Here is a 288,358-nt window from a genome sequence, read left to right on the forward strand (position 1 = left end):
GAAAAAACCTGTAGTCATCGAGAAAGATAGATTTAATTTTTTGCAATAGAGATAGAGAGAAAATATTTTTGAGCAGGAAATAGGGAAATCTAGGCATTTGGACATTATTCAAAACAATGTTGAGAAATATGGAACTTAGTTAATACATAAGATACGCGCCCACGACAAATTAAAGACCCTTCGTTTATTCATATTTTATTTGAAACAAACAACCAATAATTGCCTTTGTACTTTCAACCGGTTAAGTGATGATTTTTACGTAACGGTGTTATGTTTTTTTTTTTTCTAGTCAAATTTACAAAGCTGAATATATTTACATAAATAGTTTCAAACAATGTATCAAGTTTGAACAAAAACAAATCCAACATTTTCCCTAACTTTAGATAAACGATTGACGTCATATTTACAAGAATTTGATAATATAAAACTGTCACTAGGAGTTAGTAGGTTTTACTGTTTTGTTGGCGAAATTACCCAAAACCTTGACATTCACGCGGGTATTATGATCATGTGTTTATTTTCAAACATTATGTAACTTGGTTTATAAAACCAATGACGATGTCAACTAATATACAAATGAGTTATGGATGTAATGTAAATGTAACCTTAGATAATTAACATTATTTGTTCGAAAAACCTCTTTAGTAACAGGAAAATATCACTTTTTCTTTTTTAGATTTTTGAAGTAAAAAAGGTCCATGAAATACTATAAAGTAATTTAAAAAATAGCTACTTATTCTTTTTCTTCACGTGTCATGTCGGGTCCCCCCGACGTTGACAATCACTCGGAAGAAAGCTTTCCTATCCTGAGCAGTGCGAAACAGCTCCTCCACAGTTCTAATCCTGGTCCATGCTCGGATGTTTCAAAGCCAGGAAAGCTGTTTTCTTCCGACCCCTCTACGTCCCTCGATCTTCCCCTTCATGGCAAGCTGAAGTATGGCATATTTATCACCTCTCAACACATGGCCAAAATATGAAATCTTACGGAGCTTAACAGTGGTGAATAGTTCTCTATTAGTATTGGCTCTACGTAATACTTCATTGTTGGTTATCATATTGGTCCAAGATATTCTTAACATTCTACGGTGGATCCACATTTCAAATGCTTCAAGGCGGTTTATAATATTAACTTTTAGAGTCCACGCCTATACACCGTACAGTTAGACAGACCATACATAACATTTGACCATTCGTTGTCTCAGCTTAAGGTTTATACTATCGTCACAAAGAAGATTTTTCATTTTGTTAAATCCTGTTCGGGCTGCTTCTATTCTGCATTTTATCTCAATGTCGGGGTCTAGATTTTCTATGATGATACTGCCTAAGTACCTAAACTGTTTCACTCTCTCAATATTGATACATTTGTGTTGGAGATTTACATTTAGATGACTCTCTCGGCTAAAAACCATAAGTTTAGTTTTGTTTCCATTAATATTTAAACCAAAACGTTCACTGACTGAGTTAATCTAGCTAGATACTTATTAGTAGAAAAAAAAATATTTTTAAATTAGTAATCTAGAATTCCCGCAAAAACGGCCATTGCTTTGGCCACGCCACTAATACGTCATGATTTATGTTAAGTTTTAGCTTTGTTCCAAACTATTCAAATGTTTATAGCATCGTCACGAATCTTGACGTCGCAACTATCAATGCCAAACATGTCGCGTTTTTCTAGTGACATATTTTCTTAATTTTCTTTTTTAAAGTTATATATGAAAACATTTCTCCACAACATCCATATTGATTTTGAAAATACAACTAACTATTTTCAATCTATTTCATAAATTTGTATCGATATTCATAGGGCGTGATATTTCCCTATTGCTACAGATTACCAATAAATAAATCAGAAAATGCTATGTTAATGTTATCAGAATAGACAAAATGAATTACGCAAATTGGCAACAAAAACAACAATAAATATTTTTCATCCTCAAAACCACAAGCGGTATTACTGCATTTTAAACAATATAAAAATATAATGACCTGGAAAATACAGGTTCAACTTTTTAAAACAGATATCTTCTTAATAATATTAACAGTTTAACTCAAATTAAATTCGTAGCATGCCCGTGGTTACAGATATTTTATGCACATGATGATCAACGAATTTAAGAATGTTGGAATTTAGGAACGTTTTTTTTTAACCAGTCAACAGGCTTATGAGAGCCCTAGTTGATTGGCATTAATGACGTAATATAATACGATCATCATCATCATCATTCCATGTCCGCTCCCTAGTTGGGGCATATGGTATCCACAAAGATCCTTCATGCATTTTTATTGGCTGCCAACTCCTCTGCGTCCTCCCAAGTCAGGTTCTCGTCCCGAAGTTCGGACATAAACTGCCGGCAGTGGACGTCCAGGACGTCAAGAAACTAATCAGTCCACACACGGAAGGTTCCGGGTTCGATTCCCGGAGAGAACACAAAAAAATAAATGTGATTTTTCTCAAGCCTGGGTGTTCTGTGATGTAATTCACCACTGTAATTGGGCCTCCTGGCCTGTAGTGGTGCAAAAAAAAATGTGTGTAAAATGTGTAATGCCTTGTAAAGTAGGCAAGCGTGGTTAAGGCTCTCAGGAAGCATCCGCAGTATATGGCCTATACAACCGTATCGCCTCCGCTTGACGACAGTTATCACCGGAGCTTGCTGCGTCCGTTCTCTTACTACTTCTTTTCTCACAAAGTCAAACCACCGCACACCCAAGATTCTTCTGAGACATCTATTCACAAAACTCAGAATTTTGCTATTTTGGACCCTAGCGAGGTGCCACGATTCGCATCCGTAGATGAGAATAGGTGTTATGCAGGCGTTATACAGGACTGTGGCATTTGGTTTTCACTGAGTAACTATCCGATCTCCAGACAGCCCTCGCACTGTTGAATGGTTGCACCCGCTACTACCAGTTATTTTTAAAAGCTGCTATTTTCGGTAACATACACTCCCAGTTGAAACTCTCGACCCTTTCGATGATTTGGTTTGACAGTCACCTAACCTAACAACCTACACAATCTTAGAATCCATTTAAGTTTACAATGGGTATAGCCATGGCATGATCTAGGCAGACATGGAAAGTATGTTGTATCAAGTCAGGAGTGATAACACCGCTTGCTTCTTGAATGCATGCCTTTGCTGTAGAAACACATCGACAGTACTGTTTATTGAGATTTTGTTTACTGTTCTGAGGATCCTCGGCAGAGGGGAAAAGAATTCGACGTTAGTTCTAAAATTTCCCACTGCAAAGACAGCATTGGTGCGCAAGTGACGGTGAGGTAAATTAAGCTTAATTTGAGGATGTCATGGGCATCTATATGGTTAGATATTATTTTGTGCAAGAATATTAAACCAGCTAAAACTCTTCTGAAGTCTTAACTGAAAATGTGAAAGTATTCTAGACAGTAAAAATAGTTATATTATAAGAGTATTTAATCAATTTCTATTTAGAGTATTTACTAATGATTTTAAAAATTTACGTTGAACCGTTTGAATCCGCATTATATTAATATTATAATTAAGAGACCGATGATGTTGTTGGAAAAGCAAAGAAAAATTTCAAACTCATTTTAATTATAAATTAACTTACGTAGGTACAAATTTTTACGAATAACAAGTATGTGTTAGTTTATTTTCTTCAAACTACGTATTTATAATAATTTGTTCAATTATATATGAATTTGGGTTTTTGCCCTAAAAAAATCAACTCATAAATATCCCCTCAGCTGTCAATGAAATGGTATTCATTGTATCTAGATTTGATTGGCAGCCATACCAGGGTTAGCAAACTAGAGTTAAATCACTTTGAATATTCTTTTATGTTAAAGTTTCTAATCAACAAATATAAATATATATAGGTATCAATATTTTTATTTTATAAGATTTATGAAGCAATTACTTTGTGGTCAAACATTTTAACTAATGTTAGTAAATATAAGTATATTACCACTTACCGACTTTTATAGTCTACCGGTTTCGAGACGCACAAAAGCCTTAAAAAATGATATTCCCTTAAAAAATAATTTATATATTTGTATAATAGAATTTATTTTATAAAGAGTGTCTACTGTATGAACCTTAAATATTTTAAATAGACTTTCCGTATTGAATGTTGAGGGTTTCTTTAGAATTACTTTAATAATTAATCTGTATACTATTTTAAGGTGATTTAATATATTACCGTATTAACCACCCCACCCTACAACACCATATTGTAACAATTTTTGATTTTAAAAATATTCCTTAATCTAATAAATATGTATCTACATTTTCTAATTCGTTTAACTAGTTCACAAATATGGTCTTGCCATTTTAAGTTTTGGTCTATGTTCACACCGAGATATTTAATTTTATCTGTTGTATCAAGTAGTGAACATGTAAGTATTTTATTAACATAAACGGCAAATCCCCCTTTTACAAAAAAATATAATCCTAACATTTTTTAAACGTAAATTTCCTTTTACCCAAGATTTATAAAAAAAAATATACCTAAAAATTATACAAGATTTAAAAAAAAAATTAACCTTAAAATTGTACAACATATTCAGTAGAAAGTTTAAACAATTCAAGAATAAATGTAAAAAACAAATTAAATAATTAAATATTTTAAAGTAATAAAACAAGAAAATCATAAGTACTGTTTCATACAGCTGGGCAAAGTGAACAAAAACTTGTATGTACATTTCATAAAATGTATAAATAAATAATTATAATTACCATTCACCATCTTTGAAAAAGTTCAAAGGGTTTGTTCTAAAGGAACAATCCCTGCACTAAATCTATCAGATACGTGGGAATAACTATTGCCGAGTTCATGAAGTCTGTTTAATAAGGCATTACAAGTATACACTGTCTGTGAATTGTTGCTACAAAACGGTGGCACCTGTCTAGTCATTCTTCCAAGCACCCTGAAGTTGATGAGGCAATCCCATGTTGAATTTACAATTTTAGATAAATTTAAAAGGTCTATAAGTTTTCTAAGAAGTTTTCTTCTATATTTGATGCATTAACTTTTATGCATTTGACTCTAATGCAAATTAGTTATCTGCGCATACAACATGAGGCAATGAACAATATTTATAGGTTTATTTGATGTACTAAACTAGCTTTGAATAGAAACCAGTTTTATACATTTCGTATTAAATTTGAGATAAAGCATGGTTAGTTATCTCTGCACGGTCGTATTTATATTATGAATAGACACTAATGATGATAGCATCATGCTTATTATTATAAAATGATCAGTACTCATAAATTAATAATATGTTGTACTAAAGCTTGCAAATGTTCGATAACACAAATCCAACGTACCGACTTCAATAGAAAACAAGTGTATTTTATCTAGAATTTTAATCAATATTGAACATAATATGTACACAGCATACATATACCATTCGTTTGTAAAAAAAAAACCGGACACGGAGCTATAAGAAGTTACCTATATGGGTTTAAATTAAGGAATGATGACTATTGTCCATGCGATGATATTTCTTCACAGAGTATCGAACATCTGTTATTTCAGTGCCCGTTTTTCAGTTTACAACGCCATAATCTTGAAGCAGAATGCAGGAAAGATGGAATATCCTTAACAGATATCCACACTGTATTCAAAAGTAGTTATTACGCGCCATTGTTCTTGAACTTTGCAACAATGGTGATTGGACTCATAAAGGTAATAAACCAAAATCAGTGATCGAACATCCCATTTCCAAGACAAACAAAAACTTTTTTTTTCCGAATACCTTAGCCTTGTACATGACACGTAAGGCTAATAGATACAGGGGTCCAAAAATATATTTATAAAAAAAAACATTCGTTAGTCTGCCGTTGGTATTGGCCATTTAAATAAATGTTAAATAATTATTGAGTGATCTCCGAAATAAAAAACTGTTCATTTTTTTTTCACCTTTTTCCAACACAAAGCACGTGTGTATTTATTTAATAGTTTATGACTAAAATAGTCGAAACATAACAATATTTAAACAAATAAACTATTTCAAATTAGTTTTATCACATATTTTATCAAATGCGGAAATTAACAGATAATGTGAACACTAAAATGTGGTTATTTAATGAAATCGAAATTCTAAATAGCCACACGACTGCCCTCAACAAAAAAACCGGAGCACTTGTTCATCTCTGATTTAACCTCAACTAAAAAAAAAAATCAGTAATGTCGTTTGGACTGGAATTCCTAACTTCCGACCCTAATATTTATAATCAACAGAAAATTTCGAAACGGTCTCTGAAGAACTAACACCTCAAACATAATGTACAAGTTTAGTATAAAGGTGTTTAGTGTCTAGATATACACAGTAGCACACCAGCAAAATTTGCTAGTGGATTAGCCCGCAATCAAATTAACATTATTATTATTTGCATCAACGCATCATTTGCATCAAAGTAAGAATAGTTATGTATTTATAATATACCTGCAGAAATAAAACAATGGTTGGTTTTAATTTACGTGAATTTTAAAACGTATTTACCATAAAATTATGAATAGTCCAGAAGGAGCATGGAAACATATTTGAATACATCGAACTGTGTCTAAAAATACCCCCACTTTGTCCTACTTTCGCCGCGCGCATTCGTAAAGTCGCCGCGTAATGTTGCACGATGGGATATAATCATAACACAAATGTAAGGATAAAAAAAGCAATTCCTCTAAAATTTTATTATGCACGCGAAAACACCTATTGACACAACAGAGTAGATAAGTAAAGGGTCATTTAATAAGAGTAATTTAATTAAAAAACTTTGATCTCAAAATATATAACAAATTTTATTTTGCATAAAACGGATATTTTTATATCGTGTTAAATAATATTTGATGCTTTAAAGATAATTTCGGTCAAATCTCCACCACGGCGTTGTTTAATCCGAGGTCCGATTTTCATTAGTTCTCTCATTAGATGTGCAAAGTAGGGTAAAAAAAATACTACTCTGGCAACACTAACGAAAAGTCAATTTTGTTTTCTTCGACAATCTGACAGATGGAAAAATAATTCATTATTTAAGTAATGCATTTGCTACTTACATATACATTTGCTTATTACACGTGAAATGTGATCCCATTCTGTTTCTTTAAGATCCCTGCAGTATTTATACACTTTAAAACGACACAACACGCCATAGTTTAATGAAATTCGGGAGTTGCGTACTGAGCGACGTCTACAAAGAAACTAATAGGTCAAAACGTAAACCTACTCATGTATGAGTAGTTTAGTCGCCTTCTGTTTGATGCGCGTATGCGGTTTCTGGACTCTTCTTAATTCGATTGTATTTACTTACGAAACTGGAAATGTTTAGTTAATATTTGATACAAAAGTTTCAGTTCTTTCAAAACATTTAAAAAAATGTATTTCAATATGTCAGTTTCGGTTTTATTGGTAGGTAATTACTTCAAAAAATACTTAATTAGAAACTTTATTAGGAAATGTAATTCTAAATTCAACACTAGATACTATACGCCTTATAAATTATTTTTAGAAATTTTTAATTATTTTAACCAAATCCAGTATCCCGAAAAGTTCAGGAACTTATTTATTATAATTATCGTAATTCCCCAGGCGTTACTATTTATAAAAATAATTAATTTAGGCATATCAGAATTTTGATGATCCATTATACTTTAACACTTTGTACCCCGGAGCCGTGTAAACACGTAATTATAAAACCACGCGTTATGTCCCGGTCCCGTGTTTTCACGTGTTTTACCAGCTGTCTAAAAAAGTGCATTTTATTGACATCTAGTGACTTTTTTTAGTACTTTTTCGCTGAAACCACGGGACTGAGATACAACGCATTGTTATTATAATCACGTGTTTACACGGCTCCGGGATACAAAGAACAAAAAAGGAGTGAGGCCCTGTATATGTGCGAACATTGCAATGCGCAATGTGGCTCTCCATAAAGGCTAATGTTGGCAAAACTATCATACAAAAATAACTTATTTAATTATTTCAAATAAATATGAGAAGTTTTAATTGATTTAACTTAGTATTTTCATAATATGACACTTTTAAGAAACCCTCCACAATGCATGAAATTTCACAAAATGGGTCACGCACAGGGTAAATTCTATGTTTATTCGGCCGGTGCTCAAAGTGTTAATAATACGAAATTCCAATATTTGTGAATACACAATGATAGCAATCAATTTTACGCTTTAAATTTTTAAAACACGACATTTTTTAAACATCCAGTTCAATAAATTTTCACTCCCCAATGGAGCATATGGTTTCCAAAAATATCCGCTAGACTTCCCTATCGGAATATAACCGGATCAGGGGTTATATTCCAAACGCTCTCAAAGCCGTTGACAAAGCTTTTAAACCGCGTATTTACATACAAAATACGCGAGATATAAGCGTTTTCTACGGCCGCGAGAGCGGTTCAGAATAGCACAGCAGGTTTGAGAGATACCGGTATTCACAACGTGTTATGAAGATTTTGTTATCAAAATTGATTCAGGGAGACCAAGCTCCTGAGGTTGGAAATCTGCGAGCGACTGATGTATCTAGCCACTCAGGTATGGACAGCGTTGCCAACTTCTATCATGCAAAAATCGGTAGATACACAAAAATAAATCGGTAGATTCAAATTGGGGTGGGGGACAGCCCCCTACAGAGGGGGAAGGGGCTTGTATTAAAATTTCCTTCCCTTGTTTAGTTATAAAATTTATTTTCTTTAATTTTTTTTTTTTTGAATTATCAAAAAAATATATAAGTATTTCACCAGTATATGTGTCAACGTGGGCTTGCTTTACAAATATGGATTTTATGGTCAACAAACACGTGAACTTCTCTAAACATTATTCAAAATATCTAACGAGTAGAACTAGTTTTTAGAACGCATTTTTTTGTATAAATACAAAAAAAACATTTGTTATTGCCTCAGTAAGATTTTTTAGTTGCCTTGTATTTAAAACCACGTGTAAATCCACCAGATGATTTTGTTATTTGACCCGAGTGAGGGCGTTCAAAACCGGTTTAAATTCCATATTTAAATACGTAAAATTCTACAAATAAAAAACAAAACAAAAACACACCGTGACCTTCGCCAGAAACGCGGGTCATGTCAATCCGCAACAAAGGTTTAGGATTCATGCTTGTAAAAAATGTAGAAGCATTGGTAGTTTTAAGTAGGTGCACATGGGATTATTAATAAAAAACCGGACAAAAATTTCGACTACCCTGGCAATACTAACAAAATGTCCGCCTCGTTTTATTTAACAATCTGTCAGACGGTAAAATAATCGAATTCTGAAATAGTATTATTTGTGAATTCGTTACTTACACACATATAATTAAGAATAGTCTAGAAACCGCATACGCACATCAAACAAAAGGCGACTCAACAACTCATACATGAGTAGGTTTACGTTTTGCCCCATTAGTTTCTTTGTAGACGTCGCTCAGTACGCAACTCCTGATTCGAATATAACCATGCAGTGTTGTGTTCTTTTAAAGTGCATAAATACTGCTAGGATCTTAAAGAAACAAGATGCAATCACATTTCATGTGTAATTATCAAATGAATGTGTTTTTCACAAATGCATTACTTAAAAATTTAATTATTTTTCCATCTGTCAGATTGTCGAAGAAACAAAATGGAAATTTCATTAGTGTTGCCAGAGTAGTAAAAAAAATTACTCTACTTTGCTCATATAATATTTGGAAATAATGAAAATTGAACTTCGGATTAAACAACACCGTGGCGGACATTTGGCCGACATTATCTTTAAAACATAAAATATTATTTAACATGATATAAAAATATCTGTTTTATGTAAAATAAAATTTGTTTTATATTTTAAGTTCAAAGTTCATTCATTCAATTACTCTTATTAAATGACCCTTTACTTATCTACTCTGTTGTGTCAATCAATATTTCCACGTGCACAATAAAATTTTAGAAAAATTAACGAATTGTTTTTTTTGCCTTACATTTGTGTTATGGTTATATTCTTCGCGATCTGGCAATATTACTCAGTGACTTCAAGTATGCACGCGGCGAAAGTATGTCTAAGTGGGGGAATTATTGGACACAGTCCGATGTATTCAAATATGATTCTACGCTCCTTCTGTACTATTCTTAATTCTATGCTTACACGTTAAATGTGATCCTAACCTATTCTCCTTTGATCCCAGCAGAGTTTTGACACTTAAAAACGACACGACACGGCGTAGTTGAATTTTAATTTGCAGTTGCGTACTAAAGACGTCCACTAAGTAACTAATGACCAGAACGTAAAACTACTCATTTGTGAGTAGTTTTGCCGGCTTCAGTTTGATTTATAATTCTATGCAGTAAATAAAGGTGCTTTATTTGTTTTTTGTTTAACCACATCTTGGCTGTGTCAAATGATGAAAAATGTCGTAACACATTTATATAAGAATATGTAATTTGCAAATCATTTGAGTGAGGAAATTTTTGACGTAAAATTGAAATTCAGTATTTTTTATTATACTTTTATGATGAGGATGTGGGTGTTAGCAAATAAAAACTTTCATTTTATGAGTAATATAATCCGAGAAATCCTTGCAAAACTAGTAGTCACTAGTCATGTTGGTGCCAATTTCTCCAGAAACACGTTTATGAGTAAAGTGGTTGACTCATTTACTATTTTTTGGTTCCTTTTAAATGAAACCACTTATCTTTATGTTCCGGAAGTTGTAAATTAGATGTATTTATGTTTTTCTATGATTTTATTTAAATGATATTGATCACAGTACTATTCACCGCTGACATTTCGTCGGCAGTTGATGTCTGAACGGGACTCGGAACTTGTGCGGGGGATTTTCAGGAGAGCCTGTCGAATGAGAAACCTGGAAGCTGTTCAGGCCACCAAATGCTCCACAAATGGGACATGAATAAAGAAAAGAGATCTATCCATCTGGCGTTTAAATAAAAAAATGATTAGTCTATATTTTTACATCATTTTCTGTTACCCTTGAAATAGATATGCTCGTACGCACTCTAATAAAGAATGTTGATTAAATGAAAATAAGTACTAACTAGTTTTTTTTTTTTTAATTTTGTACTAATTTATTTATCAACGGTTTTAGTTTACATACATGTTATTTGAACAAAAAATCATTTATAAATACAGAAATTAATACTAAAGCCAACTACAGTAAATTATAACTAAGGTTTGGCTATGTTACCCTTCTCTCTCTTCTTGACGTTAACAAGAGATCTGCAAAACGCAGGAAGTATTTTGATCTTATATTGCGAATAACAACTTTGTGAAGTGTTAAAATATAATTTTAAATTTTCTATTTTAAATTTTAAAAAAGAAAACACAGCGTAAAGGTCTCCTTAAAAGCTGTAAGTAAAAATAAAATTATATTTTGAACATGTCCAAATGTTTGCAGACAAGGCTCGATTTCATTCAAAGGAGTTATCAAAACCTACATACGCCCTTCTCCCTACCTGTTGCAATGAAATATTTTCCCTGCCTGTTGCCTGTTTTAATGACTCAGGACCAGATTAAGCAGGTTTCAAATTCTACATAAAATATATTTTATTATAAATTAATGCCATCCAATAATACATAATATTTATGTTTGGTTATGTTCTCTGTACTGTTTGAAGGAAAACTAAAATGTGCATTTATTTAATTTGTTTTCACCAGGAGCCCAAGTAGAGCGGTGAATTACAGCGCAGAACACCCAGGCTTCAAAAACATCTGAATATTTTTTTTAAGATCTCACCAGGAGTCGAACCCAGAACCCTCCGTGCACGAGGCAAACGTCTTAGCCATTACACCACCGGAACGCCAGTTTTGATAAATGTATCAACATTATGATTTTTTCGAAGATAAGAGTTTCAAGTAAATGGACGTATAAAGTTGATATTTATATGTTTCTAAAAGTATTATGCAATATAATAAAATATACAATTGACACCTACGCAATAAATTTAGAAACAACTGAAAAGGTTCTTTTCACAAAGTAAGTGCCGCTTTAATTAAGAGAAAAGTGTGGTCGCAATAGGTAAACAAAAAATAACAGGTTATCAAATTACGTATCGTCACCCTAACTTGTAAAACTCGTAAATCCACAAATGGTCAAAAAATACATTTTAATATTTTTGCTGGGAATTCAAATAATCTACATGTGTGTAAATCTTTTACTCGTATATCTGAAGTGTTTCATTATTTATTTATTTTATTAGAAAAAAACTTCGCTACATTTAACTACTGACGTAAAAACTATTTTAAAAAACTAAAGTTTGGGAGTTACGCGTTTTACAAGTTATGCCAATGATATCGTATATCGTACCGTACCTACATTGGTGTCAGGAGTCATAAGTGGATTCTATACATATTTTAAGTACTATTTCGTTCAATATTATCGACCATTGAATATAATAGTTGAAGCTTTTTAGGTGCGCACTCTGTCAATAATGTAGCGTCTATTTGGAATATTTTTCACTACAATGCCGCCTTTAAATGATGAAATACAAGTTTCTAGTGCTCTTGACATACGTATTATTTCTTATCTTTAATATTATACGAACGTTATTATCTATTTTAAGAAATATAAGGTTGCAAGGCAGCTGAAGTGTTTATTTATGTTTATCTTCTACGTTATGGAGTGAACAACACAATTAATAACTATAATTACTTGTAGCGTAATTAAAAATAACTATCGACGTGCTTAAAAACATGCTAAGCATTTGAGCGATCACAATGAACAATAATGAACATGCTCAAGTTATCGCAGTCATAAGTCAACGTGTGTGTAATCTCTAAGTAAACGCTCGTGTCGGTTAGTTTTTTTGTTTTCCTCGTAAATAAATACAGTTCACTGGCGAAAAATCGGCGTTTACTACAAAAAATAATACAATATATTGCATTTGTAAAATAGTAAGTGTTAAGTAAATAACAGCATTTATCGATACTATTCCTGGCCGATTACCTTTCTTTCCCATCCTTCCCTTGACCCATCCTTATGGTACCTACCTAACATTAAGATAGAAGAAATTCAAAATTAGAAGATTCGGATTTAGAACAAAAACAATACAACATTTTTGTCTTCACATGAAATCGCATAAAAAGTGGTTGGATTCGTCGCGCGTCGTTGAAAACATTGTTACATTTTATAGTGCATTTTGTCATCCAGTGCCCGAAATCGAAGAACATTCACATCATATTAAAGGTAGGTATCCATTCCACGTTCCTATCTTTTCTTCAAATATTTCCCTATCACAAAACTGAATGAAATTCGTTTTTCATTTACAGTCCGCCTTTTCGTTATCAGTAAGGAGTATCTAATACAAAAAGGGATAACTTAATTACAATTACTAAGGCGACTGCTTTTCTTGACATTTGGCTTGCCAACCGCCGGCTAAATTCAATTAATAGCATGATAAATAATAAATAAAATCAATAAAAATAGCAGTTTTTGATTATTTTACATATTTACACCGGTGAAATTTAAATATTTGATTGCACAGCTGGATTATACGTCGCGAAACATAAATATTTTGACATTTAATATTAGGTGTTCACGGATATTGCATTGTGATGGCGGCCTCCGTGGTGTAGTGGTCAAGACGCTTGACTCACAAACGGAAGGATCCGGGTTCGATTCCCGGTGAGAACACTGAAATTAAAGATGATTTTTCTCAAGCCTGGGTGTTCTGTGATGTAATTCACCACTGTAATTGGGCCGCCTGGCATGTTGTGGGGCAAAAATACATTAAAATACGATAAACAACCATGGTGAGAAATTGTTATCACGTCGCTTATTAGCACGTCGATAGTTGTTTGTGATTGAGCCACTGAATCAGATTTTGTTTTTACCTCACCGTGATATAAATTAAGTAGTGATAATTGCATACCATGCCAGAGGTCTCGGGTTTGATTCCTGACATGGTTGAAATGAAGTATTTAAAAAAAAATATGTTTTTACACTAGAATATTCCATAGTGCCTGGACCGGCACCTGAAACAAGACTGATCATCCTTCATGTAACAAAAATGATCAAGATACGTTGTGATTTGAATACTAATGCAGTGCCCTATGCACCATTAGGTGAGGAAAGGTAATGATGTTGATGATGAAATAGTACTGTTTTTAATAAATAAACTTGAACAATATATTTGTCTGCTTTATCATAAGTCAAACTACAAAAAAAAACGAAAATAGGTCAAACTTTTGTAAAACATAGGGTATTTATATTTTAAAGTAATTATACTAACTTCTTATCATCAATACCCTTTCCGCGCCCAGAGGTGCATAGGGGACTGCATTGGTAAACAAATCTAAGCGTATTCCGATCATTTGTTATGTGAAGGTAAGTTGATCAGTCTTACGCTTCAGGTACCATTCCAGGAACAACGAAATATGGTGGTTTGAACAACCTTTAGAATGAACATTTCACGTCCACCCTGCTAAGAATCGAATCCAGGACCTCAGGAATGGTAAGCGATCGCCCTAATCACTTCACAACTAGGCGAACTTATCCCATCTAGATTTCCTTATTTAGGATATTTACCTGAGAGCAGCCATCGAGTCGAAAACACTCATCTATGGTTTAAAGAAATAACGATTTTAGATGCTTGTCAGCAGGTGGGAAGGAGAGGAGTTATTAAAATACACCAACCTGGACCAATTGAGCAAAAATCTGTCTTGGATTTTTTTCTTGCATCCCACGGGAATCGAACCCGCGACACCAGTTTCACACTTGGCCATCTAACCAACTACACTACGGCGCCTGTTCATCATCAGTGGTGCTACACTCTGCTACAGCCCGCTGTGTGCCCTGGCCTCTAGAATCTGTCTCCATTCCTCCCGACACCCTGCAGCTCTTCTCCAGTTCGTCAGGCCGATTGCTTTAATGTCACTTTTTACATTATCGAGCCATCTTCATTTTGGTCTGCCTTTGCTTCGTCTGCTTTCCGCAATGGTATAAAAATCGTTTTGGGGTACGATTATTATTCATTTTGCGCACATGGCCCTTCCATTTTAATCTTCTAACTTTTATGAATTGTGCAATGTTGGGTTCGCCATATAGTGCCTTTTAATTTATGATTTAACCGTCTTCTCCAAACTCCGTTTTGACTGACAGCACCAAATATATGTGTCTGTATCACGGCGCCTGTTGCTGGCTCTATTTCACATACATAACTGTGTTATCCGCCTGGACGCAGTTTAAAAAAACTAATCTCTCACTGAAGTATTACTACTTTTTTATCTTTTACACGTTTACATATGCGCTTTAAGACGTTGTGATTTAGGTTGCTGCTGGTTGCTATACAAAAAATTCCAGTTGGTCAAAGTCGAAGATCCACCATAAAAAGTGGATTGGAGGAATTTAATTTAAGTTCTGGCCTCTTAGCAAGTCATGCCTTGAGTTCGTAAGTTATGTGTTGTATTTGTATGTTATGTGTAGTCCATACAACTATATCACTCTCATTATCATCATCAGAGGCGCTACAGCCTGTTGGGAGTCCTGGCCTCCTTCAGAATCTGTTTCCATTCCTCCCTGCACTTTGCGGCTCTTCTCCAGTTCGTCCGGCCAATTGCTCTCATGTCATTTTCCACATCATTCAGTCTTTTTAATTTTGGTATGCCTCTGCTTCGTCTGATTTTTGGAGTGGTATAAAAAATTTATTGCCATACTAAAATACCGAAAATCCCTGAAGAGTAGTTGAGTGGAGATCTCTCGAAGACAAAAAAAGTAAAGGGAGATCCCCTTTGGAAGAATTGCTGTCGACTGGATGCAGAAACTGCAAGACAGAGACTTATGGATAAGTATATGGGAGGCTCATGCTTATGGACAGAAATGGCTATGTGATGATGATTAATAATATTATTAGGGGTACGATCATCATTCATTCTGTGGACATGGCTCAACTATAGTAATCTTATTTTTTATGAACGATCTCACTCTAATGCCATCAAAATCGCATTTTGCTCTCATTTCTGCTACATACGAAGTACGAACGAACACTTGAACACTGACTTGAGAAGTAATTAAACATTATGTTTATAATTTGACATATCCCGCGGTTCTTGAATAATAAACAAGTTTGTTAACAACAGCTACAACGAAATTCCCCAAAAAAAGTTTCCATTATTTTTACCGAAATGACTAATAAATTTGTTAATTCGAACGTGTTTTATTGTGACGTACGTGAAATAATTATGTACTATGTATAATAATAATAAATTCATTTGAGAGTTTAAAAAAACGCGAGATAAGGAAAACTTTGAACAAAAATAAGGAAATCGTTACCTTTTCAACGTGCCCCGAAGTAATATTTCAAAATACTTTATAAAAGCCTCTCTGAATAGTTATAAAAAATGCAAAAAACATTTACTCGTTAATTCCTGATTAAAACAAGAATTACTTAGTAACAAATATAAGTAACAAATAAATATGTTTTTATGTTATGTGCGATATTATGAATAAATGATTTGTTTCTATATTTTTTTTTTTCAAGAAATATTTGCGTTTTTATAATTTTCGCAAATATTTCATTTTGAGGGCCATTTTCAACGAGTTGTAAATAACTCACTATTAGAAAATGGGAATCAAGTTGGGGTAGAGTGGGATTCGAACCGCGGACCTTTGATCCGCGAGTCCGAGACACTAGCCACGGGACCACAACCCGATTCATAATGATAATCACCATCGTTGTACCTTATCCGTACCTGATGATGCATCGGTAATTGCATTTGATACACCACATGCAACGTGTCTTGATAAAATGTTACATAAGAGTAACGTGATCAGTCTAACGCTTCAGGTGCCACAGTCTAGGGACTATTTAAAATGGTAATAGATATTGAATTTATTACAGAACTCTATTAGTCCTAACAAGGGTAAGTCGTGTGCGAACCATATCCATAATATAATATAAGATGTATTCTCCAAAATAGCAACGAAATGAAGTCAGCATTCAATCCTTTGGAAAATTCTCGGTGCGCACGGAATTCATTACAAGATTGTTATAAAGGCGCTTTAGTAAACATCAATAATTATTGTCTGTGAGAATCAGCAATTCTTTGGCTGATCGGTTAGGGGTTTCGACTGGAAGAAGGCAAGGCTGCGTTCTCGCACCGTTCTTGGATGGATGTTATCTTATGTAAATTAATACCACTTGATCGAAAGGTGCTTAAGTTATCTTTCCCTGCGTGACTTGGATTACACAGACGATGCGGTTCCTATAGAAAATTCAATTGGTAATCTTTAAAAAAATGTTTATGGACTGCAGGAAAAATCCACTTGTCTGTGTCTAAATATTATTACCAAAAGACCCAGATTATGAGCAACAAAGACCGTCTAGACCCTGATCACCATCTCTATAATAATGTGCAGAAGACGGAGAAAGTTGATAGCTTTAAATACTTGGGAGGATGGTGGCATGCACAAAGAGCTCGAAACTCGCATAGCAATTTGAGAACAAATCATTCTTTTTTTTTTAAATAAATATTTGCGTTCTTATGATTTACCCAAATATTAAAATATTTATTTTTTAGTTGTAAATAACTCACTATTAGAAAATGGAAATAAAGTTGGAGTAGAGTGGGATTCGAACCACGGACCGTTGGTCCGTGAGTTTCTAGGCACTAGCCACAGGACCACAACCAGATTTTTTTTTCAACACAATGCGTGCTGTCTGCAACTCTAGTATATTCTCGGTCAAAATAAAATACCAGTTATTCAACTCTTGTATAGTGTCATTACTTCTATATGGATTTGAATCCTGGTACCTTATCCAAACTCAGAACACGAAACTGAGTTTTGAGGGTAAGTGCTTTAGGAGAATAATAGACACGAGGTGGTTTGATTTCATAACCATCATTGAAATCCGAGAACGGACGGAACAGCCCCCTATAACGAGCGTTTTGAGGGTGCGGAGGTGGACCTGGTTTAGCACGTACTGCGGTTGCCTCGGGAGAGCCTTAATCTAAGTTGGCTCTCCGTCACGCTTGCGGGCTGCCGTCTTCCTGGAAGGCCGTCATCGATGACGTTCTTTCGCCTTTATGGCGTAACTAAGGGGCGCGGGATTGGCGCGGGAGGAGGTGAGAGTGCTGGTTGGCAAAAGGGTCTCCTGGAGGCGTATGGTGATGTGTATATGCTCCATTTAGAAGCGGACGTGGAAAAAGTAGAAGCTTCGTACAAAACTCAACAAGTAAATAAATAACCATAAATGGTATTTGTATAATGGTACTTACGAATGCAGGAACAAAAATTATGGTATGTAGGTATACAAAAGTATCTCGGTTCACCAAAAAAGGTGGATGTCCTTTCAATAATTATTTATTTATGCTTGTTATACAAAACACAAGTAAAGTTCTTTTCATATGGATAAGAAATCTAAAGTCTGAACTAGTAGTCATTTTTTTTTATGTTTTCTTGTACCTATTATATGGTATACTTTTTTTAACAGTGTTTTGAATTCGTACTGTTTTTTAAAACGAGGACTGGACCTTATTTATTTTATTTTGCATTTAATACTTTACTACAATACATTATATAATTTAATTGACAATGTATTCCTCACTAGAAAAACCCGTGTCGAAGAAGACATTTTACAATATAAGTTGAGTCTGATATATATATTTTTACACAATGAATCAGTTTATTTTTACATAGATTTACAAAAAAATAATGGATTTAAAATATAAATATATTGTTACAAATTGCAAGTAAGTGTAGTAAGCTAAATATATGCGGCTGAGATTCCTCTGGTTTCATCTCTTTAACATAACAAACAGATGGAAGAATTGAAGAAATATGAACGTTCAAACATAAGTAGAATGGGGAATCATACGCGGTGTGTAAAGTAGCAACTTAAACCAGCCACTAACAGGTCATAAGATCTGCAAATGTCTAGACTTCCATATTCCCTTCTCTAAAATGTTCTCCACCTCTGTTTATAATTAAGTATATTTTTTTTGTTTTTAAATTAACATGTAACGCCTGCACAGTAAACAATACGCTATGAATACGTATTAACCTTTTGCTCCCTGGCAGTACAAATTAGTCCAGTTATAACTCATACTCGAATATCACTTATATGCGAATACATTTGATGTAACTGTCATGTCGATACATATTTGAACATTGAGTAGTTTAGGCCATTTTTTAGTAATTAGTTCTAAAAAAATACTCCTGGGGACAGCGTTTCCAGATCGACCGATTTTTCGATAGATCTACCGATTTTGGGAGCAATCTACCGAATTCGATTGAAATTCTACCGATTTTTATACATTTCCTTGTTTATTCCACAGAACAAAATTTCAATGCAAAGAAAACGAATTCATATTATAATAATTTATTGCTTGTTTGGTCACTTCGATTGCCATCAGTTGCGAATTTAAAAAACTGCTTATCTATCGTACATAAGTATACAATGAATGATATATTAACTATGAAATTGGCTAGTATTGTTGAATATAATATGGTAAAATAAATCATGGCATAGAATTTCATGACATTATTGAAAAATGTATATATGTCTATTTTATGAAGTGAAATGTAGAGGGATCACTTTTCATATTGAAAATAATATAAATGGTTTTATATTCAGTTAAATATCTATTTAAATTTAGTTGATCATTGTTTTAATAATTTGTTCAGTACTTCAGCAATTAGCAGTTTTTATTAAGTTTTAAGTTGCACTGAAATAACTTTAAAACGTTAATTATTTCTTTGTTTGACAATAAAAATACTTTATATTTTGATAAAATTGTGTCATTCATTCAATAAAATAATATTTTGAATTTTAATCCATGTATTATATTATTATTTTTTATAAGAACCAACTCAAATATTTCTTTTCTTAAATGAATATTTGAGTATTGAAATGAAATATTGTAATTTACATTTTTTGTAAGAAAAGGAAGACATTATAAATCACTATATTTTGGTGATTCACTTATTGCAGTCTTTTTGGTTTTCAATTGTTCATTTACCAAGCGTTTTCAACTATTTAAAGCAACGGCCTTAGGCAAAACGGCGCTTTAATTTCGAACAACTGTCAAATTTATTTTTGTCCTCCTCCTCCCCTCCTACCCCCTCTCCCGAATCTACCGAAATCTACCGATTTATTTTTCTGAATCTACCTTTTTTCGCTTGATCGGATCTGGCAACGCTACCTGGGGATCAGTTTTGCGTAGCGCTCTCACCCGTTTGGTTGTGTAAAATTACTACTCTCTTACAAACCTCAATTTTATAATTATGAAAGCAAGTAAGTTCATTTTTTTCGAATGTTTTTGTGGTATGATTATACTGTGAGTTAATTTTGCATATCGAAATTCCATGACCGTACAAATTTGTACCACTGTTATTTTTTTTAAATACAATTTTAAAGACAAATAATTAATTATTCAGGAGAGCAAAAATAAGATTAATAACCTTATTTTTGTGATACTGGGATCTTACATTTAATAAAGTATGTTTTTTTAATGTAAAATATTATTTTATATTCTGTCAAATAAATACCTGGATCTGCACCACCAAAGTGACTGAATCTTCCGTGTAGTTCAATCAAACGAATGTATCTTTAGCTCGTTCGGCTCGTTTAGTTCATCGTATCTCCGCATCTTTCGCATCTTCGTATCATTTGTATCTTCGTATCTTCTTGTCATTTGTGTCACTAGTTCGTTCAGTTCTCGAGCGGTGTGTACGAGCTGTGACCCGTGAGGGAGAACACGGATGAAACAAATAATTAAATAAGCTTTGGCTTGTCATGTACATTATAATATTGCACACCTATAGAAAACAGATCAACTATTTTATTTGCAAAAAGATCGTTAATACTACACGGTATTTTTTCATGGAACAAATTGATAAGGATAATTTACTTTGCACGGGAAAATTTTAAATTCAATGTTGTATTTATTTATTTAAATAAGAAATGTTTTAAACGGCGTAAGCGGGTTCTGATTTATTTCTAAAGTAGGTTTTTATATTTACAAACGGTGAATGTATACAATATTTAAAATATGCAAATGCTAATGGATTTTTTTAAAAATGAAACAATAATGGAACTCTAACACAAAATAAAAAAATGAGATAATCAGTTATTCTACAATTCATTATGAATAAAATTACTGTTTTGAATTTCGATATTAAGCAGCAAAAGACATAATATCCAATAAACTCCAGCAAACAAACTAATCCCCTGTTCATATTTTATTTTGATTACATCTCAATGGAAATAATAATTTATAAAATAGCATTTTTTAATTTATTAGTGTCCAAATGCCATTTCGTCACATAAAAATTGAATAACACATCAAATCGACGTGCCGACATAGACACGGCGCGCGATAAGAAATTTATAAAAACAAAGGATCCGGCATAGGCATGTAGGTACCTACTACAGATACAGAGCGAATAATATACGTAGATACCTCATCTACCATGGAGATAAGGGTGCAGTCATAGCCACTGAATGAACTAAATGAACTAGAGATACAAATGACACTTAGGATATATTTAGTTCCCCCCTAATGTCGTTCACGAACTAGATGAACGAGATGTGAGAAACGTATCTCTAGTTCAATGTTTATGACCTTTTCAGTATGACTGGGTCGTTCGCGAACTCCACGCCACTAGCTTCGATTGATACATATTTTAAATACACTACTAACGCCACACAATATAAGACCGATTTTTTTGTTAATTTTCTGATACACTTAAAACAAGTTTTATAGACAGCAGACATATTCACACAATGTCAAGATCTTCGTAACACTTGCTGCCGGTGTCACTTCACGCGTACTTCACATGTACCACCTACATATATTTTCTTATTTAAAAGAGGTAATTCCGAAAATGGTTCTTGTATTCGGGTGATTCACGCTAACGCAAATATTTATTTTCGTTTATAAATATACCGTATCTCCCTTAGTTCAAGATTTACCAATTCCTCCATTCTTGAAAGCGTTTTTATACATTTATTTTGTTTGTGTAAGAAATTCTTTTTGGCTTATGTATTTAGTAATAAAGATGTTAAACTTGCTTTGTTGTTCTGAATACATGTAAAAAAAAAATAATGTCAATATTATTTAAGTCCCGAATTCTCTAGCCTCAATTAAAAACCTTGAATCCTCACCTTTTAATTCAAAGTTTTACACGATATTTTGCAAAATAAAATTCTTTCTTTTTGAGTTGCATCAACGAAATTTAAAAGTTACATTGACATAGATCCCTAGTCACGTGGGTATAAAAAGCAATGAAAAAGTCGATTTACTTGCAAAACAAGCTTGTATCAGTGGAAAGGTTAAGTATGATCGTGTAACGGCAAATGATTTGTATCAAACTATCAAAAAGACCAGTCGAGATGCATCGTGTATGCAGTGGAATGAATCAAAATTGGTAAAGATCATTTTACGCTTCTATACAGTCAAATATTTTTTTAAAACCGCGGTATGTAGGAACAACTCTCTCAAGGAGTAAATTAGTAACAATATGTCACGGCTGTTTTCCATCACATTTATTTAAAATTTCGCGTAGGAAATCTCCAATCTTTAATTGTGGTGAGAATATTGATTTTTACAATTTGCTTTTTAATTGTCCTTTAATGGAAAGCAAATACGAATTGATTAAGGAAATCCCAATTCATTAACATTACCAATTAACATTCAAATGTTACTTTCATGTATGAGAAAGCGGGATATAATTTCTGCAATATGTAAATAATATATTTATCTGATAACAGTTTGTAAATGTATTTGTACCTTAATGATTTTATATAATTTCTTTGTCTGTAATACCTTTTAAAATAGTATATTTTAATTCATTGCTACAGGGTATTTTAATTCATTGCTACAACTAATGCTTTACAAAATTATGACAGGAATGGTTGACTGTACAGAGCTGCTTGGTTTAATAACAATACATGTGCCAGCCGGGATTTGTAGACGGTACCACCTGTTTCATGTTCCAATAAGTAAAACATCGTATGTTAAAAATGCTTTTTTTCGTAAGACTTTTTCAGTGTACAATACAAAATTTACAAATATAGATTACACAAACATCACTCTGTCAGATTTAAAATTTACACTAAAAATGCATTATGTAACTTAGTAGACATTAAAATAATAAATATTTTCATCTCCCTTCCCCTCCTTATCCTCTCTTCAAGCATTCTTGTCCTAATCCCGCCCAATTTACAGTAACTTAATGTTCTTAAAATAAATATTTAAAAAATATTTGATTATTGAGTACATGAAAATAACATTTTTACATGTATAAATTATATGTATTTATTTGATATGTAATATATTTTCTTTACTAACTTTGTATACTATGTGGAAATCTGTTATTAGTTCTGAGTTTATACACTATATTTGTTTGCTTACTATAAATATGTATGTAGAACTGTTGATTTCCCAAATAAAATAAAATAAAAATAGTGTTATAAAATGTATTGTAAAATATAATACATCAAAAATTATTAAATGTTATTGAATATTTGTATATAACCACTTACCGACTTTTCTATGTCTACCGGTTTCGAGACGTACCCGTCTCTTCGTCGGGACACCAATTAAACCAACATGCAAACCAACATGCAAAACCCACTATACACCTTCACCATAGTTGTTGCACAAAAATATAAAACCAACACGACATGCATTTTAATAAGCACATGCATTGATTAGGATAAACATGCACTGATTAAATAATGAAAATATTATCTTGTTTGAGAATTAATGAAAAAAGTAGAGGGGATGGAGGGAGGGCATAAGCTTAATAGGTTTTATAGGGTGACCTCCATCCCCTCTACTTTTTTCATTAATTCTCAAACAAGATAATATTTTCATAATTTAATCAGTGCATGTTTGTCCTAATCAGTGCATGTGCTTTACATGGTCAATATAGTGCAGGCAATTGGTAAAATAAACCAAAGTAGGGAAGAAAATGCCGAACACTCCTCTAGTGGAACGGAAGGCCTGTTGACTACTGCCAACAGGCCGGCTTCTCCTGAAGAGTTTTAAGTAGTTTCCTCTCCACATGAGCAAATGCTGAGAAGTTCCTGATTGGTCCACATAAGTATATCCCTCCTGATCCTAACAGTTTAGATAAATTTAATTGAAGAAAAATCCACCTTTTTATATATAAACCTCGTATATTTTAAGCAAGGTAAATAATAAAGCAACTCCCATATAAAAATAAAAAATAAAATTATATATATATTTTTTTTTTAATTAAAAAAAGTGCATGTGCTTATTAAAATGCATGTCGTGTTGGTTTTATATTTTTGTGCAACAGCTATGGTGAAGGTGTAAAGTGGGTTTTGCATGTTGGTTCAATTGGTGTCCTGATGAAGAGATGGGTACGTCTCGAAACCGGTAGACATAGACAAGTCGGTAAGTGGTTATATACAAATATTTAATAACATTTAGTAAAATGTTTGACCACAAAGTTAATGCTTTAAATATTAATAATAAAATAATTATTGTTGTATCTAAATATTTTAAGCATTTATTATGTTAATAAAATGAATTGAATTGAGAACGTAATTCAAATGTAATTTAAATTCATGATGAAATGAAAACTTAACAAGAGTTTTGATGAATAGGTGCATAGTTTTTTTATCACTTTCTCGCAGGTGCTTCCCCGATATTGTGCTAAATAGACAAGTGCACGTCAGACTGATTATGCTTAACTTAAATCGACAAAATCAAGGTTTCGTTATCTCGTTTTCCGCACGCCAAAACTGAACCATTTTTTTTTTACTGTGTGTCAAAATAAAATTTTCTGTATCCATACATTTTTTAATTTTCTAAATTATTTATCACATTTGTATGTCGTACGTCCGAAGACGGCAGATAAAACTAGGCACTTTTTGGGTCTTTGGATGGCCCTGGCTCCCATAAGAAACAATTTATAATTAAATCGAAACATTAAGGATACGCCAATGATAGATATCTATAGTGTGGGAAAAAAGCCCGGCTCTAGTGCCATAATCCAGGTAGAAAATATGGGAATACTTTTGTATGAAGAAAAGTCAGACCGCGTTTCTTCTTAATACTGGAAATGAACTGAACTGAACTAATTTTGCATTAGAATTAAAATTCTATTAAAATCCAAAACAAAATAGTTTTTAGTTTGTTAGGGAGATTATTACAAATATTTTATACCTTTGAAAATAAAAATATTTTGACTACTATATACATGCATATTTTATAATATTACACGTTTTTGGCAGTAACATAATAACGTCAACGGGGTTACTTATCCTAGTTAATATTTTAAAGCAACTTTATATTACTTTAATAATTTTACGAAAACATAAAAAAACGGAATCGTAAGAAATAAATTTATAAAATGGAAAACGTTGAAAAGAAATAAAACCGGAATTTTACTTATCTTAATAAAACCTACACGCGCAAGCAGAAGCCCTACAAAAGGCACAGGGGTCAATGACAAGACGGCTATTACAGGTAAGAAGTATTAAATTATTCAATAAATGTACATTTTAATTCATAAAAACCTCCAAATATGCATGCACAGCTGCCATGCTTAGTACATTTTTAAAATTGATATTAGTTTGAAGCTATTGGTTTAGTCAAATAACACAGTCAAATTCAACCTTGTTCTATCTAAATGTATTTTTTACACATATTATTCAAGTGTTCGTTATTGATTATTTTTATGAACTACAAACAAAAATTTTGTTTTGGATTTTAATAGATCGAAATACCATATATATTTCTTACTAAATTTGTCCAATTTGATTCCAATGCCTACGTATACATTGTTTAGACCTTTTAAGAGTAGATTTCTAGACATATTATATAATTTTTGTATTTGGCCTACAAGAATATTCTGATTTTATCTTATCGCGTATGCATATGGATATTTTTTGTATTATAATTTATTATATAATGCTATTTATTTGTACTTGTATTAAGTTATAATACTGAAAGATGTACTCTAGTCTAATTTTTATTTTCAGAATGTTGTGTAATGAATAAGAAAGCCCTTAAATATTTATTTCTTATAAAGGAAATACTTATTTCACGTTTTGAATTATGTTGTTTGTTTGGGCGGCTTAAATTTTTAACAGGCGCATCTTGGCGCTGCGCCGGCCGTTTGATTCATAAAAAACCAATTATTGTTCTCCTTTATAAAAGGGGAACACATTGAAATCTTAGTTAGATTAAAGAGCCAGTCAAACAGTTGGTTAAATCAGTGGAGGGTGTTAATCGCCCGTTTAGGCGGAGAGGACAAAACACCGTATTACTGTCTTCCATACGGACCTCGCTTCCTCTACTTTCATACGTCTTATCTTCGCAGTCGACATCTATGCACTGTTTGCTACTATTGTACTTCGAAATTTTAACCAAGAGTGTTTTCTACTATTGCCAAGTTCCAGAACCACAAAGACGATACATACGTACTAACTGATAAAAAACAGGAACAAAAAGATAATATAATTGCTTGTGATCATAAAATGATGTTATTTTCTTTATAAAGTGACTTTGTCAGGTAAAGCTAACCTAATCTCTAGCGCTTTTTCAGGCGTTTCGTTAAAAATATCCTGACAACTCCCTAGACTTGGTAGTTATCTGGTGCGTGTGATTTTTATACAATAATTGAACTTTTATTTACTACAGATGCAATACTTAAAAAAGGAAAACTTGGCGAAACATTATGAGCTAATTGGTTTTAAATTGATGACACTTATTAGAGACATGAAATGACACTTATTAGAGACATAATGTCAACAATAACAGACTTGGAGGCTATCTATTCTTTAGATATAAATATTTAGCGTTGACAAAGAAATAAGGAGAGTAACTAAATATTTTTATACAAATGAACGCATGCATACCTACATATGGCAGTAAGCTTAACTTTTGTTTTGAATTTGTAATAAAAATTTAATCAGAAATGGAGAACCATTTTCAAGTGATAAATTGAATCAATTAATCAAAACAAGCGAGAATTGGCACAATCATGTAGATCTGCGGAAGATAATTTTATTGCTTGCAAAACGATAGGATTAATAATTATTTAGATAGGTACGTGACCTGTAGAACGTTTTACCATATAAAAAAAACATTTACGGGTTTTTTTATTTATTTATTTTCTTTTACTCAGAAAACATGCAGTACAATAACATAGTTTTATAGTATACAAAGCAAGACAAAGCAATAGTATACAGTCTAATGGACCAGAGAAGTTTTCATATTATATTATCATTATATCTAAGGCTATCAATTAACTATTTTTATTTAAGTACACAGAAATAAGTGAAAAAAACAAAAACGAAAGTAGTTAAAAAATTTAAATCAATGTAAAAAAGTTATTTTATAAGTTTGTAGTGAGTATTTACATAAATGGAAATAATATTAAAAATGAATAAAAAAACATAGTAAAAGCAATTAAAAGGTAAGAATTAAAACAAATAAGAATAAAAAAACATTCTCAAACGCAAAAACATTTTCAATGAGGAAAAATATATATATATGTTTATATATATATATATATATATATATAAATATATATATATATATAAATAAATATATATATATATATATACATATATATATTTTATTATTCATATTTTAAGGTAGTCAAAAAAGAAACTACCGACGAGAAGAAACTCTAAAAAAAAAGAGAATAAATTTCTTAGAAATCTTGTATAAAGTCGCCTGGGCATAGTGTTAGAATGAGAATGGTAACACCATCCTTATACAGTGGTAGAATAAATTATCGGTCTCGTGGTGTAATGGTCAGCGCGAATGCCTACCATGCAAGAGGTCTCGGGTTCGATTCCCGACATGTTTGATAAATGTAAAAGTTTTTTCACACTAGAATATTCCATAGTCCCTGAACTAGTACCTGAAACGTAAGACTAATCATCGTACCTTCATGTAACAAAAACGATCAAGATACGCTGCGATTGGTGTACCAATGCAGCGACCTATGCACCATTAGGTGCGGAAAGGGATTTTTTTTTTTTCATTTTTTGTTCATAATGTTATTTGTACTTTGGCGGGCTTATTGCCAAATGGCAATTTCTTCCAACCAACCAATAAAATTATAGTTTTATTTTTATAATTCAAGTTACATAACATATTCAATAGAAAATAAAGATTAAAAATCTAAAGATATATAAAAATAGAAATAAACGTATTTGTTTAAAGTTACCTTAAATCAAAACTATTACTCAATGGGAAAAAGGAAAAAAGAGGAAAGGAGGAGAGATTAAGGAAGAGAATGAATGGGAATGATGATGATGAGAATAAGGATGGTATTTCCATCTTTATTCTACTACTATGCCTAGGCCTAACTTTATACCAGGTTTTTAAGCAAGCCCTTAGAATACCAGTACTGGAATACTTACAAAATTTACTAATAAAATACATATTCTTCTTGGAACCATCACTTGGAACTCCTCTCGATCCTGGTCCATTCTAATGGGCATTGCTGCATCTGGTATTCCAAACCACTGCTGAAGATTTCTGAGCCATAATATTACTTCCATCTACCTTTTATCTTCCCTTTACTAGCATGGCATATTTTTCTCCACGGAATATTTGACCAAAGTATGCGGCCTTTTGACAGTAAGTGGTTAATAGTTCTCGGTCCTTTTCATTATATTCAGTACGCTGTCGTTGAACAATCGATCGGCCCATGAGATAGGTACGCAGCATTTTCCTGTTCAACCACATTTCAAATGCCTAAATTTTATCAATCTATACTATAATCTACCTATAATAGTTTACAATTAGAATACCAATAACAATTAACAATTGGAATCCTACCTATAAAATTGACAAAATACAAATACAAAAATACAAAAAATACATTTAGAATACCTATGAAAAACAGAGTATAAAAATAAGAATACCTATTTTTTTCCCTCTTTATTAGAGCCTTCTACCAAAACATGATAACATCGGCCAAAAACAAGTTACAACTATTTACAATAAAGATAAGAACAATACAAACAGAAAGAAATAACAATATACATAGATACAAACAATATACGAAAAAATAATAAGTACAAGGATAACATCAAATAATAATTGTAATAATAAACATATAACTAAACTAACAAAATTTCAACATAAATTGAAATAGGCACTTACAGCAAAAACCCACCAAAACCTGATAGCGCCTATTTAACAGAAAAGAAAAACTTACACTAAAATATTAGAAGGAAGATAGAACTTAAAAATTACAACAAATTAATCAAAATAGTAACAAACGTAATCTTATATTAGTGATAAATTTTAACTATTAAATTAAAAAAATAAACGCTAGGGAATAATATTGAAGTTAAAATATTTTACGTAAACCTAGAAATGTAAGATAAATTTATAGTAAAAAATAAATAATTGATTTAAAAATAATTATTTCAACGAAACAAATATTACAATTGATAATAGGGACAAGTTTGAACATATTTACTGTACATACTTTTTTACTTCATTGGCGAAAAAGAAAACATTTCTCTGAATAGGTAGCTGCCCAAACAATACCTACTTTTATCCATATTGGTTTTACATATTACATTTTTTTCTACGTTTTCTTTATAATAAATAGGGAAATGACGCGAATAATGGTAACAAAAAATATCTATTATGTATAATTTACTAATTTAAAGCTCAGAACGTTTACAATATAAAGTTATTTCATATTATGACACTGCGATAAAGTTCCATACCGAATAATTTATGATCGACAAAAATTGTTTATGCAAAAAAAGGAAGCATATATTTATATCCTGGTCTGTTTGATAAACTCAAATCACAATCTTCTGTTTGGTTTCTAGTTGGATTCTACCACGATTCTAATAATATTAGGTCAATTTTAGTTAGTTCAGCTTGGTTGAAGGAATAGGAAGTGGCGCCAAAATAGAAGCATCCTAAAATAGTTTACGTATGTAAATTAACACTCGTATCTTTATTTTCGAGTGTGTACACGTATACCCACGTGATTTATTGTGTTTTTCAATTCAGACTATCAAGAAAGCGCGATTAAAATCGAATCCTCGCCATACATATCCAACGGCAAGTCTTAAACTCAGTCAGTTTGACAGATAACCTCGTTCGGGTCGTTCCGCGTTGCGCGCGCAGCGTGTTTTAATTCGGAATTCGCACAATATTCAGTTCAGTGCGTTCATAGTGTTTGTTGTGACATTTCATGTGATTAGTTTTTGTAAACAAAAGGAAAGGTTCAAAGCAATGACGGCTGACGGACCGCGCAAAAAGAAATCGGAGAATTCGCGATATTCACGTAAGATTTCACAAGTGAATACTTTTTATGTAACTTAATTAGTTTAATATTCCGTCGCGCGAAACTTGGCATTGAATTTGTTATATTTATGTCTTGCAATAACCAGCGCGGCTTAAAGTAGTTATTGTTATATTTGCGACGCATTTTTAGTTCGGCAATACTTGTCTTAGTCCTATTAATTAAGATTGCGAGTCATTGGATTGTATATCGTATTTGTATTTTCAGAAGATACAATGATACACGAGAAGGGAAAGTCACAATCTGCTTGGATAGCCTCGCTGTACAGCGTGTTGATAGTTATAGCTTCTGCAGTAATTGGATTTACTGCAGCGAGAAATTCACTCACTTGGTAAGTTGAATCGACAATATATTAATTGGTACAGAAATTTTAAATACCCTCAGGAACCTATAGATACTATTATTTATTGTTTCGTCATTTACTTTGTGGCATATAATTTTAAATATATTTATAATAAACCACACACTTTTTATTTTAACGCCACACAGTTAATTATTAATACGAACAGAAGTTTTGGGTATTTAGAATAACCCATCATCGGGTGTAAATATAAACTAAATTTAAATGATTAGGTATACATAATTCATAGTGCTTACTTAGATACTAATAGGGTTGGGTGGAGGGGATAGGGCATAGGGTGTTTTTTAATTTTTATTGGGAATATTGAAAGCAGGGGTGAAGAATTTTGTAATACAATCTCCACTCAACCCTATCAGTACCTAAGTAGGTATCAGTGGCGAATGGTGATTTTATTTACAGGTAAGCTATAAAAAAATATCATATATTTGTACCTACATAGAAGTACAAATACATAATATTATAATGTAAGTAATATATACTATAAATTGATATTTTTCTGTGGTTCTGTGTGATACGTGATACAAAAACTCTCATCCATGAAATCAACTCAAACGACGAAACTTCGTGATAAACTATATTATATAGATATAATATCCATTACTTTAATACATAACTCATTAAAAATGAATAAAAAATAGCACTATGAATTCAGTCGATATTAGGTATTCAATTGAAATGTTAACTGGCCGCATTGTTCTAGTAATTAAATATGTATAATTTAGTTTTTTTTAAATTAGTTTAACTTAGTTTAATAGTCTATTTACAAATAAAAAAAATCACTCAACTTCCTCATTCTAAATACCCGAAACATGTTATTTTTTTTATATTAATGTTATGTATTAAACTCGCGTGTAGAGCAAAAATACAAAGTAGTTTATTTATTAAAATAACCCTTATATATATTGTAATGCCGTCTGTTAGTTCATTTAGCGCATCTCTACAAGTGGCTTCCGAGTACAAATTAAAAAATGAATGAATGAAAAAATATAGATAAACTAACATAATTAGGTAGGGACCTACTTCACGTTGTTTACTCGTTAGTGAGTACTTAATCGAGTGGCTGGGTAAATGTTTTTTCTTAATCTTGACTGTTTGAAATGCTTATTTGTGAGACGACAAACCTAACATCTATTTAATAAGTCCAATTACCTAATATATGTCAGCGTCCAACAAAAAAAAACATGTTTAATGGATGCATTTTTAAAATGGTCCCTTAGGGTAGGTAGTGCATTAGACCACCGCGGTATTTTCTAAAAGAAAATTACTTAGATTTATTAAATAGATATACACGGCGTTTCAGGGCTGGACCGTAAAACTTCAGAGGAACATTCCTCATGGTTTTTCAAAATCCTAATATTTTTTTTCCAAAAACTCATTTTTAGTAATATATTTTTTGTAATTTAAAAATTAAGTAAATCTTTAATTTCTGGGACAAGCATCCCTTCTACAAACCCTACCCCTCCCCTACAAAAAAAGAGATAAAAACGTGTTTGACTAACGCCAACGAAGCTATACGCACCACACGCGGACAAGAGAAGTGGCTGTGGAGCGGAGTGGTAGGGGTTTGTGGAAGAGATGCTATTCCTAGAAATTAAGGATTTACTCTATTTGAGATTTAGGTATTAGTGGTATATATTTTTTTTTTTAATCTGGAAGTAGGGCACACATAATGCATATTCTTATGTGTGCTCTAATAATTATGTTAAAATATTATTTATTTTTTATGTTATATTTATTTACAATAAAAATATATTCACTGTTTTCAAACGGGGAAGCTTTCTTTAGTTAGGAAGTTTAGTTCTTTAAAAAAATTAACTGAATAAATAAATATACATAAAATACGAGTATTTGCATTTTTTTGCACCACAACAGGCCAGGAGGCCTAATTACAGTGGTGAATTACATCACAGAGCACCCAGGCTTGAGAAAAATCACATTTTAATTTTTGTGTTCTCACCGGGAATCGAACCCTGAACCTTCCGTGCGTGAGTCAAGCGTCTTGACCACTACACCGCGGAGGCCGCCCGTATATTTATTTACCTATAAATAGTTGTCCGTATCTGGGTAGAATAAATGATAAACAATAGTCCGTGTCTGGGTGGAATAAAGGATGATTATATCTATGTCACCGCTAAATAGTTCAATCAGACACTCAACTAAACGGCTAGAATACAGCTGTTCATTAAATGCCGAAATTCACCCGAATAGCTAGGCCGTTCGTTGAATAATTAAATATAAATTATGCATAACATGTAATTACGAACATACATACTTCAAAATACAAAATCATAGAATCAGTAAAAATAATACAAAAACATAATTGCAATAATAACTAAATGCAAAGAAAATTAACTGTTTATGTAACAAAATAACAGTTTAATAAAATAAATAAAACAACTTTATTTTATTATAATGAATAACCACAAAGTAAGTGCTTCAAATATAAACTTTAAATAACTGTGTATTTATATTAAATAATAAAACAAAACATCACAATATATAAAGAGGAAATAAAGGTCAGGAAGGAAAGCAATAAGGTGTTTCGGTGTTTTTTTAAATTATTTTATTTTTAATAGACTATTAAACGAAGCTAATTTATATTTTTTATATACCCTATTATCAGCGCTATGATTTTTTTAAGTTTTGTATTTCTGAAATTACGCCGTATGCGACGTGAGAGGTTCTCTTCCGCTTATTCTCGGTCAGTTCTGCTGATTGGTCCGTTGAGGATAAGTAAACCGAAAATCTTTCACAGCTTTATTATCATTAGTTGATTTATGTGAACTAGTGACGTCGTTCAAAGTAGTTCGTTTTTATTTAAATATTTGTTTCGTACATTTTCAATAAACTTTACAGTACAATTTAATGCACTAATTTTTACCGCTCTCAAGAAAACATTTCTTGTATCCAATTTCCCGTAGGGCTAAAGTTCCTCATTATATTACGAGTACGTAGAAAAGTTTGTAGTCCAATAGTGGAATTTAACCTACTCGGGATATTATCTAATCAGGCCAATATCCCAACGGAGACGAATGAAATAATTATTTGATATATATCTCAACCTGGTTAAAAAAATATGGGGAAATAAGGAAATCAATGTAAGATCAATATTTTATCCAAAAAACTCAAAAATATTCAATGCCAAGCGGCTCCAGTTGGTAATGGCGGAGACGCTTGCCTCTCACACGGGGTTCGACTCCCAGAAGTGTTATTTTTCTCAACCCTAAGTGTTCTGTGCTGCAGTTAACCACTGCAATTAGATCTGTCTGTTGTGTCAAAATACACAAAAGTGTATTATGAAAATTTAATATAATTTACCATACACTACATGTTTAGTATTTTGTATAGTGTATGCATATAATGTAGGCTATTCAAATTAACGTTAACGGCGTAAAAACTGCTTTGTTCATGTCTAATTATGTTACCAGATCATAAATAGCTTGGATTTATTATGCGAAAACGTTTTTTTTTAGTTCATTGCAACTTTAAGGAAAATAGACGCCTATGAGTGGAGAATCATAAAATTATCACCGGTCATGAGTCCATTATGTTAAATTTTTTTACACGTCTTTAAATTTCTAAAGAGAATTTCGTATTGCTGGTTGATACTTTGAACAGATAATACATACAAATTGTGTACTCACGTCAATAATAATTATTACCAGAATTAATTTACAATTGTATATGTAATAGTTTAACAAACTTTTTAAATATATCTTAGGACAAGAATAATACAAAATTCATGTATAAAACACCTACTATGTTCAATTTTTTTTTTCTTTTTTTAAAACCTATTTTTTAGGCCAAATTTTCTTTAAGATTCATACGTAACTTTGGGATAGATAATAAAAAGTTCGTGACCATTCATTTAACCGTGATTCAATAGATAATTTTATAGTGTTTTGGATTACAATGAGAGTAAAAATAAAGAATTTATTTTTTGACCGCGATTTGTAGACTCGTAAAACGTAAACATAAAAAACATTTCTTGGAACGGAGTATGCACCCTTGTTAGCCAGGAAAAGTTTTTAACAAAAAAATGTAACTTTGATAAATGGTATAAAAAAATAAAACTACAATGAAAAGACAAGTTCAATATATTTTTTAAATGAAATAATTTCAGAAATGTTTTCAATCAACTTATCTTTTAACACTTGGACATTCTCAAAATATTTTTAATTCAACTAACTGGTATAAAAAATAATTATAAAAAATTAAAGGTGTTTTCAAGCGCTGCCTTATAGGTTAAATTCAGATGTATCTTAATTTCACCCACATCAATACAGGTATCAGATTTTTTTCATAAAAAACAACAGATGGAAGAGTTAAGGAAATGTGGATGTTTAAACATAAGCAGAATGGTGAATTTTACAGTGTTTAATGTGGCCACTTGAACCAGCCGATGACAGGTCACAAGCACTTTAAATGCCTATACCTCTATATTCCCTTCTCAAAAATGTTTGCCCGCTCTGTTGCAATAAATTTAAATAAAATTACACCTTTTAGGAATAAATGTATTACGTATGTGATATGCATTTAAAATTAAAAGGAATCGCAGTCTCTTTTTTCTTCATACAAGCGTATTCACGTATTTTCTTACAGAATTATGGCAGTAGTGAAATGATTTTTTTATAACTATATATTTTATTTTATTAACCTAAACGGCAAATCTTCCTTTTACAAACATTTATAATTTTAACATATTTGGCTTAAATATATATTTTTTTAAATCAAACGTCTATTTTGTCTATTTTGTCGATTTTAGTTAGGTAAAATTAGTTTAAGATTAATTTGACAGAAAAACAATGTTCAAATTCATCAAAATTGTCTAGCACCGCATATCTTCTTAATACATTTGATAATGAAGTTACCGATAAATATATATTTTTTCAATTAATGGACACAAAGTTCACAAACATGTCAATCAAAAATACATATTCAATTTATTGATAATAAAAACGCACAATAACCAATCTGCATAACGTATTAATTGGAATCTGCATAAACGAGTTACATTAATGATCTCTAAAATTATAGAAAAAATACTTAAAAAAATAATTACAGAATACATAGACATCAATTATACTATCGGGAAATAAGTACGGATTACAAAAAGGAATAGGTACAGACACGGCAATCTCTGCTATAACATATCTTACTTCTTAATATGTAGACTCCGGTAAGAAATGACTTTCAATTTTTTTAGATTTAGCAAAAGCTTTCGACACGATATCACATAAAATTATGTTGAAACGTCTATCAAATATAGGTTTGCAAGGTAATTTACTAAATTGGATTAAAAGTTATTTATGTGGTAGAACACAACAAGTAAAAATAGATAATATTACTAGCTAAGAAAAAAACATTAATTTTGGTGTACCACGGGGTAGTATTTTGGGACCGATTTTGTTTATTTTGTATATTAATGATTTATGTCTGAGACACATAAAAAATTGTGACATAATTGCATTTGCAGGTGAGACTGCACTAATTTTTACTTGTGACAAATGGGATGAAACTTATTCTGCTGCTCAAAACGGTGTCAATATAATAAAAATGTGCCTGGATAACAATGCTCTTAACTTTAAATATTGACAAAACAAAATATATAACATTTAGTAAAACTACAGTGGGACAGCCTTAACAAAACCTTCAATTAAAAATATGCTTTGAAATACTTGAATCAGTACACCATATAAAATATTTTGGAATAATTGATAAATATTTTAAATGGACCAAACACATAGAATATATAACACAAAAAATTAGAAAACTTTCCCATATCTTCAAGTCGATACGTAACATCTTATCCATAATTAAACTCAAACAATTATATTATATTTTATGTAACTCAATTATAACTTATGGCATAATAGGATGGGGAGGCACTAATAAATGAATATTTAAACCTCTCGAATCTGCTCAAAAATCATTAAAATATTTTTTTAAAAGCCCTTTAGGTACCCCAGCGTCAAGTTATTTGAGGAATTTGAGATCTTAGATATAAGACAATTATATATTTTTAGAATAATAATATTTGTGAAAGTAAATTATTCTATCAAATCCCAAAAGGAACACTCCCACACTACCAGAAGTCAAACTAAAGGATGGGTCATGGGGTCTATCACAAACTCTGAATTCGGGCTAAGAAATTTCAGGTTTCTGGGTCCCAAAATATTCAATATGTTACCCAAAGATTGCAAAACCATGAGCCGGATTCAATTGAATAAATTTGTAAAAATTTGGTTACTGGGTTTTGGTCAAGAAAAATCGGAAAATTTACTTAAAATACATTCCTAAATAATAAATTAGTATTGTATAACTGTATAGTAAATTAACAGGTAGGTAGTAATGTTATTGATCATTTTTTGTCAACAGTCAGTGCTTTTTACTGTACAACTGTTTTGCTTGTCAAAGTCGACGTGACGATATTTGCTATCTCCGCTGGTCAATCCCTGTCCTTTGAGGACGACTTTTTAGCTCGGATTTGCATGGAGTATATCTATATATAATACATCTCAATGCAAAAACCCTCGTATTTCAACCGACTACTACTGACAAAATGCCGGATTTTAATATTGGCGGATATAACGAAATATGGACAATCATTCAGAATTGATTATGGAATTCTATGCATTTACGGGAATTATTTTCAAATTTCGAAATACATAATGAGACCTACCTTCTCTAATGCTACCGACAACAAGTTTTTTTTCATTCAAACAATCATTTTATGAATATCAATCTCATCTTTTGCGTTTATGAACCAATAAAATATGTTTTAAATGATACTTTGCAACACATATAAAATATATTTGCGATAATAACACCATAAACAGTATAAATAAACGATAGCATTTGACCTTTAATCTATCTGTTCTCAAGATAAACTATATAAAACAATACACTGTGACATCTTTTTCAAATGTTTTTTCAATATTTTATCTTAGGGCGTAACGTAATATTTCATTCGTAGGTCGTGATGATATTATGATTTATTTTTAAAGATAATTTAATTAGACCAAGGGCAAAAGCTTCAAAGATCAGATTTGTTAACTAAAATCGGTATCTGAATTTTTTTGTAAATTAAATAACTTCTCAAATAAACTGAAGAAAAAAAACTTAATAAATTCCTTATATCTATAATAAACCTGAATCCTATAATGTTTGTCGAATATATTTATTTGTCTTTGCTTTTTCTTTTTGTTGTTTCGTTTCTAGTTTTAGTCTACTTTACATGATTGTTTTCGTTATAATTTACATATGTTTAAAATGGACATAGTCCGTAAATCAAATGAAAATATTAAAAAATAATATTGTATAGTTAATTTGTGATCAATCAAATACACGTGGTCAGCTCTGTAAAATATTACTAATAATTAACTGAAATATTTTTATTCGACCCTGCACCCTGCATAAGCCTTAAGTCGCGTCGTGCATCGGCGTTGATTAATAATATGTAAATGGGAATATCTGCGTCGCGACGCCGACGCTGAAAAAATAATTTAAATGTCGTTTAAAAATGACTCAATCAAGCTGGAATCAGTTTTGTCTCTAAAACACGAATTTCAGTTTATGTGCCGAAAAACATCGTTTATTGGCAAATACGTACAGTACATGTAATTCACTTGCAATACAAAAACATATTATTAAAATGAGATATGATTTCTGTGTATTTTTTTATATTGGAATAACGTAAAAATAAGGAAGTATATTGTAGAGGCTTGTCAGCAGGTTGGAAAGAGAGGATAAGAAGGGAAGTTAAAAAAAACACCTTTAATTATTAATATTGAAAAATTACAATAAATATCAAATATAACGAAAAGTTATTAAATAAAACTCAATATAAAAATACAAATGTAATATTACTAGAAAAAATGTATAAAAATATAAAAAAGTCAGTATCCTATAGATCATAACAATACGAAAAAAGTGCATTTTACAATAGTACAAAGTTAACTAAAAATGTAAAGGTACCGGGAAATATTCCTTGCAACTTCACTTGGTACAAAAATAATTATTCTGAAGCCACTAATATATATTTTTTTATCAACATTATGATACTTTATACACTTAAAAACATTTATTTACTCCCGTACCTGCCGAAATTAAAAAATGGCGAGTTTATTTTTTAATTACTGGTATCTCTAAGTACCTATCTATTTTTTCTACTTATGTTAGTAGTCGGCATGACACCGAAAAGTTCATTTTGTAGTTTGACAGCTGAATTCTGGCAGGTTTGTTTGTTTTGGGACGAGTCCTAGTCATCCTTTCAAAATATATTTAAAGACAAGTTTTAAATATAATTCATTAAAATTAAACGAATTTGATTGTATAAACATACTTTCTTTCTCCTTATCTTTTCTCTCCCCGATGGAGGTTGGAAATCATCGCAGCATTTCTCGCTTTGTTCAGCTGCTCTGAACGAGGACTGAGTGCTGCAATGGAACTAGTCACGCGAGTCTTTAACCAAGAGATGCGCCTTCTACCTGCACTGCGTCTTATTTCAATCCTTCCCTGTAGAATGACTTGTAAAATTTTATATTTTTCGCCACTTATCACGTTCCCAAAGTAATCAAGTTTTCTTTTCTTTGTGGTCTTCAGTACCTCCTTATTTTTTTTCATCCGTCAGAGAACGTCATCGTTTCGGACTCTGTCCACCCGAGAGATTTTTAATATCCTCCTGTGGCACCACATTTCAAAGGCTTCGATCTTCTTTAAAGTGGCTTGAGTGAGTGTCCACGTTTCGACGCCGCCGCCGTAAAAAAACTACTGAGAAGACGTAACATCGCACAACGCGCATCAGGAAATCTAAATTAAAGTATATACTGCAAAGGAGGTCACGCATCCTGAAAAAGCTGTCTCGCGCCATCTCTATTATAACTTTAATCTCTTGTGAATGATCTCATTTATCGTATTCCCATTTATTATGAGTAGCAAACGGGTAAAATTGTTATAAAGTTACACAAAAAATACTTTTATCTTAAACCCGACGTTCCTGTGTGTATTATTTGCAAGTTTTGTGAATGAATATGTTAGATACATATTTGCGGGAATATGGGGTATTAAGGTGTGAAATGGCCTAATGTTCATAAGATTATTAAAAAATTGTTTTTATTTCAAATTATAGAATGCTGAATTATTTTTTTTTACTTATTTTTTTTTTTCATCTGTTTATTTTTCCATGCTATTTACATAGAAATATAATTACAAAAATACGCTTTAGAAAAATTTATCTTAAAATTAAGCTATAACATGAATTGGAAAAAATGCCCACAAAGACTACAGCGTCTGAGCGTGGGCCATTCCTTTTTTAATTATGAAAAAGTTTATAGCACATATATATGATACGACATTAAACTATTAATAATATGATAGATAGTCCATAGTGTAATCATTCTCCCTGTTTGACTGTTAAAAGATTATAAGCTTGATATCACAGTTTATAGCACATATATATGATACGACATTATACTATTAATAATATGATAGATGGTCCATAGTGTAATCATTCTCCCGGTTTGACTGTTAAAAGATTATAAGCTTGATATCACATGCAGATCAATAAAATTTTTGAATAGTGAGATCGGAAAGGATTTTTTTTATTACAATGACGTACTAGTTGAAATATGAGGTAGATACATAAATACCAATTTGTATCGATTCACGTCTCATTTGACGAACGGTTGTGATGAACTTTAAATCACTTTAACCTTCATATACATAGGTGTTCTGGTGTATGAATGTTCATTTTAATACTACACGGAAATAGGTATTATATTTATACGTATAAACATACACTGATGACCCCTAAATAAAGCACATTAGTTCATCTTCGGGCACACTGCCTACATACTGAATGTCGTTTAGACGTAGGCACTTAAAACGAAGTTATAGTTTATGTATTTATTTTTAATTTATGAGCGTGGGAATTACGAAATTTACAAAACTCAAAATTCCCTTAGTAGATTATTAATTTACAATAGTAGGTACTATGCAATTTTATTTGTAAGCTGGTACTATATTTTTTCTAAGATCCAATATTTAAAATAAAGAGACCAAACAACAAGAGCATGGTATTAATGAGGAAGTTCAGTGTTTTATTTTTTATTTATTTTTTTTTTTTTATTTTCTTTTATTCAGGAAACAAACAGTACAGTTCCAAAGTTTTATATTTTACACGGTTAGACTTAACTCTAATGGACCAGTGAAGTTTCCATATTATATAATAATTATATGTAAGGTTATTAATGAAAGTACAAAAAAGAGAAGGAAAAAAAACATAAATGGAAGTTGTTTAAAAATTAAAATTAAAGTAAAAAAGTCATTCAAAAGTTTGTAGTTAGTATTTACAAATGGAAATAATATTAAAAATGAAGAATTTTTTTTTTGTTAAAGTAATTAAAAGGTAAGAATTAAAATAAAGAATGAAAAACATGCTCAGATGTAAAAAAAAAAAACAGTTTCCAAAAGAAAAAACATAAAATATTCACATACATATTTTATGGGATTCAAAGAAACGATGTGAAGAATCTTTAAATGAAATATAAGACAATAAATTTAAGTCAATTTGAAAAACATCTTCAACATTAATGACTCATTACATCGGCCTCCGTGGTGTAGTGGTCAAGAAGCTTGACTCACAGACGGAAGGTTCCGGGTTCGATTCCCGGTGAGAACACAAAAATTAAATGTGATTTTTCTCAAGCATGGGTGTTCTGTGATGTAATTCACCACTGTAATTGGGCCTCCTGGCCTGTTGTGGTGCAAAAATAAAAAAAATTATAGTAAGAACAGCAATATATTGATTTTATATATGTATATATATACAATATAAGTAATTAAAAGTATAAAAACATGTCAATGCAGCAGAGAAAAAAGAAAGAATAGAATAACAGGTATAGCAAGTAATCTTTAAAATTGTGTTTTTTTTTAATAGACTATTAAACTAAGAAAAACAACATTTTATCAACGCCACGATTTTTTAAGTTTTGTATTTTTGAAATTACTTCGCGTGTGGCGTCTAAAGTTCTTTTCCCCTTTTTCTCGATGAGTTCTGCTGATTCGTCAGTTGACTTACCGTAAACCGGAAATATATCAAAACCCACCAGTTGATTCGAAAGAACTAGTGAAGTCGTGGAAAATAGGTCATTTTCATTATTTTTTTCATACATTTTCAAGAAATTTCGCAGTACAATTTAATGCTTTAATTTTGGCCACGCGTAAGATTACAATTTTATATCCTATTTCCCGTAGGACTGAACTCCCTCATTCAATCAAATTGTACTTTGTACCAGTTTATTATATTATTATTTTCATTTTGTACCAGTTTATCATATTGTATTTTATACCAGTTTATCAAATTATTGTTTGTATTTTGTACCAGTTTATCACATTGTATTTTGTGTCAGTTTATCATATTATTATTTTGTACCAGTTTATCATATTGTACTTTGTACCAGTTTATTATATTATTATTTGTATTTTGTACTAGTTAATCATATTGTATTTTTTACCAGTTTATCATATTATTATTTGTATTTTGTACCAGTTTATCACATTGTATTTTGTACCAGTTTATTATATTAATATTTGTATTTTGTACCAGTTTATCATATTGTATTTTGTACCAGTTTATCTAATTATTATTTGAAATCAGAGGCCAGTCTGGTGTTGTCGTTTTGCACGAATAATGCAAAGGGTCATTTTTTTGTATAATTCTTCCAGTTTTTATTATATTCATTTACCGAATAAGGGGCGTACGGCTATCTTTGTAATTTAATCCCGTTAAGCTAGAGATATAGTAATGCAACACAACTAGTATTCAACAGTTGGCGACAATATTTCTGGGCCGATCAACTATAGTCCTTAAAATATAGCTTGATTAGAATTACAGTTATCAGCAAAAGTGAGGACATAACTTTGTAGTAACGTCTAAGGAGTGATTTATATTGACACACGAAAAATCATTCGTATCTGGCATGTTAATTTATTTTTGTAATACAATGCTTGACATATAAATCAACATAATTATATAAAATCAGCTTTAAAACTAAAAAAAAACTAAATGAAACCTAATTATAAACGACATTCTTACAAGGTTACGTCATTTTGCAAAAATGTTAGATATGAGACAAATTGATCAATGTAAATCGATCGAATAAAAAATAATTCATTTGTTGTTGTTCATGAAAAAAAGTATTTAATGTCTACAATATTTTGAGTTTGTTCAAATTTTTGTAGACGGGGACTGGATTCAGCTGAAGGAATATAGGTGTTCAAATATGGGCAGAATGGTGAATGTTACACAGTGTGTAAAGTGGCCACTTAAACCAGCCAATGACAGGTCATTAGCCCTGTAGATGCCTAGACTTCTATATTACCTTCTCTTAAATGTTCTTCATCTCTGTTGTAATATGTTAATATTTCATGTCTTATTTTTTAGTAAATAATTGTCTTAAACACACTATAATAGGCTTGTTTTCGCGTTTTTATATCAATTTTCGGAAACAGAGTCTAATGTTTGCATGAAAAAACTGATAAAATGGATTTGATCGGTACATGATCAGTGATCAATAATTTCTCATCACTAGTAACATTTAGTTTGGCAGCTGTCATTTTAATCGAGCTATATTTTAAAGACTATAAGGTTCGAAACCCGAAGGCCCGAATTTTCTGACATGACTGTTTTTTGCTAATATAATACATATAACTTCGTCAACGCCAGGAAGGCCTTGTTAAAACTTAATTAAATTTGATATAACAGTTGTTGAGAGCACATTTAAGTGGTAAATGAACAACGTTTTTCTTCCGAATAGATAAAAACTATATATCGAGGCTATACTGACAGAATGCATTAAGTCAACAGTCTTTATATATTAAAAATATTTTTAACTATAGGTACAAGATGTTGATTTCAAATTTTATGCTATGCCTAGAATAAAAATCACTCTTTCAAAGCTGTAAAAAAATTAAATTGTGGGAGAAATAATGCGTTGAAAGAATAAATGCATTCTATCAGTAAAGCCTCGATATGTATGTCATCATCATTTCCTTTTCGCACATAATGGTGCATGAGGCACTGCTCAATCGCAGCGTATCTTATCAGATCATTTTTGTTACATGAAGGTAAGATAATCAGTCTTACGCTTCAGGTACCAGTCCAGGGACTATTAAATATTCTGGTGTAAAAAAACACCCTTTTAAATTAATATTTCATATCAACTATGTCGGGAATCGAACACGAGATCCCATTACATTACGAGCCCGACGATATGTAACATATGTAGTTTATTTTATTTACCTTAAAGATGGCCCCTGCAATCTAGGGCAGAAAATTTAATTTCACATGGGTTTATTAAGAAAATCATTCTTTAACATCAAAAACATATCCTTAAAAATCTAAGCACATTATTATGTTACAAATACATTGTTTATGGTACTTTGGTGTTTGTAAATAATTGACTTTATTCTTAGTAAATTATGTTGTGAACGAACCACCGCACGCGCACCACCGGAAAGTATGAATGTAAAATAAAATTATTAAGTATTCAAATTTAAGATAATATTTATTTTAGGCACCTTCAAAAATTTTGGGGAGCTTCTGGAGACTTCTGGCAATCGCAATGGGATTCGTTTTTAGACAATATCTGTAAGTACATATATATTTTTTAAATTAACATCAAATTTATTATGTCTACATGCCATGTACGTTAGGGTGGGCCGATATTTTTTTTCCGAATTTTGAAATGAAAGGGGTCTAAAAAGTTGTCTTTCGGATTACTCGGAATGCAAAAAATGTTTGATACCACTTTTGGCCTTCAACCAGGGGGCTTGAAGTTTTCGAAAAAGTCAATTTTTTGCGCTAAACCGGCTGTTATTTCGTATTTAAGTAATAAAATCAGATCAATTAATTTTTACAATGTGCATTAAACTTTATTAAATAAACGTCTAAGGGCGTGAGTTGCACTTTGTTTTGTAGTAAATGGGTAGCATTGTTTTAACAAGCCATTGTTTTCGTCAATATTAGCCAGGCGCTTAACGGAATCAGTTCCGCGGAGTGTAAACTGTTTGCATTTCGGTAGTTTTAAAACGTGTTCGAATTTGTAATGTGAATAAGTTATATCTTTACTAACAAAAAAAATATTTTATCAATATAGATAATCAACAAAATATTCAGACAGTTGTAAACTTCAAACCTCGGTTGAGGACCGAAAGTCGTATGGAATATTTTTCAAATAATTTTTCGTTTAATGTGATCCAAAATGCAACTTTTTAGACCCCTTTCACTTTGATGTCTAAAAAAATAAAAAGCTTCATACATCATCGGCCCACTATAATGTACGTGGACATATTAATATACCTACAATATTACTATCCAGAGTGTGATTCTGAACGCTCTTTAGGAGTAGAGAAAGCATTGTTGACACATAATTAGTACGCAAATTACGTGCTATCAACGCTAAAACCTTAAAATTATAAGTATTTTTTTATATATAATATAAAAATAACAGTTTCAGAAGAAATAAGTTTGATGATTTAAAAACTGCTATTTTTGCAATATTTTTTCATCTTTAATTTACGGGAAGCTATATGAAAAACAATGCCTTTTCTAATAAAAGTGTTTATTAATAACTCCATTCACACCATTATTTTTTTTTGTTTCCTTAATATATTTATTTATTGTCTTTATATCCGATTATATTTGCACACTTGCAGGCTGATTGGCAAATGGCAATTTCTTTCAATCACCCAAAGAAAATTAAATAAAGAAAATAGTGGTTAATTAGAAGATTTAATTTAATGTTTTTTGGTATGAAATTTTTATTCATATTTTTGCATCTGATACTAAATTTTAATTCTTCCTTTAGTAGGTATATTTATTTAAATAAGATGGTAAAATAGTATCTAATCCAATCTCAACCATAAAATAAAATATATATTTGAAGCACTAAATTCGTGGTTATTCATTTTAATAAATTAAAGATAAAACAACTTTGTTTTTAACTACTTTTTAAAATATTTTTTCTACTGACTGATTTTAATGCTACACAAGCTTCTTCGGTAGAAAAAAAATAAGTAGTTAAAACCAAAGTTGTTTTATATACATTTTTTAAAGAAAAAGAGGAATACTTGAGTTCTTACTAATTACTCAAATATTTAAATTTTCAGACCATTTCCTAAAGTCGTAAATAACTTGTGCTGGAAAAATGGAAATCGAGTTGTGGAAGTGGGTTTTGAACCTCGGACCTTTGGCCCATGAGTCCACAATACTACCACGGGACCACAACTCGGTTTATTTATTTTATTAATTTCAACCAACTTTAGCGAGCTCAATAAATAAAAATTTAGGGTGTTCAAATATGATCAAATTACTTATTTATGTCCTTCAAACCAGGGACATAAATAAGTAATTTGATTTTTTTTCAATATTTATAATTGAAATACACATGTATAAAAAAGGCAAAAGAAAAACCCGCTAAAACGTATATGAATTAATTATGTTCACACTCACAATATTTTTTTTTTGTTTAAAGCCGAGAACACCATTATTTTGTGGGTGGTTTTTCCTAATATTATAACCATTGGACTTTACTGGGGTCTTGGAATACTATATGCTTATATGGATGTGGAAAATAGGCCAGTTTTCATGAGGAAGTATAAAATTCAACCAGGAATGAATGAACCACTTGAACGAGCCAAGTTTTACAAGGTATTGCTATTCAATTTCTTATATTTTCAAGGTCGTTCTGATGCACATTGAGTCTCTTCGGGTTCTTGTGCCGTGTGTCGTTCGCACTATGCCGACGTTTCGGATCGCATTGCAACCCTGATGGTGGATGCTGACTTGATTCGATTGATGTAGTTAATAACATTTAAAGAAGTGATGCTACATGCATGATTATCGCATTTATCTTCTGGTGACTTGTAAGAAGGACGTCGGAGCTGTGAAATTTAATAAATATGTTTTTAATATTTAATAATATTTAGATAACACACAGTTGTACAATAAAACAATCAAAGACAAATTAAGTAATTTTATTAATTAAATCTCAAGTCTCCAAAACGTAAAAATAACATTGACTCCATATTTAAGTTTAATTTGCTAAATGGCTTTATTGATGTACCATCGATACTGGAACAAGTGGCATTCAATGTTCCGATCCGCCGGTTGCGAAATAATAATGTGCTGTTCCTCGATCAACACAGCACAAACTATGGCTTGCATGCACCAATGTCCCGATTGTATCGTATTGTAAACTTGAGACAAGATCTGGACTTTTTTGGTGTAAGTCTTTGTAGATTTAAAAATTCACTAAGATAGACCGGATCTTGTCTTGAGGAAGTAATTTATTTCTTTGTCCTAGCTTTAATTTAATTTAATTGTATTTTATTTTATTAGTGCTCGTATTTATCATAAGAAATTGTATTAACCATTGTTAGAATGGACTGCATAAGTCCGTCAGATAAATAAATAAATACAGTATGGTTGATTATGATAAGACTTATTAATCTTGTGCAAAATCCTCCGCTGCGTCAGAGGTAGTTTGTTATAAAAATTGTGGAATTTATTCGGTATCCTCTGCTTTAATACCAGCAAACCGTTGAATTTTGCTGACTGGTGTTTTAGAACAAGCTTTTTCAGTCTAGTGGTATACCGAAGGACTCCAATGTTTTTAGCATTAATAGAATCCGAATATATGAACAAAATTACATTCATAACCAAATTTAGCAAAAACATGACCTCTACAGGCACGTCTAATTAATGAATTATGTGCGTAATTATTTTAATAATCTAATTTGATGTTTAATTTGTTGCAACAAAGATGCAAAACATTTTGAGAAGGGAATACGGAAGTCTAGGCATTTACAGGGCTTATGACCTGTCATTGGCTGGTTTAAGTGGCCACTTTACACCCTGTGTATCATTCACCATTCTGCCTATGTTTGAACATCCACATTTTCTCAACTCTTCCATCTGTTGGCTTTTGTGAAGTAAAAGAGCCGAAACCTTTATCATGTGGGTGAGATTCATCCGGCTGAACCAATTCACCCACTGTAAATGCCTAGACTTACATATCCCCTTCTCAAAATGTTTTCCCTCTCTGTTGCAACAAATTTAGTTCTAAATAATTCCCAGGGAGGAAATCAAGCCTGTCTGAAAACATTTGGACATACTCAAAACATTATTTCATTTGATGTTAATTAATTTATATAAATACTATACCATGGACCTTGATTTTCGTAACTGAATTTTAAATAAGTACACACAATTTTCGCTACCATTTGTGTTTAAAATATAGTCATGAAGAATAATGACAATATCTGACAAAGGCTCTCCATATAATTTGCCAAACTCACAGTGAAAGGAGTAGAGTTGAATTCAATTAAAATCGCTATTTATGAAATTTGAATATTTAAAATTTTAAAGAGTAACTCGTTTATTGACAAAAAACATTGCTTTTTATATGAGCAAAACCGATAGGAATACCCACAGTTTTTCAGGTATGTGGGGGAGTACTTTCGCTGATGATACATACTGTAATGCTATCCGAATCTTTGTCAAAGAATCTGAACAACACATGGCTCTATTACCCAGAAAAACTAAACGTGCAAAATATTGTTGATTTTTTATTCCAACAGGGGGTGAAACAATTCGATAATCAATAAAGGTTTCAGCGTTCAGTTTGAAAATTTGGCGTTTGTCCAAACTGCAGTATATTGGTATGGTGAGCTAGCTAGGTCATGGTCCTTGGGACTTAGTAAAGGAGTCAGTGTAGCCTTCAGGCTAAAAAATTTGGAGACCCCTAACTTAAAGCTATCCATGACAAGTGGTGTAATATTTTATATGCCAAGGGTTCTTCGAACCATTAATAAATCAAATATGTCCTGTAAATACCTGGACTTCCATACTCCCTTTTTAAAAAGATTCTCTGTTCTCTGTTGAAATATCTGTCAATCTTGATAAAATCTTGTTTGTTTCCAGAACAGTAAAATGTATAATTTGTTTGTTTCAGGCTGTCAAGGTTGTACTTTTCAATCAGTTCGTGGTTGGAATAGGAACCAGTGTGATTGCATATTATTTAATGTCATTTGATGGTGTCCCCCCTACCCGACCTCTGCCTTCATTTCCACGGGTTTTATTCAACCTCATAATTTTGATATTATGTCAAGAAATAGGCTTTTATTACTCACACAGGTAAGAATGTATTGTGTATTATTAAAATATTTTAAAAAATAGAATATCGTTTCTGAGCCTGAACGTGGAAAAATCCGCATGTTCCTGAGGGGAATACCAGGAATACCAGCTTATATGCTATGAATACTACTTTTTGAAAAGTCATTATAATTGTCCTGAGTTGCTATTCTGAATGCTCTCGCAGCCATAGAGAACACTTTTATAGTGCGTGTTAAGTACATAAATACGTGCTATAAAAGCGTGAGAGCTACGGCCGTGTGAGGATTTAGAATAGCAGCCATGGTAGTGTTTATAAAACTGTTTCATAATATTTTGAGTTTTCTATGAAATCTGTACATTTTATCATAAAATACTACTAGGATAATACTACTAATAATACTCTACTAGGCGAGAGGGTGCTATATGATATCGCTCTGCTCTCGCTGTGACGTGTCAAACAGCAATGATCCCAAGTCTCGATACACGTTAGCGGGGCTGTACAGCGGGGAGTTGGGAGGGAGAATGTGTGTAAAATGTAAAGCACCAAATCTGGATTTTCCGGATCAAAAAGCACACGTGCAAACTGACCAACATGTCACAGATTGTAAAAGTAGAGCGATGATGTTTGCTAATGCTCAGGGGGAAAGCAAAGACAAGTGTGAATTATTTTTTAAAGAATTCAGCAGAAAAATATTTTAATAATTTTGATACATTCTTAATATTATGGGGAAGGATTGTGCGAAAAAGTATGCTGCTTTTTGACCTAAGATACCTTAGGCCCGGAAGGAATATTGTGTATGTAATGTGTACTTTTATTTACAATATATTACCTCAGAGAGATAATTTAAAAAATTAATATCCATTAGCAAACTTTCAAACACTACCAAGAAAAAAAATCAACTACTTTTGATTAAAAACATTCTAAGTAGATACAGTGCACATGATTGTTTAATAACCCTGTGTTAGTGAAAGAATACTTTCAAATAAAATATTCTAGTGTGCCTACTACACAAATGAAATTTGTATGTTTACTTGGTTTACCAACGGAGGATGAGCCGCCACACATGTCTATCCTGACATACATTCCAAACTTCTTCCACATTCATACATCTTGTCATACATGTCCTGTGTCAGCTTTTGACATGACCAGACTTGAGAATTTGGTTTATCTGATCATGCCACCTCTTTCCTGGTCATTCTTGTCCCACATTACCATTTATTCTCGCCATATATTTTATATCATTCTTTCACCATCAATTCATTCTTCACGACTAAACCATCTCGGCGACCTCTTAATGTATCTGATTTTTCTTTTTTTAGGCTTCTTCACAACAAATTCTTTTACAAGCATATTCATAAGAAGCATCACGAATGGACAGCTCCGATCGCCGTAGTTGCGGAATATTGTCACCCAATAGAACATGTCTGCTCTAACATACTTCCTCTGCTCGCCGGTATCTACCTAACTCAGTGCCATGTGACCACCGCATGGCTGTGGTTCTCCATGGTTATAGTCGGGACATTGAATGACCATTCCGGCTACCACTTGCCCTTCCTACAAAGCCCTGAATTTCACGACTTTCACCACTTGAAGTAAGAATCTTATTGTATTTTTTAAAAATATATTCATCATCATACCCCCCGTCTTCACCTGATGGAGCATAGAGCACTACATTGGTAAAGCAAGTGCAGCATATATCAATCATCTATTACATGAAGGTAAGACGATCAGCCTTACACCTAGGGTGCCAGTCCGGGAACATGAAATATTACAGTGTCAAATCACCGGGTCAAAATCGGATTTATCTCCACTCGAAATCCTTCTTGAGAATTTTTACCTGAGCATACCCATCAAATCAAAAGCACTCGTCCAAGATTCTGGTTCTTTTTATTAATTTTAGTCTCCAATTAATTATTTTGTTTACTTTGTCCGTCTCGTGATTAGCGTGTTTGCCTACCATGCAAGAAGTCATAGGTTTGAATCCCGAGATGGTTGACAAGAAATATTTATTTAGAAATGTGTTTATACACTAGAATATATCGTAGTCCCTGGACTGGCCATGTAACAAAAATTATCAAGATACCCTGCGGTTGGTATGCCAATACAGTGCCCTTTCCACCATTATATGTGGAAAGGGAATGATTTTTTTACTTTGATAAAGAACATCGGCATACTAATTACATACTCTCCTTGAGGTATAGATATTTTTCTTTTACTTTTAAAAGTATCTTAAAATTAAAGTCAAATGGAATAAAAAAAATATTAAAAATAAATATTTGCGTTCTTAAAATTTACCCGAATATTAAAATTTGGAGACCATTTTCTTTTATTTGTAAATAACCGTGAGAGAAATTGGGAAACAAGTTGTGGTAAAACAGGATTCGAACCTCAGACTAATTAGTCCGGAGTCTGTAACACTACCTACAGGACCACAACCTGTCTCTAATTACCGATATGTGAGCAATATATTCACGACACGTGGAGGCCAAAGATGTGTGATAGGTTGTTTAAATGTAGAAGCAATTGAAATGTTTTCAGATGTAAAAGTTTTTTTTTTATGCTAGAACTAGAAGTTTGTAACTGTACTTAGATCTTTATAAAAAAAAAACCCTACCAGCTTAATTTTAATAATACACCACTCACAATTTTGATCAATTACTTCTTCTTCGTCCTTGCTATACCGAAAATGGGTATTCTCCCATTATTGATAGTATATGCATTATCATCGAATAAAGCCCTGGTATAAATAATAAACTAACTCGGTAACTACGGGTATGTTTTCAAGTCACTAATTTTTAGAATATTTTACTCTACAGGTATGTCTATGTGTATCAAAAGGTCGATATTTTTATTGATTAAAATCAATAAAAAATATAAAACATTAGTCACATCACAAATAAAATAAAAAACACAAGATTAGATAAAAACTGATTATAAAATTTATTTTTATCAATTTATCATTGTAATTATTCCTTTTTGATTTCTAAATTAGGCAATAAATAATATAACAATGAACAATGAATTACTAGATAACAAACTCAAAATATGCAGCTAGGCAAATTAATTAATATATTTTATTATTTAAATATACATACTCTAAAAATACTATAAAAATATAAGGTTTTAAGGGGTAATGATAAAATTAAAATCCAATGATATTTCAATTATATTGATAGTTTTTTACAGAAGGAAAAACTCATAAAATGTATTGTGTAGCTTACCTTAGAGAATTATAGGTAATTTCTTGAAAAATAAAATCAAGTATAGAATTTGTATTGTGTATAAAAAATATGACACACAAGTCAGAAGATTACAATCATATGACTCTGCCCAATCCTGCCATGATCAATTATTTTCACAATTCAAAAGATAAAGATTCTTTATACAAGAAATAAATAAGTACCCATAATATACCTAGGTTTAATGCAGTACTAATTAATTCAATCGGGTTGTGGTGCTGCGGCTATCAAAGGTTTGGACCCCACTCTACCACAACTTGATTTCCATTTTCTAAATGTTTTTTTTTAAGTTGGCATGTTTTTAAAATTATAATTTTATAAACATCCTTACAGCCTGAATATATGTATAAAACATAATATACACACAGTAAGTTATTTATGAATAAGTTTAAAATTAATTTGACTGACAAGTGATAAGGTATTTTATGAAAACGCTAAAATTAATTTGATATATTTTTTAAATAAATTATTTTATTTAATATACGTTCATTTCAATAATCTAACATAAAAATATGTACAAAGTCTTAAAATACACATTTAAAAAACATATGTAGTTCACTTTTTTGTGAATAAGAAACGGTACGGTTCATTTGTTTTTTTGTTGGTTTTATGCATATATTTATTTTCAGGTTCAACCAATGCTACGGGACTCTCGGTTTTCTGGATAGACTGCACAACACAGATGACTTATTCCGTAACTCCAAAGCATCTAAAAGAAATATTAGATTGCTCGGACTGACCTCAGCCCGAGAAATTTTTCCAGAGGGAGAAAAGTCATAGAAACATATTATTTAAACACCATACAAAATAAAACATAGGGGTACCTTAGGAGACTGGATATTTAACACAGTAGATAGAAACAATATTTGCATGTTTATATTGCAAAAAAAGTTAACATAAGAAATATTGAATTTTTGATACATTTAAACAATTTTCAACCGTTTTTATCTATCATCTGACCCACCGACAAACCAAAAGTTGGATATTTTCGAAACACATAAATCGAACAGAAATCTGTGCACAAACCCACAGTTAAATGATAAAGTCACTGGTTATTATAGTGTTTAATCTTACTTTATTATTTGTATGTCATGTACAATGTGGGTACATGTGTCATTAATAAACTTTAAAACTTGGAGCTTTTCAATAGGTATAAAAATGGTTAAAAAAATATACATGTCTTTATTATAAAATGGGTTAATTTTTCTACGAAATATTTAATATATGTTATGAAAAAAATAACTGCTAAAAACAAATATATTTGTGTATTATAATGCATAATATTTGTTATTGTTATTTCCAGAATGAAGTCGCACTGTTAAATATATAAACATTCGAGGTGACAAGATTGAAATAATCAATTAACGCTCTTTTTTTATCTTTTCATTGAAAACCAATAACAGATATAAAAATCAACATTTTTCCTAGTAAAATCTTATTTTCATGTCGCGAGTGTTTGAATAATAATTACATATTGTATGTCAGGATAGACGTATGTGGCCATCCTCTCTGCTTACCCCTACGGTAAATGGTGTGATGGTAGTAGCTAATATAAAATAACAGTCGATGCAAATGCAGCTAGACGTCTCCTAAATTATATTGTCTTATAAACTCCGATAAAAGGCACTCATTATAAAGATGCAGTAAATTAAGATGGGTACATTGAACAAAATTTTTGGCATAAATTTCATCAATATGTTTTATTTTAGTGTGGAAAATTTAAGATGACTTTTTATCAATATTAAAAACTGAGAAAATTGAGTTGAAGTTTTATTAATTTAAATCAGAATTTGTAAAAGACAAGATCAAAAAAAATGTGTATTTTTATGTATAGCAGTCTTTTGTTGTTTTTTTTTGGGTTAGTTAAAATATATTTTATCATGAACAAAAGTAATTGGTGATAGTCATTTGAGTGATAATGTGATACTAGTATTAGGTTTATCGTGTGAAACATGATCAAATTTTTATATTGGTATATTTACTACAGCATTGCAAATAAAGAAGTTAACTGCTCAACGTGCATGCAAATAGTCCAAACCAAAAAGGGATGTTGTAATAATATATTTAATTCTACTTTTATATTGTACTTTTTATATTATGTAATAAATGTTTTTTGAAATACTCGGTAGTATTATTTTTAAATCATTATTATTTGTATTTTTTGTAGTTACGGTTTATTTACAGAACTGATTGGTCCAAACAATTTTCTAAAGCTAACTTTATTTTCAACCACTTATTATTTATTTACCGTCCGGTTTCAGAGCTACCATGTGCTCTAATGTGGAGTTTTATCAAGAAATATCTACAAAATCTTTATTATTAAATTGACATTCTGTAATAAAAGAGACTGGACTTAGGTGTAAATTAATAATATTTAGAGGGCTTTCAAACAAAAAACGTCAAAGAGAAACTAATTTTTAATAATAGGATCAATAAAAAATATTGATAAGAGTGATAAAGGTTTAAAATTTAGGATTAAAAAAACAAACTAAATTAATGATATAAGGAAACATGTTTTTTCATATTACAAAAAATATTTATTTTGGTTTATAAGAATAACATCCATAAATTTAATTCATTGTCTGCTTTATATTCCGAACTCACTAAATATTATAAAATATTTATATACTAATATAACAAAATGTCTTAACTTATTTATCCTATCATCAGAGTATTGCAATTTTTCAAGTAATTGGTCAGTTACAACTAACAAATTTCATTATAGTTTACTAGAATGAATACGGACATAAGTTTAAAAATGCTGTAAAATAACCATTTTCTTGCTTTGTCATTATTCATTTAGGATACATGATATGCAGTTACTGCATAAGTAAAACATTTCAGAAAATATCTGATCACAGACTTTTTCGATTAAACATAATAGCACCCATTAATAATATATTTAAATATTGTTCGTGATAATGGCTGAGAAAAAATACTCCTATATACTGCTAAATACTCTCATTTTTAAATGCCATTGTATTAAACTAGGGCTTCCAAAAAATAACCTCTGGTCGGTACAGAAACAAGCAAATATTAAGAGAGAAAAAACCCTCAATAACCCGTAGACAACAATAAATTGAAACTGGTTTGGAAGCCAATAAAAACAATATTTTTAATATATTAGTATTTTGGAAGACAGCAGAGTTGACTGTTCATTTCATGAACTCACAGCAATTTCTAAATATAAAATATCAAATGGAAATATAAGAATAATTATCTGTGATACATATTCTGAAATAACATGAAAACCATGTGGAATTAAAAGGGGCCATGTATCTTGTTCTTGTTATTTTAAACAACAATAATAATATGAACTACATACATATTTCACTATATCAGGGCCCAATGGGAAATTAACATTTATCTTCAATTTTATACATAAAGTAAAATTGAGTTTTCTGTATAAAAAATAGAATAGTTTACAATTTTTTTTTTCTAAACATGTTCAATTACTGGTTACCAACGAAGATATTTTGAATTTTCATACAAATATAGACACTTTTGTACATAAATATCGATATTAGTATAAACTGTATAAACCGTCTCAGTGTATACCAATGAAGATAGCCGTTCATAACCGTGGCCCAGGACAAATTTAAAATCAACATAAAAGCACTTTAGACCGTACTAACCAGACGAGACATAACATGACTTGACCTCATGGGTTTATATAACCCTAACGGATTTTCAAAACTTAATGTAAATAAATCAATTTTAAAAAACTGATACTTCATCATTATTTAATAAAACATTGTTACCTCCCTGTAATTCAATAGCCATGACTGATTTTTCATATAACACTTTTTGAACTTATACCTTCTCACCACAATATTGTAATAAAAAAATAAACATAAGCAACAATAAAAATGCACATCTGGAAGAGAGGATGTGATATTATACAGGTATACAAAAATAAAAATGTGTTAATATAAAAATAATAGTAGTATCGTCATAATGAAACAAGCATTTTTGACAAATTATTTCAATAAGATATGTTGATGCCTTAATTACGAGTTTCGCAACATAGTACAAGCGAGAATTTTAAAATACGTATTATACATCATATTTATAAACATTATATACAGGGTGTTCTTTAAACCCTGTCACAACCGAAACCACGATGATCAGTATAGACAAGAAGACATATTTAAAAAAATATTTAGAACAAAGAAAATTTTTCAAAATAAAATATTTAAAAAAACAAATGGTTGCTTACTTCTGCAGGGGAGAAGTGAGGGGAGCTCGGATGTCGGTGTATCAGACTTTCCCTTCCCCCCTCGTTTCTCCCCTGCAGAAGTAAGCAACCATTTGCATTTTTTGATATTTTTTTTTTAAATTTCATTCGTTCCAAAAAAATATTTTTATATGTATTCTTGATCATACTGATCATCATGGTTTCGGATGTGACAGGGTTTAATGAACATCCTGTATATTGTATTTATAAATAGGCGTAAGACTGATCACCTTAACTTCATGTAACAGATGATCAATATGCTCTGCATTTAGTATACCAATGCAGTGCCCTATGCACATCGGACAGGGGGATGACGATGATGATGATAAATATTTGATTTATCATATAACATGACAATTCATAAGTATTTTTTCAACATTAAAAATGCAGATTGCATAAAATGTTTGTGACTTTCACTTTATCGTTAAACATAAATTGAAACATCAATCAGAAAAAACTTTACAAACTATAGAAATATGGATATGTATTTAAAAATTGCACTGTCAACCGATTTATTATAACATTATTTGTTCCAAATTTGTAATATTCATATTATACAGGGTGGATAGGAGCCGACTGACTAGTTTTGAGGGGTCACTGCTCGGGCTGGGATTAAGGTAGGCGGCGGGTATGAGTGGTCTCATTGTATTTTCATTATTGTCCCATTTTTAGTCATTACCAAAATTGGATTGAGGTGCATTGAAGTTTCACCGTGCACGCATTTTACGGAAAAAAACATATTATTCGTCATTCCACGCGCCTCCATCCCTACTGCTAACACGATTCAATTTTGGAATCAATAATTGGAAGAAACTGGTAGTACAGAAGATGGACATTGAACACAGAGCAATTAAAACCACCAAAAATGTTTAGTTGGTTAGAGCAGCATTTGAGCAGTCACCAAAACGCTCAGCTTGAAAACATGCGGTCCCTTTGTGGACGTCACACCGCTCTGAGGAGAATTCTTCGTCAAGATTTGTCATTTCAATGCTACAAATAAAGCTTGTTCAACAATTGAGTGCTAAAATTGCTGTCAGAAAATGCTTTGGCAAATCCCTCCGAGAAAAAATATTTTCTGTAGCGACAAGGCCTATTTTAATCTCTCTGGAGCTGTCAGTTAACAAAATGTTCAATATTTTGCTGGAAATAACCCACGGGAACTCCACAAAAGATCACTTGATTAAATCGCGCCCATACCCATAAAAGTGTGCGAAAAATCATGCGAAAACTTTAGATATCGGCTTCATCGATGTATCGCTGCTGATGGTCACCATCTTGCTGATATAATTTTGAAAACATGATGTGAAAAATGGGATTACCTACAAATTTGAATGAAATAAACAGCTTTTCTCTGAATTGTACCGTTCTTTATTTAAAGCTCCTCAAAACTCTTCAGTCGGCTCAGCCTCATCCTGTATGAATGTCCGATTACCCATGTATTTATACAAACTATTTTTCACTATGCAAAGCATTTCTGATGTATTATATTCAAACAAGAAAATAAATTGATATAATACTTACTTACCTTCGACAGAAATCCATCACCCCGTAACTCAAATTTAGAGGAGAGAGAATAGATCTTTTTAAAATGCGTATTCAGTAAAATTACGGATTTTTGTTTTTAACATTTAAATTTAAATTTAAAAGCATACTTTACAATTATACATATTGTTTTTATTTTTGTTTTTTAGTAAAATCGCTAGTCGATCGCACGCATTGCTAGTGCAATGTTTGAATATATTTATTGCCGAATGGCATATCTTGGTGAATTTAGGCGGTGATGTTACATACAAGGTGATGGATTGCGGTGGACGCTATATTCCTACCATTTTTTATCAACCAAATCAGAATTTTGTTAAATTAATATTTTCTTATATACCGGGCAGCAATATGCACAATAAAAATAAGGCACAAATATATTACTATGTGTACTTAAATATAGGATGTAAAAATTCATTTCACAAAAAGTCTTTTTTATATATAATATCCCCATAAATCCAATTCTGGCTACTTATTGTTGTGCATTTTTTTTTATAATCTAAACTTAAGAGTAAGAAAAATGAATTTTATTTACAAATAGCAAAATATGTGGAAGACAAAATTAGGCGCGCAACACTTCATATAAAATCATATTGTGTGTAGGGTACAATAAGTGAAAAGTAAAGTACACTTACATGTGTTACTTAGATAATAAAGACTTAAATGGTAGATAGATAGTAAAAACTTAAAACTAAATTAAAAAAAGATAAACCAATCATAAAAACATTTTTGTTATAAATACAAAAAAGTAATCAAGTTGAGACAAAGTTAAGAATCTTGGCCTTAATCTGGAGTGTACGATTCCTACAGGGCCATTATATGACTGACAATTCAAATTAATAGATTTGAATATAATAAAATGTATTGAAATTGTAAAATTGTTATTCAATATAAAATCTACTAATCTGAAATACCAAGAATAACAGTATTTTAATTATTGCATTATAAAGATGAATATCTTAGATTTTGGTTAAAAACAGAATGTTGAAAAATGCATTCTGAGGTAAATGGCTCAAAATTATGACCAAATTTGTGTAAATCAAATTAGGTAATCATATTTTTAGCATTTTCAAACATACCCTTTTCTTTACCAATATCAGAGATAAATTGGTTAAAAATCAGTCTGCTTACTTAGAGACGTCAACAAACTTAACAATTAATAAGAAGTTGGTATGAATAAGTTGTTACACCAAGCTGGCTCTTTAGTCGTTATACATGCCATCGATGAGAAAATCCATTCTCCTGTAGTGACGGTTCTGCCAAGCTTCCCTTCCACGACGAAACAATCGATATCCTACCAAGGCGAGAGTTGGCAGTGCGAAGATAGGAATCACTATTGGAATGATGTACCCGGGATGGCCTTTACTCTCCTCTTTGTCTTGAAATGATTGCGGATTTTCTTTTGCGATTTTGTCAGTAGTGGTAGAACTGCTATGAACTTCTTTCGAAGTAGACATGGCTGGAAATGCTTCGGCCATGCCAATTGTAATTAGAGGCTTTTTGGGAGCCGGTTTCACTGTAGTGGTGGTGGTAGTAGAAGTTGTAGTTTTAGTAGATGGAGTAGTTGAAGTTGAGGAGCTACTACTACTCCTTGGAGTTTCAGGAGTAAAAACTACACTAGAATTAACGAGAGCAGGTTTAACAGATACATTAGTTGTGTTATTAAAAATTGTGCTATTCTGGTAACCCGGTTTAGGAATATCGACAGATTTCTCTACTTCTTCATGCGAAACTCCTTTCCTCCCGTGGACGGAAGAGTTTGCCGCTTTTCCACTTTCAATCGGCTGTAAAGATGCCATTGAAGGGCTCAATGGGTGATTTAACAAGAGCCCGGGAGCAACGCTGGTTGAATTATTAATCTCGGTAAATTTTACTGGGCTACTTTGACCTTCTACATACAAACCGGGAACACCTTCTCTTCCCTGATGGAATGAAACACCGATGTTTTCATTTTTGGTGCCATTCATTTTTACAATTGCACTATCGTTTAACATCAAATCTGCCACAAATGCGTGCTTTACATCACCCGAGATTTTCGTAATCATTTTCGTAGTTCCGTTTATAAACGTAACATTCGCCGTTTTCAAGCAAGCAATATTTGTGCAAAACAAAATTACAATAACTTCCAAACGCAACATTTTTAGATGTGGTTATTTCAATAAATGAAACCATTAAACATAATCACTAATATATTATCAATTATCACTTTTATACAACACGTGACACGTAGGATGAAATATATTGTTGACAAGTCAAATGAATGCGACAAATACAAACACAAAACACGGAATAGAAATGAAAAATGAAAACATCAGTGACTGACATCTAGTGGAAAATTATAAAACCGTTTGACATCATGAGTTCATAAGGTGCGTTCAAAATACATTCCCGATCATACAACTTTTAATTTTAATTGTACATTTTTCTAAGCAAAAAGAACTAACATGTTGTAGAATATGTGTAAACATTACTTTTGGTCCTTTTGTTAGTATTCTTCGAAGTTTAAATCCTAAGAATTAGGTTGCAACTAAGTCTCACATTATAATATGCTATCGATTAAAAATCAACATTATGAATATTTTATTAATTACCATCTTAAAAAATTAATTCGTAGTTTTTTTTTTAAGGAATAACCCGCTAAGCCTCTATTTTGAGGCTTGTAGCAGGTGGGATAGAGGGGATATGGAAGGAGGTAATGAAAAATACACCACAACGCCCAGACCAATTGAGAAAAAAATCTTTCTTGGGTTTTTTTATTGAAACTGATGGGAATCGAACCCGCGACGCCAGTTTCACAGTTGGCCGTCTTACCAACTGCACCACGGCGCCTGTCAAAGTAAAGTATACTATATGAAAGCAGAATGATCAAGCTTACGCTTCAGGGACTAATCCATATATTTTGAAATATTCAGTGTAAAATCATCTTTTACTAAATATGTCATGTCGATCTTGCTGGGGATTGCACACAGGACCTGACTACCAGACCACGAGACGAACTATGACAGATAGTGCAATAATCGATACATTTTGTTTTGTATAGAAACGACCAATAAAATTGTTTTATGATGTCTATATTATGTTATGTACTATCCAGAGAAAATGTAGAACTGTACTATCATAGAATTAAGAATAGTCTGTTATATGGATGTAGTGCACGTTAATTGCTTTTATAAGTATTTTCCAGTGCTTGATGGATCGGGAAATTCGTTATTAATGTTACCAACTCAACATAATATGGCGATCTTCAATTTACACAGTAGAAGTCGATTACTTAAGTAAATGGGAATATTTGAGTCGTGCAACCAAATATTATAAGTGAAATCTAGATGTTTTATCACTTTGTGGACGTAAAATTTATTTCATAATGATTGTGGAGGCACATACGTCAAGAATCCTGTACCTTTAATATAGTCATTAGTATATAAAGTTTGTTTTATTTTTTAAGTTTAAAGTTAATTAATTAAATTACCCTTTTCTTATCTATTATGTTGTGTCAATCAATGTGTCCACGGGTACAATAAAATTTTAGAGAAATTAAAAACTTACTTTTTTTTTAAATATTATCATATTACTTTTGTGTTATGATTATATTTTTCGTGATCTGGCAACATTACGCGGTGACTTCATGCATGCGTGCGGTGAAAGTGGGGCAACTGTGGGGGGTTTTTTGGACACTGTCCAATGTATTCATATATGATTCTACGCTCCTTCTGGACTATTCTTAATTCTATGATCGAAGGGTTCTTCGACTTGTTGCGTAGTTAGAGGATCTTTGATCAAGTATTTCTAGTCTACATTCGGGGAGATTATGTGAGATTATAATTTTGTCACAGTGCATAAATATATTGGAAGATATGTGTGAATGTTATATTTCCTGTATCTTGACGGAAGAAACTCGAATAAAATTTCTCTCCGGTTTTTTCGGATTGTTTCTAATATTTAGTTTTTTAATCTTTTACAATTTCAACAAATTACAACAGTGATGAAGATCATTTTACAGAAGGGAATATGGAAGTTTAGGCATTTATAGATTTGATGGATGAAAACGAATATCACATAACTTGTTGCCTGCTAATAGGTTGAATGCACAATTGAAACAGTTTTTATTGAAATAGTTTGATGCACTTCATATAAAAGGTAGGCTGAGTCTAGTAGACGGCAATAATGACGATGAGTTTCTTTAATACATTCCTCAACTTGTTATTGAACTTCACTTTTATTACTTTAAATAAAAATAAAAAATCTGACTCGCATTTATTACTCATGACCAAAATTCGTCCAAGTTCTCTTTTACATCTCTGTTATCTTTTGAATCAGTGTCCAGTCATTCGGATTCTTGCTGAAACTCTCTTAGTAATCATTCAACAACAGTTTTTTCAAATCCATCGACACTGTTACTGACAACTTTAAGAAAACGTGACTCGAAAACCCTCAAACTTTTATAAAATCTAAATTATGTTGATTTAAAAATGGGAACGTCACAATATATTAAATATTACAAAAAAATCCAATTTCTTTAGCCACATAACAAAAAGCCTTCTCATATAATATAAACCCAAATATGCTACTAAAAATATACAAATCCCATATTAGACCAAAGACCAACTCTCGAATACGGGTTTTAGATATGATCGATAGATTTGTTTCAGAAAAGTTAAAGTGTGCTAACAGCTAACTTTCGTCAAAATCGATTTAAGCTGTTGGCTTAAAATTACTATAGTTAATTGAATATACGAAATAATAACGTTGTTTCCTATGTGCGGTCACTGTGACCGCTCGCAAAGTTTAGCGGTAAAATACCCATAGCGATAATCACTAGCAGAAACTGCGTAGCAGAACTGATTTATCATTCTCTTTGATTTATTTTATTTAGTTCTATGATTAACATAGTCTAATATATATTTACAACACAATATTTACATCTATACTTATTCTAACATTATTTATCACTATTTTACACTTAATATCCTAATTTATAATATTCACTGTTTCATATGTACATGTTCATTCATTATATTCACTATTTACACTATATATTCCCTAATATTTTTCACATATATACTTTTTACATTTAATTTTAAATATAGTTACATTTATTTCATTTTTTATGCTTTCTGGCATTTCCTCAAATAATTATATTCCCTTGTACATAAGGCAGTTCTGGGACATTGCTTTTGATTTATTTTCCAGTCTTATATTTTTAGATCCTCTTGTTGCATAGTTATGAAAGAACTCATTATTTTTTAGTTTATTTTTAAAATACCTCGGAACTATTCCTTTAATAATTTTGTTTATTATAAGAAGTTATTGGACGCAGCTAGGTCAAAGCTTTTTACGCTTCCAAGGAATTTGGGTTTTGTTTTTAATGGGGTCACCGTGACCACACGTGGGTGTTTAAGTATTAATTTGTTTTCCTTATTATACCATTTATCAATAGATTTACTTGCTGTCCCAATTAAATGCCGTACTTCATACATAATAAAATTATCGCTGTCCTTGCAATAAATAACTATGCTCGTTTTTATTATTTTTATTATCTTTCTATATTCAGTGTTTCCACGTATATGGCTTTAGGAAAGTACCTACTTGACAATACCCATGACATTCAAATGACATTTTGATTTTACGTTTTTTATTTGCATCCTGCGTTAGTACTAAACTTCTGTCTTCTGTCAATTTGTTTTGAAAGAGAACAAGATAAAGATACAAGGACTGGAAGCAGCTGAGCTGAAAAAAGAAACCAAGAAATGTATTTATAGACAGGCGACAGAACGTTGCTGCGTGTATAAAAATGGTGTTTTCGTTATTAATTATGTTAAAGTATTTTCATTAATTCTCGAGAAATAGTAATTTGATTTGTGAAACTGTGACACTATAAAACCAAAAATGAGAAGTCGCAGCAATTCTGGGGTAAGGCTGGATTATTACCAGAGGGTGGTTCATAAATTGATTATGAACCATCAGCAACCAGTAACTGGACTGTTTCCTGCAAGTCCCGAAAATGAACACGCGTGGATACGAGATAATGTTTATTGTATATTGGCTGTTTGGGGTCTATCAATGGCCTACAAAAAAATAGCTGATCAAGATGAAGATCGTGCGAAAACATACGAACTCGAACAGAGTTGTGTTAAATTAATGCGAGGTTAGAACAATGTCTATTTATTTACACATACTACTGATCAATCTGTGTTTCACTTGTAGGTACATACTTCTACTAACAGTATATTTGTTTTTAGGATTATTAATGGCAATGATGCAACAAAAAAATAAAGTGGAAAGTTTCAAGACAACTCAAAATCCATTGGATGCATTGCACGCTAAATATTCTTCAGTCAATGGCAGGACGGTCGTCGGTGATAGAGAGTGGGGACACTTGCAGATAGATGCCGTATCCCTATATTTACTTGTCCTGGCGCAGATGACAGCGTCGGGACTTCAAATCATATTTTCTCTGGATGAAGTATCATTTGTTCAGAATCTAGTTTTTTATATTGAATCTGCCTACTGTGTTCCCGATTATGGAGTATGGGAACGGGGTGACAAAACTAACCACGGACTACCTGAACTGAACGCCAGCTCAATAGGAATGGCTAAAGCTGCTTTGGAAGCCATGAACGAACTTGACCTGTTCGGCGCTAGAGGAGGCCCTTCTAGCGTTATCCATGTATTGGCCGACGAAGCCCAGAAATGCCAAGCTGTCCTACAATCTATGTTACCTAGAGAATCTAATAGTAAAGAATTAGATTCTGGTTTATTAGCGATAATAAGCTTTCCCGCATTCGCTGTAGACGACCCTCAGCTGATTGCTAAAACCAGAGATGCTATAATTACAAAGTTACGTGGAAAATACGGCTGTAAAAGGTTCTTAAGGGATGGTCACAAGACGCCGCGAGAGGACCCAAATAGATTATATTATGAGCCGTGGGAATTGAGAATGTTTGAAAACATCGAATGTGATTGGCCTTTGTTCTTTTGTTACTTGATATTAGATTTCTGTTTTCAAGGAGATAAAGAATCTATCCGTGAATACTCTGAAAAATTAGATGAAGTAATGATCAAGTCGGAAGATGGTATGCGACTCGTACCCGAGCTGTATGCAGTGCCTTTAAGTAAAATCGAAGGTGAATATAAAGATCCAGGAAGTCAAGAAAGAATACCTCTTGGTAGATGTCCATTTCTTTGGGGTCAATCTCTTTTTATTCTCGGAAAGTTACTACAAGAGGTAAAAACATCATTTTGCTCCACTTATTATTATTATATTTTTTTAAACCTTTTATACATAATGTTAATTGTACATTGGCAGGCTTATTGCCAAATTGCAATTTCTTCCAACCAACCAATAAAATTATTATTATTTTATTTTTAGTTCATGTATTTTAATATATATATTCTTTGTTTGGTATTAATATTTAATAATTAATACTATGTATTATGTATACCTAGTACCATTTTCATAATATTCCTCAAAAATCTTGTGCAATATTAAATTTATGTAAAATTAATTCAATATCAAATATTGGCAGATTGTTAAATTTCCAAATTTGTTTTTTTTATAATCACTCATAAGAAGGAATAGGGTGTGGGCTACTAGATTATTTTTCTACAAAAAGACACAATTAAATAAAATAAAAGAAAAATACCCAAAGCATGTGCTGTATCAATTGCCACATGGAAACAAAACTAAAATATATCATGATTATTAATAATTAATGTTTTTTCTTGTCTCCTTTTGAATTGCAAATTTTTTCTAGGGTTTCTTGGCTGCTGGAGAGTTGGATCCCTTAAACAGGCGCTTATGTTCAGAGAAGAAGCCTGATGTTGTGGTTCAAGTTGTCATCCTAGCAGAAGATGACACCATTAGAGACAAATTACTGGAACATGATTTAGTAGTACAAACTGTAGCCGAAGTGGCCCCTATTGAAGTTCAACCTGCTAGAGTTTTAAGTCACCTTTATACATACTTAGGTATTAGCTATTGAATACTTTGATTTCTTTTATAACTTTTATATAAATAATATACCTATACATTTTCAATGTTATTTTATATTTGTCATCTACAGGGCGAAATAAAAAATTGGGACTATCCGGAAGAAAGTCTCGAGATGTGGGCATATTAAGTACGAGCAAATTGTACTCTCTTAATGACCGAATATTCGCCTTTACTCCACAGGTATGTTTTATTCCATTATCTTTCGTTTGAATCTTGTTTATAGAAATATTTCATAATTTTTAATTTGTATAAAATTATAAGATTCAGTATAATTCCTTAGAATATGTCCATGTACTTGTAATTTTCTCAAACTGAATGGTGTGGGTAGATAGGAAGAAATTGCCTTACGACAATATACCCGCCTTTATATGTATATGTATATAAAGTGTTAAATAAATAAAATAATTTAGATTTTATTTAAGGTAAAAATGTGACAAATCACCAGCAAAATTACAATATGCTGAACGATGTGTCTCAAGAAATGTTATGCTTCTCTATTATACCATGCTTTATTTCGGTAGAGATAACGTTTTATTTTTCCATTAATAGTTTTCGGACATGACCCGTTTCTACATCGCATCTGACTACGAATTGATGATAGATATTTTAAAGGCAGAAATAAATTTTCTTAAATCATCATGGCAAAATGTATTGGGCAGACCTCTAGTGGTTTTGACCCTGAAACAATTACAACTAGGTACTTTTACTTTTCTTCAAGTGTGGCTGTTGGGGCTTTAATGGTGTTTGAAATTATCCGATGTACTTCCCTGCTCTTTCTGAGTAATCTGGTTGTTGTAATTATCTGTTTATATCCGTGGACATCCAGTTTTGTTTTAGTAGTTGTAGCATTGTGGAAGAGGTGTTTAATGCTTTATGGGAAAAGTGTGTGAATAGTGTTTTATCTCTGCTCAAGCATTAGCATGTTAGTCCAACACGCGAATGTTTACTTAATTTACACTAATAAACATTTTACACTAATACATGTTTTTTTTAACACCACACGACATTCTGTTACACAAAATTATTTCTTGAAATTCCCATTGAGTTATCATTAGTTAGATATCATATAATCTAGTTGATTTGTAACACGTATGTAGTTATGCGATGTGTGTTGTTGATCCCCAAAATGACTTGCACAGAATTTCGATTACGAAGAGTACTACACTTCGCGTGATCCTGCACTTCTCGCGAGCAATTTTACAGCTAATCTTGCATTCCTGGGAATGAGTTGGAAACAAATGTTGGGCCGCCCTACAATTACTCTGCTGGCTACGCACTATCTCCTAGGTAAAGATTTAACATTTAATATCATACTTAAATTATTATTCTACCCATTCAAATAATAGGAAATAAATGTTATTTCTTTTGATTCATAATAACACCGATAGTTAAAACTACAAGTATCTCTGTTAGCACTCAACAAATAGACATTTTGTAAATATGTATGTATCATGTAGTTAAATACTAATCAAATGTCAGTTTATCCCCAGTGTAAATGGAATATTCCAATGTAGTCGATTTAATTTATGTACATTATCGCTATTCATTTAATTTAATTTAATTAACTGTAATAGGCTTTTGTGGAGTGTCAAATATAACTGTTTTACCATGTTAATGACTGTTTGAATTGTTTTAATTATTCTAAATATTCTCAAAAACTTTTTTACTGGTAACTTTTTAAAACTTGCTTACTTAAATTGAATGTTATTTTTCAAATTTTCAAATTACTGCCTCTTTTGAATTTTTTTAATCCAATAATACCAAATATAAATTACAAATATTTTTGGTTTTATTTGAATAAATTTCAAGCCTTAACCTTCATTTTGGTTACACTTTTTTGGAACATGTATGTATGTATTTCTCTTCACCCATTTTTCTATTGCGATAAAATACATGTCCATTTTTTTATGCAAGTAGTTTTTTATTTATTTTGCACAGTAGGCACCGCCAATACATTTCATTGTCACCAATCATTGTAGTTATTATTGAAGTTTAATTTTTCATTATATTCTATAGATTCAAGTTTTTCATTCAAAATTGTATCTTGATAAAAAAAAAATTACATTTTACTTCATGTCGGTGTCTTCTAAGATGTATTAAAAATAAAAATAACTTGCTTAAGTATATTACTTTATAATATTAAAAAGTAGTTCCTAAAACAAAAAATCTCCCTGTAAAATGTGTTTTTTTTATTACTGTAAAAATGTTTTTTTTAAAAAACAGTATCAATAATTGGTTTATTTATTAAATATATTGATTGGAAACGTTAATAAATAAGGAAGAAAAAAAAAGTTTTTATCTGTAACTGTGATTTTAGATCAAGGAAGAATTCCTATGGCAATGATAACTACAATGAAAAAATTGAAATCTGGGTACATTAATGGAACTCGTGTTACTTTGGGTAACTTAGGCGATTTCCTCAGTACATCTGCCATCACAAATTTAAGTTTTCTCGGAAGTCAAGAAGATGGCTACCCCGATAGTGAGTATTTTGCGGACACTTTTGAACAATAAAACTTTAAGTAACTTGATGTGATTGTTGCATCATAATACTTTTACATATTTCAGAGTTGAATGCTCAGGTCCAGCAATATTTGGAAGAGCATCTGTTGAAAGCTTTCAGTCATAAATGGAGTCTCCTTACTCAACCTCGAGGCAGAAGGAATGTCAGAGCGCTGCGAAGAAAGATGTCAGTTAAGGGCGCAATCAAGAAAACGAGATCTATTAATGTTGATTGTAAGTTATGTACATAAAAAACAGTTTCTCTAAGGTTTCTTTCTGAATTTACAGCTTATAAAATCAACAAATATGTTTATATTGTGTAAAGCTTTTATGTTTGAAAAATTGTGTAATAAGAAATTTTGACAACACATTATTTATTCCTACTATTTTTCTCACTTAATTTATGCAAATAAGCACCATACTGTCTTAAATATATGTCATGCATCATAAGGTCTCATGTTACAACTCTGAATTGGTGGAAATATAAACTTTTATGTGATTACAAATTATGGATCTTGATACTACTCGTATTATACCGGACAGTTGATTTTTAAATAGTATTTCTAAGTATATAAATACTCAGTTGTATTATTTCATATGAATAATCGCTAAGTCAGTGATTCAAATATTATTTTTTTTGCTCCAATGTAATCAGTTCCAGTTGTCAAAATAATTTTTCTCTCTTGAGTTGTTATAATACTCCGTTATTTCAAATATTCTATAAGGGACTTGAATAAGTTCTCGCTGTTTACAGACAGATGGTGTTATCTTAGCCTTTTTACCTCAGACAATACTACAGCCAACTTCATCATGAAACTCAATCATTAGGCTTGAAATGACAATATATCTTATTCTGCTGAAGTGCAGACAACATATTTTTTGATAGCGTTAAACATGTCTAATTTCTTGCCAAAAAAGAGTAATTGCGAGGGATTTTACTGCATTACTTAAAAAAAAAAAAACAAAAGCTGAAGTTCATAAAATTCTTGTGGAGGCTTACTGTGACAGTGCTCTGTAGGAAACAACATGCCGAGATTAGTTTCGACACTTGGAAAATAATGGTTTTGATGCTAAGGTAAAAAACACTTTGGCACACTGAAAAGTTTGAAGACAAAGAATTGGAAGCATTACTCGATAAAGATCCATGTCAGACACAAAACGAACTTGCAGAATCATTAGGAGTTGATCACACAATGTTTAAAAGCATTAGAAATGATTGAAAAGCACGGAAATTAGGTTCCATACAAATTGAAACAGAGGGACAACAAAGGGCGTTTTTTCATGTGTGAACAGTTGCTCCAATGGCAGAAAACGAAAGGTTTTTTGTATCATATCATGACTGGTGATGAAAAGTGGATACACTACGATAACCCGGCCATGCATCGGCATCAACGGCAAAGCCGAATATCGATGGTCCCAAAATCATGCTCTGTATTTAGTGAGATCAGCTGCGTGTAGTATATTATGAGCTCCTTTAACCCAACAAAACCATCACGGGAGATCGCTATCGACTACTTGCGTTTGAGCTAAACATTGATGTAAAAATAGCCGCAATACGAGAGAGACTTACCAAGTGATTTTGCAGCATGACAACGCTCGGCCTCATGTTGCAAGACCAGTTAAAACATACTTGGAAACGATCAAATGGGAAGTCCTACCCTACCCGCCGTATTCACCAGAGACTGCTCCTTATGATTACCAGTTGTTACAATCGATGACTCGTGGCCAGGATGAGCAGCACTTCCAATCTTATGAAGATGCCAAAAAATGGCTCGATTTGTGAAAAACTTCAAAAGATGAGTTGCTCTTTCGAGATGGTATTCGTATGCTGCCAGAAAGATGGGAGAATGTAGTCGCTAGCAATGGACAATACTTGTTATGATATGCTCTTTACTATTTTTGGAAAAATGAATCATTCATTTTCAAGTCCTCAATAATATTAATTAAATTGCTTTTTAGCTGATACATTGGGCATGGAAGGAGAGTGTGTAGGAGCATCACGAGAGCGAAAATCTTCATTTTTGGATGTGGACACCGTGGGGCGCCAGGGGCGTAGTCCCTCCCCTTCCCCTGAAGATTGGAGAAAGAAGCCAATCGATAGGTATATCTATTTTTATTTTAAAGTCTACTCTTATGATTTATTGGGGTAATTTCTGAAAATACATATAAAATGAGTATCATAAAAATACACTGGAACCTCTTTACATGGGGATACGTTCTGCACAGTACCATGTAAAAAAAAAGGAAACTAATAAAAAGAAGGATGCTAAATATGTTTCCTTGTATAAAAATCAATTCGCGGTTTCAATTTTTTTTTATTGTTAATCATTTATTGTACGTTTATTTTTTCCTTAAATATGACATGAAATCAAAATACTCTACAGTACTATAAAGATTATTCACTATCATATATTATACTCAAAGGAAAAGAGCGATGTAGGGCATTCCAAAAACGAATATGTTGTATAATCAATTATTACGCAGTTTAAAAAAATAATCAATTCATTTTTGGACTCTGTTATTTTGATAACGTGTAAAACATGGTTCCGGTGTATATTTATGATACCGAAAATCGTGTTTTCAAAAATTATTTTTACCACATATATAAAAGTACCATAATCTGACTGAAATCTGAATTATATTATCGCCCTTCAGGCAAAAGTCACACAAAAAACATTTTAAGAAATCGAAATTTGAAAGTTTGGAGAGCTAGGAAAGATCTGATTTTTGTGTTTTGGATATTTTATGCATACAATATAATTTATTGGTGTATATTTAATAAATTCTTCTTTCTGATGCATTAAAAAATATCTGGAAGGTTTTTCATGTGTCACGGTGGCTAAAATTTGGTTGACTTTAGCTTGTTTGTAATCTGGACAGTGCAAGCTTTAAGAGTTAGTGAAAGGACGGAAATATTATAATTAGAATAATGTGGTTGAAAATTTATTTTTATTTAAAGAAATATTTTTTGACACACTTTTTTTTTTAGGTTACAATAATATAAAGTCACATAGTAAAAAACAAATAATTCAGATTTACGCCACTTACATATACAATATATATACATACATATAAGGGCGGACAAATTGCCTTAGGGCAAATTTTTCTTACCTACCAACAAAAGTAGAACCCTGTAGCTGTCAAAATACACTAAATGTTGAAAAAAATGGCTCCCCGAAAACCGGAAATCTATCACAACACATAATACTAAAATTGATTGGTTGATTCACAAGAACCTATTATGTAGTTCATTTTTATAAAAAACCATTTTAATTTATTATTTTATACATTTTTGAGGAACTTCACTGTACAATCAAATGCTCTAGTTTTTACCACATGTAGCAAAATATTTTTGTATCCAATTTCTCATATCACTGAACTTCCTCATTGTAGCAACAGTTCTGTCAAGGAAAAAGGTTTAAAATTGGGTTGATTTTTTTATTGTGAATATATTTAATGAATATCAATTTGTAAACATGTTGTTATACTTATTTACGAGAAAACCTCAAAATTATTTCAACAAATGTAAGTACTAATAAGTTTAAATATTTGTAATCGAAATGTGTACATAATTCATAATTATTTTTAGGGGAACATCTACAACAAATTTGGGTCAGCAAACATCACCACGGCAGGAAGCACCGACTATTCATGTAGAGAAGGCAAAGTCAGAATCTCCAGTTAAAGATGACACAGCTGTCAAAGGTAATTGATGTTTGAAATAAGGTTTATGTTATCACAGTGGAGGTCAGTATTTTGCAACCTCCCGATGTTACTCTGTGCAGATCTATTGAATTAAATATGTCTCTCCAAGCCTCAGTCTTTATATTGGGTACTAAGTGAGGGGCAAATGCTTTTACATCTAAAGCTATGTTTAGAATAACTTACATACATATTAATACGAAAAGTTTAACTAAAAAATCTGACAAGTTTTTCATTAAAATAGGGTGGATTTGTTTTCTGAAAATTAAAGTAAATAATAGAAATCTAATTTATTTAGGTAATCCGTGTGATCTTGAAATCAATTTGACAAAACTGAAAAAATCATTAAGGATCATGCTGCAAATCTCCAAGCTTTGTTATAAAATTGATGTACTGCTATAAAAATCTAATTTTGTTACATGTGAGAAAGAGATAACGGATATATTATGTCTTAACAAGTAAATTAGATTATCAGAATACTTGGTATGTACCGTTAGGTGGTTTGAAAGTGAATGTAAAATAAATAATATTACAAATAGACATTTTAATCCTTAATATTAGCGTATCAGTATAAATCCTTTGGTGGATTTTGAAAAACAAATATTATAAAAAATAAAATAGGAAAATAAAATAAACTTAAATGATAAAATGTTTTTATGTAAACAGACGAGGACAGTTAAACTATAGGTTAATCAGTGTTTTAACTTTAAAAGTAATGTTTGAGTTAAGATAAAAACATTACTAGCGAATATTGATACCAGTAAATATATAAAGAACTAGCGGACCTGACGGACGTTGTCCTGCCCAAACGTTGGTCTGCTTGCTGTTAGCTTAGAATAAGACTTTTATTTAATAAGTAGGTGCTTGATTATGGTTGAATTCCAAAACCTAAAATAAATATTTTTTCAAATATGTCATTCTTTTTGCAAACATCAAACTCCAGTCTTCTCAAAGGGGTAAGGGGTACCAACAAAGGCGTATGTGGGAATACGATTTTAAAAAATGTATTGAATTGAATATTATTTTAGTATTATCTAAAATCCAATAAAAAGAAATAAATGGGTAGAAATTATAAGGAATTTAAGGAAAGAATCTGATTGAGATCCCCAGAAAACAAATATTGTTTTTAAACATTCAAAAACAAACTTTTTTATACACAAAAAAACAACATCTTTCCATTTTTTTGTAAATGCATTCTACTCGAAGGCAACCCTGGTAGATAGATGAATAAAACATTTATGCTCCTTACTTCTTTTTTACATATCAGATTGAAGATTTTAATATCTACGAACACACACAGCGCAAAGATCTATATTCCTCTGAAAACGGCACATAAATCGGTTAAGCGGTTTAGGAGGAGTTCAGTGACATTACACGTACAGAGAAATTACATATGTAAGGATTATAAAAAGTATACTTACATTCATAAAATTAGGAATAGTCCAGAAACCGCATACGCACATCAAACAGAAGGCGACTCAACTACTCATAAATGAGTAGGTTTACGTTTTGACCCATTAGTTTCTTTGTAGACGTCGCTCAGTACGCAACTCCTGATTTGAATTCAACTATGCCGCGTTGTGTCCCTTTAAAGTGTAGAAATACTGCTAGGATCTTAAAGAAACAGGATGCAATCACATTTCATGTGTAATTAGAAAATGAATGTGTATATAACAAATGTATTACTTAAAAATTGAATTATTTTTTCATCTTGTCAGATTGTCAAAGAAACAAAACGGAAATTTCGTTAGTGTTGCTAGGGTAGTAAATTTTTTTACCCTACTTTGCTCATCTAAAGAGAGAACTAATGAAAATTGGATCTAGGATTAAACAACTCTGTTCTAGACATTTGACCGCCATTATATTCAAAACATCAAATATTTAACAAGATATAAAAATATCCGTTTTATGTTTTATGTTTAAAATAAAATTTGTTTTATGTTTTAAGTTCATTAATTCAATTATTCTTATTAAATGACCCTTTATATTTCCGCGTGCACAATAAAATTTTAGAGAAATGAACAGATTGCTTTTTTTTACCTTACATTTGTGTTATGACTTTTTTTTCCCATCAAGCAACATTATGCTACGACCTCACAAATGCGCGCGGCGAAAGTAGGGCATAGTGGGGGAATTATTGGACACAGTCCGATGTATTCAAATATGATTCTACGCTCCTGGACTATTCTTAATTCTATGCTTACATTGTTACATAAATATTAAAGTGATTTAAAAATCGATGAAGGGAATGATTTTGAAAAAGCAATTATTTATGTTTTGTTTAGTGAGCTATCGTACTCGGTGAGGAATACTTTAAAATTAATTCGTTTTTATTATATGTAGATGTACTGTTTTATTTTGTTAATGCATTTTTTGTGAATAAAATGTTTATGTTAAATCAGAAAATATTTAAACTGTAACTACTAGCCGCTAGCGCCATTTGTTGTGGATTATTTATCAAATATAAAATAGACCTTCTTTAGGATGTGCCATAATGCTGCTATGGACATCAGAATTTTTGCCGCTTACCAATCTAAAAACTCGCCACTCACATTGGATTTGAATACTTTTTGTATACTTTAGATTGTACTGTTACTAAATAAATAGATGTACATAAAAATATTAATATTTATTGAATATTGTTAAACAAATGAGAAAATTTAGTGATGGTGAATGTCCCTGCGCGCCTGACGAACACTCGCCACCGCTGCAACTCTGACAGCGCCGGTGGGAGCGGCAGTTCCCAGTACGCCGAGCAAGAGGTGGCCGAGCTGCTGGCGATGCTCCGTGAAGGAGACAGCTTAGAGGAACAGGGAGACATTCTGCAGTATCTGGTGGACACCCACGGGCTGGACTTCAACACCGGTACACAGTCCGTAATTAACACTAACCGGATGCATGTTGACTGTGTGGAAGACGGCCCCCAATGTAAGTCAACTTCCTATATCCTGTGCCGTCCCTTGGTCTAGGAGACCCACTGTAAGATAAATTAGAGGATGCCACTCTGTAATGTAACTCGGGTCATTGGAAGCTAATACATTTTGATGCAAAACAGAATGTTTTGAAATCCATGATTTGATTTTGCCATACTAGTAACCCGCGATTCGTATTTGTGTGTAAAGCTATGGTTTCCTAAGAAAGCGGTGCTTTTATCTAGCGGCCATGATATGCTGTAATGCGGTGGGCGTAACAAGACGGTCATCTTAACTGTGTCGAGAGATGACAGTGGTGTTGTGATCACCTAATTTTTCAACTAATTTTATTAACAGGCGCCGTGGCGTAGTTGGTTAGATGGCCAACTGTGAAACTGGCGTCGCGGGTTCGATTCCCGCCAGTTGCAAGAAAAAAATCCAAGAAAGATTTTTTCTCAAATGGTCTGGGTGTTGTGGCGTATTTTTCGTTACCTCCTTCCATATCCCCTCTATCCCACCTGCTGACAAGCCTCAAAATAGAGGCTTAGCGGGTTATTCTTAGCGGATTGGAATATAAACAATCTAGACAAATTTAGCAATATGAGCAGGTATATTTAAAAAATAAGGAGTCATTGGAAGTCTAAAACTATCTAACTGTAAAGAGGAGAGTGAGATGTTTAAAACTCATGCCCCACAGTGTGTGTTTCAAGGTTTATTGCAAATTTCAATATTTTCTACAAAATCAATAAAAAAATTGACGTTTTTGATAGTCCAAATCACATTTACACAATTTGTTTTTTTACTGGTACATTAGAAAATCAATCCTTAACTGTTCGTACCGCTGTGATGGTTGTCCAGCAAATGATGGCACAGCTGTTTGATATTCAGTTAATGTAATTAACGCTCTCTGGGAATCCTGCTGATTTGTGCAGTCAACATTTTAATGACGTCATCTACCGCTACACGACGGCCACTAGATGACAGCACCGCTGTCTTAGGAAATCATAGCTTAACACCTTCCAGAAAAAAAATATCAACGAGTCAATTACTTATTTTTCTGCCATAGACACACTATTCTTAACATATTATTTTTATTAGGGAATCCAACAGTTCTCTACAATATTGTTTTTTTTTTTCAAAAATACGACATGCAAACAAAATTTGTAACAGGTTTCCACATAATAAATCTCTATATAAGTTTGTGCTGGGCTGTTCACAGCTGTTAGATTCAGGCTTATGGCCCTGTTGTGCAAAAAAAGATCTATGAATTATATTCACAAACAATTTTGTTCTTATTCTTGTCAAACTTTTTAAGTATGTGTCTCAAACTTTATTACTCATCAATGTTATTTAATAATTCATGTTTTTCTTAAAATTATTATTAAATAAAATCCTTAGATAACATAATTCTAAAACTCTAATTTTATTTGAATATTTTTTTGCATTTCTTAAAATTTCAGTTACAGGCCTTAATTTATTGTACTTTTTAAAATGATTTTTTAATGTTACTATTACAGTTTGGCACCTCGTTTTTATATTTAATGCATATTCAGTGTTAATCTATCATAAAATATTGTATACTTATTAATATGCCAGTGCATTAATTAGATCATTAATTCAATTTGTAAATTTATTGATGTTTCAGTTTTTATTAATAGAATTTAATCATGATTTATTTTATTACTAGAGTTCTATAAGTAATTCACCAATTCAATAAATGTGGTTTTTATAATCATTATGAACTATCAAATAAAGTATTTTTAAAAAAAACATAAAATCACTGGTTAATTTGGTACGTTCATGTTCATATACACTATTTTTTTAATGATATTTTCATAATGAATATGTTTCGTGTTTAATATTTTTTAACTTGCTTCTGGTCCATTGGTCATTGCACTGGTTTGGGAAGCAAGAGGTTCCAGGTTTAATGATTCATAAAATAAAACATTTTGTCATAAAACATCATAAAAGCTTACCTACCACATTCACTTCCATTCAAATCAATGGTTATAATGAATACAATTCAATCCATTGTGTTTAACCACTAATTGTTATTTAAAAAAAAAAAAACAAATTTGGTGTTGACCAAATCAATAATGTAGAAACGCTAATTTATTTAGATGAGTTTCTATAACAAAAAGGTAGTCTTTTTTCGTCTTAATAATTTCATTACAATTATTTTCACCGTGACACATTTAGTTATTTTTTATCGATGATCATTCTGCAATTTTGGTAGCCTCATCTTTCATAATATAATTGTATAATACAGCAATTTTCCCATTTAAAATAACTTCTCTGATCAAAAACAGTTTTTTTCAATAATTTTCACAAAAATTCACTCCAGCTGAAGGTCACCATTATATTAGGTTGTTTAAAAAATAGTTTCGTATTTTGTCGCAAGATGGGGTTGAACTTCATTTACTCTGGGTGACATTTCAAAGAATATTTTTTAAGAAAATAAAACTTCATTTTGATAAATTGTGTAAAAGTTATTCCATTTTGAAAATGAATGTGTATATTTTGAAGTTTTACTGTTTGAAAGGCAAAAATGCATCGCAGGCCCGTGAAAAAAATTGTGTAGTTTATGGTGACGATGCTCTAACAATACTTGTAGCACAGCAATGGTTCAAGCGGTTTCGGTCGGGAAATTTAACGTCAAAAATGCACCTCGCTCTGGGTGGCCCATCATGGAAAAAGTCGACATTGAAAATCCACATGCAACCACTCGTGAGATTGCTCATGAGTTAAGCATTGGTCATGTTACTGTTTCATACCATTTGCATTCCGCTGGATTGGTCAAGAAGCTCGATAAGCGGGTGCGGTATAAACTGAGTGCAAAAAAAATAATGGACCGAATTTCCGCATGCAATGAGCTGCTAAAAAAGTTCAAAAACAAGCAACTTTTGAGACGAGTGGTCACTGGAGATGAAAAATGGATCACGTACGACAATTTGCAGCAGAAATGGTCGTGGAAGAAGCGATCAGAAGCCCAGGAACATTCTTAAAGCCAAGATTGACGAATAAGGTGATGCTATACGTGTGATAGGACCACAAGGGTACCATCCACTATGAGCTGCTCCAGCCTGGCAAAACTATTGATTTGGATCACTACTGTTGACAACTAACGATACTAAGCGAAGCAATTACGAAAAAGCGACCAGAATTGACGAAATCCCGTGGCGCTTTCTTCCAGCAGGACAACGTGAGACCACACACATCTTTGGTCACCTGACAAAAACTGGAGAAGCTTGGCTGGGAAGTTTTGACCCACCCACCGTATAGCCCTGACCTTGCGCCTTCAGATTATCATTTGTTCCGGTCTCTTCAAAACTGTCTACAGGGAAAGAAATTGAATTCAAGAATTGAGTGTGAAAATCACTTGTCCCAGTTTTTTGCCCGCAAACCACAGAAGTTCTATGAAGATGAAATCATGGCTCTACCAGAAAGATTGCAAAAAACCATTGATAATAATGGACAGTATTCAAATTGATTCTGTTTATTTATTTGACAATTGTAGTCTGCATTACTTTACAGGCTGTTTATAACCCATCACATAATGCAGACTGAATTGAACAAATAAAAAAATACATTTCAAATAACTTGAAAAATACGAATTTAATTTTTGAACAACTTATTATTAAACAAATTACAACAGGGATGGAGAACACCTTAAATAATGGAATATGTAAGTCTAGGCATTTACAGGGCTTATGACCTGTCATTGGCTGGTTTACACACTGTGTAACATTCACCATTTTAATGCCTATGTTTGAACATCCATATTTCTTAAATTCCTCCATCTGTTGATTTTAGTGAAGTTAAAGAGCTGAAACCTTTATTGTTGCGAAGAGATTCATCTGACTGAATTGTTTCACATGCTAGGCAACGCCTGAAAACAATTTTCCAATTTTTAAACTTCTTCTTGGACCAGTTGGTTTTATTACTTCCATATTCCCTTATTTAAGGTGTTCTCCATCCCTGTTGTAATTTGTTAACCTTAATGACTCCCGGGGGGATAAAATCCAGTTTTTTGTCTAGAAACATTTGGACAAACTCAAATATTGTAACTTTTATTTAACGTGTTTTCAAACAATGCCTGTTTTAATACAAAGTTTTTTTTTTCATTGAGATACAAAAATAACAAGCATCCTGCTGCTTATGAAATAAGCTTTTGTTTAAATTTTATGTTCTAAGTTGAAATGCCAACATTCTCGGTTGTCTTTCGGTGCTTCCAAAGTACCAAATATCAGCCATGATTTTTTTTTCAACTAGATCACAACGAAAAATCTTCAACCTGTTAGCGTATGCATGAATTGATTTGAAAACAGAAATCGATACATTTCATTTCAAAACAGTAATCAATACATTTCATTTCAATACATAAGAAACAAAATGAAAAACTGTTTTGTCGCAGCAAAATTCAATTTTTTTAAAAATGACAGCACCGACTGTGTGCCTTAATTTTGGGAAATATTTTAACATATTGGCAATTAGAAACATTTTCATAAACAATTTGGCATGAATTTCAAGTCTCAGATTTGATACCAACAGATTGACTATTTTTATTATTTCACAATAGTTTTTATTATTACCAATCTTTGTGTCAATCATGTCACAAATGATCGAGATTCGCTGTAATTTGTGTATCAATATGGTGCCCATGCATAATAAAATGTGAATAAGGATTAAAAGAAAAATAATCATATCTAATTTGAGGAAGTTAATTACTTTTGTTGTTTTTATTTCAAATATGTTTTTTCATTATTAGTGGCATAATATAATATATCTCGACAAAGCTTTTTAGCACCCAGTCCCAAAATGGTGCTTGCTTCCTTCCAGAAAATGACCTCTTGACTTAGAAATATGTTTTCTATTAATTCATTTGTGTTATTAACGTTCAAAGGACTAGGAACTTTTGGTGATTTTCGTACTAAAAAGTGTTGCATAATTTTTTTATTGGGTTAAATACATAAATCAATTTTCTTTCTTGGGAGGTTAACTTTAATAAAAATTTCATTGAAAAAAATATTGCCTTATAGTTAATAGTTCAATAATTCTGTGTTTTTTTAGTAGCCAAATCTTTTGCTTAAATTTTTCATTTCTGTGTTTCTTTTACATTTATAAATACTTACACCATAAAATCAATTAAAATTATTTTATAAATGTTTATGCTCGTTGTAATTTAAAATGAGTTATTTTTTGGCTTGCTTTATAAATACATATGTTTCAGTCAAACTTCATCAAATAAAAAATAACATGCTGAGAAGCCTAACATTTCAAAGTTTTTTTTGTAACTGACGATTAACAACATGTTTTTATGACTTTTATGATCAATTTATTTTTTAAATATATAATTTTGCCAATTTCTTTTTTGTATTATTAATTTTATTTTTGTTAGCAAAATATTTTTAGCTTTTGTCAATTGATTTATATTTTTATTAATGAGTGTCAATTTGATTTGGCCGCTCTTTGCATTCTTTTTTGTTTATATACATAAATATTCAGAGGTCTTTTGTGATAAATATTTTAAATGTATAAGAAGTAAACACAGCATAATGTAATAATAATTTGAATTACAATAAGTTACAGAGAAAAAAAGGATAGAAAATAATTATGTAATAAACGCACCATTTGTAAATGCGTTTATCAATTAATCGAAACACATTTTACCTGTGTAAACATTCCGGACAAACACGACAGCTAATATATGTCAGTCCATCTAATAATTTGTCTGTGAAAAATTGAATTAAGGATTCGAATGTACCTATATAAACATCCACCTTGTATATTATTTTAGGTATGTTAGAGATGGGAAGAGTTGTTACTGTAAAGGATCTGCTGAAGGGTTTATACGAGAAGGCGTGCCAACAGAAGCTATGGGGGTTAGTGCGACACACTGCCGGCATGTTAGGGAAGAGGGTAGAGGATCTGGCCAAGGCCGTAACTGACCTCCTGGTCCGGCAGAAACAGATCACCGTTGGAATGCCTCCCTCCAATGAGTACACCATCACTGCTCCCTTACCAGAAAATGAACTGAGGCAACTTATCCATTTGGTGAGATTTTCATTGATCAAATGTGAAAAATTGCATTTTTTTGTTTATAAATTTGTGTGAACCACTTTTGTTTCAAGTTGTTTTATTTTTTATTTATTTAGGAAAAACAACAGTTGTTATATAAGAATAGAGAATAGAAAAGATAGTACATACATCCAACTAAAGTTTTTCACAAATATAATGAGAGAGCATGTTACACAGAAAAGTGAAAAAGAGTATACGTCGACTAGTTTTGAGGCTACTAACTCATCGATACTGTAATAACTTACAGTAGTCCTGATGATAAAGGTAGTAACCTCGAAACCGACAGATGCATAAAATGTACTACCTACCATAAAGTCAAGAATATTTTTGAATGTTAACCATAAGTATAATACGATTGAGTTTAATGAGATTAATACGAATTCCCCAGAGCTACATAATTCACTTTGCAACGGAATGTACAACATTAACATTTATATATTATTTATAACAAAATGCAGCATGAAAAACAAACATAATAGTACCAGTTAGGCAGACTGGATATAATCCAGTGAAATCTATTACCTAAAACATGTAGTAGATAAAGTCATTATATTTTTTATGAATAAATCGTGATCATTATTAATAAACAAACTATTAAAGGTTGCTAGCAGGTAAATCAGCGACAGCATTTGCAATTTTTACTAAAAAACTATTGTCTTATTTTCTGTATAAATTACAAAAGAAATTGGGTAGTGTAGTAACAATAAGATGTAGTGTAAGTTCGCCGTAAGATACTAACATTTTATAAATTAAAACATTTACAATTTGTTTTATTCTAGGCTTATGGTGACGATGAGAGTACGGCCATGTTGACCCAAGAATTACTTGTTTATCTTGCCATGTTCATAAGAACTGAACCACAACTCTTTTTGGAAATGTTGAGGCTTCGAGTTGGATTGATTATACAGGTTTGTTTCTCATTTATCTTGTGTAAAATTCGGTATATTTTCAATAATTTCTCCCATCAACTGCTTAGGATATCTCGTAACTAGTAAAGTATCTTTTTATGTATGCTGCAAATGGAAATTTATTTTTCCAAAAATATTTATTATATTGGACTGCTCAAAATCTCTCGACATGTTGAAGAGCCATTGCCACGCAATAACATAACTGTCGTAAGATGACGAGTTTACAATAAATGTATACTACTTTTGTAATTTTTATTTCTCAAAATATTATTTTTTTATTTATATATTTCAAAAAAATTATAAAACATATTTTTTTCATCATATTTATGACATGTGTTCCAATATGCTGATTCATATTCTTATTGAAGGTTATGGCTACGGAACTGTCAAGAACCTTATCGTGTGATGGGGAAGAAGCTTCTGAACATCTTCTAAATCTTTCTCCATTCGAAATGAAAAATCTTTTGCACCACATTCTTAGTGGAAAAGAGTTCGCTATCAACAGTGGTGAGTGTTCATATTTTAAGTTTGCTGAAGATAAGCTTCGTTTATTGATTATTGTATGTGTCTTAAGGTGAGAAAAATGGTTACAGCTCAGTTTTATTACACTCTTGTACTGCAGAGGTACATAGATCTATCATAAAAAGATATATTTTAATATATCTGACTTGTAACCTGTTGTTGTCAAATTTTAACTTTTTTTTTATTCCAACATTATTTTTTAGTTTTAATTTAGTTTCTCTCAAACTATTTAATATTAATTGTGGCAAGATTATTTTAACATTAAATGTAGCAATCTTCATCTTTACGCACTAGAAATCTTTAATTATATATATTATAATGCATACAATGTCTTCACCGCTATTTATATTCAGCTAATAAATTATTTATAAAATAATTTGTATGTCCAAATAATGTTCATTTTCTCTATATATTGCTTGCTGGAAGCACAAATGTTACATATTCTAATAATTGATTTTTACAGTAATTAAATGATTCGATGTGAGCTTGCAGTATCTTCTTTCGTTTCTACATACTGCATTTATTAAATATTCCTCTGAAAAATATTGTTAAAATTATTTCACCTGTAAACTTGTCTCTTTTGATAATCTTTCCTAGTGACATAGACAAATAGATAAGAAGGGGAATTCGATTTATTCAGATTTAATAATATATTTCAGTTAATAAAAGATTCGCCATTAATGTATATATTTTTTTAGAAATGTAATCTAGTATTCATTTGTTTATTCCTGCCTCAATACAGGTTTATCAAGAGTGAGGCAGGTAAATAAAAAATGATTATCAAATTAAATTACAATAATATTTTATGTGTAGCTTTTAAACTTCCAGCACACAATATTATTTTAGATTTGTTTTTATTTACTCCCCCCTGCCCTGAGCTATCTTTTAAATGCTTTTTAATCTATTGCAGCCAAATCATTCACACAAATAGTAAATGATAAGACCAAGAAAGGACAAGGCAAGTTCAAAGAATATAACCGTGTGTTCTGTAAATAATTTTTCATTTGCACGAATCTAAACGCCTACCCATTTGTACATATTTCTCTTTCTATTTGGCACAACTCTTTAGTAGAAATAGTTTGTATGATCTGAAGGGGCATGTTTTTTGTGGAAATATTTAAAATTTATAGGTGATAGAAAAAAAAACATTTTTATTTATACTTTAAAAAAATATATTTTATGAATTTTTTCCTTGGTTGATCAATGCAAAAACCTCTTGTTGGTATATCATATCAATAAATAATCTAATTAAAAAGATTATTTTTCTTGAATTCAAACTAGAAGTAATAATCTACTTTAATTTTATAATCTATCTGCATAGAAGTACTATCACAGAATCCACTCCTACCCTACTTTTTAGCATAACTTTTCAACATACATATTTGTTTACAACACATGTAATTATTTTCATTTGGTGGTTAATGTATGTTTGCAATAAAACTAGATATATGTAAAACTATAAATAATATGTTAATACATATTTTTTTTCAGATCTAATATTATAACAGTATATTATTTTATAACTATTTAAAATTATTCATTTTTTTCTGTTGTAGTTTCTTCTAAACAATTGCTTTCATAGGTGATGTAGTCTATTTAATCAAATTTAAAAAAATAAGAAATTAGCCAATCTCTTGTTTATCTTTTGTATTAGACATTTATTTTTTACCCTTCTTCAACATCCATTATTCTTAACATCATCCATATTATTATAAATTTCTGAAATAAACTTTCTACATTTTGCTCAATTCTCAATTTGATGGAACATTTTTATTACAATAAATTGACACATGAACTGTTTGCTATCAACAGTGTTCATATAATATTATATAGAACAAACAAAAAATAATATTTAATAATTGAGTATTTGAATCTTACTTTTATGACAATATTCAGACATTTAAAAAAAGTTATAATTTATAAAATTCTTAAAAGTACATTGAAGATATTTTACTCTGCTGAACACATTTCAAACTAAAAAAAACATCGCACATGTCTAGCATTGCAAAGTTAAAAAGATACACAAAGATATTTACATTTTCTTCACTCCTCACAAAAAACATTAGGATATTAAAAATAATCCCATCTCAATTTACGGTACGTTTATTATTTTATAGATTATACCTCTATTTTTTCTACAAACACTTCAACTTATTTCTTTTTGAACTGTTTTGCACGACATCTATGTAAATATTTCATATAGTTTATACCTTGGGATACAAACTATTGCCAAATAGTCTCACCAAAAATTGTGTTGTTTTTCAGTTGGTCGCGGAAACATGTCTGTCATAAGTCAAAAATCTGGCAGAGTTAGTAAGAAATCCCAAATTGGACTGATGTTGGGAGATGATGGAGCAATGGTTGGAAATATAGAAGAAGGTAACTAAAAAAACTTATGTTTTCTAATTGAATCGTATTATTTCATACAACTTTTAACAATTAAATGTATGGAAAAGAGGTTAAGCGCCATTTTGTTTATGAACACCGTTTTGGTAGTGAAAAAATAAAATTCTTGAATATTCAGCCAAGAAAATAAATGAAAATTCCTCTCTTCTATATTCTACATTAAATCCAGAAACTATCTTTCTTTCACCTTAATGATATTCAATGGAAGGGATAAGGTGCACAAACGAAATATGTGTTATATAATATATAAGTTTAATTATATGTTTTAAATTAACTTCTCTGCTCTAATTTTATTCCTATTTTCTAGCGCTGTTGAAAATAAACCTAAAATGTAAATACCCATCAGGAATGCAAATATATAAATATATTTTTAATATCCATAAAAGTATAGAAATCTACAAAACAAGCTTTTTATGCATGTATGTTTAATTTTATCTAGTTTATTTTTAAATTATCAATGCCTAGTGTAAATGTTACACAGTGTGTAAAGGTAGAGATGGGCGTTTCGGTTATTTAAAAAGAGTAGCAAGCGTAGTAAAAGGTACCGTTGCACAAATTAAAATGAGGGCTATGTGCTAAAAAAGTGCGATCCTAAGGAAAGGGGAAGGGAGTGGTCAGGGGTTTCGCTCACTTTTTCGTTTTCACATTTTTCCTCTGTTGTTATTTTTAGAAACAGTTTCACAAAGCAGTTTAATTTGTGAATGAAATTTATCCTTAGCAGTTTCTCTCTACAGTTAAAGTTTTTGCAAGACTGTTTTGAAAGAATAACCGTTCAAAAAAAAAAAAACTACCGGTCAATGACAGGTCATAAGCCCTCTAAAATGATATCCACCTCTGTTGTAACACATTAATATACCTAGTTTACTTTTTTCCAGCAAATGGAATTGTGGAGCCAGACAGACAGGGACAGTGGCTAAGGCGAAGGAGGCTTGATGGAGCACTAAACAGAGTACCTAGAGATTTCTATCCTCGAGTTTGGAGTGTTCTAGAAAAGGTAGATTCTTTATGAATTACATGCAATGAATTGAATTACAATATGTTGGGACTTACTTAAAAACCTTGTATAAAGGTATGCCTAGGCGTAACTATATACCAGATCTATAAATAAGGCCCGTTATTTTATTATGAAATGGAACAGTTCCTTAACAAGTGTTCCATAACAAATTGTTATGAAGTGATCAAAAACAAAAAACATAATAATTAGACTGTATATAAATGTAAATAAAATTAATATGCAAATTAATGCTATTTTTTCTTTAGTGCCAAGGTTTGGCTATCGAGGGTAAAGTCCTGCCCCAAAACCTCACACAGGAGATGACCTCGGGCGAGCTGAAGTTCGCTCTAGCTGTGGAGACCGTCCTGAACTCGATCCCTCAGCCCGAGTACCGCCAGCTGGTGGTGGAAGCTCTGATGGTCCTGACCCTAGTAGCAGAGTACAATATCGCTCCTAACCTCGGGGGCATTATAGCTGTAGAACATCTTGTCCACAAGGCTAATCAGATATTCTTAGATGACCAAGTGGGTATTTTCTTTATGATAGGTGCCTTATTACTTATTTTCATAACTTTAAATATTTCTATTGTTATCTTTTAAACATCTCAATTTAATGATATTAAAACTTTATTGTTTCCAAATGTTTGTCAACTGCGTATCATGATTTGTGCAAGTCAATATGACGTTTTTGTTCAAATGAAAACTAAGACTAACACTAAAGGAAGACACTTAAACAAATAGGTCATTTACACTGCACCCGCTTTGAATTTAGGTTAAGACGATAATTTATCCTTTATTAGTTGTTTACCTGTTCTTATTCTTCATTCGCGTGGCACACGCGGTGGTGCGCGGGCCGTATGTATGAAAAATTCATGTACAATATGATGAAGAATTAAATAAAAAGAGAATGCAAATCTCAAAGAGTAAACACAGGACTAAGATTGCTAAGAAAATCTTGGCATGATCGAAAAAAATCAAGATGTTAACTCTGGCATTGTCAAAAGTTTATGTAGTCAAAGATCACAATATGTATTATCTGATATATGAAAGAAAATGTTTTAATGTAATTAATTAATAACTTATATTTAAATTTATTTCAACAGAGATGGAAAACAATTTTGAGAAGGGAATATGGAAGTCTAGGCATTTACAGGGCTTATGATCTGTCATTGGCTGGTTTAAGTGGCCACTTTACACACTGTAACATTCACCATTCTGCCCATGTTTGAACATCCACATTTCCTCAACTCTTCCATCTGTTGACTTTTGTGAAATAAAAGAGCTGAAACCTTTATAACGTGGGTGAGATTCATCCGGCTGAACCAACTCACCTACTAGGCAACGCCTGAAAACCTTCACAAAAGTCAGCAGATGGAAGAGTTTAGGAAATGTGGGTGTTCAAACATGGGCAGAATGGTGAATGTTACACAGTGTGTAAAGTGGTCACTTAAACCAGCCAATGACAGATCGTAAGCCCTGTAAATGCCTAGACTTACATATTCTCCTCTCAAAAATGTTTTCCCTCTCTGTTGAAATAAATTTAGACATGAATAACTCCCTAGGAAGGAAATCCAGCCAGTCGGCAAGCATTTGGACATACTCAAACATTGTTGAATTAACTACCTTGTAAAAGAAGAAGTATAAAAATTGAAAAATTGGTATCAGGCGTTGCCTAGTAGGTGATTTGGTTCAGCCGGAATAATCTCACCCATGTGATAAAGGTTTCAGCTCTTTTATTTCACAAAAGTCAACAGATGGAAGAGTTGAGGAAATGTGGATGTTCAAACATGGGCAGAATGGTGAATATTACACAGTGTGTAAAGTGGCCACTTAAACCAGCCAACGAGAGGTCATAAGCCCTGTACTTGCTTAGACTTCCATATTCCCTTCTCAAAAATGTTTTCCCTCTCTGCCGAAATAAATTTAAATATGAATAACTCCCTAGGGAGGAAATTCAGCCAGTCTGCAAGCATTTGGACATACTCAAACATTGTTGAATAACTTATATCACGGAGGAAAATGTAAATTGGCTGTTTTTACAATTTATGTTTATGTTACTCTTAATTTCTATGTGCATTGTGTGTATAAACTGTTTTTTTTACAAATAAATAAAAAGAATCCTGGATTGTACACAACGGTGTCTACACCTACGGGGAAATGGCATGATACTCGTAGTATGTATTAGTAGCTATAAACCATTGATTTGTTTTCAGATAAAATGTAATGGAGACGCCACATTGTGTTGTGCCAAACCAACCAATCAGAGAGAAGCGTCGGCGACTGGAGGTCTCCTGTGTGGTGGAGCGGCGTACGTGTGCCAGCACTTCTACGACAGTGCACCGAGTGGAAGCTTCGGAACAATGACATACATTACGAGGGCTGTTGCATCGTTACTGGATATTCTCCCAAAAGCTGGTGAACTAGACTGTTCCATCAGTTAATTGCACAAATTAATCTAAAATAATTCTTTCGCTCTGTAAGAATGGCTCTGCCAGTGAAAATTATGTAGCATTTTTTCCTAAATAAATAAATGAAATAATAAAATAAATTAAACCGTTTTGTAGATGTTTCGCAAGTTTTGCAGATGGCTAGCTCTGTGTCATCTCTGTATCAAATAACTCTTTGTATCCATTCACAATTCTTATTATTTATAATCGTGGTTGAGTCTTCTTATAATTCTGATAATGTATATTAGTAGACATTGTATGTCTATTAACTATACAGCAAGCCAGTCTATAAATGTTATCACATAAAATTATTTTATGTGACCACGGTTTGGCTTTTGACGTATCAGTTGACTTTTGTAATGAATCTTTTTAAAATGTCTTTTGTTATTATTACAATAATAAAACATATTTAATTACCTTATCAACTAAATGCATATGAAGATTCAATACTTAAATGACAACCAAAAGTTAAAATTAGTCATAAATAAAATTTCAGTTGGACACACATTGATACCATCAAATTAATATATTACAACTTATCCAAATAATGTAAATATTTTTTTGTTTGCTATGTGTGATGTCGGATGTGAAATTGATCTATAAGTACATAATATATGTAGCATAATCTGCTGCATATAGCATCAATACATTCTAATGATTATGTTTTAGAAATTCAACAAAGGAAATGTACTAAAAAATGCAAACTAAGTACATAACTCCGTGTGTAGTATTTATGGAATATTTTTACATGTATATGTATATGTTTTTTGCGCCACAAAAACCAAAATGCTTAATTACACAGGCAAGTTCCATCACAGAATACCTAGGCTTGAAAAATATTATATTTTATTATCACTAGGAATCGAACCCGGAACCCTAATGCATGAAGTGAGACAAGTGTTATATATTGCCATTTCACTATGGTGACTAATTAATTTTTTTGTGGAGTAATGACAAATAAATAAATTTCAGTTTGCATCTCATTGTCAACTAATAGCCATGCTTGTTTCAACATAAATAATCACAGGCGGGGGCTGTTATATACTTACATATTTTAAAAACAGTTTGCTGCATACATAACTTTTTGTCATAGCTTAAAGAAATATTAGACTAGATGACATTATTTTACTATAAATCCATCAAACTTTATTCACAATGTTAATAGAATGCAGTCACGTATAATTAAATAGACACGTTACAAGTGCGAAGAAAATGGCATTTCAAATTGTGGATAATAAACCTCCCGTACCTTCATTCTCTAACAGTCGTTCATCGTGATAAAACATGATGCTACGCAGAAATATGCCTTCGTGTGTGATGAAATAAAGCTTTGACTGCACAGCAACAATGAAAAATAGAATAGATATATATAATATTTCATACGTAAATACAATCCATGTTTGAGAATCTGTAGATAATTGGTTAAATTTTTAAGTACATTTTTCAAAATTTGGACAGCTTAGCTATGGTAATGAGTTAAACAGAAATAAATATGAACTAAGGAAATATATATATTTCTTTTTTGTCAAATTGTTGAGGGCAACACAATATTTGCTAAATATCTTAAATATAGCTGGTATAATAATGAATCTATTAGTATGTATATTCAAATTAATTGAGAATTCTCAAGGAGAATTAATAAGCTGTTATAAGAATGGCCATTTTAAATTACATAAATAATATAATCATATGCGTCATATCAAAAACAAAAATCTCAATTTCATCAACATATTATTATTGTGCTGTTGATGTAATATCTCCACAATATTAAGATTTGATTTACACATTAAATACATAGTTTGTACTGTTTATACGGTCAATAACTCTTCTTTTTTAAAAATAAGTTTTTATGTAAAAAAAGTATCTTAATTACACCAATTAGTTTAGTATTTTTAGTTTGTCTATCAAAAATATAACTATCCATTTTTATTATAGAAATAGAAGACGAGTGATACTTTAGGCCACAAATTTGGAATATCCAGTGACCGATTTCATCGCTTTCGCGACATCTTCGAGACTGGTATCTTTATTAATACAGTAAAACCCCTGTTTTACGTTTTTCAAGGGAGCAACAAAAAAGTGTAAAACTGAGGAAAACTCTTAAGTGAAGAAATTAAAAATGTATGGAATTTTTTTTTACATAAAAATATAATTATTGTACAAGACTTATACTTATATACTGCAGAAAAATTGTAAGAACTGTCATAATTGGTGATTATTCAGATTTACAAATGATTTAACTAAAAATATTTTGAATTTTTTAAGAAATACTTCAATATGTTATTTTTTATTGAAATAAAAAAAAAATAATAATAATTTTACGTTGGTACTCAACCTTAAAAACACAAAAATAAAAATTTGAATTTGCATAAAATGCATACAACAATTTTTTCCCTAAATATTGGGAAATTTTATTTATATGGTATCACTTTTTTTAGTATGGCACCACAAAATTTCAACTGTCATTTACATCGCGGCAAAACTGTTTCACACTTTTATGATAACTGTTTAAACTATCTTCTTTTCACATTTTGTTTATAACTTCAAATAATATTTTTATCGCTAATTTTTTTTACTTTCTGCATCGTAAGTTATTTATGTAAAGACTTCATTCTTCCTAAACATGCATCAACTTCATGTCACTATTTAGTAAAATGTCAAAATTAGACACTTAAACAAAATGGTCAATTACACTGCACCTACTTTGAATTTAGTTTGAGACAATAATTTACATACTTTTTTATTTACCTCGATTTTATTCTCCATTCACGCGGCGGCGCGCGGCTTGTTGTCTTTTGACAGATCGAATGAGAACGAACGTAAAACCGGGGTTATGAAAATGAAAAAAAACATTAATGGGGGGGAATATTTGAATGAGAATGTATGGAAAAAATGGGACCTAAATATTTCGGCGTAAAAAGCGGGAAAACGTAAAAACGAGGTTTTACTGTATATACGTATTCCTTAATATATATTTTTATTAAGGATTTTCCAAATTTGTGGATTAAAGTATGACTCGTCTTTTATTTCATAATAAATTACAATGAACTTCCATCAAGAATTTTCACTTACAAACTTAAATAATTATCCATCCCAATTGCCACCTTAACTATTAAAAGTAATCCTCGATTATTGTATTAATTTGAAAAGATATGTTTATTATGTTCGCTTTTTTCCTATAATATGAAGTTGCCATGTATGAAATTGCACAATACTGTGTGCCATTAAAATATTATAATATGTACATACATATGTATGTTTTTGAAGAATCTTTTCACCAATGGGAAGTGTATTTTTTTATAGGTTATGAATTTATATAATATATATGTGTATTACTACCATTATTGTTAAGTAGGTATTTCTACATTCTTTGTTGATTGTTTTTCTTTTAATAATTTTATTTGACTTCACATCAATTGTTTTAGTTGTGTGATTTGTTATGTAATTAATATTAATACACATTTACTTTGTACTGGCGTACCAAATATTCTCACTTATGAAAATATATTATTTAAATTTCATTTGTGTATTTATTTATGTATTGTCGGTGATACTGCGTAACATGTTTATTTTTTACAAAAAAGTTTTACTGCAATAAATTCACTATAGAGATTAAGAGACGTTAGTTTTAAATTTTTACTTTAAATAATGATAGTTTTTCTAATACTCCAGTGGTATTTTTGGAAAGTTCCTCTACCAAAACCAAAAAACTCAATAAATTATGCGGTATTGCAGTATCACCGACGATATGTCCCTTTTATCTACTTCACTACCTTGATTTAAATATTTAGGTTTTTTTAATTTATAAAAATATTTCAATTTTGAGGCCATGTTCATCTAGTTGTAAATAACTGTGTAGACTGTTACTAGAAAATAGGAATCAAGTTGTGACAGAACAGGGTATGAACATACCGCTATACTTTTGACATACATATTTAAAAATAAATATTTAGTTAAATAACGCTTAATGCCACAAAGTTTTTTTTTGTTTTCTCAACCCATTTTCTAATGTGAAAATATATGACTTTTAATTATTTTTTTTACCTACTGTTAAATATACATACACATTTTTAATGGTACAATTTTATTTAAAATAGTACAATACAGTTCATATATTTGAACAATGTTTCACTATGTAGGTACTAAACATTAGGTTTCTTGTTTCTTGCTGAATATGTTTATTTTAGACATCCAAGAGCTGTTTCTGAAAATAAAAATTACAGTTGTAAAATTATTTTTTTCATTTTAGATGCTGTGGGCATAGGTTCTGTGTGATACCACAATTTTTTTTATTAAAAGTGAAATTGATTTAGGTAAGGCGGGTATTAATGTAAAACTATTAGAGCTCTGTAGATGTAGGATATTTATTCTTTTATTTACCTTTCCTGGTTTTTTATCAAGAACAGATTGAACGAAAACCTTAACTGAAATTTGTAAAAGTCCAATTTTGTGTGATATAAATCCGTTCATTTTATGAACTTTTATTTTTGCTTTTGATGTAAATATCAAAATGTATACCCGTGTGCTTGGCTCATACAACGCAGCTTATTTTGAGAAAAGTGGTATACATAAAACTCAATTTTGTCTACAGTGGTGAAAAGTTTTACTTAAAATTAAATTCACTATTGCATAGAATCACTTTTGTAATGTGCCCTTAAAATTACAAAAATGGCGCTATATAAGTTATAATCAGTCACTTAGCTAGCCTTTTTACCGTCAATATAATACTTATGATAATTATATGATTAATTATATTACGGTGATTTGAAGTAGTTACATTACGATCAGTAGCAAGTGCAGATTGAAAAGCTCGCAAAAGTGCGCCTTTCGTCATTTGGTAACACCATTCATTAGTAAGGAAGGTTTTTTTGTAAGGTAATTTCGAATAATGAATAGCTAAAGAGTGAGAAAGACTTATTTCTGACTCCTTAGCCCTGCATCAATGTATAATTTTATGCACTTTTCAATATGTATATGTGTTTATAAACTTACGAAGAAACTTGATCTTGAGCTTCAGCAATTCCAGCGGCTTTAAGCTTTTCTATAAGATCGGATCTATACTTAAGCTTCAGAGGCACTGGAACATTTTCTGACTGTTTCTGTTGAGAGAGTTTCTTGATTGCTTCTGTCCATGTTAAACCATACCAATCAATCTCTTCAGATGTGTACTAAAGACAAAAATAATCTTAAAATATATTATGCATATCTAAAAAAATCACATTAATTGAACTACAGGTCTAGAGTAGTATAATGTAAGATACTGGCATAAAAATGTTCAAATATATCATCAGGTTTCTGGCACAAGGCGGTAATTACAAATTTTCTATAAATGAGATTCATAACTGGCATTAGATAAGCTTTTTGTTTTACAATATTCTGCTGGCGGTTTTATTTATTTACTTAATTAAGAAGTCATCATCATCATCATTCCCTTTCCGCACCCAATGGTGCATAGGGCACTTCATTGGTACACCAATCGCAGCATATCTTGATCATTTTTGTTTCATGAAGATAAGATGATCAGTCTTGCGGTTCAGGTGCCAGTCCAGGGACTATAAAATATTCTAGTTGCAAAAACACCTTTTTAAATAAATAATTCATGTCAATTATGTCGGGAATCACACCCGAGACCTCTTGCATGGTAGGCAAACGCGCTGACCACCACTCTTTTAAATTGCATTCTTTTTTAAATCTCCTCATTTTAAAATTCAAATTTATCATTTTATGAAGTCATCAAAGTCAATTTGTATGACGCACACTATTCACATTTGTTTAAAATTATTTTTAGTTCAAATTTTATTTTTAATAAGTTTGAATAATTCATCAGTAAAAACAAAAACTTCTAATTGCGAAACTTTCAGTACTTATATTAATTAGAACATTTGCTTATTAAAAAATAATATTTCATACATACTTATAATATTTTAGATTTTTTTTTTATTTAAAACATTTAAAAAAAAAATTGCATTCACGAGAAAAAAACATGGAATGTTAAGATCACAAGACCACTGCAGTGTGATAGTTCGTTAACTAATTCAAGCAATCCTTGGCCAGGCGCAGGAAGATTTAAAACTGCCAATGATTTAGTCCAGATTAGGGCTTTTCTTCGAAGCTTTGTTTTGGACAGATATCACAAGATGTCGGTAGTGTAAGAATTGGAGATTTTATACTAGTTTGGCCATCTTATAGTACATTTTCACTTAGTTATCGCAGGAGAAACCCGTGACAGGGCAGTACATGGCGACTCACGGGTGAGTAGTCCAAGTCCAGCAAACCAAGATCTTACCAAGGGTATAAGATCCAGCAAAATAAACACAATGTAAATTTCCACGCAAAATCAAAGTTCAATACATAAACAAACTTAATGAGGAACTTCAGCCCTACGAGAAATTGGATACAAAAAATGTTTTCTTATGCGGGGTAAAAATTAGAGCATTGAATTGTAGAACAAAGTTTCTTGAAAATGTACAGAAAAAATAATAAAAAATATTTTGATAAAAACGCACTACTTTAAATGACGTCACTGGTTCATGTGAATCAACCTATGATCTGAGAGCTATGGAAGATTTCTGGTCTGCTTGTCGCTTCTGGACCAATAGGAAGAACTAAATGAGAATAAGCGGAAATGAACCTCTGACGTTACACGCGGAGTTATTTCAGAAATACAAAACTTTGAAAAATCGTAGCGCCGATAATACGATATATAAAAATTAAAAAATATTTTTTTTTGGCTTATTTTAACAGTCTATTAACAAATAATTTTTTTTTTAAAAACCACTGAACTTCCTCATTATGACTTTTGAACTAATTTCTTAGAGGTCAACGTGATTTTCGACATTTTAATGGAGAACGAACATAACTTACCGATGAGAGGTATTGTTCATACTCATCTAAGATTTCGCTTTGTTTGTCAGGCCTATGATTATAAGCTGGACAGTTTTGTTCCAAAGCTTTGAGCATCTTTTGTTTAAGCTTGAGAGCTAGTTGAGATTGAAGATTACAGGCTTGTGTCTTCAGTATGTAATGGTCGAAACCATAATTTTCCATTATAAGATTGAGAGTTCGCTGTGTAACAACAATAGAGAAATACAAATCGAGTATATCTGAACGAATCACTGATCGCTTAAGAGCTGGAACCCAGAAATGTGGAACCCTTCGCCTCTTTAGCTTTCTCTTTTGAAAACCTGTGAATAAAAACAATATGAGCGATAAGTGAAAGTGATTGATTTTTATCCATAAAAGACAATCCATTCTATAAAGGTTTGTTTGTGCCATAAAATGAATCATTATGAACATAAGGGTTCCTCAGAGTGTTATGTGAGATTTTTTTTAATTTCATGAAACCGGCTCTCTGGAGCAAAAAAAGGGAAGTGATCGTCAGCGCATGACAACATCTAGAGAAGATCCTCTGGTTTCCAAGCTTATCAACCAAAATCGTTTCCTCAGGGATGGAGAGGAGTGATAATAATTTTATAAAATTGAGATATATTTATTATTTACAAAAAATAAAATAATAATAGCATTCTTATAATTTAGTCAAATATTTCAACTTGGGTGGCCATTTTCAACGAGTTGTAAATGACTCACTATTAGAAAATGTTTATCAAGTTGAGGTAGAGTGGTGTTTGAACCTCGGACCTCTGATCCGTGAGTTCGCAATACTAGCCACGGGACCACAACCCGATTTTCAATAAGAAGTATGAATTTATTACTTTTGGTATGTTTTTCTTTTTCAAAATATTTGCATCAATAGCTTCAAAACAAGATTTCTTAATTTCTCTACATCTCAGTACCAGAGTATATCTCCAACTCCAGCTATGTTTTGGTTTGTTGAATCAATTATATTGTTTTTAAAAATAACACTTATGACCCAAATCAAATTATTTCAGTCAATACTTACTACAATACCAACACTAATGAATACTTCCAGAATGATCCAAATAGCATTTTTAATTTCCGAGATCAATTTGAAAAAGATGTCTTTAGAAATATTATCTAAATATAAAAATAAATAACCTTGTATTATAGCTTCACCGCCCCAAATTCCCTGTTGCGCTTCTTTGGGATATTTAAGAGGAATAGGAACATTTTGAATTGGTACAATTTCTCCAGTAACTGGATTTTTTTTCCACCGTCCCTCTTCAGGAATATAGTGGACTGGATCGGGCCTCGTCCTCCATTCTTTCCAAAACTTTTTATAAGCTTCTGGTAATTGCGAAGCAATGCCTTTGTCAAATAGGGTTTTCCTGGCGAATTGCCGTATTTTAGGTCCCTAAAAAATGATTAATTGATACACTAAATGTCAATTTACAACTCCATTTTAAGTAATATAATATTATTGTAAGCTTTAAATTACCAGAGCTCCAATGGAGGGGGGCATGTTTAATATTAGTTACTAGTTCCTAGAGGAAAAAACTGGTGTAATATATTATGACGTTATTTTATTGAAAATTAATCAATCTGAATTCATAAGTCCTTAACCTTCAAACGAAAAATATCAACCATAGACAATGCACAGATATGTCAGTATGTCGGATCTGTCAAGATCTGTCAGATATTAGATACACTAACAGCATTGCCAACCTTCATCAAGCGAAATTCGGTAGATACAGAATAAAACAATCGGTAGATTTGGGTACAAAATTGGTAGAAGGAATTAAGGGTAGGGTGATGAGAGGAGAAAAAAGGGGGGAGAACAGAAAAATCGGAAAATAAAAAGAAATGTCTCCACAGCGCAATATGCTTGTACCGTTTGTCAGAAGTTAGCACATACCAAACAAGTGGATATTACTGTAAATGAAATGGCGCGACTGGTGTCCGTCTGCGTTAAGCCCACACCGGTGCAGTGGCGTTTTTGATACCAAATTTCTAGTGAAGTTCAGATTCAGAGATAATATAAAGTGTGAGTTTACAATACTCCATAATAAGAGCCCCTGGGGTTAAAGTACTGGTTAATTATATCGATATATTATCAATAGCATTTTCGTTCTGTAAATGAAACATAATTCAATCAATTCAATTCAATAATAGTATAATGTTTGTGATATTTAATAATTAATCAGTTTAAACTATTGTGAGCATTATGCAGGGGATGAGACATTAATATCATACTTACTTTTAAAGAGCTCTTGACAAGACGGTTTTGTCGAGTGACAGTGCAACAAAAACTCATCACTGAATATTATCACTTCGACAATATTAAAAGTTTTCAAATCGCCGGAAAAACGTCCAATGACAAATGCGTAATTAAAAATGACATGAAACCCACGGACAAAAACGGTGAAATATATCATTTTTCTATGACTTTGATAGTATTCCCAATCTGGATGTTGTTTGGAATTAACCACTTTTTCGGATATTTGTCATGCACTTATTTAATTCGGCGGCCTCCGTGGTGTAGTGGTTAAGACATTTGGCTCACACATGGAAGGTTCTAGGTTCGATTCCTGGTGAGAACACAAAAATTAAATGTGATTTTTCTAAGGCTGGGCGTAACGTGCTGTAATTCACCACTGTAATTGGGCCTCACGGCCTGTTGTGGCGCCAAAAAAAAAATCGGTCTTGTAGAAAAGTCCTGGGATTAAATATAACAGTTTAAATAATAAAAAAATTAAAAAAAGAATTCTCTCCATATTTTTATGTATATGGTATTGTGTTGATCATTACTACATGACTTTCGGATTCTGAAATACCATTCTTGACATAACAAGATTCCAGCCAGTTTTGTCAAAACTTGTCCCTTCAAATTTGTCATAACAATATTCCAGCAACTTTTGATAAAAACTTGTCGCGTCAAATTTTCCTTTTCAACCTTCCATCAGTCTTAAATCAAGTTTGTACCAAGTTTCACCGCTATCTGGGAGTGATATAACAAGTAACAAGTGTGAATAGACCCCAATGTCCCCAATGTGGTTCCCAAGTTGGACCAAGTGTAACAACTGACATTTTTGAAATCGATTTTATCTTTATGTAGGTTCGCAAGGCTGTCTATGATCTGTGACGTACGTTCCTGGTACGTGCCATGTGCATCTGACGTAAAATCTTTGCATCTGACATTTGACAATTATAAATTATATTATTTGACGTGTATTATCAGGTGTACCTGAAATATCTTTATTAACCTCAATAGATATAATATCTGATCGCCACAAAACATAGTATGGCCATATATATTCCATACCAATATTATATTCTGACTTCTAACCCTAGATTTATACAAATGCCACAACATTAGTAGTAAATTTATTTTAGTCATCATATATTAAAATTTAATAATGTCAAATGTGAAAGATAGTTTGACGTCCAAAGATCGAAAGATTTTTAAAAAGCAGAAAAAATTGCAATACATGATATTGTCTGAAACTGGGATATGTGCTTCTGATCACCCAGAAAAGGTAAGTTTATTTTTTTTCATCAAGGGTAACTTAGCCCAATAATATTTCTTGATTTCATTACATTGAAATAAACTTAATGTTCACAGAATATCGCTGTTTGTAATGCAGGATTAGCCACAGAACTACTGGAGGAAGACCTCATAAGTGCCTGCCAACTGTTTGGTGATATAGATAGAGTAATTATGTTACCAGGAAAATCCTATTGCTTTATCATGTTTTCCGATATAAAATCCGCAATACAAGTTTACTCGGGTATTCACGGAAGAACAAAATTAGCACAAGGTGGACACCCTCTATATTTAAATTACGTTCCAACAGGTATGTATAAATATACCACTCGCTAAACTAGTAGAAATGATTTTGTCAATATAAATAATTTCAAAATGATTAATTTAGTTAAAATAAGTTAATATACATACATTAAAATAGGTGTATATATCAAACAACAGTGTAAATATTACAAATTCGGCCAATAAGTACCATATTGTGTTGTAAATACAATATTAGACAACGATTATTATCATAGAACTAATTATTATTTTGTCTTATGCCAAAATGTTAATTTTTTATAATCGCAATTTTATGGCTGTGTTGATTTTACTTATTAAAGATGTTTAATAAACTACTAATTTATATACATACCGCTGTTTTAGTAAATATCACCTCAGGGGCGTTTATAATAAATTTTGTGCTATATAATATAATATATTAAGACTTACCTACTTGGTAACATTAAAAATTAACTTATTAGTGAAAATTGAGAGTACGATAAAGGGAAACAGTGTGATTTAAGTTTAGATCTAAAATTACTGAGACTGTTGATACACAGGTGTGAAGGCAATTGGTTCCAGGTAAAGGGACGTGCTACTGCAAAAGCACGATCTCCAAACCTGGCGTTTGTAGGAGACAAGTTTTTATCTGCATGAAACAAGTGCTCTAGTATATAAATGCATCTGTAGCATTTTTTTTAATTTATAAAACACGATATTCCTCCATTTAGTTCCAGAATTTGATAATCTGGAAGATTCCGTTCCACCTGAAGGATTAACCTTGCTTGAAGATTTTGTATCTGAAGAAGAAGAAGTAATGCTGCTCTCGTCTGTAGAGTGGGATGACCCATGTAGCACCAACCACATGAAACATCGCCGAGTTAAACATTACGGTTATGAGTTCATGTATACTACCAACAACATTGATTTAAATAACCCACTTCAAGAAAAATTACCTCAGAAGTGTGAAATCTTATGGGAACGTCTAAGAAAATTTGACAGTAACATAACACATCCCCCGGATCAACTAACTGTCAATCAATATTGTCCAGGCCAAGGTTAATTAATTTATTATAAATATATCAATGCTGAAAATATAATATGATTGGATTAATTTATTTTTATTTTGTGATAAATAATATTTAACATTACTCTTACACTAAGGATAATTATAAAGTTTTTTTTTTACTTGCGTTTTACTAACTTTCTTTAGTTACTAACTTGCAACATTTTTAACAGGTATTCCATCACATGTAGATACGCATAGTGCATTCCTTAGTCCGATACTCTCGTTATCTCTCGGATCAACAGTTGTTATGGAGTTTCGACTTGGTCAGAGACGGTTCAGTTTACCACTTCCTCGAAGGTCTTTACTTATAATGGATGTATCTGCAAGGTAACAATATTATTCTCTTCTCTTTTTCTTTTTCACATCCGTTCCTAAGTGGAGCATATCTTTATTTCATTTTCATTATAATTTATTACAATGATATAAAGTACCTTGGTATTATCCTAGATAGTAATATGAAATAGAAATCACAAATAAATGCTATCGTGAAAAGAGTTGGAAAGCTTTTTGACATATTTGTTAGACTAAGAAACATTCTCTCTCTTAATTCCTTAAAAAAAAAATAAAAAAACAATATTAAAACTGTTTACTACACAATCATACAGTCTATTCTGCAGTATGAGGTTATATGCTGGGGAGGAACTTACAATTCAAATTTATTCCGCTTTTGACTGCCCAAAAAACAATTGCTAAAATTATATTAAAAAGGTTTGAAGGGTAAGCCCTTCAAAATTAGTTTTTTATGAACTAGATGTGCCCTCAATTGATGACATCTTTAAAAAAATCATCTATTTTACAAACTTTCAAAGAAAAAAACCCACTAATTTACAAAATTCTCGGAACCTTAGATTTCCAAATAATTCAACTTGGCATAGATGCAATACAACTACGGCTTTAAAAATTACTATACATATGTTGGGAAAAAATATAAATAATCTTCCAGAAATCTTAAAATTAATATCAAAACATTTAAATCGAAATTGAAAAAACACACGAGACTCACTCTATCGTGAACTCGATACAGTAGAAAATTACGTTTCTTTTAGAATATAATATCTAATTTGTAGGAACTTGTTTAGATAATAAGAATGAATGTAAAACGAACTCCCTCTCTATATACGAGTGTTTACTCTATTAGAGAGGTAGAAAAGTTATTCTCTATATCTACAAACCCTAAATAATTTTATTCTTCTTTTGTAAACCAATTTTGATCAATAAATATAAATAAAAAAATATATAGATGTTCAGTTATGGGCCGAACAGTCAATTAAACTAACCAATGACGGATATTAAGCGGACTTCATTCTCAAAATCTTCTTGTTTAAAATATCTGTTGATTCCTTAGAGTAATAATACGTCAACCTGCTATGGTGCATTATTACTCTGATTAACAAAAATATTTTTTCACGAATGTGTTCTTTGATTAACATTTATCATCATTGAGTATCATACTGCATGAATATTTCAAAATGAATAGCAGAATGAAAAAACAATCATAATTAACTTTTTATCTAAAATTATGTATGGATTTTTATATGTTCTTTTGCAGGTACGAATGGTCTCATGGAATCACCCCTAGAACTTATGATCTGTTTAATGGAAAAACTCATCAACGCTCTGAACGAACTTCCTTCACATTCCGCTGGGTTCGTAAAGATGCTAAATGCAAGTGTCAATATGAGAAGCATTGTGATACGTACGCAGAGAAAACAATTACCAAGACCTCAGACATGGGAGATAGTTTAGCAGCACTCATAGAGCAACAACATGTTCATAAGGTACCTAGTCTTTATTTCTGGTTTGTATTTCATTACTTGCTTTGTTACGAAGAATCTTTTAGAGATATTAACTAACCACAATAAATAATCTACAGTAATTATATGATATAGATTTATTTTTTGACAGAATATTTTATGATATTATTACTTAAAGTATTATATTACATAATATAGACATAGAGGTTTTAAAATTATAATAACCCATCTTTTGATAATTAGATTACATGACTAGGTTAATATTTACTATATTTTTTTTTGTCTAAGTACGGAACAGAAACTCAGTTGGACCAGAATATAAATTTCCAAAAAAGTTTTCCAAATATTTTTCACCAAAATCATAGATTGAATTGTTTTATTTATAAAAAAATTATTTCTAATTTACTCTCGATTGTTTTAATTGATCAATTTGTATTGTGTTTATTTGCTAGGTGTATGACAAAATAGCATCTCATTTTAACGAAACGAGATCTAAAATTTGGACTAGCGTTAAGAACTTTGTAAATTCACTTACTTCAGGATCATTTCTTGTTGATATTGGCTGTGGAAATGGAAAGAATTTAAGGATACGCCAGGATCTCATGCAGGTTAATCATATACATTTTTATAATATACCATAAAACTACAATTATCCGGATTAATGAGTGCCAGATTTTATTGCCTTTGAAATAATACAGCAAATTGGAATCACGTCAAAAACTTACTTAAACATGTCCAGCAAAGTTAATGCACAATTAAGTTGAAATTAAAAACTTCTCTTTTATTTTTTATTTCCTGATAACGGTCTGGATATTTGGCAATCCGGAAGATTTCAGTTTGGATAAACAGAATTCTTCTGTATTACAATAGTGATTAAAAACAATTTATTCTTTTTTATTTAAAGTAATGTAAACCTAACCTGGGGTTTCCTGCGCTGGGGGATACATTTTACATAATTTTAAAACATGCCCTAAATACATAAATGGATCAGTTTCATACAGAGATAACCAGAATTGACTAGTTTTGAGAAATAACTGATAAAATTTTTGACACATTTATGTTGATTTGTGTGGAGGCGTATAAAAAAAAAAAATTTAAAAATTAGTTGATTTGTAACAAATAATTATTTATATCACCCTAAGTGAAGTATATATTTATGAGAATTAGACACACAATAGTTACTAGTTTTAGAATTAAAGTTGTTATGGAAATTGTCTCAACGTTTTATTTGGTTATGGAGCTAAAAGACTGTTGAGTTTATTTATTTCCATATGAAAACATCTGTATAATAAGAGAAAACCAATCATTTTTAAGAGTACCTTTGTAGAATTGAAAAGGAGTGTTTTTTGATAAAATAAATAGTTTAACTCAAAACTTTTTTTTTATAGTTATTTCTCTGTGAAACTGAGCCAAATAAAAACACAATTTCGACCTATTTGGCCTGATCCACCCCTCAATCCGTGCGCAACCCATCTCTATTGTCAACTTCTTGATAGTAATTTTATAATGTCAGTACTTACTAATAAATTGTCCGTATGGAGAATGGAAGTAGATGTACACTTAAATCGAGAAGTAGACCAATCCTCTTTGACCGAAATAACAACATAAATATAGCATATCCAGTATATCCACGCACAGGCCATTTCTATGTGAGTTTTTGTTGTAAGTTTAAAAAATTTCTTTAAGTGTATTTATTTTTCGTTTATAAAAAAAATGTGCTTTGTAATGTACCAAAAATTAATAAATAAAATTTAAAAAAAAAACAACTATTAAAAATGTAAATTAAATTAGATATTCAGCTAAATTGTGTTTTTTATTATTTTTAAGGAATACAAACAGGCTAAGCTTTTCTGAGAATATTTTTTGGTGTTATATTTTGTGCTTATTTTGTATTGCTTCCAATATTTTTATATTTACAATAATACTGTATCACTGATTTTAAAAATTAATAAATAACAACAGAGATGCAGAAAATTTTAGAGAAGGAAGCATGGAAGTCTAGGCATTTATTAGGCTTATGACCTGTCATTGGCTGGCTTAAGTGGCCACTATACACACAGTGTTTTTATGTACCTTTCCAAAAATAAATCATTATTGTAGTACTTACATACTAAACTAGTAGATTATGTAAACAATATAGTCCAACTTTAACTGAGTTGTACAGTTTGTGCAGTGTATGTAGGATCCTATTCCCTATTCATTTTTTTTAAATCGGCGATTAGTGAAATCATTTTTAAATTAAACATTTCATGCCTGAATTAATTAATTAATTAACTGAAATATGTATTTTAGCTTGGTATTGAGTATAATGGCTCTCTAGCGCAAGTGGCCATGTATGGAGGGGAAAAACGAGAATTGTTGGAGAAGGAAGTTAGAAGGACAGAAATTGCACAGGGGGACTGTTTGTGTCTCCCACTACGCTCACAGTTTGCTGATGCTGTTATTAGCATTGCTGTATTCCACCATCTCGCCACACAGGTTGGTACTATGATATCTACCTAATGAAGTCATTTAAATATATCCCTAAGGTTTGTTCTCACATACTGTTATCTAATTATCAACAGGAAAGGCGAACCCAGGCAATAGCTGAAGTAATACGAATTCTACGACCCCAAGGGCGAGCTCTTATCACAGTTTGGGCGCGAGATCAAGCAAGAGGTCAAAAAACGAGTTACTTAAAACAGAGTCGGAAAAATAGATCTGACAATATAATACTAGATATTAATAATATTGCAACGGAGGACTTAAAAGACTTAAAAGGTGCGTCTATCAATTTAAATCTACCAGTTCACAACAATAGAACTCAATTCCAACACCAGGATCTATTTGTTCCTTGGAAGTTGAAAAGTTTGAGAGATAACTCACTGGATACTACTGATAATAACAAAGACAATACATTTATGAGATATTATCACGTTTTCGATGAAGGAGAACTAGAAAATCTCTGTTCGCAAGTCCCCCAAAGCAGAGTTGTCGAAAGTTTTTATGAACAAGGAAATTGGTGTGTTATTTTAGAAAAGGTTTAATAAAGAAATAAATTACTGTACGAAACTTTTATTAAAAAATAACAAGATTTCTTCCAAGTTATAGTTCTCAAGGAGGATTTTCAATTCTGATATTTTATTTTTGGCATTTATTCCCTTTAGTCTACTTCGGTCGTTAAATAGGTTGATAATTATATCTGGAAGAAAATAATTTATTTATAATTAATTTTCAAGTAATATGCACCCATACATACTGGAATGTAAATAATATGAATTTTACTGACCACAAAGCTGCTGTAAAGAAAGAAATTTTTTGGTTCCAATTGATGATGGAGGATTGCGAAGTAGTTCCATATAATCTTTACAAATACGCTCTTCTAAAAATTCATCTGTGCTATTGACTTCTAGCTCACTGGAATAAATAAAAGATTATACAAATTAAGTAAAATAATAAATTTATAATCTTATAAGTGTTACTAACCGTAAAGCTTCCAACAGTTTGTTATCTCTCATCCTTTGAAAAGATTCAAACATTTTGGGGTGAAGTTTCAACAGTGTGCTTATAAGTGTATCGTCCACGACATCTAAAATATAATATGATTTATTTGAATCAATAATAAATAATATATATTCATTTACCAGAATGAAAAAGAGTTTTAAAAAAAAGTTTAAACACATTTTATAAAAGATAATAAAGGTATGCTTACTACATGAAATTTCCAGTTTAATTTTTTTCTTAGTAGCCTCTAGTGAAAGAAAATCTTTAATTATGGCAATGGTAGAGATATTTTCTGACTTGAACTCAGCTTCACCCTTTCTGAAAGTGAAAAAGAAGTTTATTCAATACATGATATAAAAATTATACTTGCATTGTAATATTTTTTTCACAATAAAGTTACTGAATTTTTGGCAGGGCTTACCAGCCAAGAATGTTACACCTTAGGTGTTTTTTTTTTGTAATAAAATGGGTTGGTAGAATTATAAACGATAGAACTCCATAAGATATTTGTATTTACCTATAAGTGCAGCGTAGTGGAGTGTCCGTGATTATTGAGTGATAAGATAGAGTATCCATGTTCTGAGGTGGTCGAGTTGGAACATCAGGCAGCAATCTAACCAGCCAAGAATGTAGCTCTGCCTTACTAAATGCTCCCTGTACACTCAAACTATTGTACTCTCTGTAATCACATATAAATAACATTTATCAAAGTAATTAGTTTCTCAACCATTTTTCCACTGCAATAAACGAGACTGTTAATTAAAAATCCCAGTCATTTTATAATTTGCTTCTTATTTTTATTTTACTTTTATTGCTAAAATTGCAGTAAACTTTAGCACTGATCTCACTATGATAATGAACTTAAATTAGATCAACTCACTTGTCCAGTGTTACCTCTTGAGTAGGGACGTGCCAGGAGAGGGGGGTTATATTATGGATCAGCAGCTGTGTGCACTTAGGCTGCAGAAGGGGGGTGAGGTAGAGGCGCAAGATTCCCCCTGCTTGGAGTCCTTCAACCTCTGCCCCCAGCCGCATCTCCAGGCGCTGAGTGTTGGCCTGACAGCGGTATGTAGCCAACAAACTTTGGCTGTTCTGAAAATAAAGAAAAATAGTTATTAATAATTAATGGATATCTGAACAGAGACAGTGAATTTATTTTTACTAAAGGATATGAAAATCTAAAAATTTATAAGGCCATTAACTTGTACTTGACTGATTTCAGAGATCACTTTACAAATTACAAAATTTACATTCACCAGTCTACCCTTCACTGGAAATCCTATTTATTTCAATTCTATCCATCTATATTGATTATATTCACGGACAAACTCAAACTATTGTCAGTGTCTCACTTGTGGGTCACATGCTCTTGTGAGAAGGGCAGTGTTGAGTGCCGCATCATACAGGCGGAGAGGGGCAGAGCTTTGCAGGAGTAGTGTGTCCAAGGGGGCCCCCAAAGACAGGCAAAGACGACGTGCTCCATCTCCTTCTACCGGACCCCACTTAAATAATAATTTTGTACACATAATGAAAACACTGAATAAAATAATTTTCAGCTATTGTAAAAGTACATAATCATTCCATAACTAAACCAATTTCCTAAAACGTAATCGTTTTGCATATTATGCTTAAAATAATTATTTATATAATAATTATATTAGGCTAAAGATACTGAAAAAATAAATAAATGTAAATATAGTGAAAAAAACTACCTACATTAAAATATTTGCGATTTAGAACAAGAATACTTGACGGATTAAATATTTGTATTTATTAAATTATCATCATTGCATGTTAAATTATACATTTCTTTTTATACAGCCCCAAGTATTACAAAACACGTACATAATTAGTATTTACAAAATTAAGATTTTATAATTCTCAGTTTCTAGTGCTGTGATGATGATCGTTTCCAGATGAAAGCTTTAAAAAAAATAAAAAATTTTCATTACCTCTTCTCCAACTTGTAGTGTTGGTATAGCAGATAGTCCTTGAGACAATGGCTGAGTTGATGTTCTGTAATTGTTTCTTTCTTTTTCTACTCGCATTTCTAGCTCTTGAACTTCATTTCTGAAAATGTAAATTATTATTTTTATAGAAATAACATGCTCTCTATTCATTTTGTAGAATGTTATTAAATGAACTTTGAACATCATGTAAATTCTTCATTTCTTTCAATACTGTATAATATGAATACAACTTTTTTACACATTTTATGACACATTTATGTTTAGAAATTTAACATTAATAATTTCTTTAATGTATATACATATTTCTGATATTGTGTTTGTGTATTAAAAAATGAATACAGTAAAACCACTAAATTACATTTTTTAAGGAAACGACAAAAAATATATAAATGGAGGGTACTGAAAAATAATCATTTAACAAATTATATTTTATTCAAAAATTTATGGAGAAATGTTTGTTGGACCATTGTTTTATTGAAAATAGATTTAAAAAAAGCAATATAGTTGAATATAACTACATATCTCTATATGAACTTCCAACAAATCATAATATTATTCATCTGTATCTCTTTTCCTTGAATCTTTACTATGTTTTATTATTTAACCTTTTTACCTTCTTAAGACATAGTTAAATTTTAAGGTGGTTTGAAGTCACCGTGTGACACAATACCTACTGATTTGTACATTATGATTAGGTATAATAAACAGACCTCAGTGTCTTCAGTTTAGCTACTGCATTATCCGGGTGAGTAGGGGGTCCTAGGCCAAGTACTCTACCAGCTCGGGTAACTCCTATTATACCCAGAGGGTTTCCCCACACAGATGTCAAACTCTCACCGCAAAACTAAAATAAGTAATAACATATAAAGCACTTTAATCCAATATTAAATGAAGATATAAATATGTAACCTCCTTACTCTGAAATGAAAATTGACAATATAGGAAGCGCTGTTAGTTACCTAATAAAAAAAAAATTTCAAGACTTAACTCTTTAGCTTCACCAAAGGAATGAATTGAAGGAATGAAGGATTTTCAAATATGTGTAGGCAGAATGGTGAATATTACGTGTAAAGTGAGGCTTGACGAGGAATGCATAGACTGCGCGTTATTCGGATGCCCCATTCGGGATGCATATCCTTTGTATTGGAAACTAAACCTACCACTAAATTCATCCCATATCCTGTCAATATTATCCCTAGAAGTGGTTTTGCACTTATCTAAATTTATGGTTCTAAATTATGTAAATTTTTACTATAAAATAATATTATTCTCAATATCAACCAGGCAATGACAGGTCACAATCCCTCAAAGAGATTTGATGTATATATTTCCTATTCAAATATACTAAAACTCATGAACTTCACCTTCTTAACAAAAATGATCATTTATTATAATGTCTTACGTATGTGAATAAGATCAGTGCTGATTGTTGCGGATCCTCTGGAACGATGCGATAAATATTTAAGGAACCATCAGAACGAGCCAGTAACAGTAATGAGGCCCCCGCTCCGGAGTTGCCCCCTTCCCACCAGCCGAGGGCGCAAACTCCGTCTCCACTTTCCACACCTTCAAACTGTTGTACTATTATACCACCGTGCTCTCTACAGTAAAAATGAAAATAAACATGCTCATTAATGTAAGAATGTATTTAAATTCTCGTTTCAAAACTGAATGAGAAGAAAATATGGAAGTCCGGCTTGTTTAAGTGGCCTCTTTAAACACTGTAACATTCACTATTTTACCTATGTTTGAACATCCATATTTCTTTAATTCATCCATCAGTGTTTAAAGTGGCCACCCTAACCAGCCAACGACAGGTCATAAGTCCTGTAAATGCCTAGATTTCCATATACCCTTCTCTAAATTGTTCTTCATCTCTGTTGTAATATGTTAATCTTAATAACTTTCAAGGAAATGAAATTCAGTATGGACAAACTAAAGAAATATTATTGACTGAAAAATTACTTTCAATTTGTCATAAATAAGTGTACATTGTGGAAACTCAAACAGGATGTTACTTTACTTTCCATTTTCATTTATTACATTGTGAGACTCATAATTAGTTTTTATAAGATAACCTACCAAAATAGCATGCTAAATGTTTTTAAATTTATTTTGCTAATGTTGAATTTCAAAGTTGACCTGTCTAGCTGTAAAAGGTGCAATGTGCCGTCATCCGCACCGCACAGCAAATGTGGAGAGCTCTGTGACACGAGGCAGAGCACCCGGGGGCCCTGTGGCAAGCGTGCACCTCCCAATGCACGGCCTCGCTCCACTCCTCGAACTGCCCCTCCACTACATGCAACAACACCCACTATTCGGCTGGTCTAAAAAATGTACAAGAGCAAATAATTCTTCAGAATGATCTATTTGGTACTATTTATTAAAGAATGTATATGAGAATCATCAAAATTAAACCTCTTTGAAATAGAAATTTTAAAAATATGCATCCAGTTGAGCGACAGATTTTAAAGCATTACATATCGCACATTCGATAAAATAGCGTCATAACTAAAAAAAACAGAATTTCCAGAAGAGCCTAAAAATTATGTTTTATCTTTAAACCACGTTTTTTAATTGTTTTTTTTTTTTGGTTTTCTTACACTTTTTAAAGCAATGCCGATATGTCATATGTATTTAAATTTGTCTAAAAAAATGCTATTCATTTTTTTAAAGAAAATTTTGATTGTCATATAGAAAATAGTTAAAAAATGACACTTTAAGAATGGCTGCAAAGTTTAAGTGTAATGTGAAGTAACAGAGATGGCTCTTAAAGATATTGATTTATATATTGTTTTAAAGTGCTGAGAAATATTCTCAGCTTACAATATTTACGCAATGTGTACTTTGCCTTATGTCAGACTCATTAAATTCGATATTGCAGGATGGGGTGAGCATCAATTATGAAAAATCCACTCATAAAACTTCAAAAAGCCATTATTTTTTAAAAGTCTCACTCTCACGAGCCTTAACCGTTATAAGTACTTCATTCATTTAAAACTAATTTACCTGAAAGTTATGCTTAGAGAAATCAGAAAACAAAAAGTCCTTGTACATTAAGCGCAATTAGTAATAAAATCAAAATAATGCTTTTAAAAAATGTCAGGAATAATTGATAGCTATCTTAGAACAGGTTTTACTTAGTAAAATAGTTAGCAACCATACTTACAATTTATATTATGTACCCTTTTTACTTTATTATTTGTTATCCCTATTATAAGTATAAAGCTGTACTCAACTAAATTAAACGTTGATTTTTATTGCACTAAATCTGAAAAAGCTTTAAGTTTTAAGCATACAGGATTTTTTTAAATAATTTATTCTGTCCCTATACTTAACAGATTTTTTGAGTTATGACTATTTTATCAGAGGTGCAATATATGTAGCTTCACTAAAACAAAACTTCACATGTTAAATTCATTGATTGAAACAAATCACCAAAGATGGTGAAAAGTACATTAATTGAAGTTTGACAAATTCATGAAAAAAATATTTGAGATTTGCAAAGATTTTCGAAAGAAAACTTTAACTGTTACATACATTTGAATAAGGAAGTTTAGCCCTATGGGAAATTGGATATAAAAATTGTATTCTTACGCGGGGTAAAAATTAAAGCAATAAATTGTACCGCAAAGTTTCTTGAAAATGTATGAAATAAATTAAAATAATAATTTGATTAAGAACAAACTACTTTGCATGCCGTCACTAGTTCTTGCGAATTGGCCAATGATAAGAGGGTTGTGATAGATTTCCGGCTTACAGTAAGTCAATTGACAAATCAGCAGAACTCATTGAGAAGAAGTGGAAGAGAACTTGAGACGTCACACGCAAAGTAATATTTAAAATACAAATTGAAAAAAAAATCATAGCGTTGATGATACAGTAGGTGCATATTTTTTTTTTAAAGCCACTGATCCTCCTCATTGTGTAAATATTTTAATAGAGCAAACTTAAATCTGAATAATGATAAAAATAATATCTTAGTTGAATTAAAAAAGTTTTATAATAGTCTTTTATAAGTATATGTTTTTATGAGATATACCTCTCTAATGGAGCAAGATGCTCGTGTTTAGAGAGAGATATGGAGTACCTTTTTTCAGTTCAACAAAATCAACATTTCAATAAAAAATATTACATTTGGAATATGTATTCCAGCTAGATCGACTATAGTATCCCCGCATAAATAGCTTCCCACTTCTTTGCAGTCGCGGTAATGTGTCACACAGTGAGCACCTGCTACTAATAAGTCCGCCTCTTTCACCCACCTAAAATAAAAGTTTGTTAAATGAGTACAGTTTTAGAAAAATATGGTGAACATAAAAAAAAACATTATTAAACATTTGATAACAGAAAATAAATTGTCAATATCAAACTAGTATTTATATTAACTTACATAGCTATTATTGGCTCTGACAAATTAGTTTCAAGGGCTAAAAATAGTTTCCCTTTCTTTGTGTATCCTCGAACCTCTGTACCACAAGATACAAATATCTTATCTGCTAAACTTCCTAAAATGATTTGTAGAAGATCAAGAATAGTTTTAAAATCTGTATCATTTTTTAAAAATACTATCGATATTCTAAAAAAAACCTTGTAAAGACCCTCCCAGGTGAACTGAAGTTATAGGTTCTCCTGGTAAAGTTTTAAATGTAACTTGAATATCATCATTTTTAATAGAAAATACTTGAAGTACTCCATCTTGATCACCCACAGCCACCTCAAAAAAGAAATGACAATATTGATCTTTGTAAATTTTTTAATTAGTTTTATGATTAGAATTGATTGGTTATTGAAAAGTTTACGGAATTATATTTTAGGACATTTTTCATTAAAAAAAATTGCCTTTCTTCTAGTGGTTGTATGTTAAAAAGTATTTTTACATCACTCATTCAGTTTATTGAATCCATAGGTGGTATTTATTATTAACTATTATATTATATAATTTCAATAACAAATGTTATTTATCCCACCCCACTAGTAAAAGAATACAATATTCTATGAAAGATATAAATAAATTCTTACTAACTTTCAATGAAGGTTTTGGTCCCAAAGTAGGCAAAATTTTCAAAGAGTTTGATAATGTTAATCCAACAACAGTATAGTCTGAATGAGATAATTCCAAATCCATATTTAAATATTTTTTAAAGTGTGTTCTTTGTCACAGTGGTAAAGTAAAAGTATTTATTTGTTTTTCGTTGTCATGGTAATTAAAATACTTCAATACAAGAGGTCAAACTGAAGTGAAAACATTTTCAGTACCTAACTTTATTTAATTATCTTTATTTTTTTGGAAAACTATATGGATTTTTAAAATGTCGATCTTATTGATAATATTTTTATTATATTTTTTATAACGGTACAATATCGATCGGTCGCACAACGCTAAACTATAGACAATTACCATAGACAATGTTAAAAACTCTGTCAAATTGTTTTTTATCTGTTGTGTTCTTTTCATTGCGTTCGCTGTCAAAGGTACTCGTGGTTTTTAATTTATCTGTTTTAATCCGTGTTAAAAAGTGAATAAATATTCAGATCAGTTGTAAAAAAATGTATCTTAAGGTTTAATGTTTAGCGGATTGTAATTATTTTTCGTCCAAATGACACCAAGTTCTCAGACTTAATATAACTTGCGACGCTCCGAATGTCACCGGCAGTGAAGGTTATTTTGCATTAAACGTGTGTTTGTTTTACATTTTAGACACAATGGCTAAACCTAAAGGCGAAAAAAAGGGCAAATCCGCCATAAATGAAGTAGTCACCAGGGAATACACCGTCAATCTCCACAAGAGGTTGCACGGAGTCGGTTTAAAGAAAAGGGCACCCAGGGCTATCAAAGAGATCAGGAAGTTCGCTGAAAAGCAAATGGGAACTCCAGATGTTCGTGTCGACACCAGATTAAACAAGTTCTTGTGGTCCAAAGGAATCAGGTATGCATTTAAAACACATTTTCAAAAATAAATAATGGCAACTCCTAGTGTTATCCATTGTACAATATTTATTTTACAGTTTGCCCCAGAATATTATAATTACTTTTATTATATTGTTGTTATCAATCACTCAATGAAATAATACAACTTCTAAACCTTGTTTTTAAGTTTATGTACTTAAATATGAAATTTAAGAAAGGTTAACTATTTTTAATTATTTATCAGTATAACTTTTTCTTGTTAATAGTTGCTTACAAAAATGATGAAGGACTAATTGAAATTGAACAAGTTATATACTTAGGACTAACAGTAGACAGATAATTGACATGGACAATTCATATCAATATTTTAAGCAGTAAAGTGGCGACAATATTGTGTTTTTTTCAAAATCAAAAAGTTTGTTTCAAAAACAGAAAGTTTGTTTCGAAAACAGAAAAAAAATCTATGCCTATGTTGTATGCAACCACTATGGGGAACAGAAAATCAAAATGACCTAAATAGACTACAAAGACAGCAAATTAAAGTATTAAAGTTAGTATGTGACCTCCCTTATCTAACAGCAACTCTTTAAAAAAACTAAACAATTAAATATAACTGAACTCTTGCAACTAGAATCCTTCAAATTTATTCATAAATCAGCCACTGCTGTAATTGTAGACGAACTAAAACCTGAAAAAAATTGTAGTAGACATGGTCACAATATTAGAATATCGGAACAACATCATGCAACATTTTAAAATGAAACAAGTACAGTTAAGACTAATAAACCAGGGACCAGACAAAACTAAACAAAAGACTCGAGACAACCTTTACAAAAGATGTTAAAAAAATTATCATTAACAATAGAATGTGAATTTAAAAAAGAAAAATTACTTTGTTAATAGCTAAATTCCATAGAAAGATAACTCAAGAATTTGACGTTTTGAGTTATACTTTTCATTTTATCAATAAAACACTCCTTTTCAATTCTACAAAGTTATAACTCTTAAAAATTATTGGGCTTCTCTTGTTAGACATATGTTTTCATATGGATATAAATAAACATAACAGTCTCTCAGCTCCACAACTAATTACAACGTTGTGATAATTTGCATAACAACTTAGATCCTAAAACTAGTAACCATTGTGTACATAATTCACATAAATATATACATATATACTTTACATAGTGATATAAATAATTATTTGTTACAAATCAATATAGATGTGTCAAAACTTTGGTCGACCATTTCTCGCAACTAGTAATTTCTAATTATATCTGTGTGGAACTGAGCCATTAATGTATTCTATTTGTTTATTTTTTAATCGGCCATCAAATGTAATAGTTACAATACCACAACTCATCGGGTTAATTGTCAGAGGTTTTATAGTATTCAGTTTCTATTTTTAAGTGTTAGGATACTTGTATATTGGTGCTGCATTGATTTTGAATAAAAAAAAAATTCCTAACTCTACACACCTGAATTTGACTTGATTTGACATTCAATTCATGATCAATTATTTTGACACCTGCGCCGTGATTATGAATGACGCTGTCTTCATCGGTACATTTCGAAACTAACATCAATATTTAAATACGAAAATGTGTATATTTGTATGAAAATTAAAAGTATCTTCTTTGGTATCCTGTAATTGAAAATGTTCAGAAAAAAAAAATTCAACACTATATTTTTTATCCTGATAATTTAATTTTACTTTGTAGATAAAATTGAAGATGAATTTTAATTTCCCATTAAAAAACGGGGCCCTCATGTGTGGATTATGAACTTAAATCTTTTATGCTGAAAAAAAATATCCACCATATTTACAATATGTTTCTTATACCTTATACCTCGAGTTCTATTTTAGACATTGGTATTAAAAATATATGAAACATAAAATATTATTTATCATTTTATTTAAATCATTAGTGATAATTTACATCAGAGTATTTTTATTGTCAAAATTGTTATTGTATTTGTCCCCCAGAATGTAATCTAGCTTAACTGTCTTATGGTGTACATTCACTATTAGATAAAAGATAAACTGTATATAATGCAGCCCATTTCAACAACATATTGGTTATTACTATAAATAACTTTGTTTCGTGCAACTTGGTCCTATGCATCATTATTTCTGTGGCTTAGATCTACAAGGTCCAATGTCAGATTTCAAGTTTTTCTTGTCGATGTCAATTAAAAAACTTGTAAATGAAACTATTTTATACATACCTGCAGTCATGTGTTATAATTGTTATCAAAGACGTAAAACTGTTCATTATTACGCCACCAAATGGCTAAATAATTACTCTTCTGTAATATTACGATTTACGGCATTGGCCCTTGTAAATCCAAGCCACAGTTTTACTTAAAAATTTCATCTTCTATGTGACTTTACTTCCAAAAATTTTTCATGTTTAAAATACTTTAAGAAATGAACAATTATAGTAACAATATCATAGATTTTTTTTCAGTCCCATGGTAGTGGTATGGACTTCAGATCAGAGGTCCTGAGTTCCCTTTCTGCTCGACAAGTTTTTTTTTCTAGCATAGTTAATTACAAAATTGAGATACTTACTTGTATAATGCAACAATAAACTATCATGCCATTTCGCCATAGGGGTAGGCATAGATGATAAAATGTCACATTACTGTCTTTGCATACAGACCTCGCTTCCTCAACATTCATACATCTCATGCATGTGTGCCGATTATTCTGACTTTTGACATCTCCATCTTCAAGTATTTGTTGGATTTAGTTATGCAATGTCTTTTACGGTCTTCCTCGTTTTCTATATCCATCAACATTTCCATTCTGTCTCTATTCATTTGTTGAATATGTCCAAACCAATGCAGCACCCTTTCTTAATTTTATTGATAATGCTTGTCACAGCTTTGCATACTGCACAGATCTCGAGATTTGTTTTACTGCACATTCGCATTTTGACAACATTCAGCCTCCAATCCCATACATTAGCTTCGGTACCAGGATATTTACGTCTTATTTTTGGCACTGTCACAACTCGTTGCCTAGGTAGATTGTTGGGGCCAGATACAATACGATACAGTTCATTATCGGTGCAGGGACTTAATGCATTTATTTCTTAATTCCAGAAATGTCCCATTCCGCGTGCGTGTTCGCTTGTCTCGACGCCGCAATGACGACGAGGACTCCGCCAACAAGCTTTTCACCCTTGTAACATACGTGGCCGTGCCCACGCTTAAGGGTCTCCAGACAGAAAATGTCGACGCCAGCCAGGAGTGAACGTAACTAGTTTTTAATAAAATAACTTTCAAAAAACTGATCTTTTATTCACTAATTCCATTGATTGCAACCTGATATCCAGTCTCCCTAATCCTTAATATTCACAATGCCGTGAGTAATATTCTAAACCAGTATTGGTAATTTCTATGAAATTTGGTGGTAACTGATTCCAGTTTCCTACATCTTGCGGCTCTTTAGAAATCTTGTGTGCATTTTGCGAATATTTTATTTACTTTTTTACAAAAAAAAAAATTATTTATATAGTCAAAACTCAGCATGAATTTTTTAAATACTGTGTCAGGTTTCATCCATATTTATTTTCTACTTTTATTAGTGAAGTTACAGAATTAAGTAATAAGGTTTGTTAAATAAATATTGTATACAACAAATTTCCATGCATTTTAACTATCAGTGTCTGGTCATGAATCAATAAAGTTTATCCTGACGTAGGTATTAGGTGTTAACATAAATTGTGTTTGTTTTTTTCCAAATTTAAAAAATGATCACCAAAAGCAAAACAAGGATCATTTGAAAGAAAATTTTCTGCTCTACAAGATATTGTGTTCGCTTTTACATTGTTTTGTTTGATTACGAGCTTTCAAAATAGAATGTCAAATAGATGAAAGTGAGCATTTTCGACACCCTTCTGTTCGCATTCAATTGAGGAAATAAAGCTGTCAAACTGTGCGGTAGAGATGCTACGAATTATTTGTGCTATTAATGAGAATACATTATTGTCAAATTTGTTTTATTTTTTTTGTCTTGTTCTCTTCATTTTGAAAAAAACAGACATAACATTTGTTAACACCCAATATATACTACAAAACAGGAAACATATTTTTTTTTGTGTGAAAAAAAGGGATAAAAAAACACTATCTTGAAAAAAATAAACTAAAATATTAAGTACTTCATTTAATTATGACGAATATGTTTTACATAATAAGGGGTTACATTTAATGGTTGCTTACACAAATAAAAAACTATTTGAAAATTGACTTCAAAATAAATATCTGATTTTGACTAAAGAGAGCCACTAAGTGCGTATTTCCGACTCGGATATTATCAAATGAGGTAATATTATTTAATGAAACGTAACTCTGTTGGAGTTGAAAGTTTACATCTCTCGTATAGGTGAATATTGAGACTTGTGATGGTGGTGTGAGAACAGTAAGGGCCAACTCGTTGTTTGGGAGCATTATGAACTGGACCTTGGTAGTTCCCACTGCTTGATCAATCACTTGGTGACTTTTAAAATATTGAGATTCCATATCAAACCTATAAATAATTAAATGCATACTATTTTTATTACAAAATCAACTATCACAAAAGCAATTATCCTAGCTTAATAGTACATTTACATTTTTGTAAATATTGGTAGAATTACCATCTGCCTGTTTTTTTTCAGATAAAAAGATTTATAGCCTATTATGGATATATCACAATTTTCGTCAAAATCATCTTGGGGGTGCTGTACAAGTAACTCAACACATCTTGCAGCTAAATGACGCGTGGATTGTTGGGATTCTAATTCATTGTTTCCAATTATGATTTCCATCATTAAATTATTTTAATAACAGATAGGAGCTAGATTACAGCACGCCTTGCAGCTTAAGAGCGCATAGACAGTAGCCCCCATTTACATTATTTAAAAATGTGCTTTTTATTGTTTCTAATTTTTTTTTAAATCATTTATAAATGAGAGTTGTATTTAAAACACGTCCTGCGCTACAGAGCGAACGAATAGTCAGAATTATAAATAAACCCTAAATATGAAGTTTAATAGTTGACGACATTTACACATGGAAGCTAAATTAACCAACGTCTTGCAGCTACAAAGAGCGTGGACGAATGTAATTCTAGAAACCTAAAAATTTTAAGTCAATAAATAAACCCATTTTATACACATTCACACTAGGGGTTACTATCAGTGTGAGCGGTGAGTTTTTGGATAGGTTAGTTGAATTTTTTTTTTAATAAAAATATGTCCATAGAAGCAGAGTATACACAAACTAAAGAATGAATATTTTTAATTTGATAATTATGCATATATTACTGCTTTTAGTTACAATTGGAACATTTCTAAACCCCATCACAAACCTTTTATTAAAAAAATATCAATTAGGAATAATTTTAAATAATAAAAAAGTGCAGTTCAAATTAATGTTAAAAAAATCATTAAAAAAATATATTCTGGTAGTGGACTTGATCACCCGACCCCTCATACTGTCATAAGCACTCTACAGAAGCTCTATTACAATTTTCCGATGAGTGGTCAAACACCAACGATTATAATGTTTGATTATTTTATGTTTGGCTGTGAATTAATTTTAAAATCAAAATACAGAAAAACTCTAATGTGTAAATTTAGCCCTATGCGAAATTAGATCTAAAAAATGTTTTCTTAAATGCTGTAAAAATTAGAGCATTTTTGTACCGCAAAGTTTCTTAAAAATGTAAAATAATAAAAAACATTCTTATTACAATGAACTACTTTGAACAACGTCACTAGTTCATATGAAACAAACAATGATAAGGGAGTTGTGGCAGCGAAAATTGATTGCGCTTCGTCTAATTCTGGAATAAGGAACTGCATAAGTCTGTTGTTTCCTATGAGGCCGTCGCGCAATCACAAATTGAGATTTTACAAGCTCTGTGGAAGCAGTTCTAACAAATCAATCCATGTTTATTTTTCATATATTGTGACTGTTTTATAACAAATTTAGCACTTCAATCAGTTGACACAATGGTATTTTAATATTAAACTATAAAATATAACTCTTTTAGGCTAAAATTATGGCATAAAATTTCTTTTTACTTTATTTCAAAGCACCCAACTCTAACTAATGTGTCGGTAGAAGCTACATATTTCACCTATGTACCTAATACCAAGTGACTGCTTCCTTAACCGAAAACCTCACAGCACACCTCTGATGCATACATATTTAAAAATGACTGGATTTTTCCTGAGGGTAGCTAGCGCTGAGTCAAAGCACTAACCAAGTGCTGGCAAAGGTATTTATTTACTGATTTTTTATTAAGCTAGTTCGTAACATCTTAAGAACTAAAATAAACTTTTAATAACATTTTAATATTATTTTAATACAGTTCTCGAAGATAAGCATCACATTTTGAAAAAGGCATTGGTTTACATGCATATGTAGCTAAAAACTTACAAGTAAATGTGAACCACTTGCAACTCTGCTAAAGCCAGGTAAACCTTGTGTTCCCAGTTGCTGGCAGAGGCATGAATGGAGGGGGGTAAATTCTGTAGTAAAGAAACATTTTCGTGCTCAACACTAAATATTTTGGTACCATCAGATGTCCCCAGTATTATAAGTGTGATGCCTGATATATTCACAACCTCAATCTGAAATCATTCTAATAATTGATTTTTAAGCCACTTATGGGAAATGATATACAAATAATTTTAATTGATAATGTGTATTTTTGTAAACTGATAAATAAAATAAAATCTCACATCTTCACAATTATACGTATCAATTATCTGTAGCAGTCTGAAGTAAACCCTGTTGTCATGTTTTTCTTGGTGGAAGAGATTTGTTGGACCGAATGCATAACAAACCATTAGATATATCTTATTAAAAACTTCAAAAGATACTGCGTCTTTAGTTAAATTACTCTTCAGATGTCCCAACCTTTCCACCCCACTGTTAGGCGTAAATGTGAATAAATTACTTTTGTATGATTTATTTGGCATATTTACTGCTTCACTTTCAACCATAAGGCCAAAATTATTTCCCAAATGCAATGGAAACATACCGACTATTTCATCATTTAATATATAGTTGGAAACCCCTGCAAATTATTACAAAGTACACATTATTTCATAACTATACATCAGTTTAAATTATTACAAAATACGCATTATTTTATAACTACATGTAGAACCTGCAATGCTCTAAAGTCTAAAGCATCAGTAACCACATGGCGTAGCTTAACCGTTTTAGTGCTAAGCAGCGCTATCATGCTGCATGTATTAGTATAGTATATGGCGGTTGGCGTGTGTTTTGAAAACTTGATTAATTATTGTTTATCCTGTGAAAATAAATACAGGCTAAATTTAATCAATATATTTCACAATGTCGGATGTTAGTTCTATTGCGAACGATGTATCAAATTACAACGACGGGACGGGTATTCCGATAAATGAAGAACAATGATGACGGGAGTGACATTATTGTACGTCGCAATAAGAGATTGCAAATTGAAACTGAATCTTCACAGATTTGTGTCTGCTTCTAAAGGCACAGATAACCGTAGCAACGAAATTTTTGATATTATTCCTCCAACAAAAGTTATTATAAAAAAATCTGATGATTTTTTTGAAATTACTGGACCTAGACGCCTTCCTCCTTCTGATGCAAAACCAAAAGCCTATTTTAATTTAATATAATTTTTTTTTTATCTAATAACACAAAAAACACAGCAGCAAATTACCAACATACTTGCAAAATAAGCATAGCACTAAAACGGTTAAAAACGCATATATCAGTATTAAAACTACATAATCTTTTGACAAATCTTCAGGAAATTGAAAGGGAACCTGTTAGCCCCTTAATTAAGTAATCCAATCTCCTGCCCTTCTTTACCTGTAATTATATTTTTCTTGATACCACTTTTAACAACATGCTTCAAAATAATAATTTTAAAAATCCACTTCTTTGAAACATTCGAAATTTGATTGAATGTTGTAATCCTTACCTGGGTCGGACACAAATTTCTGTAAGTTGGAATTCCAAACATTAAACTGCAACTTAGTAATTGGTCCCTGACTTTTTACAGCCAAAATAATGTATGTATATATTTCTTTAGGGAACAATGAATACATTGTAAAACTTTGTATTTCACCCTTAATGACCTGAATAGCAATAATATCCTTTAATTGCAAAGGTTTTTCTGAAATTTAAAATACAAATAAAGCATACAATTTGATTAAGTAAATATTGTATAAAAACTGAATAAAAAGTACATTTAAACTTACTTTGTAGGTTCCTTAAAATTTTTCTAGAATATTCTGCTAACAAGTCAAATTTTTTATCATAATTTTGAAAGAAACCTTTGGAACTCAAATCTTGTGTGATGGTAGTTAAGCTAACATTATTTATGAATCCATTGACATAAACATTATATCCTGATATTTGAAATGTAAAAACTTTGGGACTTTTAAAAACTATTTTCGTATCATCTTTCAATTGCTGAAAAGTGAATTTCATAACACGTATTTAAGTCTTTTCAAAAATCAAATTCAAAATGCAATAGTTGTTTTTTCTTACCACTGAATCAAAAGCGTTATTTATATGGATATTATTAAGATCTTTCAAAACACTAATCGAGTTCCAAACCGCAGGTTTTTCCTTTGTGTTAAATATTATGTTTCCTGATATGATTTGAGAATTATTTTTAAGTAATATGTTATTTGAAGATATGTGTTTTTCATTTATATAACCTGAAATGCTGAATATAAAGTGTTTTTATTAAAGAAATATAAAATAAATAAAATTGGAAATAAAAATAAAATACACATTATTTGCACACCTGATATCTCTGATATAACATTGTTTAAAATGCTTTATTCCCATGATTTTATTTAGTAAATTTTCTTTTCGAACAATATTTTCAGACCAAGCTTTTAAATTTATGCCTTGTAAAGAGTTGGTTTTTGTTTCTAGGCTTTTTATTTCAATTTCATCAAAGATTTGAGTATTTACATAATTGGGTCCTGTTATGTGGAATACTTCAGAACTGAGATTTAAACCATTTATTTTTCCAAATAGTCGAAGGTCATCTGGGAAAGAAAAATCACATAATTTGTTTTAATTAAAAAAACATTTTTACACACCAATTATAGATTTAATTTTTTTTTATATTATCTATTGAAACAGGGAGGGAAAACATTTTTTAGAAGTGAATTATAGAAGTCTAGGTATTTACAGAGGGCTTATGACCTATCATTGGCTGGTTTGAATAGTCACTTTACACTCTGTGTAACCTTCACCACTTTGCCTAATAGGTAAAATAATTTAGCCAGATGAATCTCATTCAAATCAATAAATAAGGTTTCAGCTCTTTTACTTCACAAAAGTCTACACAGAGTTGAGGAAATGTGAATGTCCAAATATAGGCTGAATGGTGAATATTACACAGTGTGTAATATACAAGTTATAAACCTTGTAAATGCCTATACTTATGGATGTAATAGGAATATGGATTCCCTTTTTAAAAATGTTTACCCACTGTTACATTACATTTCAATACCTCTATAATAATTTTGCTGTACACTTATTAAGTGGGTTCTTCATTAATTTACTAAAGATAGTAAGTATTCTAACCAACCAAATTTATTATTTTGATGGCTCTTATTTCTACATTGTGGCACAGAAATTTGAGAAAGTTTCCAAAATAGTTTTAAAGTTTCTCCCATCAAATTATTATTTTTTAATTTGTGAATTTAATCTGTACTGAAGGTACATGTATAATAATATGTATTACCATTTACTGAAAAGCCTTTGAAATTAATCTCCGAAGTAATATCTTGATTGCCTATTGTATGCAATGTGTTGTGATAAAATTCTTGGAGATTCATTTCATTGATGTCTTTTACAATATTTGTTTCTCCAAGAACATTCACCGAGTTTGCGGAAAAACCTGACGCTTTCATCTCAGAAGTGATATCCTGATCTTTACTTAAACTTAGATAATTTTCCGAAAGCCATTGTAAGTTATAACCATCAAAAGAAACCTGAAATATATTTATAATTTACAAAAAATATTAATGTTAATATTACACAGAATACTACCAATTTTACCATATATACTTATAGCCAATACTTGAATTAAATATTGTCCATAAACAATATAAGTAATATAATTGGTCTTTTTATGTTAAAAAATTGTTGTTTTTAATACTTATTTTGTATGACTGTATGTTTTCTGAATAAAATAAATAAAATAAAATAAGGAAATATAAAATATTATGTACATATAAATCAGAAAAACAATTTTCTCAGTGGACATGACACCTGTAGCATTAAAACATTCAGGGGTGAGTGGTCCCACCCTTCCGTGGCTCGGAGAATGTTATTAGTGTTTTAAGTGTTGCGATAGACTTCAAATTCTGTCGAAATACGGCAATGAAGTAGTTTTTTCACCCAACTACGAACATTCTACAGGCATTCGGTACACTGATGTTACATATTATGTTGTGTTGTACTTGTTACCTTAGCTTCAACTGAATCTAGAAATTCGATACTCCTGATATAATTATTGCCATATAGTTTGGTGAAAGAATCAGTGAACCATGTCTTTCTCATAAGACTTTCTATATTTATATTATGTAACTGATTTATTTGAGGCTCTTTCTGAAGATACAGGGAACCTGCAAATAAAATAACTCGTACTTGTTTTTTACACAAAATAAAAGTATGGATGTTTTCTGTAGATATTTCTTGATAAAACTCCATGCATAGTAAAAAAAATTTTATATTGATCAAACTTCTCGGTTTAGTTTTACTATTTTATTTATTGACTCATGACTCATGAGTGCTTTCTCAAGTAACTTGTAAAAATGGTCTTTAAGTTGAAATATTGTAAATGATTCAGCAGTCTTGTAGATGCCTATTTAGCCAATAGTGCTTGTTAGTCAATAAATAAAATAGTAAAATTATCAAATCTTTAAAGGTTGTGCTACAAAAATCCTTAACACGCGGTGATATAACATTGTGTTACCTCAAACAAAATATTATAATATTCTGAAGTTCAACATTTGGAAAAAAACAAATACATACTGTTAAATAATTCAATATCATAAATACACCGGTCATATAATTAGCATGCACTCCCTCTTACTACCAATAACCGACTGATTGAACAAATTTCTTATTTGGTTTTATCTCTTTCACATAAACATCGCAAAACAGCGTCTCTGTCTTCCTTGTTATAAGTTCTATTATCATGCCCTTTCTTATACAGTAAAACAAATTTATTGTGGTATTAGCATCACTTTCATTGGTATAATTATTCTTCGCACAGTAAGGATAAATATTTTTGTATTAAAATCCAGCATATTTATACAAATTTGACTTTCCAAATCCGATTTTAAAATGTCCATTTAATAAAAGAAAAATACAATTTCATAATTCCAATAAATAAGAGATATATCAAGTCTTGTAGCGTATGTAGACTCGTGTTACACCATAGCCACACAATAATTATTAATAAATAATATTACACTGTTATTAATATTTACAGCAATAATATTGTGGTTAGACAGTATTATTACATGACTATAGGATTGCCAACCAAACATTTATTTATTTTGTATTTATCTAAATAAAACACATATTTTATCATTGACATCATCAGACTGGTGAATGGTTGTTTTATTTATACACAGCAATTTAATAAACCTATTAATATTAGTTTACATAAATAAATCAAAATAAATAATTGATTATAATTAAAATTCAATTCCACAATTTTCAGCAGGTAATCTCAATTGGTTTTGTATTATTCATTTAACTTAATTTAATCTGTATTTCAGTCAATGCAGTTCATTCTTTACACTTATTTCAATAGTTCATTGATCAATACATACAACATCCATAAATTGATTTTGTAACACCAATATCATTTTAAATTTTAGTCATAATATAGTTAGTTTTATTGGTGATTTTTTTATTATGCGCAAGTCTATAACATACCTTTGATAAATAGATTACTTGAAAAACGTCCAAAATCTGGTCTTGTGACTAAGCAAAGTTGCTCCAAGCTTAATCCATTTACATAATTTGTTCTTACGTTTCCTAATAACTGAGCTAATTTTATTGTTTTGTGACCATATATATATTGGTTCTTTAAATAATTTTTCATGACAAAATCTTGTGGGAAAATCAAATTATTAATAGGACCATGTATATTTACATTACTATCAATGACAATTCTGTTTTTGTAAATTACTTCTTTGAAATATGCATCTTGTGTTGTTGAAACGATGCTTTCTAATAAATTTGTCAATGAAATATTATTAATTTTATTTGATTCAACAAACAAATCATTACAATTCATTGAATTAAATATTTGATTTCCCCGTAGAATTTGATCTCCTGCAGTTTGTAACCAGCTATTTCCAAAATCTGCTTTAGATATACCAGATATTGATTCTTCAAATATTATATTCTGAATATCTACTGGGTAAATCAAACTTAAATTTCTAAAAAAAAATTCTTGGTTACGTAGTAGTTTAGAATAAATGTTTTCAATTTCAATTTCGGTAACCTCTTCAACGCCAAGATAAACTATATTTAATAGTCCTTTTATTAATACATTACTATAAATGTTTATTTGTGGACTATTTTTCATTACTGTATCCATAAACATTTCTTCAATTACATATCCTGAAATAGTCCCCAGTACTGTTATTCTATTTGCGAGAAGTTTTTTCATTACTCTAGTTCCTGAGTGAATATTTGTCTCTCCTGGAATTTTTTGGTCACCAGAAAACGTTAGAAAACCTTCTATTGAATTTCCAGCAAATGTTATGTTTTGGCAGCTTAGTCTAAAATAGTAAAAAAAAAACAGTAAGTAATAATTTCAATGACATACATTTTACAATGGTGTGGGCTCCAGATATCTTAATTTCATTATGATGGTAGGAACTTACTATATTATGTACTTTAATTAATTAAGTCATTGCACTGATTTATAAATATTTTGATTATTACTTATTTATTTGAGCAACCATTCCTATTTTTTTAAATTTAAAATAAAAAGGACTAGTTGGTATGGGAGCATGGCGTTGAGTGGGTTAATTTCATGAACACATAGAGACAATCAGTGGTAATGCATTGAAGATGTTTGGATTTGTTCTGCCAGGGTTTTCAAAAATATCCGCGTACTGAGAACTCTTTACAACTCCTTGGTGCGAAGTAGACTCGAGAGTGGCTCGATGATTTGGGGGCCACATGAACTGAAGTACTCTCTTATGATAGAAAAAATCCAAAAGAAGTTTCTAAGATATATCTACATGAGAGAGTGCGGGTATTATCCTTGGCTCTACCCGACCGAGTTTCTCCAGGGTATGCTTGGCTACAACAGTTTAGAGACTAGAAGGAATGTGTATTTGACTACACATTTTTATCGATTGTTGCGCGGTATGATCGATAATTCTGAGATTATGATGAGCATTGGTTTGTATGTTCCTGATAATTACCTAAGACAGCGTCAGCATAGATTGTTTCATATTCCGATATTCAGGACCAATCTGCCTATGGTTATGCCTGTTGGAAGGGCTACCGCTATGCTGAACAACATCGCTCTGGATATTGATCTGTTCCATGTATCCGAAGGGGTTTTCCGGAGCAGGATTCTCCTACTACTTTGACATGAGTCTCTTTCGTGAATTTTTTTTCTTTTTTATAATATATACGTATTGAATATATGTTTGTTATGTATATGTTATATTTAAAATAAATTGATTGAATTGAATTGATTTTTTTTTAAACCTCCATAGCTTTAAAGTTTATTGTTAAGATCTGAGCTGGTGTTCTGAACGGAATTGCGCTCTAAGAGATTGCTCTGTTAGCGTGTATTTAGTACGTAAATACGCATTAAAAATGTGTTTTTTGTGCGCGCTTTTACAATACTCAGAATACCAACCCTAGTAGGTAATAAAAAAATGTAAAATGATTGGTTACCGATTTGTTCCTAAAGTATTTAAAAAAAGTTTTCCTTTGATAATCTGATCTCCATAGGTTTTCATTATACTTTTATCGAAATGGACTGGATCAATGTTGTTAATATTTTCAATGACAGAACACCCGCCTTTTATAAACAAATCCTCTAAGAATTTTTTATGTCCCGTAATTTTAATAACATCATTTTCTTCTTCTGAGACCCATGAAGTAGGCTTAATGCCATTTATTAAATCACAGCTTATATTGTTTACCTTTAATAAAAAAAATAATTAGTTTCCACAAAGTATTATGTCAATAATAAAATGAAAACGCCACTGATCACAACACTGAAACCACACTGATCTGGATTTTTAAAGAAATCGTATATAACAAATTGTTTGAAAATATGTATTTATTTTTAGTTATTTATGTGAAAACATTTTCAGCATTTATATCAAATTAAAAAATAACAGAAACCAATATGGAAATACATAATTACGAATAATCTTTCACTTACTTCTAATGGTTGAGAAAACAATATTGGCATTGGAATATTTTTTTCTGTCAGTTTCAATCCCCTTTCTTGCATTTCTTTTAGAGTGATTTTGCTACGTTTACTGATTATATCATTACAAGTTAAAAACTTTTCCACTGACACATTTCCCCGAAAGTTGAAATTTCCCAACAAAATTAAGGGCTCTTCTATCATCGAAACAGGATTTTTACGATCTAAACTTGGACTATTTATCTTTGCTTGAAGGTTGATTGGTCCCATAAGTTCTACATAGTCAAATATTTTATCAGCCGTCACTCGCTGTATTCTTGAGGAATTTAATAACAGAACAAGTAACTCTCCATCAGCATTGACATTGATGTCATTAAGACGTTCTTTTATAATAATACTGTTCAAATTTATATTCTCAAATCTCACATCTTGAGAAATGCTAAATGTGCCCTCGTCTATTGTTATTAAATCCATAAAGAGATTATGTGAATTAGGAAGTGCAGAAACATCTATTGTTTGTAAGTCTGATACATTAATCGCAGCATTTAATATTTGATTTCCTAACTGCTTCAAGCTATCAAAGACCAGTTCATGGAAGCTCAGATCATTTATCATACCTTCAATAAATGCATTTTCTGCTGTTGCACGCGATATAATGTATGGTGAAAGTATTGTTTTATTTTCATATGCTATTATTTCTTTCAAATCTTTTAATGTCAAGTCATTAATATGATTTGTTTCAAGCAATAAAGTATTTATTTTAGGTATTTCAAAAGTTCCTATTAATTTTTGATCACCAATCTTAAGAAGGATTCCATCCTCAGATAATTTAATCTGCAAAAAAAATGGATATATTTCGCCATAATTTTATTTGATTTATTGTGCATATTTCGCTATTAAATTCTTCGTAATGACCTATTTGGAATAAATTTTATGTTTATATAATATTATCATCTTATTCCATTCTGTAAGTCACCATTGTAATTGAGTTTCTTGATATGTGGTGTAAAAATAGAAAATAAATAAATTATAGTCATGAATTTTTTACTTACACTATCTATAAAACCATTTGAAGAAAGACCCCCAGAAATAAAAAGATTTCTCTTCACAAACAAACCATTTTCTTTAGCTAATTGTTGAATGATTAACTTCATATTCTCAAGTGGTTTATCATTATAAGTTTCAATATTTAGACTCTCCTCGACAACCAAATCCAGAAACTCTATCTGGTCATAGAAATCATTCATATTTTCTGTATAAAGAACATCACTTTGAAATCGGGTTGTATTTTTTCCATTCAAAATATTAATTTCTACATTATCAAGTTGACAAGGTTGGTAGTTGCATTCAAAATCCACTTGATCAATATGTAATGTATTCATGTATAATGTTTCATTTCCAAGCAATATATTTGGAATAATTTCTGCAAGTGAATTTATTGATTTCATTTGAAGATGGAATAATGTAAATAAATTATTCATATTCTGAATAACATTATTATCTAAATGCAAGTCATCTGCGAGGATCTAAAATATTTTTTTATCAATGTTGAAAATGTTTCATTCTGGATTACAAAGAATCTTGCACAACAAAAATAAAAAGAAATTATTCTGATGAAATATTTCAGACAAGCAACCTCTGTTTTATTTTTTTAAATAATTTATAAATGGTTACCGTCATTGTAGCTTATACAAATTAGTCCACAGACGTTGATGCAGGTTTAGTAGATTTATTAAAATAGTAAAAACAAATTTAGAAAGACATTGAGATTAAATATATTACAATATTCGAGATAAAAAATATGCATCATCTAATTGAGTTCTAAATTCAACATATTTTTTTTAGTAAACTTAGCCAAATCTACACACATAATCCCACACTATAATATTATTTTACTTACTTACCGCTTTTGTAAATATATTTTTTATAGAAGTATACCTCAGTTCCAGTATTTTATCCATTAGCAAACCTAAATCATTAGAAGCTGAATTTTGTTTTAGAGATCCCAAAAAATTACTTGAAATTTCCTCAAAGCCATGTTTTTCTTCATTAGAACACAAAATCAAATGTTTGATTTCATCCGACCAAGAAATTAATTTGGATTTGAATTCATTTATATCATTTCTATTCTCAAAAACAGGTGTTTTCATTTTGATGTAGGTATACTTTTCATCTGTAATAACTGAATAAACAAAAAAAAATTAGCAACAAACGCTACAAATTAAATAAAATAGTCTATTCCAATGCAAATCCAAATTTTAAAAAAAACTTAATATTACCTAAAATTACCTTGTCAAACAATAAACCTTTCTTTAATATTTTCTCTGTGCGTTCTAAAATACTGTTACTTTTAATTGGGGTTTTAATGAATTTCCATCCATCATACTGATATGCATTTATTTCATTTAATACTGAACTGCTTAGAAGTGTAAACTTTTTTGACTCGCCCTGAAAAAAAACTCATTGTATTTTCATTTATATAGGCATTTACAATAAATTGTGTACTAATATAGATGAATATAAAATGAAAACTATACAAACAGGTATTGGAAACCACCGAGTTGGGCCAAGTGTAGGAAAATCTTGAAATGGTACAAAATAATCTTGTTCCAGTTTGTAAGCCAAATCTTTATTAAGCGAATTTGAAATCACCAGAAAACTTTCCTGGTGCGTCCCCTCGTGACAAGCAAAAAAGTTTATATTTGTTGCACCCATAGATGCTAGTTTTTGATACGAAACGAATTTGTTTTCATGGGATTTGAACATAAAAATTTCTGAAAATATATTTGTTGAGCCTAAAAAATAATACATTCCAAATCAAATGAAATCTGTTTAACTTTCCTCCATAAATCAACTTTATAAAATTAAGTAGGAGTATATGACTTACCATAGTTGTTTTTATTATTTGCAACAGCTAAATACAGTGTTGAATCAATTTTAAATGAAATTAATCTTTTTGGGTTGGATGTAGGAATATATTGATGCAAATCAAAATGATTCCCTTTCCATTGGTATATGGGACTATAAGTTTCTACATTAATACCATTTTCAGCAACTGCGTGATCATAGGCAAGTGCCAAATAAATTTTATTGTTACCTTTCCTATGAAAAGAGAGATATATTCAATAATACTTTATTTAAACCAATAAAAATACAAACAGTGACATGTGATGTCCACATCAAAATCTACATTTTTTGTACGAAGCAGTAGGTACGATATATAGTTTTGACTTGATTTTTTCATTTTTTTTTTATTTCACGTTTTACAAAACACTTTTTTTAAAATATGAATACCTAACTGGGCACAACCCGTGTTGAAGCATTCATTTACATGATTTAATATATACATACTTATAGTGTCTAAAAAATATACATAAAATAATACATATTCATACTTAAATCCACACAGATATAGATATAGACCTATACATAAATAATAGTAAGAAAAAAAAAGAAAACAAAATTATATTATTAGTATATCTCACATACTTAACTACTGTGCAGACATTAGGTCAAGTAACAAGCTACTGTCAGTTCCCGGTGGCCCAACATCCGCATAAATGCCAAATATATATGACATAAGTATATTCATCGAGACACTGTGTGGATACAAATACAAAAATAATTTTATAAAAACAAGTCTGCTGCTCTGGTGGGGTGACCATCTCAAGACAGTTCTCGGGACCCAAATCATTGCTCAGTCGAAATCAGCTAAGGATAATCAATGCAGAACACATTATTAAAACGGGTTTTACTGAAAATGATTCTAGTTATATGTTTTGTAATGAGGATAATGTAGGTATCTAATGCTGTCAGCGGGATTCTAATAAAGGGTTATAATTTAGTTGTAGTTTTAGTTGTAATTTAGTGTTTACTTACCATAGCAAAACATCACTAATAAATGCTGTTTCTATATCTTGTATATAATGTAATCTTAAATTGTCATCGAGTAAAAATACGGTGATTCCTTCTTGTTCATTTCCTTCAAATTTAAAACTCCTGTGTGCTAATACAATGAGAGTGCTATCAGAATATGAAAGTGAGAACAATTTTGAAGGACTTAAAATATTCTCCGAAAATACTGTACTCCAAGTATTTTGCTGAAACAATATTTAAAAAAATTAACAAATTGAAAAGCAGTCTCAAATTTCGTACAAAGTCGTTCAACTTACATTTTTATTCTGAATATACAATGTGATTGTACCATAATTAGTGTTTATTTTATCCTGTAGTAATGCTGCAAACCATTGCTTTTTATTTTCAGTCACGGAATGAGAAAATATAGTTAAATCTTTTGCACCAGGTAGACTGCTAGTTTCTGTGAAACCGCTTAAATAATGGGTATCTATAAAATGAGTTTAAAAACATTTTATTTTGTGACGTAATTATGTACAATATACAAATTTAGCTTAATATTTATACAAAGATAGGTGCATTGTAGTATGTTAGTTTGGAAAACCGAAGCAGCAAACACAGCTATGTTTGAGAAAGTTTGAAATCATACATCAAAATTATGAAAGATAAGTATTTAAAATTTCCTCTGTGTATGCTACCCATTAATTTGAAATGCCACACTGGAGAAGATCGCTAAGCATATATGAGGGGGTTAAATGCAAAACCGCCATCCATGATCACTGTTTTTGGGAAGATCAACAAAACAAGTAGTCAAATTACTATTTCTTATATAATTACATCCAACTTAAAATGAATAGTCTTTTCGCTATCTGATATGCAACACATAAGTTGCACATTGAACTTGAAAGAAATAGTCTTTTTGCTGCTGGTTTGTTGGTCTTCCCAAAAATAGTGATCACGAACAGTGGCGGTTTTGCATTTAACTCCCTCATATGATCATGTGCATATAGATAGGTATTAGGTACTATGGATGTATTAGTTAAAAATATTAATTGGGTTGTGGTCCTGCGACTAATGTCGTGAACTCACGGATCAGAAGTCTGAGATTCACACTCTACTCCACCCCAACATAATTCCCGCTTTCTAGTTATTTACAACTTATTTATTGCCCCTAAATAAAATATTTAATCAGATTATTTTTTACACAATTTTAAATATATATATATCGTCAATAACTGTAAGGTAACATTTTAGTTTATTTAAGGAGATAACTCAACCGCGCAGCGTCAAATATCGCATTTCTTCAAAGGGCGCTTTGACCCTATACCCCTTCTATAACTTTTGATGATCTATTTTTGTACATATCTTTTTATTGATATTGACACAATTTCACAAATTCACAAGCATGTTTTCCATAGGTTTCTTTTTAGTGAAGTCAATGTAAATTCTACAGGATAAACTTTTAATGAACTGTAAGAAAAGTGTTATCAATCGGGATCAAATAAATGTTCGGATCCTGATGTTGAATTATTGCTTAAAAGTTACTCCTTTGCTTATTCAAGTATAGCTACTGTAATTTATTTTATTTATAAAAAAAAATATTTTTGAAAGTGTTATTAGGATTTTCTCAAAAAAAATTGTTATGCTTTACTTTTTAATTTCTAAGAATGACCTAGGTAATCATTGAATGGGCTATTATCACGGTTTTTTTTTATTAGCTAATAAATTAATTTGAAAAATCACAAAACAATCGGTACTACTCTTATTAAAATCCGAGTCTAGTCATTTGAATATAAATAAAAACAGACAATTCATGACGTCACCAAGTTTGACGTCATCGTATGCGAAGATAGTTTTTACGTAAAAATTTATGATTCGAGTAGAGTAAGTGGAATGGGGTGACTTTGTTCAGTTTCGAACTTCAAACCTTCGTAAAAGAAAAATTAAAATTCTTATTTTTTAAATGAGAAAATATTATGTTGTGTGAGCGAGAAAATAATAAAAACTTTGTGATCAAAGTCAACCCTTCGGAGTGGGGTCGCTTTGATACATCATGATTTTATGCGTTTGTTTTGAACATTTAATTTTATTTTTTACTTTATTTAGATAAAAAATATAAGTATACAACGTATACAACATTACTACTAAATACAATTTTATATTAATTTAATACATATATTTACATTAACGTTTCGCTTTACGTAAAAAAAAAACGATTCTTGAGTATAAAATGGGGAGTGACGTTTTACAGTAATTTGTTTATTTTATTTTTAATCGGTAAATATTTTTAGTATTACATATAAATTATAAAAAAATGGTGTTTTAAGTCAGTGCTACACAAAAAAGAATTATAAATTTAACTTTTCACTTCTTTTTTAATTATATTGTCCATCCTCCGAAAGTAAATTACTTGCAAAAAAAAAACACTCAGGTATCAGCAAATTATGATTAGGCGTGTATTTAATAAGCGTTTAAGTCGAATCTCATGAAATAATTAAAAATAATATACTTTAATTCCACATAAAACAAAAAATATTTTTCTAATTATTGTAAACCAAAAAATGGAATTTTTATATATACTCAAAAATAATAATTGAAATATAAATCAAGAAAAATATTATGGTGATTAAAAAAATGTATTTAAGAAATATTTTAAATAATTGATAAAGATAATAAGATACCTTGCTTTTGATGGAATAAAATTATCAGTTAATGTTCGTATTATTGTGTATAGGAATTTGTTCATTGACTGACATTATTATCGAAACAAAATGAGAGGTTATTGTGTTCTTTTTATTTGGTGAAAACTTATCTTTCACAGCTTTGAAAACATTTATTTTACCGAATGACTTACTTCAATCCATTACTTTATTCCAGGAAAGCAATTATTGTATCTGTTTATCTGTTTCTTACAAAGACGTGAAACATACCTAGGAAATTAATATTGGGCATATTCAACAATGTTCGACAAAATTTCACAAGAAGTGCAATTGAGGTGTATGAGGTTTTTTTTACAAGCATTTCGTAACAATTATCTGATTTACTAGATGAATAACTTCACCGTTATCATTCGAGAACGAAGCTTCACATTTATTTGCTCACCTTTAAAAGAAAATCTTTAAGACTCATTCATTTGAGTCATAATATTTTTTATTTATATTCTGAAATCCCGTACGTTAAGGGGAAATCCCCAGTCCTCACATTTTGGTAAATAAAATTTTCCTTCTGTTCTGGAAAACTGGCTTTAATGATTTGAAGGATGTTTAACTTTATATTATTCATTGTATTGTGTTTCAAATAATATTTTGTAATGGTTGGAAGCAGCCCGAATTTTTGTAACAGCTTTTCTTAGTATTTGAGCAAAATATTTTTTTGTAGGCCCTGTTTCAAAACTTTTATTAATAAGTTCGAATCATGTCGCTCTCAAAAAAAAGATGTATATAAAATGATCAATTTCAGCTCATTTTAGAAAACTTCTTATTATTCGTTAAATAAAAATTAAAATATTAAAACAATCATAATAATGGACACTCAGTGATATAAGTACCAGTAATGTCAAGACAATGCAAATTACGAAATTACTTGTATCATTAAAAAAGTCTATTACTAAATTTTAAAAAATTAAATAATATCTTGACGATTCCACTTCAAACTTCTTGAAATCTTACTTTAAATAAAGTTATATAACAATTTCATTTAAATCGTATTCCGTATTACCATTAAAAAAACAGTTAAAATTGACCGAAATTTATTAATGATCAGTAGTTATAGAGATAAATATAAACAATATATCCGCTGATCAAAGTCGCCTTACGATTTAAATGTCGCCCCATTTTACGGTCGCCATTTATTTCAAGGTTGGCTAGAGGAGGGGAAAAAATCATAGAGAGCAATACGCGTCGTTTCAATTTCTATTCGGATTACCAACATTTAAAACAAATGCACGATTCGTGGTGAACTGTTGGTTGGGTTTGGATGATCGAATTTATTACCAACCGAATAGAAACGCTTTTCAGAGATGTTGAAAATAGTAAACGAAATTTATGAATGAAATTATTGATTATTAGAGCTTTTATAAACACTAAAGGAGTCTTTGAGAAATCCTTTATATGTACAATGTGTTAAATCCGATATTCCTCCCGGGTGATAATACCCTATTGGGAATAAAATTGTAAATTCAGTCATATTTAAATGTGATTTCAAGCAATTGGCAAATTTACCTTCATTTTTGTCCATGTTTGCCCGCAACCATTATTTGTTGAACTGTAGCTCATATAGCGTTCTTGTCTCTGAACTACTTTATTGAATTATTAATTCAAGGCAAAATTATCATTTTAATGACTAACTAATAAAAGATTCGTCTAAAAACAAGTGGGCAAATTTACCCGCCGAACTCTATTTGTTTTCATACAAGCAACTTATAGGCCTATGGGTTGTCAAAATCTGGTTGATAACTTAAAAAAAAAACAACAAATCATCTTTATTTATGGAAATGTTTGATTTAAGTACACATACCAATAATCCTAGTCTTAATTACCTAATTGACAATTTTTGATAAAAGGTAGGTACTAAGTACACATATTTTTCGAAATGGCAAATATACCTATGTTGTGAGAAATAATAACTGTTTCAGGAATATAGTTAATGAACAACTAAAAAGGTTAAAACCAGAAGATATCCATTTTAAAAATGAATAGAAAGTATTTCGGAATCTAAGTCCATGGCAACGAAAGTGAAAAGGGTGGTTTGAGGGTGGATAATAACTGCTAAATGGAAATGATTGAATATAGAACCAAATTGGATACCATGCAAAAAATGAGAAATGCTTCAGAAACTATTGAAAAGCAATATAAGGAATATAAAAACACATTATCAAATGAATTAAGAAAGGCAAAGAAGGCTTAAATTAATTGTCCACAATAATGATCATACGTTTGAAAACCTAAAATACCCAATGTGTGCAAAACATTAATAATAGTTTTAATTTAATTTAAACTAATTATTAAAATAAGAAAGTGACCACCCTCACATTTAACACATTTTCAACACATTTTTTCGTTTGGGCAAAATTGACAACCCAGAGGCTCAACTTAGGCGGGTTAATTTGCCCACCGTCATAATGTTTTATTGCTACTGACCGCACATAATATAATCAGGAAATGATATGAAAACCTTTGTCTATATCATGCAACAAGAAAAATTACCTTTGTCTTTGCCATCGAGCAGTATATTAAAAAACACAGAGTCGTAATTGGCCTGCAACAAATTACATGCGGACTTGGACAGGTTCTGACAAGCCACTGAGTAAAGTTAGTGACTAAAAGCTTCTGAGTGGAGTTAGTGACATAAATATACTTTCCTCCTTAATGTACCAAAGTTACCGGAATCAAATGGAAATATATATTTTTAAAGGTTGAGCATAGAATAGACTCTTTGGGCAAAATATCCATCAAGGCCGAAATTGGACGGTTTCGCGGTAACAAGTTTATTCAAATCAAATGGAAATATATTTTTTTAAAGGTTGAGGCACTCACTGAGGCACTCACTGGGCAAAATATCGATTAAGGGGGACAGTTTCGCGGTACTTACAATGTTATTTTTGACACTATTCATACCTACCAATTCATTTTTTAGGCATATATAGGGGGCATATAGGTAGGTAGTCATATTATTATTGCAAAGTGTGGTCACTAGAATATTGCATTGAACTGTAAAAATTGAATTTAAAAAAATCTTTGCTGATTTTCTAAATTTATTTACGTCGTTATTTATAGCTGTACCGCCAAATATGTCTATTTTGCCCAACCAAGGTAAATTTGCCCACTTAAATCATGGATTAAAGTAAGAAAAATTACTGATAACATTAGAATTACATTTGGTCAGTTCATTTCGATAGTAGGTACCACGGCAAATCCCTTAGAGTATATACTCCAAGAGTTTACCGCCAGTTTTAGTTGATCACTCGAAATTTTTGTGTAAGTAGGTATCTCTAGAAATAGTGTCAAAACCTCAGAGGAGCGCATTATTACTCTGAGGTAGAGATGCAAGGCGGTAAAATTACTCCGGTATTTTACGGTAATTTTCGGTAAAAAACGAACATGACGTAGGTACTCATTTTTATGTTTCTAAGATATAACAAATACGGGTAGCTTTGTTTTAGGATACGTTACATGACCGTGAAAGCCAGGTTTAGATCCATCGGGTGGTTGTCGAGATTTATTATAAGTATGGGGCGTTCAAGGTCATTCGGTATGTATTTTTTTCAGTTTTTACGTTTTAATTACGTCCCTATAGATTTTATAGAAAAAAAAATTACGGAAATCTGAGAAAATGAAATTTTCTTAAAAATCGTAATAATTTATTTTTTCTTCGGACCAATACTTTCCAAGATACAAATGCTCGCAGACTGGCTGGATTTCCTTCCTAGGAAGTTATTCATATTTCAAACAGGGGCAGAATGGTGAATGTTACAAAGTATGTAAAGTGGCCACTTAAACCAGCCAATGACAGGTCATAAGCTCTGTAAATACCTAGACTTTCATATTCCCTTCTCAAAAATGTTTTCCCTCTCTGTCGAAATAAATTTAAATAATAAAGATTTTTTTTTGTCAACATGCAGTCGTGAATATGATAAAAATCAAACCCAATCAATTTCGATAAACTTCATACAGGGTAGCAGTTGCCGCTACCTTACAACCTGTAAACTCTGTTTCAAGAAATAATATACCTTTATAATATTAGATCACAACAAGCCGAGAAGAGAAATAATAAGAACCAGAAAGATTTTAATTTAAAAAAACTAATGATCGAAACATTAAAGGATTTTTTTAACGGATGCAAATATATCTTTGCTTTATAATAAAAAGTAAAAATATTATTGCCGAATAAAGAATGAAGAGCACATAAATCTAGTGCAGGAATTTGGGTCAGTTTATCTTGGCAATTTTTCTCCTTTTGAAGGCACTTCCTACTAGAATATTCGAAAAATTGTATTTTATTTATTTTTATTTTTAGGAATATCCCGCTAAGCTTCAATTTTAGAGGCTTGTCAGCAGATGGGAAAGAGGGGATATGGAAGGAGGTAATGAAAAATTCACCACAAAACCCAGACCAATTGAGAAAAAAATCTTTCATGGATTTTTTTTTCTTGCAACTGGCGGGAATCGAGCCCGTGACGCCAGTTTCACAGTTGACCGTTTAACCAACTGTGCCACAACGCCATTAAAAGATAAAAATCACAAGGTTACCTACAGAATTAATTTAGACATTGACATCCTGATTTTTTTTTAATATCAATGATAAACCATAACGATTTTAAACAAATTACTTTTTGCAAAAGAATCATACAATCTCGTTCTTTTAATTTCTTCGGGATTAATAAAAACATTTTCCACTCCTAAATTAAGCTTTAAAAGCGATAATTATTATGGTTTGATTGACCGGCATGATACAAACTTTGTTTTGACAGAACTATCGCTTTTGCAAACGTCAGTAGTCAGTAGTGTTTAGTGCAACAAGTTTACCAAGACCATGCAAAGGCATTGGGCATTGGACTTTTCAAAGATTCCTTGTTACAAAAATCAATGGAAAGATGCGATATCTCGAGGAAAAAATGCGAAAAGTTTTTATTTGCGTCACACAAAATTCGAAAAAAGTGATGCCGACGTTTAATTCTAAGAAAAAAGATTCAATAAGGTACCTTGTATTATGTTTATTTTGTAATTTTTGAAACTTTTTCATACCCATTTAATTTGTAGTGTATCATAATTTTTATTTTGCTTCTGGAAATAATGTTATGATAGAGTGTTATGGCGTTCTATCCTCTCTGCCTACCCCTACGGGGAAACGGCGTGATGGTTTGTTGTTGTTGTTGTTGGAAATAATGTTATAGTTTCAAATATAAAAACGTCTGTAAATAAATATTGTTATCTGCGTGTCCCTAAATGAGTTTTTTACAAAAACTTCTTGGGAATATTATGTAAAAATTATGTATAATATGTTTTCTATTTTTTTTTTTTTTTTTAATTAAAAAAATATATTTTTTTGCAGTAAAGAGCTAAGAACCTCGGTGAATATTTTTTACATTTTATGCAATAGCAACATTGATCGGAATGTCATAAGTGACAAAGGCAAAACAGTTTTTTTTAAATCAAAAATCAAAATATTGTGGTCGGTAGTCGGTGCTCAGTTTTGTATTAAATTCTTAATTAATTAAATCGTCTGGTCAACATTAATTCAAAATGGCTCTCGAAACTGGTGAGGAAATTCTGGATTTCAGAGATTTGGAAGATCAATTATCGCGAATCTGTGACCGGAGTGAAATAGAAGAATGTCTCAAACAACAGCTGTTAGAAGTGGAAATGTTACAATCAATGTTTTCGAACCCAGGGGAGTTCGCAATGGATGATCCGGGCCAATTACTTGACGCTAACGATTATACAATCGGAAAAACATCTAAACTTCCATCTAGATTAGACTTTTTGATTAACCTTTCTTTCGACCAGATGAAAGTAGAAGTTTGCATCAATTTGCCTTTAGATTACCCGGTGAGGGAACCTGACATATTTGTACGCAACAACATTTACACCCGCGAACAGCAGCACCTTCTTAATGAAGATATAAATATTTATATAGAGTCCATAGAGCGCGGAGAAAGTTGTCTTTGTTCAATTATAAATTGGATTCAAGAGAATGTAGACAAATATAAGAATCAAAAAGAAATTTCTTCACCCAAATCATTGTCTAAGAAAGAAAATAAATCCTTTTCCAGGCTTTGGGTATACTCCCATCATATATACAGTAAGAATAAACGTAAGGATATTTTGTCTCTAGCAGAGGATCTGAGCATGACGGGGTTTATGCTTCCCGGTAAACCGGGGATCATCTGCGTCGAGGGGGACAGTGAGGATTGCGAGGAGTGGTGGGGGGGAGTAAAGGCCATGAACTGGAAGAAGATTGTCATCCGCAAGACCGAGACTGTGTCGCCGCTTCAGGGCCGCCACAACAAGTTTCCCGACTTCCGAGAGATCTCCTTCAAGAATAACAACCGAGGCGCAGATCACCACATGGACATGGGGGAACTTTACAAATACCTGGAGGAGCATAATTGTTCTTATGTTTTTATGGACTATTTTGGGGTTAGTGGTCGGACTAATTGAAAATAATGGATATCTCTGGTGGTTGTTTACGTGACCTTTCTTCCATATTCTTATCGTATTTTTCTTCCATTCTAACTATTGTTAGATGTGATACACAAATGAGATTGTTTTAGCCGCTTTTTTTACAAAAGCTGGTAAGTACATTGAAATAGTATACTATTAATAATTTGTATACTTGTGATTTGTAAATGTATATATAATTGACTTATACTTGCAAAAATTAAGACACAGCAACTTTTGCTCTCAGCACCTAAATTTTTGTGAAAATCTTTGAAAGAGTCAATTGTATTTTAAAAACTGTTTTGTTTTAAGCAAATCTGTTTTTACTTTTAAATGTATCTAGCAATTGAATTAATAAAACAATACTTCTTCAAATTATAAAACAAGCATTTCTGGTATTGTAACTTATAGTACATTTTTGTAATTACACATAACTTCATAAGATATGTACATGTTTATTTAAAAAATGCTTTTAAAATGTTACACATATGAACACATGTAGTTTCTTAGTTTTTATTAATGGTTAGGTATAATTATTATCTTTTGGTTGAGTATTTTAAATTTATACAGATATCCAAACAGTTTTATTTGTAATCTCCTTTAATGTTTACTTATTAATTTAGAGCAATATAACCTTAGTATGTTTTTCTACTCCAGGAAAAAATAACTATCTTAAGATCACCTATTATTTCTTGTTATCTCAATGTATAATAATATCTGTACCTTAGAGGATAAAACAGGGGAGTCTACTTTTTTCCGCTTTGAAGTTTAAAATGCAGAAATTATCGCAATAAGCTATTTTATATGTGAATAAAATACTGAAGTCCACTTTCGTCATAAAGATATTTTTTTATGTTGAAATAAAAATCTTAAGTCCACTTCATTTTAATGCAAAAAAAACATCAGTAGTCCCAGATATGCTATTTTCATATGTACTATTATTTCAAAATTATTATTTTACATTGAAAGTTCTTTATATTTTGAAATTATTTCATTTGGTCCTAAAGTTACGATGTTTTAGAAATTGCACAATCACAAAATCTTATTTCCTGAACATTTCTTTCAATGTGACTTAAGGTACAGATTATATACCTGTATAATAATGTTTCTTATGAACTTATAACTAAAGGAATTCAATTACAATTTTGTTAATTAACAAATGTGCCTTTTTAGTAGCATTAAAAGTAAGAAAAAAGACTTAATTTCTTTGTATCCACTGTAGTGGAATGATTGTCACATTATTCCAGTCTGAATTCATTCCATTTTGCTGGGGAGATATACCTATATATATTTTGACGTGTGTGCTAGATTCACAATAAATATAATTTATATTCTATTTTCAAAAACATTGATTCAACTTTTTATTTAGGTTCTACATAAATCGAAAAAATATCAATTTTATACATACTTAACCATAGAATTAAGAATAGTCCAAAAACCGCATACGCACACCAAACAGAAGAAATACTGCTAGGATCCTTAAGAAACAGTATGCAATCACATTTCATCTGTAATTTGCAAATGACAGATGCAATCATATTTCATCTGCAATTTGCAAATGAATGTAAATATAACAAATGCATTACTTAAGTAATTTTTAACGTACTTTTAACGTAATTTTAAGTACATTTTTAAAAATGGAATTATTTTTCCATCCGTCAGATTGTCGAAGAAACAAAACGGAAATTTCGTTAGTGTTGCCAGGGTAGTAATTTTTTTACCCTACTTTGCTCATCTAATGAAAGAACTAATGAAAATTGGATCTCGGATTAAACAACGCCGTGGGGGAAATTTGAACGACATTATCTTTAAAACATCAAATATTATTTAACATGATATAAAAACATCCATTTTATGTAAAATAAAATTTGTTTTATATTTTAAGTTCAAAATTCATTAATTCAATTATTCTTATTAAATGACACTTTACTCTGTTGTGTCAATCAATGTTTCCGGGTGCACAATAAAATTTTAGAGAAATTAACAGATTGCTTTTTTTACCTTATATTTGTGTTATGATTAATTTTTTCTTACCCATCGTGCAACATTACATGACGACATCACGAATGCGCGCGGCGAAAGTAGGGCATAATGGGGGGATTATTGGACAATGTCCGATGTATTCAAATATGATTCTACGTTTCTTTTGGACTATTCTTAATTCTATGTATTTAACATTTGATTAGACATTTAATCTTAATTTTAATAACTAGAAAATATTATTAATCTATAACTGTAAGGACTACTGGTTATTCAGAATTTGTAGATTTAAGTATCACTAGTGTTTTATTTCTATAAGACTACTTGGTATATTTCTGTAACAATGAATAAATAAATAAACGTTTTTCCAATTAAAAAAAAACAATTAAGTAATACACTTTTGATGTTACCTTTTTGTGATTAAAGTTTTAAGATATTTGTTTAAAATATATACCTGTATAACTTAACGATTTATAATTGAAATATTAGCTTTATTGTTATAATATAACTGAATGAATATGATAACTTAGTTTTAATTTGAGTACTTTTATTGTAATTCATTAAGGTTTTGCTCATAGCTCATTTTTCTCTTGTGCATATGCTAAATTACGTAGACAGTGAAAATCAATATTTATCTACGTGTTATATATTTAAGGCTTTATTTTTTTAAAATGATAACTAGTGCTCATCAATGTGGTGATTTATTTTGTATTGAATGATAAATACAATAAATTACATTTTATAATAAGTGGACTGTATGATAGGTATTTAAAAAATATATAAATTGCCTATCAAACTTATTAAAACACGGGTTATCTATTTCTATCTCACCTGTTCATTATGTACAAGGTTGTTTTGGAGTTTTGACAATCATTTTATACCTAATTAATTATTTCCTCGATGCATATTAAAAGATTTTACACTGCAAAAAAGCCATCCATTTGTAGCAATGAATTAGATAAGGTACTTTGTACATTTTTAAGATATGTAGTTTCTAAAACACTGTTTTTTACATGAATATATTTTTATTTTTATAAAAATCTGAAATACTCATTCCCTAGTCAAAAAAAAGAATTTATTTATATTATGTCTGTTCATTTAAGTAATTATTTTCTGATTTCTATTATCCAAAGCCAATTATGTTTTTGGCTAACCAATGTGTTACCTTTATTTTTAAAACTAATTATGGATGGATGAAAAGTGGTTTTTTCTGTTTTAATGTAATATGTATTAAACATAGAAAACACTTATTTTATTTTCTGTAAATTTACAATTCTTATTTGTACTATAGGCCTAACTTTCCTGATGACATTTTTTCATTGGGTATTGTAACAATTTTTAGCAGTTTATTTCTAGCAATCTACTTCCTGAAAAATGTATTTTATAACAATGTTATAAATAACAAGCAGTCCATATTAATTTTGTATTTAAAACTTCTTTGTTGCTTAATCAGTCTTGTGAAAGTATTTTACCTTCAATATAAAATAATATATCAAGGTGAGCAGGTTACCTGTATTAGTTGGTTTCAGCAAATCCATGTTTAGTTCCGTTGTGAAGTACTCCTGCTCTCTTTTATGTCGATCATATTTTGAGTTAATAATATTCTTTGAAGAATCAATTTTTTCATCAACCTCAGCTTTATGACCTTCATAATCTATTAAAAAAATATTTAATCCAATTAATATTAATGATGCCATATTTTTAGTAATTGGATATTCAATATTCATTAAGTGTATAGGATACCACTGAGTGTGTTTAGTAAATAAAACAATGTGTTCTACATTTTCTTAAATATTGGCAAACTTGCAGTCCTTTTTTTTTAAACAAAAATGATATTATTATTTTTATGCAAGCAATATAGTTATCAAATATGCAAGTTTGTCAATTAAAAGGCAATATTATTATGTTAAGTTCGACTGTAGGTTAGATTTCATATTTTTATAATGTATTTTTTCTGATTTACTTAAATATATCTTATCTTTCTTCCATATGTACTTACAATTTGATGGGAATTTATAACCATGATTAATAAAATAGTTTGATATTGTCCATTCTGTATTTTTATTTATATTTCCAGATATGTTTTTTGATACACCTAATAAAACTATCAATAAACAATATATCTTAACACAATACATCTTTATTTTCATTAAGGAAGTAATGATGTATTTTTAAAAGATAAAATAAATATTTACTAGTTAAACAAACAGACTTTTATTGGCACAACAATATCCATGATAAAATCCAGTTATTAAATATCAATGTAACATTACTATATTTTGACATTTCCTAATTAAAAGAAGCGAGTCAAACAAATGAATAAAAACGAATAATTAATAAACATCACTAATAACCTTGTTTTTATTTATTGGTGCATAATGTGATTAATATCTATTACATTATTCTTTCAGTCAGAGGCCATTCTGATGTTGTCGCATTACACAAATGAAGCAAAAGATCAATTTTTGGTATGATTTCTTCCAGTATCTCATCTGCTTATTCGGGGCCCATTGCCATCTTCATAATTTAACACCGTTAAGCTAGAGTCTAGCTAAAGTCTGCTTGTATACGGAACCACTAATTAAAAATTCCCAATATAATTAAAATTACTTGCTGTATGTGTTGACCCTTTTCACTACTGCCCATACACATGTCAATTTCAACCTGATCTCTCAGCAAGATAAGATGTTGATTTTTAGACTTGCTAATTTCAGAGACAAAATTTAGATGAGTATTTATGATTTCTCTTAAAATGTAACATATAATCTCAAATCTAGCTGCTAACTCAAATATAGCGCCATATAAATGAACTTGTTTTTTTTTTTTTTTTCATTTCACAGTTGTGTGATTACACAGTTGTGTTTCAACAAAATATGTTTAAAAAAACATCATCAAAAGGTACATTGTTTATATTATCTCCTTCATTTTTTAAGAAATTTTACATAACAGATATTGTATTAACAATAGAACAAGGCCAGGAGGGCCAATTACTCGAGGCCTGAAGGGCCAAATTTCCTAGCATGTTACAGTCGGCGATAGCTATTAGTCTTCTAGTTATAATAATTTGATTGATTGTATCGGTATACGCATATTACAAAACCTCCCTGTTTTAGCTGCATGCCCAGAATACAATTTTATAAACCAATAGCTCTGTTATGCACTATGGGATTAGACAAATAGTTTGATTGATTGAGTAAAATAGCTTACAAGTATGGGTAGGTAAACCCAAGGCAATTTATGTTTAATGTACTTTTATTAGATAAAAATACAATTGCTTAAGATTCGGTACATATTATAATATAATATCACTGGGTGAATACGTAAGTTGTTTCAGTAAAAATTACAGTTATAAAAGTAAATTAATTTTCTTTGTCTCCTTATGGGGACCTGATGGAGGTTTAGGACACTATTACATTAAAGTAAGATGATCGGTCTAATCTCAGGGACCATGATATAAATTTTAGCAAAAAAACAACTTTTAAATCGTTATTTTCTGTGGATCTTACTGGGGATCGAACCCCAGACCTTGTGCATGGTCGCTAATTGTTATTCACAAAGTGAAATAGCTTACGAAAAATGTAGTAATCAATTGAAAATATTTACAAGGTGGATAATAAATGGTAGGGAAATTTTATCTTATAGTGCTGTACTGTTGGAATTCAACAGTGCTAAAGCTACCCAAGTGGTCAAGTGCGAGACCTCTTCCTTCACACGGAGAATGGATTTTTATTTGTCTCATGTGGGTATCCCTCCCATTCTGGTGATTGCTGACCACGGCTATTTGAATCATAAATGTTCTCAGAGGCCTGTCATTTATATGGTCCTTGATAGGTACGAGAACCCAACCTAAAAAAAGTTTATAATACATTATGTGAAAATAAAAACAGATTTTCAGAAAGGGAGTGAAGAATTCACTTCCCTTTTTTCCTCAATCTAATGAAGCGCATAATATCTACTTCTGGATTATTATTAAATAAATTGTTTTAGGTTCCACTACTGATTTATTTGTTTGTTTCTTGCATAGATTCTATGATGACGCTGTGAACAATATAAATTTAAAAAAACAAAATAATATTAAATTTGATGGTTTTGCCAATGTCATCTTGAATTATTTTATAAGCAAAGTGGTCTGCAGTATGCAACCAGGCTCAACCGTCAGGTTTGCAAGCAATATAAACATAGGTAAGTCTAACAATTCCGAGAAATGTGAAGAATATTCTGTATGTACTATATTAGTTTCATATCACCCGTCGATGAGAGGAGTGCTCTCCCCAAACTAAAGTAGTGTTCTTTTAAAAGAATAAAATCGTGACACTGATGACAAAGTTTTATATTTTATAATAATTTAAGTTGTAGAAGCACTTAAATATCGAAAGAGAAATAAACTATGCGTCAATCTCAAAGCAAAACCATTTATATTTTTGTATCAGAAATGTATTTTAAATGAAATGTATGTAAACATTTGGCATGTAATTTACATGAATTAACCACAAAAGACTGATAATATTTTTATGTTAACAAGGTAGGCAGTAAAATGATAACCAAATATTTTTAATGTTGCAATGACAAGGCACTTACGAGCAAAGAATGAATTAAAGTTTCAATGTTCGATGAATGCAATGACAAGGCACTCATGAGCAAAGAATGAATTAAAGTTTCAATGTTCGATGAATACAGTACATTAGAAGACAACCTTGTCTCTATGATACATATTTATTACCTGTAGGTTCGCTTAATTCTATAACTTCAACTTCTTGTAGATCATTGAAGTGTGTGCCTGCCCGGATTGATATTCTGCTGGGAGTATAGCTCTCATCTAGTTTGTAATCTGTGTAGATGTAGATGTGACTTATTAATGTCTTTTTTTGAAATTGGATATTGACCAGATGGGGAAGCTGCCCATCAGACTGCCAGTATGTGTCCATACAGTCATCCCGCAGCTGATCTATTCCGAATCCTTAAAAATCCGTAAAGATAATCTATTAAAGCGTGTATCACAACATAGTACTCCATTGTGACCTGTGTGTTTGTGAAGATATACTCACGAAGCGGTCAAGCTTTGTGCAGGTGTATCTTGTTATTAATACCAACATATTTGATACTTATTTTATTATTTTTAGTCACTTTCAGCATTTTTATGCAAACAGCAATACTGCCTTTTTGTACATCAAAAATTCAAATAAGATAATTTATTTATTGTTTCAGCATTTACATGTAGAGTAACACATTTATTAAAAGTAAAACTAGTTTTAGTAACATAATAACTTCCCCTAAACACATGTCAATTCAAAGCTAAAATAAATCAAAAGTAATCAAAACTGATGAGGATGAGTGGAGCTAAAATTTAAATAAATATGGATGAAAGAAATGTATTTAAGTATAAGTAAGGTGAAAATCATTATCATAATTCCCTTTCCGCGCCTAATAGTGCATAGGGCACTGGATTGATACACCAATCGCAGCATATCTTGATCATTTTTGTAATATGAAGGTAAGATGATCAGTATAACGCTTCAGGTACCAGTCCAGGAACTATGAAATATTATACTGTAAAAACACCCTTTTAAATCAATATTTCACGCCAACCATGTCGGGAATCGAACCCAAGGCCTTTTGCATGATAGGCAAATGTGCTGACCACTACACCACGAGGCCAATGTGCAAATACTATCTTAAATATTTATTTACACATTTGTTGTGTTCTTTTATTTTAACTAGCCCAAGAATGTCAATAAAAAAAACAAATGGTCTAAAAATCTTAAAATACTAACCGGGTTTGCAGGATGACAAACTCCAGATAGCATGATTTCCAACTTCTCGTACAACTCCCGACCTCTCACTGACAAGTGGATCTTTATCTGCACTCATTATTTTTCTATTTTGAATAATTGTGAACAAAACTGTTAGTTATTTCGTATTGGTACCTGCAACTTAATTCCCCAATTTAAGAACATTAATTTAAACATATATATTGAAAAGAGTTTGTCACAAATAAGTTGTTTTCACTTCTTGAGTAATTTTTATCGTGATTTTTCTCTACACAAATAAATAATTGCATCTTAATTGTAATCAATAAAAACAGTGTAATTTAATATACAAATTGACTGAATTAATCTATTGACCCCAAATAGATGCATGAATTAGTAGTGATGTTTCTATCAATTTAATAAAAATAATTGATTTGTGTTTGTAGTTTTTGTGGCTTAGGTTGAACCAATAGGTGAGGTAAACTCACGATGACTATTTTTTTAGTAATTGAAAACCGCATTCAGATGCCAAATACCGTCCTCATTCAAAATTCTCTATAATATAGCACACATGTCACAAATTACCGGCGCAGGCATTGACAGCAAATCTTGCACTATATATAAATAATATTAAATATAATCAGCGAGCAGATTGACAGATCCACAAATTATACTCGACAGATCCATCATTGTTGTTGTCAGTTGTCAGATGCAGCATTGCCAACTGTTGCCAACCATGAAGAATCGGTATGTTCAGAAAAATAAATCGATTCGTTATTAGCTGGAACAGTTTCACAAAAAAATATTGAACTGTTACTCTAACAAGTGTTTTTTGCTGTTTTTTTTAAGAAACATTTTCGCATAAAACAAACAGTTCAAGCTCCATGGTGAGTGACGGCGAGTGATAATAACCTATATTTTAAGATTTTTAAAAATAGATAGCATTGCAATCGAATTCGGTAGATCAGTAGATTGCTTCCAAAACCGGTAGACCTATAGAAAAATTGGTGGAGTTGGCAATGTAAGTCAGATGTATGTCCAGCGTTGGCAACCTCTATCGAGCTAAAATCGGTAGACACGAAAAAATAAATCGTTTGATTTCAATGGATTCGTTGTTCTGGGCAAAATTTTGCTAAACAATCAAGTGGAACTTTTTTTTTTAATGCAACTTTCAGCTTAAATCTGTAAATCAAACAAAATGGCGCCCCTCATGGACTAATGGCTAAGACGCTTGCCTGACACACGGGGGGTTCTTTCGATTTCCGGTGAGATCACAATAATTTAACGTATTTTTTTCTCCAGCCTGGTATCAATGTGTTATAATTTACTACTATAGTAGGGTATTCTGACTTATTTCTGTGCAAAATACTAAAAAAAAAATCGTTTTACATATCAATTTTCGAAAAAAAAGTTTTAAAAAACTAAAAATTAGGATGGAACTAACCACAAAAATTTAAAAGATTAATGTATTACGTGTTAATATGTGGTTACGAATGGTATTATTTTAAAAAAAAACATAAATAGGTTATGTTGCCGACACGCACGCTCACCCGCACCAGAAGTGTAGTGGAAAAATAATTTCGTTTGGTAAAATAGAAACTATGATTGAAGTGAAAAGACGAAAAATATATTCTTTGGAAAAAAAGTTTAAAGATCGGTAGAATTTCGAAAAAATTCTGTAGATCAGAAGATTTTGCCTAAAATCGGTAGATCTACTCAAAAATTGGTAGGATTGACAACGCCGTTTGGCACAGACGTCAAAAGCCAAAGAAAAATATTTTTTTAATGAGCATAGAGCAAACGTAATTATATCATAGACAAAATACAACTCTCAATACCTACTGGTGGGAGTGTTGCTTTTACGGAGATTCGGTATAGAGAGAGTGTTGTTTTCATCCCAAAGTTTATTTTACTTCACATTCAATAAGGCTGATGAAAACAAGGGATGTTCTAAAAATTACTAAAACCAGCTTTAATTTAGAGCCACTTTAAAACACATTTTTATTTCAACTGATTTTATGAACACGATAACCTTAAAATCGAACAAACCGCGCAGACGCAAGTAATGATTGAAATTTTCTCTAGACAATTCAATGCTGGTGCAGTTTGAATAATAACATCAATACGGCAAGGCATCAATTATTTTTTGTGACCAGGATATTGAAATCTTTCTCGCGATATGAGTCAAGTACGCCAAAACTACGATATAAGTTGCGAAGAAGCTATAAATAAACAAATAAACATGGAGTTATACGCAAGCTATGTTTATTTATCAATGGTATATTATTGATTGAGTTCTTCTACGGATATTTTTTTGTTCAACTGCATTTTGATTACAATAATAAAAATACGTGGTCTGACCAATCTGACGATGTTGGTCACGACAAAACCCGGTCACTGGTAAAAACTGTAAATAAAAGTGGAATAAAATTGTACGCGTATTTTTATTATTATAATCAATGGTATATTATATATTATAGATTTACAAACTATGATACAATAAATTGATTCATTCCTCCACGTAAGATCAAATGTTTACTCTTGTATTTATTTACTTACAAAGAACCTTGGAGCATAACAAATTTTGTACATCTAGCTAAGATAATGAACTTTTATTGTTTAGGTTATAGGTCAATATAATATTATGATAATTATACCTAATTACAGGCCTATTATATGGATAGGACAGACGTTGCATTACCTGGACTTTATAAATATTTCAAGAAGGCCTCTGATGAAGAAAGGGAACATGCAATGAAATTAATGAAATACCAAAATAAAAGAGGCGGACGTATAATACTCACAGATATAGTTGCACCCGATAAAAAAGAGTGGGAGAATGTTATTGAAACTATGGTGGCAGCACTAGATTTGGAAAAACGTGTTAATGAGGTAAACAATGTACCCAGTATTATAAAATGACAATCCAATTTAAATTGCAAGGTTAACCATAATGTTTATTTACACTACCTGTTATTTTTTTAACTAGGCAAGCCAGTATCGTTAAACTTCACACATCAAATTGTGAGTTATTTAAAAAGTGAGTTATTTACAACTCGTTGAAAATGGGCCCTCAAAATAAATAAAATAAAAATAAAATAAACTGTCAAATACAATAACAATGTTCGAATATTTTTAAATAACATTGAAATGTTTAGTTTTGATATGAACTTACATTGCTTGCATGTTTTTAATTTTGTTAAAACACTGAAAAGCGCTATCAAGGTGATTCTTTAATATGTGGTCCACGGACCGGCCGACCAGCACCTATCCGCTAGAATTTATTGCCGGTCTATAACAATTTTCACTCGACTCTACTGGCCAGTTGCGCCAAAAAAAGTGAAGTTGAGTAATGTTTAAAGTTAAATAATTGTTGCGTTTAAGTGGACAAAATAGATTGCAGGAAAAAATAAAGAAATGGTATCTCATTTTGAGGAAATTGCAATAATTACTAAACTGTTTTTGCTAACGTAGCTTTTTGTGGTGCAATTTGCCTGGCATCGCTACACGATTCTAAGAATTTCTATTATTGTGACTCTTCACAACAATAAAAATTCTTAGTCCCAGCATCTATCTAATAAAATATTATGTAAATATAACTTTTAGTGATGAGCCTCGTTTTTTCTTCGATGGACTTGTGACAAAATTTAGTATGATTTTAGTAAACTTTGTCCAGCACCTATCTGCTTATCCCTTGATACTTGGAAATGAAAATAATACATTTTGCTAAATTTCTCTACATCGCAAGTCCGGGTAGTTTTAGTCGATAACAACTAACTCTACCTACTTATATCCATATTTGGCTGCCGCCAATTTGCGTAACATTTTTCCCATTTTCACTGGTTTATAGAAATATTCATACTCAAACCTTTTTTTTTCTCACAAAAATTATTTATTCATTTTGAAATATCTTAATAAATTTCTTAAAGGGTAAAGTCCCGTACCTACTAATCTGTTATCTCTAAAAAAAATACACACCTATACCAGTACACACCAATATTTTGTGTATAATTCTAATTCAGCTTTTGATGCGTTATTATGATTTCAAATTTATAAACTAGAAATGTTTTTTTCCAGAGTTTACTCGAAATTCATATGAATGCATCTAATAAAGGAGATGCTCATCTCTGCGATTACCTTGAATCAGAATTTCTTCAAGAGCAGGTGGAATCCATTAAAGAAATTTCTGATCATGTCACTAATCTTCAAAGAGTTGGAGAAGGATTGGGAGTTTATATGTTCGATAAAAATATCAATGAAGAGTGAATATAAGTTATAAGTCAAAATAAATTATTTGGCCAATTTCATTGCAATGATAACACTATATAAAATTTACAAACACGTTTATGTACAATATTTATACCAAACATTTTAATTAAATTAAACGTAGTTTACGAGGTTTTGTATCAATAAAAGATTATTACGAAATATCATGCGTACACGTAGAAAATATTAGAAGTTATACAATATAATAGAATGTGTCCTATTTCATTTTATTTGAAAATATAAATATCGTTGTTTCGAAAAAAATGCTCGGAACATAAAAATGAGCAATGCTATTTAAAAGAAAAACACCAACACCATGTGTTATTTACTTGTTACAATAATATAGACTTCGCAGATAAGAGAAATAATCGTCAGTGGAAATAACCACACATTTTAAAAGCTTCATGTTTATTTTAACTACACATATTTTTGATTTTACTCCACGCAAAGAAAAAGGGAATAAAAATATCATAAAATTGATTTAGAGTATTTTTTTTCCAGTTCCAAATCGTAGATAAAGAAATTCGATTCGTTACTTTCAAAATACTTCAATTCTGTTATTATACTGGTCAAGAGATATATGGATCGGACTTGTTCCTTTAAAAAATCGTCAGTTATGTAGTCCACACAATGGTAATCTTTAAAATTTTCAGCAAGTTTTATGATGCTTTCCAAATGCTAAAAAAAGTTTTTTAAATATTAAGTTTCCTGAAGTTCCATTGATGGTATAAAATCAAAAGAGATTTGTAATAATGACTCATTAGAATTTAAATCATGTAACCATAGAATTAAGAATAGTCCAGAAACCGCATACGCACATCAAACAGAAGGCGACTCAACTACTCATAAATGAGTAGGTTTACGTTTTGACCCATAAGTTTCTTTGTAGACGTCGCTCAGTACGCAACTCCTGATTTGAATTCAACTATGCCGTGTTGTGTTCTTTAAAGTTCAGAAATACTGCTAGGATCTTAAAGAAACAGTATGCAATCACATTTCATCTGTAATTTGCAAATGACAGATGCAATCATATTTCATCTGCAATTTGCAAATGAATGTGAATATAACAAATGCATTACTTAAAAATAGAATTACTTTTCCATCCGTCAGATTGTCGAAGCAACAAAACGGAAATGTCGTTAGTGTTGCCAGGGTAGTAAATTTTTTACCCTACTTTGCTCATCTAATGAAAGAATTAATGAAAATTAGATCTCAGATTAAACAACGCCTCACATTTGAACAACATTATCTTTAGCTGTGAAAAACTCCAGGAGTAGCAGTGAAAGCGGAGGCATGACAGTTGTTAAAGATAAGGATGGAAAAATGGTGACTAGTGAGAGTGGAATAAAAGAGAGATGGAAGGAATACTTTGAGGAAGTTTATGAATCGCCCACTGGTAACTCGGGCGGTGCCGATGTATCGACATTATCCGAGGTGTGTCTGAACGCAAATGATGAGGTAAGTCAGATTAGTATGAAAGAAATTATCAGCGTTGTCAAATGTATGCGGAATGGTAAAGCGCAAGGGTATGACTGTATTGCAGCAGAGTTTATTAAGTCGGGTGGCAAATTAATTCTCACATGGCTACATAAACTTTTTAACTTGTGTCTCAAGGAGGAAAGGACTCCACCTGATTGGAGGAGGGCAGTTGTTATGCCGTTATACAAGGGAAAGGGTTCTAAGGTGGAGTGTGGGAATTACAGAGCTATCAGTCTTCTGAGCGCTGTCGGCAAAATGTATGGAAGAATACTGATAGAAAGAGTAAGAAACGTGACCAAGGAGAAAGTATGGGATGTACAGAGTGGATTTATGAATGGTAGAGGATGTATGGATCAAATGTTTGCATTACGCAATATGACAGAAAAGTTTTTGGCGAAAAACCAGAAGCTTTTTTGTGCTTTTGTTGATTTGCAAAAAGCATTTGATCGAGTTGATAGGAAAAAATTATGGATGGTTCTATCGGAGTATGGAGTGAGTGACAACCTTGTCCGCGCTATTGCTTCCTTGTACAAAGATAGTGTAGCGTGTGTAAGGGTAAATGGGTCATTAACTTCCTGGTTTGACATCCCTAAAGGAGTCAAACAGGGATGTGTAATGTCACCGTGGTTATTCAACATATACATGGATAAATGTATGAAAGAATTGAAAAGTATGGATGTGGGAGCGAAAATGAGTAATTTAACTCGCAGTTGCCTTCTGTACGCCGATGACGCAGTCCTCCTAGCTGACAGCGAAGAGGAACTGCAATCCTTGGTTACAAAGGTTTACGAAGTGTGCAAGGAGAGTGATTTGCTAATGAATGTGCAAAAGTCGAACGTCATGGTCTTTGAAAGAAATGTAACTATGACTGAATGTAAGATTATAGTAAATGGAGATAGTTTGAAACAGGTCGAAGAATTTGTATATCTGGGTAGTATGTTTACTAGAGATGGAAATATGGACAAGGATATTGAAAGGAGGGTTAGTGCCGGTAACAGAGTTAATGGTGCCTTAAAGTCTGTCGTAGCAAATAAGTGTCTATCGCAAGAGGCTAAATTAGCAGTTCATAATGGAGTGCCGGTACCAACCCTAATGTATGGAAGCGAAGCATGGAGTTGGAAAAAAAGGGACGAAAGTAGACTGAATGCTGTTGAAATGCGATCCCTCAGGCGAATGTGCGGAAAAACAATGTATGATAGGTGCCCTAATGTCGAAATTAGAGCAGAATGCAAGGCTGAGTTAAGCATTATCGACAAAATTAAGAAAGGTCTTTTGCGATGGTTCGGTCATGTGGAGCGAATGAATGATGAAAGAACGGCTAAAAAGATTTATGATGCGAATGTGTCTGGTTGTAGAAGTCGAGGAAGGCCGAGAAAGACATGGCATGATCAAGTACAACAAATTCTTGAAAGTGGTCATGTGAAAAGTCGGAATAATCGACGTGCGTGCATGAGATGTATGAATGTGAAGGAAGCAAAGGAAGTGTGCCAGGACAGAGTGGTGTGGCGTTCTATCCTCTCTGCCTACCCCTCTGGGGAAATGGCGTGATGGTTAGTTAGTTAGTTAGTTAGTTATCTTTAAAACATCAAATATTATTTAACATGGTATAAAATATCCGTTTTATGTAGAATAAAATTTGTTTTATATTTTAAGTTCAAAGTTCATCAATTCAATTACTCTTATTAAACGACCCTTTACTTATCTACTCTGTTGTGTCAATCAATGTTTCCGCGTGCACAATAAAATTTTAGAGAAATTAACAGATTACATTTTTTTTACCTTACATTTGTGTTATGATTTTTTTTCCCCATCAAGCAACATTTCCCGGCGACAAAGTAAGGCGGTGGGGGAGTTATTGAACACAGTCCGATTTATTCAAATATGATTCTACGCTCCTTCTGGACTGTTTTTAATTCTATGCATGTAACTTATCAATAAACTATGATTGTGTGTAATAAAATAACAATTTAAGAACTATAAGTATGAAGGTGTTTTTCTTACATCTGTAATATTGATTTCCATTTGTAAAGCTTTTTGAAAAATAGGTATGATAGAAGTTTCTTTAAGGCATGGAGATTTTAAATCATGCAGAAGAACGGTTCCTCCTCTAAGAAGTTGATATTTTATCAAACTGTTAGCATGCTGGACTTCTTCTTTATACATTTCGGCGAAAAAATGGTAACACCCTCTACGATATACATTTACATTTCCAAAAAAGCTTGCAATGGACAAATATGTTTGACTTGCGTTCTGTTCCCGATTTATTTGGAGGTTAATTTCCCTTTCCAGTTCAGGGTTATATTTTCCTGGACTTGTTTTTTTAGAATAACAATTGTTTGATCTAACAGCATTATAAAAATTCACCTTTTTGTAAAGAATGGGAAATTGAGAAAAAAATTGATTAAAAAATATGTTATGAAACGTTTTACAATAATTGGAAATTGAATAAAAACATAAAACTTTCATTACGAATAATAAAAAAACATGATAATTCATTTGTTTCTTCAAATTTTTACTTTAATTAAGAAAAGAAATTAGACTTTTGTTAAATAGGTACCTTCATAAGTAAATGGTTAAACTAGTTACTATGTAGGTACTTCGTAGTCTTGGATTATCAATCTATTACTTTATAAATCAACGACCGTTTTTTTGGTAATTTGTATTTTTTAATAGAGCAGAAAAATTACATTATAATTAAATATAAATCGTACAACGGCAAATCGGTCTAACAAAAGTACGGCTACTCCTGAAAAAGTTTTCTGCAGGTTTCTCTTCATTAGGCAAATGCAGAGACGTTTCAGCCGAAATTACCTTCCTTTCGCAACACTACTTTGACATAGATTATAGATAGCCAGGAGACAAAATCCACAAGTGAAATATAAACCCTATACATTATAAGCTAGGCTAATAATACCTGAAACTCCCATTGTTACGGACGTCGCATAGACTCAGCAGCCCTTCCTGGGGCCTCTTGAATAATGGAAAGTGTAGAAACCTCGGTATATGTAACACAAAATGCCATCTCCCCAATAAAGACTTTATTTTGTTACCTTCGGGGTGGCTTTAGTTATACCGAGGCCTATAGAATCAGGATTTTATTATTAAATTTATAAATATATCGCCTTGCCCTTATTTGATTAATAATAATATTTCCCCTGTACATGTTTCTTACCACGTAGTCTACACCTTAGTGCGGATGGGTGGCAGGGGGAGGTAGTCCTTATACGTGGCGAGAGAGAGATAGATAGAGCGGGTGACAGCGCGCTATCTCTCCCGCGACGGGATTGGTCGGCTTACTCCCGCCCGCCATTGGCCGGCCAGTGTCGGCCGCGTGGATTCGTGTGCATAAAAGGACGCAGCGCCGTCAAATAAATCAGTCTTAATCACTTACTCGTGTTAGAAACATCTCCCGCTTTACTCTCCGCCGATACCGAATACGCTAAAAGACCTTTACCTGCTTCTTGGGTTCAACTTCTAGACTTCTCACCTCACAGATTCCAACCGTGCCGCTCTCTTGGAATTGAAAAATCTTTTTCAAGACTACTAGTCAAATCGGCTTTTCGCTGCAGTGAACCAGTGCTTGTGCTTCGCCCTTCGGTTCCCGCTGCCAGTGAAATTCAGTGTGTGCTTCGTTCTTCAGTTTCCGCTGCCTTGTAAACAGCGGAAGGGACGACCTTGTGAAGATTGGTGGACCCGCTAACTCGTCGGTAGCGCGTCAGCTACAGAATGTACTGTACAAGCCACAGTTTGCACTGTATTCAACAATCCTAAAGCAAGGGGTAGGTGGTGGTCGTGTCTCGCTACCGTCGTCGCTCTCGGGGTCGTAAAGCCCGAAAGTTATGATGTCTTGAAATCTTTCAAGTCCAGTGTCACTGCGTAGGTCGGTAGAAGACACTGATCCGTAGTCCTGGGGTGAAGCGATGGTCAAGTCCAAGGGGGTAGATTTCAGTAGTAGAGCGGGAGGTCGGGTGGTGTGATGAAATAAAACGATGTGACTAAGGTGAAGGCTCGAGGAGAACTGATTTATTATTTTAAAATGTACACATTATATAGGGCGCGTAAAGGGCTCTCGCTACCTGCGTCCTAACCAGCTCTAAGCTACTCCGGGAGTAGGGGGGGGGAGGGGCAAACTATCATTCCCGCCGGCGCCCCTCCCGCTAAGTGCATATAGCGAGGTGCCAGCGCTTAGCTCGATTACTTCGCTGGGAGCCGCCGCACGCGCTATATCAATTACAATGCCCCTTTCTGGGCAAACATTAGTCTCGACAAAGATAAATGTCTTTTTTAAGGCAGACTTTAGTCTCGTCGAATACAAATGCCCTTTTAAGTGCAATAATTAGTCAAGGTTTAATGCTTTCCTCAGGGTAACAATTGCTTAAACGTCAACCCCAGGCCCCTTTTAGGGCCTGTAACAAAATTCTCATTCTAAAGTACCCCAGTATCGCTAAAGTCAGACCCGAAATTGGAAATTTAATCCATTATTATAGGTCTAACATTTAGCCGATAGATACCGGGGACCCTAATTATATCATTGTTTATTTATTATATTTTTAACAGTCCGTTACAAAGGGGTAAGAGAAGAAAGGTTATAACACCATAATTATTCATACCAAAATAAAACTAATATTCAACACCATTATTTTCCTATCCGCGCCCTGAGGTGCATAAAGCACTGCATTGGTATTCCAATCACATCGATGCAGTGCCTTATGCAAGTAATAAAAGTGATAGGGAGAAGGAACAGCTCGGGCGTTTTATAAAACCACCGCAGCTCTTAAAAACAAGTCAGTCGAAATCAGTCTTAAAAGAGTCATAAAAATGGAGTCGTGAAGAGTCGCCAGTCGTGAGTCATCTAAGGCCACCTTCCAGCCACGAAAGTTCCTCCACATCTAGGACATCCATCATCCTCTGAGGAACGCCAGTTTCCTGCACCACCAATGCGTGTGCCCAACTACGGCCGCCCAGTCTTCCAGCTGGCTAAGTCATCAACGGGACCGAATCCCGAGCGCCATCCAAAGCTCTATCCATGATAGATCTCCGCGCAGGACATCACCTAGCTTGTGCTCGTTCGTGCACAGTATTCAGATAATCATTCGTCAACTCTCGGCATAGTGAAACCACTGGTAACATTTTGTGTTAGAAATATGTTAGTAAAGAGTGACAATCATTAATTGCTGTTGTGTGAGGACCTAGCTTCGTAAGTAATTTATTTTTCATATTTTATATCAATAAACATAAAGATATATAAAACATTCAAGTTTTTTAAATTACTTTGCAAATAATAATTAAACTTGGTTTTCGGAGAGATTTATTAAGTGTTATTATATTTTATTTTGGGCTTTAAATTCTTAAAAGTTCAAATAGAATGACATTTCCGTGATGAGGAAACAAAATAGGAAAAACACACGGCAATCAACTTTAACCATCTCACACATATCCGATATGGCACCAGAAAGACGCGATCTTCTATTTAATCCCAAGTTCTCATCGGCGGATGTTCTCGCTTCTCCTCAGTTAGCGCAGAAAGGTGGACAGCTTCCTTTTCATACGCGTGATCACGGAACATGATTTTAAAGTCTCCGAGATTTTCATTTTCATCTTAATTTTTCTCAATCATCCGGCCATCTCAATAACAAACTACCACATATTTTACAATTAAGCTTTCCCCGCAATAAGGTTAAATCGCTTGAAAAAATCAAAACCTTCCAACCAATATTATGATGTGTAAAATTATTATTTACACATCATAATATTGTGAGAAAAAATTCGTAAAGTAAAGTATGAAAAAAAAACAGTGTGGTCATCGTGATCATTTCTTCGGACAGTAAAATCTGAAATCTGAACGTAGTTCGAAGCAGCTGAGAACGTTTCATTGTGTGCTTTTGCTTTTTTCTAACACGTAGTTTTGGTACCACTGGTCGGTTGTCATTGGTCATTGGGTCTTTTATCTATGTTCTAGGTTGGTCATTGTTCATTGTGTTACTTTTGCGAGTGACATGTTTGTGCGTGTTAGCGATGAAGAATACTGTTTATATTTCTTTTGTATTTGATCGAAATTAAAATGCACCCTTCTTAATAGTTAAATGAAAATTGAAGGGATCAATGGATTGAGGTATCAAAAGTAAATACCGTTATACTTTTTTTTTAGTTAATAAATTATCACAATGGACGTGGACGGAGGTGCTCTTAACTCTCAACAGCCTGATTTAGAGCAGAGCTTACTGCAGGAATTTAGTCGAATGGGAACAACTGATAAAGAAGATCTTATAAATCAAATGCAGAAACTTTTAGGACCGAATCTTAATTACAGCACTGCGAGTTTCTTCCTTGACATGAATAACTGGTAGGTACTTTGTTTATTTTTACATTTCATCGTCACATTAAACCAACTTTTTAGTTTCACTGTCATAACAATGACCTTAATTTTTATGTTTCTAAAAATTTCTCAACAAACGCATTTTCTTTCAAGGACCTTTAATGTTTAAGAGAGGTCAATGTATGAAAAAATATTTACATATTAATGTTAGTAAATATATTCTATTTTGTGCAAAAAGGGTATAAATAAAAATGCACCTAGCTCATAAATTATGTTATGAATTAGTAGATTTAACAAAAAAGTAATTTTACAAATATGATAAGATATTTTGTACAACCTCTTAGAAGTGAATATGGAAAGCTATGTATTTAAAGGATTTATGACCTGTCTATATGCATATTGTAAGGTGTCCTCGGCACAGGTTAACCTCAGCAAGACTACATAGTGTTGTTTTTGTATGTTTTTTTTATTTGAATAAAAAACGAAGATCACTTTACTGTTAAGCAATCTTTTTATTTTAAATATTGAACATTTTCATAAAGACAACTTGTTTTTTGCAGGAATATTCAGGAGGCGACATGTTGTTACTTGGACTTCCAGCCCTCCATAATGTCCCCCCCCGCGATCTCCCTACCCCTTCCTGCGCCACCAGCCCCGTACCAGATGTCTTTAGTTCTTGCCAAACCAGCTGACCCTGACCCAGAGGAACCCGGAAGCGAGTAAGGTTTTTTTTTTACTTAATCTAGGTTCACACGAGGGCAATACAAAAGACAGAACAATATCCTCTTGTCCTAGCTCTGTGAACAGCCTTAGCCGTGCAGAACAGGACAATGGGACAGTTTAGCCGTAGTTTACTCGTGGAACGCTACAAAAATGAAAATGCGGGTTTGCTAAAAATGTTTTTTTTTTACCAAGATGCATTGGAATTGTTCACGGACAAACTAAATAATAAACAGGCATTTTTCTGCTGACGTTTTTGGCAGAAATATTCGCAGGAGCGACATGTACCTGCTTAGCAAGTGACTATTGTCCTACTGTCTTGTCCATGCGCATTCAAACAAGGAAAAAGCGGCTGCGCGTAGTGGTGGGTGTAACCCATTGTCCTGTAGAGATAGCCTGCCCGCCTATCTCTGTGACAGTCTTGGTCCATCGTCTTGTCCTCTAAATTACTGTTCATATGTGGACAATTGGTCGGGTGCTACGAAAGACCATTATTGTATTATTCTCGTGTGACTCTACTTTACACTGTTACAATTAAGCCTGTGTCATTGAAGAGCACGTAGGTTACTTTTCAAAAGGATTTTTTTTTTTTTATCTAGGAATGTGTCATTCAAATATATTGCACTCCTTTTAAATTTTTAAGTTTATTTTCCTGAACTTTTACGGCATAAATTGTCGGGAATTTAGGTGATTTAATTATGATCGTGTTTTCAGCGTTGTTTGGACATGGGTTCTACGCAATTCAGGCAGTGTTACGTGGCCCGGGGGCTGTTATGTGCGCCCCTCAGACTCCACAAACTCCGTGGCTGACGTGCTCCCGCTGCCCCCTGGACATTTGATCGTGCTGAAATTCCGTCCCCCCACTCCTATCTGCCAACTGTATCGACTGTGCACCCCTCAAGGACAGCCATTTGGAGGTATCCTTACCTATTTTATTGATTAATATTTACTTTGTGCAACTTCATGGTAAATGAAAATCCAATGTTTGAATTGAACCCCATTCTTCAATAATTTGTTCCCCATTTACTAACACTGTTATTTCAGACTGAATGAAAAAACTCTTAAAATTAAAGTATATCCATTAAATCATATTAACACAAATAATTTTTTTTTATGTAAAATATTGTTTTTTGCATAAAAATAGAAAGATGTGTTTGATTCTCTTTTCCTGAATTAACCCAAGCAAAATCACCAAATAACTTTTTTTTTGGTTTTACCTAAGTTTTTCGGCCATAGAATTTTTTGGTAGCTATTTTGCAATAGTTTTATCTGAGTGGTGAGAAATTATAAAACTGCTTACTTCTCATTTTTTTATCTGACTAATGTAATGGCCAATCAATATGTCAATAGTATGACGGTGGGACTATATTTCATGCTAAAATATATTGAAATTGGAAAATTTTCTACTGGGGTAAAGAGTTTTATTAAATCTTAGATTCTGGCAAATCAAACATGCTGTGATCACACACGAATCACATACATGTAAGTCAGGGGCGAATCGTCTAAATAAGCAATTATGCACAGCTTACAATTATATTTGACTTTCGATAATAATGTTCCATAGTAACTACGTTTATGGGAAAAACCATACATAATATCTTCCTACAAAAAAAATATCTTAAGTGCGTCCAGCCCGTTCTCAGTGAACGATGAAACTAGCTGATTACCTCAGCTTATTCCTCCATATAAAAAAAGTACACTATATTTTATATCTTTTTTTCAGTACTAAAACAGTCAGCTTTTTTAGTACTACAACAAGCTTGCAGATTACAAATATTATTTGAAGATTCTCTATTTGGGAACTAGTATTTTGAAAATTATTTCCGAATGACTATTTTTCTTCGATAGGATACTGTTGACATATTATGTATCACATACGACATGTGGCGTTCGAAGTAGCCGTTTTTGGCATTATTCATTATAAAAGAAATCGGCCAGTGCTCACAAGTGTTGTATTAAAATAGTGTAAAATAAACCCACGTATATCGCGAAGCTAATAATTGTTGTTTGAGCTGATTTTCACAGAACCACAGAAAAAATAGCCATTAATAATTATATTACTTACATACTATGTAGGTATAAATTAATTAACATTTTTTGTAGATTACTTATTAAAAAAATCAACACCCGCACTGATGTGAATATGCTTCCAGTATGGTGAAATACTGAAGTTTCAATGTGACCTTAAAATTTGACTAAACCTTATTTTACAAGAAATTGGTTTGGATTATTGCTGTATCTTTTGTAACCTTTTGTCCCAACTCAACACAGGACTTTGGTTCCACAGTGTCGGGACTTGTGTCTTAATAAATGTCAAATGAATATATTGCGAATAAAATAATAAAATAAAATAATAAGTCACCTTGTGTTACTGCCGAGTGACAAAAAGAGCACTTCTCATAGCAATGTACTTCTTGACACGTCGCCACAGTGAGTGCACTCTCATGTATCTTCATAGCACTCGACTCGGCGATAAAAAGTCATGGTGCCAAAAAATCATTCAGGGGCTCTTAATTCTTCAGAATTTATTCATCATGAATTTATTTTATTTCAGATGAATTATGGGCAAATGTTGCTGTTGATGGTGTTCGGCAAGGTGTTCAGGTTAGTTAAACAAATATTTTAAATAATCTAACTCAGATCCCGATAGAAGAATATAAACTAAAACCTTTTTAATTAATTTTTTTAACAAGTACCCAAATTGATAGAGATCATGAACCTTTAAGGGGGTAAGTCTAGGCATTTATCATGATCACCTTAATTATGCTGAGTAACATATTTTTTTTTTTCTTTTCTCTTATTTGAATTTCTTAAATTCTTCATCTGTTTTATTTATCTTGATATCACCCTAGGGGGTAAAATCTAGTACAAACATTTGGACGCACTCAAAATATTGTTGAAGTACCCATATAGTTACATGGTTGATCTTTTTAATTCTAGCCCATTATGTATAGAATTTAAAAACATCTCTCCCAAAAAACAGCAGTTTATATTTAATTATTAACCTTTGTTAATATAATACCTAAGGAGTTTAGTAAGTTTACAAAATATCACTAATAATATTAAAATAAAAACTTGTATTTTTCATTTTGCTTATAATTTACAGGGGGTTTATAGTAACTTCAAAGGGATAATTATATATTTCTTTGTTTATTTCTACTTGTTTATCATTAAATGAGTTAACCCATAATACAACTGAAACTAAAATCACAGACTGGTTTATACTTTTTATCATTTAAGGTGTGTTAAGAAAATAACGGGAATTTTTTAATTTCGCGGGTTTGGAGTCCGATCGACAATTTTTGAAACATGGGTTTACGGATATGATGTCGAAACTAAGGCTCAATCCTCCCAGTGGAGGCATTCTGGACCGCCAAGATGAAAATCACCGAGCACGCCGAACACGTCTAACCTTAGCGGCTGCCACAAAGTAAACAATGAATACAGCTAAAAAATTTAGCATACTTCAGGGGCATGTATACCAACATAATAATAATAAAAAATGGACAATTGACAATCCAACCTGCGAAATCAAAAATTTTCTGAACACCTCATACATCCCTATAATTTTTTGATTAAGTATTATAAAAGCAAAAGTATTATTTTTGTTATCTGGAAACTGACTCATTAAATTGTAACGAGTCATCTCAATAATATGCTGTCTACTATTATGTGAATCATACTGAAAGTATTATTGATTTATTAATACAATGTATTTCTGTATAATGACTTGTTATTTTTTTTCCAGAGTATGGAACAACCAGTGGATGAAAATATGTGTTGACATCGAGTGCTGAAATATTATTTATATTGAGAGTTTTTATTTTCTGTACTACAGCTGTTTTTTTAAAATTTTATTATCTAACGTATCTATATAATGTATTTATCATTTTTGGAAAATGAATTTTGATGCAATGGAAACAGCGTACTGTATTATTATTATTTGTATTACTTATGTTGTCTTGTAATTTTTTTGTGTAAATCAAACTTTGTAAATAATTTCTCGAAATTCTTTATTGAATTACTGAACTCTATTACTGTAAACTGCCGCTATACATAAACATTACTCTATGATAAATTTTTAATGTTTTATTTTTATTTTGGATAATATTCGCAATACAGAGGATCAACTGCGTACTTAAAAATCTATGAGCTTTTAACCGCTGACTTTTATTTTATTGTATCTTAAATAAATGACGTTAAATGTTATCTGAATTGGCAGACTAATTAACAGTGCCTGAATGTAACAGTATAAGATTGCGAGTCATTCGCTGAGATGTTTATTGTTAATGATAGAATAGGTTCTGGAAACGAAATCTGTAACACAATGCAATAACAAGAAAATAATAACCAGATAATCAATTAAAACAGTTTATCTGGCCCTGCTTAGACCCCTTTGTGTTATATTTTGTATCATATAAGAGCTAATTATGTGGATTTTATTACTGCAAATTTCTTTCACATTTCATAATTATTAATTAGAACTATATTATCCTCTGTATTATTAGAAATTGAAAACATTAATTTCTTGTGTACATGGAAAATTACAACAAAAAACTGTGTATTCCCCCGGCGAGAATGCAACTTTTGTCTTTCTGGAGTATGTATTAAAATGTAAAAAATAACGAAATTAATGGGAATCCTTCAATTTCATGGAGTTTAAAAAAAAAGTACATGGGGTGAATTAATAATTCTTTATTAAACCTTACTGTCAATTGTCCAGTTTTAAAAAAAGCTTAATGTTCTTGCGTTAATTTCCACAAATTTAATGAAAGACTAGCAAAGCATCGAGTTGTGAATGCTACGACTTTTATTATAGAATGTACCTTAATGAATTAAAAAAGTAGGATTTACAGATCTTGTGTATGTATTAATGTTAAATTGCTAGACTGAGATATTTTATCTTTGAAATATAATCATTTCAGTGCTAAAATAAATTGTTAAATCAATTTTGGTTGTTTCTATTTTTATTTAATCCTTATATGAAATATGGCAAAATAAATTTTCTAACCTAAAATATTAATATACCATTAGCTAGTTTTCACTATAATATTACACAAATAAATAATTATACGTATCAGGATTATACTCTTCCCATAACAAAGCTTCATTTGGCCGTTACATACACATTTAACCCTTTTTTACATCATCATTGGTTCTACAGCTGTGGGTCTTGGTCTCTTCTGACATTCGTCGCCATCTCCCCCTATTCTGGCATGTACTCCTCCAGTCCCTGATGCCAGTAGCATCCACATCCCGCTGCACTCCATCCAGCTTCGGAGTTTGGGTCTACAAATGGTACGTCTACCTTGGGGCCTTTAAGAATCTTATTGGGCGCTCTCTTCACTCATTCTTTCTACGTTCCCCGCCCATCGTAGCCTCCCTATTTGAATAAATTTCACACGTTGGGCTCATTGCAGATATTGTAGACTTCGTTGAACCGTATATTCCAATCTCCGTTTTCCTGTACAGCTCCGAATATCTTCCCTTAGTATTTTCCTCTCAAATGTGAGAGATGTCATCTTTTTGACCAATTTCCCAGCATTCAGAGCTGTACGTGAGTGTAGGGCATAAGATGATGATCTAAAACTAAAGAAGCATCTATTTGCCATGTGTTGTTTCCATTAATCACTATTGATCCTGGGTAGGTGAAGGAAAACACATTAAGTTGGCTATGAAGCGACTCAAATCCTCACTGGCCACGGTGGTTTTATGAGCTATCTTCACCACTAAGTTTTCAGAAATCAATAGCGGTCCTTGTGGATGATAAAGCACCCCAGGATGTCCCTCATTTGTTGATGGATTGTCACCTTTTCAGCTTAGACCGAATGCAGCTCGAGGCACGATGCAGAAGTCTGTATGAGGAGCCGGGAGAGTAACTCTTGACTGTCCGAAATAAGATTTTCGGCCGAAACCGAAACTTATTAAAATAAGTTAAGTTACTTCGAAACGTACAAAATTAGGTACATATTAGAGTTGAAGAAGAAGAATTGTTATGTAATACATATAATTCATATGTAACAGTTCTTCAATGTACGCTATAGAATTACAAAAATATAAATATGAAAGATTATAGAACTACTAACTATTGTAAAAAAAAAACACAAAATATGTCTAGTTTTTTTTTTAGACAATGGCAATAGGATAACTAATTATTATAATGGACAACAATCTAATATCTCTAATTTTTTACCTGAGTACAGGCGAATGTTCGCATAATCGCATCTGAAACTGGCCAAAACCGAAACCTCGGTCGGTCACTAATTGTAACTGTAGCAAGTCATAAGGACTTATCACGTGAGATAATATGCATGGTAAAAATAGTATGTCAAAGTGGAAAGGAAGGTCCCTTGATGTGTATAAATAGTTCGGCTTCTCCTGAATGATTTTTCTGTGGTCTCTTCATTACGCAAATGAGAAGTTTCTTAACGTGGCCACAGCCGACTATCCCACCAGATTTTCACACAATGGTTAGAAGTAGCGTAGCATACCTTTTGTAGTAAATATACACCTATATCAGGGGTAATCTTTCCCTTAAGGGTATGTGGGGCACAAGCCTAGGGCCCCCGGTGTAATGGGGGACTTAAAATTCTAAAAGTTATTTTCTAAAAACTCCAACCTCAGTGTCTAAGGGGCCCTGCATGGCCTAAGGCGGCCCTGTTGTGCATAGAAAGGCAAAAAATAATTGACTCCTATTAAAAAAAAAAAAGGTAGGTGAACCCCTTTTTGTAGTAGTATTTCATTTTGTTCAAAGATGTATTTAAGGTTCTAATTAAATGAGGCGGCACTGTGAAATCAGGTAAATGAGATATTGGCTGGTCTGACACAGTCTCATCAATATGCGAGTTTCTTGAGGCATCTTGATCAATAGATGTATGTTCTTGAGTGGGTTATTAGGTTTCGGAGATAATTATGTAGTCAAATAAATATAATATTTATAGTGAAAAGCGTTTTAATTTTTTAAATATGAAAACAGTAAAAAAAACCATACAAAATATTTACCTGCATCATAAAATAAATCTTCTGTCATTCACAACAAACGAATGCAAGATGCTGATGTTGCGTCACCTCTGAATGTGATAGATAGCGTTTAATTTGGAGGCAGACCACTTTATTATGAAGTAATTTTATGATTTCTTTTGGTTAATTTTAACATTTTGATTTTGACAGGGTGTTCTCATTTTTCTGTATGTAGTGAAATAACTTAAGCAAAACTCATATAATATTAATATAGATAACGAAATTTAAAAAAATGCAAACCTAGAAATGTATTGGGTGTTTTTAAACAGCCATTTCCATGTTAATCTTAGGGTGGGGATTATAATCAGAGATGATAAAATGTTCATATTTGAATGTTGTAATGTCATCAGTTGGAGCATCTTCACTAAAGGCCATGGTAGGGAAGGGGCGAGGTTCTCTCTTCAATTGTTCTGTGAGAGCATCTATATGCGTCAGGTAAACGTGGGCATCTCCAAGTGTGTGGATTAGCTCACCGGGCTGAAATAAATCAAATATGGAATTATTTGTGTGTTAGTGACAATAAATTCTACAAGATAATTAATAATTGACCAATGTTAAATTTATCAAACCCAAGAAAAATTTCCAAGGAGGATCAGATCGTTGATTAGTTCTTATCATCTTGGTTGACAAGTTAAAATTTCATTAAATTATTTTCAAATTAAGCGCTTATTATATTACAGACACATTTGCTTGTGTACCAAATAAATTTATTTTTAAAACATAAAGATGTTTACAACTACCATAATCATTAAGAACTTATAAAAAAAAGTGGTAAAGATAAATATCTAAATTTATTATAAATATCTTTATTTTCTCTTCTGCATTTTTTTTATAACATGGGATTGAGGAAGTTCAGTGGTTTTTTTACTATCTACGAGGGCAGATTGAAAATGAAGCTACCTATGTAGGAAAAAACTTTTTTTTTTTTCAAAAACAATTTATTTCTCAACATAGTCTCCTTTTACTTCGACACACTTAGTAAGACGATATTCCAACTTTTTTATACCATCTGAATAATACGATTTCAGGAACCTCTCAAAATACGCGTTAGTTTCGGTAATCACTTCTTCGTTTGAGCTGAATCTTTTTCCTGCGAGCCATTTTTTCAAGTTTGGAAACAGGAAAAAGTCTCTAGGAGCTAAATCTGGACTATAAGGTGGATGATCAACCAATTCGAAGTGTATTTTACGTAATTTTAGCAACGTATCTAATGCTGTGTGAACCGGTGCGTTGTCTTGAAGAGAGAGCTCTGTGGTTGTTTTTCCTTGATTGCATCATTCAATTGATCCAATAATGCACGATAGTACTTTCCTGTGATTTTGGATCCCTTTGCAAGATAATCGATGAGCAATATTCCGAGTGCATCCCAAAATACAGTGGCCATAACCTTGCCAGCCGATTTCACTGCCTTTGCCTTCTTCGGAGCTTTGCCACCAGCTTCCACTCATTGTTTCGATTGATTTTTAGTTTCAGGTGCATAGTGGTGCACCCACGTTTCATCAACAGTTATTATCGACGCCAAAAATCAACAGGATTACGCTTTATCATGTCCAAACACTGCTGTGAAGTGGTCTCTCAACTCGTTTTTGTTCGACACTGAGCAAACGCGGCACCCATCTTGCCGATAGCTTTTTCATATGCAAATGTTCATGCAAAATGTTGAACACACGTTCATATGAGATGTTTACCATTTTAACAATCTCACGCAACTTCACTCGGCAATCATTCATAACTATATTGAGGATTTTCTTGATATTTTCTTCAGTAACCACCTCTTTTGGCCTTCCTGTTGATGGTATTGTTGCAGTGCTTGTTCGGCCGCGTTTAAATTCAGCAATCCAATATTTTATCATGTAATCTGACAGAGCACTCACCCTAATGTTTATTGAGCTTTTCTTTTGTCTCTTTTGCCGTTTTCCCTTTCAAATAATAGTGTTTAATCACTGCACGAAATTCGTCTTTTTTCATTTTTCAAGAAACACAAAAGTTGTTTACTTCAAACGAATACAACAAATAAACTATGTGAATGTTACACAGTGTGTAAAGTGGCCACTTAAACCAGCCATTGACAGGTCATAAGCCCTGTAGATGCCTGGACTTCTTCCTAATGTTCTTCATATGTTAATATAAATAGTTCCCCAGGGAGTTGAATCCAGTCCTTGTCTACAAAAATTTGGACAAACTCAAAATATTGTTGACAAATAAACTAATCGATGAATTTGGGTGACATTTTAACAGCTGCCGTTTGACAGATCGCAATTTGGAAAAAATAAATCTTTTTTGTGTTTGTGTTGCCATTTAGTGCTAGGTAGCTTCATTATTTTATGATCATCATTATGATTTTTTTAAGCTTTGTTATTTTGAAAATCCCCACCGAAACTTTGAAGTTACACCACACCGTCCGCAATGTCATGAGTTCAAGTCAGCGAGTTTTTCTGACATTCAAAAGTAAAATCCCGTTCCCGCTAAATGTCAAAAAACATGGCTACCCTGGAAACCGGAAATCTATCAGAAAATAACGATGCTATAATAATTGGTTGGCTATTGTAAACACTATTGTAAAATAGAATTTTCTGAATAAAAAATTAAATATTCATATTTTAAAAATAAATAAGCCTGCTTTAATTACAGGTAACTGATAAAGATACTTCAGATTTTTTCATAAATACACACACTTTCAAACAGAAAATTCGATTTTACTTTACAGATGATCGAAAATAACTCTTTTAACTTCCCATTGTAACGGGGCTTAGTGAATTACAACAGTAATATTATTAAGGTTTTAACTACATATATTAGCTTATAAAAAACTAAACAAAACATGGATGTTCAAACAAAAGAAGCAGTATTCTGCTTCTTTTCTGCTTCTGCTTCTGCAGTGAATTATACACGGTGTAGAATTAATTTTAAGTTATATAAATGGGTAGTCTTTAATATTCCAGAGAATTTCGCGACGTTTGTCGACTTATGGGATAAATTCAGTATTTGTTTACAGATTTAAAATACCTCTAGTCCCGTGACCCGGGCGATCATGTGGGTGAGCAACGCATAGGATGCGATGTTAAATGGAACTCCCAGACCCATGTCTGCGCTGCGTTGGTACAGCTGGCACGATACGCGGCCTTCGGCCACATAGAACTGTGCTAGGCAGTGACAAGGAGGCAGAGCCATGAGGGGCAGAGTACTTGCGTCCCAAGAACAAAGAATCATGCGTCTATCTTCTGGATTTTTTCTGTAAATAAAAGAGCTCGTCAATTAAAATGTACACCTTTTCTGTGTAATATGTCACACGTGAAACTATTGGGCTTTTTGCCCCTAAGTATTCATAAAAAATATAATTCCATTAATACGTTTGCGGGCACTTTTTTTACCATAAGATCTAGTCAAATCGACACACATCTTTCTTATTTTTCGGAATATTTCAAATTTAATTAGATCGTGGTTGATACATACTGGGACACTTCGTTGCAGACTATTTTTTTTTATAGGGACATAATATCTCCTACCATATAACTATTTCAGTTTCAAGTAGGCCGTCTTTTTAGTGCCGAAGTATTTTGGACTCCTCTATCTATATTTAAATGAGAGGCTCGATTTTGACGGCTATTCCAGGCATAGTCGCAAACGCGTTAAAAAGGAATGGGATTTTTGGACTCATGTGTAGATGTTTCCATAATATGAACTTTAAAGTTAAATGTATAGTATAAATCTGAGCACAATGATGTACATTCATCAGTTTTAAGTTCCCAGAGTACTATTTTTTGATATTTGAAATTCAAAGTTTTTATGTTTTATTGAAATGCAACATATTGTTTGGATTGCTTTTCAATCGAGTCATTTACATTATTATCCGAGACAAGATTATGCAGGATGTTACCTATGTATTAAACTCATATCTTATTAACTTTATGAAGTCTCTACTGGTGGTAAACAATTTATCAAATATTTTATGTCAATGTGACCATAAAGACTTAAAATAGGGTATTTTAATAGAAAATTATATTAAATATTTATGGCGGATTTTTTTGATTCTAATAAACTATAAGTGTATAAAAAACACACCTTGTTTTGACATACCTAGTAAAAAATTCAGGCTTTAATTTGAATACAACTAAAATGACATTTTATAGCTAAGCTGTTGTTTTGATATATTTATTGTGTTGTATTTTGTTGCCATCATAAAATATATAAAATAAAAAAATAAATAAAACAAGTTTTCATTTATAATTTTCGAGTTTAAAAGCGGGTACATACAAAACAGCTCGCAGTTGGCGTCATGTCATTTTGACGTCACACGTCATGCCTGCCGAGTGCTCTTCTAGGTATGGCATGGTAACATAACATGTGCTGTTTGTCCCATAGGGTGCGAAATGTCTCGTTTTCATGTAATTCAAAATACGCATATTTTAAACCTTTGTAGAAAGTTTATCTGATGTCTTATAGAAAAAATAATGCTGTTATGATCATAATTTTTTGGTTTTTTAAAAATATTATTTAAGAAACGTGAAAAGACCTTACTCTGATAAGAATGCCACAAAAGCTCAAATGTTTTCTTTTGTTTTATGTGACTTTTTACGTGCATAGCACACAAACATGATAAGTTTCAATAATATTTGAACAAATATTTTTGTAAAAATGGATCCATATTTACTTGATGCATTCAATAATGTTGTTTAATTGGTCAATTCCTTTTCCAGTATAATCTGAGTGCATATTTATGTAATCTGCACCAAAATGACGCCACTGGAATCCGTACACGGGCCCCAAATCTCCTGCAAATGCGCTAATTTTAAATAATAAATATAATATCTTATAACTTAAAAGTAAATATGGTACGGGTCCATATTTATTGCAGTGAAGAACAGGGACAGATTGTAATAGTTTATTAACCAGGACCCGCATTAGAGTAGGAAGTTAACAGAGTTATCTTCGACTGTCTATAAAGTAAACTTTAATTTTCTGTAGGAAAGATGAAATATTTATAAAGAACATATTTTTAAACATATTTAATTACAGGTTTCTGACGATGGTACTTGAAATTTTCATACAAATATACAAATTTTCATATAGAAAATTCAATTTCACTTTAGACACTATGGACAATTGAAGACAACTCTTATTCTCATTGTAATCGGGGACCAGTGCCGCAATTTAGGTTTGGGATAACAGGTATAATATTTACTGAATGTTTGGGTAAAATTTTCAGTTACCACTTATGTTTTTAGTAAAATTTAATACAAAGTAATGTTGCAATATTCTTATGGAAAATTTGATTAAATAAAACTTCTATCTACAAATCGTGAGCATACAATGATAAGTGGTAGAATTAAATTTGGCAATTTCGAATTTTCAATTTTGATTTAAAAGAAATATTTCAGTTCTCATGATATACCTAAATACTAAAAAAATTGGGGTCATTTTCAAAGAGTTGTAAATAACTCAATATAAGGAAATCAAGTTGTGGCAGAGCGGGGTTCAAACCTCGGACCTCTGATCCGTGAGTCCGCAACACTTGCCGCCGAACCGCAACTCTGTTTGAAATTGTCAATTGATTATAACTGTTAGAACGATTAATCAATAGACTTAATTAAATAAGAAATCACATACATTCTCATAAAAAATAGTTAAACCAATAGATAAACTACATATTTTGAAATAAATACTATTTCATTCATACCTTCTTCTCTATCTGTAAATCCCATGGAGTTCAAGAACTCTTTAGAACTGTTACCATCCCAGATATGTATGCCCTTGTTTTTAAGAACATTGGCATTGGTACTGCCACTAATAATCCAGAGAAGTTCTTCAATAACAGCACGAAGGAACACTCGTTTAGTGGTCAGCAAAGGAAGGACTGCATTTTGAAGAGACCAGCGACTTTGAGTTCCAAACACAGAGATAGTTCCCACACCAGTGCGATCGCCCCTCTTCACACCTATAAAATAAAATTTAAATAAAAGCTCGCAACCAATTTATGAAGAATAATCTATTATGTATGATGGGTGTTTCTCTGATAAGGATCAATAATTATCGATACATTATATTATGTGACTTTATTAAGTAAGTAAAAATATTCAATAAATTTGAACATGATGCAGTGGTCACTGAGCCATAAGTAAGTATAATATTTATCGTGACAATTATTACAAATTTACATAAACGTACCGGTATTCATAATTTTTCGAATGGTATCCAGATACTGGTGTTCTTCATGTTTTTCGGCGTTTGCTTTAGAAGTAATTTCATGAGGAGGCATTTCTACTAATTTAATTAAATTTAAGAAAACTGAAAGGGGTACATCAATAATTTTAATAATGATAAAGCGTGGACAGAAGACGAAAAACACAAACTGACAGATTACAAAAACTGTGAGTTTTGGAGGGAAATACACGATTTTAACGGTTGTCAGCATGTGCTATAATTCAGAAACGCCAACCTCAAAGAATAAAAACTTGGTTGCCAAAAGCGAAAATTTTGAGCGATGGCGAAAAAAATTCGTTGAGTACGGAATAGCAGATCGCAGAGGTAGTAAAATCGAAGTTAATATTTTAGTTAGGTGGTAATGCTATTATTATAACTATTATACATTATTTATATTTTTTGAAATACTGTAATCATCGTATTGCTAAATGCACCCTGTGGTGCGTAAGACACTGGTTTGATGCTCAGATGTAGTAAATAATTATCTTGATAATTCTATATATACTCTTATATGAGGCAAAATAAATAGTCTTACGCCTAAGATCCAGTCCAGGGAGAGTGAAATATAAATTCGTAAATCATACAAAAGTCGTCATCAAATTAGCATCTTTTTCGATAAATATTAATTTCATTTCAAACGGAATTGAACTGGAGGCCCCAGGGATGGTAGGCAAACGCGCTAACCAGTATATCACGAGGCGGGATAATCTTCACCTGATTTCCCTTTTCTAGATTTTTACCTGAGAGTAGCAATTAAGTGAAAAACATTTTTTCATGATTTCTATCTTAATTTGACCTCTTAATAAAAAATTTGTGTACGTATACAAGCTTATTTTATCGTTGGGATAAAATAAAAGCAGCCTTGAAAATGTCACGAAACGCATAATAATATAAATATGTGAACCTCATAAAACTCAAAACAGACAATTGATTAGAAATTAGTAAGTTACATGACGGAAAACTCAGTCCTTCCGGCCACATTTAATCTGTTTTCCGGGCCTTGTTTCATTGATCCTACGGGCCTAAATTCATCGACCCTCCGGGTCTCGGTTGATAAGAATTTCGGACACCTAGAAGTATTGCCACTTGGGGCTTCACAATTTATTTTTTTTTGTTTGAAGCAATCTAAATGTAATAAAAAAAATCTGTTACTCAAAATAATGCTACCAAAACCACAAAAAAATTGTAGAAAAGTTTGGTTAGTAACCCTACGGGTCTTAAGGATTCTAAAATTTTGGCATAAATAATTCGGCCCTACGGGCCTTGATCCATATGTTTTCTTAGCCTTATTAAAATGGCACTACGGGCCGGAGTTATTTAATTACAGATGATATATTCAATATCTACGCAAAGAGTTCGGGTAGAAAGCGATTAAAATTTAATAGCGAAGAATCTGTAGTTAAAAATAATAACAGTAAGCGTTCGCCGACTGTTACGTGCAAGTAAATTCGGTCCTTCAGGTCTCATTTAACGGCCCTACTGTCATAGTGAATTTGTCCTCCTAACCATATTAAATAGACCCTTACAAAATTGAATGAATCTGTACTTTAAGCATTTTAAAATCGGCCCTACGGGCCTTAGTTGATCGGATCTTAGGGTCTAGGTTAATTATTATTAAGATTATTATCTTGGATATGATATATAAGTAAACCATATTTAAAAATGTATATATATTTAGGATACAACTTAAAAAATAAGTAAAATTAAAGGAATCTTAAATTATGGCGATGCGCTATATTAGTTATCTATAATACAAGTTGAAATCAATATTCCTAAATCTTCGCGCTTTATAAGTTATCTATAATAATAAAAGACGTGTTATTTAGAATACAACTTAATTCTTTTAGCAATCGAAAATATTTGTTTGCCTCATTCAGTTTACTAGTTGATACTTACGTATATTTTTATAGTTTAACATAAATTTAATAATTTTTTCATCATCACCACTACCTTTCCGCACCGAATGGTGCATAGGGCACTGTATTGGTTCACCAATCACCACGTATCTTGCTCATGTTTTGGTTACATGACTAAGATGATCAATCTTACGCTTCAAGTACCATTCCAGGAACTATAAAATTTTCCAGTGTAAAAACACCATTTAAAATAAATATTTTATGTCAATCATGCCGGGAATCGAACCCGAGACCCATTACACGGTAGGCAAACACGCTGACCATTACACCACGAGGCCGACAAAATGAATTGTTATGTATAGATTCCGCTAGCCATATTACATAGTTTTTAGAGGATTTTTAAAGTTATTTATTATTTATACAGAGTGTTCTTTAAACCCTGTCACATCCGACACCACAATGATCAGTATGGGCAAGAAGACATATTGGCACATTAAATTATTTTTTTAGAAGGAATAAAATTTAAAAAAATAAAATATTGAAAAAACCAAATGGTTGCTTACTTCTGCAGGGGAGAAGTGAGGGGAGTGCGGCGCAGTATCAGACTTCCCCCTCCCTCTTCGTTTCTCACCTGCAGAAGTAAGCAACCATTTGCTTTTTTAAATATTTTATTTTAAAAAATTTTATTCCTTCTAAAAAAATAATTTAATGTGCCAATATGTCTTCTTGCTCATACCGATCATCGTGGTTTCGCATGTGACAGGGTTTAATGAACACCCTGTATATATATTACAGATAAATATTTATTTATTATTTAGTTGTAACAACAATCAGTAATTAATCAATAATTGTACATAAATACAATACAAAAAAATATCTACGGACATGTTATAGTAATCTATAGTATATTAGCATGTATAATGATTTATAATACATAACAATATTATCATCATCATTTCATGTCCGTTCCCTAGTTGGAGCATATAGTGTCCACGAAGATCCACCAGGCGTCTCTGTCGGCTGCCCTTCTGTTCATCTTGCCACGTCAGGTTCGCGTCCCGTAGTTCTGAGATGAACTGCCGACGAACAGTAAAGCTAGGGTTTCCTAGGACAGCGGTGCCCGTATCTTAACGGCCGTAGTGAACGATAATGCGGTAGACAGCCGTCGTAACGATGATTAGAGAGCGGTTTCCTAAGAAAACAGTGTTATCAACAACGTTTTTCTAGGAAACCACTCTCTAATCACCGTTACGACGGCTGTCCAGCGCATCACCGTTCACTACGGCCGTTAAGATACGGGCACCGCTGTCCCAGGAAACCCTAGCTTTAGCAGTGAACGTCCAGGATGCTAAGTGCTCATAAGTACACAATAAACAATATAATTAAGAATAGTCCAGAAGGAGCGTAGAATCATATTTGAATACGTCGGACTGTGTCAAAAAACCCTTACTTTGTTCCACTTTCACCACGCGCATGCGTGAAGTCACTGCGCAATGTTGCCAGATCGCAAAAAAATATAATTAAGGTAATAACATTTTTCGAAATAGTTCTCTAAAATTTTATTGTACACGCGGAAACATTGATTGACATTACAGAGTAGATAAGTAAAGGGTCATTTAATAAGAGTAATTGAATAATTGAACTTTGAACTTAAAAAATTAAACAATTTTTATTTTAAATAAAGCGGATATTTTTATGTCATGTTAAATAATATGTGAAAAGTAAATTAGACTAAAAAAATTGACTACCCTGGCAGCACAAACAAAATTTCCATTTTGTTATCTTTGACAATCTGAGAGATGAAAAATTATTAAATTTTAAAGTAATGCATTTGTTACTTACTCATGCATTTGCTAATTACACATGAAATGTGATCCCATCCTGTTTCTTTAAGCTCTCAGCAGTATTTCTACACTTTAAAACGACACAACACGGCATAGTTGAATTCAAATCTGGAGTTTTACGTACTGAGCAACGTCTAAAACAAAACCAATGGGTCAAAACGTAAAACTACTCCTTGAGGAGTAGTTTAGTCGCCTTCTGTTTGATGCGCGTATGCGGTTTCTGGACTATTCTTAATTATATGCAATGAACATTAGATATTAATTATTGCAAACTACCTTAGAATTTTGATTGAATAGGGTTGAAATATTTGGGTATCGTGTCGCAACCTGTCGCAGGGGGGCGCCGGACAAGCGCGGTGAGTGGGTGGGGCGCGGGGACAGGGTACAGGGTACAGGATGGTACGAATGTTGCCGTCAGGACTCTGGAGAGGAGGTAACCGACTGAAGGCACTATCGCCCGCAATCACTACCGCTTATTTAGTTGCAGTTCACCGCCAACCCGATTAGTCCTATCAACAAACATTTATCTAATGAGTAGCTTAGTGACCGAATAAATAAATTTGGCACGTGCCAATGTTTATTATTTATAAATACAACTGTCAAAACAACATTAGAAATAAAGTTCCTACTCCGAAAAATCGGCCCTTTGACATATAAACTTATATTTTCAATATAACAAAAGAATCCGTTATCCGTGACATTTCAAACTTCCAGATATAAAACGAGTGATACATAAAACGTCATGATCAAATTCGAGACGAACGATTTTTCCAAAAATGTTTTGGGGGAATGTGGACATTCGGATTCGGCACTCCGAAAGGCTTCCGAAATGTTCATCGATGACCGAGAAGAACAAAAAGAAAGGTTTTTTCATTTCGATTTGACGCCCGTGGACGAAGTGGAGATAGAAAACGGATGGTACGACATAGTCATAGTGGAAGGATGGAAGCCGGAGCAGGTTGAAGACCTGGACCAGGCGCAGGAGTGGGACGGGGAGGGAGAGCTTCTGGCGGAGATCAGCGTAGATCCTGTCTCCCAGGAGGCGTCCGGGAGGTCCAACACCTTGGAAGACTCTGAGGACTGCGCCAACCTGTCATGGCTTCTCAACTTCAAGATCGACGACCTCATAAACTCGTGCAGCGAGGATCTGCCCTCTGGGAGAGGAGGCGGAGGCGGGGGTAAGGCTATCACTAACAGCTCGAGGCGTCACCAGGATACGACCCTTAGCAACCCTTCGATCATTCCTGATAAGAAGCCACCATACACGTACACTGAACTCATTGAGCTAGCACTGAGGGAAAAGGGGCAGTTGACTGTATCAGGAATCTACAACTGGATATCGTAAGTGCCACAAACGCTAGTTTTCGTTTTTTAGTTTCCGTGTAGGTTTCTTTTGCTAAAATATTTTCAAGGTAAATCAGTTTCGGAATTTGTGTCATGCAAGTATGAAAAAATATTTATTTATGAGTATTGTAATATTGTACAAATTAAACATTATCTTGTACCAAAACAAGTAATTTAATCAAACATGTATTTATTAACTGCATTGAAATAACAAAAATATTTTTTAAATTCCCTTTTCACATTATAAACAATTATAAATAATAAAAATAATGTGACCTCACTGAGGTTACCCGTGCCGAGGACAATATCATGATTATTATTATTGTGGATAATTTATATAGAGCCATTTTTATAATATAATACCACCTCAAGGGCACTTTACAAAGTGATTTTATGAATATTGATTTTAATTTGACTTAAAATTTTAGTAAGACTTTCTTAAAAAGATACGTTTTAGTAAAACGCAATTGACTAAAACCGTATAAATGTACCGATTTAACAATACCCACACAATCTCTTCACAGATATATAAATAAATTTTATAATTTTCTTCACTGAAACTGCAATTTTGTTATACCGTACAACTGACTGATTTTTACATTTTCACCTACCTTCCAATTTTGATAAATGAATTACTCATTGGCTAACTAACATATTCTATTGATTATAAAAAAATATTTTATCCACAACCTGGCGAGCGGTTTTAATTAAAGTGGCGAATTAAAAAAAGGGAACATAATTTTTGGTTCTTAGGTTTTTACTTGTTACTCGCATTATAAAATAATACTACTTCCGTATCGCTAAAAACTCTCAAACGCCATTTTATTTTGGTATTGAAACTCGGTAAGATTTGATAAAATAATTTTGTAAAATGATACCCAAGTAAAGTTTTTTTATTTTATTTTTTATTCCAGCTTCTTCTTCAATCAACATATATTTAAATATGAATTATTTGGTTACCTCCGAAGATTTTCCGTTTCACGATTTATAGTAGATATAAATTAGAATGCCTAGTTCTACGTATAGTGTGTAAGGGTTGCGAGGTTAAAGTTGTCAATAAACAGAGCAGTCCGTACCAGGCAGACTCCCTTGGCACGATACCTACTATGGTAGTCGGTAGTAATACCCACTAGCTACCCTTTACCTACACGAAACTGTTTTTCCTTTAACCCCACTAAGACGTAATTCGTCGTCAATGGCTGTATCCAACTGCGTCATAATTGACTATACGCAATAGGGAAATATCACGTTTTTAAAACATTTTTAAAAAAGTAAAAGGGTCTACGAAATACTGTCCAGTAAAAAAATATAGTTTTGCTACTTATTAGTACCTACCTAGCATACAAAATATTGTTAAGTTTGTAATTTTAAAATCCCGCAAAACGGTCATTGCATTGGCCACGCCTATACCTCACGATTCATGCTCATTTTTAACTTTGCTCTTTGGTTTGCCATTCGAATTTTTTTGGAACATCGTCACGAATCTTGACGTCACAGCTATCAATGCCAAACATGTCGCGTATTTCTAGTGACATATTTTTATTTTTATTTCATAAAGTTATGCATGAAAATATTTTTCCACAATATCCATATTGATTTTGAAAATACAATAAATTATTCCGAATCCATTTCATATATTTTTTATTGGTATTCGTAGTACGTGATATTTCCCTATTAGTTATGGTTGATTTACACATGAAATATGAAGTCTGAAAATTCGATAAAAATATTAAATCCACACGAAATATTTGAAATGCTCTGTTTAGTAAAATCGTGTAAAAATTCGTTTAGAACCAATATAAAAACGGCATTGCTGTATCTTTTAATTTATTCTATGCAATTTAAAAAAAATGTTTCTTGATTTATGTTTATGGCAGAAAACTGCCAGTGAAGGTGATATCCTAACATCATTATCTTTCTACAGAACCCTCAACCTGAATTTGACCCCCTCCTTTTCTTATTTCCAACCCCTTCCCTTCCTTATTATCGTTTGTTATATTTTTTTCGTATATTTATGTACTTACTGGTTTAAACTGTTATTATATTATAACGTCTTGACCTGCATATCTCTCATCAACTTGTTATTTGGTTGGTTGGAGGATTTTTCTCCATAGCAATAAACTCGCCATCACTACTCAAGAAAACTAAGAGACAATGTTGAAATATTGTGTTTTTATTGTAGTAGCATGTGTATTATATATAGCATAGACTATAGGACCATTTTTCTAATACTGGTATATTAAAATTTCAAATATCAGAAAACCCGGTATTTCGATATTTTCTCGATGATTTTGTTGAATATAATACACATTTAAAAATCGTAATGATTTTGCTTCAATGTATTTAGTTTTTAGGTTAAAATTATTATAAAAGATGGAAATCCTGAAAATAAAAGTGTTTAAAAAATAAATAAAAATAAAAAGTAAATCAACATTAGATAAATTCACTGGTTATTTTTGAGGTCTTCAATTTTAATTTAAGCTTAGGTAGGTATATGTATTATAACGCGAAAGTAATATATTTAACCTGACAAACACATACATTTCTTAAAACACTATGTTTTGCTGTTTATCAAATTCAACAAAATATAAATCGAGTAAACAAACAATACAAAAATGGGAAATTTTTAAGCAAGTCTGTAAGCATTAAATACAATCTAAATAAAGAAAATATTCAACGTGTTGTTGGCGGGTATGGCTAATAGTAGTAATGTTATAAACATATCACAACAGAGATGAAGAACATTTAAGAAAAGGTAATATAGAAGTCTAGGCATCTACAGGGCTTATGACCTGTCAATGGCTGGTTTAAGTGGCCACTTTACACACTGTGCAACATTCACCATTCCGCCTATATTTGAACATCTATATTCCTTCAATTCTTTCATCTATTGATGTTTGTGAAGTTAAAGAGCTGAAACCTTTATTTATGCGGGTGAGATTCATCTAATTGAATTATTTCACCTGGAATGGTGAATGTTGCACAGTGTGTAAAGTGGCCACTTAAACCAGCCATTGACAGGTCATAAGCCCTGTAGATGCCTAGACTTCTATATTACCTTTTCTTAAATGTTCTTCATCTCTGTTGTAATATGTTTACATAAACAGCTCCCCAGGGAGTTGAATCCAGTCCTTCTCTACAAAAATTTGGACAAACTGAAAATATTGTAGTAATGTTAATTGACTAAAACGACTAGGAAGCTACTGTCGCTACTGACGTTAGTGATGGAGTTTGATTAAAATAATCAGCATTCTGATTTCTAATCGGTTTAATGAGCGGAATGGCATATTCATGGCGTGATAAATAATCACATTTGAAGTTTAAAACTTCAAAACCGGACAAAATAATAAAATTTCATCTTATATCGAAATCTTTTCAAAATCGCGTTTTTGGTACAATATTTCGGATTTTTGACATTATCGAAAACCGGTATCTATGCTTTGGTATACATATGTACATCCAGAAGGCTTTTATAAAAATAATACGTAGTACAGTAAATTGACAAATGATAAGAACTTTATAATAAAATAAACAATAATAATATTATGAATTAATTATTTATTTATTTAAACACTTTATATAGGTACACGTACAGTTTACATACATATGCATAAATGCGGGCATATTGCCCTAAGGCAATTTCTTCCTACCACCCAAACCGTTCAATTTGAGAAAATCAGTGGTATATGAACATATTTTTGGCATATTATAATATTTTCATAACAGAACAAAATGTTGATACAAATATATATTTGTCAAGAAATAAAAGTGGACTTAATATCTACCCTATACTAGGAGAGGAGGGGGTAAGGAGGGAAGGAAAGAGAGAAGAGAAAGGAAAAACTCAAAGTATGATGTAATATAAAACTATTTTTCATACAGAACATCAGTTAATAATTCAAAAGTTTAAACAATTTCGTTAAGTTCTCGTAAAAAGTTTTATAATAATCGTAATACAATATATATTTTTTTAAAGTAGGATAACAGAGTAGTTGATACTTCTAGCACAAATATCAGAGAAAAAAGAATTCACGGAAAACGAACTTTTTATAACTGTGCAAATTAAAATAAAATGCAAATTTAAAATATTTATATAAAATACAGAGTGATACCTGAATTGTTTATTATATCTAAAAATGAGGATATCGTGGTTCGAGAGAGAGTTCCTTTCTTCCCCGCCCCTTCCGAGGCCACCAAGGGTTGGCCTTTCTGGTATGCAGTCTCCAAGTCGTTCGGTCTTGTGTCATCTCACTTGTCAGCTGCGTAGTTACAGTAAAAAAAAATAATGCGAAAAAAATGAAGAATATGTCCTATATACTGATTTTGGTAATCATTGGTAAAAACATACAAGTACGTAACATACATATAAACGAATCGAGATGATAATTGCAGAGAGAGGTTTCCTTACTTCAAGCCCCAGGATGACCGATGGAAGAACTCCGTGCGGCACAATCTGTCCATTAACCCGCACTTCAGGAAGGGGGCCAAGGCGGCCCGGGGCGCAGGCCACCTGTGGACCATAGCGGCCTCCAGCGCCGCTCTGGACCGGGTTCTCGCTTCCTGTGAAGCGGTGAGAAAATTTCAAATATTTACGTGCAAAAATAATTGTCAATTCTTTTTATTTATCCGAAAATATTAATATTGTTCAGTAACATACTATTACAAAGACACGTCACTAGCACAAAGAAAATGACATTTCAATTCGTGGGTAATAGGGAAATATCACGTAGGTACTACGAATACTGATAAAAATATATGAAATGGATTTTGAATAATAAATTGTGTTTTCAAAATCAATATGGATATTGTGGAGAAAAGTTTTAATTTATAACTTTGAAAAAAAAAAATATATATTTATATATATGTCACTAGAAAAACGCGACATGTTTGTGACGTCAAAATTCGTGATGATGTACGAAAACTTGAATGGTTTGAAACAAAGCTAAAAATGAACATGAATCGTGACGTATTAGAGGCGTGGCCAATGGAATGACCGTTTTTGCGGGAATTCAAAATTACAAATTCAAAAATATTTTTTATGTTACTAATAGGTAGCAAAGAATTTTTTTTTACTGGACAGTACGTGATATTTTCCTATCGTGCTCCGTGACTTTTTTCTCAAAGAACTTTCGTAATGATGACGCCAAGCAGAAGTATACCGTCGTGTGTGAGCTAGTACCGCCAGCTAGTACCGTTTCTATGGTAACGAGTTACACATAAATAAATTAGAACTAAAGAATTATGTATATCTCTTTTTTTTTGTGTATTGTGATTTGCAAACTATTTTTTTTCGAATTGTTGAGGGCAGCGCAATGTTTGCTATATATGTCGGATGAACTTGAATGAGATGAAAATTGTAATTTAAAGAAATAGTCAATATATGATACTTGTAACAGAACTGAAGACGCGTGCTGATAAATATGAAAAATTACTTAAGAGTATAAAATAAACATTAAGCATACTTATCTATATGATGAATTATTCATTAATGAGAAAGTTGTTAAAAATATTGCACCGAAATCAACAAATGAAAAGTTAAATCTAACAAAATAGTAAAAAGAACTTTGGATTTTTCGTTCCTGAGGCCAAACGCTACTGCGAGACCACACCAGGTAAAAATTTATATTTTTTATATAACGTGGTCTACAGTCGCCGCAAATTTAAAATGCGGTAAGGGAAAATGTAAATTGTTTGGGAGTTTTTGTTTTTAAATTTAATAAATTTTTTTGTGCAACATTTGTTCTAATATATAAGTAAAAAAATATTTTTTTTGCGAATTTCTTTTCCCTTTCTTAAACAATTTACACTTTTTCCCTTTCAACATTTAAAAAAAATTTAACAGTGTTAAGTAGATTAGAACACTAGATGCATGTAATAAAAATAAGAAGTTTAGGAATTTAAAAGGCTTATGACATGTCATTGTCTGGTTTAACTTTGTTAAATACTTACAATAATTATGTCTATGTTTAAACATCCATTCCACGGCTGGAATCGTCAGACCTGTAAATGCCTCGACTTCTTATTCTCTTCTCAAAGAAGATGTTCATTTCTGAGTTTTATTTTAAGGTACAGGACAATGCAAAAGGATAAATATTTTTACGGTTATATTTTTACGTGTCCGGGCAGATGAATAAAACAGTTCTCTATATGAGAGATTTTGATTCGATAGCTACTCTTAGGTAAACATTTTGAAAAAGGAAATCAAGTGGAGATAAGTCCGCCTCGTAGTGTAGTAGCTAGCGTGTTCGCCTATGCGTCATTTCTGGAAAGGTCAACATGAAATTTTCATTTAAAAGATAATTATGAACCGCAATATTTCATTGTTTCTGAACCAGTACTGGAAGCGTGAGACTGATCACATTACAGTTATATAACAGACGATCAATATAAGCATAACATAATTCGTCGGGTGTCTGGCACAAGTTGGTAAGTACATTTTACTAGTTGTGAGATATTTATTTATTTATGTTTTAGTTAGTTCGTACATCTTAAAAGCTATAAACTTTTATTGACATTACTATTTTTTTCAAAATTCCTCAAGAATATCCTTTCTTCAAATTAATTTAAAAAAAATCAATTCCTTATATTTCTTTTAGCTCTTAAGGTAACTCATTGTACAGCTTTAATCCCTTGTACAATGAGTTTTGAGATTCTGTTTTTCTCCTCATTGGTAATCTTATCTTGTTTTTATCCTTTGCATATTGCACTTTTAAAGTTAAAAGCTCATCTCAAAATGAACTATTCAAATAAAACTACAAGTTTAATATTATAAAATATGAAATAATTTTACTTACTTTTTGAACTCATATTATTTTATGCCTTTATGAAGACATCTCACTTTCCGAAAATTTGTGGTTACCAACTTGTGCCAGAAATCCGTCAATTGGTGTACCAATGCAGTATCCTATGCACCACCAGGTGCGTTTAAGGATATAATGGTGGTGATATTTCCGTGGAAGTGAAAAAGTCGATTTTCATATTAGAGAGTTATTTTTATCACGAATGAAGCATAACGTAAAAGCCCCAAAAATGCGTCAATCATGCTTTAGAAATCATTTAAAGAGGGTATGACGCATGAATGATGATATTTTATGATTTTAAAGCTGATTTAACTATAGGTACTTATTTTAGATATTTGGATATCTTTAGAGGAAAGGCTACCTCCGGGATCAATCCAGAAATACATTATCAAGATATATGTATTTAAATAGATAACAGATCATAGATCTCGTAAATGCCTGTACTTTCATAACCCCTTTACAAAAATACCTTTAATTTGTAAATGATTGGTACGTGGCCAGCCGGATGAAAATACAGTTATCTGCGTGAAATAGAATCAGAAACGAGAGTTTTCGACTCATATTTTCAGGTGAAAATCCCGAAAAAGAAAATCGAGTGGAGATAAGTCTGTCCCGTAGTGAAGTGGTTGGCGCGTTCGCCTATCAGGCAGGGTCAAAGTAAATATTTATTTCAACGGTGGTTCACTGACATATTTAAACTGCCTCTGGATTGGATCACGATGTGAAAGACTGATCGTCTCACCTTGATGATCCTAATATTGACACCTGATTTTTATCATTCGAATAATTTTTATCAAACTTGCTAGTTACGTTATTCTTATTTATATATTATGTATGTGTATGTTATATTTGAATTAACTTACGCGTATTGTCATACCTGCTATGCTTTATTGTTGACATTACATTGTATTCACTGCATTTTGTGGTTACCTACCGTATTGTATGGGACTAGTTGCACAGTCATTCAGTGTGTATCAATTAAATTTTTAAATAAATTGCTTTTTTTTTTCAGAATAAGGTTTAGAAATTTACCACACTTTTAACAATATAATTTATAACATTTCTTAAGTTAAATATTTACAAAAAGGTTTCGAAAGTAGATATAAATTATCATTTTTTTATTTTATTTTTATAATCAAACTTCTAACCAAGCTCTTTCTTGTACACTTTTCAATATAATTAAAAGTTTTAATTTATTTTTTAAATATACTTACGCACTCTCTCCCTCATTCATTCACACACGCACATGCACACTCTCCCTCATTCATTCACATATACACACATTCACATACATACACATGAATACAAACGTCTCACATATACAATTACGAAAACTCTTTTTCTTATATATTATGTATTATTAGATTGACAGTGGATTTTTAAATTGGCTCTAGTATTGTTAATATGTTTCTACTTATTTTTTTTATGTAATAGCTGTAAAAATTCCAAATAAAAATAATGAAAAAATATACTGAATTTGGCATACTATTGCAGTGCTCTATGCACCACTGTTTGCAAAAAGGGAAACGATGACGATGCAATGTTTCGCGCTTTATTTATAAAGGTTTTTAAGTTAGAAAAAAAAATTGTTGATGTTAAAAAATGTGTGAAGTGGCCAATTGAACCATCCAATGACAGGCCATAATACCTTTAAATGCCTAGACTTTAATATTCCCTTCTCTAAATGTTTTCCAATTCTGTTTTAATATCGTGGGGTAGTTATTACAACTAGGTAACTTTAGAGTTAACCACTATAAACACATTTGTATACTTCTCCAAGAACTAGACAAGAAAATAGACAAGATGCGCATTTCAATCGTCATATTATAATGATTTAAATAACCCCGCGATATATTGATCAATTTATCTTATAACTGCCTTACTACTAATTTAGAAATAAGCAAGAATACAATGTGTCAATATTGAAAACATTATTGAATAAAACATGTAGTTACTATATACCCAGTCGTTGTTGTGAAGTAACAATATATTACTATGCACATAATAAAATAAGCTCTTTGTATTGTTCAGTACTGAGAATTTTCGATAAATTTTCCCCAAACATTTAAAAGTTTACTAGAATTCTCTGCAGATAAGTTTATACGGTTTGCACTGCAACATTGTAAATTCAATTTTATAAACGAAAAATGTGCTTTGTACGCGATAGTCAGTAATATATTTTGGTAGCGGAATGTTATCCATCAATTCAAGTTTGAGAAGTTAGAATAATTTAACGATATCTGATTTACTGTATAGAAATTCTCAGTTTTCAAATAAGCGTATGCAGAAATGAAAAAAAATATTACTAAAGGGTGATCACACCATTCCCTTTCCGCTCCTAACGGTAATATGATCAGTATTACGTGTCGGGTGCAAATCCATGAACAATGAAATATTAAACAATATGTATTGGGAAGTAGCGAGGAAAGGAGGCAGAGACGTAGTGTGGCAACATAACTCGTCATGCCGCACGTCATGCTCCTCGTCGTGCCCACCGCTCCCTATTTTGTCGGTTTTTTGAGCTCGAGTCAAAGGACCGGCAATACGAGCGCGAGTGGATCGTTACATAATCACGCGGTCGCAGTACGCATCGAGCGCTCGCACAAGACGCACGCGTCATTTTGAATGATGTATATTTCGTTGTATGACATTTAAAAAAAAAAGTTTTTTTTACAATACACCTAAAAAGTAAAACAAAGTATTGAAAAAATAAAGAATAATTACATGCAATAAAATTTATATTAATGAAATACATATTAACAGTAAAAATAGTAAACAAAAATCCCACAAAGGCATGGCTTGTTCATGGGTATACAAGAAATGTGTATGAATCTAATAAATAGACAGGTATAATATTTTTGTTTAATATAAGAAAGAGAAAAGAAAATATTCTCTAAAAGATTATAAAGTACTTTTTTTAAATTTTATAGTAATTAAAAAAGGAAATAAAAAATATTAAAAAAAACATTAAAATATTTCATATTGTTCCATTGATATAATTAGCTGTACCAAAAATGCATAGCGCGCACGCTGTCACAGTTTCACCGTTAATTGCATAGAAAGACAAATAACAAGTGCGGAGCGTCGCGATTAATTGCGCGACTAGAGCAGTGTGTGGGCGGAGAGGGCAACATCGGGCGAGAGGGCGGCAGCGCGAGGAGCATGAGCATGAGCAGCGCAAGGAGCAAAGTGTGGCGGGGCTATTTACGCCCACCTTACCAGGAATCGAACCCGGTTCCTCAAAAATAGTAGACGAACGCGCCAACCACTACACAACGAGGCGGACTTATCTCCACTCAATTTCCTTATTCAGGATTTATACCTGAGAGCAGCTATCGAGTCGAAAACATTCGTCCGGGCTCCAGGTTCTATTTCGCACAGATAAATGTATTCTTCATCCAGATGACCGACACGAGAGTTTTAACATACATATGCTTAACTGTGTTGTTCAGATGGTAAAATAAAACAAATTCAACCTAAAGCTTTATGAGAAAAGCTCACTAACCACATTTTATCGTCTTGGATAATCCAGAATTGTTTCTGTCTCCGAATGAATTGAGGTACTTCAATTCAATTACCCAGTTTTCGTACTTTCATTTAACAGTTGAAAGTTGACGAAAAAAGCTTCCTGAAAGCTTAATCACGCATGGTTTATAAATAAAACACACAAAGCTTTTAGTCATTCAAGTAAAGTGCTAAGGGAACATCATAAAACCGTCGTGATTTCATTCCTATCTGGTTACTGAAAGGATTCACTTTGGTATTACGTTGGTTCCTTAGTCCTTTGTCAGTTCTATTGCCTCCGATGTACTTAATCGATTAACCCTAATCGAATTATTAGGCCTCTCTTTATTTAGCCAATTACTAGTTTAGGGTTGAATATTTAAACTTACGATACATACGATTATTCTACCTTCAGACTGGTTTCTAGTGTTAATTGGTAATCAACTACGTTTTTACCGTTTATTTTAAATGTATAAATGTAGCAAGTAAGCATATTTATCAAAAACTTTTTCTAAATAATAAAATACACGTAAAAAGAGCAAAATGAACATTTTTGTTTTTAATTACTAAATAATTTCATAAAGATGTAAAACTTTGATGTACCGATAGTGAACGGCGTATTTTTTTTATTCTACAGATTATATCGCGCCCCTAGAAGTACACTGTCGAAAGTACAAACTTGACTGTTTTGTGTCATGAATGTAGTTTGAACATATTTTTTTTCTCTTTCTTAAGAGGACACTCTAGAATCTCAACGATTTTTTTTGAGCGAGATATATTACAAACTTCAGTGTCTTAAAAAAACAATTGAGTAAAAAATCGAGAAAACACTGCAGTAATTCGAATGCTACAGTGTTTTTATCATATTATTTCAATAATCGAATAAGCAAATACCATAAAAAATATTAGGCATTATAATGTCAACATACATAGTTACAGGCATTAATAAATATTTACAAAAAATGTTTATGATCTATTAATGGCTAGTTTAGACATACCACGGTATTATTCTGGGGTGTGATATTATTAAATACGAGTATGTATACCTACTTCCATCGTCAGCTGCGCTGAATAGGGTATTTTCACTCTGTAGGAATATCGGATTTAACATACTGTACTTATAGAGTAGTTTTAAAGACTATGTTAATGTTTATATTAGCGTTTATGATACATCATTTCATTTGCAAAATTCGCTTTTATAAAAACGGCAATTTCATAAGTTGGCAATAAATTTAGTCACAGTTTACGAGTGATGATTTATTTTAATGTTGGTAATACCATACATATAAATTAAAAGTCGCGTGTACGATATAATATTGTCTATGCTCCTTTCACCCCTACTAAACCTTCTCGACTCCAGGGATTGACAGGTTGACAGATGAAAATAAAAAATATCCAATTTAAAGGATATTTTCATTACTTAAAGTATTTTTTAACATAAACATTCAAAATTTATTTCGATTTATCATGACGGACTTCACAGTTAACATTAAGCATTGCTTTTAGCTGAATACATTTAAATATTTTAAATCGCACGACACCACTTCGAAACAACGTTGGATAAGTGACAGGACTTGAAAGCCGTAAACGTAAACAAATGACCCAGAGAAAAATAAAGCTATAATTACTAGACATTTATGTAAAAACTTCTGGCGACGTCACAGCATCCGATTACATTATATTTTATGATATCATGAATTGTTCGTTTTTCGCATTATTCAAATGACTAGAATTTAATCCTCTATATCTCCCTTGTTTTGAAATAGATTTTAATAAGAATTGTATCAATTATCTAGTAATTTTTTTATATTAATTTATTAGATAAGATAATAAAAAATCCACGAGAATTGCCCCTTGAGTAAAAGCATACTAACCGTAAAATTTCCGTAGAGTGGAAATATGGTGAACTGAGTAAAAACGTAAACAAAATAAGGGACAAATTCTGTAGTTGTTTTACGAAAAAAATGTAAAATACATGCAGAGTTTAAGGGATGCAACGGGTACGTCTCGAAACCTGTAAAAATAAAAAGTCGGTAAGTGGTTGCATAATAATATTTACTAACATTAGTTAAAATGTTTCCCCACAAATTTGATATCTTTAAACGTAAATAATACTATACAATGGACTCGCAATGATTTATCTTACCGCTTGAAAAATTATACTGGAGACAAATTTAAAATCAATCTGAAAAAGCACGCGATGACTAACCTAACCAGACGAGACATAACTTATTTCTTATAAAACCAAAACGGATTAAAAAAAAAAAACAATTAAAAAATTGTTTCTAGTAGCGCTAGGCATGATAAAATATTTGCGAATCAAAATACTAAATAATCTTTATCCTCGAGGAGTTTTTGAGTTACAATTTAGGCTTAAATTTAATTATTTCTTTTAATCTTTTCCATTTCTGTAGAAGATTCGGTTATCATAAATGCAGAATTCGATAATATTTTCAGTAAAATGACAACAGTATAATTATTAACGAAAAAAGTTTCTATTTAGGAATACATATTATTATTTAAAATGAAAAGATATGAAAACAAAATTAAAGCAAAACAAATAACATATGGGCACATACATTTAAAAAAGGTTTATTGTTAGGTGTCCTCGGCACGGGTAACCCCAGTGAGGTCACATTACTTTTATTATTAATTATAGTTTGTAAGAGAAAAATATGAATAAATAAATTATAAACAATATTTTGAGTTTGTCCAAAATTTTATAGACAAGGACTGGATTCGACTCCCTGGGGAGCTGTTTATATTAACATATTACAACAGAGATGAAGAACATTTAAGAGAAGGTAATATAGAAGTCTAGGCATCTACAGGGCTTATGACCTGTCAATGGCCGGTTTAAACACTGTGTAACATTCACTATTCTGCCAGTATTTGAACATCTATATTCCTTCAATTCTTCCATCTGTTGATGTTTGTGAAATTAACGAGCTGAAACCTTTATTTATGCGGATGAGATTTATCTAATTGAATTATACATACTAGGCAACGCCTGAAAATGTTATTTTTCAAATTTCTATACTTCTTCATGGACCAGGTGGATTTATCAACAATATTTTGAGTTTGTCCATTGACAGGTCATAAGCCCTGTAGATGCCTAGACTTTTATATTATCTTCTTCATCTCTGTTGTAATATGTTAAAATAAATAATAAATAAATAGGAAGGAAATGTTACGAAAATCACCAAAGAGTAATTTGATTTTATTATTCGTGTCTACTAGATATGGAAAATTCATAATTCATTTCCAATTAATTAATCAGCATTTTGTGAATTGGTCCCGGTGGGCGGGATATAACAATTTAATCAGTCTGTAATCAAAGTGTGACATGTAAAAGTGTAATATATCGATGATCGATATATTAGTTGGTGCGTGGCGGACGCGGTCTGATAAGCTCGGCAAATCATCGCCCCTAAACGGTTTGTAAGCTCCAAGGTTCGCTGTGACCAGTGACTTAGGCTTATTTCAGACGGATCGTACAAATCCACACGGCGCCGTAAAATAATACCGGGATATAATTTATTGTTTAATAATTTTATTAATTTATTTAATGAATATTTCAAGAAGGGCTAGGTGCGGCTAGGAATATCAGACCCTGCTTTCATCGGTTAGAACGAATCTCCTATATAATGCCTGCATAACACTTATTCTGCCCTAATAAGCAGAAAGGAAAATATTTTCAAAAGTCGTATTTATCAACTTTATGCATTTATATTTATTAAAAACTCCTAAATGCTTGGCCGCAATGGCAAGCATTTTGCGAAGCGCGATTTGATCATGTGTTGAGTCCTAAAATAAGTTGGCAGTTCATGTCAGAACTATGAAACGCGAACCTGATAGAGGTAGCTCTTTGTGGACACCATTTGCTCCAACTAGGGAGCAGACATGGAATTTTGACGATTTAATGCAGGAGAACGCACTAACCCATTCCCTTTTCACACCTAATGGTGCATAAGACACTGCATTGATGCACAAATCGCAGTGTATCTTGATCATTTTTGTTACATGGTGGTAAGTAGATCAGTCTTATGCTTCAGGTGCCAGATCGAGGACTATGAAAATATTCTTACGTTTTTAAAAAGCACCTTTTTAAATAAATATTTTAAGTCAACCATTTCGGGAATCGAACCTGATACCTTTTGCATGGTAGACAAAAGCACTAACCATTACATCACGAGGCAGAGAGTAGTTACTACATAAATATATATTTTTTAAATATGATAAATATTAATCCACTCTATTTTGACGTGTGGATTTATACGACTGGTGTGAAATCAGCCTTAATATCTGTGCACATTTAAGAGGGGAGTTCTGCAATTGAAGAGTGATTTCTCAAAGTGGCTTAAGTCACTAAAGAAAGTTTAGTGTCCGGTTTTATCAGATCAGGTGATGTTTTTTATATGATATATCAACGTGATTTTAAAATCATACTTCGTCGATCGTCGACTTATTAATAAATAGTAGCGTAATAGGTCGATGAATAAATCAAATAAACTTTGGTAATGTGCCATCATCAAAATGCATATCAAAATAGGGATTTTTAAGGGCATTTTGAGGAAAAATGTGAAATTTTAAAGCTTTATAGTACCGGGCTTAAAGACAGTTAGTGAACAAATTTTCTTACTAGTTTTATAGCTTATAATTGTCATTACAATGGCATTCTTAACTTAAAATGCTTAAATTTTGACTTAGAACTGTTTAAAACATCACTCTTCAATTGCTTGTGACTCCAAAATACTGTAAACTATTGACATATTAACACACATACGCGCCCTACAAAGTAAAATATTTTTTTTAGTAGTGTCATGAAAATATATCCATAATTAATGAGTTTGTTTATTTATACCATAGCTACATTAAACGAGCATGCGTACTCTACCAAAATGAAATGATACTCCTTTTTGGTGCATTAAAAAGTTTGTATTTTAATGTTAACAATTAACATTAGTTTTTTATGGATCCCATTCAGATTCTTCCTTTAAATTCCATGTAATTTTGACCCATTTATTTTTTTTCACTGTATTTTGAGGAATGTTGTATTTTTTCATATGTCAAGTTATAATTATCACTCGTAAAAAAATAATACTTATTTTTACCCTTTTTTGAACTTGAAATAATATCAACACTGGCGCAAAGTTTTACTAATAATATTGATACCCCATTCTTAACTCGCCCTACGTCTAGACTCTCCTCTTACGGAATATTATTTATTGAACCAATATGCCCGTTACAGGTATAATTAATTTTACCTGTCTGTCTTTAGAACTACAGTTATTGTTAGCTTAAAGGGTAAATACTTCATTAGTTTAACTCCCGATTAGAGCCCACACAAAAATACCACAAGTTTAATTTAGGTTTCGTTAGCTACCTAGTATTATTAATAAATTAGATAAATATTTTATAGTAAACAATTTTCACTGTAGTAGTTAATTTATTATAGAAATAAAAGACGAGTAAAACTTTAATCCACAAATTTGTGGATTAAAGTATCAGTCGTCTTTTATTTCTATAATAAATTACAATGAACTTCCATCAAGAATTTTCACTTTCAAACTTAAAAGTTGTAGTAATTAATTGTTAGGTACTGACTGGGTTGGAAACATTAATATTCAAATCATTCAATATACAATTGGTTTATAAATATATTATCAGGGCATTGGTTTATAAATATATTATCAGGGCCCCGATTACCATCCGAAGTTAACACATATCTTAAATTTTATCTACAAAGTAAAATTAAGTTTTCTATATCAAAAGCAGAATATGCATACACTTTTTTCTTTTAAACATGTTTAATTATAGATTACTAATAAATACATTTTAAATGTTCATGCAAATATACTCATTTTTGTACACAAATATCTGTTTTTCTATAAATAAATATACATAGACAGTCGAAGATAACTCTGTTAACTTCCCATTTTAATCGGGGCCCTGGTATGTGAAAGGATAGACAATATTGTTTTATGTTTTTGAATGAAATATCATCTGGTAAAAGATAAGTTCACTACAGCAGTTTTTTAAATTTATTTATTATGGTTCATAAACAATAAATAATACATACAAAATTGGTATACTTATCACAATTTGTTATGTTTAGATATTGTTCATTATATTATATAAAAACAACATGCACAAATGAGTGTATTTTTTTTAATTAAAAAAAAAAAGTCTACCTTATTCAATTCTATTAACATTATGAAAGTTATGATAGTAAATTATTCGAACAGGTTATTACAAATTATTTTACCCAACTAACATAAGAGACTATTTGATTTTATAAATTGCGCTACAGTTCTTTAATGTTATTAATGAACTGTAGTTATTTAATGTATCGTTAAAGGTATCAATATCAGCACTATTTTCTACATAATTATAAAATCTTAACATACATGATAAAGAATTAAAATGCGTCATATTATTATTGGTTGGAAGATAAAATGTAGTGTACGATCTCAATCGCCGACTGGGGATATTCAGAGTAACATTTTCTAAACAAAATTTAGAATCAACATTACAATGAATCATTTAATAAAGATACCTCAAGTATGACCTCTATCTGTCTCCTAAATTCCAACTTATCTAGACTAAAATGTTCCAGGCGGTCATCGTAAGACTGAAGGGTTCCGCCTAGGTTAAATTAAAATGTATAGTTACGAAGATTTTTTTTGCACAAATAAAATAAAATAAATGTGAGTTATGTAATGTGGTGACCAGACAACCCACCTGAATTCCAAATTACTAAGAACAAATAAATTGTATAAACAAATTATCGATGATACATATTTTAAAAGTTTACATATTCTGTATATAAAAGCTCCTGACTTCACTTCGACCTGTGACGGATCCACGTGAATAGTTTTCGCCCTCCAAGCCTAGACCTTTAAAGAGCCTGGTACTGTGTGGAAGGCGAGAGTTATCATTTTTCTAAATCTCCCCCTCCAAACTCAGTTCCGTAAAGTATCGGGCTATTAGATAGGGGGCGAGCTGTTTGACATCCACAGGTTTTATTTATTTATTTTATTGATTTTATTTATTTCATTTTTTAAAAAATTTATTTTATTTATTTTATTTATTTTATTTATTTTATTTATTTTATTTATTTTATTTATTTTATTTATTTTATTTATTTTATTTATTTTATTTATTTTATTTATTTTATTCATTTTATTAATTAATTTATTTTATTTATTTTTTTTATTTCATTTATTTCGTTTATTTCATTTATTTTTTATTTTTTAAATTATTTTATTTGGTTTATTTTTTTTATGTATTTTATTAATTTTATTTATTTTACTTATTTTACTTATTTTATTTATTCAATTTATTTAATTTATTTAATTTATTTAATTTATTTCATTTATTTTATTTATTTTATTTATTTCATTTATTTCATTTATTTCATTTATTTCATTTATTTCGTTTATTTCATTTTTTTTTACTTATTTTATTTATTCAATTTATTTAATTTATTTAATTTATTTTATTTATTTTATTTATTTCATTTATTTCATTTATTTCATTTATTTCGTTTATTTCATTTCTTTTATTTTTTATATTTCTTTTATTTTTTATATTTATTTTATTTATTTTATTTATTTTATTTATTTTATTTATTTTATTTTATTTTATTTATTTTATTTATTTTATTTATTTTATTTATTTTATTTATTTTATTTATTTTATTTATTTTATTTATTTTATTTATTTTATTTATTTTATTTATTTTATTTATTTTATTTATTTTATTTATTTTATTTATTTTATTTATTTTATTTATTTTATTTATTTTATTTATTTTATTTATTTTATTTATTTTATTTATTTTATTTATTTTATTTATTTTATTTATTTTATTTATTTTATTTATTTTATTTATTTTATTTATTTTATTTATTTTATTTATTTTATTTATTTTATTTATTTTATTTATTTTATTTATTTTATTTATTTTATTTATTTTATTTATTTTATTTATTTTATTTATTTTATTTATTTTATTTATTTTATTTATTTTATTTATTTTATTTATTTTATTTATTTTATTTATTTTATTTATTTTATTTATTTTATTTATTTTATTTATTTTATTTATTTTATTTATTTTATTTATCTTATTTATTTTATTTATCTTATTTATTTTATTTATCTTATTTATTTTATTTATTTTATTTATGTAGTTTATTTAATTTATTTTTTATTTTTTGATTATTTTATTTATTTTATTTATTTATTTTTTGCACCACAACAGGCCAGAAGGCCCAATTACAGTGGTGAATTACATCACACAACACCCAGGCTTGAGAAAAATCACATTTATATTTTTTGTGTTCTCACCGGGAATCGAACCTGGAACCTTTCGTGTGTGAGTCAAGCGTCTTGACCACTACACCACGGAGGCCGCCGAGGTTTAACCAGTGGTCCCCCGAGGATGAGGCTCCTTTTATGATGTAAAGCATCACATTCACATATAATGTGTATAGGTGTTTCCTCATCTGCACTGCAGAACCTACATCTAGAAGTTTCGGAAAGGTTCATTCTAGCAAGGTGTTTGTTCAATCTGAAGTACCCTGTATAAGGTCGAAAGCAAACCTTTCCGAGTACCCTTTTATCAGTTCCTTCGCGAAGTGCTGACCAGGTACTTTATATCGGAGCATTATGCAATGGTTCCTGGCCCATGACCTAAATCGACAGGCTTATGAAAACTCTTATGGGTTGGCTTCAAAGATTTGTATAAGTACATTGATTGTAACTAACCTAAACTATCTTAGAAACTATCCGTATTTAAATTTACAGTAGGTGTGGTGTAGTAATAGCCTAATCCAGTCAAACATGGGAAGTGTGTCATTTTATAGCCACAATTGATAGCTCTGCTTGCTTCTTGAATGCTTGACTTTGCTGTAGGAACACATCGAGAACACTGTTTTGGGATAGTTTGTTAACTGTTTTGTAGATCCTTGGCAGAGGTAGTAGTAATTTTTAACATTAAACAATGTACCGAGTTTTTCTAAACACCTCCGGTTTTAATAGTCGTTGTTTTCTTGTTTTTTTTTTAAATATTTTTTTAAAATTTTATTATCAAGTCCAATTATCAAGTCCTACTGAACAGTATAAAATGCAGTTCGTCAGCAGTGCTTATAATTAAGTTCTAATATATACGAGTATACATAATCTTATCTCTTAAACTCTACAAACATATAAAAACTCTTATTGCTATGGAAAAAATAAAAATATGTACATCGAAAATAAAAAATTGACCAAGTAAAAAAAATAAAAACACAAAAAAACCTTAATATTAAAAACCACGTTCTAAAATCCAGATTCTCAGCAGACGTCTCTCTCTTGAGCCAGATAAGTTTTTTTGATTTTTAATATTTAATGGGAGCATATTATACATTTTTGGTATATTGTACTCTAGTGTTATTTTCCCGTATTTATTATTGAATTTAGGGAGAGCTAGTCCATCTACACTAGTGAACGGAGTATTATATACATGCTCCAATTTATTTCTATATTCAGATAGAGACGCATGCTGAGATACCTGCTTGGACCATATTAAAGCTCTAACGGATAAAATATTTATAGATTTAATAAGGATATTGTATGTTTGTATTACTGAAAAAAGCCCATGAAGTTATAGCGTATCTTATAATTGATATGTTCAAAATACACAATAAATTTTTATTTTCAAGTAAAATAATATTCCTTGTCATGCAAGTTTGTTTATAACCCGTGATTTCAGTAATTTTTATACATATATATATAAATATAATTCTCTGTACGTGTGATGTCACCGTACTCCTCCTAAACGGCTTAACCGAATTACATGCGGTTTTCAGAGAAATATAGATCTTTGTGCTGTGCATGTTCGTAGATATAAAAAATTTCAATTTAATATGTAAAAAAGAAGTTAGGAGCATAAATGTTTTATTCATCGATCTACCAGGGTTGCATTCAAGGAGAATAAATTTGCAAAAAAATGGAAAGATGTTTACAAACAGCATTTGTTTTTTGTGGATTTCAATCAGATTTTTTCCTTAAATTCCTTATAATTTGTACCCATTTATTTCTTTTTATTGGATTTTTGGTGACACCAAAATAATATTAAATTCAATACTCTTACAATATTCTTACATAAGAACACCACTTTGTTTGTGAGACGACCGGAGTTTGACGTTTGCAAAAAGAATGCCATATTTATTTTATGTTTTGGAATTCAAATATAAACAAGAACCCATTTAAATTCAATACTTTTTGAATATCAACATTTTTAGTTTTGGAATTTAATTAAAATCAAGTACCTAGGTACCTACTTATCAATAAAAAGTCTTTTTCCAAGGCAAGCCAACGTTCGGGCAGGACAACGTCTGTCGGGTCAGCTAGTATTTTATATGATGCGAAGTGATTTCAATAACTTCTTGTATTTTCCGGACTCCGCTCCTAGTTTCAAGGTGACTAATTTCAAAATAGTTCATATTATGACCCTTTTAAAATATGGGCATGTCCGTACGTCACGCGTCGTGTTGCAAGTCACTCGGGAAAATACGAGTTTTAAGAAGTTACTAACTTGGCCAATATAAGGAGTAAATGAACTGAACATCCCTTTTAGTCTGTCTTAAATTTTCCTTTAAATATTAAATTTTTTTGTTGTGTTCCGATTGTGACAATGCAGATATTTTAAAAGAAAATATAGAGCGAATTTGTAAGACCAAAGTTGACAACAATTTTTGCGTCACTTTGTATCATACGCAGTGTAATGTCTAAGACGATTGAAGGTTCCGGGTTCAATTACCGGGGAGCATACAATAATAAAATGTGTTTTTCTCAAGCCTGGGTGTACTGTGCTGTAATTCACCGGTGTAATTGCGCCTCTTGGCCTATTATGATGCAAAAAAAACTGTTATTTTCAATAAATACACGGCTGTGCTTTCATTTTTATGTCCCTGCTAGAAATAAAATCCGTGTTAGTAAGGGCTGACGGATGAATTAAAAAATGAAATAATTAATAAGGGTTGTAAAACAATTAAAACAAGTAATAATTAAAATACTTGATATCAGTTTAAAGCAGGGATCTTCAACCTTTTTGAAGTCAAGGGCCGAGAATACTTCGGTTTTTGTTCGGCGGGCCTGCAATACTAGGGAATAATATCACTTAATCACTTTAAGAATGATAATATATAATATAATGGTATATTAATACACCTTTTTTGTTATTATCGTCAAACTTGTAAGTTATTATTACCACCCCACTGAAAATTGGGGTAAATTTAACTTTACTTGAAAGAGATATCGAAAATGATGGACATAAATTAGATTAAAATTTATTTTAACAGAGAGGGAAAACATTTTTGATAAGGGAATATGGAAGTCTAGGCATTTACAGGGCTTATGACCTGTCATTGGCTGGTTTAAGTGGCCACTTTACACACTGTGTAACATTCACCATTCTGCCAATGTTTGAGCATCCACATTTCCTCAACTCTTCCATCTGTTGACTTTTGTGAGGTAAAAGAGCTGAAACCTTTATCGAATGGGTGAGATTCATCCGGCTGAACCAAATCACCTTCTAGGCAACGCCTGAAAACAATTTTCCAATTTTCATTCTTCTTCTTCTAACAGGTAGTTAATTCAACAATGTTTGAGTATGTTGAAATGCTTGCAGATTGGCTGGATTTCCTCCCTAGGGAGTTATTCATATTTAAGTTTATTTCAACAGAGAGGGAAAACATTTTTGAGAAGGGAAGCCACTTAAACCAGCCAATGACAGGTCATAAGCCCTGTAAATGCATAGACTTCAATATTCCCTTCTCGAAAATGTTTTCCCTCTCTGTTGAAATAAATTTAAATATGAATAATTCCCTAGGGAGGAAATATCAGCCAGTCTGCAAGCATTTGGACACACTCAAACATTGGTAAATTAAATTGATTAATAAATAAATATACTCGTATACGATGGATTAATGAAGACTATCAAAGTAAAAGCGGTATTATTTAGATTATTGAGAATATTTTGACTCCATCCTAATTCGGTTATCTAATGCTCTGACGTTGTTTCTCTATTGAAATTCTGTTTAGAAATCTATTTATGAAAGTAATTACTTTAATTTCCCAAAATGTCCGCACGCTCCATTCGCTGAACAACCCTTCAGATAAAGTACATATTTATCTTTCATTACTCAGTGCATTGAACCCATCCGGATATGGGATTCTACCTTATTACTTTAAATATCTCATTGAATCTATTTATCTTGGTGATTTTCATCTCATGCCGGTGCCTTGTTCAGTAATGGATTTGAAACTATAAATGAAAGAGGATTCAAACTAAGTGTGACGCAATAAGGTGGTAGGAGGGGCGTTTCGCTAATGTACTTAGATCCTTAGCTTTAATTTAACTCATTATGAAGTTAAAGTGCTCGTGTCGGCTCTTTGTAACAACGCCAACGGTGCTATAATACTCGTACATACAAAACCTACCTATAGAAAGCAAACAACAGGAGTGATGTTTGCTTGTTTAATTTAACCGTAACATTTTATCACTAGCTTTGGGTAATATTGGTTGTCGTTTAGATGGGATTCGTCCAAATTTAAGATCGTATTAAAAAAATGCTCTGTTATAGGAAAAAACAAAAAATTATCTTTATATATAATTCCTCTGTACGTGTGATGTCACCGTACTCCTCCTAAACGGCCTAACCGATTTACGTGCGGTTTTCAGAGAAATATAGATCTTTGCCATTTTTAGAAATGCACTAAATGAACTAACAAACGGCATTAGCATAAATGGACAAATTATAAACAATATCCGATACGCGGATGATACTGTCCTTCTAGCAGATAGTATGGAAAGCCTGCAACTATTATTGGACAAGTTTTACACGGCAAGTTTGAATAAAGGGCTAGAGATGAATATTTCCAAGACTAAATGTATGGTTATTCGGAAAAAGAAACGAACTTTCCCAATGACTTTAAAACTTGGAGCGCAGTTTATTGAGCAAGTTCATCAATATAAATATTTAGGATGCTGGCTGAATGATAAATGAGATCACTCGCAAGAGATCAAAGTCAGAACAGAGGTGGCGCGAGACTGCTTTTTTAGGATGCGTGACCTTCTTTGCAGTAGAGACTTTAATTTAGACCTCCGAATGCGCATTACTCGATGTTACGTCTTCCCAGTACTTTTTTACGGCGTCGAAACGTGGACACTCACCCAAAACACTTGAAAAAAGATTGAAGCCTTTGAAATGTAAAATGTGGTGCTACAGGAGGATATTAAAAATCTCCTGGGTGCATAGAGTCCGAAACGATGATGTTCTCCGACGGATGGAAAAAGATAAACAGGTACTGAAGACCATAAAGAAAAGAAAACTTGAGTGCTTTGGGCATGTGATGAGAGGCGAAAAATATATTTTTTTACAAGTCATTCTACAGGAAAGGATTGAAGGGAGGCGCAGTGCAGGTAGAAGGCGCATCTCTTGGCTTAAGAACTTGCGCGACTGGTTCGATTGCAGCACTCAGTCCTTGTTCAGGGCAGCTGCCAATAAAGTAAGAATCGCAATGATGATTTCCAACCTCCATCGGGGAGAGGAACCGTAAGAAGAAGAATAGATCTTTGCGCTTTGCGTGTTCTTAGATATTAAAATCTTCAATGGAATATGTAAAAAATAAGTTAGAAGCATATTTTTTTATTCATTGATCTACCAGGGTTGGATTCAAGGAGAATGCATTTGCAAAAAAAAAAAAAGATGTTATTTTTTTGCGTATAAAAAAAAGTTTGTTTTTGAATGTTTACAAACAGCATTTGTTTTTTGTGGATCTCAATCAGATTCTTGCCTTAAATTCCTCATAATTTCTACCCATTTATTTCTTTTTATTGGATTTTTGGTAACACTAAAATAATGTTTAATTCAATACATTTTTGAAAATCGTTTTCCTACATAAGTACACTCCTTTGTTGGTGAGACGACCGGAGTTTGACGTTTACAAAAAGAATGCCATATTTAAAAAAATATTTATTTTTTGTTTTGGAATTCAACCATAAACGAGTACCTAGGTACCTACTTAAATTCAATATTACAATATTATCAACTTTTAGTTTTGGAATTTAATCACTAACAAGTACCTAGGTACCACCTTATCAATGAAAAGTTTTTTGACAACGTTCGGGCCGGACAACGTCTGTCGGGTCCGCTAGTTATAATATAATTTCAAACAGTAACTAAAAAATGATATGAACTACATGTCACAAAGAGTCAAATTAAAATGGCTGCAAAGAAGGTAGTTTTTACATCTTCTATAACTGATCACTATTCAACAATTCTGTTAATTGAAACCAAAATAAAAAAAATCAAGCTAGAACAATCAATGAACCTTAGAGTAATAACCTAATAGAGTCGCCCATGTGGAGAAAAACTTCTCTATGATTATTGACCACGAAGTAAGCTACATATTATAGCAATACAACGGGCCGTAGGTACTTGAGTTGAGAATTGCAAGTGCAAACCGAAACCGTCCATTACACGTTTGTTAACCAAAAACCAAATTAAAACCAACATTTGGAACGCTTTTGTTCTATGCAATAGAGTTTAAGGGCTTCTCTAGAGAATTATTACACAATTTTTTAGTCATACCGCGAAACTTTAGAAAAACATTTTTAAAGATGTACCTTCAAAAACATCGTTACGAAATTTTTGGAAAACATAATTTTTTAATTTAATCAAAATGAAAGAAATAAAACTTGTATTTGAATAACGAAGAGATACGCCGGTGTCCGGTGGACACGGACAATGGATTCGGCCGGGTAGGTGAGGGTTAGGGAAGTTTGTGGAAAGGACGCGACATTAATTGTCTACATTTTCTAATTACAATAATCGTTTTTTTTTTATTTAAAAAACGCGTTTTTGAAAAAAAAAATAGATTTTTAAAAAAGTTGACCGTAAAGGAATGTTCCTCTGAAGTTACGCGGTCTGGCCGATAAATGATATAACGCAGAAGAAATAAAGAATAAAAAATAAAGTGACATGTAAATTATGTCAAATTTAATTTTGAGTACTGTACACAGTGTACAGTCCTTCTTAGAGCAGGTCTCCCTAGAAAAGAGGACTCTTAAATTAATTATGTAATTAAAAAAAGAATAATATAGTACCTAAACTAATAAATAATAAAAAACAATCATTTCAATTTAACGGATTCGTATTAATTTGTTTTCGCAAAAATACTTTTTCGAAGAAATGGTTACCTATTTAAGTTTTGATACGTATTTGATAAAGATTTAAAAAAAAAAAAACAAAACATGACGAAATACAATGAACATAAACATTATGTATATTATTATTTATTTAATCACGGATTATGCTACAGTCTATTTCATTCCAATAAAATACGTGACTTTTTTAATATACCAGTAAAATTCAAAAAAAAGAACATAAAAATAATTATTATAGCTAGGACAAAAAATAACGAGTTTTGCTTTATTTTAGTTTTTGTTTAAATATAGAAATTTTCCTTTCTGTGTCCATGCGAATGAATATTATAAATAGTTATGAGTGTGAAATAGAACCAGAACCCTAGACGAGTGCTTTCGACTCAATGGCTACTCTCAGGAAAAATCTAAAAAAGGAAATCGAGTGGAGATAAGTCCGCCTCGTAGTTTAGTGGTTGGGGCGTCGTCCTACCATGCTTGAAGTTCTAGGTCCGATTTTCGGGAGGGTGGACGAGGAATATTGATTTAAAGGTAGTTCTACACTGATATCGAAAGCGTAAGTAGTAAGACTGATCGCCTCACTTTCTTTGTAACAAAAATGATCAATGAAAGTACTTCCCCTTTACTTTGATTAAGATACTTAACATTTATTTTTACGTCTTTACTGTTAATTACTTTACTATAATTTTGCGTCTTTAATACGTTTTCTTAGGCTAATATAAAACGTTTTGGAAATATCGTGTTTCCTGTCTTACACCCTTTTTGATCTTGATTTTCCTAATTTTTAGATCGTCGTTTACTTTTTACACCCATGGTGGCATTTTCATTTACATACATATTTGATCAACCACGGATGGAGCAAGATGCTCGCGTTTAAAGAGGGAGATCGTTTTGCAATTACACATATTTTTGGATTATTTATGTAAAAATATTTATATATAATTACAAAAATCGATAAATACTGTAGGAAATGAGGAATTACAAGAAATATTTTTTTTCTGTATAAATGTACATTGTATAAAATATATTATATCAGCGGTTTATTTTAACGTTTTCAGAGACGGCAAGCTTCCTATAACTTGGAGCAAGAAGTCGCTGCAGCAGCTGCTAGCATTCTCCAACATCATTCTACAGGTATGTTTGCTAAGAACAAAACCATTTCTTTTCAGCTCTCTTTTTTTTACATCTGGACAATACATAAATATATATATATATATATAATATATATATGTATATATATATATATATATATATATATATATATATATACAGGTACCGTCCATTGAAACATGTAATAAACTAGATTTTGTGTGCGCGACCAAATGTTTTAAACTAAAATATTCTAGTAGGCCTACTAAAGCAAACGAAATTAGAATATTTACTTGCTTCACCGTCAGGCATTAAAGCTATGTATTATTAAACATTCGAACGCACTATATGTGCATAAATGTGTTTACTTTATTTTATTGAAATAAAACTTATTTTACATATTAGTTGCATGTACAATAAAATATATACATGTACGTGGAATTAAAAGTAAAATATAGTATTTAAAACAAATTATTACTAAACAGTTATTTACAAATTAATGAGTCAAAAAAAAGATATGTAGTTTAAAAATTATATTACCAGCTATAAAAATATTTTAAAAAGAAAATATTTGGTCATGGAAATATTTTGAACCTGAAAAAAAAAACTAAGAAAGCAACACATATTAATAAAAAAATTACGTGTATTATTATTTTAAACTACTACTTAGGTAACTAGTTTAACTGTACAAATAACTAAATACTGATTTTGTATTAAAATTTTATTCAACAGAGAGGGAAAACATTTTTGAGAAGGGAAAATTCGCAAGCATTTGGACATACTCAAACATTGATAAATATTTTGTTCTTTCAAATAAAATCAAGAAAAAAAGGAAAAAAACACAAAAACAAATAACATAAAAATAACATTAAAAAAAATAATAGTAGCTTTATAATGGATTTAAGTGTATTAAAATGATAAGAACCATTTTCAACGATTGAAAATAACTCACTATGTGCGGTTTGAACCTCATGCCTATAATCCATAAGTTCCTGGCACTAGCCACGGGATCATCATCATCCTTTTCCGAACCTAATGATGCATAAGGCACTGCCCATATTTGAACATCTATATTCCTTCAATTCTTTCATCTGTTGATGTTTGTGAAGTAAAGAATGGTGAATGTTACAAAGTGTGTAAAGTGGCCACTTAAACCAGCCAATGACAGGTCATAAGCCCTGTAAATGCCTAGACTTCCGTCTTCTCCATCCCTGTTGTATTTATTTGTTTAAATACATTTTTAAAACGAATATATATTTTTTTGAAATTTGTAAATCACATGTGCGCAAATATATATTTGGATTAAAAGGTACTAACGTTATTTTTTATAATTTTTTACGTTTTTGTTTTTCAGAGTTTTTGAACCCCGTATCAGCAGAACAAGTGGCAGCGGAGTGTGGACTACTAGACGACGACTTCTACTAGTATCCCATTACGCTATGGTGCTGTGCTGTTTATATGGTAACACGCCTCGATGACGTCGATACTAACTCGATTCTTTCAGCTTTTGTTGGAATACTATCAGTGAAATAAAGCCAAAAATATTTAAGAAATGTCGGAATGTATTTGAAACGACATAAGTGTATATGATTTCGTACTTTTATATAAGAAGCTTTTCTAATATAATATTAACACATGTATAATTTTAACGATATTTTGAGTACATATTTCCAAAAGTTTGTAGACAAAGATTGGATTTCATCTCCTAGGAAGTTATCAAGATTGACATTAATTGCAACAGCAAGCGGGTGCTATTTTTAAGAACGGAATATGGAAGTCTAGTCATTTACATGGCTTATGAACTGTCATCGACTGAGTTAAGTGATCACTTTACGCACAGTGTAACATTCACCATTGCCATACCTTATATTTAGTTTATTGAATGAAAAGCTAGTCAAATAGGCTATAACTGAATACAAATATTTATTTAAATGCTAATAAACGATAGTAAAAATATGAGCATACACCAAATTTATTGATGAATTTAATATTCGATGTTTTTTTTTTTATTTTAACAATAATCCGTTTTAAAACTATGAACATAAGTTATAATATTCGAATTGATTGATTCATTATCGGCCTTGATAATCTTGTAATTTATTTTGAATAAGATAATATGTACGTGGCACTAAAAAAATCGTCAAATTTTTGCAAAGTGTCACAATAACTTTAAATGTGTGAATATGTAGATAGGATTGACCATTTAATTACCTAGTTAGAGTACGATTTTTCTAAGAAATATCGCCTGATATTAAAAGATTACTTGTACCATGAAATTGATTAAATTAAATTAATTGATTCAAATTAAATTGTTCTAATTGTAATTATATAAAAAAAATTACGAATTTTACAAAAAAACTTGCCGGAGGCTGCGGAGGAATAAATTAATGTTGATTGATATTTTTAGTAAGATCTGTATTCAAAGACAGAGTGATATGGCGTTCTATCCTCTTGGCCTACAAAAACCACAAAATGGCGTGGTTTGTTGTTGTGGATGTGTGCCAGAAGTTTCTGCGTCCGTTCTCTTATTTTATTGTACCTCACAAAGCTAAAACACTGCACTCCAAAAATATTGTGTTCTTAAAACCGAGTATTTTTCTGTTTTAACCATTGTGAGAATCTTTGTGGACACCGTATGCTCTAACTAGGGAGCGGGCATAGAATGGTGGGGATAAATTACGAAAAAATGCAAATATCTATGAATGGCCTGAGTGCACTTACAGTAGGGCCAATTTAAGAGGTCACATTTGACACTTCATCAAAACTCAACAACATAACCTTGTAAGGGCGGTTATAAAATATTTATTTTTTCGAATTTAGAATTGCACAATTGCTCATCTTTTTTCAATTACGATTACATATTTACTGTAATAATGACAAAAGAAGGTAATTTTACGATTTACTTTTACTAATGAACCATTCTATACATAATAAACTTTTTCTGTTCTAAACGTCGTTACAATGTTGCATTAGTGAACCCTTTTTCTTTTTAAACACTAGGGATGTTACCCAGAAAAATCAAATGTTGAAAATTTTGTTGAATTATGTACTTATCTTATTTTGTTCCTTAAATTTACCATAGAAAATAATAATGGGACAGGGATTCGACTTATAATTTTTAAAATAAAATTACAGTACCTATAAGTCCTCTATCTCCTGTACACCAAAGATATAGAGAATATTATCAAAGAATGTGGATTGTGGTCTCACTGCTATGCAGATGATACGCAGATTTATTTTTATTGTAAACCGAGCGAGAGAAATGTGCTTGTTGATTTGATTAATGGATGCATTGAGAAAATAGGAAAGTGAATGGCTGAAAATAGACGAACACTTAATACATCTAAAACGGAACAACTATGGATGGCTTCAGCCAGACGACAGAATTTGATTCAGGATACGGCACTACCCGATGTAAGGAGTACCGCTTTACCCACCGTTAAACTACTGGGAGTCATCCTTAATTCTGACCTTTCTCTTGGCGCTCAAATTGGTATAACGATAAGTTTAACGACATGCTTTTACCAGCTGAGACAGATTAAACGCATACGCAAAAATTTGCCAGTTGATGCCGCCCGTCAATTAATAAATGCGTTTGTAGTGTGTAGAGTCGACTATTGTAATGGTATCTACGCAGGTCTACCAATGAATAAAATGACTAACCTACAGGCGGTATTAAATGCCGCAGCGAGACTTATTTTTGGAATCTCTAAATTCAGTCATATCTAAAAAAAAAAAACAAAAGGCCATAGACGTAGTTCTGTGTATCTAAATACGTGCTACTCACTGAATATATTATACACTAGAAGTGCCAATAATCAGTTTTACTATGAGAACCGAAGGGGCTAGTTTACAAAAGACCTTTTGGATTTGGAACGTTAACAACCAATAAAAATAGTTAGTCTTCTATCTCTTTTATACTTGCGCTTATTATATTGACAACCTTTTCTAATAGTGCTGTCCCGAAAAAATCGATAATAAAATTTTATTTTGTATGTAGTTTTCGAGTGCTTTGTAATCAGAATTATTTTGATATAAGTTTATTATATTATTTAGAGGGAAAAGAAACATATGCTATTTTATCATAAAACATAATTATAAAAAACAAAAACAGCCGATATAATTTTAATATAATTATAAAATACAAGAGCCCCCCTTTAGCCTTCAATTGTATAAATTTGTGGTTAGCGTTGATTTTATTGGCAATTAATGCACCTACGCATGTATCATATTTCAACCATTTTATTAAATATTGAACTACAAATCCAGCTGTGTATGTTTTTGATTAGTTATTATATTCTGATAGATCACCTACTAGTATTTCTAGCTCATCATCAAATAGCGCTAGATCAACTAGTGATTGCACATCTGTGTCAATTTTAAAGAATTTCTTACTTTCACAAGTTATTTTGATTATTTAAGTAGCTGAGAAACAATTTAAAATACAGATTTCTTTTGAAACAGTGCAGTTACTAGTACCAACATTCCTTAGTTCAATTTTGACTAAAAGTTTTTTTATATCATATATTGATTTAAATTGTCTTGCAGTTAGGATGTCATACACCATGGAGGCCACACAAAACCGGCGGCCTCCGTGGTGCAGCGGTCAAGACGCTTGACTCACACACAAAAAAAAAAGATTTTTTTCAAGCCTGGGTGTTCTGCGATATAATTTACCACTGTAATTGGGCTTCCTGGTCTGTTGTGGTGCAAAAAATAAATAAAAAAATGAAGAAATGTGCACGAATATTACCAAACAATGTTTCTAAAAAATGATCTAGGCTCATCTTGTAGAACGGAATATAGAGCAATTTTGTTTCGTTTGTTACGAGCGTGGCATAAAGTTTTTTTACACTTTCCATGCAAACTAAAAGACCAACAAAACACAATTTTTCTCCTGCAATGAACTTATTTTGTTCCATCTGTAAGTTCAAGTGAATTCGTGTTGTTTTGTGTGTTTTTAATAAATTAAAAAATATTTTCTGTGTTTCTTGCACAGAGGGGTTTTAAAAATCAAAGTGGTTAATATTTCTAGAATTAAGCAAGTCAAAAAGATTGTTTATTGTTCTTAAAAAAACAACGGTACCATCTGAATTCTGAAAATCGGGTAAAAGTAATTCTTTGGAATAAAAATTGATTGCGTCAGTAACGCTGTTACTGAATAATTGTGATGCCAATTTAACTTAAGTTTTTTGATTTTTGAAAAAAATATGGCCCGCCAAAGTTTGTCAGACAAGTGAAGATGTTTTTTTTCCTGGAGTTTATTCAGATTTACCAAATGTGTCCACTCAATTGACCTACCCTCGCAATTTCTTAAAAATGCATTAGCCTGTAATGAATTTCTTATCAGTTTTAGGATGTGACATGCATCTAAAAATACCGACACCGGTTTTGTTGAAGAAGTTTTTGCAAAAAACAGATTTTTCAAATACGAAATAATCATGTTCATAAAAATAAAATTTTATCTGCAGTAGGTTTAGAAACTCATTTTTAGGTGCTCATTTTTAGGAGCTCTGCACACGAGTTCGAAGCGATTGTTGTGCCGGGCTTAGTAAAATTTCGTATTAGCCAAATTTTGACTAATGTTTACACAATATTTTCACATGATAAGTTAATTTACGGAACTTAATTTGATTCGACATTTCGTGAACTCAATTTATACTATAGGGTGACCGTTCTTAGAAAAATCGTACTATAGTGCATAGAAAACAACGTATAAATTAACATATATTTAGTATACCTAGAGTCGAGTATTTTTTCATTATGTAATAGGATAAATGCTTTGTAAAATGTGATCATTTTTAAATAAATAATTTGCAAAATGTACTGCAGATGAATTGTTTTATTTCGCCAAATTATATTCACGGTTTCTAAGTTAAAATCTGTCATCAAGTGACAGTCGAAAAATAGTAATTTATCATTATTGACGGCTGATCGGAAATTTAATTGACTTAGCAGTTGATGATAAGTGGCGTTGCCAACTTCCGTCTAGTAAAAATCGGTAGATTCTGAAAAATAAGTGGGTAGATTCATTATTAGCCCAATGAGGATGTTAAGCCCGATGGGACATTAGAATTTAAATGTCTTCTTACGCGCGGTAAAAATTAGAGCGAATTGTAAGGCGAAGTTAAAAATAATAAAAACTACTTTGAACGATGTCGCTAGTTCTTCCGAATCAACCAATGAAAGGAGAGTTGTGATAGATATCGGTTTATGGTAAGTTAACTGACCAATCAGCAGATTTCACAGAGAAGAAAGGGGAAGAAGACTTGAAACGTAACACGCGGAGTAAATTAAAAAATATGAAACTTAAAAACATCATTGCACATATAATACGATACATAAAATCTTTTTTTGGATTAATAGTCTATTTATAAATAAAAACATTAAAAAAACCCACTGGACTTCCTCATTGTCGTGGGGGGGAGGGGAGCACGTTACATTATACCCCCAAAGGCTGTAAGCATGGGGGAGGGGGGGGATGGCCGGAGAGATTTGATGTCACTCAAAACCCAAAAACCTGCTAATCGTGTCAAAAAAATTGACAATTTTTCAATATTTCATACATATATGGATAATAGCAATTTTATAATAAAATAAAGAATTGCTTAGAAATTGGTAGAATTTAACTCAGATTCGGTAGATTGCTCCGAAAGTTGGTAGATCTACCAAAAAATCGGTAGGGTCGGCAACGCTGCTACTAAGGTATAATAATATACTATCTTAGTATAAACTTTCTATGTTCGGAAGGTGTAATGAAATGTAATAAATTCGTTATTTGCTTAGAGCAATAACCTAATAGAGTAGCCCATATGGAGAAAAAACATTCTATGATTATTGCCCACGAAGTGAGCTTCAGTTTACAGCAATACAACGGGCCGTAGGTACTTGGGTTGAGAATTCCAAACGCAAACCAAAACCGTCTATTGCACGTTTGTTGTTAAACTAAAAACCAAACTCAAACCATGCCGAAAATTTGAAATTATTTTGTTCTATGCAATAGAGCTTAAGGGCTTCTCTAGAGAATTATTACTCTGAGGTTATTTGTCTTTATCTTGAGTTTGTTTTGTAAACATTTTCATTATCAAGTTTGTTAGAGAAAATTATCAGTGAAAGGTTATTGTAATTTATTGTAGAAATAAAAGACGAGTTATACTTAAATCAACAAATTTGCAATAGTGGTTTAGTACAAACATTGACTAACATAAATTAAGATAAGTCAGCTCTCCCAAATATTATGTAAACGTAATAAAAAACCCGCATGTAGAAAATTTTTCTTTAGAATATTTTATTGTCTTTTTTTTAAGCATAAACAGATTACTAGTAACACTTTCATAGGCGCAATTTCAACACAATATCTCAGTAATCAGATTCAGTAATCTCCGTGTATTTTTTATTTATTTATTCAAATAAAGAAATACATTATGAAAAAATAATAACGTATCGTTTTGTAAAACAAATGAATGGGTAAAAAATCCATTTTTTTGTGTGAAATAGAACAAAAACCCTGGACGAGTATTTTTGACTCGATGGCTAATCAGGAACAGATCTTGAAAAAGGAAATTGAGTGGAGATAAATTCACTTCGTAGTGTGACAGGTTCGTAAGTTGGCGCATTCGCCTACCATGCTTCAGGTTTCGGGATTGATTCCTGGTAGGGTCGATATGAAGTATTTGTTTTTAACCCTCTAAAACCTTAATTTATTCTGGCCGTTGAAAAAAATATTTTATATATGTAAGAGAATTATTTGAAAATTTATGTTGTTTTTTGTTATTGTAGTTTAGAAGTTATTATTATTTTAAAAGGTGTTTTTTGTATAAGTATGGGAAGTAAATACAAGTTGCCAATATACACTCAATTCAATTTGATTAAATAACAATTATAATTAAAACAACTATAACGTATGTAGGATAAAATAATTGAGGGTTTGGTTGAAGTTCCTACCCCAGTTAGAGATTGACAGAGAAGAAACGAGGTTGCCGTTTAATGCGTATTTATTACAAGGCGAATAAATAATGAATTATGTCAGACGAGTGTTACGTCGATAATGGGTTGAAGTAACTGCATTTGAACTACATGCTGTAGCTAAGTAAACTGCACTAATCTTGTTGGGCTGACTGAACGAGCTGACTGATGTTGGCTGCGTCCTGTGGTCTCTTTCTAGACCATATTCCTATGTAGTTCATTTCTTCATGGTAGGGACGATGTGAATGTACTGTAGAACAATGCCCTCCGATTTTATGTGAAATACTCAGAGCTTAATTTTACGAATGTATTGGATTCGATTGTAAATGATGACATTGCATCGTCGGTCATTAGTCTATTTTAGGTGAACTAATTTAACACGCGTGTGTCATCGACTATGGACTATGGACCCCACACATACATAAATGTAAACATACTAGGTCGCAGGCTAGTTGGCATTTGATCTTAAATAATGCAAATAATAAAGAAAAGAATCAGGTGCTCTAACGAACATTGAACTGTCAGAATGTGAATGCTACTTTGGAGGGGTACAAAGTACAAATTGCTACCTAGCTGACAAAAATAGACGCCATTGAAAAAATAACCAGCAATTAAAAAACAATGATGGGAAAAACATACATACATACCGATGTTTGAACATAAATACGCGTACGGTCTAAAAGGGTTAAGGTGGTTTTACACTAAAATATTTATCTATCTCTGGACCGACATTGAAAGCGTAAGATTGATCACCTTACCTTCCATGTAACAAAAACAATCCATATACGCTGCGGTTGGAATTGCAGTGCAGTGCCCTATGCACTACTGGGTATGGATAGGGATTTGATTATGATGATGACGATAACATTAAAAAAGCTTTAATAAAATTCATATCTTAAGAGTCCTAATCAGAACTAGCTCCCTTGGTACATTCGTAAATCTTAATGTTACATCTGTAAAACAACTTTATGTAAAAGCTCTGTTACTATACGCACACAAACATTATTCTCTATCTTCCATAACTCATTACACAAATACAAGAGTTACTAGATACTTCACCCTGATGCTGCAAAAACAATAAAAAATTAATACAACTTTCGGTCAAAGAGGATTGGCCTACTACTCGGTTAAAGTGTACAATCTACTTCCATTGTCCATAAGGACAATTAGTTAGTACTCACAATATAAAATTGCTATTAAGAAATGGATAGCGGAGGTGGGTTGCGCGCGGATCGATGAGTGGATCAAGCCAAATGCGTAAAAATTATATAAAAAGTATATATTTATTTATCATGTTTTTTGTGATTATTTAAGTTTATTTTGCTTATTATTTTTTACGATGATAATTAAGTTAATTAGATTAATTACGTTTTTATTTTGTTATTATGTTAACTATGTTAAATAACTAATTTAAGGCATGTTTCATTATACTTATTGTAAAATGTTTTCCTCGGCACGGGACAGTGAGGGAACATTATTCTGTATAATAAAAATAATACAAAATTGTAAAAGTATAAATAAATAAAATAAAATAAATAAAATAAAAATAAAATAATACTTTTTAGTAATTGACATAGTAAACTATTAATGTTAGTAAATATTGGTATAGAACAACTTAAATACTGTTTTATGTTTGTCGGTTTCGAGACGTATCCGTGTCTTCGTCAGGATACTTATTAGCTAACATGCACACATGTCCCACAAAATTCCGCCATAAATATTGCACAGATTCCACTATGCATGTTTATGGAATTACTGTCTGTGTACGTTTTTATCTGGGTACGTTATGATTTTAATTTTCATCCCCTGGGCGAAAAATCGGAAACTCCAATTAACGGTTAAGTAAATCATTTTCACTTTTAGAGACTGTTCTTGTTATCATAATAATATTACCATAACAAGAACAGCCCCTACATAAATGTCTCAAGGGGTTTAATTTAACAGTAAGTACCAAATTAATGAAACTGAAAATTTATAGGTGCTATAAAATAATAATAAATTTCAGTTAATTAATCTTCAATAGCTCAATTCTGAGAAATATAAATTATGTTAGTATTCAATAAGTTTGGCAAAATTGAACGAAATGTTTAGTTTATATTTTTGTTCATTTTGTTAAATTCAAAGGATGTAGGTATGCCTGATGTATTAAAATATACACATTTTGTTTCTACACTCACAATATTTAATTAGAATATAAAAACTACGTCATATTCTATATATATTATTTTATAACAGCAATTGCACACTGTTTATAAATATAAAATAGGTTTAGCGATGAGTTGCGACAGGGAAAGCGTGTAAAATCTAATGCTCAAAATCCGGATTTTAGCTGGAAATAATCGACCAAATAGCAAGAAGCACACGTGCAAACTGACCAACGTATTGAAGATTATTAAACTGCAGAGCGAACGAATGTGAATTATTGGAAGAATTCAGCACAAAATTATTTAATAAACTTGATATATTTATTTATTTAATTTTACAATACGCCCAAGGGACATTTACAAAAAATATACAGATAAGTACAAACAGAGTAAGTAATTATTTAAAAAATAAACAACGATTTTTAGGAAACATGTAGAAACAATAAAAAGCATACTACTATGCAAAATAAAAAGTGAAACTTTACATAGTAAAATATATTCTTAGCATTAGGGTGGTATTATGTAAAAAAGGAAATTACAAAAACAAAAATTATAAAAAAAAAATGTTACCTTAACATATTAGTAAAAAGTAAAGAAATAAACATATTAGTCGGCCTCGTGGTTTAATGGTCAGCGCGTTTGCCTACCATGCAAGAGGTCACGGGTTTGATCCCCGAAACGGTTGATATGAAATATTTATTCAAAAGGGTGTTTTTACACTAGAATATTTCATTGTCCCTGGACTGGTACCTGAAGCGTAAGACTGATCATCTTACCTACATGTAACAAAAATGATCAAGACACGCTGCGATTGGTGTACCAATGCAGTGCCTTATGCACCATTAGGTGCGGAAGGGGAATGATGATGATGATGAAACATATTAACCTCCTCTGTAAATACGAGTTTTTACTCTACTGGAGATGGAGAAGTAGAAACGTTATTATTAATTATGGATGAACAAAACATTTGTAATTGTATACTTATTTTAATAAGTAATAAAATAAAAAATAAAAAAAAACCTGGGGGACCTGGATACCCTCTTAGACCTGGAAGGCGTGATGAGGGTTTTAAGCTGTAGTGAAACCACTCTCTTTTGCCTTTAAGTCAAGAGATACGTCTTTTTCCTGCTTGCGTACTATGGTCTTCGTACATACATATTTACATTGACGTAATTGAATAAATTCGTATATTTTAAGCGCTTTTTGGTCCGTCGTTATGTTAAACATGTAACTTTTATGCGACAGTTCTTCAAAGTACGTTATAGGACATTACATTTAACTTATCAACTATAAAGGAATTACAAAAATATAAATGTGAAAGATCTTAGAACTTAGCCACGAGCCATAAGATGCACCCGAGAACAGTCGAACGTAATCCGACTCATCCCGACCGCAGGTTTTGCCTGAGTCGAAGTTTCGGCCGATTTTTTGCCGAAACCAAAACCGCGGCCAAAACAGCCCAAAACCGAAACATCGGTTGGTCGCTACATAAAAGGTCCAATATCACAATCATCATCATCATACCCTTTCCGCACCTAATGGCGCATAGGCAACCAATCGCAGCGTATCTTGATCATTTTTTGTTACATGAAGGTAAGATGATCCGATATGTCCAAGATTAATTTTCTCAATCGTATATAATATTTATCTTTCTTTCCCAATGGGTCTGAGACTTCTTCGTTGCGAATTTTGTCTACCATCATTCTTCGATAGCACCACATTGCTTCAATTTTTTTTCCGGTAGCTCGGATAAAAGTCCAGCATTTGACACCATAGAGAAATATTAAAAAGATTTAGCATGCTTATACCATGTTCAGTGATCTTTCTGACCATCGAATTTCTTATCATCCCCCTTTCAGCACCACTTCTGATATTCGAAGGTAAGGTGATTAAAGCCTCAAATGAAATATTGCAGTTCAAAAAACCTTTGGGATAAACATTTTACGTCCTTTCTGCCGGAAATCAAACCCATGACCTCAAGAATGGGAGGCGAACGCATCAACCTCTACACAATAAGGCAAATTTGTCTTGACTCGATTTTCCGTTTCTCTAATTATTACTCGTCTGTAATCTCTCTCACAGCAAAAAATACCTTTTCGAAATTATAAATAAACGCACCTCGTATCAACTGATGTAAAAGGTTTATTTTATTATTAAAAAAAACCATTATATGTAATTTTTTAAATCAGAAGTCCCCAAAATAATCCTTTAAGAAAAAAAATGCTAGTAATAAACTGATTTTAGAAAGATGCTTTCTTTTGTACCCGCGATAAATAAAATAAACGTTTCCTGCATTATCGAATTACAGTAAAACTCCGTTTATACGAGTTCCAGTCATCCGGATTGCCAAATATCGAGAGAAAAAAAGCGATGTTTTTAATTAAGATTTAATAGTGCAATTAACTTAGCTGGATATGTTTTGATTAAGTTTTTAATTTGATTCCAATAAAAAACTTCGGCCTTACGGGAAATTGGGTACAAAAAATGTTTTCTTGGGCGCGGTAAAAATTAGAGCATTAAGGTGTATGGCAAAGTTCCTTGAAAATATACGAAAAAAATAATAAAAACGCACTACTTTAAACGACGTCACTGGTTCATATGGACCAACCAATGATATGAGAGCAATGAAGGATATCCGATTTTGCTTACCGTAAACGAATCAATCACGAGAACTGACAGAGAAGAACCTCTGACGTCACACGAAGTTATTTCAAAAGTACAAAACATTAAAAAAATCATAGCCCTTATAATACGATTTATAAAAATAAAACGAAAACATTTTTTGGCTAAGTAGTCTTTAACAAATATAAAATAAATAAAATAGAATTTCCTCATTTGCTGTATCATTTTAAAAGCATTAAAATCTGGCACACATTAATCCGGAAGTTTTGAGTTTTACCGTATTTTTGAGGATGCGTAAATTGAAATTGAATGCAGTGTAATACAGTGATCACAAAACACTCGTTAATATTACCATGTTTCCAATACATTGACTTTGTCCAAACGTTTGTAGATAATCTATGTAAAGGTTCCACTACTATATGCATTAAAAAATATACACTACCTCCAATGACACAAAACACAAACACTAGATTAGAAACTCCACCCCAATGCTGCGAAAACAATTAAAAATGGATTGGTCTACTTCTAGATTAAAGTGTAAAACCTACTTTCATTGTCCACGAGGACAATAAGTAGATACTCTCACTATAAAATTGCCATCAAGAATTGAATAATGGAGGTAGGTTGCGCACGGATTGATTGATTGAAGTCAAATAGGTAAAAAGTATTTTTATTTGTATGTATTTATAGGATAAATTTTAACAGTAAAATTTTGATTCGTATGTATTTAGAACATGTTTTAAAATAATGTAAAATATTTTTCTCGGCACGGAAATATTTTTTTTAATGAAAAAAAAGTAAATAAGAGTATAATAATATACTGAAAGTAAAGACTGGATTTCATCCCCTAGGGAGTTTTTAAGGCTAACATACTAATGAAGAGGCATTTATATGGCTGTAGTCACTTTAATTTTTAGTGTAGAAAAATCAACAAATGGAAGAATTGAAGTCATATGGAAAAGTGGCCACTCAAACAAGCCAATGGAAGGTCATAATCCTTATAAAAGGCTAGGCTTTTATATTTCCCTTTCTGAAATATTATTTATCTCTGTTGTAGTACGTTCATACTAATATATTTAATAAAAAATACATTTTCACGGAGTTTTTGCAAGCCTAAGTCTTATGTATGGAAGTGAAACATAGAACTGGCAGAGGAAGGAATGAAAGCAGAGTGTATTCGATTGAAATGCGATCTGTCAGACGAATGTGTGAGAACTCAATCAATGTACGACTGGGTTATGAATAATGAAATTAAGCGAGAGTGCAAATTTCAAATAAGCATAATAGATAAAATTAAGAAAGGGTCACTGAGATGGTTTGGCAATGATAAAAATGGAACGTAGGACGTATGGCAACATAGGACGAAGACGACCAAGAAAGACTTGACATGATCAGATAAACTGAATCTTAAATCTAGTCATTTCAAAAGCAGACAAACCGAAGGGCATGTATGACAAAATGTATGTATGCGGAAGAAGCTAGGAATGTATGTCAGGATAGACTTGAGTGGCGATCCATCCTCTTTGTCTACCCCTACGGAGAAATGGCGTGATGTTAGTAGTAGTAGTTTTATTAGATAAATTATTATTATTAGACAGCGAAGTTTAAATTTACTACGCAGAAATAAAATGCTGGCACTGGCGCTGGAATAAGTTATGTAACAACCCATTTCAAGGGGTTTTTCTAACTTAATTAAAATGTTTCCAAATTGAAAAAAATGCAGGTGAGTTACTAGAGAACGGTTTTTTATTTCAAAGGAAAGATGGGGGAGTGTAATGTACTCGCCGACTGCTTACCGAAGCACACGTAGTTATTCTCTACTATTTGTTTTTTTAATTATCGGTTGAAATGTCAGATATATCGGGTTTAAAAGCGCTTATTGCTAAAATAAATAAACTGCTTGTTTTTCTAACGGGGAAAGTTGAAACTCTGGAATCCGTAATACCCAATAAATTAGATTTTATTATAAACTTTAAATGTGAATGTGATTCTCAGTGCGACAAGCTACGTGCTGTTAAAAGTGCCGAATCTCCTAGCAGTGTTCGTCCTGTGCGTTCTCATTCGCCCAAAGAGATCGCCAATTCCCCCGTTCGGCCCCGCCGGAATCGCTGCCGGAGCCACCACCCGCACAGCCGCTACCACCGCCGTCGCCAGCGGTAACTGACACGCCAGGGACGACCCAAGATCAACGTAACTGGAGCGCCATCGCGTCAACAAGTAGTGGCAAGACTACATCTAATAACAAGACAAGACCAAATAGTCCTGTGCTTGCTCTTTCTTCCATTCTGAAGTCCAGAAAAATTGTGACACGTTCGGCCACCATAAAGGCCGCCGTAAAAACTTCAGCAAGAACATCCGACACAATGAATAACCATCAAGATCCTTCGTGTGGAGACTGGAGGACAGGGGAGAAGAAGAAGAAGAGTCCTCGTCATGTTCTCATTCGTGGTAATATTCGAAAGGATAAGGACTCTCCTCTTATTTTTTATCCCTTCCATAAAGATACCACGAGTGAAGACATGAATAAATATATTGGCTCTCTTGCTATGTCGGATAAATATAAAATTATTACGCTTCTTTTAAAATAGGAATACCCAGTAATTTGGTTGGAGAAGTGATAAAGCCAGAGAACTGGCCGCGACACTCTTTTATTAAAGAGTGGATTAATAAGATGGAAACACCACGGGTTCCTGCTACTAAATGACAACGAAATAATAATGCTCCAAAATGTCTTCTTTCTTTTTACTATCAGAATATCCATGGATTGATGAGTAAGTGCGCGGATTTCTGTGGTGCGGTTGAATCATGTAACTTTGATGTAATCGCACTAACAGAAACATGGCTTAACCATATATTGTATTCAGCTCTGAACTTTTCGATTGTAATTTTACAGTTATAAGAAGGGATCGTGATGTCACCGATAATGTCTGCAGGCAGGGCGGGGGATGCTTATTGGGGGTTAAAAACAGAAAAAAATTGCAAGTTCAATATTTCAATGTTTTGGAAACTCCAATGAGGATCTCTGGGTAAAACTGACTTATCACGGTGAAGTTATATTCATTCGTGTTGTTTATTTCCCACCGGCGATTGATTTCCAAGATTACAAAATTTTTTAAAAATCTTTTAGCCAATCAAAAAAGTCATTATTCTGGGAGATTTTAATATTCACTCAGCACGCAGTAAGGATTTAATAGAAGCTGGACTCTCACTGCTTTGCGAGATAATAAGTGTTTCTCAATGCAACAACATATCAAACTCGTCTTATTGTATTTTAAATTTAATTTTTAGTAAGATTAATTTGGTTATAACGAGAAGTATCAATCCCTTAACTTCCGAAGATAATTATTATCCGAGTCTTGAATTTGATTTTGACTTCCGTCAACACTAATTTCAGCACTCTAATGCTGTCCCTAAACAAGACACAACTACTTGGAGAGGGTGGAATTTCCACAAAGGTGATTTCATGTTGCTATATAGACTAATGAGTGAAGTCGACTGGAGTGAGATGGAGGAGTCGACTTATTTAAATATATCTATTGATTATTTTTGTTCCTATGTTTACAGTATTTTTGATTTATGTTTTCCAAGAAAATCGCCATCGTTGCGTGGAAGACAATATCCGAAATGGTACTCTAGAGAACTTATTAAGGACACAGAGAAGAAACATTTCCATCATAAACAGTGGAAGGCCACTGGTAGCGTGCGTGAGTATGAAGTGTTTAGTCGCTATCGTTCAGAAATCCATGTACAATTTGATCTTTGTATTCATCACACATTAATTCTATGGAAAAGGATATTCTTCTCGATTCAAATAATTTTTGGGATTACATCAAATCCAAACGCAGGGATGGTGGACATATTGATACTTTGTTATGGGGTTATAAGACTGTTATGTTCGAAACTCGGACGTGGCTGATACATTTGCGAGTCACTTTAAATCAGTCTACTCTGATGAACCTCCTATTCTTTGTATTGATAATGCATGCGGCCTCCGTGGTGTAGTGGTCAAGACACTTGACTCACACACGGAAGGTTCCAGGTTGGATTCCCGGTGAGAACACAAAAAAATAAATATGATTTTTCTCAAGCATGTGTGTCCTGTGATGTAATTTACAACTGTAATTGGGCCTCCTGGCCTGTTGACAACAACAAAATAATAAAACAATAAAATGAAATCTCAACAATGCCCACATGGAGCCAATAACATATCCATCGATTGCTTTGATGAGAAGGAAGTTTAATTTTTTTTACTAAAACTTAAAAATACTAATTCAATTGGTCCGGATTTGGTACCTATTTTCATCCTGAAAGGTTGTATTGAGTTTTTAAAAGGACCGCTATGTTTTTTTTTTAATCAGTCTTTAAATTTGGGTACCTTTCCTGAAGTTTCGAAGAAGTCCAAGTGGCTCCAAGACTTTTATTGAGAATTACAGGCTATTTGCTATCTCTGCTCCGGCCAAAGTGTTCGAGTCATTGTTACATCACTTCATTTCATCATAAGTGAACCCTTTTTTGGTTGACGAAGAGCATGGATTCAGATCTAGACGATCAACTGAATCTAATCTTCTGGTATTTACTGAATACGTGTCGAGAGCCATGGATAGAAGTCATCAAGTGGATTGCTCATATAATGATTTTGCCAAGGCTTTTGACAGGGTGAATCACGATGTGTAGCTAAACAAATTAAATAAAATTGGTTTTAGTATTAAACTATTAAATTTTTTTGAAAATTATTTCAAAAACAGAAGTCAATTTGTCACTTATGGATTTTTTGCTTCTAAATCCTTTCTTATATTTTTAGGAGTCCTACAGGGCTCGAATTAAGGTCCACTTTTATTCTCCATTTTTAGAAATGACATTACTAGCGCAGTATCGCATTCACGAGTTCTGTTGTTTGCAGATGATCTTAAATTGTTTCTGGAGATTTCCACCTTGAATAATTGCCGCCTTATCCAGTCTGATATAAATAATATATTTAATTGGGGAACTCAGAACCAACTTAATGTTAATGTTTTGTCATATACGAGGGCATTAAAAACTATTTTTATACGGTACTGTATAGGAGTGTGTTCACTTAAGCAAACTGCCACTGTCAAAGATCTGGGAGTTATGTTTGATGCTAGACTGAAATTTCATACTCACATAGGCACTGTCTGTGACAATGCACGCAAAATGTTGGGATTTGTTTTCCGTTGGAAAGGCGAAGTCGCAAAATTCAATTTTACATAAGGCAGTAAAAAAATGTTGCATGGAAAAAAAATATGAAGAAGAAAAAAGTCAAAATTCAAGCTGAAGGTTAATAAATATGTGTTAAACAACTTTTAAATTAAACATAATATGTACATCGTTATTATTATATGTTTATGTGTGCCTTACTTTAATATTCTAAATAAATAAAAAAATCTTGTTTTGCCGTCTTTTTTCTAGATGGCTAAACATGATATGTCTTATTTTAGCGTCTGTTTGAGATGGGAAAATATGTCTGGAAAAAAGTAAATTTCTAAGCATTTTGCGTGAACCCGCTATGGTGAAATAAATCCGGGAGAAACAAATAATGTTCAATGCATCTACCGACACTAGAATTAGGCTCGTAAACTAAAATTCTAATTTTCCAGAGTTCATCATACTTTAGAATTGCTCTCGTTTAAAAATGATAAAAAGTGACATATCATACTTCCATTGTTATCTTTCCGCTGAGTTTTAAAAGCGTGAAAACTCCATACTCATTCGCAAGCGTCAGTAATTTTATATACTTACTATTTATATATAAGGTAAAGCTGGTAGCACCTGTCACTCCTAATTAGTACATGCCAAGAGTCAGTGTAATGTCGTTTCAAGCCGTGTCGTGTCTCGTGTCACACCACTTGTGTTTAATGGATACTCGCCTTAACTCAAACCACGTTATTAAAAATAAAAATTCCGGTAATGTGCTAGTTTTTTTTTTACCAAATAGCGTGTATTACAATTGATTGAATTAATTACAAAAGTATTATTTAAAGTGGACATTAAATTTGATTGGGAACAAAGTACTGATTATTCTCAGGAAACGGCTCAAGATAGTTTAAATGAGTGTTGAAAATATAATGACATATACGTAAATATTGAAATATCCGTTGTACATAATTATATTATCAAAATCAAAAAGCTATATTTATTTTGTATGAATGTTAATTTCTTTTCGCTATTTATAAGGGAAAATACGCGTCATAAATACAGATTGATTAGGTAGTTATTAGGGACAAGAATGTAATATTTATTGTTTCAGCATTTACTTTGTGGAAAATACACTTTTAAAAAAAAATGAAACACTTTGTAATTTTTACCACATAAGAGTTTAATATATAATAACACAATTAGTTTCAGATATTCTGAAATACCCATCATCAGGTGTAAATATAAACATTTATAACTAACAAAAAAGAACAGGGATGGAAAATACCTTAAATAAGGGAATATGGAAGTCTAGGCATTTACAGGGTTTACGACCTGTCATTAGCTGGTTTAAGTGGCCAGGTATTTTCCATCCCAGTTGTTATTTGTTAATCTTAATTACTCCCGAGGGGGTGAAATCCAGTCTTTTGTCTACGAACATTTGGACAAACTCAAATATTGTAATAAACATTTATACTTACACCTGATGATAAAAAATGTATATTTACACCCGTTGAAACATCTGAAACAAATAAACACTACGCTTTGTCAAAAATGAGCAACATTATTTGAAAATGAGTAGGCGGTAAAGATGGATGCCAAAAATAATAAATTTAAATAAATTCTTTGAATTTCTATAATTGACTTGCTTTATCTATGGTTAGTTTGTTTGTGGTTAGTAGTATATGTCACCATAGACTAACGGATCATCGTATTTCTTTTAAAGCGATAGTTGGAACACCAAGCTACTTTTCATCACCATAAAATATATCCTACCAATGAAATTCCTACTGATAAACAGAAACTCTTCTTGACGAATCAATTAATTACCCAAAATATTTCTCCCTAATACCGCGTGAGCGAAGCCTCGGGTAAAAGCTTGTATTATAATATATTACTAAAATTATAATAAATTTTCTATTATTTAGAAAAAAAATCAGTAAAAAACGAGTGAAAATATAACATCATCATCATTATTCCCTTTCCGCACCTAATGGTGCACAGGGTACTGCATTGGTACACCAATCGTAGCGTGTCTAAAAGGCGTAGGCAAAACGGTGAATGTTACACAGTGTGTAAAGTGGCCAATTAAACCAGCCAACGACAGGTCATAAGCCCGGTAAGTGCCTAGACTTCCATATTCCCATCTCTAAAATGTTTTCCATCTCTGTTGTAATTTGTTAAGCTACTCTTTATCATATTTTTTTACATCAAACAAACAAACAAAACATCATGCCGTTTCCCCGTAGGAATAGGCAGAAAGGATAGAACACCACATCACTCTGTCTTTGCATACATACCTCGCTTTATCTACATTTATACATATTCTCATGCACGCACGCCGATTATTCCTACTGTTGACATGTCCATCTTCAAGTATTTGTAAGACTTCATCGTGCCATGTCTTTCTCGGTCTTCCTCATTTTCCGCATCCATCAACATTCGCATCGTAGATTCTTTTAGCCGTTCTATCGCTGTCCATTAACTCTACATGTCCAAACCAACGCAGCACCCCCCTTTCTTGGTGCTGTCGATAATGCTCGTTTCAGCCTTACATGGTACATGGATCTCGACATTTTGTCGCTTTAGTTTTTTTCCAACAGACCATTTTTTACGAAATTGAGCTAAGTGAATAGAAGTTCTGAAAAAGCCTTTATTTATAAAATTCAAATGAAAAAAAAAAAATTGTTAAAGGGTTTTTTTAACGATTTTTTTCATTAGTCGTGGCCATTATTTATCCCTTTATCGTAAAAAAAACTTTAAAGCTCTATTTTTGCAGACTTATGTTTTGGCCTGTTGGACGAAAACGAACTGAAGCAACGATCGAGCTGGAATAAAATAACTATAATGTTAACATATAAAAAACAAAAACAGGTGATAAAAATTACACATGTCTTTATCTCTCCGTTTATTTTTTTATCAAAATGTGGGATAACACATTTTTACAGAAATAAATCCATCATGACGTTAAAACGACATTACCAACCATACGTTGAAAATACATTGGGATTTACTATCAATATGAATCCCCAAATTAAAAAAGTAATCTGCCGTTTATCATTTTTGGCAATTCTGGAAAAGAAAGCGTCTATTGTGGGAACACTATCGTCGTTGTAGGTAGATTATAAGTAAATGCAGTACTATTTAAAAAAAAAAACAAAGGCATACGAGTATATAATGCAATAACATTTTTTTTTCAACACCCGAATAATTATTTAAAAAAAAAAAAAATCTCTTTTTTTTTTAAATTTAAAAAAAAATTTGGACAAACTCAAAATATTGTTCCACCTGGTCCATAAAAGAAGTACAGAAATTGAAAAAAAAGGTGTTGCCTAGTGTGTAGGTGAAATAATTCAATTTAATGAATCTCACCCGCATAAATAAAGTGTTCAGCTCTTTAACTTCACAACATCAACAAGCTACAAAAAGTGGCTAGGTGAGATTTTAGTTTTGGTAAAAATATAACAGGTGAATTTTTTTTTTTTTAATTGTAAAAATGTATAATTATACTATTAAAAAATAAAATAAATAAAAATAAATAAATAAACATCAACAAACGAAATAATTGAAGGAATACAGTTGTTAAAATATAAGCAGAATGGCGAGTGTTACACAGTGTGTAAAGCAGTGGCGAGCGGTGAGTTTTTAAATTGGTAAGCTATGAAAATTCTGATAAAATGTCCATAGCGGTAGTATGGCATATAAAAAACAAGTCTATTTTTTATTAAATAAATCATTCCTAACAAATGGCTCAAGCGGCTAATAGTTTCAGTAAAAATATTTTCTAATGTAGCACAAACATTTGATTAAAAAAATACAATAAAAAAAAACATAATTGCAAAAAAAAAAATAGGAACCCCTATGGATTCGAACCCCCGCCTACGTCATTAGAATGCAACGATCCATCCGCGCAGCTATTTCGCGTTTTGAGCAGTGTCGAAAAAGTAATTAATAAACTGGATAATTCATTAGCATTCGGTGCATATTTGGTTAAGTCAGACTATTGTAACTTGTCTTGAAATAAAACAATATTTCTTAATAAATGATAATAATTAAATAATTTAAAAGTATTCCTTACCGAGTACGATAGTTCACCAAACAAAACATAAATTACGTTTTAAGAATCATCGTTTCATCGATTTTTATATCACATTATTATTCACAAAACGACATAAGTTATTCATATTATAATTCTTCATATATATTTATTCTTAACACTATACACTAGTAACGTTTTTATCATAACTCTAACTAAATTTTAAAAGTTTAAATGGATACTGAAGAATAACCTACAGTATTCAACTGTCATCGTATGCACAAAAACGAATTACAATTAAAAAACAATTAGCGAATCTTTGTTTTTTAAAACCCACTAAAGGATTTATACTATATTATGGATTAAAATATCAATTCGTTTCGATTAAAATATCAAAATATTAATTAATTCTAAAGCAAATTTACTTTCAAACCACTGAAACATAAGTATGATCAATTACTTACTTATTATTGTAACTTCCGTGTTAAGACATACAAAATATATTCGTTATCTCTTTCTCACACATAACGAGTGCGTATATTTTCACCTCCCTTAGACTTTCGTAAGTCAAATTGATGTATTTTAAAGAATACTAGCCCTTATGAAAAAGTATTGAAAGACTAAATTGCATTAATGAAAGCTGCAAGATTTTACTGTAATCGCAAGTGTAATTTTTCAAACGAGATTCTAAAGTTTTAGGTTAAAGACGTATTTGAATTAGTGATTTTAAAGTGAGCAGAGTAATCTCGTGTAATCCAGTAGTAATAATTTTGGCCAATAGAGGCGCAACTGGTCGCTGTATGGAATAAAGGAATATGATATATATTTACTTACCCAAGAAAAGTAATATATATTTTTAGTGATGTGTTTTTTCCTAATAATACCACAGTATTATCAAACATTACTTACGATGTCAAAAAAATATGGTAAACTGCATGTAATCGATTATAAGGAGCATTCGCCCCTGGTGTAAAGTGGCCACTTAAACCAGCCAATGACAGGTCATAAGCTCTGAAGATGCCTAGACTTCTATGTTATCTTCTTTAAAATGTCCTTCATCTGTGTTGTAATATGTTGGTATTTATTTTTTTGTTTTCCAAATTCGATTCCACTGTAATATAACTTATGACACATTATGTACATTGTTAATTATAAGATCGAAATAATTTTTTGTCTAGTATTTAGTATCTATTATATTTTAACTGTTTCATTACATATATGACTGCAGATTTCAATAAATTTAAAAAGAATAACTTTTTTTGAATGTATTGTTATCACGATTTGAATTTTATATTTGAATGTATTGTTATCACGTTAGCCGAATATTCATCTTAATTCGCAACAATACGTTAAGCATTTAATTAAGTTAAGTTTTTAGTACAGGTGCATGGTTTTTGGTCAACACTTTAAGTTTAAACACATCAAACTATTTTTTTAAAGTAGGAATATCATTTTCAATCATAATTCTGATTATTTTTTTTTGCGATTTTGTGGCTTGATGTATTTTTGCATTACATCATACAAATGTAAGGCGGGACGTAGGACTGTGTAAATACATAGAATACCTAGTATCGGCAGCCGGCTGGCAGTGGTGAGCTGTGATTTATTAATTAATTTACAAAAAATGTTTATTAATCTGTACCCGCATATACGTCCATAATATGTAAGTAATGTAATTAAAACTAACTAAATCAACTCAAACAACAATAAATATTAACCACGCAATATACGTGGCTTTATTCCACACTATACAACAATTGTACAACAGTTTATTAACAAATACTACAATGACATTCAGCAGATATTTATATTATGATTTTGCTATCAACACTGAGCACTGGCCGATTTCTTTTAACATAAATAATGTCAAAAACGGCCACTGCGAACGCCACATGTCCTATGTGATATATAATATGTCAACGGTATCCTATCAAATGAAAATAGTCCTTCGGAAATAATGTTCGAAATACTAGTTTCGAAATAGAGAATCTTTAAATAATATTTGTAATCTGCAAGCTTGTTTTAGTACCTACTAAAAAAGCTGACTTGGGTTAAAAATATAAAACAAAATGTCCCTTTTTTATTTATTATTTATTTATTTTAAAGAAACAAACAGTTGACAATGATATAATACGAGTAACATTAAAAAAAAAATACAGTTTAAAGAGAGACCAGCAAAGTTTCTAAATAAAAATCATACATATTATTAAAGGATGTGTTTATGTGTATTTGTATGAGAGTACGTGTAGATGTGTGTTTATGTGTATTACTGTGGGAGTAAGTGTTCAGGAGTGTGCATCATTAAATAGTCAGTGGGATCGTATCGCAGCCAGAAATAATAAGTCTTAATTTACTTTAAATAAATAAAGGGGCATGTAAAATATATCAATAGATGAAAAAAAACATAGTGGAGTAATAATCGACGACTAGTTTCATCGTTTACTGAGAACGGGCTGGGCGCTGGCGCTGGGTGCTCTTCATATATACATATTTTTTATTTATATCTTCATATTTTTTGGAAGATATAAACAGTGGTGGTGATTTATAATTAATAAAAATTAATTTGTTATTTTCCCATTAACATGGTTACTATAAATACAAATATAATGGTAAGCTGTGCATAATCGCTTATTTTGACGATTCGTCCCTGCCGGCTAGTTTGTATCTTGGGCCTAATTTATTCAAAACATTGTAGTGTCAAGTTGCGAAAGGGAAATGCATGCAATAAGTAAATTTGAATTAATTGAATACAGATTCGCGTGCTTAGAAAAAAAACTAATATGTAGTTAACTCAAGTTGCCCATTACAATGTTTATATATGGTAAAATAGTTACGTAAATATTTTTGAATTCGTTATTTTTTAAAGAGTTATAGCCTTCTATTGCATCAGAAATTGACTTCGCATTCTTAATATGTACTATTTTGGAGACAGTTAAAACTATTAAATACCTTGGTTTAACCTTATATGATTCTTTGACATAGGATAATCAGATAATAGAAACAATAAATAAATTAAGAAAAATAATATATTTATTCAAAATTCTACGAAAAAATGTATCCATCTCATTGTTAAAAATTGTGTACTTTGCGCTTGTACAAAAAGTATTGACGTACGGTATCTTAGGATGGGGAGGTGCATCATTGTCTTGTCTCGACCCTCTCATCAAGTGTCATAAGTCTGTTATTAGAGTAATAAATAAAAAATCGTATCGCTATCCTCCAGAGCAACTCTTCAAGGAATTTAATGTTATGAACGTTAGACAATTGTATGCTAAAACAATATTAATTAATCATCACAATAATAAAATTGACCACGTCTTAACAGCACACAATATACCAACTCGTAGTGTGACGTCACAGAAACACATTGTACCGCGGACGAGAACTTCTTTCGGACAAAGATCTTTTAGATTTATGACTCGTAGAATTTGTAATAAGGTTTAAGATATTTTATTCACCCAACATGATGAAAAAAAATGCATAAAAAAGTTAGGAAGAAAAGAAACCGAATCATTATTTAACTACATCGCAAGGTAAATTATATTAATATTAATATTATCCACGACAATTTAAACACTATACAATACAATGACAAGAAGGATAAAATTTATAAATATAAATATACATATATTTGTATGTATGCGTATGTAAGGATGTTTATGTATATGTTTGTGTATATGTGTATAAATATTTATGTGGATATGTGTATATGTATGTGTATGTGTATGCGTACACGTATGTGTGTATATATGCATGTATTTGTGTGTATGTGCGTGTATTTATGTGTGTATGTGTATGAATGTTAATAAGGGTGCACACGTGTGTGTGTGTATGTATATGGCAATTTATAAATAAACGTATATGTTAATCTGCCTTAGCACGGGTCTTCTCTTACTAGGCATTACTTTATAATATATATTACAAAAAAATAAAAAATCCCGAGTTAATTTAATTTTGCGGGCCATTTTCAACGAGTTGTAAATAACTAACTATATAAAAATGGAAAACAAGTTAGGGTAGAGTGGTATTCAAACCACAGACCTTTGATCCATGAGTCCGAGACACAAGTCACGGGACCACAACCTAATCTATAACATATGTTCATGTGAATCTCAAAATCGAACATTTTGGGTTTATCTCACTGTTGCGTTGGTCAAGCGACATAGGCAAATAATATTTTGCAATGCCATGATATTTGGGTATAAAACAATAAATTATAAAAAAATAGCAGAATTTAAAAAAAAAACAATGAAAGTGAACTTGAACGTAAACATACTAACTAAGAAAAAGTAAAGATTAGACAAACAATTAGAAAGAAAATGAAATCACAAAATTAAAATTTTTACAACGCGGTAAAAATTATTACTAAATGGGATACAAACATACATAAGTATAAAAAGAAAAACAAAAGAAAATTTTAACATATAGTTAATATATGTATCCGTAGCAAACAATTTATACATTATATCGCACCTTTAGGATAATGGCATAATTTTTATTAGGTTAGATCAGGTCACCAAAAACATGTTCTTATTTATTCACGAAATGACATAAACTTAAATAAGTCACTAAGATTATCGGTAAGTCGGAACGAAACAATCACAAAGCCAAATTGGTCGTTTTAATATTAAAAAAAATAAAGTAAAGTTGCCATTTGCATCGGAATAAAATCAACTCAACCAGTTTTCGGTCACTATATATTTGTCTACGTTGCGTCCTTCACACAGCAATGTAAACACAACACTATTAGCGTCGCTTCCGTACTGACACGGTACCTTAATTCTCCGAGTAACAAAGAGACCGATGTAACGGTTTTGTCCTATTCCCACTCGAATGTTACATTTTTTAATGCAAAAAGATGGAAAATGTTCATTAAAGTAGTTTTATGATCTTGACTCATTTTAAGTTTTTTTTTAGTTAAGTCCTTTTCATTCTTAAGGTGCGATATACTCGTATTTGTTTACATTTATTAAGTTTTGCTTCACAAACAGTAAAATATATCAATGTACATTCAATTTTTTTTTCAATTTATTCAATTCAATTTATTTATTTTAAATATAACATATACATTACAAAAATATATTCAATACGTACATATTATAAAAAAGGAAAAAAAATACACGAAAGAGACTCATGTCAAAGGAGTCGAAGAATCCTGCTCCGGAAAACCCCTTCGGATACATGGAACAGATCAATATCCAGAGCGATGTTGTTCAACATAGCGGTAGCTCTTCCAACAGGCATAACCATAGGCAGGTTGGTCCTGAATATCGGAATATGAAACAATCTATGCTGACGCTGTCTTAGGTAATTATCAGGAACATACAAACCAATGCTCATCATAATTTCAGAATTATCGATCATACCGCGCAACAATCGATAAAAATGTGTGGTCAAATACACATTCCTTCTAGTCTCTAAACTGTTGTAGCCAAGCATACCCTGGAGAAACTCGGTCGGGTAGAGCCAAGGATAATACCCGCACTCTCTCATGTAGAGATATCTCAGAAACTTCTTTTGGATTTTCTCTATCATAAGAGAGTACTTCAGTTCATGTGGCCCCCAAATCATCGAGCCACTCTCGAGTCTACTTCGCACCAAGGAGTTGTAAAGAGTTCTCAGTACGCGGGTATTTTCGAAAACCCTGGCAGTACGCAGAACAAATCCTAACATCTTCAATATCTTACATATATATGTACACTTCATAAAATTAAGATATCATTCACCAATTATACATGAACACCAAAAAATACACAACAATCAACATATATCATGTAGTTATTAAACAATTATAAAAATATATTTCAGTGTGTCCGATTTAAAGATTTTAAATAAAATAAAATCATAATATATAATTGAACATAAAATACATTTTGTCCGAGACAATCTCGTTCAGGGTATTTCTAAATTTATTCTCTTCTCCTTTGTAATACTACGACTATGTAAATTGAGTCAGGTTGATCTTGTGGAAATAGAGATTCCGTATCGAATGTTAGAAACTCGATTCGACCCTGGACAATTGGATTTAGTTTTTCTACAACTGTAAGCTTAGTTGTGGTTCAAAAAGTTTGGAATTTGATGTAACTGCCAACATAGTTCGGATTTGGATTTGATAATCTTTATTCATTATCTAGTATTAAAGCCTATTGGATTATTAAATTACTAAAGAGTTAGCGGGTCTTTGAATTGAGCTCAAAATATTACGTAATTAATAGAGAATTAACATGAGAATTAAAAAGCAAAAGAAAAGCTTAGTAGCTAAATAAAACCGAGGGAGCTAAAACTGTGGAGCCATGCTTAAAATATTTCAGTTTTTATGACATTGAGTTAATGGACAAGAGGATTTAAAAAATAAAATAAAGATTTTTTTCTGACCAAAAAACCATTTTAATTGTAATAATGATTTATTCGTATTAGATAAAGAAAGAGACAACTTCACGTGTCACACGTGTGAACAACAAAGTTGCCAGACGCCAGTTAGCTAGTTAATAGCTCTCCGGATTTTGTTAGGTTCTTTCGCCCGCTCTGCGATCGTGAGCTAATCGGTTTTTTTTCATGTCATTTCAGCAATTAAACAAAAAATGTTTTTACTTTTGACTTCATAATTAAAGCAATTGCCTATAAATATTCCATTTTAAATCTCTAATTTTTACATGTGTATGACTACAGGCGAAAGAAGTGTGCTGGTTAATTGAATTGATGGATGCATTGAGAAAATATGACACTGGATGGTTGAAAACAGACTAACATTGAACCCATCGAAAACGGAACTGCTATGGGTTTTTAGTTCTTCGTCTACAATAGCATCAGTGGCTAATTTATGAATAAATTTTAAAAATTCTGGTTGAAAAAAATCAGTAATATTTAATTGTTTGGTTAATTTTTATTATTTTATGGTCTTTGTTTGTCTTTGCTCATAGTTTTATGTTAACTTTGTTCAGTTTTTTTGTACGTATTACGTTTCTTCATATAACGGTTGTGGTTTGGGTCATATAAAATAAAATAAAATCAACAGAAAAATTGTCGTAAAAATATTTACGTCCATCATCTGACCATTAAACTCCAAATAAAGTCCATTATTCAATCCGAAAGCCGATAATTCGAACTACTAAGCCGCAAAAGATTAGGAAATCCTTGTCTGAATTTGAGCTGAATATATTAAAATATTTATGTAGATAGAAAACCGTATGCCAAAAGCCAAAGGAGCGGATAAAGACAAAAAAAGATGGCAGATTTATTGGATTTGTCATATTCACAGTAGGACGTAATAAATTCAATTTGTGTGGTTTTACAGATAAATACAAGAATAAACTTTAAAAATCTGATAAAAACGGAAATTCGTTTTATTTATAAAGGATATCGACAGTAATAAAGCAAATAAGTACAACTGAAAAATACATCAAATTATACCAATAACAGATATCCACAAATATAGAGTAAACATAAACAAATATACAATGAGAGTGACTGTGTGTGGATGAAGGTGTGGGTGTGTATCTGTGTATGGCAGTGTGTGAGAGGGTGTGTTTATATGAATAAGGAAATCGCAAGATTAAGGCTTGAGATAATTGTTAAATCTAGTAGAGTACCTTAACGAACATAAAATGTTAAAATATCACCAAAGACCTAAAGACTAGCATTTAATATTCATTAAATGAATGAGTAATGGTTGTAATAAGATATGTATGTGTATGTGAAAGTAGTGTAATGTTGAGTAGTACGAGTAAGTGTCAATGGTTCAATAATTAAAATAAAATAAATAAAACATCTTTGTTTTTAACTACTAATTTTTATTTTTCACTAATAAAAATTAGTGTTTATAAACAAAGTTGTTTTATTTATTTTATTACAATGAATAACCACAAAGTTAGTGCTTCAAATATAAACTTTATAGGTTCAATAATTATTTAAAAACTCAGGCATACAGTACTGTCGACAACGTGTTCTTCAAAGGTTATAGTGGTTTATATAATTTTATTCTAAATTTGTTGCAACAGACAGAAAAAACATTTCTGAGAAGGGAATATGGAAGTCTAGTCTAGTACTTCCCATTTTGTCTATACTTAAACATCCACAATTCCTCAAACATCAGTTGACAGAGGAAATGTGGATGTAGGCAGGATGGTGAATGTTACAAAGTGTGTAAAGTAGTCTTTTAAACCAGCCAATGACAGGTCATAAGCACTGTAGATGCCTAGATTCCATACTCTTTTCTCAATTTCCCCCTCTCTGTTGCAACAAATAATGGAATAAAATAATCTTTGTTTAAAAAGCTAAAAAAAAACATTAAACCATTTTGTATTTTACAAATACAAAAAAAAAATACATCTAACGTGCAATTATATTTAAATTGTTGATTTGGGAGGAGCTTTTAAATTTATAAGTGCAACATCTCACAACAAGTAAAATGTAGTTACCAACTTGTACCAGAAATCCGACGATATTATAAATTTTGAAAACCCTATAGTCCCTAAATACCTACTCTCTGCTATGATTATTGACTAATTGCTTAATTATATAAAATACTTAACAAAAAACTTAATAAAAACGAATCTGGAACAAAATACACAATGTAGGGGACAAAATGGGATCACTGGTTTTCTAAATTTTATTTTATTATAATTTATTTATTTTGACAATAAAATAGTACACAAAATTGTATTGTTGTTCCCGCAAAGCCAATGCTTGTCTGCGGGTTACATTACATTTTTTTCTTCTAAATATAAAGGTAGGTACAGAGTTAAAAAAAAAGTGAAGAAAATATTTATGTGTACTCTTAAGATTTACTTGCTCTTTTTCATATGTTTTTGATGATGTATTTATGTTTCTTTCCTCTCGATTTTCACTAGGTATTAAGTTAAACAGTTTTGGTGCTACACTCCCCATTGTTCTATCTCCATAGTAGTTTTTCTGTCGAGGCATCGTTAGCTGCTGTGCCGATACTTACGGTTTACGATCTGGTGGGTTTTTTGTTGTTGTATTTCTATAAATGTATATGTTTATATAGCTTTCTGTTTTCTTAAAAATCTTTATGTTCTATAAATAGTTCTTATTTATTTATATTTTTCCATACTTTATTTTTAAATTTTGTACTTTTTTTATTTCTTGATATTATAAACCTCGAATTTTATGTATCATTTAATTACAAAATAATGTTGTATATATGATTTACACGAATGTAAAAGCCTTATAGACATGAAAAAAAAAACAAATTGTCTTGTTTGATAATGGACGGCATTTTTTTTTAAATAAAAGCCACCTCTGGTTCTTCATAAGTACCACCCTTTATTGGGAAACTGTCAAATTCATTTCAACAAGGAAAACTCGGGATTTATTTCAACTCTCTTCACCTTGAGAATCAATCAACTATATTGACGGTTCTGGATTAGACTTTGGCGAAAACTTTAAATTCCCCTAGTTATAAATAAACTTTTTGGTTTTTAAAGACTTTCGTTACGGAACATTTGCAATTTGTTTTTGCTATTTTTAACAAATCGGTGCTCCAGAAAAAAAGAAAGTTTTCGAAAGAGAAAATTACTTTGCTACTGCTTTTGAAGCAGGCAAGAATGGCACTATTACTTTAATGTTGATACTGTGGCAAATGGCAACTAAGACATTCTGAGACTTCTAAGACTTTCTAAAAAAAATAGTGAATTTATTAAATGAATATATCATGGCATATCATGGCATTGTTTTAATTAATTTTTTTGTTAAAATCAATACAAAACATACCAACCAACAATCCCTTTATCACCAGGCACACAGATCACAAAAGTAAAACTAAAATAACACAACAAAAAATCTTCTTAAATCAATCTGTTAAGGGTGAAATCGGCTAGCACTCAGCAGCCATCATGCTCCAGACAGAGCTAAGGGAAAAAAGTGCAACTTTAGCAAACATTCGAGTAGTGCCGTACTGATTCAGCCTGTTCAATAAAACAAATATGGTAAAATAGCAATACCTAAATTTTTAAATACCTAAACCACAAAGACACTAAACTCGTGAGAGATACCATTTTCAGATAATTTGGTTGTATGTTAATGAGACATATAAAGCTAAATTTACTAAGTTTACTTAATAAGATTGCTGCTCGTTGCCCTAGATCTTGTATGTTCAATAGACCATTTTGCAAATTTTACAAAAGACATTTTATTTGTTTTTAAAGTCAAATGAGTAAAATCAGTAAGTGGAGATTGGCACTGAAAAATGCTAAAATACTATTTAATAATGGAAAAAAAAATATTTATGTATAAAGACGCGTAATAAGATTATGAACCTATTGGCATTCATAACTCCATTTTCTAAAACTGGTATATTTTACTTACAAGAACTAGGGCAGCGTGCTGTAATAGAAGTCGAAACGCCAGAACGAATCTAACTTACACGGGACCATTAAAAGAGAAGATGCATACAAGATAGACAAAGTTTTCTACCACTTAGAGAGCATTCAGAATCGTACTGTTGATCTCGAAATTTCGATTTGCGTTTTGATAGTTTTGATATTGAAAATGTCTCGAGACTCAACATTTCGAGATTCGCGAATGGAAGCCCTAATGACAACATAGAAAGAGTGGTTACGCCACATTGAATCTATGTGCACACATTGATATATATAGCACATTTGCTATCGCACATTTGCGATTTTAGATCATATAGCACATTTGCTATAGCACATTTGCGATCGCTACAATATATTTTGCGATCAATAAGTATTAAATCTACTGTGTGTGTAATTCGTAAAGTGCCCCTCCTTCCTGACATCAAGATCGGATCTGATCCTGACTGCCGCGACAGTACCAGAAATAAAGGTGCCAGAACCCAGAATAAGGAAATTGCAATCATTGTATTTAGGGTTCTGTAGCAAAGTGAACAAAGGATAATGCATCCCGCGAACCAGCAATTTTCGAGCGTGCATCTATTAACGGGCAAGTGGCGCGATCAACAAGCGAAGGAATTATTGTCACTTATTTACAAACTGAAATATGGAATAAAAAAATGTTCCACTGTAATGGTCACCCTATTAAACCTATTAAGCTTACCCCCTCCCTCCGTCCCCTCTATGTTTTTCATTAATTCTCAAACAACAGAATATTTTCATAATTTAATCAGTGCATGTTTGTCCTAATCAGTGCATGTGCTTATTAAAATGCATGCTGTGATTGTTTTATATTTTTGTGCAACAACTAAGGTGAAGGTGTATAGTAGGTTTTGCACGTTGGTTTGCATGCTGGTTTAATTGTGTCCTGACGAAGAGAAGGCTACGTCTCGAAACCGGTAGACATAGAAAAGTCGGTAAGTGGTTATACAAATATTTAATAATATTTAGTAAAAAGTTTGACCACGAAGTTAATGCTTTAAATATTAATAATAAATAAAACAACTTTATTTTTGACTACTTATTTATTTTTTCTGCCAACCGGTTTTAAAGCAATTAAGGTAGACTTAACTAATGAATTCTATCCTATTTTATATATATTTTTAAAATTATTTATCTTTATTTTATCTACCTCTGCCAAATCGTCGAAGGTTTAAATCTTGTATTCGTTTGCGAAAAATTTAGACGTATCTATTGAAGATTTATTTAATTTATTTTCAGTTTCAGCGCTGCAGAGCAGCGTTTATTTAATAATTGAAAATACATATAACAATTTGTTACCCACTAAATCTAAAGACTTTTTGGTGGGACAGATTTTTTTTTTGATGACAGGTTTATTTTACATTATTATATTTATATTGTATTAATTTATTTATTAACAGGCACTATAAAGCATTTAGAAGATACTTCTTCAGTTATTTTTTTTTCACTTAAAGATCTTTCATGTAAATGATGGTTTGTGGGAGATCATTGAACAACCTTGGAATAACGCAATTTAATGTTGCTCTCCGAAGTAATTTGTAATTTAAGGAATAATCCTGAGGGCTCCCTGGAGCCCTTAGTTTTTAATCTAGTGTTGTGAGTGTGGGAAACTTTTTTTTATATTCCGGATCAACAAAATGATCCATAATCAATTTGTAGTCACAAAGTTGTTTTGCCGCCAGGACATTGGAGAATTAAAAATATGCACTTTCGCCTATATGTTTCGCCTCACGGATTAGGCTATCCGGTACAATCACCTTTAACAGAATATCATAAATTTTACCTAGATGAGACTGGAAGGTGAGACCCCAGACACGCACTCCGTAAGATATAATCGATTCAATGAGCGAGGGATATATGTATCTTAACGTTTTGAAATTTGTATTTCATTGTGGATGACACGTTACGACGATAGCGAAACGAGCGCTACTCTGTATGCGCGTTTTAATGGATCATGGCGGAAAGAAACATTGTAAAACAGTTTATTCTTCAAGCAGTTAACAAGATCTTAAATGCAGAAAAGGAAAATGAGATCAGCTAATGCAAAGCGGAGTAGAATTTGACGGCAGGATATAAACGATACCCGGAAGAAAATAGAATAATAGATGGACAACTTTGCACTTTCTTAATAGTGAGTTATTTCAATAGAGATGAAGAAATATGTGAAAGAAGGTTGATAATGTATTGAAAGTTATATGGAGATGCCCAATTTTATTTATAAATATAATTTCTTTTTTAATAAATTAAATATTTATATAATATAACATGTAAAAATGTACCTGTATGTGAGTATGAAAATTTGTATACATACATATAACGTTTCGTAAATTTTATTTATTTATTTAATGAAATTTTTTATCATAGAGCACAATTATAATTTTTTATGTCCCGACTTGTTAGAAAATTTCGTGTTAAGTCCGGACTCTTCTTTATATAAATCAAAAACACTTATTGACATATTGAACAATATACAAAATAATAGTGGAAAAATATAAATAATAAAAATTTATGCATGTCGAAAAATGGAATGCAGAAAAGTTATATAATAATTCATGACAATATAATATGAATAATTTATAGTTATTTTTTAATTCAATTCGGTAATTAATTGACAGTAAAAATAAATACAAAATAATATAATAGAGTAATCATAGTAACACATCTACATATATAGTAGAATATGTAATTGAATAAACATAATAATAAAATTAGAATATATATTTACAAATAATTATGCATCACTATTAAGTTTGTTCAAAGATGATTTACATATGTACGTAAATGGATAATAATGAAGATAGCATCGATATTATATATTTATTCCCGAAGCAATCTTATACAGTGGTCACTATCATGGGATAAAATCCAATTATGGATCTTCATCTTAAATATAGATGTTGTTTTGGAGAACTTAACATGTTCATCCAAGACGTTGAACACTCTTGGAGCTATATATGAAAAGTGTCTCCGAGCAAACACTAGGACATAGGCGTGAACATGTCCTTGCCCCTAAACTCATACTTTATAGGCACAACGGAAAATGACAATTTAAGCCTCTCTTCTACTAATAATTCATTTATACACTAGGTCAAAAATATAAATGTCAATGTTTTCTTTTCCTGATAAACTTTTAATTTGCTCTCGCATTAATATTTTTTGTTCTACGTGTATTATTTATCTCTTCTATTTCTTATATTCAAATTAATTACAAAAAAATTTAAAAAAAAAAAACAACCTGAATGTAATATTCAATTTTTACTTATGTTTTTTTAATATATTTATATATTATGCACCCACAACATATGCAGGGCTTGATTTTGTGGTTTTTTTTTGGTTTATGTGATAGTATAGTTATTTTGTATTATATGTAACATTTATTTGTAAAAACCATTTATATCACAATGGTAAACACAATAATAAATAATTTGAAAAAATCAACAATTCAATAATCACAATTTCGTACAACAGACTTTATTGAAGGTATGCCTCTATCAAAAAGCTTTATAGATTTATTAGTTTGCGGTTCCATTAAACATTTATTGATGTTGGTATTATAAAATAATTATATAAATAATATAAAAATTAACATGAGCAAAAGCAAAGTAATGACTGTGGCCCGTAGTGAGCAACGAATGAATATAGTAATGTCAGGAACAACTATGAAAAACGCGAAATAGTTTGTGTACCTTCATCACCTGGAATGGGAGAACAAAAAGAGAAGTTGACTGCCGCATACACCAATCTAAAACTCCGCAAGCAACTTGCCAAGACATATGCATGGAGCATATTGATGTACGGTTGTGAGACATGGTGCCTTACTGAAAGAGATAAAAAAAGACTAGAGGCCTTCGAGATGTAATGCTACAGAAAAATATTAGGAATTTGCTGGAGAGACCACATCACTAATGACGAGATTCTCAACAGAATCGAAGAAGGTAGGCACCTCATCAAAACCATCTCAGAGAGGCGAGCCCGATGGGTCGGCCACATTGTGCGCCATGAGGGTCTCCTGCACGACATCATAGAGGGAATGGCTGAGGGTACAAATTATAGAGGGCGTCGCCCGACGCGAATATTTGGAGCAAGTGTGCGAATATTTAAACTACGCCTCATATCGACTGCTCCAAGTAAGACAGCACTAAGTCATTAAAGATAGTTTTGCAGAAAAGCAAATTGAAAGTTTGTTTTTTTTTTCCATATTCTTGGGTCAGGATTCATAAGTTTTTTAAAATTGTAAAAATATATTATTGGTCTACACTTTCTATGTAATCTAGTACTTTATTAGAATTCCTTCTATTTTATAGTGTTTTGGGACATAGTGCTGTTTTCTTTGGAATTCGTATTTCAGCTATGTGCAGTATGTTGATTTACTTCTCTATTCCAAGAAAAATCAAATAAATTATGAAACTTTCAATGAGCTATTTTATTTTAAAAAATGAAAAAAATATCAATTATTAACATAAAAACCACCCAAATTTATGATATTTTCGAAAATCCCAATAAATAAAACTATTCAAGGCGGGATGTTTCTTGTGCGTTTGCTCACATTTTTATCTGTTGGTGTCATTTTTCTTTTCCAAACAGAAGATATACCTATTACGGAACCCACAATATCAAATGAATCTTCTGAATTCTGTATAATAAAATAAATCATTAATAAAACCGACATATAGATTCTTCATGTTACTAAGTAGGTATGTATCTACAATTTACTATCGATGCAATACACAGTGATAGGAATTCCATCGTACAACTGTTGTATCAGTAGCATCGTAGAACATTCCCGTTTCCTCATAAAGATACATCATTATTATTTTGGCTGTTCTTCTTGATATACCCATTTTTAACACACCACAATGTACGTATATCTCTCTATTCTCAATCAAAACACAATACACTAATTACTCGAGACAAGTTAGTAAAACTGAAGCAAACTTAGCAAACCAATCAGCAATTCAACCAGCAATTCAACCTGTCAAATTTCAAATAGTAAAGTTTTATCGACTTTATTATTTATCGATCGAAGAAAAAAGTAAGTCTCACTTACAACCACAGACGAAAAATATTTCCCGGAGAGTAAGGAAGTAAATCAACTTACTTCTTTATTCCATGAAAAAAAATTGCTTTTTGACATATAACTATTTTTTATATTAATTTATTAACCAAGTTGAAAGAGATAGAGTAATGAAAATCTTCATGGAAGGAAGACAATGATATATAACCTTCAGAAATGGAAGTAAGTCAAAAACCTCAATTTCGGAGTTACTGCCTTCTTCCTTGGAGCAGTCGATATGTCGAGCTGAAGAGGGCTGCAGAAAATAGAGACCAATGGAGGACGAGATGCAGGACTTTGCTGCAAACCAATCCCCAAGATTGAGACGGCGAAAAAGAATCTAAAAGTTATTTAAAGAGCTTATTTAAAAATTTGTCTTGTATCACTCGAATTCGGGTGCTTTGCCGAGAAAAAAAAAAACTTTGAATTTGAATTAAAATAAAGGGTCTTTTCATTGAATAAAATGAACTTTTTGGTTTCTAAAAAAGCCGTTGAAAACAAATTTGTTTACTGCATTTAAATAATCTCAATATTAAATTATCCAAATATTAATATCAAATATTCAACATCAAAGAAAATGACTTGCGAAATCTCAGTTCATTACTGAGTATTGCCATTACTCAGCTCGATCTAATATTAGTTCACGTAATTGTTTTCAGCTATTTCAAAATTTCAACCGACCGTACGCCATTCGTTAGCCCAATATTGTAGGCTCGTTAACTTTTCTTGTTTTAGTTATCTCTTTGAGAGAGAGAATAATATATTTGACCCATGTGTAATGTAGTGAGAAGAAATGATTAATCTGTCAGCCTACTTCTTGCAAATATTATATTGAATGTAGAATACTGTATATACTATATATGTAGTATACTGTATATGTGTCGCCGCCAAAAAGTTCACTGAACTGAGTAACTAGGCTGTTCATTAAATGCCGGCATTTAACTAAATGGCTAGGCCGTTCGTTAAATGATCGTTTAACGAAATGGTTGAACGTCGCTTTGCATCTTCAATTGTAATACTACTATCTTAACCAAATACGGTGGTTTTTGGTTCGGCTGTTTTCAAAGGGTTAGCTTTCATATTGTATTGTTATTATTGACTTGTCATTAATTATGTTTTCAAAACACAATATAAACTAATATGGTATTTGTATTAAAAAAAAAAAGATTTTGCTTCATGTATATTAATAATATTTGTAAAATGAACAACGTCAATAATTTTTTTCTCAAATAATGAAATAAAAAAAGGAAAGATAAATAATAAAAAAATATACATTCAAATGATTCATTCATAAACTTTGAACAAGAAAAAACTTTTTGATTTAAAGCTTTTTTTCTTTCCAAGTGTGGCAGATGTTCAGGCCAATTCTTTGAAAAAGGGCATTTAAACAAGTTATTACATTATTAAATCATATTGTTGCTGGTTGAACATAAAAGAACGGTTCTTATCTGATAATCAGGTGAAATGAATAATGATTGTCAACAAAACGAAGAACTTTTTCGTGACCTAGTTTCAATAGTAGAAAAGATCGGTGTGCGTGCATGAGAAGATGCATGAATGCATACCAAGCGAGGTTTGTAGGGTAATATGGAGTAAATAACAAAGATACATATTATACAACAAAATTTAATAAAAAAACTAATTACCTTACTTGACTCCTACGGGTGAACTAAAAATAATTTATATTAAATTAATATTTACAATAAAAGGGTAAAGAGCGTGGAGCAAAAAATCAAAACGAAAAACACATGTTATATTCACATTGATATATATATATATATATATATATATATATTTATATATATAATTATATCTCTGTGTATATTCGTGATTTATTTCATATAAGTATGTAGATAGTATATTTTCTCTGTAAATTGACAGATGAAAAGAGGATTATGTTTGAAAAGGCTTTTTGGCTGTTCTTGAGAATATCTTAATTGGGAAAAGTACAATTTGTTTTGAATCCACGTGTATTTTAAAATTATATGTTTGAAAATAACATTGTGTTTTTATTTTATCAAAGATAAATATGCAAATGTCTGGGAAATAAAAATAGGGAAGACAATATTCTGATATTCGTAAAATATACATACATCCATCCGCTTAGCCCCTATGCAGGAAGCTTGTCAGCAGGTAGGAAAGAAATGATATGCAAATATTAAATTCATATCCATAATTAATATTATGAATGCCAAAGTATGATATGGTTGTTTGTTTGTTTGTGCTATCTTCGCTTCTCAAAGGAGCGACCGATAGACACAATTTTTTTATTTCCGGAAAATTATTTTGTTTTTTTTTTTTTTTCGGTTCACAAACAATACACACGACAATGGTTTCATAATAACAATTTCTTATTAACAAATTACAACAGGGATGGAGAATACCTTAAATAAGGGAATATGGAAGTCTAGGCATTTACAGGGCTTATGACCTGTCATTGGCTGGTTTAAGTGGCCACTTTACACACTGTGTAACATTCACCATTTTGCCTATGTTTGAACATCCATATTTCTTCAATTCTTCCATTTGTTGATTTTAGTGAAGTCAAAGAGCTGAAACCTTTATTGTTGTAAAGAGATTCATCTGACTGAATTATTTTACATACAAGGCAACGCCTGAAAACAATTTTTCAATTTTTAAACTTCTTTTTGGACCAGTTGGTTTCATTACAATATTTTAGTTTGTCCAAATGTTCGTAGACAAAAGACTGGAACAATTTCTTATGTTTACATATTGTTCATAAATTATATGTAAACACAACATGCATAAATAAGTATAAAAAAGGTTTAACGGTTAAAAAAAAGGAATATATATACATATATATTGAATTGACTAGCTTCATTTAATTGTAATAATATAGTGAAAGTTATTACCTACACTAAATAATTATACTAACAGGTTATTACAAATTATTTTTCGTAACTAACATAAGGGACTGTTTGATTTTATAAATTGCGTTACAGTTCTTCTATAATTAAGTAAATGTATCGTTAAAGACATCAATATCAGCATTACTTACTACATTATTATACAACCTAAACATATGTGATAATGTATTAAAGTGCGCCATATTACTATTGAAAGTTGAAAGATAAAATGTAGTGTACGATCTCAATCGCCGAAATCACCGAAATGTGAGAAGTAAAATGGGATACTTGTTTTTAACCCGGAATCAGAAAAAGTGCAATTAAAAAATAAATAGAAGTCTAACCTTAGTTAGGTAGTCAATGCAACTTTGCATAAATTTTAATTTTATGGATGTAATATAATAATAAATAAATATAACGTATCAACAACGAGTAAAATTATTAAAAAATAAGTAGGCGAAAAGGTGGGATATCAAAAAGAACCAATTAGAAACTAATCCTTTAAATTTCAATAATTAACTTACTTTATTTATGGCAAGTTTGGTATGCTTTTCGTTTTGGCTTTTAGGATTTTGCATTTGTGAACAGAATAACGATGCTACGTCACCATACCACAGATCGTTATATTTTTTTCATAGTGATAGTTAGAGGACCGGGAATTGATACAAGCTAAATTTCTCTCTCGAAAATGGTTTTGTTCCAACGGGAAAATTCTTCAATGTTTGAGTATGTCCAAATGCTTGCAGACTGGCTGGATTGAGGAAATGTGGATGTTGAAACATGGGCAGAATGGTGAATGTTATACAGTGTGTAAAGTGGCCACTTAAACCAGCCAATGACATGTCATAAGCCCTGTAGATGCCTAGACTTCCATATTGCCTTCTCAAAATAGTTTTTCCTCTCTTTTGAAATAAATTTAAATAGGAAATTTTTTATTGATTAATGACAAAACTAATTATTAATTACCTTATTATTTCTCTCTAATACCGTGCGAGCGAAGCCGTGGGTAAAAGCTAGTTAATACATAAATGCCTAAAATAAAACTTAAATAACGTACGTATATAACAATTACTGTGTATATAATTTTTTTAAACCACAACATGTGGCGAGACCCAATCATAGTGGTGAATTACAGCACATAATACCCTGTCTTGATTTTTTTTTGTTTTCTCATCGAGAATTTTCAGTCAAGTCAAATTTCCAATTACAGTTTTATTTCGCAGACATAACTTAAGATGTATTGTATAATATATAAAAATATATTAAAAAAATAAATAAAATATATATGCGTTTATATGATTTACCCAAAATTTAATTTTGAGGCCCATTTTCTGAGGGGTTTCTTGGGTTGTGAGTCTGAGACACTAACCACGGAACCCGACTCAAATATTATTTATGACATATTACGTAATTACGAGTTTAAAATTATTGTTAGTCTATTATTGAGTATGGATCATATTATAATTGTATTATGTTGTATAGGACTGTGGATTTCTAAAAAAAATAAAAACAACTTTACTACCTATTTTTTATCTGCCCGGCAATAAATAATAAAAAAATTAAATACAAACAAAAATGATAATTATGTGAAATCTGTAAAATTTTCAAAATTAAAATTATATATTGATAAAACATATAATAAATGAACAAGATATTATACTCCCAGGAGTTTAAAAAAAACTCATTTGGCTTCCCAAACATAAAAAGAAAACGTTTTTGTGACAATACATAATATGAGTTAATACAATCCAAAATAGTAAGAACACATAATATTAGAAAAATAAAACACAGAATTATTCACTATCTATATTAACTATATTAATAACTTTAAAAAGGTACATAAAAAGAAAACATTTTTGTGACACTAATTAATATGAGTTAATACAATCCAAAATAGTAAGAAAACATAATATTAGAAACATAAAACACAGTATTATTCACTATCTATATTAATAACTTTAAATAGGTACATAAAAAGAAAACATTTTTGTGACAATAATTAATATGAGTTAATACAATTCAAAATAGTAAGAAAACATAATATTAGAAACATTAAACACAGTATTATTCACTATCTATATTAATAACTTTAAATAGGTACATAAAAAGAAAACATTTTTGTGACAATAATTAATATGAGTTAATACAATTCAAAATAGTAAGAAAACATAATATTAGAAACATTAAACACAGTATTATTCACTATTTATATTAATAACTTTAAATAGGTACATAAAAAGAAAACATTTTTGTGACAATAATTAATATGAGTTAATACAATTCAAAATAGTAAGAAAACATAATATTAGAAACATTAAACACAGTATTATTCACTATCTATATTAATAACTTTAAATAGGTACATAAAAAGAAAACATTTTTGTGACACTAATTAATATGAGTTAATACAATTCAAAATAGTAAGAAAACATAATGTTAGAAACATTAAACACAGTATTATTCACTATCTATATTAATAACTTTAAATAGGTACATAAAAAGAAAACATTTTTGTGACACTAATTAATATGAGTTAATACAATCCAAAATAGTAAGAAAACATAATATTAGAAACATAAAACACAGTATTATTCACTATCTATATTAATAACTTTAAATAGGTACATAAAAAGAAAACATTTTTGTGACAATAATTAATATGAGTTAATACAATCCAAAATAGTAAGAAAACATAATATTAGAAACATAAAACACAGTATTATTCACTATCTATATTAATAACTTTAAATAGGTACATAAAAAGAAAACATTTTTGTGACAATAATTAATATGAGTTAATACAATTCAAAATAGTAAGAAAACATAATATTAGAAACATTAAACACAGTATTATTCACTATCTATATTAATAACTTTAAATAGGTACATAAAAAGAAAACATTTTTGTGACAATAATTAATATGAGTTAATACAATTCAAAATAGTAAGAAAACATAATATTAGAAACATTAAACACAGTATTATTCACTATCTATATTAATAACTTTAAATAGGTACATAAAAAGAAAACATTTTTGTGACAATAATTAATATGAGTTAATACAATTCAAAATAGTAAGAAAACATAATATTAGAAACATTAAACACAGTATTATTCACTATCTATATTAATAACTTTAAATAGGTACATAAAAAGAAAACATTTTTGTGACAATAATTAATATGAGTTAATACAATTCAAAATAGTAAGAAAACATAATATTAGAAACATTAAACACAGTATTATTCACTATCTATATTAATAACTTTAAATAGGTACATAAAAAGAAAACATTTTTGTGACAATAATTAATATGAGTTAATACAATTCAAAATAGTAAGAAAACATAATATTAGAAACATTAAACACAGTATTATTCACTATCTATATTAATAACTTTAAATAGGTACATAAAAAGAAAACATTTTTGTGACAATAATTAATATGAGTTAATACAATTCAAAATAGTAAGAAAACATAATATTAGAAACATTAAACACAGTATTATTCACTATCTATATTAATAACTTTAAATAGGTACATAAAAAGAAAACATTTTTGTGACACTAATTAATATGAGTTAATACAATCCAAAATAGTCAGAAAACATAATATTAGAAACATAAAACACAGTATTATTCACTATCTATATTAATAACTTTAAATAGGTACATAAAAAGAAAACATTTTTGTGACAATAATTAATATGAGTTAATACAATTCAAAATAGTAAGAAAACATAATATTAGAAACATAAAACACAGTATTATTCACTATCTATATTAATAACTTTAAATAGGTACATAAAAAGAAAACATTTTTGTGACAATAATTAATATGAGTTAATACAATTCAAAATAGTAAGAAAACATAATATTAGAAACATTAAACACAGTATTATTCACTATTTATATTAATAACTTTAAATAGGTACATAAAAAGAAAACATTTTTGTGACAATAATTAATATGAGTTAATACAATTCAAAATAGTAAGAAAACATAATATTAGAAACATTAAACACAGTATTATTCACTATCTATAACATCATTTTTCTCACCGAAACATGGCTAAATGATAGTATCGAATCTTCTGAACTTGGGCTGACTGACTACAATATTTTTAGATGCGATCGTTCTACAACTTATGGCAAGACGAGAGGAGGAGGTGTTATGATTTGTGTCAGCAAAAGAATATCTTGTAATGTAATTGATTCATCAAACTGTGTAGCTGATCAAATATATTTGCGTGTTAGAATTGGTCACAAAAAACTTGTAATTGGGTGTGTCTACATTCCTCCGACATCATCAATTGATATTTACAAATCCCATTCTGACATGGTGGAAAAAGTATCGGTAGTTTCTAACTCTATTTTCATCTGCGGAGACTATAACTTGCCTAAAGTAACTTGAATCAACGACAATGAAGGCGTTAATGTGGCAAACCCCATATCTGTAAATGCTTCTCTAATTGTTAACATTTTCTCATATTTAAACATGTTCCAATTGAATTCTATACTTAACTGCTCAAACTATTGCCTTGATCTAATCTTTAGCAATAATTCTAATTCTACTGTCATTGAATCCATTGATCCATTATTACCAGTCGATAAACATCACCCTCCACTTTCTGGAGATATTTGCCATTCATTTTCTAATAACTTACTCAAACCTAATGACTCATTATATCTTAAATTTAAAGATGGTGATTATGCTGGCCTCAGTCAATATCTTTCAGAAATTGATTGGAACAGTATTCTAAGCAATTCTCATATAAATGATGCAGTCATCTTATTTAATGATAAAGTCGCAATTGGGATGGAACAATTTATCCCAAAAGGAAATTTTATTCAACCTAAGTTTCCAAAATGGTTTAGCTCTGATTTAAAGACTCTGATTTTGAAAAAGAAAAGGATCCACAAACTTTATAAACAAACTGGGAATCTCAAATTTTATCAACAATTTTCTCAACTAAGAGAACTTGCGAAGTCTGAATCATCCAATTGTTATAGATCATACATCAATGAAACTGAAACAATGTTGTCCATAAATCCCAAAAAGTTTTGGAGTTTTGTTTCTAATAAGCGTTTCAATAACGATCTGCCAATAAGTATGTTTCTTAAAGATAAACACGCATCTAATGGTACCGACATAGCTAATCTTTTTGCAACGCATTTTTCTTCAGTATATGTTAATAATTCTTCCAATGTTAATTCCTTATTTAGCTATACTAATACTGTAGACCTGAATAATTGTGAAGTGTCAGCTGAGGATGTCAGAATCGCTCTAAGTAAACTTGGTAATGGTAAATGTATTGGTCCAGATGGTATTCCTGAAATACTACTATCAAATTGTAAATCTAGTCTTGCCAAGCCTCTGTCTTTACTGTTTAATATGTCTTTAACAACGAGTGTATTTCCTGATATTTGGAAAATTTCTATAATAAGACCGATATTCAAATCTGGTGATAAATCTAACGTAACTAACTATAGACCCATTTCAATGATATCTCCTGTACCTAAACTATTCGAATCAATTATTACAAAAAAATAACACCTATATTTAAAAATGTGCTGATTGAGGAGCAGCATGGATTTAGGACAGCCAAATCAACGACGACCAATTTGCTTTCTTTTACTGATACTATTTTTACAGCGTTCGAGAATAATCTTCAAGCTGATGTACTGTATACAGACTTCTCCAAGGCCTTTGACAAAGTTGATCACAACATTTTATGTGCTAAACTTCGTGCTGTAGGCATTAGAGATCCCTTTTTATCGTTTTTAAAATCCTACCTCTCACATAGAAAACAAAGTGTAAAAATCAATAACTTCATATCAAATAGCTTCCTAGTAACTTCTGGTGTACCACAGGGTGCCCACTTGGCCCCTCTTCTATTTAATCTGTTTGTTAATGATGCTGCTAATGTTTTTTATTTTACAAAATTCTGGCTTTTTGCTGACGATAACAAGATACTTAAGCTAATTAAAAATATTGATGACTGTGTCAGACTCCAAGAAGACATAAATGCATTTCATACTTGGTGCAAAACTAATAACATGGAACTTAACATCGATAAATGCAAAATTATTTCATACCATAAATGTAAACATCCTTTTATTTTTGATTATAAACTTAATGGCCAAGTTCTTTCGATTGTCACCTCTATAAGAGATCTTGGAGTGATCCTAGATAATAAACTAACTTTTCTGGAACACTTTGATAATATAGTAAACAGATCCTTAAAAATTTTAGGCTTTATTAATAGAACTACGTCTGATTTCCAAAGTATGCTTACACTTAAAACACTTTATTGCTCTTTAGTTCGCCCTATTCTTGAATATGCATCTGTAATCTGGTCCCCTCATTATGCTGTTCATATCAAGCGCCTTGAATCAGTTCAACATCGTTTTATAGGAAAGATTGCATGGAAGATGGGATTGGAAAGAGGAGACTATTCATATTCTGATATGGAGAGGTTTTAAGGCATATCAAGTCTTGAAAAACGCAGATGCATTGCAGATATAATCTGCATGTATAAAATTATGAACTGTCTCATTGATGCCCCTGAAATTTTGCAAAAGATTCTTTTTAACGTTCCCACCCGTAGACTAAGAAATAATGAAATGCTTTTCCTCGGTCACTACAGGACCAATTATGGTGCACAGTCGCCTTTGCCCAGAATGATCAGGCGGGTGAACGATCATCAAGATCTTGATTATTATGGTGTAAGGATGTCTTTCTTTACAAATCAGCTAAAGAATCTGTATAGTTAGCCTATGCTTTTTACTTAATCTAAAAAATCTATCATCTGTCTTTGCTGCTTATTTCTGTTCCTTATATTTTTTTATTCCTTTGTAAAAATTTCTTTTAATTGTAATGTTTATAATGGACTTTGTCCGTAAATAAATAAATAAATAAATAAATAAATAACTTTAAATAGGTACATAAAAAGAAAACATTTTTGTGACACTAATTAATATGAGTTAATACAATCCAAAATAGATGGAAAACATAATATTAGAAACATAAAACACAGTATTATTCACTATCTATATTAATAACTTTAAATAGGTACATAAAAAGAAAACATTTTTGTGACAATAATTAATATGAGTTAATACAATTCAAAATAGTAAGAAAACATAATATTAGAAACATTAAACACAGTATTATTCACTATCTATATTAATAACTTTAAATAGGTACATAAAAAGAAAACATTTTTGTGACAATAATTAATATGAGTTAATACAATTCAAAATAGTAAGAAAACATAATGTTAGAAACATTAAACACAGTATTATTCACTATCTATATTAATAACTTTAAATAGGTACATAAAAAGAAAACATTTTTGTGACACTAATTAATATGAGTTAATACAATCCAAAATAGTAAGAAAACATAATATTAGAAACATAAAACACAGTATTATTCACTATCTATATTAATAACTTTAAATAGGTACATAAAAAGAAAACATTTTTGTGACAATAATTAATATGAGTTAATACAATTCAAAATAGTAAGAAAACATAATATTAGAAACATTAAACACAGTATTATTCACTATCTATATTAATAACTTTAAATAGGTACATAAAAAGAAAACATTTTTGTGACACTAATTAATATGAGTTAATACAATCCAAAATAGTAAGAAATCATAATATTAGAAACATAAAACACAGTATTATTCACTATCTATATTAAAAACTTTAAATAGGTACATAAAAAGAAAACATTTTTGTGACAATAATTAATATGAGTTAATACAATTCAAAATAGTAAGAAAACATAATATTAGAAACATTAAACACAGTATTATTCACTATTTATATTAATAACTTTAAATAGGTACATAAAAAGAAAACATTTTTGTGACAATAATTAATATGAGTTAATACAATTCAAAATAGTAAGAAAACATAATATTAGAAACATTAAACACAGTATTATTCACTATCTATATTAATAACTTTAAATAGGTACATAAAAAGAAAACATTTTTGTGACACTAATTAATATGAGTTAATACAATCCAAAATAGTAAGAAAACATAATATTAGAAACATAAAACACAGTATTATTCACTATCTATATTAATAACTTTAAATAGGTACATAAAAAGAAAACATTTTTGTGACAATAATTAATATGAGTTAATACAATTCAAAATAGTAAGAAAACATAATATTAGAAACATTAAACACAGTATTATTCACTATCTATATTAATAACTTTAAATAGGTACATAAAAAGAAAACATTTTTGTGACAATAATTAATATGAGTTAATACAATTCAAAATAGTAAGAAAACATAATATTAGAAACATTAAACACAGTATTATTCACTATCTATATTAATAACTTTAAATAGGTACATAAAAAGAAAACATTTTTGTGACACTAATTAATATGAGTTAATACAATCCAAAATAGTAAGAAAACATAATATTAGAAACATAAAACACAGTATTATTCACTATCTATATTAATAACTTTAAATAGGTACATAAAAAGAAAACATTTTTGTGACAATAATTAATATGAGTTAATACAATTCAAAATAGTAAGAAAACATAATATTAGAAACATTAAACACAGTATTATTCACTATCTATATTAATAACTTTAAATAGGTACATAAAAAGAAAACATTTTTGTGACAATAATTAATATGAGTTAATACAATTCAAAATAGTAAGAAAACATAATATTAGAAACATTAAACACAGTATTATTCACTATTTATATTAATAACTTTAAATAGGTACATAAAAAGAAAACATTTTTGTGACAATAATTAATATGAGTTAATACAATTCAAAATAGTAAGAAAACATAATATTAGAAACATTAAACACAGTATTATTCACTATCTATATTAATAACTTTAAATAGGTACATAAAAAGAAAACATTTTTGTGACACTAATTAATATGAGTTAATACAATCCAAAATAGTAAGAAAACATAATATTAGAAACATAAAACACAGTATTATTCACTATCTATATTAATAACTTTAAATAGGTACATAAAAAGAAAACATTTTTGTGACACTAATTAATATGAGTTAATACAATCCAAAATAGTAAGAAAACATAATATTAGAAACATAAAACACAGTATTATTCACTATCTATATTAAAAACTTTAAATAGGTACATAAAAAGAAAACATTTTTGTGACAATAATTAATATGAGTTAATACAATTCAAAATAGTAAGAAAACATAATATTAGAAACATTAAACACAGTATTATTCACTATCTATATTAATAACTTTAAATAGGTACATAAAAAGAAAACATTTTTGTGACAATAATTAATATGAGTTAATACAATTCAAAATAGTAAGAAAACATAATATTAGAAACATTAAACACAGTATTATTCACTATCTATATTAATAACTTTAAATAGGTACATAAAAAGAAAACATTTTTGTGACAATAATTAATATGAGTTAATACAATTCAAAATAGTAAGAAAACATAATGTTAGAAACATTAAACACAGTATTATTCACTATCTATATTAATAACTTTAAATAGGTACATAAAAAGAAAACATTTTTGTGACAATAATTAATATGAGTTAATACAATTCAAAATAGTAAGAAAACATAATATTAGAAACATAAAACACAGTATTATTCACTATCTATATTAATAACTTTAAATAGGTACATAAAAAGAAAACATTTTTGTGACAATAATTAATATGAGTTAATACAATTCAAAATAGTAAGAAAACATAATATTAGAAACATTAAACACAGTATTATTCACTATCTATATTAATAACTTTAAATAGGTACATAAAAAGAAAACATTTTTGTGACAATAATTAATATGAGTTAATACAATCCAAAATAGTAAGAAAACATAATATTAGAAACATAAAACACAGTATTATTCACTATCTATATTAATAACTTTAAATAGGTACATAAAAAGAAAACATTTTTGTGACAATAATTAATATGAGTTAATACAATTCAAAATAGTAAGAAAACATAATATTAGAAACATTAAACACAGTATTATTCACTATCTATATTAATAACTTTAAATAGGTACATAAAAAGAAAACATTTTTGTGACAATAATTAATATGAGTTAATACAATTCAAAATAGTAAGAAAACATAATATTAGAAACATTAAACACAGTATTATTCACTATCTATATTAATAACTTTAAATAGGTACATAAAAAGAAAACATTTTTGTGACAATAATTAATATGAGTTAATACAATTCAAAATAGTAAGAAAACATAATATTAGAAACATTAAACACAGTATTATTCACTATCTATATTAATAACTTTAAATAGGTACATAAAAAGAAAACATTTTTGTGACACTAATTAATATGAGTTAATACAATCCAAAATAGTAAGAAAACATAATATTAGAAACATAAAACACAGTATTATTCACTATCTATATTAATAACTTTAAATAGGTACATAAAAAGAAAACATTTTTGTGACACTAATTAATATGAGTTAATACAATCCAAAATAGTAAGAAAACATAATATTAGAAACATAAAACACAGTATTATTCACTATCTATATTAAAAACTTTAAATAGGTACATAAAAAGAAAACATTTTTGTGACAATAATTAATATGAGTTAATACAATTCAAAATAGTAAGAAAACATAATATTAGAAACATAAAACACAGTATTATTCACTATCTATATTAATAACTTTAAATAGGTACATAAAAAGAAAACATTTTTGTGACAATAATTAATATGAGTTAATACAATTCAAAATAGTAAGAAAACATAATATTAGAAACATTAAACACAGTATTATTCACTATCTATATTAATAACTTTAAATAGGTACATAAAAAGAAAACATTTTTGTGACAATAATTAATATGAGTTAATACAATTCAAAATAGTAAGAAAACATAATATTAGAAACATTAAACACAGTATTATTCACTATCTATATTAATAACTTTAAATAGGTACATAAAAAGAAAACATTTTTGTGACACTAATTAATATGAGTTAATACAATCCAAAATAGTAAGAAAACATAATATTAGAAACATAAAACACAGTATTATTCACTATCTATATTAATAACTTTAAATAGGTACATAAAAAGAAAACATTTTTGTGACAATAATTAATATGAGTTAATACAATTCAAAATAGTAAGAAAACATAATATTAGAAACATTAAACACAGTATTATTCACTATCTATATTAATAACTTTAAATAGGTACATAAAAAGAAAACATTTTTGTGACAATAATTAATATGAGTTAATACAATTCAAAATAGTAAGAAAACATAATATTAGAAACATTAAACACAGTATTATTCACTATCTATATTAATAACTTTAAATAGGTACATAAAAAGAAAACATTTTTGTGACAATAATTAATATGAGTTAATACAATTCAAAATAGTAAGAAAACATAATATTAGAAACATTAAACACAGTATTATTCACTATCTATATTAATAACTTTAAATAGGTACATAAAAAGAAAACATTTTTGTGACAATAATTAATATGAGTTAATACAATTCAAAATAGTAAGAAAACATAATATTAGAAACATTAAACACAGTATTATTCACTATCTATATAAATAACTTTAAATAGGTACATAAAAAGAAAACATTTTTGTGACAATAATTAATATGAGTTAATACAATTCAAAATAGTAAGAAAACATAATATTAGAAACATAAAACACAGTATTATTCACTATCTATATTAATAACTTTAAATAGGTACATAAAAATAAAACATTTTTGTGACAATAATTAACATGAGTTAATACAATTCAAAATAGTAAGAAAACATAATATTAGAAACATAAAACACAGTATTATTCACTATCTATATTAATAACTTTAAATAGGTACATAAAAAGAAAACATTTTTGTGACAATAATTAATATGAGTTAATACAATTCAAAATAGTAAGAAAACATAATATTAGAAACATTAAACACAGTATTATTCACTATCTACATAAATTATATTTAATAACTATCACTTTCAAAAAGATAAAAGAAATATTTTACAGCTGCAGCACTTTTGGATTTGCTATTAGATTTTCTGGTTTCTGGCTAGTTTTAATGGGAAAACACAATTCAAAATAATAATATATTTTGTTCTGTGTCTTAGTAGACGGCTGTGAAACAATTCTAGTAGACCGAAGGCACAGACACAAGACCGTAATTCAAATAATTCTATCTAGTTTGTACAAGACTTCGCCTACTAAACCCGTAATGTAACAAAGGGTTGAGTGAATGATGACTCTACTCCAGGGAATACAAAAAACTAACATTGCGTGATTCGGATCATCGCTTTGTTTTCAGCCAATCTTACATGGAATCTAAATAAAAGAGTTTGTTTTATTATAATCTCAAGTTTAAATCTTGGACACAGAAACTACTTGATAAAAAAACAATATTTCTTTAATATATCCCGGGCAGAATGTTATTTAAAATGTTACGTCGTATTTTACAAATCACCTACCCAAGAGACTTTGGTTGAGAGAGATTTGTTTTCTAAATGCGAGCTATTTTTATTTAAAGACAAACAAAAGGTAGAATGTATTGCATATGTCATTTTTGACGATGAATATGAATTATTACAAAATAATAAATAAATAAATACAACAAAATACATATTTCAATTTTTTTATGTTCCATCAATTTGAAAAATATATTAAAAAAAACAATTTTACAAATCTATAAAGAGAATTAAAAAAAAATCTTTACATTAAGTTATTCACATAGACGCCAATATTATATTAATATGCCAAAATTTAATACGAAACATTTTGAAAAATGTTATGTATATCAAGGAATAAATTTCTATAAAAATTTGCCCGAAGAAATAAAAATTGATAATGTCTTTACAAAATTCAAACTAAAGGTAAAAATATTTGTATATCAACCTCCTTAATCAAATGTCGCTTTTTAACATTTAAATTATATTTAAGTTTTCTAAAATTAACGAAATATGTTTTTTTTCTGTTTTCTTTCTTTTTTTCAATGTTTTTCTACTGTACTTGAAGTTGTTTTGTTAAGTAACTTGAAAACCTTATGTTATAATTTTCTTCAACATGTTATATTATGTATGTGGGTGAATATGTATGTGCGTGTGAGTGAGTGTGCGTGTATATGTGTATGTGTGTGTAATTATACATGCGTACGCACGCATGCTCATTTGCATGCATATCTATATGCATTTATTTATAAAAAAATGTTTTATATACCTTCATTTATTATTTGAAATATATGTGTATTTTGTACTTAAATTATTAATATTGTAATTTCACAGCAAGCACAAGAAGTTACTTCTTTTCTGGTGTGGTATTCCGTTTTGTTTTTGTACTTTTGCTTTATTATGTATTTCATTTTGTTAACATGTTGTAAATTTATACAAATAATAAAAAATATATATGCTAAAAGCAAGAATTATTTAAAGAGAACTAAATAGTCAACCGGCGCATAAAAGGCCCTAAGGTTATTTTTTCAATCGTTTTTTTTTTATTTCACGTATTTCGCGGTGCATCACAGGCTTTGGGAAATAACCAATATTTCGCTGAACTATGGTCATCGATCATTTGGTTCGGATGTCAGTCAGGGTGGAATGTCAGCAAAATTTACTTTCAATATATTGCACCAACTGACATAGAATTAGTAAAGTTGTGCACGTGAGAATAATATGCCAATCACTGAACTGTACTAGTAATTTGTAACTTCAATAGAGCAAACAAATATCACGCCCGTAAACTGCATTCATCTGTATGGAGGGACCAGCTAAACAAAATTCCTCATATGTTTAGATAATTTTAGATAATTCATTATGTTAACAAATCACAACAGGGATGGAGAATACCTTAAATAAGGGAATATGGAAGTCAAGGCATTTACAGGGCTTATGACCTGTCATTGGCTGGTTTAAGTGGCCACTTTACACACTGTGTAACATTCACCATTTTGCCTATGTTTGAACATCCATATTTCTTCAATTCTTCCATCTGTTGATTTTAGTGAAGTCAAAGAGCTGAAACCTTTATTGTTGTGAAGAGATTCATCTGACTGAATTATTTCACATACTAGGCAACGCCTGAAAACAATTTTTCAATTTTTAAACTTCTTCTTGGACCAGTTGGTTTCATTACAATATTTGAGTTTATCCAAATGTTCATAGACAAAAGACTGGATTTCACCCCCTCGGGGGTCATTAAGATTAACAAATTACAACAGAAGAAGAAGGTGAATTTTACACAGTGTTTAAAGTGGCCACTTAAACCAGCCAATGACAGGTCATAAGCCCTGTAAATGCCTTGACTTCCATATTCCCTTATTTAAGGTATTCTCCATCCCTGTTGTAATTTGTTAATCTTAATGACCCCCGAGGGGGTGAAATCCAGTCTTTTGTCTATGAACATTTGGACAAACTCAAATATTGTAATTTATTATGTGTTTAATGTTTAGATCATTTATTACCTTATAATTGTTTTTTTTTAACTTTTATTTCAAATTGCATTGTAGTATTGGCAAATACGCATTTCATATAAACATATTTTCATTTCTTTTTTTTTCGCGATAATATAATATGCTTGCTTGTTTATTAATTTAACTTAAATTTGTCTTTCTTGCTTACCGTAACACTTTATTGACTGTGTTTGCTTTACAGAATTTATTTCATAAGCTTATATCTTTGCATTTTTTGTTTATATGCTTACTGTTTTTTCTTGCATACCTTTGTTATTATTATTTTTTTTTACTTTGTAAAACTTTTTATTATATCCTTTCCTCTCTTCATGCATTTTCGTCCTTATCTCGCCTAATTTACAGTAACTTAATGTTCTTAAAATAAATATTTTAAAAATCTTTGATTATTGAGTACATGAATATAACATTTTTATATGTATAAATTGTATGTATTTATTTGATATGTATTATATTTTCTTTACTAACTTTGTATACTATGTGGAAATCTGTTATTAGTTCTGAGTTTATACACTATATCTGTTTGTTTACTAAAAATATGTTTGTAGAACTGTTGATTTCCCAAATAAAGTAAAGTAAAATAAAATAACTAATTTCACGTTTTTTTTCTGTATATTCTGTGCTTATTATTTTGTATGTTAGCATGTATTTTATTTTTATTTTTGTAAATGCCCTTTGGGCGTTAATGAACCAAATAAATAAATAAATAAATAATATAATCATCTTATAGGTACGGGAGTTTTTTATGCGTGGTTAAACTTTAAATCAAAACAAAATAAGAAAATTTTTGTTGGAATGTTTTTTTTTATATGATATTATATTATGTTCGAAAGATAGGTAAACGAAGAATACCGTGGTTATATCTTCTGGAATATAAAAGTATTGAGATATTTAAAAAAATGTGCGTTTAGAAAAAGAAATAAAGTTTACTATAAACAAACTATTATTTCTATATGTCATACAGAAGACAGATAATCATACCTAAATATGGAAGATAAGGATATAAAATAAAATAAAAATCTTACAAGCATGTTATCTTCAAATTGTTAGTCTTGCCACAAAATAGACAGATAAGTTTCTAAATGATTATGAAAAATAAACTTTGTTATTAGTGTTCCACAATTTTTTTTTATTTTTTTATTTTTTTTTATTTTTATTATTATTTTTATTTTTTTTTACAAGAACACTACTATAGTTTCAGCTGAGCACTCCTCCCATCGACGAGTGATATAAAGCTAATAGAGTAAACACAGAATATTGTTCACAATGTCATAGCATTTAAACAAAAAATAAACAAATTAATCAGCGAAACTTAGAGCAGGGGGTTTTTTTTCCACTTATTTATTTATTTTTTAATATACGGCATTTCTGCCATTTATGTATATTTGATATAAAGAGTGCTTAAAAAAAAAAAAAAAAAACGAGTATGATATATGTATATACTCGTACTACACATTGTAAATTACTTGAAATACATACATATTTTAAAGAAATTACACAATAAAAAAATACATTAATTAATCTAATTCCAACCCAATCTCCTGAAGTTGATTTGCTCTTTTTGATAAAAATATGTTGGTCACTTTATTTTTTAAGTGAATTTAAAAAAAAAAATAAAAGAATTACTTTGTTTTTGAACACTTTTTATTTATAGAATTACCGACAATTTCGTAACTTCCATAGGCGTCATTTATTAGTGTATACACGGCATGAATGCGTTTTATAAAAATAAACATAAATACAATTAACAAACAAAATTATGAAATAATATAATAACAATATATCTATACATATTACACAGTTGTTTTATAAATGTTCTGTATAATAACTTTGGGATTTTAATACTTAACATACTTAGGTAGAAAAATTAAAAAAAAAAGAAAATAGTGTCATAGCATTATGATACTATTTTCTCATTTTAAAAGTGTATTTATATTATAAGTCTAATATATATATATATAGAGGTAACAAATAAGGTCTTTATGTCAAGTGGTATTTGGTATTTGTGAGGGATGGGGAGGTCTGAAATTCGATTGTATGCACTTGTTCTCATTCTCAGCAAATAATACAAGAGTGGAATATGGAAAATATTGTTTAGTTAAATATGTGCATAACTTTTTACGGTTGCTGTTATCAATATCTATATTTTTGGGTGATTTCAGTTTACTCCTGCAATGGTAGCCGAAACGTCGGAACGAGTCCAACTTACACGGGATCACCCAAAAAAGATACATATTATTGTTGATTTGTTTATTTATATGTTTTTGTTATTATATATCACATTTCTAAGAATTCTAAGTTGTAATGACTGACAAAGTTGGTGATTCAATTATAAGTTTTATTTAATAATAAGTTTCTGTTCCGCAGTTCGCGTCGAAAATGAAAATAAAGTGTTTTATAAAAAGAAAAGGATGATCATTTTTAGATAAATCGAAAAAGATCGAGAAAATGTTTAGGGATTTACAGGACTCATGACAAATATGACTCGGGTGGTTTATGTGGTCACCGTTAAGAACGCCTATATTTCATAAATTCTTGTTAATTTTTGTAAGGCAAAAGTGCTAAAACTTTTATAAACGTGGGTAAGATTTCACCTTTTGGAAATAATAATCTTAAAAATACAGGAATGTTTTATTTCTCCAGGAATTATGAAGAAAACATGTAATATAAATGTTCGTTACGAGGTCTTAAAATGGTCTACTTCTACCATCACGCCATTTCCCCGTAGGAGTAGGCAGAGAGAGGGGACCGCCACACACGTCTATCCTGGCATACATTTCTAGCTTCTTCCACATTCATGCATCTTGTCATACATGCCCTTCAGTTCTGTCTGCTTTTGACATGACCCGACTTAAGATTTTGGTTTATCTGATCATGCCACGTCTTCCTTGGTTGTCCTCGTCTAACGTTGCCGTTCATTTTCACCATATATACTTGTTTTACCATTCATTCGTTGTCCAATCGTTCTTTGTGACCAAAACATCTCAGAGACCTTTTCTGAATCTTATCAATTATACTTAACTCAGATTTACAATCTCGCCAGTTTCATCATTCGTAACCCTGTCATACATTGATTTCCCACAAGATTCGTCTAAGAGATCGCATTTCAACCGCGTTCACTCGGCTTTCACCCTTCCTCTGCTAGTTCCATGTTTCACTTCCATACATAAGTGTTGGAATTAAAACTCCGTTGTGCACTGCCAGTTTAGCTTTGATTGACATATTCTTACTAGCAATTACTGTGCTTAGTGCTCCGTTCATTTTGTTGCCCGCATTCACTCTCCTTTCAACATCTTTTTCTATTCTTCCATCCCTTGAAAACATGCTTCCCAGATACACAAATTCTTCTACTTGTTCGAGACATTCGTTGTTTACATTTATTATGCTGTCAGTAAACCCACTATCCCTTTCAAATACCATCACTTTTGACTTACTTTCGTTCATCGCCAATTCGCTCTCCAGGCCTTAAAATGGTTATTATAATATTATTAAAAAATAACCTTACGTAAACTAATTCTATTTAAAATATATCTAAATATCATGTCTTTTTTATTTATTTATTTATTTAATTAGGTAAACAAACAGTATGTACACATATATTGCCAATTTCTTTGTATATTAGAGTAAGAAACTCATGCACACACCAAAAAAAATGTTTACACTTAATACAATAATTTAAATTATGTTCAATATAATAAATGTAAAAGAAACGAAATGAAAAAATATTTATATAATAATAATGTTAAATGTCTGCTTCTCTCAAAATTTCTAAAATTTTTGACCTAAATTTACATACATTGTCACAAAAAATATCAGCCTCGGTAAATATATTGTTATATTGGTCGAATATTCTAGGTATTGTAGATTGTTTAAAATAGTTTGTTGACGCGTTTTCAGTGTAAAACAAAAGATTTTGTCTTGTCGGTCTAGGTGGCACACGGAATGGAAGTCTTTCTAGTAGGTTAGGAGAATCAATTTTATCATTTACTTATTTGAATAAAAATAACTGGTCCAACATTATTCTTCGATTTTAAGAGTTTATTCCATGGTACTGCATACTTTCAGCATGATTATAAAAGTTACTGTTTAACCGGTAGTTGACCTGCTTAAAAAAATTTTGTTGTACCCTTTCTAGTCTATTAATACTTACATTATAGTAAGGTGACCAAATAGTACAGTATTCTACCTGGGGACGAACAAATGTTTTGTAGAGTTTTTCATATGTCTCTGCATGTTTAAAAGGTTTTGATACTCGCATAATAAGTCCGAAGTTTTATAAATGATACACACACAATATTATTGTTCAGTTTGGCAAGTAATTTAACAGTGTTAACAAAATTAATAAATAATTCCCTGTTGCCATATTGATTGCAAGAAAAACGTTTTCAAGGAAAGGAAAGTTATTGCAAGTACAGAATAGATAATTAAACACAAATAATTCGTAAATTGTTATTGGGAAACTGTCAGAAACAAATTTGTATTCTCACACTTAAGGAAATTTTGTCTGAAATGATGAATAATTTAATTTTGTGTTATACAAATCCAATATGGAAAATAACGGACAAGGTTTATCGAAGAAGTTTTAATTATAATAAACCACGACTTCATTGCAAATAACAGACGATATTTTTTTTTATCCTTTATTAAAATAGGATAGGATTACACTGTTCTCGTGTGTTGTGTTGAGGTCTAGTCTGTATTGAGGGCGAGTTTAGGTAGGATTACGTTGTTGTGCCGTGATGTGGAGTGGTAAGGTGTGTTGAAGGCTCTTCTATCGTTTTTATTTATTTAGAATAGTTAAATGAATATAAATAGAAACTATAAAAAATGTTTGTATAAAAATAGAAGAGCCTACCATCCAATAACATGTGTTCACTTAATTAAACAAAAATAAAGTGAAGACGGTTTAAACTAATTAGAAAATAAATATACTTTAAATTAAAATAATGGCAATGTGGACGAAACAAGGAGATAGTTAAAAGAAAAACAGTTTATATTGAGGTCAGTATCGGTCACACATCTCAACAGGGAAACATACGCAAAGGTTTGTCATGTTCATAATACTAGACACTCCAATAAGGATCTGATTCTACAGAGAGGAGTTAATACTTTTTGGCTCAAAGGCAGCAATATTACATAGGCCCGAGGGTATTTAACCTTATGCCAGATTCATGGAAATGTGGTGGGATTGCCAGGCTGAGGAAAGTGTTGACTGCATTTTTAATCCATATTGGTCGGAAGGAGTCAGACAAATTGTTGTCTGATGTAGAAGGACGTAAACTGGTTGCTTGTTTTACTAGTAATGCCTTAGGACATAGGATATAGATATTTTGGTATTATTTATGTTTTCTCTGGATATTTATTATTTACTTTTAAGACTGAAAAAGCACACATTATGATAAAACTGTGATCACTTTTTAATATTATTATAAAATACACCATTTCCTGCCTTAGAACGGGGAAGCTATCCCCAGTTAGGCAGTTTAGATGAACCAACAGAAATAATAAAAAATATGTTTGTTTACTTTAACTACTTAATTAATTTGTTGTATAAATAAGTAAATTGCTGTAATAAATATGTAAAAAATAAAAATAAAAATAAAAAAATAAAAAAAAAATAAAAGAAGAGAATTGATAAAGAGCGATGTTAATCGTGTTTGCTTAGCTCGCTAAACGTGCTTGCGTAGAAACACATTATTGTGGTGTGTTGTGACGCGCCATAATTTCCGCTATCACTCTGGCGCAGATTAAAAACCGTTAAATCGGGACTGCATCGGTGGCGCGCCACGACACACCATGCGAAAGCAGTGTAATTCTGACCATATAAAATATTGTTGATAGAAGTGATATGCGCCAGATAGAGCTTCCCAACACAACACTCCACAATATGATAAAAAAATGTAATCCTACCTTTATTCACACAAAATATCGCTGCCGTTCTGTGGGTTAATATAAATATATATTATGTTTAAGTTTTAGGGAAAAGAAGAAATGACTATTCTTTATTCTGAGAATATGCCGTTAAAAAAGGACATCAGCGATTTAAAAAAACGAAATTTCCTAATTTAATTTCCGAGTTTTTTTCTGTAGTAAAACTGATGTATATCTGACGTATCCGAAATAGATGTGTTTAATAATAGGTAACGTGCGATAAAATGTTTGACGTCATCATCATCATCATTCCATGTCCACTCTCTAGTTGAAGCATTTAGTGTCCACAAAGATCCTCCAATCATCTCTATCGACTCCAGGTCCTGTGAATCTTTCCAAGTCAGGTTCGCGTCCCGTGGTTCTGACACAAACTGCCGATGAAAAATCAGCAGTGGACGTCCAGGATGTCGAGAACTGGATGCCTTGTAAAGTAGGTAAGCGTTTAATATGCCCCCGTCATTGCCCGTCGGTGTTACAGTGTTAAGTCAAGTATCTAGGGCACATACAGACTGATGATTGTAAGATGATCAGGACAGAGAGAGACATAGAAGAGCCATCAATGTCAGGGCCTCTATGCTAGCAATACGATTCTTTCAGTGCAGTGACAAAGTGAAGAAAATTATCTTTATATCGTATTTGGCGTCCATGTATACAGTAAAACTATGGATCAATTATACGCAAGCAGCATGGAATAAATTAAGGGTCACGTATAATAATTCATGCAGACAATTACTTGGACTGCCTAGGTACTGCAGTGCCTCTGAAATGTCCACAGCTGGATGGGTAAACATCTTTACTGCCGTACTTCGCTTAAGAGACTGGAGCCTATGGGAAGGCCTGAAAAGCTCTAATAACGCGCTTCTCCAAGCCACTGAAGGGTGAGTTCATTCACCCTTGTTCGAGCGATGGCGGGATATGTTGAGACCACTAAAAGTGCTTCAAATGTCACATTTCGTTTTATGTGATAGAATTGGCTTTGCACTGTGTAGCCATTTTACTGGAATAAAAAAAAAGTTGTGGTTTGGACATCCGTATATCATACTTGAGGTGCTGGGTTTAATTTCGGCGAAGGTCGACATGAAATACTGTGTTTAAAAGTAGTTTTACCTGAAATATTTTATTGTTCCTGGACTGGCACTTGAACCATAAGACGATAAATTTTACGAGTCCGTCCAGGACAAGTCAAATATTACTGCCGGCCAGTCTGCTTACCACGTGACCAGTTCTTCTATTCTTCGCCGCTAGGGGCACTGCCGGCGCGATAGCTAGTACCACGTGATCCGTAGTATTCGCGTTCGCAGCGCTTCAAAACGCTCGTAATACTACGAATATGATTACGTGACCCGGTAAACCTGAATTGTTCCTGTATCGCTAAATTCCCAAGTCCCTATATGTATCGGGATCTTATAATATGATGTGTACCATTGTAAGATACTACTTGGATTCTGATTGTGCGGTCTTTGTGAAATTTTAAAATGCAAGTCTCAAGTGTATCACGGAAGTTACATTAATAACTGTACTTTTGTAAGGAAGCTAACCGATTTTAATTGTGTTTCATTTGATATTTCCATAAGTGCTTTTCCTTTATAACATGCAAAATAACAATTAAAAATATTATTAGTATCGTACCTCTTTGTCTTTAGAAAACTCTGCCGTATTTTGCCGTTCACGTTTTGATAAACTGAAAACCTCAATGTTTAACACTAAAAGAATATATATTTGGAATATTTTAAAAAGCGATATTTTAAAAATACGTTTTGTTATAAGATAGTGTTTAATTATTATTATCTTTGTCTTTAGAAAACTCTGCCGTATTTTGCCGTTCACGTTTTGATAAACTGAAAACCTCAATGTTTAACACTAAAAGAATATATATTTGGAATATTTTAAAAAGCGATATTTTAAAAATACGTTTTGTTATAAGATAGTGTTTAATTATTATTATGTAGGTATTGTTACAGCTGGTATTTTTAACATTTTAGGTTTTTTCATGTATGCATCTTTTAATAAGTATTTTGTTTTTTAGTACACATTTTTAACCAACTCTTCTTTTGACCGGTCTGTATTTTGGCTGGCTGAAAGATATTGCTTTTGACAATAAGTCCACCAAAATACTTATTATTTGTAATTTAAGACTTAAATAAATTTTAAAAAAATAATAATTTTGACCATTATGCCTTTTTAAAAAATTAAATAAATAAAAATGTGTATGGATATATAATAGGTATAATTAATAATTAACAATATACATATCAAAATAAATAAAGCATACTTTTTGAACAGTAAAAGTTAATTCTTATTTTCCAGTAGCTGTGAATTATTGTTGTTACTCTGCAAAATCACAAAAATGAGGACCAAAGAATACTACTATTGTTTCGGGAGCTAGGCTAGCAAGGCGCAAGAAAGAGGAAGAGAGCCTATTTCACTGCCCTATTATGTTGCCTCTGTAGTTAGCTTCTCATATAAACAGTTTTGAACGGGGTTGTCTCGTTGTAGTTTCGTTAGTAGGCTACTAATCATTGTAATTTTGAGACAATTTTCTTAAAGGTGTAAATTAACTTGCGCTGAAAAATGGGAATCAAGTTGTGCAAAAGTAAGATTTGAACCTCAAAGCTTCGATCCATTAGTTCACAACACTGCTATGAGACCGCGACCCGGTACAGGTCTATGAAATACATCAGTGAACAAATTGTTTTGCTAATTATTAGTGGCATAAAAAAATTATTAAAATTTGTAATTTAGAATTTTCGCAAAAACAGATATTCCATTGGCCACGCCCCTAATACGTCACGATTCATGTTTATTTGTTACTGGCTATTGAAATTTATCCAAAAAGTTATCACAAATTTTGACGTCTCAACAACCAAGGCCAAACACGTCGCGTTTTTCTAACAACATATTTTTATTAAATTTCTTTTTTACATTTATGTATGAAAATATTCCTACATAATTTACATGCTGATTTTGAAAATACAATTAATTATTCGAAATCCATTTAATATATTTTTAAACGGTATTTGTAGTGTGTGATATTTCTCTATTGTCCGCACGCGTCTAGACAGTGTTGACAGATCGTGTGTTCTTTCCTCATCGCCGACTACCCCACAGCAGTACTGTCAAGAAAATAATTGGAGAGAGTTTTCGCATTCCATGAACCTTTCTTGACTTCTCAAAGGTAGGATTTTTATTTTTATTGTAGTTCATTTGGCCACAGACCGTTTGTCAATTTTATCCGCATCTTCCATCTCCGCATACCGTAAAATTTATTTACCGTAAATAAACTCATACCATAATATTTCAATCAAATAATCTCGCTAAATTAGTTATTCACCGTCTCAGCTTCGGTATAGGAACTTCTCGTTTGAACGCATAATTTGTAAGTTCAAGTGTAGAATGAGAAACACCCTTAAAATATACAACGTTTGAATGGCAGACCGCAAATTTAGAGATAGTTATTAGTAAAAACCCAATAAAAAACCCTTTTAATTTACGTTGTGAAATACCGACTGAGGTTTATGTAGCGAATAAAATCAAATTATATATTATAACAGAGCCGGAGAAAACTCTTGAGAAGGATATAGAGAAGACTAGGCAATCAATTTTGTTTGACATTCAGAAGTAAAATAAAATGATTGTCGTCAAACATTTGCACGATCTCAGAATATTGTTAAATTAAACAAAAAGGTTTTCTCATGTTTTTTAATAAGCAAAAAAATACTACGGTAACCATACAATTATTTTCTCCGTGCGACATCGGATCAATTTCTACAGAAGTGGTTTGAAATATTTGACGTTATTTTTTCTCATTATATTTTATAATATGTTTTTTTTTTTATTAAAGTAAATATGTGCAAGCCTTAACTCCCAATTAAAACAGCGGCTATTTTTTATTAATTAGGTTTTGGTAACTTATGGTAAATATTGATATTTTTTTAGAACAAAATTTTGAACAATCTCTTCTTTTTGACCAATCTGTTTTTTGGTTGGCTGGAAGATATTGTTTTTAGCAATAAGTCCGCCAAAGTACTTATTTTTTCTACTTGACGTTTTAAAATAAATAAATAAGTAAATGAAATGATTGTTTGTTATTTTCATATTAATTTGTCATGTATCATTTTTTATTATGTTTCTGATTTGATGTAATACGTGTTGTGATATGCTTATTATAATGAATTATTCGTCCTAATTCAACACCGAACAGTTTTATCGAGTTCTGACTTATGTCTATAAAAAAAAAATGTTTTTAATAACTTGGAAACGAGACGTTTTGTGCTCTATGGGATAAACGGTAAGTATTACGTGTGTACGCAATGTTTGTTAGAAGCGCACTTGGCGGGCATGACGTGTGATGTCAAAGTGACGCTAACTCCGGGCAGTTTTGAATGTGTTCTTTTTTTAAAACCGAAAACTTTAAATGAAATAATTTTTTTATTCATTGATAGTTATTTAATTAGAACCATAAAAATGCTGTTGATAAATTTTGAACTTCATTCCTTATATGTTAAAATACATTGATTTTTAAAGAAGTATAAAAATCAAAAAGTGTTTTGAGGTGTTGGTGAGATTTATGTGTAGTTCGCATAAATCTCACCAACGCAAGGAAAGTTATAATTTTTTTTTTTACACTATTGACGCTCCGTGATAACGGAGGGTCAATACTAAAATGATTTATTAATGGAACGCCTAACACTAAAAAAACGCTTGAAAATTGTCGAAATTCACTTTAAAAATCAGTGTTCAGTTTGCCAAACATATTGTGCTCTTAGTGAAACTATGAATTTATCACGTGACAAGTTTGGCGACAATATTATTTCAAGAAATAGTCTCATTAATAAATTTAGCCAGCACGATCCTGTAATTTGACGTCATTGGATTATTTTCTATAGGGCTACGTTAATTCCATGGTCTACGGACACCAATCCCCAATTTTTAATGCGTTGGAAGTCAATATAACACGCACCATTTCGGGTTTGTTGAAGTGGCCGAAAATTGGAGCGACAGAATACGATACGTAACTGCTTCTTTTAATTATATTAAAAAAAAATATATGTGTATTTTTATTCAAACACAATAAAATTAATCTAATTGCAACAAATGTTTGGTTCATGTATGTCATTTTAAAGGTGTATCACGCTTCAAAAAACACCTGATATGCACCTTGTCAATGCCAAACTTCCATATTTCATTCTCGAAAATGTACTGCGTCTTTTGTATTTTCTAAAATTGATATTACTCCTAATTACCTACGATGTTATTTTAGTCTGAAAACGATATTACACCAACAAAAGCAATAACAAGCCAAATTAACTGCCTGATTTGTAATTAATCATTGAATGGCGTTTAATTATCTCTAATAAACAATGTATCAGATTACGAATTTGATTTTGTCAGTTCCGCAATTCATTCTCGTCTAATAATCTTTTGCTTAAATACCTACATAATTTATGTTTATCGTGCTTATGGGAAAAATTGAGGGGTGATAAGCGGGGTTTTCCGTTGGGATTCGAACGAATGTGAAAATACTGAAATGGACCACTTTGCTGTCGCATCTTGCCCTGTTGCCTTTATGTAGCAAGGCCTGCCTCTACAATGCCAAACACAGCATACAACTTGCATATATCTTGGAATGGTTAGTCATTTAAATAATAAAAATAAACACGAGAAATCATGGTGCATTTTATAACAGATAATTTGTTTATTTTATTCACCAAAAAAAGGTTATCATTATTATTCAATATTTTTAGCGGGACATTTTCATTAAAAAGTTTGAAGATACATTTTCATTTGAAGTTTGATTCACGACCACTGCTGCGCTGGCGCTGTAAAGGACCCTTTTGCATGTTTTGGTGTAAAAAAATAGAAAAATCGAAAAACACAGAATCGATTTAAAAGTGTACAAAACTTACAATGTTACTGTATTTGACTTGCACAAAATCAAAATATACCGCTAATTCAATAAAATTATTTTCTTATAAGAATTTCTCTAGAATTGATGTTGTGTAACTACTATATAAAAACATGAGTTTGCTTTAATTGTATACTTAAAAAAACCTAGGTGTGAAAAATCAGCACTATACTGAACTGTTATTATTTAAACGGCTCCACGAAATATTTTAATTTGTGAATCGGTAACTGTTAGTGCTATTCCCACTGAATAAATAATACACATAATATATCTGTGGCTATTCTCATAAACCGAAAGGCCCATCTCTAATCTACAGGTTGGCCGGAGAAGTGACGTCCAAAGTAAAAATGAAGGTGCCTCGTGTTGAGGGGTATTCGAATCACCCCCATGTATGTTCCGCGATATTTTATAGTTTTTTAGTTCTGAATTGGTTTTTAAAAATTTTCGACCGGATCGGTTTTAATGAATTTTTTTTAGTTTGTGGAAGGTATTTGAAATATTTTTTTGCATCTTATTTAATTTGAACTATGCTTGTTCGATTGTTGATGATTGATAGGAAGGCTCTAGGTCTTTAAAATAGTTTCGGGTATGTGGAGTAAACGTACTTTAAAATTTATATCCGTACCTTAAAGTAGCGGTTTTCAACCTTTTATGCTACGACGCGACGCCTCCCCGAAAAAAAAGTTTTTTTCGCGCCTCCTTATCATATTTTTTTTAATAGTTATAATAATGACACGTTTTAAATACTAAAAAACTTTTTAACAACAAAAATACTGTAAATTACAATCAACAGAATAATTACAAGGTAACGCCATAAAATATACGTTCATGTTTATTTATTTTGGAGGATAGTACGTAATCTAAATATAGAATGTGAGGGTTGTTGTTGTTTATTGGCACACAGTTTATCAAATCTTAGGAGCAATGTGGAGAGTGCCACTCTTATCTCCTTTTCGACGACTAACCTGTCTCGATATTATGTTTTCATTGCAGTCAGTGCCGAATAGCCCGTTTCGCATGAATAATACGTTACAAACGCTAGAAGTACCTGCATTTCTTTGCAATACAAAGATTCATACTCTTCATTAAGATTCATCCAAAATTGAATTAAGGTTTCATCTTGAAACATTTGTTTAAGTGAGCTATCGCATGATAATTGGCGGCCTCCGTGGTGTAGAGGTAAAGACGCTTGACTTACGAACGAAAGGTTTCGGGTTCGATTCCCGGTGAGAACACAAAAATTTAATGTGATTTTTCTCAAGCCTGGGTGTTCTGCAGGGGCGAATGCTCCTTATAATCGATTACATGCAGCTTACCATATTTTTTTGACATCGTAAGTAATGTTTTATAATAATGTAGTATTATAAGGAAAAAACACTTCACCAAAAAAATATATTACTTTTCTTGGATAAGTACATTAATATCATATTCCTTTACTCCATACAGCGACCAGTTGCGCCTCTATTGACCAAAATTATTACTACTGGATTACACGAGATTACTCACTTTAAAATCACTAATTCAAATACGTCTTTTACCTAAAACTTTAGAATCTCGTTCGAAAAATTACACTTGCGATTACAGTAAAATCTTGCAGCTTTCATTAATACAATTTAGTCTTTCAATTCTTTGTCATAAGGGCTAGTATTCTTTAAAATACATCAATTTGACTTACGACAGTCTAAAGGAGGTGACAATATACGCACTCGTTATGTGTGAGAAAGAGATAACGAATATATTTTGAATGCCTTAACAGGGAAGTTACAATAATAAGTAAGTAATTGATCATACTTATGTTTCGGTGGTTTGAAAGTAAATTTGCCTTTAAATAAATTAATATTTTGATATTTTAATCGAAACGAATTGATATTTTAATCCATAATATAGTATAAATCTTTTAGTGGGTTTAAAAAAACAAAGATTCGCTAATTGTTTTTGAATTGTAACTCGTTTTTGTGCATACGATGACAGTTAAATATTGTAGGTAATTCTTCAGTATCTATTTAAACTTTTAAAATTTAGTTAGAGTTATGGTAAAAACGTTACTAGTGTATAGTGTTGAGAATAAATATATATGAAGAATTATAATATGCATAACTTATGTCGTTTTGTGAATAATAATGTGATATAAAAGTCGATGAAACAATGATTCTTAAAACGTAATTTATGTTTTGTTTGGTGAACTATCGGACTCGGTAAGGAATACTTTTAAATTATTTAATTATTATCATTTATTAAGAAATATTGTTTTATTTCAAGACAAGTTATAATAGTCTGACTTTACCAAAGATGCACCGGTACGCTAATGAATTATCCAGTTTATTAATTACTTTTTCGACGCCTAGGCCAAAACGTGAAATAGCTGCGCGGATGGGTCGTTGCTTTCTAATGACGCAGGCGGGGTTTCGAGTCCGTAGGGGTTCCATTTTTTTTGTAATTATGTTTTTTTAAATTGTATTTTTTAAATCAAATGTTTGTGCTACATTAGAAAATATTTTTACTGAAACTATTAGCCGCTGGAGCCATTTGTTAGGAATCATTTATTAAATATAAAATAGACTTGTTTTTTATATGCCATACTACCGCCGTGGACGTTTTATCAGAATTTTCATAGCTTACCAATTTAAAAACTCACCGCTCGCCACTGGTGTTCTGTGCTGTAATTCACCACTGTAATTGAGCTTTCTGACCTGTTGTAGTGCAAAAAAAAATTATTATATAATTTATTTTTTTTGTCGCCTCCCCTGGCAATAGTCCGCGCCTCCTAGGTTAGAAACCGCTGCCTTAAATGATAAACCACGGGAGTCATATTGAACATGTTCATGAAACAAGCGATTGTTGATAGAGCGGCAATCGATAACGGCTACTTTTTAATCAGAAAAAATGCCATTCCATCCGGAATTTTTTTATTGCCAAACAACAAAATTAATTTATTTTCTTGTTTATTTCTGCTTAATGCCACGCAAGCAGGACCGGGTAAGAGCTAGTGTAATATAAAATACCACGTGTAAGTTCCGGTGGTCTAAGAAATAATACCCAAGTAATAATGTTCATGGCCAAAGACGACAAGAATATTGTTTGCTATATCGTTATGGTGTTGTGGAGTGGGCACCCATCCATTCTACTGTCACAATGTGGATGTTTGAATAATATTGGGTACAAAATGTCACATGGCTCCATTGGGGATATTATTCAAATTAGGGCGTGGAAAACGTTTTCCGAATTTCCAGAGCGTATTTTTTCGCAAGTGAACATGATGTGTTTGATGTAATAATTGTGTCAAAATAATATTATGTTTTCATGCAAAACTGAAAATGATAAAGTAAAATTCAGTCCAATTTTTTGTTAACAAGTAATGAATTTATTTCCGAAAAAGTTTATCTCGGTTAGTAAATATCTTAAAACATATGGAGGACCTAAAAAAAGAAAATTCATACATTTTTTTCTTTAGTTATATGGCCCCAAAGTGAGAGATGTAATTGATTTATTTTTATTTTAAATCTTCAAGTAAAAAAGACGAGCATTTTGGTGGACTAATGACTAAAAGCAATACCTTCTAGCCAACTTAAAAACAGACCGCTTAAAAAAAAATCGGGGAAAAATACAGTACTAAAAAGATTTTTGCTATAAGCATATTTATAGCTCTTAAAATATTTATTAAGTAGAAAAAAAGTAGGAGCGTATGTGTTTTTTTCAACGTGCACTGAGGCTGCGTTTACCAAGAATGCATACAGAAAAAAATGGAAAATGTTTATAAAAATAGTTTGTTTTTGAATTTTTACAAACAACATTTTTTTTTCATAGATTCCAATTACATTATTTTCTGAAATTCCTTATAATTTCTACCCATTTATTTATTTTTACTGGATTTTTGGTCATACTAAAATAATATTAACTGATATTTAATACATTTTTGAAAATCGCATTCCTAAATAAAATGGCCCCTTGTTGGTGACAACAGCAGAGTTGGACATTGGGAAAAATAATTCTATGTATTTAAAAATGAACTATTTTAAGATTTGTAATTAACAAGTTAGGTTCCTACTTATCAACGAAAAAAACAACACCTTTTATCCGTTTTCCTGTTAACAGTTTTTACACGCTTTCACGCACAATCAGGCATTTGAATTTCAAATGAAATATCAAGCTGAAGTCAAAACCACCTGACGGTTAAAGAACGATTAAATACGCGTTGGCCATGACTTAGCGTTTGGGTTAGGTGTTATAGTTTTAGAGGGCTCAGGGTGCGTCTATATGTACTAATAGGTCAATGATTTTATTCCAGAAAACCAAACCTGTTTCTTTGGTTACGTAAAAGCATTATGAAGCAAACTTTGTAAGTATACTTAATAATGTTTTATCTTGATAGGAAACGTGGTCTGACTTTTCTTCATACAAATATGTTCGCGTATTTGCACCCTGGATTATGGCACTATACATATTTACCATCGTCGTGTCTCAATAATTTGGTTTAACTGATGAATTGAAAATGGGACAACTAAACGCCGATTTCGTCCATTTTAGTTAGGCATATAAGGTTCGAAATGCAGTTGTCTTGTTTTCATAGTATCGGGGAGGTATCTTCGAGACAGTAACAGGAAAACAATCCCTATTTATCAAAATTCCCTGTCACCGCATATCTTCACAATTTATGTAATACGAAACAAAAAAGTTTATATGTACGTATTTAGTTTTAATAAAATAAAATAATTGATATCAAACTTTCGATTAAGTTCATTAAATATATATACGAGTATGTACTCAAATTTAGCTATAGCAAAGCATTGCCGGGTTAAACTCGTACTATAATATATGATATATGCAAATGTAGCATTTTCATTAAAAAGTGAAATAAATTATGGAATAATATAAGTATAGGATCTGAAAAACAAGGGTAAAGGAAGGATTAATGCTGTCGAAATGCGATCTCTCAGGTTGATGAGTGGTAAAATAATGTGTAGGTGAACGACACAAGACTTTGAGCTAAACCGAGTTAGTACACTACCTCATAGTCTCTCTAAGAAGTAAAATGAACACTGGACAATAATTATAAACATAAATTGTAGCATATTTAGTTAGTAAGTTCGGTCAGAAGGGTTATTAAACTTTGCATAAAAAAATTCCTGAACACAAGTTTGGAAAATAATGTGATTACATGCGATCTGAGGTGCAAGCGGAACAAGTGCTAACCAGAGACAAACGCACTGGCGTGGAAGTCCCGGCTCACAAGTGAGTGATGTGAAGATGGGAATTCCTCCTTCTGCGTTAATTGTTAAGCGAAAGGTCACTCGATGAGGGAGCATTTTTTTTCAATTTGTTTTGCTCATCGTGGGAATTACTCGCTAAAAGAAGTTCCACTGTATTACGTCTAAATCTATACAACCTTAAATTTTGTTTTCTTTTATTTTTGTCGGCCTCGTGTTGTAATGGTCAGCGCATTTGCCTGCCATGCAAGAGGTCTTGAGTTCGATGCCCAACATGGTTGATATGAAATATTTATTCAAAAGGGTGTTTTCACTCTGGAACATTTCATAGTCCCTGGACTGGTACCTGAAGCGTAAGACTGATCATCTTACCTTACCTTACCTTACCTTCATGAAACAAAAATGATCAAGACACTCTGAAATTGGTGTACCAAAGCAGTACCCTATGCACCATTAGGTACGGAAAGGGAATGATGATGATGATGATTTATTTATACTATGATTGAGAGATAAAATAATTTTGTCAAAAGTAAACTGTCATTTATAAATTCATAAGTCATATTCCTTTTAAGAATATTAAAAAGTAAGTCTCATTTATGATAGCAGCAAATACCAAATGAGAATATTTATTTCCCAGCGGATTTAAAACAGTTTTATATTTTCTTTGATGAAACCAATGCGAGTAACATAAAAATGTGAGTAAAATATCGATTTTTTCAGCCATGTATCTAATATAACGTTCATATGAAACCTTTTAAATAAATTGTATCGTTTAGAAAATTTCTATTGTGATTCATATTTTCAGCAAACATCTATTATTTATTTATTTATTTATTTTACAATTGTAGTCTGCATTACTTTACGGCAGGATTTTCCATCCTTATTTGTACCATGCCTTACTTCAATGATTCAAAAATCTCCACCCCCCCCTCCACAAAATTTGCATTTTATTCTCTTGAAGGTTCTGCATCTCCGTTAAAATGTCTACTATGTAAAATGTAGATAGTCAAACAATGATTCAGATTCATATCTGTTCGTAACTATGCTTTACAATTTCCCCAGCCAATCAGAAAGATTTATAAAGCAACTTTTTGCGAAACTTATAAATCGAATTCGCGGGATTACGGAAATTTTTTACAAAGCTGAATATTTCTACAATTCCAGTCATGTAATATGTAATGTACACAAAGGTGAGCAATATTATCCAATAATAAAAATGAGTGTTCTAACCTTTAAAAATACTTAAACGAGTTTGCAAATATGTTTAGAAACCGTCAAAATAATGTGGTTTTGATAAAATTATAAATAATATCAATAAAAAACATTGTTTTAGTTTGACTTTCGTTAATTTGACCAACGAGCGCTTTTGCCTAAGTAGCATCTTCAGGACTGGTAAATTTTATACACCATTTTAAACTTTTATACTATTTATTGCAAGGTTGGGAGATCAAATAAGTATTTTATTAAGAAACAGACACCAAAGATATGATAACAATTAGTTTGCAAAACCGCTTTGTTGGTAATTCGATTTATAATTTTTTCAAAGATTTATCAAGAAACATCTACAGAAAACATCAATATGGCGAAATATAATGTAATAATACTTAAATAAAACTATTTTGAGCATGCCTACAATTGTATTATTAGACTTAACCCCCTAATGGTTTATGAAGAGCTTGAGAAAAATCACATTTAATTTTTTTGCTCCCACCGGTAATCGAACCCGGAACCTTCCGTGCTTAAGTCGAGTGTCTTAACCATTACACCACGGAGGCCGCCATAGTTATTAAGATAAACGTATTACTAAAAAAATGAACATCCGTATTTCTTCAAACCAATAAAAAAAAAAAAAATATTGTCACATAACTCTTTAATATAGATTTTAAACATCTCACGTTATATATTTTTTCCGGGGTAAGTTTTTTTGTCATTTCATTAAAAAGTATGTTCTTTAGCTTTTTTATTTTTGTTATTAAGAGCCAAAATCCCTCGCAAATGAGTGGAGGCGTGTATAAAAAAAAAGGGTTGTAGCTATTTAATTTCACAAAAATTAACAGTTGATAGACTTTTAGAAAAATGGATAATCAAGAATAAGCAGAATGGTGAATGTTACACAATGTGTAAGTAACAAGCAAAAGTTCTATAAATGCCTAGACTTATTATTTTTTCTCAATTAAAATGTTCTTCATCTCTGTTGTAAAATTTTAACAATGAAAACATAATTTTTCCTTATCTCTTTGATTCACTTTGGTCCACAAACTTCCATAAATCCCCAGAGGACAGACGGAATACGAAAAGTTCTTCCGTAATCTAAAATCAGAGGTGGAAAATTTAGAATTGGGTGGCAATAAAAGAAAAGACATAAATTTGGTGGACTTTCTGGCTTAAGTTGTTTAGTCTTTTGTTCAACTAAATACATCATTTGTTTTGTTGAAGTTAAGACGTAGAATGGCAATATTTGTCCCACTGTTCGATGGAGATTGGCATTGAAGTTCTTAACCTTCATTTTGTTCAAAGTTTTATCTTAAACCCCTTTCAATATTAAAAGTAGGACATTTGGTGATGATCTTCTTATTTTTTTAATTTGGTGATGATCTTAGTTAGGTCGTGTAATATAATCTTTATTACTAAGGTTTACAAACAAACAAACCCTAATTAATTTTTATTAACAACCTTTGGTTTAAAATCTTCTCTTAGTATTACTTTTTAACATTTTATAAATTACTTGATATACTTGTTATTCTGTCTTTTTTCTCATGCTTGACATGTTTTTATACTTTTAAACTACATTTAATTTCTTTTAAAATTTCTCCTAAAAATTATACACATTAAATAGCTTTTTTAACTATAATGTGTCATTATTTTTGAAGATGTTTTTTAAATTAACTTTTAAATTATTGTCTTCTATTTTTTTAAAGTTTCTTCTGATCGTTTCTTTAATATGTATATATAAATATGTATATGTTTTTCTTTATGAAAAATGTTTTTTTTTGCATTTGAGGATGTTTTTATTTATATTAATTCTTACCTTTTAATAACTTGTATATTATTTCCATATTCCATTTATGTAAATACATTAGTAGTAGTTATACAAACATTTAAAAATAACTTTTTTACTTTGAATTCAATTTTTTAACTACTTCGTTTTTGTTTTTTTTTCCTTTGTTTTTGCACTAGAAAAAATCGAAATAATTAATTGATAACCTTAGATTATAAAATTAAGATAAGATATAATAATAAAATAAATAATATAGAAACTTCACTGGTCCATTAGAGTTAAGTCCAACTTTGTATACAATAAAACTATGTAATTGTACTGTTTGTTTCCTCAATAAAAGAAAATTAAAAAGAAAAAAAAAAACCATCATGCCTTTTCTCCGTAGGGGTAGGCAGATAGGGTAGAACACTTTATCACTCCGTATTTGCATACGGACCTCACTTGCTTTACATTCATACATCTTTTCATCCACGCACGCCGATTATTCCGACTTTTGACTTGTCCATCTTCAAATATTTTTTGGATTTGGCCCTGCAATGTTTTTCTCGATCTTCCTCGTTTTTTGCATCCATCAATATTCGCTTCATAAACCAAATAATAACTCTGATGTCATTTGTATTTTAGCGGTGTGCAGTGTGTTTATTACTAGAAGTTACATAGGTACTATATTACCATATATCTGTTGAAACAATGAAAGCAAGTCTTGAAAAATTATAAACCATAAGATGGGTTAAATTTGGCCCTGGGAATTGTTATTCTTATTCTTAGAGGTGGAGGTAAGTTCTATGCAAGCTCCTGTCATCACTGCGACCTGTGATGATCTATTGTGACGGGTCCTCGTGAATAGTTCTCGCTCTCCAAACCCAGGTCTATAAAGAGCCTGGCTACTGTGTGGAAGGCGAGAGTTTACATTTCGCTAAATCTCCCCCTCCAAGCTCACAAAGTATCAGGATATTAGGTAGTGTTTAACCAGTGGTTCCTTGAGGATGAAGCTCCTTCTATGATGTAAAACATCACCTTTAAATATAATGTGTATAGGTGTTTCCTCATCTGAACTGCAGAACCCTGTCCATACGCTATAGGCCTTGGGGATATACTTTGGCCAAAAATAAAAATAATACATTGAACAGCGATATCTCTGTCCCCATTCCTACAAATACGTAATTTAGCCATCCTATCAACAAATGACAGCTAGCATTGATAACGTTTAGGAATATTTTGAGCAAGCTTCACATAATATATAATGTTTTATAGACAGAAAATTTACTGAGTAATATATTTTTTTAATTGATTTATGTAAACGCCTTGTAGGTTTTTACATGTTTTTTATACATATATACAAATAAAAACAGACATGTATTTTACACAGAAGTAGCAAAAAATTAAAATGATTTTTATAATAAAAATAAAATGAAAAATATGAAATAAATCATCTTCACACATTAGTATAACATATATGGGTACACTAAACATATAGTACATGCATTTGTTGCAGTGGAAAGAACAGAAATGCATTTTTAAATATAATGAAAGGCATGCATTTTACACAAAAAAGCAAAAAATAAAAATGAAGAGTAAGAAAAAAAAATATAAAAAAATAATCATCATTACATATTAGTAGAAAATATATGACTTATTTACTGTTCACAGTACGTGCATCAACACCATTATTAAGGCTGATGTTTGTGAAGTTAATGAGCTCAAACCTTTAATTATGCGGGTGAGATTCATCTAATTGAATTATTTCACCTACATACTAGGCAACGCCTAAAAGTATAAAAATCGAAAAAAATAAATTTTTCATGTGTTGCCTAGTATGCATATGAAATAATTCGATTAAATGAATCTCACCCTCATAAATAAAAGTTTCAGCTCTTTAGCTTTATAAACATCAACATATGAAAGAATCGAAGAAATATAGATGTTCAATTATGGGCAGAATGGCGAATGTTACACAGTGTGTAAAGTGGTCACTTAAACCAGCCAATGACTGATCATAAGCCTTGTAGATGACTTCTATATTACCTTCTCTTAAATGTTTTTCATCTCTGTTGTAATATGTTAACATTACAAATGCATCTTAGTTTCACTCTTAAAACCTTCATGTTTTTTTATATTTTAAACATACCAGGAAAATAATAACTTGGAGACGAACATTCAACGAATTATTGACACAATTCATTTTACTTCTACCTACCTTCCCTGATCGTTTTCTTATAGTACGTACTTTATTAAGATGCACCTAATATGTAAACGCATTACTCGAGTCAATGTATTTATTTGAGTAAATAGTTCCTATGCATGTACACACACTGAAATCTTGAGTTTGTAAGTAAATCAAAAGTTACGTCAGTTTTGATAGTTACCTCCCACTAACGGGGACAAGATTTATGGATCCAGGGAATGTGGTAATATAAAACCTTAGACTATATTAATAATAATATAGAGTGCTCGTAAACATCTCCATAAATGCAAGAAATACGGGTTTGAAATGATCTAGTAGAATTAAGATATAACACGAAAGGAAACCCACTTTTAAATGATAAGAGTTAGGGCCTGAGCCTGTTTTACAATAGGAAGATAACAGGGCTATTTTTGATATATTTTATGTATGAATTCCATAATAACATAATACATATTTTTAAGCATGTTCAGTGCTAAATTGCAACGGTTTGCTCGTAGAGGATCGATACATAAAATTTCATTGGAAGATTGAAGGCGTTTTTACGAAAATGCACTCTCAAACCCGCGATCCTCCATTTGCAAAACCGATTGGTGTCCGTGGTGACATTTAAAATTTTTATACGTTTCGTAAAAAAAAAAACGATTTTAGTTTGAAGACAATCGAAGATAACCCCGTCAACTTCCTATTGCAATCGGGGCCCGTATTTTTTATATTAAATTATAAAAAAAAAATAATTAGACAATAACATCTCCATAGTTCTAATGCTCCTGTATACCCTTAAAAATATAAAAGTTAATCAGATCTTGGTTTTACCTCTTCGTTTAAATTTTGAAAGCACCCTCATGTTTTTTATAGCCTTCCACAATTCCTATTTCTTTATCAGCTCATATCCATGCGGCTCAACTGTAGAATCATCCACTTTCAAAGATATTTGTACAGGTAACTCAGATCTAAAGAAACATTTCCCACCTTTTGTTTCATTTTTCTCACTAAGACTCGAATCGGCATTTAAATAAGTATCTATTTTTTTTTGTTTTTTAAAAAATGTTTATTAATATAAACAACTTTTATTTTACTGGTTGATTGGAAGAAATTGCCATTCTAGAAAGACATTTAGAAAGATGAAAGAATTGAAGGAATATAGATGTTCAAATACAGGCAGAATGGTGAATGTTACACAGTGTGTAAAGTGGCCACTTAAACTAGCCATTGACAGGTCATAAGTCCTGTAGATGCCTAGACTTCTATATTACCTTCTCTTAAATTTTCTTAATCTCTGTTGTAATATTTTAATTAAGAAATAAGCTCGCTAATGTACAAATACATTTGCGGATTAGGGATTCGTACTGGATGTCGAAAATAAAATATGAAAATAAAGAATAATTAAAAAATATATGTACAGATGGCAATTATGAAGTTTCGCATTATAAATAAATTGTCTATGTTTTATGAATGTATGTATGTGTATGCGCATGGGATTATGTACGTGTATGTAAGCATATGTGTATATATATATATATATATATATTTATGTATAAATATATATGTGTATGTGTGTATGTATATGTATCAAAATGTGTATACGAATAAGTTTATATTTTATTAGTCTGTGCTCTCTTTTAATTTGTTAATTATTATCATACATATAAGTATGTAATTGCCTAGCTTGGAACGGGGTATGTACCCTTCTTAGCTAGGAAAAGTGAACATAAAATTGTATTTTTGATCAAAGGTGTAAATAAATAAATAAATATAATTGTCAAAAAAAGTTTAATAACTAAATTTTTTTAAAAACATGTGATGAGGTAACAAATGTACGGGAGTATTTATTCATAATATATAATATAATTTATAAATAATAAGAATAAGGGACGCCGACTAGTAAGACTATTTAGTAGTGGAATGCAACTGGGCATTTGCAGCATTTAATAGAATCACACCCTTCAGCAAGATGTGACTCACTGCGACCCTACTGACGGTTTGAACCCCAAAAGAGAATTAAAAAATAAAACACTTGTATTGAATTTAAAATAGAATTAAATCGTGTTTTATTTTGGATACCTTACCAGATTTTTTTATGGAATTCTACCAATTATCTGCATACACAATAAATATTTCATGTCAATCATGTCGGGAATCAAATTCGAGACTTCTCGCATGGTACGCAAACGCGCTGGCCACAACACCACGAGGCCGGCCAAATTAGACAGTTACCATAAATAGTTATAATAAAGCCAAATAACCAGCTTTCATTGGAGCATCCATCGGTACAGTACTCGATCAAAAAACTACGAAGTTTGGTACTAGATCTTTACAATACATAGGTTTCAAGGAATTTAATAAATTGCCACAAAAATTTAAAGTACCTATTTCAAAATATAGAAACAGGACGTGCGAATTGAAGAATTATTTTTTCCAGAAGTACTTTGAATAAATAATGTTAGTTTATAGAGAATGTGCATCTTGAACATATACCTTTTAATATTTCACCGTTTTTGCTTGTATATGTAATTTTTAATACTATTTAAATGTTATTTGTGTTTTTTTTCTTTTTATATACTTTTTTTGGCTTGTATACATAATTTCAATTTTTTCAACGTTTTTGATAAAAAAAATTAACCTGTATTGGGTGTGCGCATATTTTGTTAATTAAAAAAAATGATTTTATTTTGTACTAGTTCAGTATGTATATATACATCCATGTAATTTTTAAACTTTTTCAATTTTCTTTCCCAGATTGCATAATGTAAACATTATTTTGAATTTATTTCCATGCCTAGTATTCTGTTATTTTCAAGTATTTTTCATACCCTTTTTAATTTGTAGTATATCATAATTTTAATTTTTCTGCTTTTGTTAAATAATATTATAGTTTAAAATTTAAAAACGTCTCTAAAAAAATTATTATCTGTATGTCCCTAAATGAGTTTTTTTTTAAAAAACTCCTTGGGAATATTGTATATAATTATGTATAATATGTTTTCAATATAATAATAAAAAAAATAAAAAAATCTCACTGGAAGTTATATTGTCTTAAAGTAAACTCTTGTATCATACACAAATACACATGAAGCGAGTCATTTAATCAGTAATTCACGGTCGTGATTTTCGTGTTGTTAATAAATAGTACATATTTTTCCATCAAAGCGATTGAATCGAGTCTAGACTAAATTGATTATTATGTTCGCAGAAGATTTACACAAAGGTCTTTCATATTACGATTACGAGATCACGCCTCACGCGCAGAACAATATTTATTAATGAAATTGCTACAAAAGCTTTATTTTTACTATTCGTTTTGTCTTGATTCAAAGCCCCTGTGTCATTGATCGGATTCGGAAAATTCACACGAACTCAGTAAACCCGCAAAACGTTTATTCGTAATCGATAATAAGATTTTGAATATTAATTTCTTATTTTGCTGCTTGTACAATTTACATAATATTATTACATACACCATTTAGTGGTATTAACTATATTTTAGTCCCAACACTTGTGTATGGAAGTGAAACACGGAACTGGCAGAGATAGGATAAAAGCCGAGAGAACGAAGTCAAAATGCAATTTTTTAGACGAGTGTGTGGAAAATCAATGTATGACGGTGTTACTAATGATAAAATTAGGCGAGAGTGTAAATCTGAGTCACATATAATAGATAAGATTGAGAAAGTGTCCCTGAGATGTTTGGTCATATAGAACGAATGGATGACGAAAGAATGGTAAAACAAGTATATATCGTAAAAATGAACGGTAACGTGAGACGACGACGACCAAGGAAGACGTGGCATGATCAGATAAACCAAAATCCTCAGTCTAATCATGGTAAAGCAGAGATAACCGAAGGGCATGTATGACAAGATGAATGAATGTGGAAGAAGCTAGAAATGTATGCCAGGATAGACGTGTGTGGCGGTCCATTCTCTCTGCCTACCCCTACGGGGAAATGGCGTGAGGTTAGTAGTATTTCTACAATATGCTACATACAATACTATCGATAATAATTCGATAGCCAGATGGCACAAGGGACCATTTATAATTTTCAAAAATGATGAGATGAGCTGAAGTAATACTCTATTGTTAAAGACTTAAAACCATAAACTAAGAAAGTATGTTTTTTTCAATAATTAATTACCATTTTAAATGACGCTGTTTTTGAATATTATTTTCTATGCGTATTTTCTGAAATATTTACTAAAACTCTTGACAACTAAAAAACCAAAAAAAATGGTCCCTTCTGCCATCTGACTACCGAATTGTGTACTATTTTTTAAATAACTTCAAATTATTAATTACTATGACTGTAGTTACAGCTATAACTATGTAAGTATGTGGTAATTAGGATTATTAATCGAGTGTTTTAAATATAAAATTTGACATTATAATATCCAGAGTTTTAAGGATTTATTATAATTAACAATGTTTTAAGTATGTCTAAATGTTTGTTAACAGGCTGGATTTTCTCCCTAGGGAGTTATTTAGATCTAAATTTGTTGCAGCAGAGAGAGAAAACATGACCATAAGCCCTGTAAATGCCTATAATTATATATTCTCTTCTCAAAAACGTTTTGTCTCTCGGTTGCAACAAAAAATATCACTTTATAGAAAAAAATGGGGTACCGGAGTATAATGGGGTAGCGTATATTTAATAAAAATATAACGATGAAGCCGTTTTTACGCCATGTGATTGGATATAAAATGGCTTTCCACAACCACAATGCTTGCGTTGGACGTCTCAGAAACTCTTTGCATATTTAACAACCCGATTTAAGTATAATAACCATCATTTTTAGTCCATTACTTTTTGCACGAGAGTATACTAAGTATTTTAATTAATTATATCATTGGAATTTAAAAATTTGGAATTATCAACACTTATCTTCAAAATTTATACAAAATCATGAGATACCGTCTAATTCAATAGTCACGTTAGCACAAAGTACAATGCATGTCATCATCATAATTCCCGTTCCGCACCTTATGGTGCATGGGGCACTGCATTGGTACATCAATCGACGTGTAACGTAATCATTTTGTTACACGAAGGTAAGATGATCAGTCCTACATTTCAGGTGCCAGTCCAGGGACTATGAAATATGAAATAAAAACAGTTATCTGAATAAGTATTTCATGTCAACCATCTCGGAAATCGAACGTGAGATCTCTTGCATGGTATGAAAACAAGCTGACTACCACACCACAAGGCAGACTGCATGGTCAAAAACTATTACTAAAACAAAAAACAGTTAGAAAATAATGTAACAAAAATAACAATCATCGATAAAACATATATTAAGCATAAGATATATTTTGATTATCTAACAAAACATAATAGCTTGACGCAAAAATAATTTAGAACGTGAAAAGTATTCACCAGCCTTATCATTCTGGGCAAAAGCACTTTAAGCCATAAATTATTTATCTTGTGAGGACCG

General features: G+C 31.1%; 15 protein-coding genes and 1 non-coding gene across 39 annotated transcripts; 8 read left to right on the plus strand and 8 right to left on the minus strand.

Moving 5' to 3' along the window:
• Nucleotides 1-20,122: 20,122 nt before the first annotated feature.
• Nucleotides 20,123-54,150, plus strand: LOC148281275 (fatty acid hydroxylase domain-containing protein 2-like). 2 transcript variants are annotated; one of them, XM_088226943.1, is made up of 7 exons: nucleotides 20,123-20,213; nucleotides 30,458-30,581; nucleotides 44,189-44,262; nucleotides 46,148-46,323; nucleotides 48,629-48,810; nucleotides 50,110-50,382; nucleotides 52,659-53,786. In XM_088226943.1, the coding sequence occupies exons 1-7, from the start codon at nucleotides 20,204-20,206 to the stop codon at nucleotides 52,807-52,809; spliced, it is 990 nt and encodes a 329-aa protein (XP_088083069.1). In that variant the 5' UTR covers nucleotides 20,123-20,203; the 3' UTR covers nucleotides 52,810-53,786. The 2 variants fall into 2 exon arrangements, with proteins under 2 accessions (XP_088083069.1, XP_088083068.1); XM_088226942.1 differs by lacking the exon at nucleotides 20,123-20,213 and adding an exon at nucleotides 30,022-30,232 and having other exon boundaries at nucleotides 52,659-54,150.
• Nucleotides 54,151-57,937: 3,787 nt separating this feature from the next.
• Nucleotides 57,938-60,130, minus strand: LOC148281276 (uncharacterized). The gene has a single exon (XM_088226944.1). It carries the CDS (start codon nucleotides 59,941-59,943, stop codon nucleotides 59,008-59,010), a length of 936 nt encoding a protein of 311 aa, XP_088083070.1. The 5' UTR covers nucleotides 59,944-60,130; the 3' UTR covers nucleotides 57,938-59,007.
• Nucleotides 60,131-63,414: 3,284 nt separating this feature from the next.
• On the plus strand, nucleotides 63,415-90,391 carry LOC148281277 (putative phosphorylase b kinase regulatory subunit alpha). Of its 8 annotated transcripts, none has more exons than XM_088226955.1 (18): nucleotides 63,415-63,950; nucleotides 64,045-65,030; nucleotides 65,560-65,773; nucleotides 65,869-65,978; nucleotides 66,348-66,495; nucleotides 68,116-68,280; nucleotides 68,367-68,534; nucleotides 70,260-70,401; nucleotides 71,890-72,005; nucleotides 74,667-74,930; nucleotides 80,712-80,968; nucleotides 81,772-81,900; nucleotides 82,269-82,407; nucleotides 83,333-83,380; nucleotides 84,688-84,801; nucleotides 85,704-85,822; nucleotides 86,089-86,346; nucleotides 88,035-90,391. In XM_088226955.1, the coding sequence occupies exons 1-18, from the start codon at nucleotides 63,692-63,694 to the stop codon at nucleotides 88,260-88,262; spliced, it is 3,864 nt and encodes a 1,287-aa protein (XP_088083081.1). In that variant the 5' UTR covers nucleotides 63,415-63,691; the 3' UTR covers nucleotides 88,263-90,391. The 8 variants fall into 8 exon arrangements, with proteins under 8 accessions (XP_088083081.1, XP_088083083.1, XP_088083080.1 ...); XM_088226954.1 differs by lacking the exon at nucleotides 66,348-66,495 and adding an exon at nucleotides 66,938-67,085 and having other exon boundaries at nucleotides 63,425-63,950; XM_088226960.1 differs by having other exon boundaries at nucleotides 63,431-63,950; nucleotides 74,667-74,867.
• Nucleotides 90,392-92,335: 1,944 nt separating this feature from the next.
• Nucleotides 92,336-96,831, minus strand: mRpL28 (mitochondrial ribosomal protein L28). Its single transcript, XM_088226964.1, has 5 exons — nucleotides 96,625-96,831; nucleotides 96,285-96,540; nucleotides 95,133-95,452; nucleotides 93,261-93,436; nucleotides 92,336-92,472 (listed from the first exon to the last, which is right to left on the minus strand). Exons 1-5 carry the CDS (start codon nucleotides 96,646-96,648, stop codon nucleotides 92,418-92,420), a joined length of 831 nt encoding a protein of 276 aa, XP_088083090.1. The 5' UTR covers nucleotides 96,649-96,831; the 3' UTR covers nucleotides 92,336-92,417.
• Nucleotides 96,832-98,122: 1,291 nt separating this feature from the next.
• LOC148281279 (tRNA (carboxymethyluridine(34)-5-O)-methyltransferase alkbh8) lies at nucleotides 98,123-104,864 on the plus strand. Of its 2 annotated transcripts, none has more exons than XM_088226953.1 (8): nucleotides 98,123-98,662; nucleotides 98,771-98,980; nucleotides 99,663-99,989; nucleotides 100,171-100,327; nucleotides 101,550-101,778; nucleotides 102,207-102,362; nucleotides 104,047-104,232; nucleotides 104,319-104,864. In XM_088226953.1, exons 2-8 carry the CDS (start codon nucleotides 98,845-98,847, stop codon nucleotides 104,778-104,780), a joined length of 1,653 nt encoding a protein of 550 aa, XP_088083079.1. In that variant the 5' UTR covers nucleotides 98,123-98,662; nucleotides 98,771-98,844; the 3' UTR covers nucleotides 104,781-104,864. The 2 variants fall into 2 exon arrangements, with proteins under 2 accessions (XP_088083079.1, XP_088083078.1); XM_088226952.1 differs by having other exon boundaries at nucleotides 98,254-98,662; nucleotides 98,749-98,980; nucleotides 104,319-104,798.
• LOC148281280 (BBSome complex member BBS7-like) lies at nucleotides 104,676-112,412 on the minus strand. 6 transcript variants are annotated; one of them, XM_088226946.1, is made up of 15 exons: nucleotides 112,234-112,401; nucleotides 111,798-111,924; nucleotides 111,601-111,715; nucleotides 111,343-111,472; nucleotides 109,350-109,534; nucleotides 108,610-108,808; nucleotides 107,918-108,051; nucleotides 107,190-107,307; nucleotides 106,590-106,739; nucleotides 106,118-106,329; nucleotides 105,755-105,916; nucleotides 105,446-105,555; nucleotides 105,220-105,322; nucleotides 105,023-105,150; nucleotides 104,676-104,935 (listed from the first exon to the last, which is right to left on the minus strand). In XM_088226946.1, exons 1-15 carry the CDS (start codon nucleotides 112,333-112,335, stop codon nucleotides 104,793-104,795), a joined length of 2,118 nt encoding a protein of 705 aa, XP_088083072.1. In that variant the 5' UTR covers nucleotides 112,336-112,401; the 3' UTR covers nucleotides 104,676-104,792. The 6 variants fall into 6 exon arrangements, with proteins under 6 accessions (XP_088083072.1, XP_088083075.1, XP_088083071.1 ...); XM_088226949.1 differs by lacking the exon at nucleotides 106,590-106,739; XM_088226945.1 differs by having other exon boundaries at nucleotides 105,220-105,555.
• A 245-nt stretch (nucleotides 112,413-112,657) lies between these two features.
• Nucleotides 112,658-116,769, plus strand: RpL31 (ribosomal protein L31). The gene is made up of 2 exons (XM_088226979.1): nucleotides 112,658-113,137; nucleotides 116,230-116,769. Exons 1-2 carry the CDS (start codon nucleotides 112,914-112,916, stop codon nucleotides 116,378-116,380), a joined length of 375 nt encoding a protein of 124 aa, XP_088083105.1. The 5' UTR covers nucleotides 112,658-112,913; the 3' UTR covers nucleotides 116,381-116,769.
• Nucleotides 116,770-117,283: 514 nt separating this feature from the next.
• On the minus strand, nucleotides 117,284-135,667 carry clos (closca). Its single transcript, XM_088226925.1, has 20 exons — nucleotides 135,652-135,667; nucleotides 131,749-131,921; nucleotides 131,456-131,676; nucleotides 130,464-130,678; nucleotides 130,118-130,371; nucleotides 129,856-130,024; nucleotides 129,481-129,758; nucleotides 128,629-129,102; nucleotides 127,589-128,410; nucleotides 127,093-127,343; nucleotides 125,101-125,954; nucleotides 123,619-123,776; nucleotides 122,891-123,140; nucleotides 121,937-122,186; nucleotides 121,675-121,855; nucleotides 121,383-121,596; nucleotides 121,103-121,297; nucleotides 119,859-120,196; nucleotides 119,554-119,747; nucleotides 117,284-117,655 (listed from the first exon to the last, which is right to left on the minus strand). Exons 1-20 carry the CDS (start codon nucleotides 135,665-135,667, stop codon nucleotides 117,361-117,363), a joined length of 5,802 nt encoding a protein of 1,933 aa, XP_088083051.1. The 3' UTR covers nucleotides 117,284-117,360.
• Nucleotides 135,668-139,538: 3,871 nt separating this feature from the next.
• Nucleotides 139,539-141,838, plus strand: LOC148281283 (RWD domain-containing protein 2A). The gene has a single exon (XM_088226963.1). It carries the CDS (start codon nucleotides 139,672-139,674, stop codon nucleotides 140,587-140,589), a length of 918 nt encoding a protein of 305 aa, XP_088083089.1. The 5' UTR covers nucleotides 139,539-139,671; the 3' UTR covers nucleotides 140,590-141,838.
• Nucleotides 141,839-144,759: 2,921 nt separating this feature from the next.
• APC10 (anaphase-promoting complex subunit 10) lies at nucleotides 144,760-151,291 on the minus strand. Of its 8 annotated transcripts, none has more exons than XM_088226971.1 (4): nucleotides 151,121-151,291; nucleotides 148,341-148,499; nucleotides 147,290-147,526; nucleotides 144,760-146,415 (listed from the first exon to the last, which is right to left on the minus strand). In XM_088226971.1, the coding sequence occupies exons 2-4, from the start codon at nucleotides 148,435-148,437 to the stop codon at nucleotides 146,201-146,203; spliced, it is 549 nt and encodes a 182-aa protein (XP_088083097.1). In that variant the 5' UTR covers nucleotides 148,438-148,499; nucleotides 151,121-151,291; the 3' UTR covers nucleotides 144,760-146,200. The 8 variants fall into 8 exon arrangements, with proteins under 8 accessions (XP_088083097.1, XP_088083098.1, XP_088083094.1 ...); XM_088226972.1 differs by having other exon boundaries at nucleotides 148,341-148,493; nucleotides 151,121-151,256; XM_088226968.1 differs by lacking the exon at nucleotides 151,121-151,291 and adding an exon at nucleotides 148,902-149,071 and having other exon boundaries at nucleotides 148,341-148,493.
• On the minus strand, nucleotides 148,152-148,224 carry TRNAD-AUC (transfer RNA aspartic acid (anticodon AUC)). The gene has a single exon. It is a non-coding gene; the product is annotated as a tRNA-Asp (tRNA).
• Fer3HCH (Ferritin 3 heavy chain homolog) lies at nucleotides 149,464-153,037 on the plus strand. 2 transcript variants are annotated; one of them, XM_088226976.1, is made up of 3 exons: nucleotides 149,464-149,581; nucleotides 150,984-151,208; nucleotides 152,394-153,037. In XM_088226976.1, the coding sequence occupies exons 2-3, from the start codon at nucleotides 150,993-150,995 to the stop codon at nucleotides 152,580-152,582; spliced, it is 405 nt and encodes a 134-aa protein (XP_088083102.1). In that variant the 5' UTR covers nucleotides 149,464-149,581; nucleotides 150,984-150,992; the 3' UTR covers nucleotides 152,583-153,037. The 2 variants fall into 2 exon arrangements, with proteins under 2 accessions (XP_088083102.1, XP_088083101.1); XM_088226975.1 differs by lacking the exon at nucleotides 149,464-149,581 and adding an exon at nucleotides 150,130-150,594.
• On the minus strand, nucleotides 152,645-156,570 carry LOC148281287 (soma ferritin-like). Its single transcript, XM_088226965.1, has 2 exons — nucleotides 156,063-156,570; nucleotides 152,645-153,260 (listed from the first exon to the last, which is right to left on the minus strand). Exons 1-2 carry the CDS (start codon nucleotides 156,555-156,557, stop codon nucleotides 153,051-153,053), a joined length of 705 nt encoding a protein of 234 aa, XP_088083091.1. The 5' UTR covers nucleotides 156,558-156,570; the 3' UTR covers nucleotides 152,645-153,050.
• A 3,457-nt stretch (nucleotides 156,571-160,027) lies between these two features.
• Nucleotides 160,028-166,046, plus strand: LOC148281288 (protein ILRUN). 2 transcript variants are annotated; one of them, XR_015822393.1, is made up of 5 exons: nucleotides 160,028-160,404; nucleotides 160,938-161,556; nucleotides 161,637-162,014; nucleotides 163,652-163,701; nucleotides 164,846-165,175. XR_015822393.1 is itself a non-coding variant. In XM_088226981.1 (5 exons), the coding sequence occupies exons 1-5, from the start codon at nucleotides 160,226-160,228 to the stop codon at nucleotides 164,879-164,881; spliced, it is 627 nt and encodes a 208-aa protein (XP_088083107.1). In that variant the 5' UTR covers nucleotides 160,028-160,225; the 3' UTR covers nucleotides 164,882-166,046. The 2 variants fall into 2 exon arrangements, 1 of the variants encoding a protein (XP_088083107.1); XM_088226981.1 differs by having other exon boundaries at nucleotides 160,938-161,096; nucleotides 161,812-162,014; nucleotides 164,846-166,046.
• A 1,985-nt stretch (nucleotides 166,047-168,031) lies between these two features.
• On the minus strand, nucleotides 168,032-174,515 carry Ts (Thymidylate synthase). The gene is made up of 5 exons (XM_088226980.1): nucleotides 174,283-174,515; nucleotides 173,795-174,052; nucleotides 172,769-172,889; nucleotides 171,124-171,349; nucleotides 168,032-168,594 (listed from the first exon to the last, which is right to left on the minus strand). Exons 1-5 carry the CDS (start codon nucleotides 174,371-174,373, stop codon nucleotides 168,379-168,381), a joined length of 912 nt encoding a protein of 303 aa, XP_088083106.1. The 5' UTR covers nucleotides 174,374-174,515; the 3' UTR covers nucleotides 168,032-168,378.
• A 4,245-nt stretch (nucleotides 174,516-178,760) lies between these two features.
• Nucleotides 178,761-207,883, plus strand: LOC148281290 (uncharacterized). Its single transcript, XM_088226927.1, has 4 exons — nucleotides 178,761-179,359; nucleotides 183,755-183,932; nucleotides 205,942-206,017; nucleotides 207,327-207,883. The coding sequence occupies exons 1-4, from the start codon at nucleotides 178,761-178,763 to the stop codon at nucleotides 207,395-207,397; spliced, it is 924 nt and encodes a 307-aa protein (XP_088083053.1). The 3' UTR covers nucleotides 207,398-207,883.
• The last annotated feature ends 80,475 nt before the right edge of the window (nucleotides 207,884-288,358 follow it).

Source organism: Micrasema longulum, unplaced genomic scaffold (genome assembly GCF_059751315.1).
Source record: "Micrasema longulum isolate JH-2025_06_02 unplaced genomic scaffold, ASM5975131v1 h1tg000480l, whole genome shotgun sequence".
NCBI classification, from domain to species: Eukaryota; Metazoa; Arthropoda; class Insecta; order Trichoptera; family Brachycentridae; genus Micrasema; species Micrasema longulum.

What these genes read in the sequence shown, in the direction of transcription:
- LOC148281275 (XM_088226942.1), top strand. Translation starts at nt 30,181, where the DNA reads ATGACGGCTGACGGACCGCGCAAAAAGAAATCGGAGAATTCGCGATAT. An exon ending in GCGAGAAATTCACTCACTTG is followed by an intron (nt 30,582 to 44,188) that starts GTAAGTTGAATC and finishes TATTTATTTTAG; the next exon opens with GCACCTTCAAAAATTTTGGG. An exon ending in GGCTTTTATTACTCACACAG is followed by an intron (nt 48,811 to 50,109) that starts GTAAGAATGTAT and finishes TTCTTTTTTTAG; the next exon opens with GCTTCTTCACAACAAATTCT.
- LOC148281276 (XM_088226944.1), bottom strand. Translation starts at nt 59,943, where the DNA reads ATGTTGCGTTTGGAAGTTATTGTAATTTTGTTTTGCACAAATATTGCT.
- LOC148281277 (XM_088226955.1), top strand. Translation starts at nt 63,692, where the DNA reads ATGAGAAGTCGCAGCAATTCTGGGGTAAGGCTGGATTATTACCAGAGG. An exon ending in TTGTGTTAAATTAATGCGAG is followed by an intron (nt 63,951 to 64,044) that starts GTTAGAACAATG and finishes ATTTGTTTTTAG; the next exon opens with GATTATTAATGGCAATGATG. An exon ending in TCACCTTTATACATACTTAG is followed by an intron (nt 65,774 to 65,868) that starts GTATTAGCTATT and finishes TGTCATCTACAG; the next exon opens with GGCGAAATAAAAAATTGGGA.
- mRpL28 (XM_088226964.1), bottom strand. Translation starts at nt 96,648, where the DNA reads ATGCCCCCCTCCATTGGAGCTCTG. An exon ending in CCCCCTCCATTGGAGCTCTG is followed by an intron (nt 96,541 to 96,624) that starts GTAATTTAAAGC and finishes ATCATTTTTTAG; the next exon opens with GGACCTAAAATACGGCAATT. An exon ending in CGGTGAAGCTATAATACAAG is followed by an intron (nt 95,453 to 96,284) that starts GTTATTTATTTT and finishes TTTTATTCACAG; the next exon opens with GTTTTCAAAAGAGAAAGCTA.
- LOC148281279 (XM_088226952.1), top strand. Translation starts at nt 98,543, where the DNA reads ATGTCAAATGTGAAAGATAGTTTGACGTCCAAAGATCGAAAGATTTTT. An exon ending in TCAATATTGTCCAGGCCAAG is followed by an intron (nt 99,990 to 100,170) that starts GTTAATTAATTT and finishes CATTTTTAACAG; the next exon opens with GTATTCCATCACATGTAGAT. An exon ending in ATAATGGATGTATCTGCAAG is followed by an intron (nt 100,328 to 101,549) that starts GTAACAATATTA and finishes GTTCTTTTGCAG; the next exon opens with GTACGAATGGTCTCATGGAA.
- LOC148281280 (XM_088226945.1), bottom strand. Translation starts at nt 112,335, where the DNA reads ATGGATTTGGAATTATCTCATTCAGACTATACTGTTGTTGGATTAACA. An exon ending in CAAGAGGTAACACTGGACAA is followed by an intron (nt 105,917 to 106,117) that starts GTGAGTTGATCT and finishes ATGTGATTACAG; the next exon opens with AGAGTACAATAGTTTGAGTG. An exon ending in TTCTTTACAGCAGCTTTGTG is followed by an intron (nt 104,936 to 105,022) that starts GTCAGTAAAATT and finishes ATTTTCTTCCAG; the next exon opens with ATATAATTATCAACCTATTT.
- RpL31 (XM_088226979.1), top strand. Translation starts at nt 112,914, where the DNA reads ATGGCTAAACCTAAAGGCGAAAAAAAGGGCAAATCCGCCATAAATGAA. An exon ending in TTGTGGTCCAAAGGAATCAG is followed by an intron (nt 113,138 to 116,229) that starts GTATGCATTTAA and finishes TCTTAATTCCAG; the next exon opens with AAATGTCCCATTCCGCGTGC.
- clos (XM_088226925.1), bottom strand. An exon ending in TGTATATTCAGAATAAAAAT is followed by an intron (nt 131,677 to 131,748) that starts GTAAGTTGAACG and finishes ATATTGTTTCAG; the next exon opens with CAAAATACTTGGAGTACAGT. An exon ending in CAAAGGCTTTTCAGTAAATG is followed by an intron (nt 122,187 to 122,890) that starts GTAATACATATT and finishes TTTCTTTCCCAG; the next exon opens with ATGACCTTCGACTATTTGGA.
- LOC148281283 (XM_088226963.1), top strand. Translation starts at nt 139,672, where the DNA reads ATGGCTCTCGAAACTGGTGAGGAAATTCTGGATTTCAGAGATTTGGAA.
- APC10 (XM_088226971.1), bottom strand. Translation starts at nt 148,437, where the DNA reads ATGAGTGCAGATAAAGATCCACTTGTCAGTGAGAGGTCGGGAGTTGTA. An exon ending in TTTGTCATCCTGCAAACCCG is followed by an intron (nt 147,527 to 148,340) that starts GTTAGTATTTTA and finishes CGGATTTTTAAG; the next exon opens with GATTCGGAATAGATCAGCTG. An exon ending in AGAATTAAGCGAACCTACAG is followed by an intron (nt 146,416 to 147,289) that starts GTAATAAATATG and finishes AACTTTTTTTAG; the next exon opens with GTTGGGTTCTCGTACCTATC.
- Fer3HCH (XM_088226975.1), top strand. Translation starts at nt 150,496, where the DNA reads ATGAGTCAAGTACGCCAAAACTACGATATAAGTTGCGAAGAAGCTATA. An exon ending in GCTATGTTTATTTATCAATG is followed by an intron (nt 150,595 to 150,983) that starts GTATATTATTGA and finishes ACCTAATTACAG; the next exon opens with GCCTATTATATGGATAGGAC. An exon ending in TGGAAAAACGTGTTAATGAG is followed by an intron (nt 151,209 to 152,393) that starts GTAAACAATGTA and finishes GTTTTTTTCCAG; the next exon opens with AGTTTACTCGAAATTCATAT.
- LOC148281287 (XM_088226965.1), bottom strand. Translation starts at nt 156,557, where the DNA reads ATGAATTATCATGTTTTTTTATTATTCGTAATGAAAGTTTTATGTTTT. An exon ending in TGGAAATCAATATTACAGAT is followed by an intron (nt 153,261 to 156,062) that starts GTAAGAAAAACA and finishes AACTTTTTTTAG; the next exon opens with CATTTGGAAAGCATCATAAA.
- LOC148281288 (XM_088226981.1), top strand. Translation starts at nt 160,226, where the DNA reads ATGGACGTGGACGGAGGTGCTCTTAACTCTCAACAGCCTGATTTAGAG. An exon ending in TCAAGGACAGCCATTTGGAG is followed by an intron (nt 162,015 to 163,651) that starts GTATCCTTACCT and finishes ATTTTATTTCAG; the next exon opens with ATGAATTATGGGCAAATGTT. An exon ending in GTGTTCGGCAAGGTGTTCAG is followed by an intron (nt 163,702 to 164,845) that starts GTTAGTTAAACA and finishes TTTTTTTTCCAG; the next exon opens with AGTATGGAACAACCAGTGGA.
- Ts (XM_088226980.1), bottom strand. Translation starts at nt 174,373, where the DNA reads ATGCCTCCTCATGAAATTACTTCTAAAGCAAACGCCGAAAAACATGAA. An exon ending in ATTTACAGATAGAGAAGAAG is followed by an intron (nt 172,890 to 173,794) that starts GTATGAATGAAA and finishes GCGCATTTGCAG; the next exon opens with GAGATTTGGGGCCCGTGTAC. An exon ending in CCCGGGTCACGGGACTAGAG is followed by an intron (nt 168,595 to 171,123) that starts GTATTTTAAATC and finishes GATTTATTTCAG; the next exon opens with CCCGGTGAGCTAATCCACAC.
- LOC148281290 (XM_088226927.1), top strand. Translation starts at nt 178,761, where the DNA reads ATGATCAAATTCGAGACGAACGATTTTTCCAAAAATGTTTTGGGGGAA. An exon ending in GGAATCTACAACTGGATATC is followed by an intron (nt 179,360 to 183,754) that starts GTAAGTGCCACA and finishes TGATAATTGCAG; the next exon opens with AGAGAGGTTTCCTTACTTCA. An exon ending in TTCTCGCTTCCTGTGAAGCG is followed by an intron (nt 183,933 to 205,941) that starts GTGAGAAAATTT and finishes TAACGTTTTCAG; the next exon opens with AGACGGCAAGCTTCCTATAA.